The sequence below is a fragment of the Schistocerca gregaria genome, chromosome 7, assembly GCF_023897955.1.
Source record: "Schistocerca gregaria isolate iqSchGreg1 chromosome 7, iqSchGreg1.2, whole genome shotgun sequence".
NCBI classification, from domain to species: domain Eukaryota; kingdom Metazoa; phylum Arthropoda; class Insecta; order Orthoptera; family Acrididae; genus Schistocerca; species Schistocerca gregaria.
In genome coordinates this window covers 224,772,172-225,060,529 of record NC_064926.1, presented here as the reverse complement: position 1 = coordinate 225,060,529, position 288,358 = coordinate 224,772,172, and the positions used below count along the sequence as shown (strand labels likewise).

Sequence of the window (288,358 nt, the reverse complement as noted above, 5' to 3'; positions counted from 1 at the left end):
GTTAACTTAGTTAAATACCCCAAGTAAAGACTTGGGATCAATGTGTTAACAGCAGTTCACTTACATGACGTATACAACAGTGCATTCCTGTACACTCTCCGATCAAAATTATCCGGACAGCTACTAGTGGATGTTAATATGGCGTGTGCCTACCTTCGCATTTGTGAAGGTATTCCATTGGTTTCAGGCTAATCAATTTGGGGAATATTGTTGCCCACAAACCATTGCCTACAATGTGTTGTTATGAGTCACAGTACGCTGCCACACAGAAACAAATAGTCATTGTCTTCGAACTGTTTCTCTATTGTACACACCACACAATGCTGTAAAATATGTACATACCTTCCACATGTATACTTCTCTTGAGCGCTGTGAGGGACGTCATCCTAACCACGAAAAACACGTCCATACCGTCTTTCACTGTACCCACTACACATTACGACAGGTAACTTTCTCAAGGTATTTCCCAAAGCCAAGCACGTCCATCGCTTGCTGCAGAGCGACTCATCACTCCAGATCACTCGTTTTCAGTTATCAACTGTTCAGTGGCGCCGCTGTTTACATCACCTCAAGGTTTGTTTAGTACTGTGGGTTTTGAGGAGATGTCCGAAGATTCATTTTCACTCCCTACGCACAGATATAGTGCTAGCTTCTGGTAGCATTTGTGAACTCACGAGTGATTACTTGCGCTGATTTCATGCTGTTTTTACACCCATGTTTATAAATTAAGGCTAATGCTGATACATGGTGAAACAATGCTCTGGTGGGCGGTTTGCGGGTTTAAATCACCTCGGGGTATGACCTTGCGGTGAATTTTCCTGCGGTCGTCGCACGGTGGCGCTGGCAACAGTCCACATACGCAGAGGTGAGTTGGTGCATGTCAGAGTACGGTGGAGCGAGTAAGTGTGCAGGCGTTTTCAGACGTGCTAATGGTGACTCTGTTGAAAATGACCCAAAGAACACATACTGATGACGTTATGAAGGGTAGAATACTAGGGCGACAGGAGGCTGATCAAACACAGCAGGTCCTATCACGTGCCTTCCGTGTGCAATAAAGTGTGATCTCAAGATTATGGCAACTATTCCAGCAGACAGGAGACGTGTCTACGCGCTACAGTACGGGACGTCCATAGTGTACAACACCACAAGAATACCGATATCTTACCATCAGTGCTCGCAGACGGCCACGGAGTACTGCAGGTAGCCTTGCTCGGGACCTTACCGCAGCCACTAGAACAGTTGTCGCTACACACACAGTCTACATACGACTGAACAGACATGGTTTATTCGCCCGGAGACGTGCAAGGTGCATTCCACTGACCCCTGGCCACAGGAGAGCCGGTAAAGCCTGGTGTCAATAACACAGTACTTGGTCATTGGAACAGTGGTCGTAGATTATGTTCACGGACGAGTCCATGTATAGTCTGAACAGTGATTCTCGCCGGGGTTTCACCTGGCGTGAACCAGGAACCGCATACCAACCCCTTAATGGAGGTCATGGTTCGATGGTGTGGGGTGAGATTATGATTGGTGCACGTACACCCCACCATGTCTTTGACAGAGGAACTGTACCAGATGAGGTGTGTCGAGACGTCATTATGCAACAGTATGTCCACCTTTTCAGGGGTACAGTGGGTCTCACCTTCCTCCTGATGGATGATAACGCACGGCACCACCGAGCTTCCATCGTGGGGGAATACCTTGAAACAGAGGATATCAGTCGGATGGAGCGACTTGCCTGTTCTCCAGACCTAAGCCCCATCTAGAACGTCTGGGGTGCTCTCTGTTGACGTCTTCAGACACCTACGACACTTCAGGAGCTCCAGCAGTCACAGGTGCAGGAATGGGAGGCTATACCCGCAGCAGCTGCTGGACCACCTGATCCAGAGTATGCCAACCCGTTGTGCGGCCTGTGTAAGTGTGCATGGTGATCATATCCTATATCGATGTCAGGGTACATGCGCAGGAGCAGTGGCGTTTTTTAGCACATGTGTTCTCAACTTATCACCAATGCCGTGGACTTACAGATCTGTGTCGTGTGTGTTCCCTATGCGCCTATGCTATGAGCGCCAGATTTGTGTACTGCCACGTTGTGTGCCACCACATTCTGCAGTTATCCTTAATTTATGAGTATGAGTGTATAATCATCCTCCGCTACGCTGTCTGTCAGCACATCCCTCGTGTTGGGTTAGCTGTGGCTGTTCCTTCACGTTTACAGTTCACGGTCACATTAACAACAGTCGATTTGGACACATTTATAAGACTTGTTGTTCCGGTGACATGTAATGACTAGTCCACGTTACAAGTCACTGTTCTGCTGACCGACGGATTGTGTTGTTGCCGCTTCTCTACTGACAATACAATACTCCCTACCTCCTTTTATAGTGGGTGGCTCGCCTCTCGTGACATCTGGTGGTCAATTCCGCAAATCATAGGGATGACCGGTTACTTTTGATGAGCTAGTATAAGCAGTACGTGATGCCAAGAAGATATATGCAGATTTTCGATGTGTGTGAGAAAGAACTCTTCATACGTAACTCTAACAAGGGAAACTACCCACCGCAGCCCCCCTCAGATTTAGAACTCCCAGCCCATCCGATAGCCCGACAAAAACTGAACACAAATGAAACATTAAAACAGGAAGAAGGTGTACTGAACTACGAAAAAAAAGCAAAATAGAAACAAAGAATGGTCCAAGGAAAAGAAGTGTAATACAGAGCAGCTTCAAAGAGCAACGGCGTCGTCGTTAAGTGGACTGCCGCGCGGATGAGCTGTGTTCGAACCTCCCTCGATACAATACTTTTTTTCTTTTTTTTCCCTATATTCAATTTTGTGTGAGTGTCGTAGTATAAGGTCCATTTGCAACGGCGACGTGTAAGGAACAGACCTGACTGTTGATTCTTCACAACTACTCTATTAGCAGGCGAAAGGAAGTGGCTTTCGAATGGGAACCGCTGACAAGACGGCAAGTCAACCGAATCCTACACCGAAAACATGTGTGGAGTGTCACACACGGCATTAGTGACAGTACGTGTGTCACATGACAGGAATATCTTGCCGACGCATCTGATTTCTATGCCTGGCAAACTGAGTGTGACATATGCCTCCTTTTCCGATTTCGTATGAATGAGAATGTGATTACTCCGAAGGAAATGATGAAAACATTACTGTTTGTCACATAAGCTGTAACAAATGAACGCAACAGTCTCACAGTCACACAGTTTCTCTGTGCTCTGTCAAAACATATGTGTTTAACGTTTTCGAAGCTGCGTTGCGGTTTGGAATTTTTGACTCTTGAATTCCTTCGTTGTAGCATAGTTCACACCTATTTATTTGTTGTTTTCATTTCTGTGAGACGTCTGTGTGGTGTCTCGCCTGCTCTCACTTTCACCACGTTTACTTGCGACGGTAGTTTATTCTTGTGACATGCCTCATATTCTATAACCAAAGTATAGTATGATGCCTGCCAAGACTACAGAAAGAGAGCAAACATTTCAATGACGGGACGGACAGTTCATGACGTGAAAAAAGAAAAAATGGCATGAGGGAGTTTTGGACGCGGCTCAGCCACTTTAGAATCTAACAAGGTGAGCCCCACTTTTTTTTGTTGATCTCATTTCGATCGTTATTGGTCGTTGTATTTATTCGAGGCGGACGACCCACGACGCTTGATCAAGTTCATCTTTGATCTATTTACTTAGTTTTTTTATTGCAGAGGATAGCTAACACTCCCACCGAACGCGATGGGGTACCATGCTGGGTTAACCAGGACACCGCGAATGTTCATCGTCCCTCAATATTGCACTTGTTAAACTTGGACCGTTCAGTGTTTCTATTTAGCTTTCTTTTTCACATGACAGATCTCGTACAGCCTGAGATGTTCATTACTTACCAATTGTCTTAATTATGGGCTTTAAGGTGTTCAGCCTAGTTTGTGGTTCCATTTCGCTGCACGATATTTTGACAACAGAGTGAGTCGTCCGCTTCAGACATGCACTCGCATGATAACGCCGTTCGGACCACCTGAAGACAACGAATGCGTCCGTCTTAAACAAAAAAAAAAGGGCAAAAAAAATCGAATCAACAACTGAGCTGAACTCCCGAAACCACACCATTAACCCTAGTCACCTCTGAAGTTGTCACACGAACTGTATACATCGATCACAATGACCCTCAATTGTAGAATGAAATTTTCACTCTACAGCGGAGTGTGCGCTGATATGAAACTTCCTGGCAGATTAAAACTGTGTGCCGGACCGAGACTCGAACTCGGGACCTTTGTCTTTCCCGGGTAAGTGCTCTACCAACTGAGCTACCCAAGCACGAGTCACGCCCCGTCCTCGCAGCCTTACTCCCGCCAGTACCTCGTCTCCTACCTTCCAAACTTTACAGAAGCTCTCCCGCGAACATAGCAGAACTAGCACTCCTGAAAGAAAGGATATTGCGGAGACATGACTTAGCCACAGCCTGGAGGATGTTCCTAGAATGAAATTTTCACTCTACAGCGGAATGTGCGTCTGCCCGCGAAAGGCAAAGGTCCCGAGTTTGAGTCTCGGTCCGGCACACAGTTTTAATCTGCCAGGAAGTTTTTGACCCTCAATTATTTGCTAGATAAGCTGCCTGAATATAGAATATTTTATAACAAAATTGGACTCTGATATGCTAAAGGCGTTTTATTTCATCTGTACCATTTACTTTTCAAACCAATATTAGTTCTGGTGCATCTAAATTCGAGATTAGGTAAAAACTGTCATGGAAGCTTTTTTCAGTCATAAAACTTAAAAATTGATCGGATCTAAAGACTTAACTTGGAGTTTAATTAGATGAAGATGGTGTTCATTTAATGTAATGCACATGTTACGCAAAGGTTTTGAGATGTCCTCAGTTGGTCACAAATCCATTCCTTCATTTTTGCACACTCTTGAAATAAGGACTAACTATTATCCGGAACTGGTCAGCCTCTTTTAATAGGGACAGATGATTTGCAGCAATGTCCATTCTTACTGTGTTCATCGCTGCCTGAAGATTCGGCAGACTGATCAGTTTCGCCGTTGCCCCTAATTGCTGTAGGTGCCATTTTCATCAGAAAAGTCAGTTACGTCACTTTCACGATTGAATTCTTCTAGCTATGCTTCCCGTACAGCATTAGTAAAATGTCAATTCAACGTGCCGTTTTCACATAAATGTATTTCGCACTCTGAACGGTTACACAATGTGTACTCCAGGGTCACAGTGACCCTTCAAAAAATATTTCTGTCAAATTAACTAAACAACCATGTCTCGCAACTTCGATCGTCATACCTCGACTAGGTCTCCTTAAATGGTGAATTTATATTGGTGGCTGCGGTTTATGCATGTGTAGCGGCGCATGCACAGTAACAAACAAAAACTCCAGGATCAGTGTGAGAGATCACATTTGTTCTTTGTCTCAAAATATTCAGGTTAAGATCCTCTACCGTCTGAATAGAGTCCTCGACTAGGTCTCCTTAAATGGTGAATTTATATTGGTGGCTGCGGTTTATGCATGTCTAGCGGCGCATGCACAGTAACAAACAAAAACTCCAGGATCAGTGTGAGAGATCACATTTGTTCTTTGTCTCAAAATATTCAGGTTAAGATCCTCTACCGTCTGAATAGAGTCCTCGACTAGGTCTCCTTAAATGGTGAATTTATATTGGTGGCTGCGGTTTATGCATGCATGTATAGCGGCGCATGCACCGTAACAAACAAAAACTCCAGGATCAGTGTGAGAGATCACATTTGTTCTTTGTCTCAAAATATTCAGGTTAAGATCCTCTACCGTCTGAATAGTTTGATCTTAAGGATTCAGGACGACCAGCATTTTCTTGTTGCGCATTTCTGAGCCACGTCTGAGAGCTTCTCTCATTAAGCGACACAGCTAACGCAAACCTTAAGAGGCAAATTGTTGGCTTACACAATAATATTTACAATCGATATACTCTTTTATGGAGAGCGTTGTACGATCGCACTTGGAAAAAGAAACAAGGTCGGGCTCTGATGATTACATGGTACACTGCCTGAAACGCTGATGCTACAGCTGACCTTTTTAAATTACGTAACAAACATCATGAGGCTTTCAGTCTGATACAATCCTTTGAAAAGCTAATGTACGTACTGGATTTCAACGTGCGGTTACGACCCAATATATATCCTATTTTGGAATGGTTACTCTTGGACACTCTTGTACTGCCGTGTGACAGGCTTACCCTGTGTGTGTAAACTACCGCCAGAGCAACGAAGGAATCTTTCTGGAACACTTCAGCGCATCATTAATTGCATGCCTGTGAGCTGATTCTCTTGGCTGTTGTAAACAGCAGAGCCGTTTTGCACTATCTAGAGGATGGAGGCTATGTCTAGTCTAGAGATGGAGGGTTGGACTTCCTTATGGGTGGGGTCTACGCTGGCATGAAAGCGAGTGACTTTCCCATCATGGCCGGAGCTTCCCGGCACCTGATGGAAATAACTTTTGAAAAACTGTGACAGGAAGCAATACATTCCAGATGTAGCAGCCCTTTTTCTGTTTTCGTTTTTTCGTCTAATAGGTGAAAGTTTGGTTTTATTTTTTGCATATTGACTGTCATTGAAGGGTTTTACTCTTATTTAATATTGTCCCAGCTAAGTATCAGTTTGATTACTTTTAAAACCCAATGTTAAGCGTGGGTCCCTATACGTATAGTCTTCCCAACTCTGAGAGAAAAAAATCTTTAGTAGCTTTTCTACCAATGTTTACAGACGACGATACTTTAACCTTTCGTTCAATTGGTTTAGTTGCGAACCGCTAGTTTGTTCTTGGCAAAGACCACGTAACCTTAACGTTTATTGATCTAAGTTAAATTAATGTTCAAGATTGTATTATGTTTCAAATTAACAACGTCAGTTTATTCACAAGAATTATTAATAAATAGGTTCACTCATACGATCTCATTCAAAGAAGTTCTTTAATTAGATGTCTAAGTAGGATTCCCGCTAGCATCAAAGATGTTAGATAATATCCTGTCACTTTCGGTAAATAAGTTATTTCTATTTAATTCTATTATATTTAATTCTATTCTATTTAATATCCGCAAACTATGACCACTAGTCGCGTGAAGTTAAAGTTTCCCACTATCACCATTCAAAATCCGAATCCGGTTAAAATTCTCTATTCAGTAAAGCGTTTAAATATTCACACGAATTGACATTAAAGCCAAAGAGATTACTATTCACCGTCCCGTTTAGCTAATGTGATAAATGTCCAATTAAAGTCTTGAATTGACAATCCTCAAAAACAATCTCGTCACCATCTATTCTTGATCCCCGTTTAATAAAGTCCCAACTGTTGTTCTCTAAAGCTGTACGTCCTAAATAACTTCCAAACTAGAACAGACTAGAGACTGGAGTATCGTAATTACAACGTACGGCTACATATATTTTAATACTTTAATAAACACTACCCTTGTTGTCCCAGACCTACGTACTATGACTATAATATTGATTTTCTTACGTATTGGAATAACTAATATTTTAATATTTTCTACTGTTTTTCCCCCTTCTCATGTTTCTAAAATTTATAATTATATTTTCCTTTTCTTTTCTTTTGCTTTCTATACTAGATATTTCCCTCTTTTTGTTTTTTATTTATTTTTCGTAATTACTACTTGTGGAGGCACTTGGGTCATTTTGTGAATTGATATTTTAAGGACATGGGAGCTAATTTGGGAGCTATTTTTGTTTTTTCAACGCCGAGAGGCGCTGTAGGTGTTACACAGAGGAGTTCTATTGATGGTTGCGGGAAAAGCCAGTGATATTGCTTGCATTCTTCTCCCGCGTGTGACCAGCTGAAAGCCTGGAAGTAAAGTAGAGTCGTGGAACTACTTTGTACTCACGAAACTGACGAGTCAACCGGCTGTCCTCGGTTATGCACAAAGTAAATCATGAGTCCATTGGGGTTGGCGTGATATTTTAACACTGCTGTCCCTATAAAGTTGGGACTCAGTGCTCCGTCAGTGAACAAACAATTATTCTCCTGATATGAAAAACATAAACAAATTCAAAAGTTATGACCAAACTTCCAGGAAACATTCCTCGCATGTAGAGGAAGAAAATACGTTATATGGAGGTGAGTCCCGAAATTTCCGCGTTAGAGCTCAGTTTCTACTCCTCTTCAATACGTTAATCGTCTCTTTTGAAACGGACTCTCCTCCGCGAACAATACTTTTGCACGAAAATAAGCATTGACACATAGTTGAATGAATCACTCGCAGAAGTGTAATAGGGGAAGATAATGCCAGCACACTCCGTGCATGGCAAGGATACAGAAGGTTCTCGTGTATCACTCTTTTGTCATGTGATCAACATTACTTGCTGCAGGTAACTGTCTTACACTGACACTAGGGTTGTTGTCAACTGCAGGAAGACTGACGTTCTGGAAATCTATCCAGATACAAACGTTGAGCCCCACGGCCATTAGTATCTGCTAATTCGTACAACAAATGAACATCTGCCAACTTCGCATTTGAGTGCCCTATACCGGAACCAAGTGCTTGATGAACACTAAACAGCTAATGCTATGTGCTTGATGCTAGTAGAGCAATGAAGTTAGTCACATGTCTACAAAGGCAACGAAGTGAATCACACGTCAACATTACCCTCGAGCAATGAGAACAACAGACACTGGTGGTCACTCAAGAACTACAACCTGCTTTACATTCCAACCAAACGTAACCAAGAGAGTATTTTGAACATTACGTGTAAGAAAACATTTTATGCAATGCGGGTACCTTTCTGGAACCTTGTTCATAAAACACATTTTATTGCCCTATGTGTCAGAAATGTTCCCTGATAGTTTGCCCATACGTCTTAGTTACACTCTGTACTTCTTTTGGGCGAATGGGCAGTAATAATGGTTGGGAAATGAAATGAGTGTGTGGCATTTGTGGCATGCCCTTCTGGGGAATTCGACCGTCTACTGCAAGTCTTTTCATTTGACGTCACTTCGGTGATTTACGCGTCGATGAAATGATGGCTCTGAGCACTATGGGACTTAACTTCTGAGGTCATTAGTCTTGATGAAATGATGATGAAGACAACACACATACCCAGTCCAGAGAGGAGAAAACCCCAGACCCGGCCGAGAATCGAAACCAGGTCCCCGAGATCGAGAGTCAGCACGCTAACCACAAGATCATGAGTTGTCAACATGGGTGGGCGAGATTATGCATTTCAATCAAGTTTCAGCTGTCGAAATGCTACTTGCGTTGCTGTGTAATTGGCGTTATTGAAACTGCGTCACTATTATTGTCTTCTCTGTGTGAGAAAATTCCTACTGTCAGCACATGTAGGTTTTCTCAAACTGTATCAAAATTAGTAGGGGAATATTTTGTTTAGGTCCATTGCGTGCTAAATAAAATTGTTTGAGGAATGCAAATGAGGTCGCACCACAGCAGAATGCAAAAAAAGTGACTGATCTCTCATCACTACTCTCTCTCTCTCTCTCTCTCTCTCTCTCCATCTCTTCCCCTCCCCCCTCCCTCCCTCCCTCCCTCCCTCCCTCTCTCTCTCTCTCTCTCTCTCTCTCTCTCTCTCTCTCTCTCTCTCTCTCTCTCTCTCTCTCCTCTCTGTCGTGTGGCGGCAGGCCAGTGTGGCCGAACGGTTCTAGGCGTTTCAGTCTGGAACCGCGCGACCGCTAAGGTCGCAGGTTCAAATCCTACCTCGGGCATGGATGTGTGTGATGTCCTTAGGTTAGTTAGGTTTAAGTATTTCTAAGTCTAGGGGACTGATGACCTCAAATGTTAAGTCCCATAGTGCTCAGAGCCATATGAACCATTTGTCGTGTAGCGGTTGGCCCCTGGAGGCAAGTCTTATTATGAGACGCCATTTAGGCACCATACAACACACAGCTCCGAGCGGAGAAAACCTCCAACCCGGCTGGGAATCGAACCCGAGTATCTTCGGTTGGCATTCAACCGAGCTCATCCCGCAGCTGCCAAGTCGGGCATCACTGCTTTCTACCTGATCGCTCATTGGTCATTCCTCTGCTGTCTGATCCTCCTCCCTGTCATGAAATGTGGGAAATTTGGAAAAGACCAGAATCGAAGTGTTCTCTACACAACGCGCGAGGAGAGGAACGTCTAGAAAACATTCACAAGAAGAAGGGACAGGATGATCGGACATAAGGGAATAACTACCATGATTCTAGACGGACTTACAGAGGGAAAAAGCTGTAGGAGAAGACAAAAAATGGAATACATCCAGTAACTTTCGACGACTTGTGGGCAACTCTGCAGGTGCTACTCTAAAATGAAGAGGTTGGCACAGGAGAGAAAGTTGTAGCGGGCCAATGGAAAAAAAAAAGAAAAAATGTTTTAATCCGTAATTTGAAGGTGATGCTTGACCGGAAATAATTGTCTGAGGATACATGTTGTTGCTTGACCTGAAATAGTTGTCTGGGAATACATAATCATTAGAGCAGCTGTTGGTGGTTTCATGATGTGGGAGCCGATATTTACGTTCGGTCACTGGCGTGTGCCGCTGCTCACGTAACGGCCAGCTGGTCTCCCGGCTTGCAGGTCACCGCGGACGGACGGGAGACGCAGCGGCGCAGAACGGCGACGCGACGCCACGATAAGAGCCGCCAGCTGCGCAGACGGGCCGCGCCGGGTCCCGACCTCGGGACGCGACCAAACGTGACCCGCCGTCATCATAGCCGCTGCCGCTGCACCGTGCCGTAGTCCCTGCTGCGCGTGTGGTAGCCTTCAAGAGATACAAACTTCTGTGGCGTCATTCGTAGTACGTCGGCTTTATCGACATTTGGGCATAATAATTTTCCCCTACAAACGTTCCCAGTGCGTCCATTATACTGGTCTCATCCGTGCTGAAAATGCAACCGGAGTGGCGATTGCAATTGGATCTTAACGCCTCTGAAGAGATCTCACAGATCTGGAAACAGTACTGAGCTCATCCCATCACTCCTGGAAGTCGTCCCAGCCACGGTATGTATTGTAAGAATGCCGAGTCTCGCGGCGATAACATTGAATAAAACATTCTCGGGTTTCCAACTACACGAGCTTTCGGCCAAGCAGTCCTTGGCCATTATCAAGTGTTATGACTGCCAGTGGGCTGTTAGTGCGCCCTTATATACGCTAGCTGCCGGCTGTGACATCCATCACTGGTGCCCGTGACTTTGCCGTATATGGGCATGTTATGAGTTGGCGTTCGATGTGCCCTCTTCAGCCGCGCCATCGCTGGATCCCACGCAGCGCTGAGCTGTAAGCCACTGTCTCTATTCTGGGTGTTTGTGGTAAATTTTATTTCAATAGCTTCCTTTATTAAACTGTCCCCGAAGAAGGCACACTCTTACGTCCTCCTACTTCGTGTACAACGGCCAGTATTATGATCAGACAGACGGCGTAGCAATGCGTAGCCCGTTGGCTCCAACAGTTGCAAACCTCTTCATGGAGAATTTTGAGGATATTGCCATAGATACTGCCCCACTGAAGCCGAAGTGTTTCTTTCGATGCGTTGACGACACGTTCGTCATTTGGCCAGACAGACGCGAGAAATTAGACGAGTTTTTGGAACATTTCAATGGCATCAACAGTAATATCCAGTTCACCATGGAGGTGGGAAAAGATAATGCATTGAACTTCCTCGACGTTCTTGCTCACCGTAAACGAAATGGGTGCCTTGGCCACAGCGTCTACAGAAAACCCACCCACACAGACCTGAACCTGCTCGCCACCAGCCATCGTCATCCAGCACAGCACTGAAAACATTGGTGCATCGTGCAAGAGTAATATCAGATGACGACAACCTGCCCCACGAACTGAGCCACCTACGCAAGGTTTTCAGGAATAACGTCTATAGCACCCATCAAGTGAAAGAAGTGATTTCTGGGAAATATCAGAATAAGACCACCGACGAAGAGCAGGAAAATAAACTTGCTTTGCTGCCATTCTGTGGCAGTGTGTCGGGCAAGATAATCCACCTGTTGCAAAGACACAAGATCAAGTCAATCGTCAGGCCTCCAACGAAAATCCGTCAATTACTGAGACCAGTTAAAGACGCTGTAGGTCTCAGAACACCTGGAGTCTACGAAATACCTTGTGAGTGTGGCCAGAAGTACATCGGATAAACAGTGCGCACTGTGGAACAAAGCAGGAAAGAACATGAGAGGTATTATCGCCTACGCTACCCAGAGAAATCTGCGTTAGAAAACGGTCACCACATAAAATTTGGCGATACCTCTGTCGTGGACCGAGCGAGGTGGCGCAGTGGTTAGCACACTGGACTCGCATTCGGGAGGACGACGGTTCAATTCCGTCTCCAGCCATCCTCATTTAGGTTTTCCGTGATTTCCCTAAATCGTTTCAGGCAAATGTCGGGATGGTTCCTTTGAAAGGCCACGACCTATTTCCTTCGCAATCCTTCCCTAAGCAGAGCTTGCGCTCTGTCTCTAATGACCTCGTTGTCGACGGGACGTTAAACACTAACTATCAGCATCATCACCTCTGTCGTGGCTCGCACTAACGGCTTTTGGGACAGTTTAATAAAGGGCGCTATTGAAATAAAAATTACCACAAACACCCTGAATAGAGACGGTGGCTTACAGCTCAGCGCTGCGTGGGATCCAGCGATCGCGAAGTTAAAGAGGGCACATCGAACGCCGACTCAAAACATGCCCATATATGGCAATGTCACGGGCACCGGTGACGTCACAGCCGGCAGCTAGCGTATATGAGGGCGCACCAGCAGCCCACTGGCAGTCATAACACTTGACAATGGCCAAGGACTGCTTGGCCGAAAGCTCGTGTAGTTTTAACCAATTGACGCGGTTGGAAACCCGAGAACATTTTATTCGTGTGTATTGTTGGATAAGGAACCTACCGAACCATTGTACCGTGTGCAGATCGATACGTGCAGCCTTTCTTGGTCACATACTTCGATCAGTACTTTCTAATAATAGTGACTCCGATATTCAGGCTCAGGCAGACTATTAGGTGACGAAGTCGAAATTTCAAAAGGGGTGACAGTTTCATTCACTAAGTTACTAATAAGAAAACCACAGTTGTCACAAAGTCGATTGTTCACATAGATAGGCGATCTACATACCTATGCACAAAATAATCCAAGCTGCAATAAATACACTTTTCATACAAAGTGAACAGCCTATGAACCTTTCCCAAAATACGTTTAATGTGAATTGCTTAGAGTCTGACGACACGAAATACACCTTTACTAGCTACCACTTAGTCCACGAATACACAACTTCACTGGCTGCCGGTAAAACTCACCTCACTGCCAGCTGAATCACCCTCGTGGGGCATCATCCGTGACGACACACGAAGTTATCCAGGCTGCACATAGCTTGTCACATTATTTTCATCAGTACTTCCTAATGGCTGCGTAAATAAGATCATAGAATGAAGGCTTTCATGGCCGGGTGACATAGCTAGCGATTCTGCAGAGCTATTATCCTTATGACGGTAAGTTTCATTGCCTCCTATTTCCTATTGAAATTATCCTGATGCTTATAAATTTCAATAGCTTCTCTACACTGTCGCGGATAATAATTTGACGTTGTACGTAAAATTTCTGTTTCAGAGAACTTCGCTTCATGGTTTCTGACTGAAGAGCATGCTCTGCCACAGCTCATTTCTGTATTTTTCCTCGTCGGCAAAGACGTTTGTGCTCTCTTAGCCGTGTATATACGCTCCTCTTGGTAGTTCCAATATATGCTTTATCACACGTTCACAGAATTTTGTATACACAACATGTCGACAGAGGAGGCAGTTTATCCTGCACAGATCGGAGTACCTGACTTATTTTCTTTTTTGGTCTAAAGACCGGTCTGATGTCATGTTTCTGCTAAACACCCCGCGCAGAACATGGAGTCGTAGGTAGCACACCGCGCCTCGTATACGTCCACCGCGGCGCTCGGGGGTCACAGCACTAAGTTGCGACACCGGAAGATGGGTTTATAAGAGCCTGAAACCGCTGGTGTGATAATAAAAGAATTTTACAACTGTATTTTGAAAATTCTATTTCCGAAAATGATATCAATGATTTTTCCATTTTCTCATATAGCGTTATTGACTCTGTTACGATCAACTAAAAATGGATCCTGGCCCGAAACTAGTGATCGAGTGAGTAAGAAAAAGTGAAATTTTCAACTTTGGCTAGTTTTCCGTTGTACTGATTCACAGAAGTTGCTGATGTGCAGTTGTTCCATCTTGATGGTAGTTCGTAAATAGAATTTACATTACGTAAATTTAGTTTCGATCAATCTGTTGCTAGATATGATCAACTTTTCTTCAGTAATCGATAATCGATTATTTAAATTATATCTCAAGGTGTTAGAACACTGTACACAGTTTAGCTGTACCAGTGAAATCTGTCATTCTGGAACTATAAAAAAACATAATTCAATTAAAAACTGCATAATCGAAGTCTATATCTTGCGTAATGTCCCCACCAAACTTGTTTCTCTACGAAATGTATCACAACTTTATCTTCCACTCTATAAAAGTCAACGTGTTCAAAAAACTATGTATCCACAAACTGTTATGCAACTCGTATGCTAACCTTTGACTAAACAGAACCTAATTTGAACTGAGTTATAACTGATCTGAATGTAATTTGTGTTTATACTAAATGCACAATTCAAGTAAAAAAAATTATCTGGCCATAATCAAAATTTCCACTTACCTCGCGTCTTGACAACATTGTTGCAGATTTTTCTAAAGCACAACAGCAAACAGCAAGAAGATAGCGGTTAAGCTAGATTTCTATTTCTAAATAAAATTTCCAATGCATACCACATGTGAAAATGCGTAATGATAACCGGTAGGGTGGGGAGAGTAGCTGTTCCTATGAAATGATATTCCAAGGCAACAATTTTAGAACGAAGTATATATTCAAAAAGACATAGTAAAACTTCGAGTGATCTTCACACATAACATAGGTCTGAACAATACTATGCTTAACAAATTGAACAATGATTTTAAGAGAGTACAATGTTAACAGACAATTTCCATAAAAATCAACAGCTTGATCAGTCGATATTTAATGCATGACTCAAAGAAGTGGGGCGGTTGACTAGCTCCCAATAACCGTTTCTACAAACTAGATGCTCAGCGCTGCATTCTTACCTCAAACTTCTCCTCTTCAAAAAATAACGTTATACATCATATTCATCCTTGCTGCCCTTTACAGCAAATCCTTCTTCACCTAAAAGATGTAATCTCAAGTCAACACAGCACTGCAGAATATATCCATACCTACCGCACTTCACCTAAGAATATATCAGATTGCGCAGAGGCAAAGACTGTGCCACGACAAGAACAAAGATTGTTTAACATTAACGTAACTTGCTCGCTCTCTGACATGCACATCGATAACATACAAAAACCAAAATGACATGACCACCTTATACTTGTTGCTTTACAACACTACTAAAACATTCATTATTTCCACTTTATTTGTGTGAAAATGCATTACTGCTATCCTGAAAATGTTGACTAGACTATACTGTTTGAAATTTTGAAGCTGTCAGCGATAAAATACATGGATTGACAGGCTATTACAATTAGTGCAGGAACATGCATGCTGTTGTAAGAGTTGAGTAACACGAAAGGGAATCAGTACGTGTAAAGGGCGTGATATCCTCGATGTTATTGAATTTGTTCACTGAGAAAATCCTGAAGGAAACCAAAGAGAAATTTGATAAGGGAATAAAAATTCATAGAAAAGAAAAAAGAAACTTACTCGCTTGGCTATAACGTGAAATTACATCAGGGACTGCAAAAGTCTTGCACGAAGCGTTGAACAGAAGGGACAGCGTGAAACTTCCCAAATACGATTCTGATATTGTAATTGGATATATGTGATGCAACTATTATATTTTAGTTGGAATCTGTATAGCTTTTAAATTCCGATTACATAGTCTGCTCTAGAAAAGACTTCACTATCCCAATTTTAAACATGAAGATGTTTGTGCAAATAACTTTTGATAATCGTGATATCAGTAAATCTAAACTGCATTTTACTATCTGTAAATGAGAGGGAATATAAATGATGGTTATCGATAATGCACTGATTGGCTGTGGTTCAAATGGCTCTAAGCACTATGGGACTTAACATCTGTGGTCATTAGTCCCCCATAACTTAGAACTACTTAAACCTAACCAACCTAAGGACATCACACACATCCATGCCCGAGGCAGGATTCGAACCTGCGACCGTAGCAGTCGCGCGGTTCCGGACTGAGCGCCTAGAACCGCTAGACCACCGCGGCCGGCTGAACGGCTGTCTCATGAAACAATCACACACAATGGCTAACTGTTAGGTATTGAAAATAATGCGCCCTCTTAAAAAAAACGCATCTGCTGAATTTATATGTAAATTTTTCTAATGGAAACTGTTCCTCCTTTCATCTGACAAGATTCACTTAGACACTACAACAAACTTGCAATGGATAACTCGGCTCTACTCTGTCTGCACACTGGCAAAGATGTGAAGAACCTATACAATAAATCGTTGCACAGCAAATTGCCTTATTTTATTTTATTTTCAGGAGGTGGTGCCCCACAGCTCTTACACTCACCTAGTATAGGCACGCAATTCGAATACGGAGATATGTAAACAGGCACTGCAGTCGGAAACGCGTCTATAAGACATCAGCTGTGTGGCGTAGTTCAATAAAGCCGTCCAAATTCTTGAACGCCATACACCCTGGCTCGCTTTCAGTATCTTGTCCCCTACAAGGATCTGCAATGACCTCATCCCCTCCCCACATTCCTCCTTTTCCTTGACCACATCCATATCCTCTACACCAACAGTCACCTCTATGCCCCTCACTTCCTGTAGTCTCCATTCCTCTCCACTCCTTGTCTGCTGCCACGAGTTTACTGATGTGTTCATCCTCTCTCCATTTCCACACCCTCCACCTCCTCTCCCACAGGAACTTCCACTGCCTCCCTGTCCCAGATGATGCGCTTCGTCCTGATATTTATCGTTCCTTCCAACTCTGACACTTCTCTTCCTCTCCATCCTCCCTTGGGCTCCCTCTCCTACCCCTCTCCCCTCTGCTATTTCCTCCCTCCTCCCCTGTGTCCTTCTCACTTCTCCTTTCCCAGTCCTAGCATTCCCTCCCCACTCCTGCCCCTTGGTGTGCTACCAATTCCACCACTCCCTCCCCCCTTCCTGTCCTCCTTCTCTGTCAACCCCATCTCTCTTTCCTCTCTCCCTCCTCAGCGATGTCCCCTCCCTTGCAGACCCTTCAAATGTTACTGCGGTGACTCTGGTGAGTTTTGGTGTTCGCCGAGTATGTAACATCAGTGCAGTGTGTGTTCTGTGTCATCGTCCCATACTGTGATCGGCATTTTTAATTGTGCTGTTCGTGCCGCCACTGTTAAAGTGCTTCATCGAGTGCCATTTTAACTGTATGTGGAATTATGAAATCGTGCCTCGTCAAACTGCCTCTTTTTTGTACATTTTTACTCAAATTGCCTGCCCCTTCTCATGAGTGCTTTTGTCCCCGTATTTTGTATATGTAATGTTCTGCTGTAGTATTTTATGTAATCTCTTGGCTGAAGAGTGGCGAATTCTGCCACTGCCTGCCCACTCCTGTGGGGCAGGGGAATGAAATGACAATAAAGGGGAAAAGTGGCGCAGTTGTTATATCGGCTACTTCCGCTACAATGGCAGGTTATCAAGATTTACGTGAGTTTGGACGTGGTGATACAGTCTGTTCAAGAGCGATAGGAATCAGAATGTGCGAGGCAGCTATGAAATGGGGATCTTCCCATATGATCCTTTCACAAGTGTACTGTGAATATCAGGAATGCCATAAAACATCAAATCTCTGAAATCGCTCCAGCCAGGAGGAGATCCTTCAAGATTGGGATTAACAACAACTGAAGAGACTCATTCAGTGTGACAGAAGTGCAACCGTTCCGGAAATTGCAGCAGATTAATGCTGGGCCATCAACAAGTGTCAGCCTGTGAACCATTCAACGAAACATAATGCAAATGGGCTTTCGGAGACGAAGGTCCACTTGTATACACTTGATGATGCCGCACTTGGGCCTGTCGACATCGACATTGGACTCTTGATCACTGGAAACATGTTGCCTGGTAGGGCCAGTCTCGTTTCAAATAATATCGAGTGGATGGATGTTTACTGGTATAGAGACAATCTCATGAATCCATGAATCCTGCATATTATCAGGGGCGGTTCAAGTTGGTGGAGGCTCTTTAATGGTGTGGGACCTTTGCAGTTGGAGTAATATGAGACACCTGATACGTTTATACGTCTAGATACGACTCTCACTGGTGACACGTACGTAAGCATCCTGTCTGCATCCGTTCATCTCCACTGTGCATTCTGATGGGTAATTCCAGCAGGACAATGGGCCACTCTACACGTCCAGAATTGGTACAGAGTGGCTCTTCAGTCTACAACACAGTGATGTGGCCAGAGAGACAAAATGGATAATATATGTACAGAGTTACATGTCATCATATCGCATCGACAGTCTATTAAAATTGTGTTAGGGAGTGTATATATTCATAAAACTGTAATCGGCGTTTACGCTGTGAATGTATTCATACAATGCAAATGTGACTGAACAGCTGATTACTGTTTACTGGTCGAGTCAAAGATGCTCATAAATGCATGCGATAGTCATAATAGGTGTTACTTGCGCTTGTTACAATCGCAGTTATGGTGACAGAAAACAAACTGCATGGAGGAAAATGGTTCAAATGGCTCTGAGCACTACTGGACTTAACTTCTGAGGTCATCAGTCCCCTGGAACTTAGAACTACTTAAACCTAACTAACCTAAGGACATCACACACATCCATGCCCCAGGCAGGATTCGAACCTGCCACTGTAGCAGCAGCAAGGTTGCGGACTGAAGCGCCTAGAACCGCTCGGCCACAGCGGCCGGCTCTTACACTGACACTAGGGTAGTTGTCAAATGGTTTACATGTACTCATAGGCACTAGTGTGAACAGAGCTATAGTCATATTCAATTGTATCCAATGCTCACGTAGACTAATTACCTAAATATACAGGGTGTTGCAAAAAGGTACAACCAAACTTTCAAGAAACATTCCGCACACACAAATAAAGAAAAGATGTTATGTGGACATGTGTCCGGAAACGCTTAATTTCCATGTTAGAGCTCATTTTAGTTTCGTCAGTATGTACTGTACTTCCTCGATTCACCACCAGTTGGCCCAATTGAAGGAAGGTAATGTTGGCTTCGGTGCTTGTGTTGACATGCGACTCATTGCTCTACAGTACTAGCATCAAGCCTATCAGAAAGGTAGTATCAACAGGTTAGTGTTCATCAAGAACGTGGTTTTGCAGTCAGTGCTAAGTTTACAAATGCGGAGTTGGCAGATGCCCATTTGATGTATGGATTAGCACGGGGCAACAGCCGTGGCGCGGTACGCTTGTATCGAGACAGATTTCCAGAACGAAGCTGTTCCGGCAGGAAAACGTTCGAAGCAATTGATCGCCGTCTTAGGGAGCACGGAACATTCCAGCCTATGACTCGCGACTGGGGAAGACCTAGAACGACGAGTACACCTGCAATGGACCTAGGCAATTCTTCGTGCAGTTGACGATAACCCTAATGTCAGCGTCAGAGAAGTTGCTGCTGTACAAGATAACGTTGACCACGTCACTGTATGGAGAGTGCTACGGGAGAACCAGTTGTTTCCATACCATGTACAGCGTGTGCAGGCACTATCAGCAGCTGATTGGCCTCGAAGGGCACACTTCTGCGAATGGTTCATCCAACAATGTGTCAATCCTCATTTCAGTGCAAATGTTCTCTTAACGGATGAGGCTTCATTCCAACGTGATAAAATTGTAAATTATCACAATCAACAAGTGTGGGCTGACGAGAATCCGCACGCAATTGTGCAATCACGTCATCAACACAGATTTTCTGTGAACGTTTGGGCAGGCATTGTTGGTGATGTCTTGATTGGGCACCATGTTCTTCCCCCTACGCTCAATGGAGCACGTTATAATGATTTCATACGGGATACTCTACCTGTGCTGCTAGAAAATGTGCCTTTACAGGTACGACACATGTGGTTCATGCACGATGGAGTTCCTGCACATTTCAGGTGAAGTGTTCGTACGCTTCTCAACAACAGATTCGGTGACCGATGGATTGGTAGAGCGGACCAATTCCATGTCCTCCACGCTCTCCTAACCTCAACCCTCTTGATTTTCATTTATGAGGGCATTTGAAAGCTCTTGTCTATGCAACCCCGGTACCAAATGTAGAGACTCTTCGTGCTTCTATTGTGGACGGCTGTGATACAAAACGCAATTCTCCAGGACTGCATCAGCGCATCAGGGATTCCATGCGACGGAGGGTGGATGCCTGTATCCTCGCTAACGGAGGACATTTTGAACATTTCCTGTAACAAAGTGTTTGAAGTCACGCTGGTACGTTCTGTTGCTGTGTCTTTCCATTCAATGATTAATGTGATTTGAAGAGACGTAATAAAATGAGCTCTAACAGGGAAAGTAAACGTTTCCGGACACATGTCCACATAACATATTTTCTTTCTTTGTGCGTGAGGAATGTTTCCTGAAAATTTGGCCGTACCTTTTTGTAACATCCTGTATACAATACAACAGATGTAAGATATATAATTATTTGTCCATGAAATTGGGGGTGTTACTTCATGGTGAGCATTAATATCACCAAAAAACAGCAGGGACGGATTCCTGATTGGAAATGGAGGAAAAAATTCCTGACTGGAAATGGAAGAAAAATGTACTATGAACATGGGTCCGGAAGCGCATCATTTCCACAGTAGATGACGTTGACTATTGACAGTTCCTCAGGCCACTTGCCGTGTGTTCCTTGTGGCTGCGTGGCTGTCGCAGCGTACTGTAAGCAGCAGAATGGTCCAGTATTCATGTCGGGAACGAGCCGAGATGCTGTTTGTATATGGCCAAGCAGACGCACATGGTCGAGAGGCAGCACGACTATAAAAAAACAAGTGCCCTAACGTACACCAACCACATCACTCAACATTTCAAGCCATTTTTGGTCTCATGGCTCCTTTCAGACAGGTGAACGTGCAGGGAGGCAGCGGACCGTGCATACACCAGATCTGGACAGCAGGGTTCTACAGGATACTGAGACGAATCCTAGTACAAGCTGCAGACAAGTGGCCCGTCAACATGGTGTACGCCAAAGTACGATTACGTGTATCCTGCATGATAACTGCTACTATCCCAGTCATCTGCATCACTCAAAGAATACATGGGATGTGGTCAGAGGAACCGTCATTCGTCAACGCTATCCATCGTGGCAATGATGCATTTCCAGACACATGTTCATAGGACCTTTTTTCCTCCACTTCCAGTCAGGAATCCGTCCCTGCAGTTTGTCGGTTTGATTAATGTTCACTTTGTGTATATATTTAGACAGTTAGGTTAGGCATAGGCCTACATTGTATTTGTACGACCTGTCCCATAATAGTTAATCTACGATGGTTTTTTTTTCCTTTATTGTATTTCGATCCCCCCCCCTCCTTTGGGGGGGGGGGGGGGGGGGGCTGGCAGCAGCTTATTACCCTGTTCTGCAGCCTACAGACTTTTTAAAATGTAAGGAGAAGTTTAAGAACAATAAAAGCAGGCGATGAAATGGGGACTTAAATTGAAAAACGGCGGAAAATTGGAGAAAGTTAAAACATAAAGCAAAGGGTTGGCAAAACGAATAAAAATACACAGGATGCAGACAAGTAACATAGTAGACAGACAATTAAAAAACATTGCGACAGTCTGGTTTCTGTTTGCAAGAGATATAAAATCACACCCAGCGACAGTATGATGGCTGTTCGCAACACTTCGGAAAAGACACACAACAGTGAACACTCACTGGAAACGCTGCACTAAAATGTCAACACAAAGAGGACACACCATAGCCTAGGGCAGATGGAGGGGGGGGGGTGGACCTGGACAGATGAGGTGGAAAACAAGGAGGGAGGAAAAACGAAAGGGGGGAACCAAAGGAGGGGGAGGACTCATAAGGGGGGAGGGGCAGGGCAGACGTGAGAGGGAATGGGAAAAGGCAGAGGAGGGAAATGCAAAAGGACTTTGGGGAGAGAAAGGGGGCAGAGAGACGGTAGGTGGGGAAAAAAGAGGATGGAAGGGAGGGAGAGGGAGCCCAAGAAAAGGATGGAGGAAAGAAGGGGGGGTGAGGATCAAAGCTGGTAGGAGGGATAAGTGGAGGGAGAGAGGGCATCATCCGGGAGGGGGAGTTGATGGAAGCCACCTTGGGAAAGGAGATGAAGGGTGTAGAGATGGAGGGTAGAAGGGACACAAGAGTGAATACATGGCAGGGGGCGGGGATGGGAGAGAAGTGGAGCAACCAGGGGGTGAGGGGGATCAAGGCGGCGGGAGGTGTAGAGGATGCGGATATGTTCGAGGAATAGGAGCAGATGGGGGAAAGGAATGAGGTGATAGAGGATCCACGTGGGGGACAGGAGGCGTATCTACGATGGAAACAGTATACAAATTAATGTACTCGTTTCACACTAATACCTATTAGTACACATGTAATCCATTACTTCTTGGCGTTTTGTTTTCTGTCACCGCAACTGTGGCTGTAATACACCCAAATTGCTATTGCATGCAACATATAAAACACCTATTATGACTGATACATGTACTTATAGCAGCAGACGACGCACAGATAGTAATCGTAAGATTCTAGTCACTATAGATGCATGTAGACCTCTGTGACCATCTTTGGCTCTACCAGTAAACAGCGATCAACTGTTCAGTCGCCTATACGTGTTATGAATTTGTTCACGGCGTTAACGCCGATTAGAGTGTTAACATGAAGGTTTACACACCCTAGCACAGTTTTAATAGACTGACGACGTAATTCATTACGATATGATGACAGGTAACTCTGTACCTGTGTGGACCATTTACGTTTTCAGGTATGTGGTTTTCGTAAAGAGTCACATCACTGTTTTCTGAGACGCCCTGCCAAACTCGCAGGACAGGACAGGTAGTTTAAATTGTGGAAAGGGGGCAAAATAAGCGGCTGTCAGTTACACTCGAACAAACAACTTTATTTATTTCACCAAACATTACAAGAGCCAAGCAAAATTAAAAAGAAAACACACAGCATTAATTTTTGGAACTTAACAACCGGCTAAATACACCATACAATCTCATGCTTTAACGGCAAGACCAGCTTAATTTAAGATCGGCTGAAAGCCGATAACTTAAGGCTCAAACCAGAAATTTGAAAGGTAAAAGGCTTATCTTAAATCAGTTCTTTCAATTAGGCTGAAGGCCCAAACAGTCTGACACTTTAAGAGCAAAACAACTTTAATTTACAAATCGGTTGAAGGGCCATCACTTAAGACTGAAACCAAAATAAATTTTTAAAAGCCCAAAGGCCTTACTTTTAAAAAAAAATGGTTCTGAGCACTATGGGACTTAACATCTTAGGTCATCAGTCCCCTAGATCTTAGAACAACTTAAGCCTAACTAACCTAAGGACATCACACACATCCATGCCCAAGGCACGATTCGAACCTGCGACGGTAGCGGTCGCGCGGTTCCAGACTGAAGCGCCTAGAACCGCTCGGTCACTCCGGCCGGCGGCCTTACTTAAAACAGTTCTTTAAATTAGGCTGAAGGCCCCAACAATCTTACACCTTAAGGGCAAAACAACCTTAATTTAAAAATCGGCTATAAGCCATACAAGTACAAACGACCAGAACAAATAAGAAAAGGTAGTATACCCAACAGTGCTCAGAAGTTTCCGAGGGTCGGTCTGGAATTCAAACACTAACGTTCGCTTAGGTGAGACAGGCAGTCGGCCCAACCATTCTCGATCCGACGACAACCCAACCGACAGACAGTTAACGGCCCCACCGACAAGATAACTTCCGCTCCAAGCGACCAGCAAAACAACAGGGAGTTCAATGGAAAAACGTACAAGGTACTGGCGCCCACAACCAATTATACATTGAGCTGTCAAACTACAAATGGTGCTGGATAGCGACAACACAATGATGAAAATACACTTCCAGAATTTACGTCAACTGCCAGGGCATGTAACCGGACCGTTAATGGCCACAAGGCAGAAGATTATGTTGGTGCAAAAAATGGTTCAAATGGCTCTGAGCACTATGGGACTTAACATCTATGGTCATCAGTCCCCTAGAACTTAGAACTACTTAAACCTAAGTAACCTAAGGACAACACACAACACCCAGCCATCACGAGGCAGAGAAAATCCCTGACCCCGCCGCGATGCTGGTACACTTCAGTTCAAAATAACCAAGTACAGTTAAACTCACCGGACGGTGGCTAAAATTAGCCAACTTAAAATCACACGTTGTTGCTCGCGGGAATGTCCCAACAGCCGACAACGAAATCCAAACGACTCAGTGTGAACAGTCGTGACTTGCTGGTAGATTAAGTCAAAACTCAACTTTCGTGTGCAGGATCGGTGAGCCACGGACCTCGTAGCAATGGGACCAGCACCACACAGTCCGACGGCGCGTGGACGCCACCAGCGGCCTCGGCCAAACTACGCGCCGCGGAGATTTCCTCGCTGCTCCACGCCACAGCCAGAAACTATAAGCGCCACGCCAAAGAATATAAGGTATATTATAGAAACTTACTTAGTTTAGCAGACAGTCAATATCTTCTTCATAGAAGGATAATGCCGCAGTATGTTCAGAAATTTACAAATTGTAAGTGATTATTTTAGACACTGTTTGACAATTTATGATAACTGAGCTACATTTATGTGTCTGTTGTGCTAGCAGCAAGAATCATATGTTGAAGCGTATACAAAAACATAACCAAGGCATATAAAGAAGTTATATACAACGAATTTGGAAAAAGTATGACACATAATTCTAATATATGATATGCAAAATAGTGTCTGTTTTTTTAATGCAAGTTACTCATTCAACAAATCTTTTGAATTCAGGCGAGAATGTTTATATACCACTACATATCGGTCTTTCAAATTCTTCTAAAAGGTTCATTTTGTATTATAATAATAACAACAATAATGCACATACAATATGTAAATTTCTGAACATACTGCGGCATTATCCTTCTATGAAGAAGATATTGACTGTCTGCTAAACTAAGTAAGTTTCTTTAATATACCTTATATTCTTCACAAAATTATATAGCTAAGGTCTAAATATTTATGGTACCCTAATATTGTAGGCTTCTGAAGATTAGAAATGATTTTGTCAAAAGCAGTAAAGACAATAAATTTATTTGCAGCTGATGATAGAAATTTTTCCTGAAAAAATAATACTACATTTGCTGAAAATTACAGCCATGAATAAAACAATAAAAATAACACACAATATTTAAATTACGTAAAATTACTCTTTGCCCTTTTAAATGAAATACTTTTAAATAACAATGGTGGGAGGAAACTAATAAGTATATTGAACACGTGACTGATGATTCACCCTGGATACCATCACATAGATGTTATTAAACACAATGAAAGCTTTACGCTACAATAATAACTTGACTAGCGTTCCCCTCATTCTGCCATTACACAACACAATTTCTTCCTCTCTGGCCGACAACTGCTTCCCTCGCTCACACGAGATCTGCTCAGTATTACAGGGTGTTTCCAAAATAAGATACTATACAAAGTATTATGTCGTCAAAATAATAGATTACTGCACCACGTCTCAGTGGTCTATATTCATTGTAGCTGTTTGCTTGGCTACAATCACGTCTTGCAAAATGGCTACTCCGCAGCAGAAATCATTTTGTGTTCTCGAGTTTTCGAAGTGCAATTCCGTGGTTACAGTGTAAAGACGTTTCAGTCTGAGGTACCAAACTGATCCTTCGAATGGCTGGAACATTCGCAGACGGTGTCGACAGTTTGTAGACACAGGATGTGTATATAGAGGAGAGTCTTGTCCGCCTGTGTGTTTCAAGAGGAAATGTTGCAGAAATTCAAACTGCTTTCCAGTAGAGTCCTTCAAAATCAGTCAGGAGTTACAACTGCCTACAGCAACAATCTGGCGTCTATTGAGACGTCTGTTGGTTATGAAGTGGTACAAGTTACAGCTCTGACAGGTTGTACCTCATGACGACAAACGCAAATGTATGTCATGTTCTGACGAGCTTCAGAATGATAACACTACCGCACAACGCATCGTGTTCAGCGATGAAGAGACTTTCCAACTTAGTAGGAAAGTAAACAAAGACAGTGTTCAAAATTGGGAACCCACACACACACGCTTAACATGTACAGGATTCACTGAAAGTAAATGTGTTTTGTGTGATGTTCTACACATCTGTTTACGGCCGATTCTCCTTTGATGCAAACGTGGTTAACGGCCAACAGTTTCTTGCTATGCTACAACACTGATCGTCTACGAGGGTTAACAAGGAAAAATTTTTTTCAACAAGACGGTACACCAACACAGTGGACTCGCCAAGTATGTGAATATCTATCCGAAACTCTAACGAACCGTTGGACTTGTCACACAGTCGGTGACTTATTATTTATATCTTATATATTTTTCTAGGTAACTTTTACCATTCTTATGAAGTCGTAGAACTTTCGAAGCCTGGTTAATGTGTTTCTAAAAAAAATTGTGAGCAACAGGTTGGCTGACTGTTACATGTTATTTAATTTATATAACAGTCCAATACACTAAACATACTGTCATTTCTCATGAGGTATACATCTTTCAAACAATTTCTTATAACATGTACCTCTTTCAAGTGTCTTGAAAAGAGGTTGCAAGATGAGCATCAGCAAAAGTAAAACAGTCTTAAAGGAATGCAGTCAAATTAAATCAGGCGATGCTGAAGAAGCTATATTAGGAAATGAGAAACTAAAAATAGTAGTTGAGTTTTGCCATTTAGGTACTAAAATAACTGGCAATGGCCAAAGTAGAGAGGATATAAAATTCAGACTGGTGATTACAATAAAATTGTTTCTAAAAGAGAGAAAGTTGTTAAAATCAAATTTACTCTAAACGTTAGGAAGTTTTTTATGATGCTATTATCATTTAGCCTCGCACGGAAGTGAAACGAGGACGATAAGCAGTATAGACAAGAAGAGAATATAAGTTTTTGAAACTTAGTACGATAGGGGAATGCCGAAGATTGGATCAGTAGATCTAATAACTAATAAAGAGGTTCTGAATCGAAAGAAATATATGGCATAACTTGGCTAACAGAAAATATCATAAAGTACAAAAGGAGCAGTCAGTTTAAAAATATGGGTAAGAGTGCAGGTTGAAATGTTGTAGGCTGCAGTAGCTACATAGAGATGCAGAGGCTTGCGGAGGATAGACTATCGTGGAGCTGCATGAAAACAGTCTTCGCAGAGAAGAACATAACATTTTCAGCGTGTCAGAAATATTTCAGATAAAAAGAACTCTTACGTCTCATTCTCTGCACACAATCGTAAAGCCATTAACCTAATTTTAAATTCTTTAAAAATATTCCTCCATTTTTAAACATTATGCCGTCGAACTGCCCTTCGCATTCTTTGCTGTCCCACTATTAGAATACTGCTGATATTTCTTGGCGCAGATCCAGCCACCATCATTCTTCTCCCAGAGCACGGATGTCATGGCCAAGGTGCCCACGTGACGAAGTCAGATGTATTTTAAATTGGCCATAATTTAAAATACGCCTCGGTGCCAGAGGTCGTTAAATCTCAGCAATGTGGTGGACCTCGGCTTGTAGGTAGCTAATTTGAAAGCTTTTACAATAGTGCTGCGCGCAGTGGGATCCTTACCAGACCGGACTGACGGAGTACATCGCACGTTTTGTATTATCGCGAAATATGGGAGAGAGTGTCACAGAAATCATACAGGATTTGGGCTGGAAATCATTAAAAGAATGGCCGTCTTCGTTGCGACAGAATCTTCTCACGAAATTCCAATCACCAACTTTCTCCTCCGAACGCTAAAATATTTTGTTGACACCGACCTACATAGGGAGGAACGATCACCACGATAAAATAAAGCAAATCACAGCTCGTACGGAAAGATATAGGTGCTAATTCTCTTCGAGTTCTATACGAGATTGGAATAATAGAGAATTGTGAAGATGGTTTGATGAACCCTGTGCCAGGCACTTAAATGTGATTTGCAGAGTACCCATGTAGATGTAGAAAAATTTTATTCTCAGAATTTGGGCAACAAGGAGAGAAGCGATCATATCATTGCACTAAGTGAGAAGCAAATTTTGTGCGAAACTTCTGAATCAAACTCAAACACTCCTAAGTGTTCTATGAAACAATAATTTAATATATCGGTAATAATTTTAATACCTCTTCGATATTGAGTGATACGGAAACGTAAAATAGTAGTAGGAAGGGAAAATTGATCAGTTTATTTGGAGATGTATGCAAAACGTCTACCTAAATGCAGAAACGTTGGAGTACAATACAGTCGGCAACAATAGAATCTTTTAGACGAATAAAAGGTTGGATTAAGAATTTAAATGCTTGGTAGCGTTTCAGCTCGTTATTTCAGTCGTTACGAGAGAGATGCTCAGGTATTTTCCATGAAAATCTTTGGAAGAATTAAGACAGGAATAGAGTTATTTTTCCACTCATCCAGGGAGAAACAGGACAAATAGATAAGACAAGTAATAGCACGAAGTATCCTTCTTCGTTAAATCTATAGTTGCAGGAGTTTGCGCGTAGATTCAGAAATAGAAACTATCCAAAAGAAGGAATTGTAGAAATTAATATGCAGTTGATGCCTAGAGTATCAAAGACAGAGCACAACCTCTCCTGTAGAAGGCTGCAGGAGAAAGCTTGGGGGAGGGGGGGTGCCCATAAGTTACCAATGCTGTTTCAACTACGCAGCTGAAATTTCGTTGCGAAGGCCTTAAACATCCTCCATACACTCCCAATCTCTCGCCTTGTAATTTACGTACTTTTGAAGCCCAAATGAATGACATTCGTGGCGTAGATTTGCTTCGGATGAAAAGATGCTAGCCTGGGTACATTCATGTTTCCGTAGGCAACTGCAAAACAATTTTCCGTGAAGGCATTGACCGTCCTGTCTCACAGTGGGTTAAATTTATTGACAGTTACGGTGATTACTTTTGAAATTGTAAACATTTTACTTATTTTTTCCCACGCGTTTCGTTTTGACTGACCCTTAGAGGCAACAAACATCGAATATTCTAGAATATGCAAAGATAAGAAATTTCGAGAACTTTCTACATATGGCAAACATTAAATAACAAAAATTGGTTGTAGAGTTTAAACTGGCTACCCGCCGCACACCAGCCATCGACACTGCCTCCTATGGCACCTTTACTTAGCACTCATAGCGGCAGTATTGAATATTTTATTGTTGAAGATAAGATCTCATGATTTTCTATGAAATGTACTGCCTGGTTTCAGAATTGTTTCTAATTACTATTTGAGACAGTGTTGTCTTGCGTTTATGGATTAACTTGCATCATACACAGATTGCGACCTCCTACGTGTATTTTCATAAGCGAGGATTTATCTTTTAGTAGGTCCATTAATATCTTAGTGCGTTGTGATCACTGGTTCTCTTGTTATCACATGGATTGTAGGCAATGAAAAGCGTTTTGTTGCGGTTTCTCGCGATACTACACTCACAGGAATGACCTATGTCAATGACTGCATTCCCTGCGAAAGAAGATTCTTTCTATATCAGTGAAACACATGCGAAGAAAATTGCAATTTTCGATAAAATGTGTGTGTTTAGTATGGAAGATTACAAAATTGCCGCCATTCATTCAAAGACAACATCGCACCAACAACATCTATCGGTCAAGCGAGAAGATGATTTAGCCCCTATGCAGTTCACTTAGCAACTATGGAGGGCAAAAAGGAGGTACAGAGTTTAATTCCTTGACGGGATGAAAGTCATTAGAAACTCACTGCAAGCTGTTTTGGAGATTGACGCGAAGGGGAATATGAGACGGTCGCTGCATTGTCGAAGCAATCACCTAGCAATTTTCCTCAAAAGACTTCTATGTCATCAAAAACTTAAAATAAAGCAGAGAAGTATGTGAACCACTCTCCTGCGGATACGAAAAATAAGATTAGGGTTTGCTGTCAGTCGTCCTGTGACGGAGAATCTGAGCAAAAGCGCTGGCAACACCTTCGCATTCGCCTGATTCGATTTTACTAACACTAGTAAATTTCTCTCTCATCACAAAGATCAAAATGACCACGAATAATGTCCAATACGTTCAACGTATTCTGGCACATAATTTGAAAATAATTCTAATAGACCGTTTACGAAAGATTTTCAGAGAATGAGCTGTCAGTGGACCACGTGACAGCACTAGATTTTCTGTTCAAATCTTCTCGGGTTGCTCTGACATGCAGCGGGGATCTTGAACTGCAGCACTGGTTTTCATCCTCTTCCTTCGCCGTCAGAGACATGCATAACACTACCAACCGCCCAAATACAAAACACAACGCTTACAGACACACTGAGAGGAAATGACGCCTGCGAAGAAAGAAATTTTGATCAATTGCGCTCTCGTGATCTCCCACGCAAAATTTGGTAAGTGGTATTTTTAAATCTGTTCCCAATCATTTGGAAAAGCCTTTGATATTTTTAAAATCTTTTTTTCCCTTTGTTTTCTTTTGCTTGTCAGTGTACATCTAAGCATATAATCGTCATATTAATGTAGTCAACCGGTTTCACATCAACCATGTAGCTATTTTCTTTATGTTAACATAATGTTTAATTTTTTTTACTTCCTTTGCATTAAATACACTCCTGGAAATGGAAAAAAGAACACATTGACACCGGTGTGTCAGACCCAGCATACTTGCTCCAGACACTGCGAGAGGGCTGTACAAGCAATGATCACACGCACGGCACAGCGGACACACCAGGAACCGCGGTGTTGGCCGTCGAATGGCGCTAGCTGCGCAGCATTTGTGCACCGCCGCCGTCAGTGTCAGCCAGTTTGCCGTGGCATACGGAGCTCCATCGCAGTCTTTAACACTGGTAGCATGCCGCGACAGCGTGGACGTGAACCGTATGTGCAGTTGACGGACTTTGAGCGAGGGCGTATAGCGGGCATGCGGGAGGCCGGGTGGACGTACCGCCAAATTGCTCAACACGTGGGGCGTGAGGTCTCCACAGTACATCGATGTTGTCGCCAGTGGTCGGCGGAAGGTGCACGTGCCCGTCGACCTGGGACCGGACCTCAGCGACGCACGGATGCACGCCAAGACCGTAGGATCCTACGCAGTGCCGTAGGGGACCGCACCGCCACTTCCCAGCAAATTAGGGACACTGTTGCTCCTGGGGTATCGGCGAGGACCATTCGCAACCGTCTCCATGAAGCTGGGCTACGGTCCCACACACCGTTAGGCCGTCTCCCGCTCACGCCCCAACATCGTGCAGCCCGCCTCCAGTGGTGTCGCGACAGGCGTGAATGGAGGGACGAATGGAGACGTGTCGTCTTCAGCGATGAGAGTCGCTTCTGCCTTGGTGCCAATGATGGTCGTATGCGTGTTTGGCGCCGTGCAGGTGAGCGCCACAATCAGGACTGCATACGACCGAGGCACACAGGGCCAACACCAGGCATCATGGTGTGGGGAACTATCTCCTACACTGGCCGTACACCTCTGGTGATCGTCGAGGGGACACTGAATAGTGCACGGTACATCCAAACCGTCATCGAACCCATCGTTCTACCATTCCTAGACCGGCAAGGGAACTTGCTGTTCCAACAGGTCAATGCACGTCCACATGTATCTCGTGCCACCCAACGTGCTCTAGAAGGTGTAAGTCAACTACCCTGTCCAGCAAGATCTCCGGATCTGTCCCCCATTGAGCATGTTTGGGACTGGATGAAGCGTCGTCTCACGCGGTCTGCACGTCCAGCACGAACGCTGGTCCAACTGAGGCGCCAGGTGGAAATGGCATGGCAAGCCGTTACACAGGACTACATCCAGCATCTCTACGATCGTCTCCATGGGAGAATAGCAGCCTGCATTGCTGCGAAAGGTGGATGTACACTGTACTAGTGCCGACATTGTGCACGCTCTGTTGCCTGTGTCTATGTGCCTGTGGTTCTGTCAGTGTGATCATGTGATGTATCTGACCCCAGGAATGTGTCAATAAAGTTTCCCCTTCCTGGGACAATGAATTCACGGTGTTCTTATTTCAATTTCCAGGAGTGTAGTTACTAGATAAATTAGTTCAAACTTCTTACTCATTGCACTTCATACTCACGGTCCTTTCTTCGGTTCCACTGAACTTCTAGAATATATTTTATAAATAAAAAATTGGCCAAATGCGAGTAGGACCCGCTCTCTGAGGGTTCTGTGTGAACTTAATTATGTATATAATCGAGAATCTCTTAAGAACTTTGCCTTTTATCGACATCGATACTGGCAAGATATCGAGCCTAGGAATTCAAAAGCCTTCTAGAATGTTTTAAGTTTAAATTTTTCGTGTAATCTCGTATTTGCTATTGTCTTTCCTGAGAAGCCGATAGCGCTAGTGCGCTGCTTCCAGGACTCGGGTAGACGCGCTGGCCCCGGTTCGAATCCACCCAGCGGATTAACGACGGCGACCGGAGTGCCGGCCAGACTGGATGTGGTTTTTAGGCGGGTTTCCACATCCCACTAGGTGAATACTGGGCTGGTCCCCACGTCCCGCCTCGGTTACATGTCTCGCAGACATCTGAACACGTTCACACAGTTCCATGGATTACACTAGACGCAGACAGTTGGGGGTACGGGGTGGCGGCAGAAAGGGCATCCGGCCAGCCCTTGAATTAACCTTGCCAAATCTGATTAACCATGCCGACCCTGCGTCACTGCGGGAAAAAGGCACAAGCAAAAGAAAGAAAGAAAGAATTCCTGATAAGAAGGGATCATAGCAGACAGACAGACTGACAGTCTGATAACAAATGACAAAAAATATTTGTTCTGCGATATAATTAATTACAAATTAACAATTTTCGCATTTTCTCCTTTACTTGCACTGCGAAACACTGCTTCTGGACACATTTCATGACTCTAGGTCAACGGGAAGTACAGGATTTAGATAAGTTAACTTGCCAGTATCAAGATATGTGACATAAATGAATGTTTCTTTTGATTGCATTCACTTCGAAGCTTACATTTTTTGCTGCACAAATATGACAAAAATTTCAAATTGATATGTTCACAAGGTCCTGATAAAAATGTTTCTTAACAGACGAACAGGCAGACAGGCTAACAATAACTGAGGAAAATATTTTTTTTTCGTGTGATGTAAGTACAGATTAACAATTTTTGGAACTTTTCCTTTACTATCGCTGTAAACGTTCCTTCTTGCAAAATTTATTAGTTCTACGTCAACCGGGATTACCCTGTAGGTTTTAATGAGTGAACTTGCGAGTATATTTTTTACTCCGCCAAGGGACCGTAAACCTAAGTATGTGACAGTGATACGGCTAGCCTTCCTAAGAGAAAGGAGTCTAACAAACGGATACACAGGCAGTGAGGCACATAGACAGCCGTACAACAAGGCAGTGCTGTATGGGTTCCATCGTCTAGCCGTTCCTGAGACAAAGGGGTCTTAACAGATGGACAGATAGCGGACGCAGAACAAAACGATCCTATAAGGGCTCCATTTTTACCGACTGAGGAATGCGACCCTAAAAAAGAATATACTTTTAAAAAGTATACCATGTATCATCAGTTCGATATTTATTAACGTTTTTTCGGATGTTCGGCACGCAAAAGATATTAACTGATTAAACTTTCATTCTATTCGGAACTGATGTCCATAATCAGTGAGAGTATGATGTGTGACACCCACGAATACATGCTTGTATTCATTCCTGCATGGAGTCGAACAATCTCCGAATGACGTCCTGATGATTTTTTTGCCATACAGGACACACATGTTGTGTCACTCCATGAAGATTTCTGGCTTGAGGCTGGTACGCATATGAACGTTTTCCCATCGCATCCCAGATGTGTTCTGGCGACTGGGCAGGCCGGTCATGTATTCGTGCTTCCCTCATTCCGTTTACGGTGTGTACTGTTGTGTAAGGTCTTGCATTATCCTGTTAGAATACTCCACTTGCTACCCCGGCCATGAACGATGTGACGACAATATTTGTTAGTTTTGCCTCATTTTGGCGAGCGTTCAGCCTCCAATTAACAATTACGAAATCATTTATGTTGTCACATCAAATAGCTGTACAGACCATGCATTTAGGACCCACTATGTTGTGCTCGAAGGCGAGTGTTCATCGGAGACAAGGGTTTCGCCGGGAGCCCAAGCGAAGTGTGATAGGATCGCTAGTATTTTCTACATACCTTAATGACTTGGTGGACAGGGTGGGATGCAATCTGCAGTTGTTTGCTGATGATGCTTTGGTGTACCGGAAAGCGTCCAAGCTGTGTGGCTGCAGGAGGAAACAAGATGATATAGGCAAAATTTCTAGTCGGTATTACGAATGGTAGCTACTTCTAAATGTAGAAAACTGTAAGTTAATGCTGATGAGTACGAAATGCAGTCCCGTGATGTTCGAATACTGTATTAGTAGTGTCCTGTCACATCACGTTGTTAAAATATCTAGGCGTAACGCTGCAAAGCGATATGAAATGGAATGAGCCTCTGGGCACTGCGGTAGGGAAGGCGAATCGTCGACTTCGGTTTCTTGGGCGTATTATAGGAATGTATGGTTCATCTGTAAAGGAGATCGCATATAAGACGCTAGTGCGACCTATTCTTTGCTCGAGTGTTTGGGATCCGCACCAGGTCCGATTAAAGGAAGACGTCGAAGCAATTCAGAGACGGGCTGTTAGATTTGTTACCAGTATGTTCGAACAGTAACCAAGTATGTTCTACAAACACTATTGAGAAAAATGTGTGAACCGGTATTTGAAGTAGACTGCAGAGCGTTTTTATGCCAGCAATTTACATTTTGCATAAGGACCACGAAGATAAGATACGAGAAATTAAGGCTCATGCGGAACTATATATATATATATATATATATATATATATATATATATATATATATATATATATATATATATATATATACTCGTTATTCTCTCGCTTTATTTACTACTGATACAGGAAAGCTAATGACTAGTAGTGGTATAAGGTGCCCACCACCACGCACCGCATTGTGACTTTCGGAGTACGTACGTAGATGCAGAGTGACATAAGTCCAGAGAATCGCAGTTTTCTGAGACCTTTCACTAGGCCGTCTTATGGACACGTTGGCGCAGATCTGACAAACAGAAACGAGACTCATCACTGAACACGGCAATGTCCCAGTTGAATAGTGCTCTAGACCATGTACACTGATGGGCCAAAATCGTACGACCAGCTGCTTAGTTTCTCCGTCTTTGGAACGAAATACATCACTGATTCTGTTTATCAGGGATCCGGCAGTTTGTTTGGTATTTCAGTTTAAGAGACCGGAGCCGCTACTTCTCATTTAAGTAGTTCGTCAGTTTGCCTCACAAGGGCTGAGTGCACTCCGCTTGCCAACAGCGCTCAGCAGAACGGATTGTCACCCGTCAAAGTGCTAGCCCAGCCAAAAAGCACTTAACTTCGGTGATCTGGGTATGTGGCATTAGATGTCTACGCACTGGACATGTAATTGGCATAAATAACGGGCTCTGTAGGATCTACATCAGGCGAATTTTGGTCGCTCGGACATCAACGGGGCCAACGGCCTTGCCGCAGTGGTATCACTGGTTCCCGTCAGATCACCTAGGTTGAGCGCTGTTGGGCTGGGCTAGCACTTGGACGGGTGACCATCGGGTCTGCCGAGCGCTGTTGGCAAGCAGGATGCACTCAGCCCTTGTGAGGCAAACTGACGAACTACTTGAATGAGAAGTAGCGGCTCCGTTCTCGTAAACTGCCGGGAGAGCGGTGTGCTGACCACATGCCCCTCCATATCGGCATCTAGTGACGCCTGTGGGCTGAGGATTACACGGCGAATGGACGGTACTGTTGGGCCTTCATGGCCTGATCGGGCGGAGTTTAGTTTTAGTTTAGACATCAACGTGGCTTTACTATCATGTTCCTCAAACTACTGTTTAGAATGGTTCTGGCTCCGAGATACGGACAGTTACACTGCTGAAAGATGACATTGCCATCGGGGAAGAGATCGAGCATGAAGGGATTCATGTGGTTCGCAGCTGTCAACAAGTCTTCGATTACTGCCACAGATCCAAATCGAACACAGGAGAATGTCTCCCATAGCATAATACTGCTCCCACCAACCAGCGTCCATGGTACGCAGCACGTTTAGAGATGCTGTTCACCTCGATGATGGCGTTTATGGGGACGACCACCGACCACATGTAGCAAAAATGTAATTCACCCGAAGAACCGGCAGTTTTCCATTAAACGACGTTGGAATCCCGATAGTTCCGTGCCCAATGCAATCGTAATTGACGATTTCGTTGAGTCCACAAGTGAACACGTAGAGGGTGATCTGTTGCAAAGCTCTGTGTTCAGCAATGTACGATGAACGGTCTGCTCCAAAACACTTGCGCGTGCGCCAGCATTGTGCTCTTCCGGTAGAGATCCCAAAGATCGCAATCTGTCTTACTTTGCAGAGCAGACAAGCCTCCGAACCCCACCTTCAGTGAAGAGTCGTGGACGTCCAACCATTTAGCGCCTAGTGACAATTTCACTGTCCTTGTACCTCTTTCAGTAGATTCGCACGACAGTAGCACGTGAACATCCAACCACCTTCGCCATTTTAGAGATACTCGTTCACAAGCTCTGCGCAATAATAATTTCCTTTTGTCATAGTCGATTGTCTCATAAGATTTTCCTATTTACACCCCATTTGTTTGCTAAAGTGATCCCCCGTCTGTGTCTCCTCCGCTTACATACTTCTGTTATCGTGTCCGGTGCCGGCAGCGCACCGACCGTATCCAATGTCGTGGTGGGCAGTGCTCATAATCTTTTGACTTATCAGAGTAAGTGTCTGTTGACTGTGCTATGGTGTCAGCGATAAATTACGCATGGCAACTCAAGGTCTCAGCATAGCCTCCAGTAATCTATTTATGGCGTTTCGTGGTGACACTGCCAGTAACCTTTGTCTGAATTTCAATTATTGTCACCCGCCTATTCGTCATGCGTAGTTGAATAATCGTACAATCTTCTCGCGACGTAATACTTTTGGAAGGACCTGTACCTACCCTCCTTACTACTCTGTTGTCCTGAGGCCGTCTTGTCACCACTCTTGACTTCCGGAGCCATTGCTCTTCAGCCAGTTGTCTGTGCAATCTGTCGGTATGGTGCTCCCATGACCCTCACGTCAAAGATTCGACCTCTTTCAAAACTCAAAAGACGCGCGATACAATTTGCATGCATGTCTTCCTTAAATGATGCGTTCCGATTTGTATCTGAAACGCTACAGAAACGTTAGACACATCCAATAGTTATCATGCACTAACACCACTACTCAGACCAATCTTCATCTGTACTGAAAATACTGAATTTCAGCTCGCCTAAGGATAAAATTTTAATCAACAGTATCCCACAGACATGCAAGTGTTGGAGTAAGAGTCTGGTAGGTTCCGTCGTGGTGTTCATGCTGTAATGCTTTCCATTTCAATCTAAAACTAAAAAAAAAAAAAAAAAAAAAAAAAAAAAAAAAAAAAAAACAATGCACCGCGAAGGAATTATCCGAATGGGGCTCAAATCAGTAGTTATGATTACAGTTACAGAAAAATTGGTTGATTTATTCAAAAGAAAGAATTTCACAAACTGAGCCAGTCAATAACGCGTTGGTCCACATCTGGCCATTATGCAAGCAGTTATTCTGATTGGCATTGATTGGTCTTGTTGGTTGTTCTCCTGGAGGATACCGTGCCCAAATCTTTCCAACTGACGAGTTTGATCGTCAAAGTCCCAAGATGGATCGAGGCCCTGCCCATATTGTTCCAAAGGCTCTCAGTTGGGGAGAGTCCCAACGACCTTGTTGGCCAAGACAGGGCTTGGCAAGCACGAAGACAAGCGGTAGAAACTATCGTCATGTGCGGGTGGACATAGTGTTGCTAAAATAGAAGACCAGGATGGCGTGCCATGAAGGGGAACAAAACAGGGCGTAGAATGTCGCTGACTTACCGCTGTGGTGTGTCACGGAGGACAACCAAAAGGCTTCTGCTATGAAAAGAAATGGCACCCCAGACCATCACTCATGTTTGTGGGACCGTAAGGCTGGGGACGGTCTGGTTGGTATCCCACTGCTCTATGGGGCGTCTCTATACACTTCTTCGACCAGGATTCTCATTGACTGGAGAAATCTTCAGTAATAAGTCCCTCTTCGAACTGAGACCCGCTGACCAGCGAAAGCGTGCCTGGGAACGCCACGAACAGTGGTGGGATACCAATTTGACTGTCGCACGTGATACGGCCCAACAAGCAGGAGTGATGGGCTGGGATATCACCTTGTTTCACAGCAGGACCTCTTTGGCTCTCACCCGCGGGACCCTTACAACACAGCTGTACATCGGCGATATTTTACGCCCCGTTTTATTGCCCTTCATGGCAAGCCTTCCTGGTCTTATATTTTGGCAAACACTATGTCCACCCACATACGGGAAGAGTTTATATAGCTTGTCTTCGTGCTTGCCAGACCCTTCCTTGGCCAGCAAGATCGTCGGAACTCTCCCCAAATGGGGTCATTTGGAGCATTATGGGAGGTCCTCCAACCATCTCGGGATTTTACGATCTAAAGACTGGACAGAATTTGGCACGATATCCCTCAGAAAGACAGCCAACAACTCTGTTGGTCAATGTCAAACTGAATAACTGCTTTCATAATTGCCAGAGCTGAAGTTCTTTCTCTCGAATAAATCAATCAATTTTCCTGAAACTGTAACCTTTTGTTTGCCTGTAAATGTACAACACATCTACCGACTTCCGTCCCACTCGGATACCCTTATTGGTGCGTCTTTTTTAATTTTTATTATTATTTTTTGTCTTAGAGTGCAACTAGCTTTTCATAAAACCCCACTTTCAAATTAAATGTTCAGAAACTACTGATGTGCGTTTCTGAAAACACTAACACGTCGCCGGCCGCGATGGTCTCGCGGTTCTAGGCGCGCAGTCCGGAACCGTGCGACTGCTACGGTCGCAGGTTCGAATCCTATCTCGGGCATGGATGTGTGTGATGTCCTTAGGTTAGTTAGGTTTAAGTAGTTCTCCGTTCTACGGGACTCATGACCTAAGGTGTGAAGTCCCATAGTGCTCAGAGCGGTCGTGCATTATCCTGCTGAAATGCAGGGTTTCGCAGGGATCGAATGAAGGGTAGAGCCTCGGGTCGTAACACATCTGAAATGTAACGTCCACTGTTCAAAGTGCCGTCAGTGAGAACAAGAGGTAACCGAGACCTGTAACCAATGGCACCCCATACCATCACGCCGGGCGATACGCCAGCATGGTAATGACGAATACACGCTTCCAAAGTGCGTTCACCGTGATGTCGCCGAACACGGATATGACCATCATGGCGCTGTAAACAAAACCTGGATTCATCCGAAAAAATGACGTTCTGCCATTCGTGCACCCAAGCTCGTCGTTGAGTACACCATCACAAGCGCTCCTGTCTGTGATGCAGCGTCAAGGGTAACCGCAGCCATGGTCTCCGAGTTGATACTTCATGCTGCTGCAAACGTCGTCGAGCTGTTCATGCAGATGGTTGTTGTCTTGCAAACGTTCCAATCTGCTGACTCAGGGATCGGAACGTGGCTGCACGGTCCGTTACAGCCATGCGGATAAGATGCCTGTCATCTCGACTGCTAGTAATACGAGTCCGTTGGGATCCAGCACGGCGTTCCGTATTACCCTCCTGAACCAACCGAATCCATATTCTGCTAACGATAAACCGCATTCGCGATAGGCTACAATCCGACCTTTATCAAAGTCGGAACATGATGGTACGCATTTCTCTTCCTTACACGAGGCATCACAACAACGTTTCACCAGGCAACGCCGGTCACTGCTGTTCGTGTATGAGAAATCGGTTGGAAACGTTCCTCATGTCAGCACGTTGTAGGTGTCGCCAGTGGCGCCAACCTTGTGTGAATGCTCTGAAAAGCTAATCATTTACATATCACAGCATCTTCCTTCTGTCGGTTAAATTTCGCGTCTGTAGCAAGTCATCTTCGTGGTGTAGCAATTTTAATGGACACTAGTGTAGATGTAACAGTATATTTAAATGGGGATCATGGATTAAATGAAAGGGCATACATACACAATGTGCCTCAGCCAACAATTAAGAGGCATGCTGAAAACAAAATGGAAAATACAAACTGGGTTTCCCTAAATCGCTTCAGGGAAATACCGAGATGGTTCCTTTCAAGGGCACGGCCGACTTCCTTCCCTCTTCCTTTCCTAATCCGATGGGACCGATGACCTCGCTGTTTGGTCCCCATCCCCAAAATCAAACAAACAACCAAGAAACTGATGTAAAGGTATTTGGTGACAGCAAATTGTTTTCCAATGAAGCTGGAAATAATTTGGAAGAGCATATTCTTACATCTGAAAAGATGGTATTCAGTTTAAGCGTGTCGGAAATGAGAGAACTTGGGTCCGAAATCGCAGAAGGATACGGATTGCTCTTTAATTTCAATGTAGAAGTTATGGTAGGCAAAATGTGGGCTGAAGATGTCCATCCAAGATATATCGCTCAATCCGAGGGAAACGATGAAAGCTCCAGACACAATATCCAAAGCGTAGTTAAGGAGCTAGTGAGCTGAGAAGCAGTGCACGCTAAAAACAAAAGTTAACCCAAGTGTTTTCGAGACTCCACGGGGAACCGTCACAGAAAATCACTCGTAAAACGGAGAAGTGGTATTGCTATTCGCGTGAGAAAGATCGAATGGAAAAAAATAGCCGTGTGTGAGCAGTAAACGCGCTCTGAGGGTTCCGTACAAACTTAATTATGTGTACAGACAGTCCAGCCCTCCCGAGAAACGAAAATCTCGTCGATTTTTACCTGTTCTCGACACTTATGCTGGCAAAATATCGGTACCGGCATTTCCAAGATTTCCGAGAATATTTTAATTTTAATTTTGAAGTCGCATAGCAAATGACAAAAGAAATATTTTTTCGTGTGATATAATTTACAATTTACAATTTTCTCTATTTTCCATTTATTTGTGCTGTGAAACCTAACTTCATGTCAAATTTCATGGTTGTACTTCAACGGGAAGGACTCTATTGGTTTTAATGAGAGAGTTTGCGAGAATCAAAAAATGTGACACAAACGACTGTGTCTTATGACGGCGTCGACTTAGCAGTTTAACTTTTTCACACGATCATTGGACCATAGACCTAGCAAGAACATGAATTTTAACTTGATACGTCTACCCCTTCTCGAGAAAAAGGCGTCTTAACAGACAGATAATAAATGACAAAAAGTTGCTCGTACGATACAACTACAAACTAAAAATATTCGGACATTTTCCCTTTACTTCTACTGTGAAACATTGCTTCTTGCCTAATTTCATGTTTCTAGGCCAACAGGATGTGTTCTCTAGGCTTTAATGAGTGAGTTTGCGAGTATCAAAATATGTGACATACATGGCTAATCTTTTGATTCCATTGACTTTGATGCTTACATTAACAACACATCCAAGGACTACAGACCTTAGTATGTGACGCAAATTTTAACTTGATTCCCGTGGTCTGGGGATAGTATCTTCGACTGGCCGAGCGGTTCTAGGCGCTTCAGTCCGAAACCGCGCTGCTGCTACGGTCGCAGGTTCGAATCCTGCCTCGGGCAAGGATGTGTGTGATGTCCTTAGGTTAGTTAGGGTTATGTAGTTCTAAGTCTAGTGGACTGATGACCTCAGATGTTAAGTCCCATAGTGCTTACAGCCATTTGAAACATTTGAATTTTGTAAAAGTCCACAGCTTAAATTTTGAATAGAAAGCTCCAGCAGAGGCGGCCGAAGACTTCCGAAGTAACAAATCACTTTAAATCGCTCAAAGGCCTCATCAAAGAGGGCAGAGGAGAGGACAGAAGTTCAGGACACTTTCTTGTCCTTGGATTGGGAAACAGCCCCTGAAGGCGAAAGAATCGCCAGTGATCAACGGCATGAGGATTCAGAAAGCAATGGAAAGAACGGAATTGAAGACACGTAATGTATATCCACAAGACATGTGGCCTGTAAGTGAAAAAGTGTCTCGATGATCTCTTCACTGGCAAAAGATTCCGGACTAGTCCCTCATTGGGATCTCCGAGAGAGGGCTGCCAAGGGGGATGTGAGCATGAGGAAAAGATTGAATAACCAACAAAAGGATAACGTTCTACGTGGCGTGGCGTGGAAGTCAGACGTTTGAAAGTGGCAGGAGAGTTAGGAAGTCTGAAAACGTAAGTGGTAAGACTCAATCTATAGAAAGGGTCAGTGAAGCGAAATGGAAAGAAGACGACGATTTCTGATCAGACGAATATAGGGTAATACCAACAGCAGCAGTAAATTTTGTAATGAGAGTAGTATTCGCTGTGAAGAGCAAGGTAGAGCAAAGAATAAGTTACTGTAACAGTTCAGCGACAGGATTATCCTCATCAGAATTGACAGCAAACCAATATCAACAACACACCTCAGGTATACATGGTGACGTTGCAAGACGAAGAAGTATATGGGGATACTGAACGAGTAATACAATACCGGTACGTAAAGTGAGATGAAAATCTAATACCCATGGGGGATTGAAATGCGGTTGTAGGGTTACTGGAAAATATGGGTTTGGTATTAGAAATGAGAGAGTAGAAAAACTAATTGAATTCTGCAGTAACTTTCAGCTAGTAATAGCGAATACTCAGTTCAAGAGTGACGAGAGAGGGAAGTATACTTGGAAAAGGCCGGAAGACACAGGACAATAGGCTGAATTTTAAGAGACTAGTTACGAAGAATCAGTGCGCGGAATACAGAAGTACTAAGGAATGAGCAGAGACGTGTCGAGTTCTCTGGGGGAGCAGTATTATGCTATGGGAGACATTCTCCATCTTTAAATGGGCGATCACAGAAGCTGAAAGTAAAACATATGTACAAAAAAGGTAACTACGGAGAAGTCAAGAGTAACAGAAGAAATACTGCAGTTGGTTTATGAAAGTACAAGAATGATCAGAAAAATTCGGAATACAGAAGTACAAGTCACTTAGTAATAAAATAAATGGGAAGTGCAGGGAAGCTAAGGAAAAATGGCTGCATGAAGAACATGAAGAATTCGAAAAAGAAATGGTTGTAGGAAGAATTGACCCAGCATACAGAAAGGTCTAAGCCACCTAGGCTGAAATTAAAACCAAGGGCGGTGACATTAAAAGTGCAATGGTAATTCCACTGTGAAATACAGAGGAGGGATCAGAAGGGTGGAAAGAATGCGTTGAAGGCTTGTATGAGGGGGAATAGATTAGGAATCTACTATTAGAATTTTAAAGAGCTTTGGACGACTTAAGATCGAATAAGACAGAAGGCATGGATATCATTTCACCAGAATTTCTAAAACCATTCGGTGAAGTGGCAACAAAATGACTATTCACGTTGGAGTGTAGACTGTATGAGTCTGGCGATATACCATATTACAGAAAATATACCATATTACAGAAAAACATCATCCACACAATTTCGAATTTTGCAAGAGCCGAGAAGTGCGAGAATTACAGTACAATCAGCTTAACAGCTCGTGCTTCCTAGTTGCTGACAAAAATCACATACAGAAGAATGTGAAAGAAAATTGAGGATGTGTTTGATGATCAGTTTGGCTTTAGAAAATGTAGAGACATCAGAGAGGCAGTTATGACATTGCGGTTGATAATGGAAGCAACACTAAAGATAAATAAAGATACATTCAAAGGATTTGTCGACCTGCAAAAAGCGTTCGACAGTGTAAAATGGAGCAGGATGTTAGAAACTCCGTAAAAAAGAGGGTACGCTACTGGGAAAGATGGGTGATATACAATATGCACAAGAGCCAAGAGAGAGAGAGCAATAAGAGTGGAAGATCAAGAACGAAGTGCTTGCATTAAAAAGGGTGGAAGACAGGGATGTAGTCTTTCGCCCCTACTGTTCATCGAAGAAGCAAAGACGGAAATAAAAGAAATGTTCAAGAGTGGTATTAAAATTCAAGGTGAAAGAATATCTATGATGAGATTGGTTGGTTGATTCGGGGAAGAGGACCAAATAGCCGAGGTCACCGGTCCCATTGGATTATGGAAGGAAGCCAGCCGTGCCCTTTCAAAGGAACCATCCCGGTATTTGCCTGAAGCTGATTTAGGGAAATCACGGAAAACTTAAATCAGGATGACCGGACGCGGGTTTGAATCGTCATCCTCCCGAATGCGAGTCCAGTGCGCTAATCACTGTGCTACCTCGCTCCGTAACGATAGTATTCGCTGATGACATTCTATTCTCAGTGAAAATAAAGCAGAATTACTGGATCTCATGAACGAAATGAACAGTTTAATGAGCATAGAATAAGGACTGAGAGTAAATTGAAGAAAGGTGAAAGTAATGAGAAGTAGCAGAAACAGCGAGAAACTTAACATCAGGATTAATGAAGTTAACAAAGCAAAACAACCAATAATGGACAGAGCAAGGAGAACATCAGAGGAAGATTAACACTGGGGAAAAAGGGCGTTCCTGGGCAATAGAAGTCTACCAGAATGAAACATGGCCTTTAAATTCAGGAAGAAAATGCTGAGAATGTACGTTTCGAGCACAGCATTGTATGGTAGTGAAACATGGACTTTGGGAAAACCGGAATGGAAGAAAATCAAAGCATTTGAGATATAATGCTGCAGAAAATTAGGTAAGGTGTGGGGAGGTTCTCCGAAGAATCGGCGAAGAAAGGAATATATGGAAAATACTGACAAGAAGAAGGGACAAGATGGTAGACCATCTATTAAGACATCACGGAATAACTTACAAGGCACCAAGGATTAAATTTTTACCGAATGAGGTACGGAACCGTAAAAATGACCAAAATCATGGAATGCAAAATGTGGATTCATGCAAAGCGTTCGGGGACGGGGGAAAAGAGTGAAAAACTAAATACTGCGTTATCTGGAAATTGTAAAGTAAGAATGAAAACGTTGAACCTTTGCTTAAACTTACACTGTTTACATGTCCTTAAGCTCAAGGGTGATACAACACACGTACCCGTTGTTACATATTAGGGAACCAGGTATATCGTTTTCACCTCTTGCAGACGTTTAGAAAATTAAGCGTAGTGTATTCATTTATGACAGAAATTTCAATATTTGAGTTACATATCACCAACAAAACTCTGCAGTCGGGGATGCATTTGTAAATAATTTTATAACTTAGTGTTTAGGCTATAATAACTAAAATCTGATAAATGGTAAGCTTAGGCAACTCTCCACTAGCTACGGGAATCTAGCAATAACCTGTGGAATTCATGTCACGGAGAGTCGACGCTGTTGTGTTTTCCAAAAGTGAACCAAAAAACAAGAAAAAAGGCGACGATCCTCGAAGGAATTACCCAAATGGAACGGAAATCGGTAGATATCATGTACATGTAAAGACAAACAAATTTTTATTATATTCAAGAAAAACTGGATGATTTATTCAAGAGAAAGAGCATCACAAAGTGGGCAAGTCGCTAACGCGTTGGTCCACCTCTGACCCTTACGCAACCAGTTATACGGTTTGGCATTAATTGATAGAGTTGTCGGATGTGCTCCTGAGGGATATCGTGCCAAATTCCGCGCAACTGGTGTCAGAATCCTGAGATGATTGGAAGGCTCTGCCCATAATGCTCCGAACGTTCTCAGTTGAGGAGAGATCGGACAGCCGAGCTGGCCAAGGTAGGACTGGGCAAGCACGAAGAGGAGCAGCAGAAACTCTTCTGCGTGTGGGCGGGCATTATCTTGCTGAAATGTAAGCCCAGGATGGCTTACCATGAAGGGCAACAAAACGGGGCGTAAAATATCCTCGATTTAAGCTGTGCTGTGCAGGTGCCGCGGTTGGCAACCAAATGGGTCCTGCTAAAAACAGAAATGGCACCCCACAAAACCACTCCCAGTTGTTGGGCCGTATGGCGGGCGAAAGTCAGACTGGTATACCACCGCTGTTTTGAGCGTCACCAGGCACTCTTCGATCTATAATCTCATTGACCTGGGTTGAACTGTCTTCAATGATGAGTAACTGAACCCCAATGACCAACGAAGGCGTGTCTAGAGACGCCCCAGACAGCGGTGGGACACCAACCCGACTGTCTACATCTACATCTATGTGATTACTCTGCTATTCACAATTAAGTGCCTGGCAGACGGTTCAATGAACCACCTTCAAGCTGCCTCTCTACCGACCCACTCTCGGAAGGCACGCGGGCAAAACGAGCACTTAAATTTTTCTCTTATTTTATCGTGATGATAATTTCTCCCTATGTAGGTGGGTGCCAACAGAATGTTTTCGCAATCGGAGGAGAAAACTGGTGATTGAAATTTCCTGAGAATATCCCGTCGCAATGAAAAACGCCTTTGTTTTAATGATTGCCACTCCAACTCACGTATCATGTCTGTGACACTATCTCCCCTATTTCGCGATAATACAAAACGAGTTGCCCTTCTTTGTATTTTTTTGATGTCATTCGTTAGTCCCACCTGATGCGGATCCCACACCGCATAGCAGTACTCCAGAATAGGGCGGAATAGCGTGTTGTAAGCAGTCTCTTTAGTAGACTTGTTGCACCTTCTAAGGGTTCTGCCAATGAATCGCAGTCTTTGGTTTGTCGTCCGCCACATGGCCCATAAACAGGAGTGATGGTCTGGGGTGCCATTTCATTTCATAGAAGCTCCCCTTTGGCTGTGGTCCTCTGCACACTTACAGCACAGCGTTACGTCGAGGACATACTCAAAAAAATGGTTCAAATGGTTCTGCGCATTATGGGACTTAACTTACGAGGTCAACAGTCCCCTAGAACTTAGAACTACTTAAGCCTAACTAACCTAAGGACATCACACACATCCATGCCCGGGGCAGGATTCGAACCTGCGACAGTAGAGGTCGCGCGGTTCCAGACTGTAGCACCTTGAGCAGCTCGGCCACTCCTTTAAAGGTCTATGGTAATATATTCTAAAATTTTGGAAATTAATTGTGGCTCTCAGCCATTTGTATTGCACTTTGTGTATGTTTTTTTATTATTTTATTGCTACCTTAATTGGATTATTATCTTGTTAAGATTTCTTGTTGGAGGCCTTCAGCCGTGATAGAGTTGCTAAATTACAATAAATGACAATTAGGAGCAGAAACTGACTTCAATCCTTGGCCCTTTCCACAATCCTGTTACCTGTTCTGCCCAGAGGGTTTAGCGGGCGTTTCACATGTATATCACATCTACCGATTTCCGTCCCATTCGGCCTATTTCTTCGTTGTGGGTCGTTTCTCTTTCGCTCTCTTTGACATTGTCTGTCTGTCTCTATCTCAGGTTCGGCTCTTCGATGTAGGCGTATGTGCAGAAACTTTTAAGTTTGGAGATCGCAGCTAAAATGTATCCAAATGCACGACCGTCTGTGTTCTTCTTCGACAATCGATGTGTAATGAGGGCGTGGCTGGGCGGTTGCGGTCCCATCAGCAGCGCACTTACCTGGAGGACAGGTGAGCGTGGGAGGGGATGCTGTAGGTGTAGGCGCTAAGGTGCCGTGTTGTGACAGGTGCGCTGGGCTGGCGCCGGCCCCTCGCGTATAAAGGGCCGACGCCGCCGCCCGTCTCCTCAGACGCCGCTGCGCCCCTCCAGGATTCTGCTCTCCAGTCACCGCCCACCGCTGCAGACCGAGGTGAGCAACTCGTCGCTGGCTGCCCAGCTCACCTATACTTGTCCCGTACGTGGGCTGAACCAAAAAATATTAACACACACCTCTGACGCTCTAGGGCAGGTATCTCCAAACTTTTTAGTCCCCGGGCCACATTGACTCCTCCACAAAGTCATAACGGCCAAGATCTACCAAGTTGGATTAAAGCACCCTAGCACTCCATGATCACCATAATGTAAGGCTAAAGGAAAGATGAAATCGCAAAAATCTAAGGTTGTGGGAATAGCTAGCACTGGAACGAACTACGATTTTAATTTAATTACATAATTTTGCTTGGTGGACTTACCTGACCAAATTCTTTCGTATGCATTTTACAACGTAATGAAAAGAAAGTGAAACCTCGCTTAAGAAGCATCTTCCACAAAGACTGATTACTAAGGCTAGTCAACGAAGTGGTGTCCATTTGAAAGACTTGCACCAGACTCGTGAGTAGAATAAAATGCAAAGAATTTTTTTACTTATAATGTTTTCATCAAACTAGTCTGTTAACCGTTCTTTTTATTCACTATCGCACGGAGAATGGTCTGTCTGTTTATTGTGGATAGCCACAAGTTTAACCACGACCTACCGCTTTGTAAAGATAGAGCTCCGACAATGTCGCGGTGTATTGGTAGCGATAGGCCTCGAAACTCAATTGTTGGCAGTATAGGTACCGAATGGCTCTGAGCACTATGGGGCTTAACATCTTTGGTCATAAGTCCCCTAGAACTTAGAACTGCTTAAACCTAACTAACCTAAGGACGTCACACAACACCCAGTCATCACGAGGCAGAGAAAATCAGTATAGGTACCACCTCATATATTTTGCGGGCCGGATACCGGGGATGTTCTGCCAGCTAACGCGGGCCGGTTTGCCGGCCCTCGCGGGCCGTGGAGACCCCTGCTCTTGGGCAAGGCTGTTTCAGTGAACAACGATTGGAAAAACCCAAAGTACACTTGTAACGCTTACCAGCATACTTCAGTAGGTTATAGTGTGCGGCCTTTCCATTAACTACGCACTCTCTGACGCAGAGTTGCAATATTAAAAGTTTTCGCTGGTTTCGTTGTATAGGGGCTGGGATACGTAGTTGCCGCATTACAGTCCAAATACTGCTGAGTCTACAGTATACGATAATAATACAAACATGAATCGAATGGTCGAAGGTTGCTATCACTCGGCAGTTGCGAATTATGAATGTAACATATAAATTTATAAATGAATGTGTAAACTTATTGCCGGCCGCGGTGGTCTCGCGGTTCTAGGCGCGCAGTCCGGAACCGTGCGACTGCTACGGTCGCAGGTTCGAATCCTGCCTCGGGCATGGATGTGTATGATGTCCTTAGGTTAGTTAGGTTTAAGTAGTTCTAAGTTCTAGGGGATTAATGACCACAGCAGTTGAGTCCCATAGTGCTCAGAGCCAATTGAACCATTTTTTTTTTTTTTTTTTTGTGAACTTATTTGTCCGTCGCTGACATAGAAGACTGCAAACCTTGTTTCCTTCCCGTCTGGGAAGCTGTGCAGTGACTAGAGTACATGTAAAGCTTACTGGGACGGGGTAAATGCTAGCTACAATGAAGTCGATAATTTGATTGTAATATTGGCATTTTAATTTGATATACCCGAAAACTGACAAAGTTTACAAAAAAAATATTAATCTCTTTGTCCACCTACAAACTCCTGAGAATGGTACATTAACAATTTGCAATTACGCGCCCCTATTACCGGCAGCTGCGTCGATAAATACTCATACTCGGCACCTCGCAAGAATAACTACCAGATCAAGAATATTAGGTAAGTTGCTGGAAGTGGTTGTGATTGGCTAGAGCACTCCCAACACGTCTCCAAGCTAACGTACAATCACAAACATAAAACACTTTCGAAGTACTTGGTTTACATATATATTCTATTCCTACGGCTGGACCATAAACACGCTCTAACACACATTATTAGATACGTAAACATATATCAAAGCAATAAGACAAAAGGTAGGCCAGTAGCCTAATGTCGCTGTGCTTTCAATAACACAGTAAATATTTAACCAATTGCTTCGTGAATAGTATATATCGGCTTTAAACTAAGACATAGATGAATAAATATACTTATAAGCATGCTGCTACTGTTTTTTCGTGTAAGTGCGGAGTACTTATGGCCTGACGCGATCGATAGTAACTGGCCACTTTGACCTCCAATAACTCGTGTACTATTCAAGTTAAATGCCTGTAATTTATACCAATTTAGGTTTCACTGGACTTGAATTCGGGAGGACAACGGTTCAATCCCGCGTCCGGCAATCCTGGTTTAGGTTTTCCGTGATTTCCCTAAACCGCTCCAGGCAAATGCCGGGATGGTTCCTTTGAAAGGGCTCGGCCGACTTCCTTCCCATTCCTTCCGTAATCCGATGAGACCGATGACCTTGCTGTTTGGTCGCTTCCCCCAAACCACCCAACCCCAACCCAATTTAGGTTTACACTAATAGCTTTCGACGGAATCGGATGAAGGGTTTCAATTTTGTAAACTCGTTTCTGGGTGTTATTTGTATAATTTACTGTCAGATACTAAATTTTAATCTAATAAATATATTGAAAATCTGATTACATCATCAGAATCGTCGTGCAAATAATAGTAATGTGCGTGTTTCTCTCTGAGGCATCATGATTCATCTGGCTACTATTAATTTCTATACGAACTGTGAAACGTCTGCCATTATGGTTTTACAAAGTCCGCCATCTTTGGCCCTCCCGGTGCACAGCGCCACCAAGGAATTCCCAGCCACGTGCTTGATGGACCACGTGCTCCGGCCGTTGTGGGGCACCACGCGGATGCTAACAGGCTCGGCCCTGCCACGTGGTCGGAGCGGTGGCCGCCAACTCTGTACTTAGAATATTTCCAGGACGCCGCAGCTCGCCCGTCACCTCACAAGTGCTATACTTACACATTTTGTAGCTTTTACAAAATTGGGGCATATTGCCCATTGTAACCGTCGTCAAGCAATCAGAGAAAGTGTTTGCTTTTGTCTACAGCTTTTCTTTTTTTTCCGCCTACTGGCTACCGATTTCGTTACCGTGTACCACCATCGGCCCGTCCCCATGCGAACAGGCGCAGCTCGCTTCCAGAGCAGGTATTAAGGAGGGCGGTTTTATTCAGGATTCCAATACACAATATTATTCCTCACTCTTTTGACTAGAAGATCGAATTTTTCAGCCTAATCTTCGTTCAAATGCGACGGCCTTACGCCACCTTACTGGAGGGCCTGCGTGACACCACTCCATTGATAGATGTTGGAGCCAACCTCTTGCTGCATCAATCACCTCTGTACCATCCGCGTACTGCATCCTGCGGGTCGCATCCTTTATTGGGCCAAACAGATGGGAGTCGGCAGGCGCGACATCCGGTTTGTGGGGTCGATCAGGAAGAATAGTGCCTGGACATGCTCAAAACAGCGGTAGTATACCAGTCTTTCACCCGCCATACGCCTCGGCAACTAGGAGTGATGTTCTGGGGTGCCACTACTGTTCGTATTAGGACCCACTTGGTTACCTTCCGCGGCACCTGCGCAGCGCAGCAGTACGTCGACGATAGTCCAAGCCCGTTTTTTTGCACTTCATGGTAAGCCATCCTGGGCAAGACAATGCCCGCCCACACACAGGAGACTTTCTACTGATTCTCTTCGTACTTGCTCAATCCTACGTTGGACAGCTTGGTTGTCCGATCTCTCCTCAACTGAGAACGTTTGGACCATTATGGGCAGGGCCTTCCAATCATCTCAGGATTCTGTGAGTTCCTCTCGGGTGCGCAGGCTTGTGTGACGACTCACGTTGTCATGGAGAAGGAACAGTTCGTTTATAATTTTGTGGCAACGAACACGCCAAAGTCGTTTCTTCAGTATCCCGAAGGTAGCACAACATACTTCAGACTTGGTCGCTCCACCGTGAGGGTGGATATCGTTTCTTCAATATCCCGAGGGTAGCACAACATACTTCAGACTTGGTCGCTCCACCGTGAGGGCAGATATCAAACAGAATAACTCGTTTAGAGTCCCAGAAGTCTGCCGCCATGACTTTACCGGCTAATGGTACTTTGAACTTTTACTACGGAGGTGATGTGGCGCTATTCCATGGATTACCATTTTGCTTCGGATTCGAAGTGACGAATCCTTGATTCATCTTCTGCGACGATGCTCGACAAAAATGGTCACGATAAGCCTAGTACGTGCAAGCATTCCCCCTCTGATGGTCCTTCGTTGCTCTTTACGGTCTTCTGTTAAAGGCCGAGGAACCCAGCGGGCACACGCCTTTGACCACCCCAACTGGTGGACCAGTGTGTCAGCACCACCACAAGTCCGTCCAGTTGAGCAGCGAGGTTTTTCCTTGTTATCTGGAATGAGGGTGTCCACACAGTCCAGCACCACAGGAATCACAGTTGTACGAGTATTCGGCATGTCTGCACGCGGTAGATGGGACAGGTTTGCGCGACCTACTTGCGATGATGACCAACGCCTCGCCCAACGGCTCACCATGCTTTTGCTCACGACAAGGTCTCGTTGTCATTCTAAAAGCCCCTATGAATATCGGCAATGCTGTGGTTTTCCGCCAAAAGAAACTCAGTGACAGCTCACTCCTAGGAGCACACCTCCGTTACCAGAGTCCCTTTGAAGACTACATACAGCGCCTCCAGCTGTCGGAGCTTCACAAAACTGTAGGGGCTGAAGCGGGAACATTGCACGAAGTCCCACAACAGATTCTGCATTTTCTCAGCCGAAATTAGCTGAGGAAAAAAATGTGCTACGTTACTTATTGAACGCACCTCGTACAAGCAAATTATACGCCACTTGGGAAGGGAGCTGACGACTGCACAAGAGGATATCTATCCTGGCAAGCTGTAGGCAAAATAAAAAAAACTCGACTATAGATTAAAGAAAACTTTGTTTGTATGTGACTTCTACTAAAAATGCAGCAACCATGTTAACATCATGCTAAACAGTCTTTAACGAAAATGTCACGAGTTGTTGTCAACAGGAGGTTAGAAAATGTGGTATATTGCAGTGTGGCGATAAACATTGAATTCTGTTTCTCTCTGATAAGGTAACTAATGTTCGCAGTTAACTGGATAATAGGACTAGAGGCGGCACGTACCGTCACTTGTACCGGTCACACTACAAGACACTTAAATTATGTAATATTGTTCCCTCCAAAATATGTAAAAAAGATTTGAACATAAAAAGGTAAATATAAGAAAATCTTTTCTCATAAACACTAAGGATGCAGTTGTGAATAGAAGACTTATGAATAGAGACCTAAGTTATAAAAAAATAGTTAGCAAGAAGTTGATTGTTTTGAGAAATTAAGCAATTAAGTTTCAATGAAGTCTCAAACAAGAAATTCGTGTTTCAAGCATGTGCAATGTGCTTTCTTATTCAGATAAGTCGTTGTTTTCATATATATCTACAATTAAGAAATATTTTTAAAATAGTAAACTCCGCCCAAAATTTTGTTCTTAACAATTCATCAATGGATACTTAACATCGATTACTTGTAATTGGGTGCACCTAATATGGGTTTGCATTGACTTAACCTGTCGGTGAGTAACTTAACGAAGCTTTACTGCGAAACCTCTCACAAAAACATATTTAAGAGCTCCGAATGATTTACGTGTTCCATACTACGATTTGCATTAACGATTTCTGCGATAATACAGTATAACAATGTCAAAAATTAGTCTCTGATTCAGCACAATATGAAATTAATTTTAGCAAGCATTCAAATAAGCAATGTGAAGGATGACCCTTAATATTTTTACACAACACTGGAACTTAAACAAACGTTAAAAATGGTAAGGGACAGAATTTAACATGGTTTACTATTTTAAATAAGTATTCACACTTGTAACAAATTTTGAAGCTCATTTGCGTTCACGAACATGCTCAGAATCTTGTATGAGTTGTAGTTATCTACATCATCATCTTATTCGTAGAGCTCGTCCCTGAAAAGCATGCGTTACTACTTCTGGCTTATACCAGTGTTTAAATGCACGCTTCCTGACAAAGTTGCCATTAGCGATATTCTTAAATTTGTGATACAGCTGCAATATCTCAATTTATTGTGGAACTATCGATTAATATGAATAAAGCATATCATTTTCCACATTTTGCATGTAACGCCTCTGTCTGTCATCGCCTGTCCTTTATCATTTTAGCAGCTGCGGTCTTCAATTAATTTTTTTGATAGTTTTAAGCTCTTTGCCTTTTATATTCATACTATTATGCCAACAACATCTTTGTCGGTTATTTTAGTCAACGGGCTAATAATTCGAAACCTAAGACCCAAAAATAACTAACTGATTAAACAAATGATTAAAAATTGTTTTTTTTCCATACGTTGTTGTATCCTCGCTGTAGAAATTCCATATTTCCGGGAATAAAAACCTACAACCGAAGATAAAACTTGAGAGAAACGTTTTTGGTTCATCAGAAAAAGTATTTCACATCAACGGAAGTGTACAAATCCGGCATTATTATACGAGTAGTTTCTTTAAAACGGAGAAGATATTTTATTACACAGATAAAGCTCAGACACGGCTAGAATGACGCTAGCTGTACCCTGTATTCATTTGACGACCCATCACCACATGTAGTTACTACAATGTGTGCTTTCTCGTCAAGACTGGTCGCCATTACAACACCCTCCTTTCCATTTCCTATTTCTCTTGAGCAGGAGGTCAGCACACATAGAATGCAGAGTTCCCTTTCAGTTTTCCACCTTTTTTTTAATTTGCCCATTGAGTCATCTCAATAGTTGAATGTCAATTATGACGATGCGAACTTAAGAACACAATACCCAGCCACAAGTCAAGAAAATCTCTGACCCGGCGAGAAACGCACCCGGGCCCCTAGCTTGGCAATCGGTTGTGCTGACCATGCTGCTGCTGAGGCAGACACACACCAACAGTTGTTTGCTGTAGAACGTATTGCGTATTTCGCTTCAGCCAGAGTCGTTCCCACTTTGGCAGCAATGGCGTTTAGCACTAGTAGTAGACGTAGTAGTAGCAAAACCCCGTGTGTAAGTGAATTTAACTGAATCAGAATGAATCGTGAATCAGGCACACCCTTGAGTCTCAGTGCCGAATTTGATGTACGCAACGGATTTACTAACGCTATAAATTATTTAGGTCCTAGCAGTGAATATTAAGGTGGGGAACTCACCTCAAGATTTAAATGCACACTGTGGTTTACTACAAAAACGCATTCGGAATCATAAGGCATTCAAAACAGTTATAAAATCATCAACATTACAGGGCATACTTTCTGATGATAATTACAAAATTAAGATTATCAGTTACTCCATGGGGTGGAGTTGCTTAATAATCTCCCATCTGACTCTGTGAAATGTGTCGCAGCCTGACTATAACATCTACACCTACGTGAGTACTCTTCTATTCTGGTAGAGAACTCAATGAACCACCTTCAAGCTGTCTCTCTACCGTTCCACTCTCGAACGGCACGGAGGAAAAACGATACTGAAATTTTTCTGTGGGAGCCCAGATTTCTCTTATTTTATCGTGATGATCATTTATCCCCATGTAGGTGGGTGCCAACAGAATGTTTTCGCAATCGGAGGAGAAAACTGGTGATGGAAATTTCATGAGAATATCACGTCGCAACGAAAAACGCCTTTGTTTTAATGACTGCCACTCCAATTCACGTATCATGTCCGTGGCACTATCTACTCTATTTCGCGATAATGCAAAACGAGCTGCCCCTCTTTGTACTTTTTCGATGTCATCCGTCAGTCCCACCTGATAAGGATCCCACACCGCACAGCAATACTCCAGAATAGGGCGGACAAGCGTGGTGTAAGCAGTCTCTTTAGTAGACAGTCTCTTTAGTAGATCTGTTGCATCTTCTAAGTGTTATGCTAATAAATCGCAGTCTTTGGTTTCCTCTACCCACAATATTATCTACGTGATCGTTCCACTTTCGCTTATTTGTAATTGTGATCCCTAAGTATTTAGTTGAATTTACAGCCTTCAGATTTGTGTGACTTTTGAGTAATCAAATTTTAGCTGATTACAATGACTGCTTATCTCAATGAAGAAGCGAAGAATCCCAAAGATGTGAGGATGCACTGACGAACATGTGGCAGTGAAACCTATCACGAATCTGCACTACAGACTTTTGCTCGTCGTTCACCATAATTTTCAATATGATACGGGCAAAATGGAGGAAGCACCTCTCCTCGCTGTCGCGAAGTTCGGCGCAACGAACGGTCAGCGCTCTTCCAGCTGAGGGATCAGCCTGCAGAGCGTCGATCTGTTCACCTCCAAACCTCGAGACGAATTCCAAACCTTTCAAGTCCGTAAAAAGTTGCTTTCTCCATCTCCCTGCCAACAAAAACGCGACCAACATTTCTCTCGAAAGTTACGACAGCGCGACAATGGCGTAATTGTCTCTTTACTAAAATATCCCGCCAAGAAAGACAAAACGTCGAGAAGCCAATGAACTGAATTTCCTCCCCTCTTCTCCAAAAAAGCCAAAGGCTTTGGTGTAATGCTAATACCAATTCTCGTCAGGTCGCTGAAGTAACGCGCTGTCGGGTTTGGCTAGCACTTGGATGGGCGACCATTAGGGTCTGCTGCGGACTCTTGGAAAGCGGGGTACAGTCAGCCCATCTGAGGCCAATTGAGGAGCTACTTGACTGAGGAGAAGCGGCTCCGGTCATGAAAGCTGACAACGACTGGGAGAGCGGTGTGCTGACCACATGCCCTCTCTATATCCGCATCTGGTGGTGGCTTCCGCTGAGGATAACACTGCGGTCATCAGTACCGTTGCACCTTCGGAGGACTATTCAGACGAAGAGTTTCTATAGAAAACTTCCTGCTAAACGTTCTGTCCTTCTCAAGTCACCTCTATTACACCAATCGGTGCTCTCACAGCCACCGGCTAGCCTCGTATGACAGGTGCTGAGAGATGTTAAAAAACTGTCCACAAGGCTAGTAGCTGGCTCTCTTGCAACTTCTGAACCTTTAGTAGGTCAGAGCTGTTTTGCCATGTCTTTGGAAAGTTGAGAGATGGTTTTTTGCTGAAGCATTTCTCTTAACATGATCCTTGCACCTACCAACCCCCGACAGAATTCATCCTCCAGCACGAATGCTTTCATCTCGACCTTCCGCAATGGATCTTTGCTATAAACTGCACAACAGCCCCTACACCAAATCATCGTTTCGTTAAGTGACTTCTCCCTCGACCAAGCGAGGGTTTCCTCTAGTTCTGTGAAAGACTGTCTGTCCTCAGCTCGCGGGGGATCATTTCGCCAAACTTCGCGAAACGTTACTCGTCTCATACTCACACTTCCAACGTATCTAAGCAGTCTTTCGTGGTATAGAATATATTGCTTAACAAGTTCACCTACACTGGTTCTCGTAAACAATAAAGTCACAAAAATAAGAATAATTCAAAGCATTTGATGGGATTTTTCAAAGCGTACAAAACACTACACAGTAATAATAAAAATAAAATGGACACCAGAAAAAAGATATTATGTCGGAAATAAACACACGTTCGTAATTTAGAAATGCCTTTGTGAGTTTAATGCATAAAATAGTCGTTACCGTAAGGAATTATCCCAAGTAGCAAGCAAGTATATAAAGCCACAGGTAACGCTTGTAATGATAGTGTCTGCGAACCCCTTGGAAAGCGAAAGTCATTTCTTCTTGGCAAGCTGAAAGCTCCATGACGGCGTGGACAGCAATACTGTAACAGCTCCACTCCAGGGAGGATTGTAGGTATGGCCTGTAGAGTTGTGTTGGGAGATCGAATTAACCCTCCACTCTCTGGGATTTTTCATGAGTGGTACAGCGCCGTCCTCTTGCAGGATGAAATCGTAAAATAATCGATCGTAATAAGAACGTGCGTGAACAACGAAGGTGTAACCTTCCGAGACAAGTACAGCCCTAGTTCCACTGGAGAAGTGAAGGTCCAACTAAAGACACGCAACCTCGTACGATGATACATATTTCAAAGGTAGTTGGTTGTGCCTTTTTCCCGTCCATCCAGTTTATGACACACTCTCAAGTCACATTATTATGAACATTCCTAGACGCGCCTTTTAGAATGTATCCGTTATGACATGTGCCGCGTATTTTAGACTCACGAGTAAAGTGTGTGTAGGGGCTGCCGAGCTGAACGATTTAGTTTACCTGGTGCACATCCCAAACACTCGAGCAGTATCCAAGAGTTGGTAGCAATCGTGTACTATATGTAGTCTCCTTTATAGATGAACCACACTTTTCAAAAATTGTCCCAAATACCGAGCCGACCTTCCACCTTCCTTACTATTATCCTTACATGCTAGTTCCTGTTTATATAACTTTTGAACGTCACGCCTAGATATTTAACCGACTTGAATGTGTCAGGCAGCACTCTACTTATCCTGTATTCGAACATTAAGGGTTTATTTTTCCTACTCATCTGCTTAAACTTTGCGAGGTGCCGGGGTGGAAAGAGTTTGTACCTCTTTAATCCAGACGAATTTTGCATGAGGGCGAGACATGCCTCGACCCCCTCCTTATCTACCACTTAATTAATTATGAGCACAAAGGTAACGGAAGAAAATGATGGTGGGCCCTGCTAGTTGGTAAAATAAGGAGTGCACACACAATAATTTAATAAAAATCGTAATCTACTAAAAAAAGGGAACTTTATAACAATAAACAACAGGAAATGGGATTCTGCATATATCTATGAAATGATATGCGAATTAAATGTTACAATGAGATTTATTATACATCAGAACATAAATGCACATGATTATCGACACAAACAGTAGGTTAAAGGATAGTGTATACTGAAATATTATAAGAATAAGAGTTGGCTCGAGAACAAGGGGCTCCTACTCTCTGTGATGCAATAGATTGACGATAATGACTGGAGGTCCTAATGAACCAAATATTAATCTCCCGACTATATAGCAGTATCGCAATTAGTAGTGAGAGCTCAAACGGGATCACATGGAGAAACAAGCAAGGTGGATCTGTAGCAAAACGAGCGCGCCTGCTGCTGAGGGATTCAGCATAAAATTGGTAAGGTCCTACAACGCCGGAGCTGTAAAATACTGTACCAGTACTGAAATCTGCAGCATATCGTCGGTAGGCAGCGTCCTGATGATGTAGGCGCCCACTTCTGCAGTGAAGCAACTCTGTGTCAACCCCTGGCCTCGAAGGCTGCCCAAGAACTCTAAGTTCTTCCGAAAAAGAGCGGCCAAGTCGCAAGACCGTCCGACTCTGACGAAGATCAGATCCTGAATCTCTGTGATGCGATGCAAGAACGAAGCCAGCATTGCCCAACTCCCTATTATCCACAAAAAACGCGAATCAGCATTCAGTTCTGATTCCAAAATTCCCCCACACTGTCCCGGAACATCATTCGCGCCAATAGCGCCCGTTCACTCCCATTTCTACCAGGGCTTTATAACGTCACTTAGCCACAGTTTACCAATCATGTCTCTGCTATTCAGCTGAGGGCACTGAAGCTGCTGTTTGGCCGGCTACAAGAACAACCTGCCTGGACCACCTGCCATCCGGCGCCAGACAGTCGCACCAAGCAGGGCACGGTCCACAAATAATCTCAGAATCAAGAGGACAATACAGTCAGTTGGTGCCAGGAGTCTTCGTTCCGGTCGCGACGGAACGGTAAATACACTCCTGGAAATTGAAATAAGAACACCGTGAATTCATTGTCCCAGGAAGGGGAAACTTTATTGACACATTCCTGGGGTCAGATACATCACATGATCACACTGACAGAACCACAGGCACATAGACACAGGCAACAGAGCATGCACAACGTCGGCACTAGTACAGTGTATATCCACCTTTCGCAGCAATGCAGGCTGCTATTCTCCCATGGAGACGATCGTAGAGATGCTGGATGTAGTCCTGTGGAACGGCTTGCCATGCCATTTCCACCTGGCGCCTCAGTTGGACCAGCGTTCGTGCTGGACGTGCAAACCGCGTGAGACGACGCTTCATAAAGTCCCAAACATGCTCAATGGGGGACAGATCCGGAGATCTTGCTGGCCAGGGTAGTTGACTTACACCTTCTAGAGCACGTTGGGTGGCACGGGCTACATGCGGACGTGCATTGTCCTGTTGGAACAGCAAGTTCCCTTGCCGGTCTAGGAATGGTAGAACGATGGGTTCGATGACGGTTTGGATGTACCGTGCACTATTCAGTGGCCCCTCGACGATCACCAGAGGTGTACGGCCAGTGTAGGAGATCGCTCCCCACACCATGATGCCGGGTGTTGGCCCTGAGTGCCTCGGTCGTATGCAGTCCTGATTGTGGCGCTCACCTGCACGGCGCCAAACACGCATACGACCATCATTGGCACCAAGGCAGAAGCGACTCTCATCGCTGAAGACGACACGTCTCCATTCGTCCCTCCATTCACGCCTGTCGCGACACCACTGGAGGCGGGCTGCACGATGTTGGGGCGTGAGCGGAAGACGGCCTAACGGTGTGCGGGACCGTAGCCCAGCTTCATGGAGACGGTTGCGAATGGTCCTCGCCGATACCCAAGGAGCAACAGTGTCCCTAATTTGCTGGGAAGTGGCGGTGCGGTCCTCTACGGCACTGCGTAGGATCCTACGGTCTTGGCGTGCATCCGTGCGTCGCTGCGGTCCGGTCCCAGGTCGACGGGCACGTGCACCTTCCGCCGACCACTGGCGACAACATCGATGTACTGTGGAGACCTCACGCCCCACGTGTTGAGCAATTCGGCGGTACGTCCACCCCACTATACGCCCTCGCTCAAAGTCCGTCAACTGCACATACGGTTCACGTCCACGCTGTCGCGGCATGCTACCAGTGTTAAAGACTGCGATGGAGCTCCGTATGCCATGCCAAACTGGCTGACACTGACGGCGGCGGTGCACAAATGCTGCACAGCTAGCGCCATTCGACGGCCAACACCGCGGTTCCTGGTGTGTCCGCTGTGCCGTGCGTGTGATCATTGCTTGTACAGCCTTCTCGCAGTGTCCGGAGCAAGTATGGTGGGTCTGACACACCGGTGTCAATGTGTTCTTTTTTCCATTTCCAGGAGTGTATATAAACTGCAGCGACATTCAGACGTCTTGCAGGCCATTTCCCCCTGCACACAATAGGCGAAACTCGACCGATGTCAGTCGTTCCGCCAGGCGCTTAAACCCATTGTACGAAACCTGCAGAATTCAGAGAAGTGCAGCCCCCAACCGGTCCTCCAATGCTTGCCTTGCACAGGCCACCCAGGGAAGTAACCCAACATGCATAGGAATAAAGTGAAAACTATATTCGAGCTCTCAGTACAAATACTCTCATTACAATAACCTTATTCGGTCTGTTACTACCGTGCAATGACATAGAACATAAATAAAATTGATGAAAATGAGAGGCGACATGCAAAAGAGGGCATGGAACCTCTCAACTTATTCCAGAATGAGATTTTCACTCTGATATGAAACTTCTTGGCAGATTAAAACTGTGTGGCCGACCTAGACTCGAACTCGGGACCTTTGCCTTTCGCGGGCAAGTGCTCTACCATCTGAGCTACTGAAGAACGACTCACGCCCGGTGCTCACTGGCAGAAGTCGTGCTGAGGTAGCTCAGTTGGTAGAGCACTTGCCCGCGAAAGGCAAAGGTCCCGAGTTCGAGTGTCGGTCCAGAACACAGTTTTAATCTGCCAGGAAGTTTCATCTCAACTTATTCTTTCCTACATTCAGATCTAGCTGCCATTCATCACACGAACCAGAAATTTTAGATACGTCATCTTGTATTCTCTAACAGCCACTCAACGACGATGCCTTGTCGTATGTCAGAGCATCAGCCGCAGACAGCCGCATACTGCTGATTGTCATGTCCACCAGATCATGTATTTATGTATGTAGAAAATCACAGCGCTTCTATCACACTTCCCTGGGGCACTCCTGATGATACCCTTGTCTCTCATGAATACTTGCCTTCGAGGACAAGATACTGAGTTCTGTTGTCTAAGAAGTCTTCGAGCCACTCAGTATCTGGGAACCTATTCTGTATTCTCTTTCCTTCGGTAACAGTCTGCAGTGGGGCACCGTGGCAAATGCTTTTCGGAAATTTAGGAATCTACTTGTTGCCCTTCACCCATAGTTCGCAGGAAGCATGTGAGAATAGGACAATTTGAGTTTCGCACGAGCGATGCTTTCTAAAACAGTGTTTTTTCGTGAGCAGAAGCTTTTCTGTCTCAAGGAAATTTATTATATTCGAACTGAGAATATGTTCAAGAACTCTTTGCAGCTTATCGACGGGTACATTGGTGACAGCTTGAGGAATGTTGTTTTCGAGGTGAGCCAGGGTCCTAGCACGATCGTTGTAAACAAGTGACTTTAGACAGACCCGCAAAAAATATTCACAGGGGGTTAGTTAAATCAGGCGGCCGCGCTGGTCAGTGCAGGTCGCCTCTCAGAAGAGGCGTTCTGGGAGCCGTTGCCGCAAAACAGTCCCTTACACACGCGCTGTGTGTGCTGTGGCATCGTCCTGCTGGCACCACACGTACCCCAGATCCGTCTCATTGAGTACTGACAGGGAACACTACAGAATCATGTGCACATAACGGTCAGAAGTCAACGAAACTACCCTTTTGTTTTCTTCAAAAACCATGGATCAGTATTCCAACTCATGACAGCGGCACCAAACAGATAGTACGCGTTGTGACGTTGTGAATATAGGGGACGCTGACGAAATTGTTTGGGACTATTACGGTTCCAACATCGCATGTTGCGCTTATTTACAGAACCAGAATGAGGAAAATGAACCTCTTCACTGAAGGAAACAAGTGTGTCGAGAAATAAGCCAAGAAGTGCCTTCTCGGGGAACAAAATCGCGTGGATCTGGTTTCTGCGTCAACTACAGAAATTCTTGCGGTAAAATTTTAGTTCTTCATGAACTGTTCGCCTCACAGAACGAGCAGACAACCGAACAGCAGATACGTGTTTACGGGAAGAGCGTTGAGGAGATCGCAAAACAGGAAGCGTTCGTTGTCAATGTTTTAGGGTGACCTTGCTGTTCCTGCCCGCACTTTTTTTTTTCTTCAAAAAATGGTTCAAATGGCCCTGAGCACTATGGGACTTAACTGCTGAGGTCATCAGTCCCCTAGAACTTAGAACTACTTAAACCTAACTAACCTAAGGACATCACACACACCCATGCCCGAGGCAGGATTCGAACCTGCGACCGCAGCGGTCGCGCGGCTCCAGACTGTAGCGCCTAGAACCGCTCGTCCACTCCGGCCCACCTTTTTTCTTCTCACCACATGTTTCCCTGAAGTTGTTTACCGATGAAAAAATCGTCTGCCGCCCACCAACTCGACCATTTGACGCAGTACTGAAGTAGGTGCGAAATGCACCTTGTGTGTTGATGATTGATAGACCGTTAGATAAGTATGCTTTGAAAGCGAAACCGTGCTCCACGTTCGTGCACTCGATGATGCTAGTTAAAGCAAGCGGTCCTATAACTTAAAGCCCCACGCTCTCGAATGTACATACCCCCTTCTTCATCGAAGCAAAAGCGCCAAATTCAAATATGCACGTTGCTTTGCCACATCATGTTTATAAAGATCAGAACAAGAGTGGTACCATCATACTTCAACGAGACAATGTTGAAGACAGAAGTCCCCGCGGAATACCGTGGCCGGCAGATGCACAGACGGCAGGGTAACGTGGGAAATGTGGCAGTGGTGGGGGTTATGGGTAGACGCTGTATGCCGAGCGGTGGAAGGGAAGAGCTGTTCTAAACTGAAGCCTACGCTCAAGTTTTTGTAAATATTAAGTGGAGCCCCTCCACACCCTCACTTGCGTAGTGACAATTCAAGAAGATCTATCACCCCCGTTTCGGTTAGTACCTAAAAAGAATTCCTCTGAAAACGCAGCGACTTATTTTGGCTTGGCTTGTTAACTATTAGTAACTTTCAGACAAGCGTCACAAATGGCGTATTTTGAGTGAAACCTACACATTTCTCTCGGTGCCATATTGCAGTTCGCGTCTTTGGCCAAAACACAGCGGAGTTTACAAAAAAATGTATGTTAACTCGTAAGGGACCAAACTGCTGAGCTCATCGGTCCCTAGGCTTACACGCTACTTAAACTTACTTAAGCTTAAGAACAACACACACACCCATGCCCGAGGGAGGACTAGAACCTCCAACGGAAGGGGCCGTGCAATCCGTAACATGGCGCCTCAAACCGCACGGCAGAGTTTATACAGTGTAACCTTAGTAACATGTTGTGCAGACACAACTGTGAGAGAATTCTGAAACAGTGGTTTGTTCAGTTTATTAAGCGAGGAACTAAGAGAAAGTAAGATCACTAACTTTTGAAAAGGCGTATAGTCGGTACAAAATGAACATGAAATGACTTCACTCATGTTGTTCCAAAACCCATGGCATTTCTCGTGTCACCAGCTATCACTCGCTCCTAAAAATTACATTCTTTCATTGAAAAAGTCTGTAAATGTACATGTCGTGTGACTAGGGTCTATCATCGGGTAGACCGTTCGCCGGATGCAAGTCTTTCGATTTGAAGCCACGTCGGCGATTCGTGCGTCGATAGGGATGAAATGACGATGATTAGGACAACACAACACCCAGTCCCTTTTTTTTCCATTTTGTTCGATATTGATCGTTGTGTTTGTTCGTTGCGGACGTCACATGACATCCGGTTAAGTTCATTTGTTGATAGTTTCACTCTTTTTTTTTTTATTACGGAGGCCTACTAGCTCTCTGACCGAACAAGCCATTTTTGAAACATAGAGAATGTTGTGGATATTTCACTCTGGCTTTATCACTGACGCAGCATGATCCCAAATGAGTGTGCTCCATCGGATTAGTTTTCTCGAGATTGGTGACAATTAGGACCCCCACCCAAATCTAAAGAAAAATTCTATATGTTAACTAAATGTCATACGCAGTAACATATTATGTAATATACGCAAAACGCAAAATTATAGCGACCCTTATTTCTCATTGTAAACTTTTTCGAATTTCGTGCAGTGTGTTACTTCCAGTTAAATATCACAATAACAGTGACCACTAACGAAATGATGGGCATATAAAGCTACAAATAAAGCAAAAATTAAATTTTTTCCGTATAGTTTCTGTAAAATCGAATGAGGAAGATTGCAGAAAGTGCACCTCGACTGTGTCATCGTCGACCGGCCCAAAGGTGACAAACGCTGTTGGTCTCCCCTTCCGAACAAACGTGTGAACGCACCCAGCGCTTTGGACGAAAATTTGTCAATGCGCACCGGCCGTTGTATCATGCGCAGGCACCTCGCTGTCACCGGTGGCGCAGTGGCTAGCACACTGGACTCGCCTACGGGAGGACGACGGTTCAATCCCGCGTCCGACCGTAATGATTTAGGTTTTCCGAGATTTCCCTAAATAGCTCCAGGCAAATGCCGGGATGGTTCCTTTGAAAGGGCACGGCTGCCTTCCTTCCCAGTTCTTTATTAATCCGATGAGACCGATGACCTCGCAGTTTGGCCTCTTCCCCCAAACAACCTAACCCCACCCTCGCTGTCAAGGACGAAGTACCGTGTTCCATTACTTAAAAAGTCTTCGAACCACTCACATATCTGAGAATCTCTTCCGAAACTCTCACTTTTGTTGACAGTCTGCAGCTTTCCGGAAATCTAATAATATTCACTTTGCCCGTTGTCCTTCATCCGTGGTTTGCAGGATATCAGGTGAGAAAAGACTAGCTGAGTTTCGCACGTGCGATGGTTTCTAAATGCTTGCTTCCCGCCGGAAAAGTATAGACAGCTACACGACGTGGTAGAAAAATGAGAGGATTTAGATATAGAAAAAGGAGGCCGATGATTATATTGTAATGAATTTTTAATAACAACAATGAAATCCTTGCGTAGTGCCATTTCCCGTACTGTCCATTTTGTCTTATAGATGGCCACCATTGTTACGGTGGCAAACACACTGCGATGTAAACAGCTGATGTTACGTTCACGCATTCGTGTAATAATATTTCTGCACGAACGGTGTATTTCATTTCCGAAATTATGTGTAGACATCTAGCACGTTTCAGGAACCCCAAAAAGAAGAAATAACCGACCGGTAAGTTGGTAAATTTGGGAGGTAACAAAATGTCCCCATTCCTTGAAATGACGTTGTTATCAAACAATGTGTGCACTGCTGCCATTGAAATTTCAGCACAATGAGACATTGCGCCATCTTGCTGAAACCAACGCTCATTAGCAAGAAACTGTTCGAGGAACGTGTCAGCCATGGCAACCTACCCCTGAGATGTGACTGTGGTGGCTCGTCCACGTTCATCCTAAAAAGTAAAGGGTCGGTTATTCCCACTGACGAGACACCACGCTGTGACATCCCGGCTGTGTGATGTGCGTTGCTGGAGTTCGTGAGGATTTTCTTTGTTTCTTGACGTAACCAGTGAGATGAAAATCTCCCTCGTCACTGACCTACAGTAAATTTAAGAAGTCTTCATTGTTCATAACTGCAATAAACAGTTCAACAGACAGTCATTCGCTTCTCACGACCACTATTAATTTAACTGTTGCACGAACCGTATCTTGTATGATTGCAATTTCAACCGGCCGCTGTGACCGAGCGGTTGTAGGCGCTTCAGTCCGGAACCGAGCTGCTGCTACGGTCGCATGTTCGAATCCTGCCACGGGCATGAATGTCTGTGATGACCTTAGGTTAGTTACGTTTAAGTAATTCTACGTCTAGGGGACTGATGACTTCATAGTGCTAAGTGCCATGTCAACCATTTCATTGCAATTTTAAATCATTTCGTACAATTCTGTACAAACTACAACAGTGCTTTCCCAGAATAGCCTCAATATGTCTCACAGAACGCTTTGGACTGTTGGTTACATTTTACAACTCATCTGTTCGTTCCTGTGAGCGGTAGCTTTTGCGCCTTTTTGGTGATTTCAGCTGAACTGAAGTTCCTGTTGTTTCGAAATTTATCATTCATAACCTGACTGCGTGGGCCGATTGTACAGGAACGTTCCGCCTCTGGTTGAAATGACGACGGTATTTCCTTCTAGCAGCCAGAAACACAACCACCTTCCCCGCTCTAGCGCCGTATCTCAGCAATGGCCAACCTACCTGAAATATAGCGAGTGGTTATAATAAAACTGCGGCTACCCACAGAGGTCCAGTGGAGCTGTAATTATCGTACGAGCAGCGAAACTTGGTACACTACTGGCCATTAGAATTGCAACACCAAGAAGAAATGCAGATGATAAACGGGTATTCATTGGGCAAATATATTATACTAGAACTGACATGTGATTACATTTTCACGCACTTTGGGTGCATAGATACTGAGAAATCTGAACCCAGAACAACCACTTGTAACCAGTGGCATCCCATACCATCACCCCAGGAGATATGCCAGTATGGGGATGACGAATACACGCTTCCAATGTGCGTTCACCGCGATGTCGCCAAACACGGATGCTGTAAACATTACCTGGATTCGTCCGAAAAAATGACGTTTTGCCATTCGTGCACCCAGGTTCGCCGTTGAGTACACCATCGCAGGCGCTCCTGTTTGTGATGCAACGGCAAGGGTAAACGCAGCCATGGTTTCCGAGATGATAGTCCATGTTGCTGCATACGTCGTCGAACTGTTCGTGCAGATGGTTGTTGTCTTGCAAACGTCCCCATCTGTTGACTCAGGGATCGAGACGTGGCTGCATGATCCGTTACAGCCATGCGGATAAGATGCCTGTCATGTCGACTGGTAGTGTTACGAGGCCATTGGGATGCAGCACGGCGTTCCGTATTACCCTCTTGAACCCACCGATTTCATATTCTGCTAACAATCATTGTCCTCGACCAACGCGAGCAGCTATGTCGCGATACGATAAACCGCAATCGGGATAGACTACAATCCGACCTTTATCAAAGTCGGAAACGTGATGGTACACATTTCTCTTCCTTACACGAGGCATCACAACAACGTTTTACCAGGCATCGCCGGTCAACTGCTGTTTGTGTATGAGAAATCGGATGGAAACTTTCCTCATGTCAGCACGTTTTAGGTGTCGCCACCGGCGCCAACCTTGTATGAATACTCTGAAAAGCTAATCATTTGCATATCACAGCATCTTCTTCCTGTCGGTTAAATTTCGCGTCTGTAGCACGTCATCTTCGTGGTTTAGCAATTTTAATGGCTAGTAGTGTAGATTTGCTAATGCGTCAATGCGGAACCGATGTACGCTGGAAACCAATTTATTCCAATTTTGGCCACCATTTGCGAATCTGGAGCTGTATACTGTTTGTATGACGTTATCATTTGACAAGCCGTAACTGCTAAATCTGGGTTACTGTTAAGCCGCTTACGTGACTGTGTGTGGCGTGGATTCACAACCACCTCCCGTTCTTGTGAGAAGAGAATAGGCCCGGAGGTCCTGTCTGGTGTACCCTGACGTCCTCGCGTCATCGAGACATCCTTGTACACCATGTGATTCCTATTTTGGAAGAGCGCAAGTGTGTGGAAACCACCATTTTCGTGCAAGACGGCCAACACTTCATTCCGCTCGCCCAGTGAAAGGTCTGCTTAATGTCACCTTTCACGAACGTTTTCCAGGCGCATAGCTTTCAAGATCACCTGATCTGAATCTTTACGACTTTCGACTCTGGTGTTATCTAAAAGAAAGCGTTTTCCAGGGACACTTACGCACAAACTGGTCTGAAGGGTAGTAAACAAATATCACCTTGCTTATATTCCACCGCTACTGCTGGGACCAACTGTTGATCATGTCATTCTACGGATGCAGCGTTTCGTCGTCTCCGGTGCTTACTTTAAATGAACTGTGTAATCGGTGGTTTATAATAAAACTCATAAGTAATGAGGAGGTATTGAATAGAATTGGAGAGAAGAGAAATTTGTGGCACAACTTGACTACAAGAAGGAATCGGTTGTTAGGGCATGTTCTGAGGCATCAAGGGATCACCAATTTAGTATTAGAGGGTAGCGTGGAGGGTAAAAATCGTAGAGGGAGACTAAGAGATGAATGCACTAAACAGATTCAGAAAGATGTAGGTTGCAGTAGGTACTGAGAGATGAAGAACCTTGCATAAAGTAGCATGCAGAGCTGCATGAAACCAGTCTCTGAACTGAAGACCACACAACAACATAATGAAATCGACATTGTGGCTTTCAAAATGGTTGAAATGGCTCAAACCACTGTGGATTTAACATCTGAGGTCATCAATTCCCTAGACTTTGAACTACTTCAACCTAACTAATCTAAGGACACCACACACATCCATGCCCGAAGCAGGATTCGAACCTGCGACCGCAGCAGCAGCGCGGCTCCGTACTGAAGCTCCTATAACAGCTCTTCCACAGCGGCCGACCATTATGCCTTTCTCACTTGATTTACCTTTTCTGCCCACGTCTCGTCTCTAATCCTTTACATGTGGAAACAATCCTCTATATCTTTCTTTCACGGCGCCGGATTTGTACCTAGTGTCCAAAATTGAAACTAATCCTTTTTTTATTTTTTTTTTATTTTTTTGCTGCTTAAATCGGTTCCGCATTAATGCATTACGATATCTACGATAATTACAACTGACACTAGACCTCTGTCGTACTAACGCGTTAGAGTATCTACGACCACCTGTGGGTACTGTACCTTAAGTATAGCCACCCCGTAGTACACATATTCAGTGTTGTCAAATCCACTTTTAGAGACTGATTAAAACAGCCCGTTTTTCTTTCACCTGTATTTCCTGCCTTTTTCTAAATTTGACGCGCAGCTGTTGGCTTTGAACGCAGTATTCCGGGGTATTGCAGGCCATCATATAACACACAATCTTATAACAACAGTGCCTCCGCAGAACTAAACAGAAAGCAGGGACAGAAACATTTAACGGCGTCTCGGACCGTTTACGGGAGACGGCGTCGTTTGAGAGCGAGGCCGTTTGACCCGTGGCACAAATAAGAGCGGTCGCGGCGGCGGAGTCTGTGAAGGCGGTAGGTTTGGGCGCGGCGTTCACGTTGACGTCGGCGCCGAGTGACGGGCCGGCACGGCGGGCGGTGCTCACAGGCCTCGCAGCCACACACAGAGGCCGCCGACATGTTTTGTTACGGCGAGCTGCGCCGTTCTAAATTTAAGTCCGGCGCGGCGGCGGCGACGCTGAACACAGCGTCATCGCGCTGCACCCAGCTCACGCAATGCGTCACGCGCGTCGTCGTGGCTGGCGGCCAGCCACGTGGCTTTACTGCAGCTGCACGCCTGTCCGCTGCACCGCCCTGTGCGTTTCCCAACAGCCGTCTGCTGGGAATAAACACACTGGCCACCGTAACTCAAGGCGACATTGCAAAGATAACGACAGCTCAGGAAGTTACGAGGCAAACGTGATGAAACTGAGCCGCTGCGTAGGACTTACGAAGAGTGAAAATGTCAAACATTATAAGTGCAATTCTTTCACAAAACGCGTTTTCAGTGCTGTTTTGCAAAGCACGGGGCTATAGACAGACGATGGATGAAACGCGGTTGGCAGTCAAGAGAGCAACGCCTGAAGCCTTCTACGTCGAAAGATCTTTCACAAAACTCAAAGAAATTCTGGTCGCATACAAAGACTGGTAGTGGCACCAAAGCTGCGGGCACGATAGCTCAGCGTGTTCGGTCAGAGGGCAGGTTGCCCTCTGTAATAAAAAAAAAAAAAAAAATAAGTAAAGGAATCAACGATCAACTTTAACAGGATGTCATGTGTCTTCTACCCAGACCAAACGCAACAAACAGTACCAAACAAAATGAAGAGGGGGAAAAGAGTCCATCGACAATGCAAGAGCCGGCCTAGGTGGCTGAGCGGTTCTAGACGCTACAGTCTGGAACCGCGCGACCGCTACGGTCGCAGCTTCGAATCCTGCCTCGCGCATGGATGTTTGTGATGTCCTTAGTTTAGTTAGGTTTAAGTAGTTCTACGTTCTAGGGGACTGATGATCTCAGATGTTAAGTCCCATAGTGCTCAGAGCCATTTGAACCGTTTTGAACAAGGCAAGAACTGAAACTGAGAGTAGCAAAGTAAAATCAGAAATACTTAACTCTGATTTCAAATGTTCCTTTACAAAGGAGTCTTGCACCAGTTTAATCCTCGTACCACTGAAAAGATGAGTGAAATAGATATTAGTGTCAGTGGCTTTAAAACTGAACAAAGCCCCAGGGTCTGCTGGAATTATTAGTCAATACCAAATTTGCGGCTGAGTTAGGCCCTCTATTAACTATAATTTGTCATAGATACATCGCACAAGAAACCGTGCCCAGCAGCAGGTAGAAAGCTCAGGTCATACTTGTCTACGAGAAGGCTAACAGAGGTGATCAACAAAACTACCGTCCAGTACCCTTAACATTCATTTCTCTTAAAATCATAGAACATATTCTGAAGTCAATAAGGTACCTCGAACAGAACCACCTCTTCCATGCCAATCAGTATGGGGTTCGGAAACGTAGATGAGCCGTGTGGAGCGGCCGCGTGGCTTAGGGCGCCATGTCACGGGCTACGCGGCCCGTCCCGCCGCGCCGAAGGTTCGAGTCCTCCCTCTGACAAGGGTGTGTTCTTACTATAAGTTAGTTTAAGTAGTATAAAAGTCCAGGGACCGATGACCTCAGCAGTTTTGTCCCTTAGGAATTCACACACGTTTGAAAATTTGAACATAGTTTATGTGAAACCCAATGTCAATTTTCGTCATTTCGTTTACTTCAAGAAATCAGCCTCTAGCCTGATCCGAGCCCAGTCTATACAGTTCTCCGTGATCTTCCGGTCTCTCTCTCTCTTTTTTTTTTTTTTTGGTCGTTTAGTACATCAATATCGTGCATGTTTTGTTAGTCTTTCTTCCGTCTTCCTGTCGATATGCGCTAAATACTTCACTGTATATGACACTATGAAAAGAAAACGAATCCCGTTAACACTACTATCGCTTGGTCGAGTAACGGAAGAGTGAAGAGATGTGGCCACAAGCGTACCTTAGAAGACTCGAAGAATCAGTGAAATATGATACGATCTGATCCACCATCATGCTGTCTGGAGGCAGGAAAATACAGCTGTCCTGGATACTGGCAATGGGATGGAGTTGACATCCGAGCTAGTTCCACACACTTTCTATAGGCAGGCTCTGACTTAGGGATCGACAGGAAGTGCAAAATGGCTAAGCAGGGATGGCTAGAGGACAAATGTAAGGATGTAGAGGCTTATCTCACGAGGGGTAAGATAGATACTGCCTACAGGAAAATTAAAGAGACCTTTGGAGTAAAGAGAACCACTTGCATGTTTATCAAGAGCTCAGATGGAAACCCAGTTCTAAGCAAAGAAGGGAAAGCAGAAAGGTGGAAGGAGTATATAGAGGGTCTATACAAGGGTGATGTACTTGAGGACAATATTATGGAAATGGAAGAGGATGTAGATGAAGATGAAATGGGATATAAGATACTGCGTGAAGAGTTTGACAGAGCACTGAAAGGTCTAAATCGAAACAAGGCCCCGGGAGTATACAACATTCCATTAGAACTACTGACAGCCTTGGCAGAGTCAGGCCTAACAAAACTCTACCATCTGGTGAGCAAGATGTATGAGACATGGAAACTCCCTCAGACTTCAAGAAGAATATAGTAATTCAAATCCCAAAGAAAGCAGGTGTTGACAGATGTGAAAAATACCGAACTATCAGTTTAATAAGTCACAGCTGCAAAATACTAACGTGAATTCTTTACAGACGAATGGAAAAACTGGTAGAAGCTGACCTCGGGGAAGATCAGTTTGGATTCCGTAGGAATGTTGGAACACGTGAGGCAACACTGACTCTATGACTTATCTTAGAACATAGGTTAAGGAAAGGCAAACCAACATTTCTAGCATTTGTAGACATAGAAAAAGCTTTTGACAATGTTGACTGGAATACTCTCTTTCAAATTTTGAAGGTGGCAGGGGTAAAATACAGGGAGCAAAAGTCTATTTACAATTTGAATAGAAGCTAGATGGCAGTCATAAGTCAAGGTGCAGGAAAGGGGAGAAGTGGTTGAGAAGGGATTGAGACATGGTTGTAACCTATTCCTGATGTTATTCAATCTGTATACTGAGCAAGCAGCAAAGGAAGGAAACGAAAAAATTGGAATTAAAATCGATGGAGAGGAAATAAAAACTTTAATGTTTGCCAATGACATTGTAATTCCGTCAGAGGCAGCAAAGGACTTGGAAGAGCACCAGACTGGAATGGACAGTGTCTTGAAAGCAGCATATAAGATGAAAATCAACAAAATCGAAATGAGGATAATGAAATGTAGTCAAATTAAATGACGTGATATTAAGGGAATTAGATTAGGAAATGAGACATTTAAAGCAATAAATGATTTTTTTCTATTTGGAGTGTAAAATAATTGTTGATGGTCAAAGTAGAGAGGATATAAAACGTAGACTGCCGATGGCAAGCATAGCATTTCTGGCGAAGAGAAGTTTGTTAACATTGAGTATAGATTTAGGTGTCAGGAAGTCTTCTCTGAAGGTATTTGTATGGAGTGTAGCCACGTATGGAAGTGAAACACATACGATAAACAGTGTAGACAAGAAGAGACTAGAAGCTTTCGAAATGTGATGCTACAGAAGAATGCTGAAGATTAGATGGGTAGATCACATAGCTAACGAGGAGGTATTAAATAGAATTGGGGAGGAGTTTGTGGCACAACTTGACTAGAAGAAGCGATCGGTTGGTAGGACATGTTCTGAGGCATCAAGGGATCACCAAATTGGTACTTGAGGGCAACATGGAGGGTAAAAATCATAGAGGGAGACCAAGAGATGAATACACCAAGCAGATTCAGAAGGATGTAGGCTGCAGTAGGTACTGGGAGATGAAGAAGCTTGCACAGGATAGAGTAGTATGGAGAGCTGCATCAAACCAGTCTCAGGACTGAAGAACACAACAAACAACTGACTTTGGGTGGGGAGGGAGGGCAAACCGGGGTATCTGCCCCGGGCGACAATTTCAAGGGGCGCCAAAATCATATGGAGAAGAAAAACCTTGTTTCGCAAAGCGCCTAACATCCAGCGCACGTTGGTCTATCGATTATTCATATGATTTTGAAAGGCATCCCTTTCGGTTTTTGGATATTTTTGAACACGCTCTAAGCTGATTTCTGTACGAATCATATGTTGTTTTTTGAATGTTTGGATGGTGTACGTGATGTCTCTGTCAGAGGGCTTACCATTGCATCTAGAAATAAAAAAAAACTTTCCCGCAGACGAAAGGGGATTGAGTTATAAGAGCTGAGCCGAATAAACCCGAACTGGTGAATGCCAAACGCTGTATGTTTAAGTGGTTGATTCGGTGTGCGAATGATAAGCGTTGTTATAATTATTAGTGAAATCCATAGATTCAGACTACCAGAGTGAAAATAAACGATTAATGGAGAATAACAGGTAAGAAGGATTACATAGGAGTATTATCTTCTCGGGATACCCAAGAAAATGAAATTTTAACAGTAAATTTTTGCTAGGTCGCAACATTACTAAGGGCCACTTATACAGTCACCAGTTAGCAGCCGCTTAAGGTCTGTTCCCGGAATAGCGCGGAACACGCGTTACAAGAACACATAACGACGCCTAATCGGCACATAAACGAGGGATAACTGAGCGGTGATTCTAACACGGTTAGCGAAGTTAACCAAAGAATAAGTTTTGACAATGACAGGGACAGTTACAGAATTAGTGATGACAAGATCGTTTGTTAGAACGAGGAAGGAGAAGAAACGGGGACATCACACAAACTATACGGAAGAAGATGACGATTCCAAATTTGTGTAAAAAATTCGTACTACTACTACTACTACTACTACTACTACTACTTTTGGATCTCATGCTTGAGATACTGGAGCTTATGGATGAAACGTGAAACTTTTTCATAACATAAATCTTTTCACTTGTAGTAGGCATTTGATAATGGTACTTCATGAATTATATTCTTTCGTTTTATTTATGTAAATGAGGTAGATAGAAATGACAGTTTGTGCCAAAACAGTCTCGGTTATTTGGCCTGTGTCACAACTACTACAATATTGGAAAGGCCTATTTCGTTTTATCTAGCAGACAGCGAGAATCGAATCGAGAAACCACACCAGTCTTGGATACTACTAGTATTAAACAGCTTTTTCAGTATCGGGCAACGACATTTTCATGTAGCAAAACGTTTAATGCACTTCGATGAGGTAACAGATTCTTTCGCAAAGAGGAAAGTACGCCGTATAAAGGTGTAGCAAGATAGAGAGAGAAAAAAATGTTAGGACCTAAGAATTGAAGAAATATGTACTGCCTCGCTTGTCTCTGGTCTTCGCTGGTTTTATGTTTCCTGTGCTTAATGTTATGTCACACAAAAGAGAAAGTTATTAGTTAATAGGCACAAAGAGTACAAGTTTTCTGAAGAGTTCTCATTCTCCCAGCCACAAATAACCCCACCCAGTATTATTATTATTATTTTTAATAGAGGGATGGAATGAAAATCAGCCGGCTGTGAGCAGGAGAGGCATCAGAGAACATTTTATTTTCCACCGCCCTGATTTTAGGTTTGGTGCCTTCCTTTACAAAATACACACGTTTGGATTCCAAGGAGCGAAACACAATGACGTGCCATAAAAAGAATGCTGTGCGAAGAGGCGTGTCACTCCACTTTGCCACACTTAAACCAAGTAAAATGTCTTACATTTCCTCGAACATACACGTTTTATACATCAAAGTATTCAGAAAGCTGTGCGCTACAAAATGAGCATATTTTTGAAAAATCGATTTTTGATATCCTACCTCAAACGCGCTCCAAAGGGAGGGGGGAGGGGCACTATCAAGTTTTCACACCGGTTCGGAAATATCGAAGATCCGGGACTGTCTACAGGGGAGAGTGGCCTGGATGTCTTGCTGGCCACGGGAATACCCCAACGTCAGCAGACACTTCATAGAGACAAGTGCCATTTGTTGACGGGCATTGTTCTGTTGAAAAAGGCCCCAGGATACCGTCACGTGAGAGGTAACACATGAGCAAGTAGTGTGTCCGTGACATACCGTTGTGCCGTCAGTCTTCCATCGGAGACTACCTAATCATTCACGAGTCCGCTGATGCTATTTACGAAGTTATACTAACAACCGACCTTCCCTTCTCGGAGTTAAACTTTTGTTGTTAGGTAATTAATTTTGTTTCCACTACCTAATTCTGTGCATTGCACATGCACCGTCAGATGGATTTACGCCAACTAATAAGCCAAGGGTGCATGTTAGGTATCTCTTTCGGTTGCACTGGGGCCGTTCACGGGCTCTTTTCCCTGCCGTTTTCCCTTCATATACTATGCATTAAACTAGTGTCGATTGGCAGCTTCTCGTTGTCCCTTGAGCCTGGTTGCAAAGTGAAGAGTTACGTTCACTCTATTGCGTATTTCCTCTCTGACGACGTATTTCTAGATCCATAGCTGATTTTCTGTGTCAGCTGCCCAGATGTGAAGGGAAGATTTTAACCGTGTGTATGTCTGGGGCTACGTCCCCGTTTCCTTATCTTCGACCTGCATCGAGTGTGCTAGAGCCCTAACCCTCCTGGCCTCATAGCACCGCAGACCTTCATAGTACAGACGTGACGTCATCAACTGTTGAACCCATGATCTATTTTCTTCCCCGCTATGGCGCTAAAATCCGTCCCCGTTTCTGCTTATCGCGACTCACTTTCTCTTCTTCTACGACCCGTTGTTGAGTCTAGTAAATTTCTCCAGCCGTGTAGGAAATGTTTATTAGCCTGGAAGAGTGTTGTTAAGCTTATTCCAGTTAGTTACAAGCCACTATATAGCTGTAAAAACGTGGTTTATTGCTAGCAGCCGTTTGAATTCATTGGTGTCTCACGACCCGCAACAACAGATGAATATGTGTACTGTGCAGTGACAAAATAGATTTATTTAAAAGAGTCGACTAAAGCTCCTACACAAATTGAGTTGTTGGGTGCTCAAGAGGACAGTCGGCTTCTGCTCAGCCCGCATCTCGTGGTCGTGCGGTAGCGTTCTCGCTTCCCACGCCCGGGTTCCCGGGTTCGATTCCCGGCGGGGTCAGGGATTTTCTATGCCTCGTGATGGCTGGGTATTGTGTGTTGTCCTTAGGTTAGTTAGGTTTATGTAGTTCTAAGTTCTAGGCGACTCATGACCATAGATGTTAAGTCCCATAGTGCTCAGAGCCATTTTTGGCTTCTGCTCAACCCGTGTGTTCCGAAACAGATGAATTTGTAGGTGGTTCTACGAGAACTGCAGATATGCCGCATTCCATGTTACCGATTGCTGACAAAATTCATAATACCCGGATAGAAGACCATCACGTTGTAACCCTAGAAGTGTCAAGCACCTCATATGAAAGCCCGCATCTCGTGGTCGTGCGGTAGCGTTCTCGCTTCCCACGCCCGGGTTCCCGGGTTCGATTCCCGGCGGGGTCAGGGATTTTCTCTGTCTCGTGATGGCTGCGTGTTGTGTGATGTCCTTAGGTTAGTTAGGTTTAAGTAGTTCTAAGTTCTAGAGGACTGATGACCTCAGATGTTAAGTCCCATAATGCTCAGAGCCATTTGAACCATTTGAACCTCATATGAAATGGTGCATAACATCTTGAATCAACTCCTGCATAGGATAAGAAAGCCTCCCGATCGGATCCGCAATTGGCCCATGCGAGAAATGCCGGTAGTTGAAAATTTCAAAATGGTGGTTAGAAAAATTAAAGCGTAGCTCGGAAGAACTATGGAGACATTCTGGGAGTGTAGATGAAGCGTCAATCCACCGATACACACCAGAGACGAAGTTGTAAGGAATGTGGTAATGAATCATACAACGCGAAAACTATTTTGTAGACAGGAAATTTGATGGCGGAATTGTGTGTATATACATGGTGGTCCATTGACAACGACCGGGCCAAAAATCTGACGAAATAAGCATCAAACGGAAAAACTACAAAGAACGAAACCGTCTAGCTTGAAGGGGGAAACCAGATGGCGCTATGGTTGGCCCGCTAGTTGGCGCTGTCATAGGTCAAACGGATATCAACTGCGTCTTTTTTTAAATAGGAACCCCCATTTTGTATTACATATTCGTGTAGTATGTAAATAAATATGAATGTTTTAGTTGGACTACTGTTTTCGCTTTGTGATAGATGGTACTGTAATAGTCAGAAACGTATAAGTACGTAGTATCGCGTAACATTCCGCCAGTGCGGACGGTGTTTGCTTCGTGATACATTACCCGGGTTAAAATGCACCGTCTACTAATTGCAGAAAAGGTCGATATCGTGTTAATGTGTGGCAGTTGTGATCAAAATGCCCAACGGGCGTGTTCTGTGTATGCTGCTCGATATCCTGGACGACATGATCCAAGTGTCCGAACCATTCGCCTGTTCAAACGTACCTAAGTTCTGTATTTTAATTTAAAAAACCTATCTGTTACCAAATGTTCGTCTAAAATTGTGAGCCATATGTTTGTGAATATTACAGCGCCATCTACCACAAAGCTAAAAAAGTGGTACAACTAAAAAATTCATATTTCTCTACTTACTACACGAAGATGTAATAAAAATGGGGGTTTCTATTCTAAAAACGCAGTGGATATCCGTTTGACCTATGGCAGTGCCATCTAGCGGAACAATCATAGCGCCATCTGGTTTCGCCCTTCAAGCTAGACAAGTTTCGTTCTTTGTAGTTTTTTTCTTTTAACGCTTATTTCGTGAGATATTTGGCCCGGTCACGATATGTTGTGTGTGTGTGTGTGTGTGTGTGTGTGTGTGTGTGTGTGTGTGAAAGAGAGAGAGAGAGAGAGAGAGAGAGAGAGAGAGTATGTGTGTGTTTCTTGTTTAGAGTAAGATGGATGGGCGGGGGAATAGGAGGAACAGAGACAATGGGCCAGTTCATATCTCCATTGATGCGATGTGAAGTTCATGAACTGGGCTTCGAAATAGTTCCTCACATATGAGATTTTCTTGTTTCTTGACCTACAAGTACAGGGTTTAAATTTTTTTAAATTTATGTCATAAGAAGTCGTGATTATATGAAATTTTATAAGCTATTTCAGTCAACTTCAACCACCACGCTTATAATGCTGTAAGCGTTCCTTGAAATCGTTCCCCCATTATCAGATAAACCTCATTCCAGAATCCGAGGACTTTTTATTGATTCTTTATGATCTTCTACGATTCTTGTACGTGATTTGCCTGCTTGTGGTCGCACGATCTCCACAAAACACGGGCAGGCCAGTTCATACCCACTCCTTCGAAGTGGTACACCTGCGCTTTTCGATGGGGCCACGCATTAGCATCCATAAAAATGAAGTCACGGTACACGGGAAATGAGTGCTGTGCGACAATAACGTTGACGTGTGAGTGTGTCGTGTTCAAAGATTTGGAGGGTAGTACGCCAACACTGTAATACCTGGACCATCCAAACAATCACGTTCAGCACTTTTCCTGTGTGCGTGTGTTTCCACCTCTTACCATATAAGAGTGCGTCCAGAATCGATACTCAGACTGAATCTGCTGTCGAACGAGAAGAGCAAGTGACCCAACTCCACGTAGTTCCAATCTCCACGCCCCTGGCACCATCTCTAACGATACCGCCGATGTGCAGATGTCAACAGAACGCAATTTACTGGTCGTCGGACAAAGAGACCGCCTCCATGCAGTCGCCTTGCCTGTATGAATCGCGAGATTTCTTGCCTTGCAGTCCTGTTAAAACGTGCTTGAAATTGCACTCTCTGAGTGGATCCCTTCCTGCATGTTACACAATGTCGCGTTGATTTACTGCAGTAGTTGAACGTGGTCGATCACATCCCATCCTTCGGGCCGTAGTGTTTCTGCTTCGGAACGCTCTCCATGTATATGAAACAATGCTGTGAATAGTACCAAACTTGAAACTTCCTGGCAGATTAAAACTGTGTACCGAACGGAGACTCGAACTCGGGACCTTTGCCTTTCGCGAGCAAGTGCTCTACCCAACTCAGCTACCCAAGCACGACTCACGCCCCGTCCTCACAGCCTTACTTCTGCCAGTACCTCGTGTCCTACCTTCCAAACTTAACAGAAGCCCTCCTACGAACCTTGCAGAAGTGCTAGTTCTCCGTAACAAACGGTGCAACTGGAACACATTAATGAATATTGCGACTAATGAATGTCTAAGTTTCAGAGACAAACGAATTGTATGTGATATGTATAAAAACCAAAGAGGCGTCATCTACAATAGGTGAAGTACAAGAGGCTTACAGACAAAATGGGATGTAAATTGTAAACAGTATTGTTACGTTGATGAAAGCATTGGGAATACAAAGAGGTTACGGAAGAGAATGGAGTGAAAATCAAAATGGCAAGATTTATATGATATCTGAAAGAAAATACACCATTTCTGTGTTTGATCGCACGGCCGGACGCAGAATATGTTCAGAAATCAGAAATTCCTATCTCTGCCGTATTCGGGCAGTGAAAGAATTGATTGGCGCCTGAGCTGTGAATGGAAATTTGTACTGAGGAGAGGGGTGTGCTAAGGTAGTCCATAAAAATGAGCAAAGCCACTGTATCGTGATAGCGTAGTGGTCAGCGCATGTGCCTACTGAATCCCGGTTCGAATCCCGTCCTGGGTACAGATTTCCTTTTCTCACCAATGCATTCTTTCAATCCACAAATACAGCATAGATCGGAATTTCTCCTTCCTGAACATATTCGGAGCTTTGCGTGATGTGACGAGAAAACAGAGTGCGCAGCAAATGGAAATTTGGATTAATAGGGTAGGCGTGCTTGGGTATTCCGTGCAGTAGCGTCTAATCACTGTGCCAAGATGGTGTACATGGTTAACACATTTATCTAGTAAGCAGGAGCCTGAGTCCGGTAAAAATTTTCACTTGTCTCCATTAATTCTTTCATCGCCCTCGGCATGGGTGTGTGTGTTTGTCCTTCGGATACTTTAGGTTAAGTAGTGTGTAAGCTTAGGGACTGATGACCTTAGCAGTTAAGTCCCATAACATTTCAAACACATATGAACATTTTTGAACAAGATTTATAAACAGAAGTTTAACATGAAAATCAGTGCAAAGGAGACTTAAATTACGGCACGCAACCACATCTGTATCACAATATACATTAGAGTTAATGATATGCCACTTAGGCAAGCAAATACCTTTAAATGCTCTAGAAGAACGAGTAAAATTATCTAAGTTGGTAAAGGCACGGACGACAAAATGAGCAGATACGAGCAGGCAAGAGCAGCCTCTTACAGATTAAAAAAGGGTGCTGTTTACGTAAAGAAACCTAAGTGCTGGAAACCAAGGCGCGTTTACTAAGAGCTGCGTGGAGTGTGGCCTTTTGTGTTTCGGAAATATGAACAACCGGTTCGTGCGACAATAGACGTCTGCAGATATTTGAAATGTGGTGCTGGAGGAGGTTGGAAAAGATCTAGAAGACAACAGTCATCAGAAATGAAGAGATTATTAGAAGAACGGGTGAAAAAAAGATTTCTACGACCCATAGCATGGAAGAGAAGATACACCTACATCTACATCATACTCCGCAAGCCACCTAATAGTGTGTGGCGGAAGGTACTATCGGTACCACTATCTCATCCCTCCAACCCTGTTCCACTCGCGAATAGTGCGTGGGAAGAATGATTGTCGGTAAGCCTCTGCATTAGTTCTAATTTCTCGAATTTTCTCCTCGTGATCAATACGCGAGATGTATGTGGCGGGAAGTAATATGTTGTCTGACTCCTCCTGAAAAATGCTGTCCCGAAATTTCAATAGTAAATCTCTCCGCGATACACAACGCCTCTCTTGTAACGCCTGCCAGTGGCGTTTGTTTAGCATCTCCGTAACGCTCTGTCGCCAGATAAATGATCCCGTGGCGAAACGCGCCGCTCTTCTTTGGATCTTCTCTGTCTCCTCTATCAGTCCTACCTGATAGGGATCCCAGATAGAAGAATAATACTCAAGAATCGGGCAAACAAGCGCCTTATAAGCCACTTCTTTCGTGGATGAGTTACATTTCCTTAAGATTCTTCCGATAAATCTGAGTCTGGTGTCTGCTTTTCCCACTGTCTGTTTTATATGGTCACTCCACTTAAGGTCGCTCTGTACAGTTACGCCTAGATATTTTACGGCATACGCTGTCTCCAGCTGTTTGTCATCAATAGTGTAGCTGTACAGTAGTGGATTTCTTTTCCTATGCATGCGCAATATGTTACGTTTATTTACGTTCAGGGTCAACTGCCAGGGTTTGCGCTATTCACTAATTCTTTGCAGGTCGTTCTGCAAATTCATACTATCTTGTGCCGTTGCTGCTTTGGTATAGACAATTGCGTCACCTTCGAATAGCCTTAAAGAGAATCCGACGCTTTCTACTAGAGCATTGGTATATATTGTGGAAATGGAAATGAGCGTTTGGCGTAATTGGCAGGGAGGCCCCTTACGGGGCAGATCCGGCCGCCTTGGTGCAGGTCTCATTACATTCGACACCACACTGGGCGACCTGCGCGCCGGATGGGGATGAAACGATGAAGGCAAAACAACACCCAGTCCTTGAGCGGAGAAAATCTCCGACCCAGCCGGGAATCGAACCCGGGTCCATAGGACAGCAATCCATCACGCTGACAATTCAGCTACTGGGGCGAACTACATGTGTTGTAAACAGCAACGGCCCTCTCATAGTCCTCTGTGGTACTCGGGATATTACCTTTACCTCTGTGGATTTAATTCCGTTAAGAGCGACGTGTTGAGCTCTATCCGCAACAAAGTCTTGAATTCAGTCACAGCTCTGCTCCGATACTCCGCAAGCTCGTATTTTTTTCACTAAACAAAGTCTTGAATTCAATCACAGCTCCGCCCCGATATTCCGTAAGCTCGTATTTTTTTCACTAAACGGCAATGCGGGACGGTGTCAAATGCCTTACTGAAATCAAGGAACACGCCATCAACCTGAACACCATTGTCCACTGCGCTGTGGATCTCATGGAGGAACAGAGCGAGCTGAGTTTGCAGGATCTCTGTTTGCGGAATCCATGTTGATTTTTGTAGAGGAGATCTTCATTTGCCAAGAACGTCATCAATCTTAAGCATAAAACATGTTCCAGAATTCTACAACAGTTTGACGTCAACGATATAGGTCTACGATTGTGTGGATCTGTCTTACGGCCTTTCTTAAAAACGGAAATGAATTGCGCTTTTTTCCAGTCGTTAGGTAGTTTTCGTTGCTCAAGCTGTCTACGATAAATTACTGCTGCAAGGGAAGCAAGTTCTTTCGCATAATCTTTATAGAATCTTATAGGTATCTCATCTGGTTCTGAAGCCTTTCCAAAATGGCTCAGAGCTCTATGGGACTTAACGTCTGAGGTCATCAGTCCCCTAGACTTAGAACTACTTAAACCTAACTAACCTAAGGACATCACACACATCCATGCCCGAGGCAGGATTCGAACCTGCGACCGTAGCTGTTGCGCGGTTCCGGACTGAAGCGCCTAGAACCGTTCTGCCACTCCGGCCGGCGAAGCCTTTCCACTACTAAACGATTGTAGCTCTTTTCAGTTCCGCAATCGGTTATCTCAACATCTGCCGTTTCGATATTCGAACGGCGATTGAAAGGAGGGACAGTGTTACGATCTTCCGCCGTGATGAAACGACTTCGGAAGACCGAATTCAATTACACACGACCAAAATCTCTTAGGGTTTTTACTCAGGACGGTTAACAACGTCTTACTTTCAAAATCATTGAACGCTTCTCTCACTGCTCTCCTTACGCTCATTAATCGACCCTTTCTTTTGACGCAATGTGAAGTATAGTTATAAAATTGAAACAATCGCCTCGAAAATTAAAGTTACTTAATTAATATTTTGATTGCTTGCAGGCACATGTTTGCAGTCCTAGTACACAGTGAAATCCCAGCACCGCAGTACCGCAACACACCGCTGAATCAGCCAAAACAAAATGGTTCTCACTTCTCATGAAATATTCAGAGTGATTCTGTAAAGATGTTACGGCCTTCCAGGTATGATGGGGAAAGGTAAATGTATCCGTTTGGAATTAAGGGTCTCTCTACCAGAAACGACCGAGTCGCAAATTATAACCGAAAATCGTTCTGATACCTCTGACACTGGGATACATATACCGGTACTGTCGTTGTTAAGATTATAAGGTACGCAACTTATAGACGCACATGTTTGGCACGGCCATCACCCGTATAATAGAATGACGACAATGAAAAGTCTTTGCCGGACTGGGACTCAAACTCGTGTTTCCTGGTCATCGCGAGCGGTCGCCCGCACATAGGCTACCCGAGCGCAGTTGGTCAGACCCAAACTTCCGTATGTCGTCAACAATACGTCTACAACCTGCTCTCGTACATCCATTATGTATATTCCCGTGAAAGGGAGGATACAGTTCACGTAATTTAGAACGGCTGTAGTCGCCGTAGTGCCTCTACCTTTGGAGATGCATGCATATCTCAAGGAACACTGCATCGTAATTCTGAACAACAAAGGTACTGCAATATCGTACTTATAGAGCTGATAGTATCGACCAAAACAAGAAAAATATACTTGTTTCACTCCATTTTGGCTAGCTGCTGCAGCAGCAGGTTACGAATATTTCAGAATTGAAGTATTCTCGGCTGCGAAATGGTTTTTATTGTTATTGGTTTGGTGCATAAGCCCGTAACGTTCTTGTTTTCCATGTTGGTATCCTGGTTGCTATGGCTTTGTTTATCGATTGTCATTTTTTATTTGTAGTTCGCTGTTACTATTTAAGTTCACATATTGTCATTTTGTCATTTGGAGATACTGAGTGGAGCTGTGGCTCTAGAAAACGGAGTGCCAATTGGAGAAATACAAACATTTCAGGCGTATTCTTGAGTTTGAGTTCAATAGCGATGCGACAGAAGCAGTGGAAGCCAGAAGCGTTTGCGCCGTGTATGGAGGTAATACCATTGGACACAGAACAGGAAGAAAATGGATGTCTCGTTTTAAGGAGGATCGTTCTGACGTTACAGTCCACGTTCTAGAAGACCGGGGTTTGATGAAGAACGTCTAAACTCATTAATCCACAACGATCCACGTCAGAGTACTCGAGAACTGGCAGTTGTGATGAACTGTGATCATTCCGCCATCGTGAGACATTTGCACGCAACAGGGAAGGTTCAAAAATCGGGTGGGTGGATACTGCATGCTCTGAGTGAAAATCACAAAAATAAGATGGTGGCTGTATGTACATCTCTGCTCGCTCGTGGTCAAAATCTCGTAAACAACACTGACCATTCCTGTGCTTTACTGTCACTGGTAACAAGAAATGAAGACTGAGCAGACGATTTGGATGGGATTCGGTTAATGAAAAGGGGACATACAATTCAAGGTTTATTTCCCCAAAACAATTAATTAATTGTAATAAATTACTCTGTGGCTTACAAATTACAGTGACATAAACAAATCAAGCTGCTTACAATATGAGGTTAAAAAAATGTTATATGCCACAGGTGAACAGAGAAACTTATTTGTGTCGTTTGAATCACTGCCAAACAAAACTGTTTACAATTTGATACATTAACAAATAATCATTTGGCATTAAACTACATACTTTCACCTAATGAGTTAAATTTTATAATGTGAAGCACAAATGTATAATTTACAATTAAATTATCAGTCGAAGTTACTCCTTCCTATGCCTTCTTTAAAAGAATGATAAAATTTCCAAAAGGTATTTCAATTAAAAATGCCCTAGAACCCATAACACAACAACACGTACATGACTAGCTCAAATAATAAATATATGTACGGCAAAGCCCAACATTTGCTTCCTTACAGAAAGTTTGCTGATTTCAACAGCGCAGACCACATTCAAACTCTAGCCAACTTGGGCCGCTTGCCGGTCAAAACATGTTACGACTGCGGCAGCGGGGAAATTTACATAGGTAATAAAAGAACACAGGCCACCTAGCAATCTTACCAAAATCAGTTTACACGAAGGAGGAAGAGGGGGACGGGAACATAATATATACCATACGCAAGTGCACTTGCCAAACCTACTATTAAAAATACAGTATAAAAGGATCTCAATTAATGACTAAATCCGGGATAGGCCCGGCAATATTGCACCTGAGCGCTAGTAGCCAAAATAAGGTTGACGGATACCAAGGCCTGACATCATCTTAGGGCTAACTGGCACAGCAAATAAATAAGAGTGAAAGAACAAGCAAATGACAATGCCCAAGAATTTAAATATGATTTAGTACACACGAAACTAAAATCATTTGCTAGCACCTTGGACATCGTCTTAGGCTTAATTGACACAACAAAGAAATAAAGGTAGAACAGGCAAATGACAATGCCCAGCAATTTAAATAAAAATAAGTAAGCACAAGGCTAAAAGCAGTTGCTATCAACTTAACAAGCACACATAAAAATATCAGACTGCTGCCACATCACAAACGGAACAGGCGCGCACGCAGTCCCCAGCAAGCCAGAAAACCAACAACACACACTCCAGCAAATGAGCCAGCCTGACCACCGTAATTTCAACTCAGAATCAGGCCGCAAACACACACTGCCAAATAATTCACACCAACAGATACGTCTGCCCCCCGGGCGGGAAAACGGGGGCGACGACCGGGTACACACCATCAGAAAACTCGACCACCTAGACTCCAGCCAAAACGGATTCACGCAGAAAATATAAACAACAGCTGGAGTAAGGTGAAACGAACCACGCCACGCAGACCGGACAGAGCAAACACACAGAAAGCCTGCCCTGCAGTCCTTACAACTCCTGAGTGCGGGAACCCAAGCGATATCGTGGCACCCTTTCCAGAGGCGGAGAATCTCGTGCGATCGCGTGCAGGGATCCATCAGTTGTCCATTACAGCACACCAACACGCCACACGGCCCAACGGCCAAATCAACGAGGCCAGCCGACAACGAGACCACACCTCCGTGCCGGGGTGGAAGGCAAGATACCACCAGCTCGGTGCGAATCCAACTGGCGAGCAGAGCGCCCCCCCCCCCCCCGGTGGAAAACGCTCCAGAGGGCAGCAGCCGCCTCAGCGCCTACGCAGGCCGAACCAGACGGAAACAGAAATACAAGTCGTTATCGATAGTGCCGGATACGCAACGCGGCAGAGAAATGGTAAAATTACTTTATGTTAACGTAAGAAAAATGGCCTCGTTCTGCCATCGGCCTTGTCAAAAAGAGCGGAGGAGCGGGCGAAGGAGCGGACAGAGTTTAAGCGGACTCTCTTCTCCTTGGGTTGGGAAACTGCCCCTAAAGGTGGAAGAATCAGCACTGATCAAGGCAGAAGGCAATGGAAACAACTGCATTAAAGACACGTAACGTTTATTCAAAGAACACGTGGCCTGTAATTGAAAAAGTGCCATGGTTGTCTGTCCACTGACAAAAGATTACGGAATAGTCCCCCATTCGGATCTCTGAGAGATGACTGCCAAGATGGAAGTGACCACGAGAAGAAACATGAATAACCCATGAAAGTATAACGTTCTACGATCCGGGGCGTGGAATGTCAGAAGCTTAAACGTGGTAGGGAAGCCAGAAAATTTGGAAAGGGAAATACAAAGGTTCATTATAACTATAGTAGGGGTCAGTGAAATGAAATGGAAAAAAGACAAAAATTTCTGGTCAGATAAGTATAGAGCAATATGGCATAACGGGCGTAGCACTCAATACGAATGGGAAGTCACGGCCGTCGGCGGTGACCGAGCGCTTCTAGGTGCTTCAGTCCGGAGCCGCGCGACTGCTACGGTCGCAGATTCGAATCCTGCCACGGGCATGGATGTGTGTGATGTCCTTAGGTTAGTTAGGTTTAAGTAGTTCTAAGTTCTAGGGGACTGATAACCTCAGACGTTAAGTCCCATAGTGCTCAGAGCCATTTGAACCATTAGTCGTGGATCAGTTTGCAACACCTTGTTCGATATTTTGAATACGACGAAAGGCGCTGCAAACTGGATACGACTGCTACACCAATTCAAAAACCGTGCCGAAGCGAGGCAGCAGCGGAAATGAGGCGGGCCATTCCAGATGACTCCTTTTCTCGCCCAGTCACTATAGTCGAGTCCTGGATGTCATCATTTTGCTCTACAGACAAGAGAAGAACAAGCAGTGTAATAATGTGGAACTTCCACCACCAAAACAGGTATCGGATAAGGTTATTCTGAGTGTTTGTCAGGACTGTCGTTGTATGAGCATAACATATTTTGCTGGCAACGGGCAAATCTCCTACGAGATAGGGCTGCCACAACGCCCCAACCCATTCAGCACAGGACTTGCAGCTTCTCTGGGCTATCAAATTTTGCGTTACCTCCTATTCTTCTAACGTGGCGCCCATTAACTTATTCCTCATGCCTCAGATAAAGTTCCCATTGTGTAGCAGCCATTTTCAGAACAATGGTGAGATGATTACCGAGATTGGACTTTCCCTGAATAGCAAAGTCATTCATCATTATGGAAAATGTGTAGCATTAAGGGGTGAATAAGGAGAGCAGGTTTGATGTTTTACTAGGTGATTTAGTTACGACTACCGCCGTAGCTTTCTACACAGTCACATTAAAGTGACCACCATCTATTATTATTATTGTGCACTGTTCTGTCTAGTGGCGTGTCCGTGTCTTCGTACGAAGAATTTCTGACGCCAATTTTCACTGTCGTCTGCTTCTTCCTTCAATGTTCTGTATCTCCTTCCATCTTTCACATCATCCAGATGCTGACTTCTTCTTCTTCCTCGACCTGTAGTTCCTTTGATCTTTCCTTCGATGACATCGTATATGAGTGCTTCGTGCCTATGTGTCAGATCCAGTTGTTCTTTCTCTGAAGAATTGTATTCGAATGGTTCAAATGACTCTACGCACTATGGGACTTAACATCTGAGGTCACCAGTCCCCTGGACTTAGAACTACTTAAACCTAACTAACACATAGCCACGCCCGAGGCAGGATTCGAACCTGCGACCGTAGCAGTCGCGTGGCTCCGGACTGAAGCGCCTAGAACCGCTCTGTCATAGTGGCCGGCAAGAATTGTATTCATAACAGTTTTCTTACTCTCCTACACTTCTCAGTACATCGTCGTTTGTCACTCCATCTGTGCACTCGATCTTCTCTACTCTTATCCAGCACCACATTTCGAAATTGTCCATGTATTTTTTCTCCATTTTCCTCACAGTCCACGTCATACTCCAGACGTAGCACTTCACCACTTTCTTCCTTCATTCCAGGCTCAACTTCCTACTCAGCAGAGTCCTCTTCTTATTGAATGCGCCTTTGGTCATGGCGATTCTTGCTCGAATTCGTTTGTACAGTGGGCATCTTTTGTCAGCAAGCTTCCCAAGTACTTGAACTGCATCATATTCTATACTTCTCGATTGTCGACAGTTATCCTCAAAGTTATCTCCCGTTCCAATATCCGCAGCACTTTTGATTTCTCAATGTTGATTCCCATGCCGTATTTCCTTCCAGTTTCCACCAAGCAGTTTATCGTGTGTTCCAGTTGTCTTTGATTTTTGGCGACCACTACCAGATCAGCTGCTTGATGGTGTTGATAAATCGTCCTCGTATGCTGAAGTTTCCGCATCCTTTCAAAGCTTCTCTCACCAGCCATTCCCCATAGAGGTTGAAGAAATTCAGCGACAGACAGAATCCTCGCCGGACTCCTCTTCCCGTTTCCAAGCTGTCTTGTTTCTCCATAGTTCAGTCACACCTTTGCTCCTTGTGGCAGGTCTCTTCAATAGATAGCTGTCTCCTTCAGGATATATGTTCGACGTCAGTATGCAATAACCACTCACACAAGGCAGGAGGCAGCACTAGCAATGGATGGTCATAGGATGTTGTCATTTACAAACTATAAACTGATTTAGACAAGGTACCTGTATGGCGCGAAAAGTGGCAATTTATCCTGAATAATGAAAAGTGTGTGCATGGTCATTCACTTAAGTACGAAAAGGAATCCGTTAAATTTTGGTTAATGATAATAATAGAAATCCAGTTCAACTAATGCCGAGAGATTACAATTACGAGTAACTTAAATTCGAGCGATCACATAGCCTATGTGGGGAGTAAAGCGAACGAAAGACTGCATTTTATTGGGAGAACACTTTGAAACTGTAATAAATTCACTAAAGACACTGTGACCACTATGCTTATCTATCCTCTGCTACAGTGCTGGTGTGCGGCACACATTACTTACTGCGCAGGACTGACGAAGAGCATCGAAAAAGTTCGGAGAAGGTAGCTCGACTTGTGCACACATCAAAAAAAGTTTTTGCATCACCTCGGTTCCCAGAACTACTGAAGATAGATGTTGACTGTGCATATTGTGTCTCAGACACAGTCCCTTTGACTGTTCAGAAATGTCACTAAACCCTCCCAAAGATGTAAACAACCATGCATGAGCAACGCCTATTAGATGGAGGGGGTCCAACAGCCGATCAGTTCGTCATTTGACCAGGGAGGAGGTACATGGCTCGTGTTGTTTGCCTAGACGGTCAATACCGCGGTTCGATCGCGTCCGCATGGTTAATTTGTGCCAGGAAGGGCTCTCAACAAGGGAAATGTAAGGGCGTCTCGGAGTGAAACAAAGAGATGTTGTCTGGACATGGAGGAGATGCAGAGAAACAATAACTGTCGATGTCATGCCTCGCTCAGGCCGCCCAAGGGCTACTACTGCAGTGGATGGCCGCTACCTACGGTTATGGCTCGGTGGAAACCTACCAGCAACGCCACCATGTTGAATAATGCTTTTCGTGCAGCCACAGGACGTCGTGTTACGACTCAAACTGTGCGTAATAGGCTGCATGATGCGCAACTTCACTCCCGACGTCCATGGCGATGTCCATCTTTGCAACCACGACACCATGCAGCGCGGTACAGATGGACCCAACAACATGCCGAATGGACCGCTCAGGATTGGCATCGTGTTCTCTTCACCGATGTGTGTCGCATATGCCTTCAACCAGACAATCGCCGGAGTCGTGTTTGGAGGCAACCGGTCAGGCCGAACGCCTTAGACTCACTGTCCAGCCAGTGCAGCCAGGTGGAGGTTGCCTGCTGTTCTGAGGTGGCATTATGTGGTTCCCTACTGTTTTGGGGCGGCATTATGCGAGGCCAACGTATGCCGCTGGTGGTCATGGAAGGTGCTGTAACAGCTGTACGATACGTGAATGCCATCCTCCGACCGATAGTGAAACCATATCGACAGCATACTGTCCACGCATATGTCTTCATGGACGACGATTGGCGCCCCCATCGTGCACATCTTGTGAATGACTTCCATCAGGATAACGACATCGCTCGACTAGGGTAGCCTGCATGTTCTCCAGACATGAACCCTATCGAAATTGCCTGGGATACATTGAAAAGGGCTGTTTATGGACGACCTGACCCACCAACCACTCTGAGGGATCTACGCCGAATCACCATTGGGGCAATCTGGAGCAACAGTGCCTTGATGAACTTGTGGATAGTACGCAAAGACGAATACAGGTATGCATCAATGCATGAGGACGTGCTACTGGGTATAAGAGCTCTTGGTGTGTACAGCAACCTGGACCACCACCTCTGAAGGTCTCGCCGTATGGTGGTACAACATGTAATTTGTGGTTTTCATGAGCAATAAAAACGGCGGAAACGATGTTTATGTTGATGTCTAGTCCAGTTTTCTGTATAGGTTCCGGAACTCTCGGAACCGAGGTGATGCAAAACATTTTTTGATGTATGTACTATCGCGAGATATGGGAAGATTGTCAGGGGTATGATACGCGAAGTGGGGTGGCAATATTAAAACAAATGCGTTTTTCGTTGCGGCGGGATCTGGTCACAAAATTTCACTCACCACCTTTCTCATATGAATGCGAAAGTATTTTGCTAGCGCACATCTACATGAAGAAAAAGGATCATCGTAATGTATAAGAGAAAGCAGAACTTCCACGGAAAAATTTACGTGTTTGTTCTTCTCGCGCGCTTTTCATGAGTGGAACTATAGAGAAACAGTCCGAAAGTAGTTGGACGAACCCTGTGGCAGGCAGTTAAGAGTGAACTGCGCAGTAGTCATGTAGATGTAGATAGCCGTGTAACTCTTGGTAACTTGTGTAATCAGTATTACAGTGTTACGAAATAGCGATCTTTTACAAACAATTTAGTTTCGAAACACAATCAAACCCTTTTGTTTTTATCTCTCATAAGTTTCCTTTTATCCCTCAGTGGTTAATTATCACCAGGTTGGGAAACACCGTTCTAGGTAGATCAGAGATGATCTGGAAACACACTCCTACGGGGAAACGAATAGACTAACAGGGGAGAGGGGCTGCTACTGACCACTCTTCTCTGTTTGAATAGGCTTTGCAAAACCCCAGGTACCGAGCGGCCGCCACTAGTCGCCACTGGATGCGGACGTAAAGGGGCTTGTAGTCAGCACACAGGTCTCCCGGCCACTGACAGTTTTCGTGACCAGAGCCGCTACTTCTCAAGCAAGTAGCTCCTCAATTCGCCTTACAAGAGTTGAGTACAAGCTGCTTACCAACAACGTTCGGCATACCCGGATGGTGACTAGGGATCGGAAAAACTGATCGGTTAAAACCGATACCGGTATTTTAGTTCTGAAGAACCTTTATTTGTCGATATTTTTTTGTTCTCAGTTATAACAGGTGTTTTTTATTTTTTATTAATAACAGAGTAAAAGAACTGAAATATCAAGTAGCCATAATAAGAATGCTAAAATTTTTCGTTTTTAAATAAATATTTTAAAAAAGGAGTAACATTTATTCGTAAATCTGTATTGGTTTGAAATATTGTGCTATTACATAAAATAGGAAAAGCGATCAGTGCTATTTTAATAACATTGCGGACAGGAACAAGCAACAAACACATGCCATAAGAATTGGTACTGCATTGCCGAGACAATGCTAATCCTGTTGCCACGTCTAGTGGATTAAGTTAGGCGTGTACGTGCAATGTGCAAGAGTTGCCCCCACCTGATCTATACGGGAGTTTCTTGCTGTAGTTGCCGGCCATCCGTTGTGTTGCAGAATGACACCAACTCTAGTCGGGAAATATTTGTACGAAGTGACGTAGCAACGAAATGCTAGGCTTAATTTGCTTTAAACATTAAAGATTCATCCGCCATTTGCATGAAACAATGAAAGAGAAAGGAAATCATGGTAACAGTAATAAGCTATAAACTTAACAATTCATTCGTAATATACAATAAAAACAGTAAGTACGTGATGTGCTCCCTAATTGTGTATAATATGCCTTGAAAAAGGGCAAATTAACCCGAAAAACAGAATTCTTCAACCGTTTTCACCCTTTAGCACTGTTCGTAATGATATTATCCCCGATTACAAGAGGATTTTTGAGCAGAATTTCAAAAACTTGGAATCAATAGGAGAATAGTGGTGATTTTTTGTAGCATTCAGCCACTTTTCGTTTTTCGAGAAAAGCAGCGAATGGTTGTTCAAATGGCTCTGAGCACTACGGGACTGAATATCTGAGCTCATTAGTACCCTAGAACCTAGAACTGCTTAAACCTAACTAACCTAAGGACATCACACACATCCATTCCCGAGGCAGAATTCGAACTTGCGACCGTACCGGTCACGCGGGTCCAGACTGATGCGCCTAGAACCGCTCCGTCACAGCTGCCGCCCGAATGGTGGACGGACAAGGTTTTCTTTTATATGCCTGTTTAATATTTTGAGTCTATCTGTCTCCAAGCTGAGAGACAATTTTTTTCAGTTTTTGTTCCATTTCTACGCCTATTAGAGGAAAGAACAGGCATAAAAAACCGAAAAGCCGTTACTTCAGAGACAGTCACTTTAAGCTTGTGTGGCCAAAACCTATAACCAGTTCCTAGAATGAAATTTTCACTCTACAGCGGAGTGTGCGCTCATATGAAACTTCCTGGCAGATTAAAACTGTGTGCCGGACCGAGACTCTAATTCGGGACCTTTGCCTTCCGCGAGTAAGTGCTCTACCAACTGAGCTACCCAAGCACTAATCACGCCCCGTCCACACGGGTTTAATTCCGCCAGTACCTCGTCTCCTACCTTCCAAACTTTACAGAAGCCCTCCTGCGAACCTTGCAGAACTAGCACTCCTTCTCCTACCTTCCAAACTTTACAGAAGCTCTCCTGCGAACGTGGAGAAGAGGTACTGGCGTAATTAAAGCTGTGAGGACGGGGTGTGAGTCGTGCTTGGGTAGCTCATCTACGTCTGCACCACAGTCCGCAAGCCATGTGACGGTGTGTGGCGGAGAGTACCTTGAGTACCTCTATCGGTTCTCCCTTCTATTCCAGTCTCGTATTGTTCCTGGAAAGAAGGATTGTCGGTATGCTTTTGTGTGGGCTCTAATCTCTCTGATTTTATCCTCATGGTCCCTTCGCGAGATATACGTAGGAGGGAGCAATATACTGCTTGACTCTTCGGTGAAGGTATGTTCTCGAAACTTTAACAAAAGTCCGTACCGAGCTACTGAGCGCCTCTCCTGCAGAGTCTTCCACTGGAGTTTATCTATCATCTCCGTAAAGCTTTCGCGATTACTAAATGATCCTGTAACGAAGCGCGCTGCTCTCCGTTGGATCTCCTCTATCTCCTCCATTAACCCTATCTGGTACGGATCCCACACTGCTGAGCAGTATTCAAGCAGTGGGCGAACAAGCGTACTGTAACCTACTTCCTTTGTTTTCGGATTGCATTTCCTTAGAATTCTTCCAATGAATCTCAGTCTGGCATCTACTTTACCGATGATCAACTTTATAAGATCATTCCATTTTAAATCACTCCTCATGCGTACTCCCAGATAATTTGTGGAATTAACTGCTTCCATTTGCTGAGCTGCTCTTTTGTAGCTAAATGATAACGGATCTATCTTTCTAGTTGGTAGAGCACTTGCGCGCCAAAGTCAAAGCTCACGAGTTCGAGTCTCGATCCGGCACACAGTTTTAATCTGCCAGGAAGTTACATAGAACCAGTTGTTTCAGCAATAAATGGCGTCCCTAATGGTGATCCATTCAATTGGTAACCAAGCCCAACAACGCATATTTTCGGTGATCAGAGGGGAACAGGTTTTACACTGCGGCAAGGCCGTGAGTGAACACTCTTCAGATTGAAAACTGAGGAGAGGTGCATGCGGCAGTGTCATGGAAAACCACGGCTGCCGCCCGCGCGCGGCTCGGCGTATGTGGGTTAGCGCTCCCGCCCCCGCCACTGCGCTCGCCCCAGGCTGTTGCGCCAGCCACGAGCCGCCGGCCGCGCCGCGCGCCTTCTGCGGCGCCGCCGTATCTGTGGCCGGCGACCCCTGCTGCCCCCGTGCTATTTCTGGCCTCCCGCCGCGCCGCGCCGCGTCCTCCGCCTCCGCCGCCCCCAGCAGGGGCCGGACCACGGTCAGCCCCCGTGACCCCGCGGCCGGCGCGCACCGCACTTCTCCGCCGGCGTCTGCCCGCGCCACTCCAGAGCCGCTCCAGCTGACTCATTAAGGGAACTTCCATTAACTGCGCGAGCTCAAAGTGAACGGGTCAGGGGGTGGGGGGGGGGGGGGGAAGGGAGGGGTCCGGCAAAATTTCACCAAATCTCATTTAAATGGGCAATGAAAATCTCAAATCAAGTTTTTAATGCAGATAACAAACTTTATTAAGTACGTCATAGCGTGTAGGCTTTCACGGCAGGCGTCTTCAGTAATTAAAACTTCCGGGCTAAGAGGCCGTCGTCCAATAGTAGAAATACTTCTCCCTGACGTTTCGTTGCCAGCTGCGGGCAACATCATCTGATGTGAGTCTACAACTGCCTCCTGGCCGTGGAGGTCCTGTTTATATAGAGCGCGTAGAGGGCGCCATCACTCGTCACGTGTTGTCAACAGTAAAACTATCTCTGGCTGGCGTCATTACTCTCGATCGAAGGTAATCGATTGTCACATCTTTGGTACAAAGTCGATCGCCATATCTTATCTTACTTCAAGCCTTCTTCTTTCCTGTTAAAATTATTGTGGTGTTTAAAAACCTCTACAGCCTCTCTATACATATGTGCATAATAATGCGATGTCTTAGCTAGCACGCTCATCTCACTAAATTTTATTTCATGGTCACCCGTTTCAAAAACATGTTCCGCTTCAGCCGATTTGTCCGTGTGTCCCAGTCGACAGTTCCTTTTGTTTTCAGTTAGGCGAGTATTGATACTTCTTTTTGTGGTTCCAATGTAAACCTTGCCACAACTACACGGAATTTTATACACACCAGGAGTAGCTAAAGGGTGTCGTGCATCTCTCGCATTCACTAATCTTCTTGGTGGGTCTGAAGATTGTTTCAAATCTGAACTTGGCCAGCACTTTCCCGATACGGTCCGTAATATTGTGGATGAATGGAAGAAAAACTTTCCCCACCGATGGTTGTTGTTGTTGCACGTTTTCGGACATTTTTCTTCTGGGATGGAGTGCTCCATCTATCTCCTTGTCAGCGTACCCATTTTTGTGGAAAGCGGTTCGCAAGTGGTTTAGTTCCTCTTGCAAATAAGCTGTCTCACAGATTTTATTAGCCCTGTGCACCAATGTCTTGATAATACCTCTCTTCTGCCTGGGATGATGGTTCGAATCCTTATGAAGATAACGATCGGTATGCGTATCTTTTCTGTAGACTTTGTAACCCAGAGTCCATCTGCTCGTTTGATTACTGAGACGTCCAAAATATTAATCTGTCCATTACTCTCTGTCTCCATAGTAAATTGTATTTTTGAATTGATGCTATTCAAATGCTTCAAAAAACGGTTCAGTTCTTCTTCACCGTGATTCCATATGACAAAAGTGTTTATTAACTAAGCTTTCTATATAATTTATCTACAGTGCTGGCAACCCAAAATACCCACCCTGAAAGAAGCATCCAAATGAGATAAAATTTCCAGTATACATGTGGTGTGTGTACTGTAAGACCTTCGGTACACACACGACCAGATTATTTGACTTGTCCCTCTAACGAAGTAGGCGATGTGGTAGCGCTCTCGCTTCCCACGCCCGGGTTCCCGGGTTCGATTCCCGGCGGGGTCAGGGATTTTCTCTGCCTCGTGATGGCTGGGTGTTGTGTGTAGTCCTTAGGTTAGTTAGGTTTAAGTAGTTCTAAGTTCTAGGGGACTGATGACCTAAGATGTTAAGTCCCATAGTGCTCAGAGCCACTTGAAGCTTTTTTTTTTTTTTTTTTTTTTTTTTTAAGTAGGCGAGTGTCGGTAATATGTCTGGTGGTCTTATCATGGCTTGTTTATCTTCTGCCGTTAGGTCAGACGATAGAAATGCCACTGGCACGCTTAGAGTAGCAGATTGACAGTGACCATTTTTAAACAGAACCTGATTAATTTTCACACACATTTATTAAAATAATAACAAGCATAAACATTACTTAAACTGATTCTGGATGCTATTTACAAATGACAATCTGAAGTTCCTTTGGTCTTGTTACATTAATCTTATTCTCACATATCTCTGATACTTGACAAAGTGTCTATACATTTATCTTCATGGCTATGTACAGGAATATGATAATCTTACTGGCACAGACTGAAACTTGAGTATAGACTGGTACAGGCTCATGCAGAGTAATGCAGACTGACTCATCGGAGGTCTGAACACTCGTTATAATACCTCGCGCGTTCAGGTATCACTGCGCGAGTGTGATCCTTGAGGAGAAAAGGTTCTACGTTAGCAGCAATCTCATTGGCTGCGTTACATATTAATACAGGGATCGGCGGAAGCATAATTTGTCCGTCTCTACGGCAGCGCCATCTCGTAGTGCGGAGACGGACGAGCGCTGCGCCTGCGCTGACGCGCTTAGCGGGGCGCGCTCTAGTGGGAAAGTTGTGTACGCGCTGACTACGCGGAACTATGTACACAACAATACGTTTACAGCGACTTGAGAGGCATGTGATAAGCATTTCAGCACAGACGCTAATAATACCACCTGCAAGCGCTACGTATATAAAGGAGGAAAAGACGGTCGTCTGGACGTACTGGAGGTTGTTTCGCGTAAGCACCTTCAGTATGCCTCGCAGAGGACAATGAGCATCTTTCGAGCTCGTTTAGGAGTTCGCCCAAGGAAGAATAGTTGGCTACAGGGACTGCGAGTTATCCTTGAGAGCAACCAGTGATCTCAGAATATGAAGAACTGAACTATTGAGCCACACTCTTCTATCAGCCCAGAGAATCGTATAAAAATTTCACTATGTCTACTGACGTTTCCTATCTGATTGCATCAACGTGGTCCTCATCGTTCAAAATATTCACTGATGGCTCCAAAACTAGAAAGGGCACTAGCTTCGTTTACTTCAAAGGAGGTACACTACCTTGGGCTGTTTGAGCTAGCGACGAAAGCGAGCGTCTTCACTGCCAAGTTCTCCCAATTAAGGAATTCCTTCAATATGCAGTAAACTGTTTCGACCACATTGTTATTGTCACTGATTCGAGGAATACACAGGAAAACTCGGAAAAGCAGCAGTGGGGCTCCAACACTAACCGTCATGTACTCAATGTAATTAAGTTAATCTGTCGGAGTGAAGCTCAACATAAACTTATCCAGTTACTATGGATCAAGAGACACTCTGGTAACTCATGTAATGAGATGGCGGACCGCCTGTTTAAACAAAGTGTGATTGATGCGCAACCTTATTACTCTTGCCTTCCACATACAGATTTTGCTGCTGGCGTAAAGAGAAAGGTCCATCAAGAACGGTCACAGACGAGGGAGATCTCCCAACAGTCCAAAGGAAGACATTATGTCACAATACGGCCGCGTATGTCCGAGAAACCTCTTTCCCTTAAATCAAGCTACTTAGACCTCACAGCTGGCCGTGGTGGTCGAGCGGTTCTAGGCGCTCAGTCCGGAACCGCGCGTCTGCTACGCTCGCAGGTTCGAATCCTGCCTCAGGCATGGATGTGTGTGATGTTCTTGGGTTAGTTAGGTTTAAGCAGTTCTAAGTTCTAGGAGACTGATGACCACAGCTGTTAAGTACCATAGTTGAAATGTTCAAATGTGTGTGAAATCTTGTGGGACTTAACTGCTAAGGTCATTAGTCCCTAAGCTTACACACTACTTAACCTAAATTATCCTAAGGACAAACACACACACCCAAGCCCGAGGGAGGACTCTAACCTCCGGCGGGACCAGCCGCACAGTCCATGACTGCAGCGCCTCAGGCCGCTCGGCTAATCCCTCGCGGCTAAGTCCCACAGTGCTTAGAGCCATTTGAACCGAGACCTCATACCACTCCGGCTGGGTCACAGCTGTTATCCCTTCCAGCTTTGCAGGATGGAAGCTCAGCCATCTCCATACTGCGAAGTTCACCCAGATGAGACTGCAGACCTCAGCCACGTTATATTAGAATGTTCACGGTACGAGAGACATCGGTGCAAGTTTCACAAGGCCTTAATCAACCTACATCTGTGACGGACCTGTTTCGACAGCTGACTGCAACCGTCTATGTCAGTATATGCCGATCCCTGCAAGAAGCAATATCCAGTTATTAGTCAAACACAAAGAGTCCAGCGTAAGAAGTCGTGATATATGCACAGTTTGGTATGTGAAGGTATCAAGTGTTCCATTAAGTTTACCTGAAATTTCTATGGTGTATATATTGTATTGTGTACCAAATCTGTAGTTACATACTTCTCTGGCTAAATGGTTAGTGCCTAATGCCAAAAAAATTTTGAAAAATGTCGGTGTCGAACGGAACCAAGCAACTGTGATCCCTGTCAGAGCTGGATGCAGAAGGGAACGATGAACCGACGGGACCGATTGTACCCAGCTCGTTGCACCATTACGCATGATGACAGGCGTGCTGTGCGCGTGGCAGTGATGGATCGCCCTGCCACATCACGGACCATATCACAACAAATTCGGTCTGTTGCGCAACAGACTGTGTCAGCACGTGCCATTCGATGTCGTGCGTAGCAGAGTGGACTGTTCGCAAGGCATCTGTTTCTGCGTTTGTCATTGAGTCAAAGCCGCAGGCATTAGCGTCGGCTATGATGGCGCACAACGGACATGGACAACCGAATGAAACGACATTGTTTTTACCAAGGAATCCCGATTCTGCACGTTCTGTCACGATGATCGAAGTCGAGTCTGGAGACACCGTGGTGAGAGACTGTTGAACAGTTGGCTGCACGTGGTATTATGGTTTTGGGAGGTACTGGATTCCACTCCCGCACCCCCTTACACTGCCGGTACACTCACCAGCCAGCGTTACCTCTCTGAAGTGTTGGAGCCTGTTGTCTCCCCATATCCTCGGAGCTTGCCGACGACCGCGTTGCAGCAGGACACTGAGCGACCACACGTGGCACGCAGTGTTCAAGACTTCTTCGTCGCCCATCGAATTACATTGCTGACTTCGCCTCCCTGTTCTCCCTATCTCTCGCCTATTGAAAACGTTTGGTCGATGTTTGCAGAACGACTGGCCCATGCTGCATAAGAGCGCTTTTGGCAAAATGTGGAACCATCATGGACTGCTATACCCCAACAAAACATCCAGAGCCTCCTTCATTCAATGTCGAGGCGTGGAGCAGCTGTTAAAGTCAGCAGTGAATGGTGGCTATACTGAATACTGACTTCATCATCTTTCTCACTTCACATGCGGCTGTATTTTCAGTCACATGATCTTTGTACAACGTCTTACCTGCCAACTCATTTTGGCTGTGATATTTCCGGTCCTTCTTGATGTTGCATTTTGGATGGCCAGCAATGTATATATGAAACGCTGAGTCCTCTCTTTCAAAAGATCCCCCCTCGTGTAACGTGTTATTAAGATATCACATTAAACTGCTGAGCACCACTTAGTGCTGGTTGGCCCTGCATTGCGCTGGTGAACAGTGTCGCGGCCGGCCGGCGTGGCCGAGCGGTTCTAGGCGCTACAGTCTGGAACCGCATGACCGCTGCGGTCGCAGGTTCGAATCCTGCCTCGGTCATGGATGTGTGTGATGTCCTTACGTTAGTTAGGTTTAAGTAGTTCTAAGTTCTAGGGGACTGATGCCATAGTGCTCAGAGCCATATGAACAGTGTCGCGAAACATAACTTTGATTTTAGTGAAATTCCGAATTAGAAATAATGAAAACGAATCTATCTAAATCCCAAAAGAAACTAATTGTGTACTCAGAGAAAATTACTTAACTGAAACTCTTACTCTACTCTAAATATTCACAATATAAAATACTGTGCAACTCAGAAGATAATGACGTTTAAAGTAACTTTCATAATTCACTGTAAATTAATGTGCTTACTTAGCACAACACCTGATAATTCTTAGTACTTACTGGTTGACCACAAGAAAACAAAGTGAGATCTGTCCGGAAAGAAAAGGAACTCACCTCTTACTTAGCAATCTGTTTTGTGTCTGGTATACTGACATTCGCGAAAGCAAGTTGAAATCAGCAGATGCAACAGCAAATAAATAAATAAATAAATAAAGTAAAATAAAATGATCTATTCACTACTAATTTTTTCTGCTTGTCAGAATCAATCTGTGGTAATCTATTCACCACTAATTTTTTTCTGCTTGTCGGAAACAATCTGTGGCTAAGTGTGGCCTAATGTGCTATGCACACACTAGAAAGTATTTACAATTTTACTAAAAATCATGGAGGAGGCTTTCACCTTAAAATAAAAGAGCGTTCTTGAAAAATTAAAAAACTCTTCGTCAAACAAGACTAAGATATAAGAAGGCTAAAAATTACAAAATTTCCTCATTATAAAAATTACAGACGATTAAATCAATTGCGTTATTTGCCACATAATGAAGGCAAAGAGATCAAATTAACACTAATCATGAATATTATTAGTTATCTAAGGGCTAAGATTTCCTTCAGTTAATAGTTCTGACAAGCAAATATTTCATTCTAGCGCGAGCATTGGTTACCTTGAAATATTCCTCCAAAATGGTTCAAATGGCTCTGAGCACTATGGGACTCAACTGCTGTGGTCATTAGTCCCCTAGAACTTAGAACTACTTAAATCTAACTAACCTAAGGACATCAAACACATCCATGCCCGAGGCAGGATTCGAACCTGCGACCGTAACAGTCGCACGGTTCCGGACTGCGCGCCTAGGACCGCGAGACCACCGCGGCCGGAATATTCCTCCAAAAATCTTTCCCATCCATACAGTCAAGAAAATATCTTTGCAAATAAGATTTCATCTCTATAAGGAAGTATTCCAGATACTCTCTCCCAGATTCACAAACATAAAATCTCGTTCTGTAAGGTTCAACTGACCTCTAATACGCCTCTAATAAGAAAGTCTTAACACTGCACGGCTGACTTGCGACCAAGCGCTCCTCATATTACATTAAACCTATCGTTAACAATCTTATCCACTACACGTGCAGCGCGCTTATGTATCATTTTCCCAGTACAGTAAAGATAACATATTTACAATGACAGAAAACAAATGAGAACCTTAGAGTTATAACGGATAACAAATTGTTTTACGTAATTAACCACGTACTTAGATGATATTAAAGTGCCCACCAGTCTTTATTGCCTCTCTGAACTCAACTGCAAACTTTACGCGTGTGCATGACCGAGACTTCCGATTTGAAACACGTATCGCGCAATTGTTAGATTTCATTCAGGGAGTTCCCTGTTGCGCCGTTCGAAATCACTGTGTATCAGTGAGTCAGTCGTGATAGCCTGCAATGCACATACAGCCGATATTATTGCGTTCAACATGAATTTGATTCAAAACTATTACACTGCGTATGTTACGCAGCATGCCGAAAAGTCGATCATACGGGCGAGCAGGAGGTTAATCGTTTGTGGAAGGATGCTAAGCTGAACTTCACCGACAAGAGTTCTCTTACTGATCACATAAATCGAGAGACTGAAATGCTACATAATCATAGGCTTCAAAGGAAGGTACAAGCAATGTTGTCATGTTGTTGTTGTTGTTTTTGTCTCCAGTCCTGAGACTGGTATGACGCAGCTCTCCGTGCAACTCTATCCTGTGCAAGTTTCTTCACCTCCCAGTACCTACTGCAACCTACATCCTTCTGAATCTGCTTAGTGTATTCATCTCTTGGTCTCCCTCTACGATTTTTACCCTCCACGCTGCCCTCCAATGCTAAATTGGTGATCCTTTGATGCCTCAGAACATGTCCTACCAACCGATCCCTTCTTCTGGTCAAGTTGTGCCACAAACTTCTCTTGTCCCCAGTCCTATTCAATACTTCCTCATTAGTTATGTGATCTACCCGTCTAATCTTCAGCATTCTTCTGTAGCACGACATTTCGAAAGCTTCTGTTCTCTTCCAGTCCAAACTATTTATCGTCCATGTTTCACTTCCTTACATGGCTACACTCCATACAAATACTTTCAGAAAAGACTTCCTGACACTTAAATCTATACTCGATGTTAACAAATTTCTCTTCTTCAGAAACGCTTTCCTTGCCATTGCCAGTCTACATTTTATATCCTCTCTACATCGACCATCATCAGTTATTTTGCTCCCCAAATAGCAAAACTCCTTTACTACTTTAAGTGTATCATTTCCTAATCTAATTCCCTCAGCATCACCCGACTTAACTCGACTACATTCCATTATCCTCGTTTTGCTTTTGTTGATGTTCTTCTCATATACTCCTCTCAAGACACTGTCCATTCCATTCAACTGCTCTTCCAAGTCCTTTGCTGTCTCTGACAGAATTACAATGTCATCAGCGAACCTCAAAGTTTTTATTTCTTCTCCATGGATTTTAATACCTACTCCGAATTTTTCTTTTGTTTCCTTTGCTGCTTGCTCAATATACAGATTGAATAACATCGGTGATAGGCTACAACCCTGTCTTACTCCCTTCCCAACCACTGCTTCCCTTTCATGTCCCTCGACTCTTATAACTGCCATCTGGTTTCTGTACAAATTGTAAATAGCCTTTCGCTCCCTGTATTTTACCCCTGCCACCTTTAGAATTTGAAAGAGAGTATTCCTGTCAACATTGTCAAAAGCTTTCTCTAAGTCTACAAATGCTAGAAACGTAGGTTTGCCTTTCCTTAATCTTTCTTCTAAGATAAGTCGTAAGGTCAGTATTGCCTCACGTGTTCCAGTATTTCTGCGGAATCGAAACTGATCTTCCCCGAGGTCGGCTTCTACTAGTCTCTCCATTCGTCTGTAAGGAATTCGTGTTAGTATTTACTTTATGATTAAATGTTGTCATAGATCTACAAAATAAGTGAAATTACACTGGCATTTAATATATACATGGTGAACATTAAGAGAACTGACAAACCGCAGGGACGGAGTCCTCATTGGAAATGGAGAAAAAGAGGTCCTACGAACAGTGTGTCGAGAAACGGCCGGTGTGCGTGCAACGACAACAAATCGTTCTGGAACACAGTTCAGAGCTGCATCGCATCCACGCCACGACAGATGTTCAAAGTGCCTCGCACGGGATGCACTGCACGCGATCACACATCACATCATCGACTGCCACACTCTTTTGCACGTTCCGACATCTCTCCGTATAGCGTCACAGGCGTCGTGAACATGCTGTTGAAGGGTCTGCACGCCAGTAACTTGTTCATCATACATAGCGCTTTTCAGAGGCCTCCAGACGTAAAAATCCAGGGGGTTAAGTTGGGTGATCTAGCAGCCAGCTACAGGGCCTCCGCGTTCTATTTGACGTCCGGGGAAGATGTTCAGGTGTCGGCGAAGTGGGGTCGTGCTCCGTCATGCAGAAACTACATAACGTATCGTGTTGCGAAAGGCACTCTCTCAAGCAGCACAGGCAGAATATTCCACAGGAAGCCCTGGTACGTTCCTCTGTCGAGGCGTTGTGGAATAATAACCTGTCCAAGCAAGTGGTCGCCAAGAGTCCCTGCCCACAGACTGATGTTGAACCATTCCCCGAGGACTGTCTGTAGCCAACAGATGACGATTATTCAGACTGCTGATGCCAGTTCTGAGAAAGGCTGCTTCGCAGTCTAACAATACCACCACTTGCAAAGTAGGTTAGAAATCAGATTAATCTACATCTACATCTACATGACTACTCTGCAATTCACATTTAATTGCTTGGCAGAGGGTTCATCGAACCACAATCATACTATCTCTGTACTATTCCACTCCCGAACAGCGAGCGGGAAAAACGAACACCTAAACCTTTCTGTTCGAGCTCTGATTTCTCTTATTTTATTTTGATGATCATTCCTACCTATGTAGGTTGGGCTCAACAAAATATTTTCGCATTCGGAAGAGAAAGTTGGTGACTGAAATTTCGTAAAAAGGTCTCGCCGCGACGAAAAACGTGTATGCTGTAATGACTTCCATCCCAACTCGTGTATCATATCTGCCACACTCTCTCCCCTATAACGTGATAATACAAAACGAGCTGCCCTTTTTTGCACCCTTTCGATGTCCTCCGTCAATCCCACCTGGTAAGGATCCCACACCGCGCAGCAATATTCTAACAGAGGACGAACGAGTGTAGTGTAAGCTGTCTCTTTAGTGGACTTGTTGCAACTTCTAAGTGTCCTGCCAATGAAACGCAACCTTTGGCTCGCCTTCCCGACAATATTATCTATGTGGTCCTTCCAACTGAAGTTGTTCGTAATGTTGTTCACGCAGCATATGTTCGCTTTATCGGGCAACAACAAAGTTATTGACTGTGGATGGTATCGTCAGAATAGAAATAATGAAGTCACTGTAAAAAAAGTCATTAATTTCGGCACTTATCTTGAATGGATTCCCACGTAGATTTCGTCGAAATTGTAATGGCTCATCTTGTTGATTCTAGGGTGATTCCACTTTGACTGCTATAAGGTCCAGATCTGTATTTTAGCAATATTTGAAGACCTAACAAATGCGTTTTTCAGGAAATTCTTAATGATCAAACAATCCCAGATCAGAACAAAGGTATGGTACAAATAATTTTTTGACTTGGTGTTCACGATCGATATTTTTATTAAACTTCCTGTAAATTCACATATACTTCTTCTGAATTGTCACATCATCAAGAAAACAGTTTTGTATCAATCTTCATATGTTTAGTTTCCACTTTAACCAAACACAAGACTTGACTGCTCTTTTACAAAGCGAAATAACAACTTTCATCAGCAAAGTGAAAGAAAGATTGCTCTGTGGGCATTCGCGCCAAAACGGTTACAAGTGAGTCAAAGATTATGACAATCTCACAGAAATGAATTCACACAAGAACCATATCACTGTAATATATCGATACGTTGGAGTCCCTATACATTAATAAAACGAAAAGTGAATATAGTCACAAAAATATGTCTGTTACTTCGCAGAAAAGTAGTACGATATTACTGATATCGAGAACTGGGATTGGAGTGCCGTAATGGTCACATAAATAAAGAACCATTACAGTAGGTAAGCAGGACTCATGACAGAAATGCCCTAATTGTGATGGTCTGGTGCAAAAACCATCGACAGAATAATTCCTGTAGAGGGGAATCCGGTGCTGATAATCTTTACACTCGTTGCAGGTGATATAGTATCTTTATTAAAGTTTTATAATCAGTGTTTAAAATTAATAAAAAATTTCATTTTTGCGCATTTTTGCCTGACTACGCAGTAAACGTGAAAACTTCAGATGAGGGGAGTGATTCACTACATCTCAAAAAATCTCACCAAGGGGGGAGAGGGATCCAAATTTTAAAGAAAACTCCTCACGAAGCTTATGAACGCCCCCTAACGAGTTACATGTCCCTTAAAGACATTGTGATAAGTGATGAGGGTGCCAACGTTGATGTAGACTTGAACAGGAAATCCAACGTCATGAGAGGTAGCTCTGTCGTCACATAGAACGAACTGGTTAGCCTCATATTGCGCTGTCAGCGTTCTCCAAGGGCAGTCGTCGGCTTTGTTTGGCTCGAATACGACACAGTTTGTTTACGAAAATGGTTGCGCATTAAATTCCTGTTACAGGTAGTTCTATTAAAACGCAAATTTCCTCCTGTACCCCTGTGCTAGTAACGTCAGTATCCATGAACATGATGGAAGACAAAAAGAAAGCAAGTATGGCCAGTGCGGACGTCACAAAATCAAACAAACTCACTCCTGACTGATAGTGGACTTTTGTTTACGCAACATCAAATGTCACAGAAAGTAAAGAACACCAGCCTTCGGGAACAGTTGTGATTTTATTTCAATTTCGAATCCCGGTGGCTCATCTTCGAGTGCTTTGGCAGTCTACACCCATTTCTCTCCAAATTTAGGTTAATTCTGGTCCTGGTAAGGGCACACCGACAATATAAGTTTATAAAAGCCAAGATAAATCGAAAAACAACTTCCCGTTTCTAGTAGTGGGCACTTGGTTGTGAATTACAGTATGAAAAGATATATATACACTTTCCACTGTACAGCAGATTTAGAAACGCAACTCAAAGAATTACAAATGTGAAGATGCTGCATTTCTATAAATACACAGACGATAGAATTTCAAACAATATACGAAGCTATTATGTTGTTAATTATACATAGCTAGCATTTATAAAACAAATATTTGTGAATATATCAAATATGGCTCTATGTTATCAAATAGTTGCACTATTAAATATTTGTTTACTCCGGAAAAACTAAACTTTTAAAATTATTGAAGAAACTGTGGGTGCTAAAACTTCTTTTGTTTATTCAAAATGTTTTCAGATTTTTTCTTCGTTTAATATTATTTTTAATTTTCAAGTAGATCAAGTTATTTTACGCGTTCAATGAGCAAATGGAATTTAGAATATTTTCCGTGAACCCGATAGCAATGACCGTCCTTCAGAAGACACGACCTCCCTTTCGTTGTAATTATTTCCATTACTCACGGTGTACAGATTTCATGTACTTGATACTTGACACTTGGAGAGACAATATCACTGTTACAGGTAGTCTGCGAAAACTAGTTATAGATGTTGGCCACTAATAAATAGCGTATAAGAATAATATTTATCCCCTCAGAATCAGTTAACGCCTAAAGATAGTGCACTGCAACACCGAAACTGGTAGCCATATAATAAATAACAGCGTAAGGACAGCTGTAGGTGCTCCATTTTATTACATTCCATGATATTTCGTCTGGGCAGCTGCCAGTTATCAACGACTGACTAAGACGTCCCCCTCTACGCAGTTTATCGGCATGCTTCGAGTATTCCGCGAATTCGTTAAGAGCACACCTTCCAGCATGCAGCGGTCTCAGTGGCAGAAATACCAGACTCAACTGTTCCCAGGGTTGCCACTCGGTATGGCCATCATCGATGGCTCGTAAAACTATGAACCAAGGTTTCTCGATAACAACTGAGAATCGCATAGCACTAGAACAGTATTTGTTCAATATAAGTATGTGCTACAACCGTGTGAAAGATGAGGTAAAATTGGTGACCCATTCGGAGCATGTTCCCCTTGTTAGTCCAATATTCTTTTACATGCTGCATCTATGTACGAAATGGTATAGGGACGATTTTTTGTCGAGAGAAGAAAAAAATCGATCCCAACTTTTTAAACTCATGAACCTGGGTGCCAGAGGGTAGTTCAATAATTAAAGAGACAAACTGGTCTGGGGGAAAAACTATTAGTAGGGCAAGTTAAATTACTGACAGTCGTATTTTATGTCAAACATAGAGGTATCACAGGAGATGTGTCTGACATAAAATATGACTGTCAGTCACCTTGGACCAATGCAATATAGTGAGATATTACTTGTCAATTCAAAAACAGAAAGCACATCCAACGAAATAGGGACGACAGGTTTCTGCAATGTAGCCTGTAGCCACATTTCCTAAAATTTGTCCGTCATTTTAAGGTATTGTTAGCACAGACTGGAAAACCAAACGTGGTTTCATGAATGCGTGAATAAGTGTTCTTTCCGAAATAGTTTGAAATAAGTTGTTGAAAACAGATTTTATAAAAGCAAATTGAATGTCACCTATTTTTGTAATTTTTACGAAAAAATAAAGTTTGAATTAATTTTGAAGAAATTTCGAAAGCAGAACATGAATTATATTTTATGGTGGCGCCCTTATGTCGTTAAGTTGCTGAGTCCAAAGTTCCATGTTTATCATGCCTTTAGACATCGAGTAGAAGAAGCCAAAGTTAAAATTTTACTCGCTGTGGGATTTTCCGGCTACTTTGCCTCAATTTATGTAGCACTGAAAGCCCATAATTGAAATTACACCCACTGTTAAGGTGGGTGTGGGGTGAGGGGAGTTAAAACACGTTGTTTCGAATGAGACTGCCACGCTACGTAACCGAGCGGTCTGGGACGTCTTGTCACGGTCTGCGCGGCTTCCCCCGTCGGAGGTTCGAGTCCTCCCTCGGGCATGGGCGTGTGTGTTGTCATTAGCGTAAGTTAGTTTAAGTTAGATTAAGTAGTGCGTAAGCTTAGGGACCGATGACCTCAGCAGTTTTGTCCCATAAGACCTTACCACAAATTTCCAATTTCAAATGAGACATGTTTGAAACTTAAATAGACAACGAGAGTTGTAAAAGAAGTGTCCAGTATACCCTATTGCCAATTTCCTCAAACAAATAGTCATTTTTTCACAGATTTGTAGTGTACTGGAAAACCGAAGTTCACATTTTTTCGTGCAGCTATTTTCGAGCTGAAGTTTGATTCAAATTATCTAGCACTGTTAGTGCGCATTGGATAATGTAGTACACTTTTTAGTGGTTAAAATCATGGTATTGCTAATGACCCCTGTTTGGATTGTTTTAAAGAACACAGTTTTTTTTGCAAAATCAGGCGGAAAACATCGTATTTCTTACGTTTTACAAAATCTTCAAATTTGAACGTCATTTATTCGGTATTGGAAGGGGTACGGAAATGAAATTTTGTGTGTGAGAACTGTGTGCTGTTAGGTTACTACACGCCAACTTTCACGTTCGTCAAGCATTTAGACTCCGAAAAATAAGAAGCCAAATTCTGAAATTTTTTAGGGGGCCGATTTTTTCGAGCGTCGTTATCTGACATTTTCTGGCTGGATATGGCTCGTAAAATCCTTATGACAATTATTCTTAAGAGAACCAAAGAGTTGTACAAGATAGCCAAATTTAATTTCCTTCAACCAAATATTCCTCGATGTCTACCAGCTAAAAGTCGCCACAAATTCAAGCTCGCTGTGCGCAAAGTCGAGCATGGAGCTAAACAAGTGACCATGTCTCGGTCAGTATTGCTTCAACGAACGCTAAACTTGACCAATGTTCATTGGCGACATGGGCGAATATTTACACAAAAATTTGATCGTAATCCGTGATATTCCTTCTTTGGGATGGTGTACAACTCACGCGTCTCATTTGTTTAAATGTCGGTTACGTCGTCAAAACGATGCCCTTCACATCATTTTTTGCACGTTGTCGTTTCGTGGTAGGTTCGTATTGATAACAATTCTCGTCACCCTTGATAATTTTTTTTTTTCAGAAAAAAATCTGACCGCGTTTTGTATTTCAGTCAGGTCGCGGCAGGCGTCCAAGAGTCGTTGGTTTTGGTCGGGCGTCAAGTTGTGCGGCGTGAACTCAGCACATAACTCTCTCTTCTTCAAAACACTCAGCAGAATGTCTTGAACACTTGATTTAAAGACGTTGCTCCATTGCGATTTGCGTCACTACAACGCAGACATACTGCAGTCCCACGGCCACTTCGGGCGTCCACACAACTGGCTGGAGGAATGCACATCTGTTGTTTACCGCTGTTAGTTCAAACTGTCGCCGTAGTTAACTACGCTGACATCGCTTATGCACCGGGGACAAAATCAGTCCCAGAGCTCTTCAGGACAACGTAAATTCCTGTGAACCTCGTATCGTAGAAAAGCGTCCTTGTCTGAGCTATTGAAAGGAAAAGCAGGCTATTGACTCTTAGACAAGATAAAAATATCACAAACTTTTTCTACAGTTACGTAACCCTCGCTGAAATAAGTGAAGATATCGATATCACAACTGTACGTATAACTACAGCAAATGAATGAAGAAGGAAAATCTGCGTAATATAATTAAAACATGGCTAAATATAATATATCGTTATCGACTACGATTCATGAACATAAATCCGATTATGGCTTCCTTTGGTTTCCTCCGTGAGCAAGCTGAAATAGTAGGGGGCGTATCTATATTACCAAAACGCTGTCCCAGTACAGTACCTGCAATTCGGCACCAGTTGCAGCGTAGGGCAACAAAAATTCAACTCAATATCATTGACCGAATCCAAAAGTTTTAAATCTTTCCATAATCTATTCATTGATGGTTCAAATAGGTCTGACCACTATGGGACATAACATCTGAGGTCATCAGTCCCCTAGAACTTAGAACTATTTAAACCTAACTAAGGACATCACACACATCCATGCCCGAGGCAGGATTCGAGCCTGCGACCGTAGCGGTCGCGCGGTTCCAGACTGTAGCACGTAGATCCGCTCGGCCTCTCCGGCCGACCTATTCATTGACGGATATAATCTAATGTTAAACTGTTAATACTGAAAGGCTGTACAGTTAGCAACTGTAGGCATCAAAACTGACGGGACGCCAACTTCCAACAAACATTACACACAATTTCAAACCTCTACGAAGCATTTTCGCTATAGCACCCGTCACAAAATGATGACAGAAAAAAGTTCATCGCTTATTACATTTTCTCTTTAAATCAGTCAGACTTCAGTATGAGGTATGACGTTTTAATTTTATTACATCTTTACTACTAACTACTCGCAAAGAAATTTTCAGACTGTATCCAATATAGACTGTATCTAATATACCACATAGGTCAGGAGAAATGACGTCATAATCCTTTAGATGCGTCAAAAAATGGATTCGCCGGCCTCTTTGGCCGAGCGGATTTAGGCGCTTCAGTCGGGAACCGCGCTGCTGCTACGGTCGCAGGTTCGAGTCCTGCCTCGGGCATGTATGTATGTGATGTCCTTAGGTTAGTTGGGCTTAAGTAGTTCCAAGTTCTAGGGGACTGATGACCTCAGATGCTAAATTCCATAGTGCTTAGAGCCATTTGAGCCGTTTTTGAAAAAATGGTTTAGCTTAAGATAATGCGTAAAAAAATTCTACATCAGAGATGGTGTTTTAAATTACTATTTCTTTACTACCGATTGTACTCGCAACGCACTTTGCAAACAGTATCTACATCTATCACTGAATGCAACTGCAAAGTTACATCAGTCTACGAGACATAGTTCATGAAAAATGAGTCGTAAACACGGAGATGCGAGAGACACTACCTTTTGCTTTAAATGAAGCACAAGTTCCCAGACCGCATTCATCCAGTATCTCATAATGAGAGCACTTAGCGACTTCCAACAAACTTTTAGCATAATTACAGATCTTACCCAAACTTTTTCTCACTTACTTGCTTAAAGGCAAACGTTTAGAATGTTACCTCATTTGTAAAATAGAGGTCTGACGCTGTTTTATCAAGGGAATCCGATTCATTAAAGAATCGGCAATACTGATTGTACCTACACTGAAGCATAAAGAAACTGGCATAGGCATGGGTATTCAAATACAGAGACATGTAAACAGGCAGGAATCCAGCAAAACCTCACATCTCCGACATCACTGCGGCCGGAAAAAAGATCCTGCAAGAACGGCACCAACGACGACGGAAGAGAATCGTTTAACGTGACAGAAGTGCAACTCTTCCGCAAATTGCTTCATATTTCAATGCTGGGCTATCAGCAAGTGTCAGCGTGTGAACCATTCAACGAAACATCATAGATAGAGGTTTTCGGAGCAAAGGCCCACTCGTGTCCCCTTGATGACTGCACGATACAAAGCTTTAAGCCCCGCCTGGGCCCGTCAACACCGACATTGGACTGTTGATGACTGGAAAGATGTTGCCTGTTCGGACGAGTCTCGTTTCAGATTGTACTGAGCGGATGGCCGTATACGGGTATGGAAACAACCTCATGAATTCATGGAAATTTATGGTAAGGTCTTATTGGACCGAAGTGCTGAAGTCATCCGTCCCTAAGCTTACACACTACTCAATGTAACTTAAAGTAACTTACGCTAAGGACGACACACACACCCATGCCCGAGGGAGGACTCCAACCTCAGATGGGGTGAGCTGCGCGGACCGTGACAAATACGCCCAAGACCACGCGGTTACCCCACGCGGCTGACGAACTCATGGACCCTGCATGTCAGCAGGGGACTATACAAGCTGGTGAAGGATCTACAATGGTGTGGGGCATATGCAGGTGGAGTGATATGGGACCCCTGATACGGCTACATACGACTCTGACAGGTGACACATGTAAGCATCCTGTCTGATCACCTGCATCCATTCATGACCATTGTGCACTCCGACGGACTTGGGCAATTCCAGAAGCGCAGTGCGTCACCCCACACGCTCAGGATTGCTACAGAGTGCCTCCAAGAATACCGTTTTGAGCTTAAACACTTCCGCTGGCCACCAAACTCCCCAGACTTGAACATTATTGAGCACGTCTGGGACGCCTTGCGACACGCTGCTCAGAAGATAGCTCCACTTCCTGGTACTCTTACTGATATATGGACAGCCCTGCAGAACTCACGGCGTCAGTTCCCTCCAGCACTACTTCAGACATTAGTGGAGTCTATGTCACGTCACGTTGCGGCACTTTTGTGTGCTCGGAGAGGCCCTATCGGTATTGGGAAGGTGTACCAGTTTTTTTCACACTTCATTGTAAGTTCACAGGAAAGATTTGGTGTGAGGTGGACCACTGTCGGGTGAGAGATGAGCAGAAGTAAGAACTTCTCACTACTTGATCTTACGTAGCTGGAAAACTATTTACCGTATGGGTTACCCAACTTGATAGGAAAGATGTTCAAACTGTGTGCTGCAGGATTGCGTTGTTTGTGGTGTTAGTGTAATGACTTGCCGTTAGGCGACGGTACTGGTACGGCGACGTAGGTTTGAGACACAAGCATCAGGCCGGCCGCGGTGGTCTCGCGGTTCTAGGCGCGCAGTTCGGAACCGTGCGACTGCTACGGTCGCAGGTTCGAATCCTGCCTCGGTCATGGATGTGTGTGATGTCCTTAGGTTAGTTAGGTTTAAGTAGTTCTAAGTTCTAGGGGACTGATGACCACAGCAGTTGAGTCCCGTAGTGCTCAGAGCCATTTGAACACAAGCATCAGTGTGCATTACAGTTGCATACAGTCAACATGAGTCATGAGTCTGGAAAAGGTGAGAAGGGCTTTATTTGCAAAGCTGGTTCAAAAATGGTTCAAATGCCTCTGAGCACTGAGGTCATCAGTCCCCTAGACTTTATAACTACTTCAACCTAACAAACCTATGGACATCACACACATCCATGCCCGAGGTAGCAAAAAAAATGGTTCAAATGGCTCTGAGCACTATGGGACTCAACTGCTGTGGTTATCAGTCCCCTAGAACTTAGAACTACTTAAACCTAACTAACCTAAGGACATCACACACATCCATGCCCGAAGCAGGATTCGAACCTGCGACCGTAGCAGTCCCACGGTTCCGGACTGCGCGCCTAGAACCGCGAGACCACCGCGGCCGGCCCCGAGGTAGCAGCAGCTCGATTCCGAACTGAAGAGCGTGGAATCGCTCGGCCACAACGGCTGGCGAGTGGAAGTATCAAGACTCATTTAGGGACCACTAAAGGAGATAAAGGATGATTAAGGATAACTTTGGGTCGTCGGCAGCACATTACAGACCGAGCAGTCCATACTTTACGATCACCCCTACCAACGCAATCGTTTTCATTGTACTGCTAATAGCGGCCTACGCATGGGATTGGAAATAGTCTGGTCGGTTGGTTGGTTTTGGGGAGGGGCCAAAGAAGGTGATCATCGGTCCCACCTGAATAGGGGAGGACAGAGAAGAAAGTCGGCCGTGCCCTTTCTAAGCGACCCTCCCGGGATTTGCCTGATGGGATTTAGGGAAACCACGGAAAATCCAACTCAGGATGGCCGGACGCGGATTTGAACCGCCGTCCTCCCGAGTGCCAGTTCGGTGTGCTAACCACTGCGCCATCTAGCTCGATCGCTAGTCTGGTTGCTGTTAGTCTCTAAGTACGGTGCAGGAGACACAGAACGTTGCGAGGAGTTCATTACTTGGTCTCAGGTGGCAGGCGCGGAAGTGAAGGGCGTACGAGGCGCTTTGTGCACGATACGTCCAGCCTCCCTTGTGCTAATCAGACGTGGTCGTTTGGAATATTGACGACGAGTATACTCGCACCTGCCCCTGCGTTCCCAGGCAACATCTTTTGGCCAGTGTCACCTAAGAATGTTCCACAAATCTGCAAACTGAACGACTCGTCCAGTCCGCCAAATGGAGATCTAAAATGACACCCCTTTCAAATTCTGTCATACGATAACGTTGTCTCGCATGAAAATGCGACTCCCCGTGTGCATCATCGATGATCACTTAACATCTGACGTTCACGCTCCATGCATACCCTGTCATTAACCTACTCGCCGATGTTATGTACGTGGTCGATGTTACAATGACACTCGATTATGTATTGTGGGTGTTTCACGTCTTTGTCAGGTAGTGTAATTATCTTGTTTCCAGGAGCTTATAGGTTTTCGTTTCGGGTTATTAAAGAGGAAAATAATGCAGTAGAGATATTTTGTAGTATACGTTGTTAAAAAAAATGGTTCAAATGGCTCTGAGCACTATGAGACTTAACATCTGAGGTCATCAGTCCCCTAGAACTTAGAACTACCTAAACCTAACTAACCTAAGGACATCACAGACATGTATGCCCGAGGCAGGATTCGAACCTGCGACCGTAGTGGTCGCGCGGTTCCTGACTGAAGCACCTAGAAACGCTCGGTCACATCGGCCGGCCGTTGTTCAAAACCGCGACATTATAGTAATAAAGGAAATAAAGTCAATTACAAAACAATTTCCGGAGAGGAATTATATACCTGATGATAACTTCGTAGTGACAGAGATTAGCAGCGAAGAACTTATTATTTACTTGTTCACCAAAGAAACTCACTTTGACATAAGGGTGGTTAGAAACAGTCTGAAAATATTGTAACGGTGTTGCAAAGTAGGTTGCGCAGAGAAATAATTGTTAAGAAAAAATTCGATTTGCGCTGTTTTCGAGTTGGTTTCCAATCAGGCAGTTGAGAGCGCAAGTTAAAGTGGCGCACCAGATACATTTATTGTTAATTGTTCTCTTAGCATATTTGATAGCACACGAGACTGCTCAGCCTTTGGCCCGGTTTCGATCCTTACTACCTCCCACGCGCAATTTTTCTGTCGCTGTCTTGTTCGGTTTCAGGAAACCAAACGAAGACCACGTTTGGTGGCCCCGTCTCTAGTGGTCCACTTAAATTTTCTCGCACAACTGCCTGACTGACTAATTTCAGTGCTAATTTATTCGGAAGCGGTGCATCGGACCGAACATTGTTATTAATAATTATTTGTCAGCACAATCTGGCCAGCAACATCCTTACAAGCTTTTAAGATTGTATGTGACCACCTGTATAAGCACCGGGATGAAAGCAATGGGTCAGTATGGTTTTCGAATGGAAACTTTTCTATCGACCCTTGTATAACAACAAAATACAATCTAGCGCAGCAGTATTCTGAGCTCCAAAAGATGGTGCTTTCCAAAGCTTCGACATGTCGTTTCCTTATAACCGCATAATTTCTTTTTGGTCTTGGTTAAGTGATTATGTATACTACTCGGACACAACTATCGCGCTATAGTATGGAATAAAATTGTCATATTTACGGAGCAGGATAACATGTCATAGTTGATGACAGATCTTACTAAAAATGTTAGATATTAAATTTACCTCACACACTAAGAATATCTGAGTTTCTTTATCCAACCGAAAGACGTGCACTTGAATATTCGATGTCAGGTTTTTCTAGCTGTGCATCAAGGACTCGTAGAATCCATGTCACCATTGATGTCAACAATTTCGACATTCATCATTGCGGTAACAAACTAATATTCGCAGGCGGTTGTTAATAATGCTCTTTTCAAGGATTAAAGACATTCGAGGAGGTGTCGGGGAAATGTAATGAAATTGCCGCTTTACATATAAATCAATTATCATTTATATTGGTAGATCCCCGCAGCCAATAGCAGCTGGTGTCGTGGGCTTACTGTCCGTGCGTTGACCCTCGAACTGAAAATGGTGTTTCCGACCAAAAATATTTTAGCCCTGGGTTTTCTGACCGTCAAGGAAAGTTACAACAGTTGAGCAGAGCATACAGACCGTTGTACAGTACCAAAATTACACCTGCCTGAAATTATTGTGGAAAACCACGGAAAAAGGTAAATCAGATTGCTGATTAAGAAGTCAGTTTCTTAAAACTGCGTTGTCTCATTCGGTTGATTCCTATAGTATAGCACAATGTTCTTTACATCACACACAATTTTCAACAGATAACTTAAATATCAGGCATAGTTAGTTTCGCACTGGACAGTTGAAGACCTTGAAAACACCCGCTCGCGACTACAGGACCACGAACAAGTACGTCTCCATGTGCTCCCTTCAAGTCATCTGGAAAACTGAGTCAGCAACCCCCTAACGAGTGAGATATTGAGCTCAGAAGAATGACGTTACTATCATGCACTATAGATCTTGGTGCATTCGTTAGTATAAGCATCATAGTGTGGTGATGTATTGTAATGATGTATATGACAGGGTACTGTACTTAGCCCCTTTCGTTCCGAGTCCAATAAGTAATCTGTAATTGCGTGTTAAGCATTACTTACGCAGCATGTCTGAGTTGTCTTTTGAAAGAGATTATTTCTTTGCAATTTCCTTGAGAACATAATTATTTAGTTTTATTTCCTGATAGAAAATGTTAAGGTATTTGTTTGTCTTTCCATGGTGAATAAAATGGCCGTAGGTCGCTGATTGTGTATAGAATTACTAGCGAAACAGGTACTAATGACTTCCCTGATATGCAGACCCGATTTGTAGATGAAATCACTTGGTGCAGTACATGTTTTGCGCCTTTGATCCTCAAAAATTATCCCACTGCTAAGAATAGAGTATGTAGTAACTAGTAAACGAGGTAGTGCTTCGCAACTGCTAAAGATTTATGGAAGCTGGATATACGTCCTAATCTTTTCGTCTCCCCTCTCTCTTTCCACCTCCTCTCTCCCCCTCTCTTTAGCCATTTTCTCCTTCTCCTCCTCCTCTCTTGGTCCGTCATCTCCTTCCCGCTCTCCTTATCCACCCCCCCCCCCCCCCATTTTCTTTGTCAATTCTCTGTTCCCCCTCTATTTCACTTGGAACCTTGATTACCGCCGTTACCAACGAATCCTTGTTTGGGAACTGAAGTTGCTTAACATGAAAGGGTTAACATGAAAGGGTAAATCGGTTGGAATCATTAGTATTCAGGGCACGAGTGACCGTTCCTGCTTTGGAACCGTGAGGATAGCAGCTTCCTGTACTCCGGAAAGTTTTAATCTGCAGACATTTAGGATTATACAGTTCAGGATGATTCAGACTCCGTAGTAGTACTCTAATCACAAACCAATAAGCTATAAATGAAATTTTCCTGTTTTCTGTTAAAACCGACTGCGAGGAAGAAAAGGAAACAGCACATTGTGGTGTATACAATCTTTGCTTATAACAATATAGAAGGGGAACGAATACACAGGGTGATTCACGAATCTATGCAAATATTTTAATATGTTGTTCTACATGTAAAACTGAAGAAAGTTCATTTAAACATAGGTCCGCAGATGTTTAGTTACGGAGTTAGGCTAATAAAAGATTTTGCCTGAAATTTAGCAACTTCGCTAATATGAATCTATCGCAAAACGGTACAAGGTTAAAGTAAAGCACGATTTCCATCAATTTTGTTGTTACTGATCTGGTGAATCTAAAAAAAACATGTCCCAGACGTATATCTGCACTAGTTTTCTAGAACGTCCAGAGAATCAAACAAGCAATTTCGTAAAATTTTACATTTATTCGCTACTTTGTCCACTTTGTTTTTTAAATTCCAGACAATTGCACAAAGTTTTCAACAGAAGTTGTAGGGAATTTAATTTTGGAAAATTGATGGTGATAACGTTAACTGAAACTGTATAATGTGTCAGATAATCTGCTTTTATTAATACCATAGCACATGTGCATTCATGTTAAATCGGGAAAAACAAAGCTCTTTCACTGAACAATACAGAAAATTAACTCGTTTGAAGGTTAGGAAACGACTGAAACAAATCACTAACGTTTGCCAACAATGACATGAACGTCTCTACATTCTTAATGGAAAGTAAACAAATTTATTTGTATAATAACCTTTGCTTCTCTGGATGTTCTGGAAAACTGCTGCAGATACACGTTTGGGACATGTTCTGTTAGATTCACCAGACCAATAACAACAAAATAAATGGAAATCGTGCTTTACTTTAACCTCGTACAGTTTTGCGATGGCTTCGTGTTAGCCGTAACTCCGTAACTAAACATTTGTGGATCTATGTTTATATAAACTTTTTTCTTTAGTTTTACTTGTAGAATAACACATTAAAATATTTACATATCTTCGTGTATCTTCCTGTACATGGGAGAAACAATTTGTCTGACGGTTAAATGTCCGGCTACCGTCGTTAAAACTGAATGCGAGAAAGAAAACGAAATTGCATATATTCACAGTACAGCACTCTCTTTCTCGCAGTTCGTTTTAACAGAAAACCTGTACATTGTTGCTTAAAAAATGTAGTGTAATCTATGTTCGTCTGAATGTCTATTAGAGTATCGTATAAATATTTTAAGTGAGTAAGTCAAGAACTTTTCGATATTTTTGCTAACATTTCCCTTCACGTACAAATTTTTATATTACGTACATATTTATGTACTATACACACACACAATTACTTGTCATACCGGACACGAGAGTCCATTACCGCAGCAACGTATTTTCGCGATCTGTCCCTGTCTTGGGCTATTTCCTTCCATTCACCTTCAATACCTAGGCTCCTCAAATCAGCCTTCACATTGTCCTCCCATCTACGCCTCGGTCTCCCCACAGGACGTTTTCCCTCTAGGTGCCTTACCAGTACTCTGCGCGCTGCCCTGCCCTCATCCATTCGAGCTACGTGACCCGCCCATAGCAGCCTACGTGATTTAATAATACTGATTATAGATTTTGTGAACCTCTTCGTTATGCAGTTTTCGCCACTCTCCGCTAATCTCATCCCTTTTTGCTCCGAAAATTTTCCTCGAACTTTGTTTTCAAATACTCGAAACGGCTTTTCATTTTACACAGTGAGAGACCAATTCTCACACCTATACAGCATAACTGGTAGAATAATAGTTTTGTATATTCTAATCTTTAAATTCCTAGACAATATCCGTGATGAAAATAATCTGTTCAGTGAGAAGTAGCACGCATTTCCCGCCCGTAATCCCTTCTTCAGTTCGGATTCAATATCATTTCTCGAAGTGATGTCCACGCCAAGATACTTAAATGTGTTCACATTTTCAAAATGCATGTCTCCAACTCTTAACATTTCATGATCTACTGCTGTTGGCATTCTAGTAGTAACCAGGTATTTTGTTTTGTCTTCACTTACTCTTAGACCTACATCTTCACTAGCCTTGATTAACGCATTCACATTTGCTGTTACAGATTCTTTCCTATCACTAATGATGTTTAGATCATCTGCATACCCTAATATCTTAATATTTCCATTTAACTCCACACTGTATGTATTAAAAATGTATAGCTTATGTGCGTTCAAACATCTACTACAGCATCGTCCCTCCGAACGTTCATCAGAGTACTGTGTAATAATTTTAAACAAATCGGTCAAGAGCTTACCTATATTTTTAGTAACAGCTTAACGACTCTTCTTTATACATCTGTGTTTATATAGATTATGCTATATATTCGACACAATTGTTACATTGCTGGTAGTATTACATATAGTAGAAATAAATGACGCGAATTTATCTGAAGAGTTCTGGGTATGTCCGGGCAGCTGCAATGGATATCTTGTAAGTCTCTTCTGCAATTTACTCTTGAATACAACTCGTGTGTTAGGTGCTATGAGTATTGTAGGATAAAGAATCCAGGTTTCGGGATAGAGTGTAAAGCGATTCTTCTACTTGTACGTTATATCTCAAGGACTGAAGTCAAGAACACGAAATTGTCAGGTTAGGGATGAATTCATTTATTACTGAAATACCTAAGAGAGCAATAAACAGGAATTATATTGCGCTACGCATTGCACAATGCCCTATGTAGCGTTATGTAAATGCAGGGTTGATGGCAGCATGCTTAGGTGGGTATACGAGAAGCTGAAGGACAGTTAGCCCGAAGAGTTTTGAACGATATAGTACGAATACATGTGAGGAAGAATTATTTGGAACTAAATACATCAGATGCGCAGAGCGCACGGGCACCAACAACAGAAATTCAGAAAAGGGGAAAAATGAGGCATGGGACGCTCCAGAACTTCACAACAAAACGATAAGTCTTTCGCAGTTGGCAAGCGTGCAACGTGTGACAAACAAACACGGACGACGGCGCTATAAGGGCGCACAGATTCAGCTTTTACAGGTGCATGCGGGGACGAAAACAAGTTTACGCCGTGAGGCTGCAGCAGACGAAGCCGCTAATGGGGCCAGTTGAAAGGCTCTAGACAATGCCACTTGTCTGCAACCGAGCCCCTATAGAGATTGTGACAACAGAAAGAAAGGCTGCTGAAAGCTGTCTAGCACCAATAGTTTTCGTAAACAAGAAGCGCGCGCTTCTTGAAAAATAAATAACGCAGGTACAGGGGCTCTCCAAGTGGGACTGTCATTTGTGTACGTTTGCGAAACGAAACCAAAGAAAACGTGAATTGTTGTGTTCCTGCAATCAAAAGCCAAAATCCACAACAAATAATGTATTTGGTATGTCGAAATATTTTCTCCGAAGGATGCGTCCAATGTGCTTGATGTATGAAATTATAAACCGGTTAATAAACCAAAAAGGCTATCTAAGGTAAACGAGCAGAAATAACGAATATCGACAAGGCGTGGAAGCATACTCAACAAAGCAATGACTCAAAGCGTTAAGCACGTTGTCTTGAAGCGAATGGTGGGAAATATTGTCTGAGAATGGTGAGAAAATTCAAAGAACGCACTGTTCATTTTCCCGTATCACCTCCGATTTCAGCAAGTGGCAGGAAGTCGCCAGATAACTTAAGAGCGTTAATAGTGAAGTCTAGACACAGTGGCGTTCATCTGTCGTTACGTCCCATAAACAAACGTTGGACGCACGCCAAATGCTTCTGCGCAGAAACGACTTATGTTCAGCTGCACATGGGGTTATCATTCACTCCATCCCAGTGAGTAACATCGGTAACTTCAAACGGTGTCGGCTAGAAACTTGTATTCATGGTTCGTTACCATCAGTCAAGGACCACAAAATCATTAAGTAACTGCGACTGCAGACAGATGCTAGTTCACAGCTTCCGCGTGCTTACATTCAAAACCGTGTGTGTGTGTTTTGTACACTACGGGCATTTCGGAGATAGTTTCCTGAAGTGCTGTTCGCTGTGTTGCGATGTAGCCTTTCGATTAGCCTAAATGAAGAATCAGCAATGTCGTCAGACACTTATTGCTCATAGGGAACAGGAAGCAGACAGCTTGGCATTTGTCAACGGGTAGTCAGTCGAAATAGGTCCCCAGCTCGAACAAAAAGTTGTCCAATAGTAATAAAATTGTTTATATCTGCGTCGAAACAACCGTCGTTATTCAGATTTTCTGAGCAGCAACGGAAACCGATTACAAGAGCTTGGGATTATTGGCGTGCGATAACAGTTTTATAACGCTAGTAAATTTATCCAAAACGCCGACAAATTTTACTAAGAACCAAATGATATCCTTGTAACGGTCTATTTCAAGCTTGATGCAACACATTGTTCTTCGTTGACAGGTGCCTTAAGCGACGGGTGTCATTCACTCCCTTGGGCGCTACGGTCGCAGGTTCGAATCCTGCCTTGGGCGTGGATGTGTGTGATGTCTTTAGGTTAGTTAGGGTTAAGTAGTTCTAAGTTCTACGGGACTGATGACCGCAGATGTTAAGTCCTATAGCGCTCAGAGCCATTTGAACTCCCTTAGGGAAGTTAGAAAGAGTGCCAAGCTTCTGTTTAAGAAATATGTTAAATGGCTTCATCACGCTCAGAGTGCCTAAATGTTTTCGTTTATGTATCTGTACGAAGCTCTTCAGTTGATTAAAAGTATCTGAAGCGGCCGAAACCTGTAATATGAATATTTTTATATATCTAAGCGACCGTGACATAATAAATTATTATTATACGAGTAAACCTTTAACACAGTGGTAGAAGTAAAGTCCGCCATAGCTGCAACGAAAAATGGCGAAGCGGTAGGTACAGATACGATACCGGGAGAAATATTAAAACGCTTGAACCAAGATGGAATAAGAGAAATATTGAGGTTATGTAATAAAATATATAACACTGGTGAATGGCCTGAGGACTTTCTGACAACAGTAATGGTTCCATTACCGAAGAAACAAGGAACCAAGAATTGCACCGAGCACAGGACAATCAGCATCATTTCACATGCATCCAAAGTGATGTTAAGAGTAATTAATAAAAGTCTTGAAAAAGTAATGGAGGAGAATCTTGGCGAGGAGAAGTTTTGCTTTAGACGGAATACCAGAGATACAATACGTTTCCAACGAATCTTGGGAGAAGGGTTTATTGAAAAAAGAAGAGACCTATATACGTGCTTCATTGATCTAGAAAAAGCATTTGACAATGTGGTTGGGACAAGCTGCCGACTATAATGAGGGAAATGAGAGTGGACTGGAAAACCTACTCTTTTCAACCTCTACTTGGAAAATATGATGGACCAATGCTCATTAGATGACAAAGGAGTAGAAATTGGAGGTAGAAGAGTAGGCTGAGCCGGCCGCGGTGGTCTCGCGGTTAAGGCGCTCAGTCTGGAATCGCGTGACTGCTACGGTCGCAGGTTCGAATCCTGCCTCGGGCGTGGATGTATGTGATGTCCTTAGGTTAGTTAGGTTTAAGTAGTTGACCACAGATGTTAAGTCCCATAGTGCTCAGAGCCATTTGAACCATTTTTTAGAGTAGGGTGTTTGAGGTTTGCTGACGACATGGTCCTTCTAGCCACAGGGGAAAAATAATTACAGGATTTGGGGGACACCATTGAAACTAACGGAGAAAAATATGGAATGAAAATTAACACAAATAAAACAAAAGTATTGGCACTAGGAGGAAATAAGGAAATAAAAATTATGCTGAATGGAGAAATACTAGAACAGGTGCAAAATTTTAAGTATCTTGGAAGCAGGCTAGACACCGACTGGAAGTGCACCACAGAGATTAAACCCAGGAGAGCAATTGCAAAAGAGGAGTTTTATAAGAAAAGGGAGAATTTTCTGCAGTGGTCTGGACACAGAACTCAGGGAGAGACTCATGAAATGTTTTGTATGGAGTGTTCTTCTATATGGCGCTGAAAAATGGACTATGAGGAAGAAAGACAGATTAATGGAGGCTTTTGAGATCTGAACATAGCGAAGGATGGAAAGAATAAGATGGATGGACTGAGTAAAAAATGAAGAGGTAGTGAGAATAGTGGGAGAGAAAAGACAGTTACTAGATGTAATAAAGAGAAGAAAAAGAAATTGGTTGAGCATATATTAAGAAAGAATGACGGACTGATAAAAACAGTTTTAGAAGGTCATGTAGAAGGGAAAGGAAGCGAGGAAGGAAGAGATTCCAGTTAGTGGATGACATGATGGACGGTACAACATACAGCAGCCTTAAGAAGGAAGCAAATCCAGGCAACCACTTGTGTGCTATACATGATGGACATAGATCGCCTATAAATGCCACATACCAGCTGCAAATTGAGCGCTGAAGTTTTTTGTGAAGCTTCAGTTGCGGCTCGGTACGTTGTCTAACAGCGTTTCCAGATTCGCTTTCTCTAACAGTGGAGAACATCATGCGAGCTTGGTGGAACTTAAATTTATCAGTGATGAACCTTATCATTACGTCATGCACCGCCTAGCCGTAGAAAGGGAGTCGTGGAGGGGGTAACTTCACCAAATGTTTTGAAACATCCCGTCTAACCAACGTCACCTGCCTCCTACGAGAGCTAACCGAAGTTGTGTAGCCCTTTAGACACTTTACTGGTACTTGTGACGCGGCGGTCCAAATTACCATCCAGCCATCTGGCTTTCCGTAATTTCCCTTCCTTTGAAGGGACACGGTAGGTTTCATTTCCCATCCTTCCTCACAGCGAGCCTATGTTCCGCCTTAAACCCAAATCTCCTTTCTTCCTCTCATGGGAGAATTTTCTGAGAAGTATCGGCTTGTTACGTTTGGGATCGTGGATGAAAATCTTATAAGTTGTGACGTCGCGTATATTTGGCATACTCGTAGTAGCGGCTGTAATATACATTAACAATCATCAATTTTGCTTCTTAAGAAAATAATTCCTGGGAAACGTTCTAGGTTGGGTTGTAACAATTTACTTATCTTGTCAACACACACGGCTAGCTCAAAAATACGCGTGGTTTGTTTAAAACTGTAGTATTTAATGACCGATAAATAAATATTGTTGCACAGAGAGAAACGGTATAGTCACCTACGCAGCTGCGGTAATATTCTCAATGCTGCGTAAATTCTTTGTTAAACACTGGCTTTTTATAATGTTAATTATGATCTGAATAATATCTACGAGAGCGAAAGCAATTTTTTTACCGGTCAGAGATTTACTCATTAGCAAGCCTGAGTCCCGTATAATTAAATATTTCCTCCCAATTATATTCAAATGGAGGGAGAGGTATGAACTGAGATTACAACGACAAATACTTTTTACTCACATGTTCTGAAAAAAACTTACTACTGTTAACAAAATCGTGCTTTCAAACGCAATCTCGTACATGGGGGCTAGTAGGTTCTAGAGCTGACAGCAGAGTGAAACTTCCTGGCAGATTAAAACTGTGTGCGGGACGGAGACTCGAACTTGGGACCGTGGACTTCGGCAGGTAAGTGCGCTACCATTTTTTTAAAATGCTCTGGTCACTTTTATTTATGGAAAATGGATCAGGTCGTGGGGTGGTGGAGGCAAGGTGGGCAGGGCCACTGTGTCTTCTCCCTCCCATTCCTAATGGTGTGGTACAAGCGATGCAACTGTTTTATCGTTTTGAATGTTAATTTCAATTTATTTTTATTTGGCTACTTGTTTTTTTGTTATTTTATTTATTTAATTTTCTTTAAGCAGTAAGTAACTGAAACTAATAAGTACATTCGTTGCGTCGAATTGGGACGCACATAACTGAAAACAAACTTACAAGGCCAAAAGAAAGCGCCAAGTGTGAGGCTAAGGAAGCCATTAAATAAAACCTAAGGGCGGAATCCGTAACACCATTAACCGGTACTACATCTTGTATCGGACGGGAAGCAAAAAAACTGCGAACAACCTTTCGCACTAGGGACAAAAAGAGGAAAGGGGCAAAAGGCTGCTACACCGTCTGAGGAGTCACAACGAAACTCTCCATCTGCTTTATCATCCAAGTACGACTTCTCGCAATGAGCAAGGTATATCCCACGTTGTACCATCTGAGATATCCAAACATGACTCAGGCCCCTTTTTCGCAGCTGTACTTCTGCCAATATCTCGTCTCTTATCTTCCAAACTCCACAAAAGCGCTCCTGCGAACCTATCAGAACTAGCACTCCTGGAAGAAAGGATATTGCGGAGACATGGCTTACCCACAGCCTGTGGGATGTTTCCAAAATGAGAGACGAGGTACTGGCAGAATTACAGCTGTGAGGCCGGGTCGTGCGTTGCGTTTGGGTAACTCAGTTGACAGAGCACTTGTCCGAGAAAGGCAAAGGAGTTTGCAACTCGGTCCGACACACAGTTTTAATCCCCCAGGAAGTTTCATATCAGCGCATACTTCATACTTCGGTGCAGAGTGAAAATATCGTTCTGACACCAGAGTGATCATTTTATTCATCCAAGCCTTTATCACACAATTAAATAGAAATTTCATGGCATGATACACTCAGTCTTTTTATATTGGTATCTGTTACACAGAAATATATTTATTATTAATATTTTTATCTTCAAAACACGTAAAATTGGAGAACTTTTTTTCATTCAAAAATAAAATTGGATGATTGATAGCAGATAAACACGCATAGTTTTGCTCGTTATTGACACAGTTTACTTGTGGTTATCGTAATGTTTTAACACGGTTTTTAGAAGGCTTTCCAGAAAAACCAGCTTTCTTTCCACAAATAGTGCAGTCTTCAAAAATGGTAAGGGAGTCACATGGAATACAAGTCCTTGAGCTTCCATTTCTAGAAACATCTATCCGTTTAATGGGCATAGGTATAAAAATATGTACCAGGTCCAAGTGATCGTTCTATGTAACAATCGACAACATTTGCAACAAAATTCTCAGAAACTATTCCTGAACAATCTCCGAAACTTCGTCAGTCGAGTTCAGCTCATCGCCTTCACACAGGATCCTGCAACATGTGAACGATGGCGACATACACTGCCTGACGTAGCATCCAGAAGGGGAGGAGGGAACTAAATGAAACTTCACGGGTTGAGATGGTTATTTCGGTGATCGCAATATCGAGTCAAATTTAGAAAGAACATGGCAGTATGAGACCTCTTATAACTATAACATTGTACCACAACCTCCCCTCCCTCTTGCCTGGGTGCATGCATTGATTGATTTGGGAAGCGTGTCATAAAGCTCTCGTATCCTGCCCTGATGGAAGTTGGCTATAACGTTTGTAACCGATTGATGACATCCTGCATCCTGGAACTAAGACGGAGTTGACGTCAGGGCTGGTTCCACACACGGCCTATAGGGGGCAGATCTGGGGCCCTAGCTGGCCGCAAGAGTACCTCAACATCACGCACACATTTTCACAGAGACAAGTGGCATCTGTGAGTAACGGTGCTAACGCATGAGAGGTGACAAATGATGATGTCCATGACATATTGTTGAGCTGTCGGAGTTCCCTCAATCAGCAGTGACCTGATGTCATACCCAACGGTTCCCTACACCAAGATACCAGGAATAATGCATGTGTGCCTCTCTAAAACATTGGAAGAATGGCACCTCTTTCCAGAACGCCGCTATATTCGACGGTGATGGTCATCCGCGGTAGTACAGAACCGCGAATTAACGTTGAACACTATGCGACAGCAACCATCAGCTGTCCACGCCTTCTTGTCACAGCAAAACTGTAAATTCAGTCGTTTGTGTTGTGGTGTTAACGGCAGCCTACGCAGCCTAGTTTCCTAGTCCAGCTACTGCTGGTCTTCAACCAATGGTGTAGGATGACATACTATCTTGCAAGGAGTCCATTACTTGTTCTCAAATGATAGGCACATATACGCAGGGGCTACTATGTGCGTGCTGCATAATACCGTGACTCTCCCCTGTGGTGGTCGACGTGGTCAGCTGAAATCTTGAGGATGAATATGTCTGTCATCACGTTTCCGAGCAGTCCAACATCGAGCCATTGTGACATCCGATTGCCCCACAAATCTGGATATTACACCACTCGACCAGCCGGCCATATGGAGACCCACAATGAAGCCCCTCTGCAACTCTGTCATTAAAGATATTGCTGTCTCTCATATGGAGACCCACAATGAAGCCCCTCTCCAACTCTGTCATTAATGATAATGCTGTCTCTCACGAATACGCAACATCACAATGATTATTCACCACTTGTTGCTCTTTATACGGGGCAAACCACCTAAAACTTGCTCCACAGATGTTGCGGAAATGGAAAGTGCTATTGATTAGGGTTTTCACAGAATGAATGGTAGTCAGGGGCCCGTACTGTTAGCCAGTCAAAAGATTGTAATAATACTTAGAAAGTGTATTTTAGCCCTCCCGGTTTGCCGTGCGGTCTAACGCACGGCTTTCCGGATTGGGAAGCAGCGCCTGGTCCCCGGCACGAATCCTCCCGGCAGACTTGTGTCGAGGTTCGGTGAGCCGGCCAGTCTGTGGATGGTTTTTAGGTGGTTTTCCATCTGCCATGGTAAATGCGGGCTGGTTCCCCTTATTCCGCCTCAGCTACATTATGTCGGCGATTGCTGCGTAAACAAGTTCTCCACGTACATGTACACCACCATTACTCTTCCACGCAAACATAGGGGTTACACTCGTCTGGTGTGAGACGTTCCTTGGGGGTTACATCGGGGACCGAACCGCATACAATAACCCTCAAAGAGTAGTTCGGTGTGGGGCGGCGGAGGGGTGAGGTAGACTGCGGTAGTCGTCGTGGACCACTGCGGCTGCGGCGGGGACGGAGCCTCTCCGTCGTTTCTAAACTCCCGGTTCACATACAGTACAATACAATACAATACAAGTGTATTTATGTGCAAACATACATTTGTCAAATAGAACAATGCCTGTTGACATGAACAAACTAGAAGTAGGGCAAATTACAATGTCAGTGGTGTTTATTGCAGGATTTTAGTGCGAGTCGTTTACGAGATATCGTGTTTTGAAAAGTTCCCGTGCCGTCACCTCTTTGTATCACTTAACCTGCGTAGTTGCTAGGATACGACGTTGTTATGTTGGCATACGATGTGCTTGTGTTTATCTGGAATGCATTGCGACTTGCTAGTCTGTTGGTGTGTGACAGACCAAGTAGTACGTCGTGAGTAGACGATGGGATTTATCAACGCAGAACAAGCCGACATGGTTATGGTTTTTGGAATGTATTGGAAGAATGCACTTCGTTCTTGCATAGTGTGTGCGGCAAGATATCCCAATAGACGTCACTCATCTCGGCAATTATTTGTTAATCTCTTCAACCAGTTATGTGAAAGTGGTAGTGTAACACCCAGACAACATACAGGAAAAAATGGAAATGAGCGTTTGGCGTCATTGGCCGACCGACTTGGTGCAGGTTTTTTTACATTCGACACCACATTGGGTGACCTGCGCCCCGGATGGGGATGAAATGATGATGAACGCAACACAACACCCCGTCGCTGAGCGGAGAAAATCCCCGATCCAGCCGGGAATCGAACCCGGGCCCGTAGGACGGCAATCGGTCACGCTGACCACTCAGCTATCGGGGCGGACAACATACAGAAGGAAGCAAGTGATCGCAGAAGAGAAGGAAATTAAAGTTCTTGACTCTGTTGAGTTGAAGCGCACGTTAGCACCCGCGTAACTAAGCGAGAAACTGCCATGAGTCAGGCAAGTGTCCTAGGCATTCTCCATCGTGATACGTTCCTCCATCGAGAGCTGCATAGAAACGATTATGAGAATCATCTTAAGTACGGCACGTAGGCATCAAGGTAAGATACTCGAGATGTGTTATGTATCTTGTTTAGTGATGAAGCAGATAAACCGCCGAAGCATGAACCTTTGATCTGCAGATAAGCCCCGTTGGCTTCGTCAGGTGGAAACGTCAGCGACCATGGAGTGTAAACGTGTCGTGTGGGATAGTGAAACACCAGTTCACAGGCCTCTCTTTTATTGACGGAACACTAAACGCGCACGAGTATCTAAACAGACCATCTCCCACGGATGCTAAGAAGACGTTCCTCAATAGCCTAGAAAGGAACCTGCGGTGCCAACGTGACGGCTGTCCAGCCTATAGTACATGCAGCCTGTCTTCACGAATTGTTTCCAAATCGTTCAATTGGACGACCTGTGCCTTGGCCGGCTCGTTCCCCGGTTTTGACCCCTTTTTTTCTGGGGAGAAAACTGAAAGAGCCTGTCTGCAAGGACATACCAACTACACCCGATGACATGCAAACGAAGTATTACTGCAGCCTGTTCGGATATCTCCGCTGAAATGCTAGTACATGTGCAGCAGTCGTTCCATTCCCGACTGGAAGCGTGTATTGCCGCTACCGGCGGTCATTTTGAACACATTTGATGGTCAATTGTCTTGTTACTGTCAGAATCCCCATAACTAGTGTATGCATTTGTGTTGATCTTCAGTATGTGCTGCTACGGGTATTGTACTAGTGTCTCTGGGGGTCTTCAAAATACGATTCTTCGTAAACGGTTTGCAGTAGCATTCTGAAACAAACACCACTGACATTCTAATTTACCCTACTTTTACTTTTTTAATGTCAATAGGCATTTTTCCATTTAAAAAGTGTATATTTGCACAAAACATACCCTTTCTAAGTATTATTACAATCTGTTGGTTGTCTAACAGTACGAGCCCCTGACTACCAACTCATTCTGTGAAAACCGCATATCAATAGCACCTTCCACTTCCGCGAGTTTTAGATGGTACACCCTGTGTACCCTACCAGAGCTGCTAATGACACTAAACACTAACGACACATGTGCACTCTGATGGTCGTCACAGCGAATTCCCTCTAATCATTTACATGCTCACCGATGTTGTGATGTTGAGTGCGTGTACGAAGCTACACTGATATTCAACCATGTCTCCTGGGTGCTTCTTTTTTATTATTTGGCAGGCGTAATATATGTGAAAATATGAACATATCCCACATGATCATTTTGTGTAACGACTGAAGTCATTTGCAAAAAAATGCTCAAAAAATATCCCTGAACAATCTTTCAGACTTAGTCGATCGATTTCGGGTTCATCGTATATACACAAGGTGACTGCAAGATGTTACAAACTTTCAGATTGATGGGGTACGATAATTGTATCAGTTTGAAGTAAGGCACCCTGGTCCGAACCGAAGGTTATAACCGAAAATCTTTATGACACCTCTGCAAGCTCTTTGCTTTCCGTAGTTTGGAATGCAGTAGTATGGACCAAAACCAGAAAAATATCCAATAAACACAGGTTGTGAAGTGCATGCATTAAGAGCTATGAGCACTTTTTTATCTTTGCTACGGTGAAACCATCTCTTCCACTGCGCAAATACTCGTAGGTCTTAAGGTACGCATTTTAGAGCTCATGTTTTTAAAATTTTGTCCCTACTGCCTCTTCCCAAAATATGGAAAGCAAAGAGCTAGCAGGTCCACTGTCGAAGGTATCCGAAATATTTTCACTATAATTTTCGATTCGGTTGTTTTCCGACCAGGATCCCTCACCTCAAGTTGATATATTTACCATTCGCCACCATCCCTGAATGTTTGTACTATCATCACAGAGTCACTCTGTATATACGATCCTGAAACACTAACCATAGCAATATAGATACATCCGTAAACAGAAGTGATATGCCCTGTTTTCTGTTTATACTTTCGCCGCTCGACATACTCAATTTAAATTTGAGCGAAACGTGGCACATTCGACGTAGAATTTATTATAATTAACTGCCAGTTAATAACATAACGATGCGTTCAGGAATGCATAAGAGAAAAAACTTAGACTCGGACTGGCAACTGTCGATAGAGGCGCAACTGCAGTCGGTAACTTTGCCGGTTCGCAAACTGCTTAGTCTACGTCAAGTTTTCTAAAAAAAAAGAAGTAAGTCGCCCAATGTGGCATCGCGTGAAACAATAGGTGCAACTCGGGGGCCGAATTTTCCCGCATGGGACCTCTCGGCCATCAGTGCCACGTACATATAATAGAACTCTTCGTCTAGGAGTGAGTTTGTTCGATATTGCAAAAATGTCAGAGAATGGACCGAAAAACTGCAACATTGTTGTCTAGCCATCCCCTGATTCTCTCGCAATTCAATATTTATTTATCCATTTATTCAAATGGCTCTGAGCACTATGGGACTTAACATATGAGGTCATCAGTCCCCTAGAATTTAGAACTACCTAAACCTAATTAACCTAAGGACATCACACACATCCATGCCCGGGGCAGCATTCGAACCTGCGACCGTAGCGGTCGCGTGGTTCCGGACTGAAGCGCCTAGAACCGCTCGGCCACTACGGCCGGCCGTTAATGTGTGTGTTGGTGTTGTTGGGGACTGTTTAATTGGGCCGTATCTGCTATCTAGGCAATTAAATGGCAGGGACTATTACTATTTTCATTTATCCAAAAAAAATTTCATTCGGTAATAAATTTGCATATGAATATGTGTGTACACATACACGCGCACACACACACACTTACGAAAAGAATATTTTAAATTTGTGTCCCACTGTCTGTAACGGAAGTTCTGCAAACTGATATCTCACTGACTGTACATGAAACTTTTATTTTGGTCTTGTATCATTTTTATTGATATTAAAGTTCTTATTGATGTATACTAAAGACAGAACAGCAAGGGACAAGAGAGATAATGTGTGCTTCAATAGAGCTAACGTAACCATTTAACGCTCGACCGTTTTCGTAAACAAACCATATAGCAGAGAACTGGCACTGCTGCCGCCACTGTCGCGAATCACGATGACGATCACTTTCCGTGTGATGCTGTAGCTCGTTTCTGAGCGCGCACTGACGACGACGGAAACCACGTTTGATATGCTTCGCGATGAGAAACACGTCCCTGCGAGGACAGATTTGAGGTAACGAGCGGCTGTAGATCCGCGGAAGTGGAGCCCTCAGCTTCCGCCTCGGCTCGAAGGTACCGACACGCGAGCGGGCAGGGCAGGGCGCACGTGCGCTGTTCCGCCCCCCGCTCACCCCGCGGAGGGTCAAACATCCATTTGCCCCCCGGCGCTGCCCGCAGCGGGCTCCGGGTTCCCACACCGCCATCAGCGCCTCCCGCTGGCTGCAAGCTCCGCGTTTCCGGGTCCCCCGCCCGCCCGCAGGAGCGTGTTGCTGCCAACGGGAGGGCAACGTCGACCAATCAAAGCCACGTTTCTGCAAGCAGCGGAAGCTTGCACGTGTATCCTCACCATTGTCGCCGTGGGAATACAGTGCTTCCACATGCACAATCTGTGTTTTTTTTACTAGCGCTTTATTGAAGACGCCGCCAGCTGAAGTAAGTCGTGCAGGCGTAAATTTAGTTGTGCAGATTTTCTACATCTACAACTACGTTTATACTCCGCAAGCCACCCAACGGTGTGTGGCGGAGGGCACTTTACGTGCCGCTGTCATTACCTCCCTTTCCGGTTCCAGTCGCGTATGGTTCGCGGGAAGAACGACTGCCGGAAAGCCTCCGTGCGCGCTCGAATCTCTCTAATTTTACATTCATGATCTTCTCGGGGGGTACAAGTAGGGGGAAGCAATATATTCGATACCTTATCCAGAAACGCACCCTCTCGAAAACTGGACAGCAAGCTACACCGCGATGCAGAGCGCCTCTCTTGCAGAGTCTGCCACTTGAGTTTGCTAAACATCTCCGTAACGCTATCACGGTTACCAAATCACCCTGTGACGAAACGCGCCACTCTTCTTTGGATCTTCTCTATCTCCTACATCAACCCGACCTGATACGGACCCCACACTGATGAGCAATACTCAAGTATAGGTCGAACGAGTGTTTTGTAAGCCACCTCCTTTGTTGATGGACTACATTTTCTAAGGACTCTCTCAATGAATCTCAACGTGGTACCCGCCTTACCAACAATTAATTTTATATGATCATTCCACTTAAAATCGTTCCGCACGCATACTCCCAGATATTTTACAGAAGTAACTACTACCAGTGTTTGTTCCGTTATCAAATAATCATACAATAAAGGATCCTTTTTTATATGTATTCGCAATACGTTACAGTTGTCTATGTTTAGGGTCAGTTGCCACTCCCTGCGCCAAGTGCCTATCCGCTGCAGATCTTCCTGCATTTCGCTACAATTTTCTAATGCTGCAATTTCTCTGTATACTACAGCATCATCCGCGAAAAGCCGCATGGAACTTCCGACACTATCTACTAGGTCATTTATACATATTGTGAAACCCAATGGTCCCATAACACTCCCCTGTGGCACGCCTGAGGTTACTTTAACACCTGTAGACGTCTCTCCATTGAGAATAACATGCTGTGTTCTGTGTGCTAAAAACTCTTCAATCCAGACACACAGCTGGTCTGACATTCCGTAGGCTCTTACTTTGTTTATCAGGCGACAGAGCGCAACTGTATCGAAAGCCTTCCGGAAGTCAAGGAATATACCATCTACCTGAAAGCCTGTATCTAATATTTTGTGGGCCTAATGAACAAATAAAGCGAGTTGGGTCTCACACGATCGCTGTTTCCGGAATCCATGTTGATTCCTACAGATTAGATTCTGGGTTTCCAGAAACGACATGATATGTGAGCAAAAAACATGTTCTAAAATTCTACAACACATCGACGTCAGAGATATAGGTCCATAGTTTTGCGCATCTGTTCGACGACCCTTCTTGAAGACTGGGACTACCTGTGCTCTTTTCCAATCAAATGGAACCTTCAGTTCCTCTAGACACTTGCGGTACACGGCTGTTAGAAGGGGGGCAAGTTCTTTCGCGTACTCTGTGTAGAATCGAATTGGTATCCCGTCAAGTCCAGTGGACTTTCCTCTGTTGAGTGATTCCAGTTGCTTTTCTATTCCTTGGACACTTATTTCGATGTCAGCCATTTTTTCGTTTGTGCGAGGATTTAGAGAAGGAACTGCTTTGCGGTCTTCCTCTGTGAAACATCTTTGGAAAAAGCTGTTTAGTATATAAGCTTGACGCGTGTCATCCTCTGTTTCAATGCCATCATCATCCCGGAGTGTCTGGATATGCTGTTTCGAGCCACTTACTGATTTAACGTAAGACCAGAACATCCTAGGATTTTCTGTCAAGTCGGTACATAGAATTTTACTTTCGAATTCACTGAACGCTTCACGCATAGCCCTCCTTACCCTAACTTTGACATCGTTTAGCTTCTGTTTGTCTGATAGGTTTTGGCTGCGTTTAAACTTGCACTGAAGCTCTCTTTGCTTTCGCAGTAGTTTCCTAATTTTTTTGTTGAACCTTGGTGGGTTTTTCCCGTCCCTCACAGTTTTACTCGGCACGTACCTGTCTAAAACGCATTTTACGATTGCCTTGAACTTTTTCCATAATCACTCAACATTGTCAGTGTCGGAACAGAAATTTTCGTTTTTATCTGTTAGGTAGTCTGAAATCTGCCTTCTATTACTCTTGCTAAACAGATAAACCTTCCTCCCTTTTTTTATATTCCTATTTACTTCCATATTTTAATTAAAAAGCTGACGGACATGTGAATAAAACTGTTGCAGAAAGGAGATGGAGTGTCGTTTGGAAATTAAATGAGTGAGTAAAACTGCTTTTGAATTCCTTTGGAGCTTCCTTGTACACTGGTGAAGTGGTTTCTATAAGAAGACAGTAGCGCCAGAAGACAGTAGCTGCTCGTGTTTGCAGAAGGCCCTACGGAGGACTGATGGGTGGTGGAGCGAGTGGCAGTTGACACTGAACGTAAAAGTTTAGTGCAAAATTCCCCCTCTTCAAAGATATTTTGATTTCTGCCAATGCATGGCTCTTCGGTGTCCGTAAACCTTAGAAAGCGGTCTGCCATCTCCCATTCCAGTGGAGTTCCTTCTCGAGTTTTTTACGACAGTGAAACATCCCCTTAGAAAAATTAAGAATGACAGTGCTGGTAAACCACTTACGTTATTTGATTTTCAAACAGCTGAGCAGAACTGAACGTACTCAGACATTTCTCTCTTACTTATTCTGATCAACAGTAAACTTACACACAACATTTTTTTTTTTTTAGCGCAATGAAATCTGACTTTCAGTGATCCCTACAAAAGAATGGCCCTGACAAACAATAACCGGTACTTTTCATGAATCACTTACCTTACAAAAATCTTCGTTATTCGAACTACAGCAATACAGCGAGCGCCAATACTGCCAGCTAACTAAAAAATTCAAACTACTGAAGGCACTAACTACTGATAGGCATAGTTAGCAAATGAAAGATTTTAGCCGGCCGGATTGGCCGTGCGGTTCTGGGCGCTATAGTCTGGAACCGAGCGACCGCTACGGTCGCAGGTTCGAATCCTGCCTCGGGCATGGATGTGTGTGATGTCCTTAGGTTAGTTAGGTTTAATTAGTTCTAAGTTCTAGGTGACTGATTTCCTCATATGTTAAGTCCCATAGAACTCAGAGCCATAAACCTTCACCTTGTGCTTTATACATTCCAGAAAGTCGTTCTTCACGATGTCAACTGCAAAACAGTGTTAATGGACGACTTTGCGTTCAGTCCCAGCAGTCGCTAAGTAGTTAACATTTAACAATGGTGTTCTGCGCCCTATGCCAGACGAGGCGCAAACGTGGGAGAATTGGAGCGATGCTGCTGAACCAAGCGGCTTAATCAGCCGGGCAGCGCTCCAGCAGGGAATCTTAAGCGGCGGCAAGGCCAGGGTCGCGCCACGATGGCTGCTTTGTGACTTTTTGACCCTCGTTTATTTCCTATGATGTAGCTAGGCTGGATGTGTCACGCGTCTACTCTTCGCAGAAATGTCTTGAACAGGTCTCTGGAGCTGTGAAAAGGAGACACGTCCGAAGGTCTTCGAAACTCACTTGTTTCGCTCGCTCATTCTATTTGCAGCACCTTCGGTTTTGAATGATACAGCCATCCCTTTTCTAGGTCAAGGAGCAGATTCGCAATATTTTCTGAATAATGAAATTTTCTGCACTTACGTCGACACATGTTGTAAATGGAGGCCCCCTGCCGCCTTTTCCTGTCTAGCAAGGCTAATCTCAGGAAGTACTATTGAGATTTTTATATGGCTTTCGCTAAAAGACTGATTCACATGGAATGTTTTTGTGTGTAGTTTATCAATATAGTAGTTGCTATCTGTTTCACATTTAATTGGCGTTAGGAGTGACATCTCGTGAGAATTTACAAGCTGGTCAGCTACTGAGGAGGTGGTATCTGATGAGAAAACCAATAAATTAACAGTTAACGCAACCAGAGAGATCAGCGAAGTTTGACCATAATCTATATATATCTACTTTATACGCCTGCCACGTCCGTCTGCCTATTTATGAAGTCTAATCTCAGGAAATACTGCAGGAATTTTGAAACGGTTTCCATTAATAGATATAATGATACACGAGGATGGTTTGCGTATATATTTTAGTACCACTACGCAAGACTATAGGTACTGAGTGCTACTCGTGAGAAGGAAGGTCGGTCGCTAGTGTTTCTATGTACATTCAAGTACCTTAGAGGGCAGCTATATTACTCCTTAAAATACTAGAATCATTATGAAATTTTTAAGGAGAACAATTTCACATTTTTTACTGCTACACTTTTCGGCTGTACCGCTATTTTCAAGTGTAGAGTACCAGCGGAAAACGCTCCTAGCATAGTATAAAAAAGGCAGATACACTCCTGGAAATTGAAATAAGAACACCGTGAATTCATTGTCCCAGGAAGGGGAAACTTTATTGACACATTCCTGGGGTCAGATACATCACATGATCACACTGACAGAACCACAGGCACATAGACACAGGCAACAGAGCATGCACAATGTCGGCACTAGTACAGTGTATATCCACCTTTCGCAGATATGCAGGCTGCTATTCTCCCATGGAAACGATCGTAGAGATGCTGGATGTAGTCCTGTGGAACGGCTTGCAATGCCATTTCCACCTGGCGCCTCAGTTGGACCAGCGTTGGTGCTGGACGTGCAGACAGCGTGAGACGACGCTTCATCCAGTCCCAAACATGCTCAATGGGGGACAGATCAGGAGATCTTGCTGGCCAGGGTAGTTGACTTACACCTTCTAGAGCACGTTGGGTGGCACAGGATACATGCGGACGTGCATTGTCCTGTTGGAACAGCAAGTTCCCTTGCCGGTCTAGGAATGGTAGAACGATGGGTTCGATGACGGTTTGGATGTACCGTGCACTATTCAGTGTCCCATCGAAGATCACCAGAGGTGTACGGCCAGTGTAGGAGATCGCTCCCCACACCATGATGCCGGGTGTTGGCCCTGTGTGCCTCGGTCGTATGCAGTCCTGATTGTGGCGCTCACCTGCACGGCGCCAAACACGCATACGACCATCATTGGCACCAAGGCAGAAGCGACTCTCATCGCTGAAGACGACACGTCTCCATTCGTCCCTCCATTCACGCCTGTCGCGACACCACTGGAGGCGGGCTGCACGATGTTGGGGCGTGAGCGGAAGACGGCCTAACGGTGTGCGGGACCGTAGCCCAGCTTCATGGAGACGGTTGCGAATGGTCCTCGCCGATACCCCAGGAGCAACAGTGTCCCTAATTTGCTGGGAAGTGGCGGTGCGGTCCCCTACGGCACTGCGTAGGAACCTACGGTCTTGGCGTGCATCCGTGCGTCGCTGCGGTCCGGTCCCAGGTCGACGGGCACGTGCACCTTCCGCCGACCACTGGCGATAACATCGATGTACTGTGGAGACCTCACGCCCCACGTTTTGAGCAATTCGGCGGTACGTCCACCCGGCCTCCCGCATGCCCACAATACGCCCTCGCTCAAAGTCCGTCAACTGCACATACGGTTCACGTCCACGCTGTCGCGGCATGCTACCAGTGTTAAAGACTGCGATGGAGCTCCGTATGCCACGGCAAACTGGCTGACACTGACGGCGGCGGTGCACAAATGCTGCGCAGCTAGCGCCATTCGAGGGCCAACACCGCGGTTCCTGGTGTGTCCGCTGTGCCGTGCGTGTGATCATTGCTTGTACAGCCCTCTAACAGTGTCCGGAGCAAGTATGGTGGGTCTGACACACCGGTGTCAATGTGTTCTTTTTTCCATTTCCAGGAGTGTATGTTCTAGCTTATTAAAAGACTATGACTGAAAAGTGGGGTATCAGCTGCCTCAATCTACTTTCATCAGCACCTTTAAAAATGTTCCCATTAATTTTGGCGTGACAACATATCCGCGCTCTTTTTACCACACAACTCACATATCACTCCATAAGCGCCCCTTACTGTGACTCGCTCACACCAACCAGTCCATCGCTGAACATCTCTCATACTCACCCATCCCGCTTGTCCATTCCCATTCACACATTCAACCCAAACCATTGTAATTATATCTTGGTGTTTCTAACTATCATTATTTGCTGCCTCACAGACACAGTCTCCTGCGGTCTATCCTGCTACTGTGTCATCTCTCTGTCATTGTCTCCCTCTTGCTCTCTCTTACTGCTTCTACGTCATTCATTCGTTCTCAATGCTTCTCTCTCTTTACACTGTCATTTTGTCTCTCTTCCTCATCGTCACTGTCATATAATTTGTCACTGTCTCTCACCCCCTTCCACCTTCTCGTTCTCTTTATTCTCCCCCTGGCACTCTCTCCTTCAACTTTTCGCTGGTACTGTTCTGTCACCGTCAACTATGTTCCACTGCCACACTGTCCCTTTCTTTTCCCCTACTGCCATCGTCTCCGTCTCTCTATGCCACAACCACTGTTTACTATCTTGTAGCCCTTATTACTTTTCAGTCTCTTTCCCATTGCCATTGTTCCTCTTTCAGCATAAAAAGCGCGAATACGTTCGTATGCCAAAATTACTGTTTACATTTGCTGATTAAGGCAGAATGCGACAGCTGGCACGACAGTTTTCACTCAAAGCTTTTCCGCTGTTTCCCTAATTTTCCTTCCTGCAGCAAGCCATATCACTAATACGAAAAGAACTTTGCATGTCAATAAAATTCCGATGGTTTACTTACGAGGATTGCCCGGAAAGTAATGCACCGCATTTTTTTTTTCTCAGCCGAAAACAATGCTACCAATGCGAAACGTTACGTATGTATTATTTGATTTCTCCTGAGTGAGCAAGCGAAGTTCGCGTTACTTCTGACGGGCAGCGTAGCTGCAGGACAGTCCGTAGCTGATGTTTGTTACAAGCAATGTGCCGTCATTGAATTCCTACAGAGAAAGAAACCGTGGGGAATATTCACAAACGCTTATGCAAAGTTTATGGAGCATCTGCTGTCGACAGGAGTACAGTTAGTCGCTGTGCGTGGGGGGTGAGGTCATCACAAGGCGGTTCGGCGGAGCGGTCGGGCAGACCATCTACGGCTCCCACACCTGACAGCCCTAAACTAGCCCCCTCGGACTTCCAGTTGTTGGGGCCATTAAAGGATGTTACTTGTGGAAGACATTTTGAGGACGATGAGCAGGTAATGCACACAGTGAAGGACTGGCTCCGCCACCAGGACAAAGATTGGTTCAAATGGCTCTGAGCACTATGGGACTTAACATCTGTGGTCAGCAGTCCCCAGGAACTTAGAACTACTTAAACCTAACTAACCTAAGGACATCACACACATCCATGCCCGAGGCAGAATTCGAACCTGCGACCGTAGCGGTCAAGCGGTTCCAGACTGAAGCGACTAGAACCGCACGGTCACACGGCAGGCTCAAAGATTGATACCGACAGGACACACACACCCTCGATTCGTGCTGGAGGAAGGCCGTAGATCGGGATGGAGATAACGTGGAAAAATAGGATGTTTAGATAAAACACCATTCTTTCGTGTGTGTAGTTATCATTACGTTCAATAAGGAACTGTTAAAAAAACTGGTGCATTTCTTTCTGGGCAACCCTCGTATGTGACACTGAAATGATTCAAAACTAATTTTACGCCTCAGACCGGATTTTACGTGTTCAATAATTTTGCATGTACTTCAGTGAAAGTGTTTCCAGAAGCATTAGGATGATAACGGAGTCAATTTACAGCATATTTCTCCGTGCTGCGACACTTTATAATGTACATTTTTGCTTCACAATGGATGTTACGTGCCTATTTTTCGCAAATAAGTATAGTTACTTTGAACCTCTGTGTCTCTTAAACGGATAAACATATCAAGAATTTTTTCAATGTTGTTCGAGATATTGATCTTACGAATATGTCGCTGAAGTTACAGCCATTTTTTGCTTATAACCCTCTTGGAATCATCAGCTCGCTTTTGGTACCCAATAAACTAGTTTTTCGGGTTTTCTCAGGAGCCATTGTGGACTAAATGATGCCTCCATACGCCCCTTAAGGTGCACCTTACATCAAATATAACGTAGAAAGAACCAACCGATTTGCCTAAGCTGGAGGAAGTGTGTAATATTCAGGCTTTGATCCTGTGCTCTAAGATAGTTCCAGTAAGGCGATCCTTCTGTTGAGTATATGGTTCAAATGGCTCTGAGCACTATGGGACTCAACTGCTGTGGTCATTAGTCCTCTAGAACTTAGAACTACTTAAACCTAACTAACCTAAGGACATCACACACATCCATGCCCGAGGCAGGATTCGAACCTGCGACCGTAGTAGTCGCACGGTTCCGGACTGCGCGCCTAGAACCGCGAGACCATCGCGGCCGGCATTGTTGAGTATACAAATTGCAGATAAAACCCAAGAACCATCCAAAACACTTGACCCCACCTTCCTATCACCAATAGAATCCGAAGTGCAAACCTCGAAAAGTCCCATTTTATGCGCGGCGTACCGAAAACTTGTAGGACAGGCATATTTCGGTCAGAATCAGAGACAAAAAATAAGAAACGTTCGTCATACGTTGTGAAAATGTAGCTGGTTGAGCGACATTTAAAATAAACAACATAGCATCAAGAGTTTCTTTGACAGCTGTGATGTAGCGAACCACTGATTTTACACGTTCCACAAACAAGATTCTCGGGTTCTCGTCTACAGGAAACCGCTATTGCTTCCAATTAATCCTGAAGGCCCCCTTGTACAACTGTTCTTCAACAGGGGTTTCTCACGACGCTCGTCTGTCTGGACTTATACTGAAACATCCACATATCTGTCAAATTTTATTATTACCATGAAGATTTTTAAATTTTCTTTAACTTAAAAAAACAGCGAAGGTCGTTTTCTTTTGCGGACACATAATGCAATCTGTCTCCACCGTCATAGTTGTGGATGTCTTCTATACCAGTTCAGTGTAAGTGCTGTCCGAAAAAGCTGTTATTACACTTTAATCCGAGTAATAATTGTAAGTGATATATTTCAAACACAACTCCTCCTGACCCAGCGTTCCACAGGTACTTCCATCGTACTCTGTTAAAGAGACTGTTACGTTTCTCTTACAAAGAGTAGCTTGAGGAGTTTTTGAGCGCATATAATGATGTACAGCTTACGCAACAAGACTGTTAGCTGAGAAACCATAATCGACAGACGGTCATGTTGCCGACAGAAAGACAAGGCCTGGTTTACAGGGCGTTCACTGAAGCGTCTCAGAGACGGAACCGATAAAGAAAGATATATACCACTTCTTTTAAAATCATTTTTTGCGTAATAAGTGGGTGAAGCAAGCTAAGAACAGTGGAATATTTCATATAACAGGACTCTTACAAATGGCTTCATTTCCGTTACATCGACGCCTAGAAAAAAAAAACATCACGGAAAACTTTAACTTCTAATTGAAAAGTGAGATTTTCGAGTAGTTGTTGCTGTCTCAACCAACAATATTGAAAGAAAACCTTGAGTTCCTCTTAAGAATAAATGAAAACTTAGCTACCAAATGTGTTAAGAGCAGGTATTACTATAGTGACCTCTTGAAAGTGTGGAAGAATTAGGTGATTCGTGTTAACAGCGTAATGTTAGTTTTAAAGACGCGTCGTGTGTGCAACTGAGTCAAAAAATTTTGTCATTCTATGTAATAAATTCAATTTTTGTTACTTTGAATTGTAGCCGGTTGGATCCCTCAGATGTTGGTTGGTTGATTTTGGGGAGTGGACCAAACAGTGAGGTCATCGGTCCGATTCGGATTTGAGAAGGAAATCGGCCGTGCCCTTTCAAAGGAACCATCCCTGCATTTACCTGAAGCGATTTAGGGAAATTATGGAAAACCTGAATAAGGCCGGACGCGGATTTGAACCGGCGTCCTCCCGAATGCGAGTCTAGCGTTCTAACTACTGCGCCACCTAGTGCAAGTCAAGAAATGTCTCTATGGCGGATTGTTGTATACAGGGTGTCCCATCTATCTTGACCACACTAAATAACTGTTTGTCCAGACGCAAATTACAAATTTTTCAAGCAGATGTTCTTTAGCTGTCAGGAAGACATCAATCAGCATGACTGCCTTCGTTGTAGCTTTGTTTCTTCAGAACGATATGAACTGCGGTATGACTTTTTTACAGTAGTTTGGTCCTTTTAAATACTATTGTGTAGTGTAGGCATACAGAAAAGGCTGTCCTTCCTACAAACTACATCTATATAACGTTTCTTTTATTGTTGTTGTTGTTGTTGTTGTTGTTATTGTTGAAGATAGGCGAAATGCTACGCAGGCAGCGGAATTGTACAGAGAGTGATATCATGACAAGAATCCACCTTCCCGACGGATGTTTTCTCGTCTTGTTGCGACGCTTCAGGAAACGGGAAGTTTCAACTCACGACAACGCAATCGTCGTAGTACTCACACAGGCGGTGCTGCCGAAGTTACTGCTCTCGCTTCCGTTGCTATGAATCCACAGGTGAGCACACGACAGCTTGAAGACGAGACTGACATTCCTAAAACCAGTGTACCTCGTATTCTTACACATCACCGGTTCCATCCTTACCATGTACACCTAAATCAAGAATTGCATGGGAATGATTTCAAGAATCGTGTACAGTTCTGTCAGTGGGCACAGCAGCAAATCCTCGCCAACCCGAGCTTCTTCTCCAATGTTCTGTTTACCAATGAATGTTCCTTCTCAAACAAGGAACATGCATTATTGGTCCAGCGAGAAACCACGTGACGTAGAAAGGTGCAACATCAGCGTCAATGAAGAGTTAACGTCTGGTGTGGGCTGCTTGGTACTACAATTATTGGCCCGTATTTCATCAATGATAGTCAAAACGGTACATCGTACGCCAACTTCCTCAGACGAATTCTTCCCCCTCTTCTGGATGAAGTACCGCTAAGAACCAGAACGCGTATGTGGTATCACCACGATGGATGTCCAGCACATAATGTCTTGCGTGCACATCGTGTTCTGAACTTAAGGTATCCTGCCAGATGGATTGGTCGAGAAGGAACAGTTACTTGGCCTGATAGGTCTCCTGATTTAAGTCCACTGGACTTTTTTCTTTGGGGTTACATTAAAGACGTTGTCTATTGCGATATTCCAACAACTCCAGAGGACACGCAGGAACATATCGAGCTTACTTTTAATTATCTTAAGCAGGCAACACTGGAACCAGTAAATAATTCTTTCATTCAACGAGTGCACCAGTGTATCGGTGTCCAGGGTCACCACTTTGAGCACCTTTGAATGTTATACTCCTGGGCAATGGTACAGGAGAGTCAAAGTCAGTTTTGTGTTCTGTTTTTACTTGGTTTTCATTTGTTTTCTAACTCCAGCAAGTGGACGAGTTTGCGATCCCCGGCTCAAAGTCAATGTTGTGTTATATAATTACTAACGTTGTGTTTCAGCGAATGGTACACTGTGATACATTTTTGAATAGGTCTTTAGGAGAGGAAATGAATTACCGAAAAAAAATACAGGGTGCCATTTAAAAAAGTCATACCGCTGTTCATATCTTTGTAAAAAACAAAGCTACAACGGAGGCAATCTTGCTGATTGATGTCCCCCTGACGGCTAAAGAACATCTGCTTGAAACATTTTGTAATTTGCTTCTGGTCAAAAAGTTATTTACGGTGTAATTCTTCAGACTTTCCCGGCGATCTAATGACATCTCGGGTTGTCGGGTGTTCTGCCGGATATCAGCGTCGTACTTGCACGATATTTCGGCAGCGTAACTCGTTACCTTCATCAAGTGCGGCCAGTCTCAGGTCGCACCTGATGAATAAACGAGTTACGCTGCCGAAATATCGTGCAAGTACGACGCTGATATCCGGCAGAACACCCGACAACCCGAGATGTCAGTTATTTAGGGTAGTCAAGATAATGGGACACCCTGTATGTAACACGCTGCAGTGAAGTGAAATTAGGGTGATTGCTCATAGGTGAAAGCTTCGAGTTGAAGCACGATAAACAACTCCTATGTGGACTAAGACAAAAAAACAAATTACCATGAAGGAAATATGCAAACCAGTCACCAACTGATATTCACACAGTTATCGACACAAAATGCAAAATTATAAACTCTGGCAGCCGACGGATGAATAGGAGACGCTGCACCGGGCAACTGGCAATGATAGTAAACAGGGCACATGGTCGATACCAGGAAGTAAAGTCTACGCGAATTTCATTCCGTGCACTCCCGGATACGCACGTGAACAGTATAAGTAGATACCAGCATTTGAAAGAGCAGTTGCGTCCAAAGAAACCGGTTGGAGTAATCGGCAAATCGCCCGACATTAGAATAGGTCCGATGCTACTATTAATCGATATTGACAAGACCGGGTGAAGCATGGCCGAACACAGCTTCAAGGAGGAGGCGGACGACCTAGGGAGGCGACAGAAAACGAAGACCGATCAGTCGCCAGCGAGGCACTCAGAGGCCCTGACTCATCATTGTCACCGATCAGCTGTGGAACTGGTGCTTCATTTACCACAAGGACCATTAATAAGCGGCTCACAGAAAGTGGGCTGCGATAATGGAGCCCCTGCACTGACCACCATTGGCTCTGTACACCAAGAAGCCCGGTGGCAGTCGTTTCTGGCACATTCGTCCTGGAATCTTGTTGAATGGAGAAGAATTGTCTTCAGAGCTATGTCCAGCTTCGAGCTCAGCCCCAATAGCCAGTGAAGGCGGGTCTGGAAACGCCCTGGACAGAGGTGGGATACCAGTCTGACAGTCGCCGGCCATAAGACCCGAGAGCAGAGACTGATGGTCTGGGGTGCCTTTTCATTTCATGGCAGGACCCCCTTGGTTGTTCTCCGCGGCGCCCTTAAAGCATAGAGATATGTCGACAATATTTTACGCTGAGTTTTGTTACCCTACAGGGCAAGACAGGCTGGACTTCCATCTCAGAAGGATAATGGCCGCCTGCACACGACGAGAGTTTCAATTGCTTTTCTTTGTGCTTTCTAAAACTTACCTTGGCCAGCGAGGTCGCCGGATCTCTCACCCACTGAGAAGGTTTGGAGCATTACAGGTAGGGCCCTCCAAACTGCTCGGAAATTTGACGACCTAAAGCCCCAATTGGACAGAATTTCGCACATATTCCTCAGGAGGATATCCAACAACTCTGTCAGTCAATGGCAAGCCGAATAACTGCCTGCATAAGGGCCAGAGGTGGACCAACGCATTATTGACTTTCTCAATTTGTGCAGCTGTTTCTCTATAATGAATCCATTTTTCTGAAATTGCAGTCATTTGTTTATCTGCACACGTACATCAAATATACCGATTTTCGTCCCATTGGGATAGGTGAGTAACCTCTTTTTTTTTTAAAGTGTTTATCATGTAAGAATTTCTATGAGTCGCAGCCCAGGCATGTTGTATCTAAACGCAGGAAGACATGTTGAAAATGTGAGTTTGGTACTCGGGTCGTTTGTGAAGCAAAAATATTTTCCTACCTTTCTTAACATTGCCTGTAATAACTATAGTCATAGATGCTATTACAGCCTTATGATAACTCCTCTAATTTAAGTGATTCGAGAAGTTCAGATCTACTTGTTGCTAGGATGTCTAAGATGTTGCCTTCACAACTTTGTTCTCCAACTGCCTGCTCGAAGTAATTTTCGGAGAAGAAATTCAGAATAATGTCACACAAATCTCTGCCTATGGTTCCTATTTTGATAGCACGACTCTCCCAGTCTATATCTGGCAACCTGATACTACTCCCCGTTCCTGAGTTAAAAGGATCACCACCGACGGACAACAAACGGCGAAACAAATATTTTTTATGCTACATAAGTTGCAAATTAACAATTTTCGGACTCAGTTTCCTTTACTTGTATTATGGAATCTTGTTCCCTGCCCAATTTCATGGTTCTATGTCAACGGGAAGCTTCGTATAGATTTTGCTGAGTGAGTTTGCGAGTATCGAAATGCAGGGTGATTTAAAAATACCCAAAGGTTTGTACATGACGCTGAGACTAATGATTTATTATGTCACGAGGAGCGCAAATGTCCTGAAATACTACAAAGGTGGATGACAAATGTTGAGCATGTTACGTCACCAGATAACGTACCCCGCCGCAGGTACAGCCGTTGAGCCTACCGATCTATCGCACCTGGTCATCCCAACCCAAATCAAGCATTCACGTCGACGTGGATCTGGGCCTAAGTGCGTGAATTTAGCGGTTGATGGCCAGGGATCGGGTCTTTCTCTAGCAGGCCGTGCGTTTCTGCATACCTCCAGACATTTATTTGTTTAAATTGAGGTAAGGTTTATTATTTTATTTATCGGTATCGCGACGTCCGGTGGTTGATTGCAAATTACAGTACAACAAAGACTTTCCACATTACGTGACAAGTAATTAAGTATGACCTACCGAACTTCGTCGCTACTAGTAGATGACCTACTTTTTCTTTACTAAATAAAATCTGTAAACAAAAAAATATGGGACAATAGGAAAGAAACACAAAATAAGAAAAGCTTTTGCTTGGTTGCAGCGAGAAGAATAATTTTGTCATTTTTACGTTAGCAACAAGTCACCTTTATAGAATGGGTCCGAAAACACAGTAGTTTAGAGGGTCGATGTGTAACAGTGCGCCCTACCGGCAGCTCAATCACAGCACGTGCACCGACGTACGACATCTAATGACGTCACATTTGCAACATTTGTCGTCCACTTTTTGGGTACTTCACGACATTTGCGGCCCCATGTGTCTTACATAAAATTACTTGTCTCACCGTCATCTACCTCGCTTCGGAGTTTTGGAACATTTGTAAGTACCACCCCGTATGTGACATAAATGACCGTATCTTCTGACTTCTAACTTAGAAGCTTTAATTTTTACTCCGCCAAATGACAATAGATCTTAGTATTAGACATAAATTTCAACTTCATACCTGCGCCCATTTCCCAGAAAGAGGGGTCTTAAGCGGGGGAACAGACGGATGGACAACGAAGTGATCCTGTAAGGGCACCGTTTTTAACGTTCAAATGGCTCTGAGCACTATGGGAACTACACTTAGGATTACTTAAACCTAACTAACCTAAGGACATCACACACATCCATGCCCGAGGCAGGATTCGAACCTGCGACCTTAGCAGTCCCGAGGTTCCGGACTGCAGCGCCTAGAACCTCACGACCACCGCGGCAGGCAGAAAAAAGAAATTTGTAAAGATGGATGTCATGAATTGATAGATATATATATGATGACTTTTGAACAGTATTAAGGTAAATACATGTTTGTTCTCTATCAAAATCTTTTTTGCTATGCCTATCAGTAGTTAGTGCCTTCAGTTGTAGAATATTTTTTTTAGCTGGCAGTATTGGTGCTCGCTGTTTGAGTAACGAAGATTTTTGAGTGATTCATGAAAGGTATAGATTATTGTTAGTCAGAGCCATTCTTTTGTAGGGATTATTGAAAGGCAGATTGTGTTGCGCTAAAATATTGTGCGTCAGTTTAGTGATGATCAGAATAAGTAAAGAGAGAAGTGTATGAGTACGTGAGTTTTGCCCAGATGCTTGGAAATCAAATAACATGGAAGTTTACCAGCACAGTTATTCTTAAATTTTTCCAAGAGGATCTTTCAAACTCTACGCAAATCCCGCTATTGTCGGTCTGTAAGTGAAGGCCGTTGGCCTCTGTGTTGTCCGCGGTGAGAGGGAATGTCTGAAATTTGGTATTCTCGGCACACTCTTGACACTGTGGATCTCGGAATATTCAATTTCCTAACGATATCCGAAATCTAATGTGCTATTCGTCAAGCTACAACTACCTGAGCGCAAATGGGTGCTCTGTCACCGCAGCGTGCGTAGTCGATATTGCCGCCATCTATATATTTGCGTATCGCCGTCCCACGGCCTCTGTCACATTAGTGCGGTACAGTAGTTCCTGAAGCGGGCAGAAGGTGGTGAGCCCAGGGGCGACGGCGGTGGGAACTGGCGGAGGCGGCGCCTCCGAGCGCGGCACTGACCTCGATGAACCGCGGGCACGTGACTCGCGGCGCCGCGCCGCCCGCGGGCGCCCGCGCCGCCGGCAGACCGCCGCGCACTGCCACCTAATAATGCGGCCAGCCTTGACATTACGCGGGCGGGGGCACGCCGCTCGCCGGCCACTGCCCCAAAAGGCGCCGGCCTGGCCTCGCCCCCTGCGTTCGCTCCCCCTCAAGTGGCCGCCACTTGCTGCTCAATGAGGCGGGCAGCACCAGGAAGTGGCCGCCACTGCCGCCTCCACCGAGGCAACTGCCTCCACCTTCCGTCGCTTCTGGAGACTGACCAGGCGCCTGAACCCGTCCTCTCACACGACGTGAACATCCACGTGGGCGAGGTGCTGGTGACGACACAGCTACGTTACAAAGCCTAAAATGTAGATTCTGGCATGTCAGAGTTTTGTCTCCTGGAGAGAAACGTCGCCAATGAGGTGCTCTACCGGTTGCACGTCACAAGCTGAATTTAGGAGAAGCCATACTGTATGGAGTTTAACTTCTATTTGTTTTTTGGGTTAGATAAGAGCAGCAATGAGTCGTGGAATTAAGTTGCTTCAATATGACATTTATAGTCACGACGCAGATCAGATGCATTCACTTGAGCACGAACAACTGCTACAATTCCGCTCTGCATTGATAATAACCTGACACAGGTCGAAATCTGATCTGCGTTGTGACTATAAATGTCATATTAAAGCAACTTAATTCCACGACCGAATGCTGCTCTATCTAACCCAATATAACCACAGTCGTTGCGTGCCCCACTCCAACCTGATGTCTATTTTTTTATTTTATTTTAAGTACATTCCATGAATATAAACCGTTTCAAAGCAGCAGAACATGTCGCTGAGGTTGGAAGATTGTGTTAAAGTTTTTCCGTCTTTGTAGTTTAAAATTTGGTTTTTTTTTAGGACTCCACCTTATGAAAAACATTTATTTTTCTATATTCACGCAGACATGTTTCGACAACTATCTGTAAGATGACACATTAAGTACTCCGTTCAAATGGCTCGGAGCACTATGGGACTTAACATCTATGGTCATCAGTCCCCTAGAACTTAGAACTACTTAAACCTAACTAACCTAAGGACAGCATACAACACCCAGCCATCACGAGGCAGAGAAAATCCCTGACCCCGCCGGGAATCGAACCCGGGAAGTACTCCGTCTTCAGGCCACAAGTGGCCTACCGGGACTATCCCACCGCCGTGTCATCCTCGGTGGACGAAGCGGATAGGAGGGGCGTGGGGTGAACACACCGCTCTCCCGGTCGCAAGATGGTTCAAATGGTTCTGAGCACTATGGGACTTAACAGCTGTGGTCATCAGTCCCCTGGAAGTTAGAACTACTTAAACCTAACTAACCTAAGGACATCACACACATCCATGCCCGAGGCGGGATTGGAACCTGCGACCGTAGCTGTCACGCGGTTCCAGACTGAAGCGCCTAGAACCGCACGGCCACACCGGCCGGATCGCAAGATGGTATTCTTGACCGAAACCGCTACTATTCGGTCGAGTAGCTCCTCAATTTGCAACACGAGGCTGAGTGCACCCCGAAAAATGGCAACAGCGCATGGCGGCCTGGATGGTCACCCATCCAAGCGCCGACCACGCCCGACAGCTCTTAACTTCGGCGATCTCACGGAAACCGGTGTATCCACAGTGGCAAGGCCGTTGCCTGTAAGATGACACATAGGTTCCGAAAAATGTCTGAGTGAATGAAGAAAAATAAACTATCATGGCACAAGTAATTAAACATTAGCTGCCAGTGGGTATTGAGTTATATCAACAGTGCAAAGCCGTTACTTCACATTTAATTTCGGGTCTCGTCGTGCAGTTCACCGAAATGCTTTCTTTATCATCTAAGTCATTTCATAATTTTTCATTTATCAAAATGTTTATTCGCTGTATTTCATGTTATATTGTTTTCTACATCTGCGTCATTCAGCACTTTCTGTATTTTTTATGATGACGTTTTTATGCTTCAAACTGTACTTCCAAGACCTGATGTAGACAAAATGTTAATTTATCTGTCGCTGTTTAACAAAATATTGCCTTTCACATTCTGTACTGAACAACATTCATTATAATTTTCGCCTGTCTCACTTGAAAGTTAAGTAGCCAAGTTGTGCCTGCAGCTACTAGGTGGCGCCCTCGCTGCAATGCCATGTTCACCTGCCGCGCCTGTTAACGCGGGCGCCTCAGTCCGTTGCAACCTGTGGCTGTACAGGTTCGAGCAGTCCTTAGGGGCTCGCCTTCACACATTCCTTTTAAACAGTTTGGGACTGAAGCCCTTCTGGCCTGTTATTTATTTTATAGGTGACATGAAAATACTGTCGCTGTCTTGTATTGTTAGTCAGTACTTACACTTTTTTATATAAAATTTTTCCCCCATAAATTTGCGATTATGTTATAGACCACTTTAAATGTCTAAATTCTGATGAAGGCTCTCTTAGAAGTGTTGAAAACTGGTTAATAAGACTAAAAAATTGTGAACGGGCTCATTTGTTTCAATTTTGATTTATAAACGGTCACTGCTCCAAGCACCCATGTTTAAAACTTAAAAAATCAACGGGGCAAGTTGAAAATTTATGCTTCACTGGGATTCGAACCTGGGTCTGCTTTTACGTGGCAGATGCGCTGGCCACTACCTCATCCGGGCACAGTGGCCACCACAAGCACACGGACTACTTTTTTTTTTTTTTTTTTTTTTAATAACCCTCTGACCGAACATGCTGAGCTACCGTGCCGGCTTACTACCCAAGCACAACTCCCATGGTAGCCAAATGCTCAACTAACATCCCACGTTACTGTTGTAATGCCTGTGCTCTGTAGTCTCATCAGTCGCGACATTTCGCCGATTGCCGTAAGAGTTCGGACTCGGCGTGCATCTGCACTGAAGAGATCGTTGATTGACACGTAGGGCGGTTGCTGTGACCGCTGTGTCAGCGCATCCGCTTACTAAGCGGGAGACATGGGTTCGAATCCCAGTTGATACAAATTCTGAATTTACTCCATTAATATAAATCAATGCCCACTGGCGACTAATGTCTTTCATTCCTTCGTGTCTTGATTCATAGTGGTTGGTTGCTTGATTGATTGATTTCGGGGAGGGGACGAAACAGCGAGGTCATTAGTCAATCGGATTAGGGAAGGATGGCGAAGGAAGTCGGCCGTGCCCTTTCAAAGGAACTGTCATTCATTCACTGTGGATGCAGGATCAGATACCACATATATTTGAAATCAATTGTGTTCTGCTTTAAGCGGAATTTGAAACAAATCCCCATTTTAAAACTCATAGCATATTGAGGATCTCCCGAAAACTAGTCGTTTTAGGTACATTTTTCTATATAATAAGGTACTTCATTTTAGCAACTAAAGGCTTCTGTATTTAATCCTTTTAGTGTTAAAACTCAAGTGCTATGAAAGTATAGCATTTCAGTACTATGGCACACCGATGATCTATCAGAAGCACATCGTTTTTGGTACAATTTTTCACGTATCATACATATATATCACATACTGGGTGTTTCACAATTCGTGTTACATGTTTCTAGAGGTTGTAGAGGGAACTTAGTAGATAACGTTTTACATATTAACTCATGTCCGGGAACGCCATCCAACGCCGCTACAGTGTGTCAAAGTTCAGGCACCGGCACTTATAAATGTATGCATACACAGGGTCATTTCGTAATAATTTTACCAACTTTCTAGGATGATAAATAACGAGAAATGTATCAATTTGAGGTAAAGATCCCTGTACCGGAAACGAATGAGTCGACAGTTATCAGCGAAAATCGTTGTCATATCTCTAACTGTGGTTCAAATGGCTCTAAACACTATGAGACTTAACATCTGAGGTCATCAGTCCCCTAGACTTAGACCTACTTAAACGTAACTAACCTAAGGACATCACACATATCCATGCCCAAGGCAGGATTCGAACCTGCGACTGTAGCAGCAGCGCGGTTCCGAACTGAAGCGGTATTAGTATAGACCAAAACAAAGAAGCGGTAGTAGTATAGACCAAAACAAAGAAAACATGTCCAGTAAACATGGGCTCTAAAATTCATACCTGAGAAGCTATGAGCACTTGTTCATCTTCGCTTTAACGAAACACATCTCCTGTATTGAAGAGGTGCTCAAAGCTCATAAGGAATGTATTTTACAGGTCATCTTTACCAGACATTTTTTCTTGTTTTTTTTTTTCGTATTACCACTTCTGAAAGTGGCCTACCCTACAGTCTTAGCAACAATAACACCAGTACATGTATTTCGAGGTGAGAGGCATCAGAACGGCTTTCGGGTATAACTGTCGACTCCTTCATTTCCTGTACAGGGGACCTTTACCTCGAACGGATACATTTATTTTTCTCCATAATCTTAGAAAGTCTGTAACATCATCGCGGAATCACCCTGTATGTACATATATTTAAAGGCGCCTGTGCCTGTAACTTTGACGCTCTGCTGCATCATTGGATGACGTTTCAGGACACTGGTTAATTTGTTAGACTTTCTAAGTCTGCTCTACAACCTCTAGAAGCTTGTAATATGAATTCTGAAACCCCCTGTATATCAAATAGAGAAATTTGCCCATACAACCGTAACAGAGTGTTTATTATATTGCTGAGACACTGCTGGCATGTCGAAGTCGTAGTGTAGTTGATAGCATCTCGAACCGTATACCAAAGTGACAGAAGTTATAGGATAGCGATACACACAAACAGGTGGCTGTAGTTTCGCTAACCAAGGCATAAAAGGGCAATGCTAATTCGCCACCCTGCCTGTGCACAGTTGGTAATTATACCAAATGGTGTAAATTGCCCTGAAGATGACCCCATCGCAGGTTGAAACCGGTTGTCGGTAACATAAGTAATGAGATTGTGACTGTCATTTTGAATAATTGATTATAAGTAAATTAGTCGCTGTTATCTCCACACAACTATGTTGTCTAAAAACCAATGTAGAGAATTGGCGGAAACTACAGGCCTCTGGCTTCTACTGTAAAGCGCCAAAGAAACAGCATTGACATGAGTATTCAAATACAGAGATAGTAAACAGGCAACGCCCATATAAGACAACAAGTGTCTGGCGCAGTTGTTACCTCGATTACTGCTGCTACAACGGCAGGTTGTCAAGATTTAAGTGAGTTTCAACGTGGTATTATAGTCGTCGCACAAGCGACGGACACAGTGTCTCCGAGGTAGCGATGAAGTAGGGATTTTCCACTACGACAATTTAACTAATGTACCATGAATATCAGGAATCCGGTAAAACATCAAAACACCGACATCGCTGGGGCCGGAAAAAGATCCTGTAAGAACTGGATCAACTGTGACTGAAGAGAATCGTTAAACGTGACAGAAATGCAATGCTTCTGCAAATTGCTGGGCTGTCAACAAGTGTCAGCGTACCCTTGATGACTGCACGATACAAATCGCTACACCTCTCCTGGGCCCACCAGCGCCGACATCGGACTGTTGATGACTGGAAACATTTTGCCTGGTCGTACTAGTGTCGTTTCAAATTGTATCCAGCCGCTGGACGTGTACGGGTATGGAGACTACCTCATGAATCCATGACCTAGCATGTCAGCAGGGGACTGTTCTAGCTATTGGAAGCTCTGAAATGGTGTGGGGCGTGTGCTGTTGGAGTGATATGGGGCACCCGATACTTCTAGATACAACTCTGACAGGCGCCACATACGTAAGCACTTTGTCTGATCACCTGCATCCATTAATGTCCATTGTGCATTCTGACAGACTTGGGCTATTCCAGCAGGACAATGCGACACACCACACGTCCATAATAGCTACAGAGTGGCTCCAGGAATAATCCTCTGAGTTTAAACACTTCCGCTGGCCACCAGACTCCCCAGACATGAACATTATTGAGCATATCTGGGATGCCTTGCTACATGCTGTTCAAAAGAGATCTTCACCCCCTCGCACTCTTAGGGATTTATAGACAGGCCTGCAGGATTCGTGGTGTCAGTTTCTTGCAACACTACTTGAGACATTAGTCGAGTCCATCGCAATTCGTGTTGTCGCACTCCTGCGTGTCCGCGGAGCCCTACACTATATTAGGCAGGTGTACCAGTTTCTCTGGCCTTTCAGTGTATGACGAGGGTATTGGAAATTTGGTGCAATGCTATGACGAATGTTTGACTCGGAGCGGAGACTATGTAGAGGTGTAGCTGGAAGGTGTAGCTAACTATTGCGAATGAAACATTTTTGATTTTCACCGTGGTTTTGTTTGACGACCTATCGGAAGTTAATAAACGAGTAACCCCTGTACACATACAGTCCGCGAACCAACATATGACGCATAATAGAGGATACCACGTATCACAAACATTTTCCTTTTCTGTCCCACTCGCAAACAACGACTGTCCGTATGCCTCCGTACAAGCCCTAATTTCTGTTACTTTCGTGGTCTTGAAACGTCCCCTTAGAACAATTTATACAAGACTGTGCTTGAACTGACACACAATATTTTTAGCGCAACGCAATCTGACTTTCAAAAATCCCTACGAAAGAATGGCCCTGACTAACATTAACCTAGACGTTTCACAAATCACTTACCTCACAAAAATCTTCGTTACTCGAACTACTGCAATACAGTGAGCGCCACTACTGCCAGCTAAATAAAAGATTCGAACTACTGAAGGCACTGACTACTGATAGGTATAGTTAGCAAATGAAAGATTTTAATAGAGAACAAACAATGTATTTACGTTAATAGTCATAATATATATACCAGTTCATGACATCCAGTTTTACAAATTTCAAAACTCCGCCATCTCTCTCCCCTCGTCCACCACTGCTGGCGGCTCACCTCCAACTGCGCAACGCTACGCGCCGCTAACAGCCAACTGCCCAACTGCCCAACGCTACAATGGCGAGTATTACAACAATGCCAACCAGCCACTGACTGCACGCAGCACAGCCAGTGATTTTCATACAAAACGCTACGTGGCGTTACCAATATAAAAAACCTAAACAGCCTACTTACAGTCTTCACGCGAAATGTATGTTAGCGGTAGCAGAATCGTTCTGCAGTCGGCTTCAAAAGTCATTCTTTAAATTTTCGCATTGGTGTTTCACGAAAAGAACGTCGTCTCTCATCTTCGCTCCACCGATTACTATTCGAGTAATAAGTTTTGATCGAACCTACCGGTAATAAATCTATCGGCTCGTCTCTTAATTTGTTCATTTAATACGACTGACTGGGGATCCCAAACACTCGAGCGGTACACAAATAAGGGTCGCACATTCTACACTCCTGGAAATTGAAATAAGAACACTGTGAATTCATTGTCCCAGGAAGGGGAAACTTTATTGACACATTCCTGGGGTCAGATACATCACATGATCACACTGACAGAACTACAGGCACATAGACACAGGCAACAGAGCATGCACAATGTCGGCACTAGTACAGTGTATATCCACCTTTCGCAGCAATGCAGGCTGCTATTCTCCCATGGAGACGATCGTAGATATGCTGGATGTAGTCCTGTGGAACGGCGTGCAATGCCATTTCCACCTGGCGCCTCAGTTGGACCAGCGTTCGTGCTGGACGTGCAGACCGCGTGAGACGACGCTTCATGCAGTCCCAAACATGCTCAATGGGGGACAGATCCGGAGATCTTGCTGGCCAGGGTAGTTGACTTACACCTTCTAGAGCACGTCGGGTGGCACGGGATACATGCGGACGTGCATTGTCCTGTTGGAACAGCAAGTTCCCTTGCCGGTCTAGGAATGGAAGAAAGATGGGTTCGATGACGGTTTGGATGTACCGTGCACTATTCAGTGTCCCCTCGACGATCACCAGAGGTGTACGGCCAGTGTAGGAGATCGCTCCCCACACCATGATGCCGGGTGTTGGCCCTGTGTGCCTCGGTCGTATGCAGTCCTGATTGTGGCGCTCACCTGCACGGCGCCAAACACGCATACGACCATCATTGGCACCAAGGCAGAAGCGACTCTCATCGCTGAAGACGACACGTCTCCATTCGTCCCTCCATTCACGCCTGTCGCGACACCACTGGAGGCGGGCTGCACGATGTTGGGGCGTGAGCGGAAGACGGCCTAACGGTGTGCGGTACCGTAGCCCAGCTTCATTGAGACGGTTGCGAATGGTCCTCGCCGATACCCCAGGAGCAACAGTGTCCCTAATTTGCTGGGAAGTGGCGGTGCGGTCCCCTACGGCACTGCGTAGGATCCTACAGTCTTGGCGTGCATCCGTGCGTCGCTGCGGTCCGGTCCCAGGTCGACGGGCACGTGCACCTTCCGCCGACCAGTGGCGACAACATCGATGTACTGTAGAGACCTCACGCCCCACGTGTTGAGCAACTCGGCGGTACGTCCACCCGGCCTCCCGCATGCCCACTATACGCCCTCGCTCAAAGTCCGTCAACTGCACATACGGTTCACGTCCACGCTGTCGCGGCATGCTACCAGTGTTAAAGACTGCGATGGAGCTCCGTATGCCACGGCAAACTGGCTGACACTGACGGCGGCGGTGCACAAATGCTGCGCAGCTAGCGCCATTCGACGGCCAACACCGCGGTTCCTGGTGTGTCCGCTGTGCCGTGCGTGTGATCATTGCTTGTACAGCCCTCTCGCAGTGTCCGGAGCAAGTATGGTGGTTCTGACACACCGGTGTCAATGTATTCTTTTTTCCATTTCCAGGAGTGTATATGCGGTTTCCTTGATAAGGTAAGTTTTCGTAAAATACTCCAAACATATTGAAACCGACCATTCGCCTCCCTACTACCGCCCTTACGTGCTCGTTCCATTGCAGAGCTCTTTGCCATGTTATGTCTAGGTATTTAATCGATGTGACTGTGTCAAGCAGCACACAACCAATACTGTACCCGAACATTACGATATTGTTTTTCCTATTGATCTGCATTAACTTACATTTTTCTACGTTTAGAGCAAGCTGCCATTCAACACACCACTTAGAAATTTTTTTCTAAGTCATATTTCAACCCCCTAAGTCACCTAAGAACGACAGTGCAACACATCGGCATCAGCAAACACACGCAAGATTGCTGCTCATACTCTTCGTCCAACCATTTTTGTGTGTAGACAATGTAGCGCCCTGTCACACTTGCCTGGGCACTCCTGGTGATACTCTTATCCCTGATGAACACCCGCCGCCGAGGACAACGTCCTGGGTTCTACCACTTAAGAAGTCTTCGATCCACTCACATATCTGGGTACCCAGTCCGCATGGTTTCCAGTGGGTAACCGTACCGAACACTTTCCGGAAATCTACGCATATGGAATCTGACTGTTTCCGTTCATCCACAATCCGCAGGATATCATGCGAGTTTCGCGCGAGGGACGTTTTCTAAATCAGTCCCGATTTGGGGATAGAAACTTTTCAGTCTTAAGGAAATTTATTAGTCCTAACTGAAATGTGTCCGAAAATTCTGCAGCAAATCAATATTGAGGATATTGGTCTATAATTTCGCTGGTCTGTTCTTTTACCCTTCCTATATAGAGGAATCATCTGCACTTTTTTCCAGTCGATTGAGACTTTGGGCTGGGCGAGAAATTCGCGTTAAATACAACCTGAGTAAGGGGACAGTGTCGTTGAGTACCCTCTGTAACACCGAACTGACTGTCCGTCCGGACCTGGCGATTTATCTATTTCCAGCTCTTTCAGTTGTTTCTCTACGACAGTGATGTCTATTATAATGTCCTCCATACTGGCATCTGTGCGACGGTCAAACGATCGAATGTTTTTACGATCCTCTTGCGTGAATGATTTCTTAAACGCGAAATTTAAATTTTAGCTTTCCTTTCGCTGTCTATTGTTACCACAGCAGACGGTCAACACGTGACTGGATAGAGGCCTTCGAACCGCTTAACGATTTTACGTATGAGCAGAATTTTCTCAAGTTCTCAGTAAGATTTACGGCTAGGGTATCATGGTGAAAGATGTTGTATGCTTCTCACAGCGATGTTTTCTACAGACGCTCGAATGTCTATTAAGTCTTGCTTGTCGTCATCTGCGCGTTCTTCGTGAGGACTATGCCGTGACATTCCTGTCTTCCGAGATAAGTGCCACGTTTCACAAAGCTGCACGCATACCGTCTTGTTTGACAAACACTCATTCTAGCGCCCCTTTACTGGCCCACTATGTCGTCTGACCTTAATCTCACAGAAAATGTCCATGAATACTTGGAACAGCGGGAGGAACGCAGCAATTAACATCCTCTCATTTTGGGAACTCTGCGAGATCCAATCATCCCTGGATGATTTTAGCTGAATAGGTGTACCTGAAAAAGAAACTTGTGGACACTCTTCCTCAGAGAACTGAGCCCATTATCAAGGTAATGGATGGCGTTACCTTTACGTCTCCAGGAAGGGACTAATTTTTTGTCCAGTGCGATTACATACAAGGGGTGCTCAATAAGTAATGCAATACAGCTTTTTCCTCTGCCAATGTCGGTTTAAAAAATGTGTAATTCGTTATGGAACATCGTGGAATATTCTAGCTACAGCCCGAATAGTTTCATGAGGTTCCGATAGGTAGCGGCGCAATATGCAGCCTTCAATACGGCGTCTGTAACGGAGAAGCGTTTCAAGCAGAGATCTGCCATTGAGTTTCCTTGGAGGAAAACTAGATATTCATAGGTGCTTGTAGAATGTCCATGGAGACCTGGAAGTGAACAAAAGCACGGAGAATCGTTGGGCTAGGTGTCTGTTATCATAGCAACAAGGACACACAAACCAACAGATTTCCTACGTGCCGGCTGGCCGCACACAGCTGTGACTCCTGCAGTGTTGGAACGTGTGGACACACCCATTCCATGTGATCGACGGATCACAATCAAACACCTCGTTGCATAACTGAGAATCTGTATCGGTAAAAAATGAAAATGAGCGTTTGACGTCATTGGCCGGAAGGCCCCTTACGGGACAGGTCCTGCCGCCTTGGTGCAGGTCTTATTACATTCGACGCCACATTGGACGACCTGCGCGCCGGATGGGGATGAAATGATGAAGACAACACCCAGTCCCTGAGCGGAGAAAATCCCCGACCCAGCCGGGGTCCGTAAGACAGCAATCCGTCACGCTGACCACTTTTTTTTCGTTATGGTTCGTTGTATTTCGTCGTAGCGGACGTCACATGACATCCGTTTAAGTTCGTTGTTGATCTTTTCACTCAGTTATTTTTATTATTATTAGAGAGTCCAGCCAGCTTTCTCACCGACCACGCTGAACTACCATGCCGGCACCACTCAGCTATCGAGGCGGACAGCTGTGTTGGTAGTAGTGACACACTCATCCACCAGTTGGGGGACTCAGACGTATGTACCTGCTGGGTTCCTCACGGCCTAGCAGAAGACCATAAACAGCAAGAAGGACCATACGTGCGGAACTGCTCGCGCTTTACGAAGCTGATCGTGACAATTTTTTGTCGAACGTCGTCACAGGCGATGCAACAAGGGTTCATCACTTCGGAACCGGTAACAAAACGGCAATCCATCGAGTGACACCAGGCCACCTCTCCTTCGAAGAAAAGGTACAAAACGGCACTCTCAGCAGATAAAGTCATTACGGTGGTCTCCTGGTACTCTGAAGAGGCTGTGCTATTTGATGCCTTCCTCATGATGCAACGATAAACTCTGCAGTGAATTATGCTAACTTCAAGGAATCGAAGAAACGTCTCCTTCACCATCACAGCGGAAAGCCTCTCACAGGCCTGTGCACCAGGGATGAGGTCACAAAACTTCATTTTGTTGTTCTTCCTCATCCACCCTACAGCTCTGCTCTCCCACTATCCGACTCCCAACTGCTTGGCCCACTGAAGGATGCATTCCGCGGGAGATGCTACGCGGATCATTGATGCAACAAGACAATGGCTTCGACGTCAACCAGTAGAGTGGTATCAGGCGGGCATGCGGGTCCTCTCAGTAAGGTGATATTGAACGGAGATTACGTTGAAAAAATAGTGTTCTGCAGGCAAAAGAATGGGGAACAATATGTTGTATTGGAATTCTGTATAAAACCAACCAGCTTTCAGAAAAAAAAAGTGTTTCTTACTGGACGCCTCTCGTAGAAATACTTTTTTGATAATATTTGCGCCCCCACTGTGCCGCGTCATTAGCGCAGGCATATCTCATCGTGGGGCTCAGTACGGTCTTGCGCCTGCATTTTAACGATAATGATTGTAGTCGAGGCAGCGGCACCTCACAGCAGAAGATCTCGCAGCGCCTGAAGAAGTTGGATATGTCTGTGTATAAATGCAACCAGCAACTCGGAAGAGCACTCGAAAACGTATCAGCTCTATTCCGCTTCCTTGGAGTACATCCGATATTACTCTCATTCCTTACTACTGGCGTTTACGCGTCACCAATTCCTCTAGCTAATCATACATTTGAGAAGAAAGTACGTATAATCGTATCTACGTGAATAGCGTCATACACTATGATGCTTCCAATAGTGTAGGAACCGGAATCTAGTTGTTCACTTACGTTTAGTATAAGTGGTATAACGCGTGAGACAATCGCAAGGTGAGTTTCATATAAAGTTAATTCCTTCACCCACACTGATTGTTTCTGAGGAACTTCTCTTCCTTGTGTAGGTCCATAATTTTCGAGGTTATAATATGAAGTATGGACCTTCAACAGACAAACGCTAGGGCTTTTTTTTTCTGTAAATCTGTGCCTCCGTTCTTTTAGTTTCTTATGAACCGCAGTGACTTACGCTCTTTTCCTGTCACGCTGCATTGAGGGCTTTGCGATTGTTATGGGTCAGAGAAGAGGTTAATTCCGCACAGTATTCAGTGTGATATCTAAAAAGAATTTCCTCAAGAGCTGCTCTCTTGACGACTTCTTAACACCAGGGATGCTGACTTCAATGTCGCCCATTTATTAACGTGTACAGCTTTCGAACGGTAGGTAATAAAGCGCTCGTATGTGAATGCATTTATGAAATGATATTCCTGCTTAGGTTTGAAATTCCTTCTGCAATAGTTCTGATAGCAACGGGGCCCTTGTTTACAACAATACTAGCTGGTGAACCCGGCACCGCCGTGGTATTCATTTTGCCAGTTTTCTCTTAGAAACGAAGACCGAAAAGTGAGCAGTGTTTATAGTGTAATATCGAAAAAAATCACTTCCATTTATTTGTCAAAAGTCTTTGAAATTATGAAACATTCGTACAAAGAAATATGGTTAACGTATAAATGTGCGAGTACAGTATCCAAATTAAGAAACATAGTAAGCAAATACGAGTACAAATTCTCTGTGAAGTTTATTTAACTCAGGACTTGATAATAAACAATGTTTCAAGGTACATGTCCAGAAGCAAAAAAAGTTATAAATTTAAACATCATGCATGATGCGGCAATTTTTCACGCAGCTCAGTGTTTATTAGCTCATATCTCCAGAACTATGGTAGATAGGTGGTTCTTACCCCATGTCAACTGTTGCCTGGCTCTAAGGGATATGAGTACCAAGTTTGGTTGAAATCGGTCCAGTGGTTTAGGAGGAGTTGTGGAACATACATACATGTATCCATTTTTATAATAATTACTTATATCATTGCAGTAATGTACCAAGAAGAAACTAAAAAAATACTAATGTAACTGAAGATGGCAAGGATAATCGCATCTGGCACTCATTGCAAAAAGCTGCAACTCGCTCAATCTACATTTAACATTTCCAGATTAAAACTGGGTCAGGAGTTCACATAGTGCGCACAATAATTCCAGATGATAACTGTAGCGTTATTGTACAGTTAGTTAGAGTCATTTGTCCACTATACGTCTTTATTCTTATTTTTTATGCCAGCCCTGACTCACCACGATTTCCTATCCTTCCCCAACCTTTTCATCTTGGAGGCTGGAATATATCCAACAAGTTACTAAGGATGTGCTACTCTGTCTTCCTCTGCAGATTTTACCTTCTACAGTTATTATCTGCACTCTTGACGCATTCCCTACAACCCTGTCCCTTCTTCTTGCCAGAGTTTCCCACAAATTCTTTTAGACGACGATTCTGCGGAAAACCTCCTCATTTTTTAAGTCCCTCTAATTTCAACATCTGTCTATGGCATCACATCTCACAAGCTCTAATTCCCTTCTTTCCTGATTTACCCGCAGTTCACGATTCCGCATCTATAAACATTGTAATCTAGACGCACATCCTCAGGAACTTTCTCCTCGAAATAAGACAGTAGTAGACTTCTTTTCACCAGGAATCCCCTATTCAGCTGTGCAACGCCAATTTCTGTCTCCCTCGCATCGCACATCATGTGTTAATTTGCTATCCAGCTTCATCGACTTTGTGCTCCACAGTTTTGATACTAAGTTTCTCACCAGTCTCATTCGTGCTACTCCTAGCTTACTTCGCCTTTCTCCGGCGTACTTTTAATCCATATTCTGTGCTCAGTAAGTTGTTCATTTCATTCTTTCTCACTTTCACTGAAGCTACCGATGTCATCAGCGAATTATCAAAATGGTTCAAATGGCTCTGAGCACTATGGGACTCAACTGCTGTGGTTATTAGTCCCCTAGAACTTAGAACTACTTAAACCTAACTAACCTAAGGACATCACACACATCCATGCCCGCGGCAGGATTCGAACCTGCGACCGTAGCAGTCGCACGGTCCCGGACTGCGCGCCTAGAACCGCGAGACCACCGCGGCCGGCAGCGAATTATCCTGGATACTCTTCCACCTTGACTTTTAAACACCCCCCTGAACCTGTCACTCATTTTCGCTTCTTTGTTCTTGCACACATTGTATACTGATCGTCTTTCCCTATAGCTTACATGCACTTTTCTGAGAATTTCGAACATATTTGCACCAATTTACATTGTCAAACGCTTTCTATAAGTCGACAAATTCTATATAGGTCTCTCGATTTTCTTAAATCATGCTTTCTTTATCAAGCCAAGCTGGTCTTCACGTAAGAGGGCCTCAATTTTCTTTTCCACTACAGAATTTTGTTGTTGTTTTGGTCTTCAGTCCAAAGACTGGATTGATGTAGCTCTCAATGCTACTCTATCCTGTGCAAACCCTACATCGCCGAGTAACTACCGCAACCTATATCCTTCTGAATCTCACTGTACATTTACGTGGTTACACCGAGGTCGACCGTGGGTTTGTCACTCACTACTTAGTCTATTCTAGAACTCCTCCATGACATTGTGTGAAATACCCAGGAGTAGCGGTTGTGAATAAGTCGTTCTCTGAAAGGTATGCTACATCCGTCTGTATATTACCAGAGAGACTTGTGGATGTGAACTCAGATTCACTAAAATGTACTGTAGAGCAATTTCTCCTTTAATACTATGGTTGTAACATCTTTATTGCACTTTAACTCAAAAAATGGCTCTGAGCACTATAAGACTTAACTTCAGAGGTCATCAGTCCCCTAGACTTAGGACTACTTAAACCTAACTAACCTAAGGACATCACACACATCCATGTCCGACGCAGGATTCGAACCTGCGACCGTAGCGGTCGCGCGGCTCCAGACTGTAGCTCCTAGAACCGCTCGGCCACGCCTCCCGGCTCACTTTAACTCATTGACATTCGTGAGAAAGAATTTCATTGGTGATTAAAAACAGACATAACTCGAATCTTTTTCTGTTGAGTAATTCTTGCAAAACTGAGGAAAAAGCGCGAAACTGTACGATCGTAAGATGGCAGTGAATGAGAAAAAGCAAAATATTTTAATACAGATCTTTACGTCCGCAAAGGTGGCAATTACTACTACGGCAAAAGTAGCATAAACTAAACAGTAGGTTAAATTATCTATACTCTTTCTCTCGTTTAAGCGTAGTGACAACGTGATACACTAAAATGTACTGTAGACCAATTTTTCTTTTAGTACTATAGTTGGAAAATCCTATTGAAAGTGGTTTGCCATTATTATCTTCGATCCAGTGGTGTGCCAGAAGTTTGTGACATCTACATTTACATCTACACTCTGCAAACAGTTTTACGCTGTGCAGTGGTGAATAACCCTGTGTACCACCTTCACTTTTCCAGCCTCCCCTCCCCCCCCCCCCCCTCCGCCCTCTCCTGCACAACATTGATGCCTATTACTGGTGTAGTAAACGGCAAATTTACCGATCAATAAGATTAGAACAGGCTACTTTAGAGGACCTCAGTCCGATCACCACATGCTGGCGGTCCCCCCTCCCACGCTTCCTGCACCAGTCGTAAACATTGATGCCTACTGGTTCAATAAACGACAAATTTGTCGATCTATAGGATTAGAAGTGTCTACTTTCGAGGCCACCAGTCCGTATCTCCACACGTTGGCGGCTGCGACTACAGACTTGGGTATACTAGATAGAAGCCACTCCATTCGGTTTGTGGCGGAGTATTATGAGGTCGCTCCTCTATTATGGGGCAGTCAAGCATTACATCACCGCTGAGACGGGCCACCACTGATGAAAACACAGTTCCATGCACCAGTTCCAGCGGCATTAGAAGAATGAGCTTAAGAGCCAGTGCTGTGTTCGGATACGATACGCGCATAGGAAGTTTTGTTTATATTTTGAAGCACGGCAGTGAGGTCATTAGCACCCACGATCGTCCACATATCAGCTGCAGATAAATATTGCTAACTGGTTCTTAATTAAGAGGAATGTACAGATGCGTAATTCACAAAACGTGAGTGTCGTTTCAGTGTACGATTGATCAGTCACAGTTGAGCAAATACCTGCGAGTAATCATAAGTGCAGATATGAAAGAAATCATCGTGTACATTGTGAATGCAACGAATGGCAGGCTACGATCCATTGCCACAGCAGTGGGAAACCAGTTTTCTGTCTGTTGTGTTCACCAAACAAGTTTGGTGACCAACATAAAGGTAGCAGGAAGCGAATCCCTACCACAGCATGTGAATGCTGTATAAAGATGGCACGCTTGCACACAGCAACTGCCACATCATAAGGCGACTTAGCACTAAATTAAAACCAATGTCGGCAACACAATGAGTAACAATTATCAATAATTTATAAAAGCTGTGTCACTGAAGTTCTAACTCACTGAACGATGACTAACTTATCTAACAGTTTCCTAAAAGGAACACACAGCCATTTGACTGTTTTATTGTTTATTTAAGTCCAACCCAGGTTTCGGCCATTTATACCAATAAAATCAAATACTTGAAAATGGCATAAAAGGCCTAAGCCTGGGTTGTACTTAAATAACCAATAAAACAGTCGAATGGCGGTGTGCTCCTTTAAAAAATATCGTTTGACTGTTGCTCAACAACCTCAGAACCTGTTTATCTAATAGTAGTTGCAGCCTGACTCTACAGTCGGTGACAGTAAGTCTTTCTGTGTTAGTAACATACATTTTGACACTCGACGCCTATTGCAAAATGTGCTGTGAATGCGGCATCTGAGAGAACTGGAAACTGCGAGAATTTGCCGGTTGCTGCTGCTGCAGATGATGGCGATAGCTTCATCTTCGTCTGACGGAGGAGTTCAAACACGACGGTCATGCCTCCAGTCTCAAGTGTTTGAAGTACTCAGACAATCTGAAGTACGGGATTCCTCGCTTGTATAATTAGGCCATATCCCTGGCTAGCTGGCAATTCGTGCGACACGCAGTAGGTGTGGTCATCGTGTAACGTTCAGCCGCTGCTCCCTGTGTCCTAGAGCGCGGATGTGTCTGTTGGGTAACGGCGCAGTTTGTGCGTAACACACGTGCACAGCCTGGCCAAACCTTTCACAAAGAAGAGGCGCGTCTGAGAGGTCTATGAAAAGTCTTTGCGCGAGATGCAACGCGAGATGAAGAGCGCTGTTTTGGAGTTGCTAGGGACATTTGATATGCACCTCCACTGCTTTGCCAAAGAGCAGACTGAGGTATTGAGCTACACCAAGATGCGGCGACAAGTTCAATGTTTGAACTGAGAAGTGGATAGAGTAGTGTCAGGCAAATTCTGGTTTCCCTGGCGACAGGGTCCTCGAGCTGTTTTCAGGTATCTCCTATCTAGGGCAACTTCCACGTATCGGGCAGCGCTGCCCCACTGAACAGCAGCTCCATTGCAGGTGTCTGTGGTAGATCTGTTGTAACAGGTCATCTGGCTATCATGATTGTTTTTATCTTGAAGCTACATCGCCGCTTCGTTGCCTTCTGTGTGAGGACATCTGATGCTCCCTGCAGTCCATGATCGAGAAGGACGGCGTTCATGCTCCTGAACAAGAGCACTGTGTCTTCGGCATAGAGGGTTAAGTGCACCGGTTCCAAGTGCGGCGTGTCCACTGTGTAAGGGGTTAACTACAGTGAGTCGAAGACAGAGCCAGGACATAGCCTTGGGACATTCCCATTGCATACAACGAATGGAAAACAGTCCCTCCGTGTGGACAAGGAAGCTCCGACCTTCCAAGGAAGACATCTGTAGGCATACATGATGCAGATGTACCCACATATCCAAGAGTTTATAGAAAAGTCCCTCGTGGCGTATGGAGTCGAATCCCCTCGAGATGAAGTATTCCCTATGTTAAAGGGCACCTAGTGCTTCTTCAACAAGACGGAGAATGTGGTGCATCGTGGCATGTCCCTTGCGGATTCAGCATTGTTCATATTGGAGCAAGTGTTCAGCTTGGACATGTTGCAGAAGCCAACACATCACTCAAGTCGAAGACCTTGCTTACTATTGGAAGAACACTGATAGGAAGATGTGCACCACACATGAACTGGTTACCAAAGTTTTCGTATACAAGGTGGCCTGAATGAAAAGAGCTTGTCCACGACCGTAGCGGTCGCGCAGTTCCAGACTGAACCGCTCGGACACACCGGTCGGCTGAATGGACACAGGGGGTAGGTGGCAGAAATCGCAACAAAATCAAAAGATATAGAAATTAACATAAAGAAATATATTTTAAAATGAGCATAGAACGGCGAACGACCGAGGGCAGCTCCAGTGACGTAGACCATTCGGACGACGAGATATAGAAACAGCATTCACCTATAACTACACGAGTTTATCAGAGAACATTTCAGAGAGAGAACCCTAAACCAAGAGAACTAGGGGGGTGGGTATGGGGGGGGGGGGGGGGAGTGGTCTGGCATAATGTGGCGAATGTTGCAGGTCTCCCGTAGTGTCCGAAATACTCGCGATCGCTAAACGAACGAAACGGTGATCGAATCCGAGCATCACTACGTGACGACAGTTGAACTTTACAGTAGCATGGTGGGGCGTACCTATGAACAATAGGTGGTCGTGGTCGTGGCGGTAGATGGTAGATCTTCCAGGAAGGCGTTGCAGAATGGACCAGAGCAGCAGTGCTCACGGGTTTCCTTAGGTGGTAGGCACCGGTAGCTGAGTGGTACTATGCGAGTATGCGACCTACGAGACACTCACGGTTCAACAGTTAGCAAATGGATGTACCTCACATTTTGTTTTCATATTCATTTTCGTTAGGGTGCCGGAGGTGGCCCCACTTTGATTTTGTTGTTACTTCATGCTGCATGGTAGGACGGCAGCGAGGTTCCTTCTAGGACAGTTATCATGTGTCAGGACGTACTATGTTTATTTTGTGAATAATAAAGGTTTCTGTTTCTCCTACCTTCCTTATCTATATTAATTTTAAAAAAATTGATAGAAAAAAACAAAAAAGATGGTATGGAAAATAAAATTTAAAAAAAGTGGTCAGCGTGACGGAATGTCAATCCTAAGGTCCCGGGTTCGATACCCGACTGAGTCGGAGATTTTCTCCGGCCAGGGACTGGATGTTGTGTTGTCCTAATCATCATCATTTCATCTCCATCGACGCGCAAGCCGCCGAAGTGGCGTCAACTTGAAAGACCTGCACCAGGCGAACGGTCTCCCCGACGGGAGGCCCTAGCCACACAACATTTCATTTACCTCACACTAGTATGTCTACCGCTGAAAACATTAGTTTTGGTGCCAGCTTGCTGATTGGCCAAGCGGCTAAGTGTCGCCTGCTTGGCCATAGGACTTGCCGCACCAGAGATTTCCTAATCTGACGCAGCCTCTTCGTGCGCCTCAAGACGAAGAATACGCTCTGTTTCAACTTGAATCTTTTTAACGGCCGTCGCCATACTGAACAATTTATTAACTCCTCTCAAAATGACAGCAGTCGAAATCTGCTCACAGATTTAGATTCATCTGTATTACAAAATTTCTTTCGTTTTTGTAATTATTTAGGTGCTTTAGTTTGCGGATGAATCATTAGATACTTCGAAATAAAATCGATATGGAAATTCTGGTCAGAGCAGCTGTTTGTTCCTCATAAGGTGCCGAATGTATCACCTGATATCATATTCATTAACGATTTCTCGACTCGTTCTGTGTGTCCGGCCTTGCGTGGCCGCCCAAGCGATCTTCACTGCACGTGGCGTTTTCGGGAGCGTTCGAAACAGGATGTGCAGCAAAGATAAAGCAGAAAATAAGACAATCGGCAGTGAAATCCGTCATTGTATGAGGGAGAGAAGAGTAACGAAACCGAGCAAGATTTATCAACACGTAGGTCACTGGGGGCGAAATACTTAAGCAGCTTATGCCTGATCTGGGGATGGAACAGGCCTTAGGATTCTCATAGTAGACTACTGGCCATTAAAATTGCTACACCAAGAAGAAATGCATATGATAAACGGGTATCCATTGGACAAATATATTGTACTAGACATGCGATTGCATTTTCACGCAATTTGGGTGCATAGATCTTGAGAAATCAGTATCCAGAACAACCACCTCTGGCCGTAATAACGGCCTTGATACGCCTGGGCAGTGAGTGAAACAGAGCTTGGATGGCGTGTACAGGTACAGTTGCCCACGCAGCTTCAACACGATACCACGGTTCTTCAAGAATAGTGACTGGCGTATTGTGGCGTGCCAGTTGTTCGGCCACCATTGAACAGACGTTTTCAATCGGTGAGAGATCTGGAGAATGTGCTGGCCAGGGCAGCAGTCGAACATTTTCTCTATCCAGAAAGGCCCGTACAGGACCTGCAACATGCGGTCGTGCAATATCCTGCTGAAATGTAGGGTTTCGCAGGGATTCAATGAAGGGTAGAGCCACGGGTCGTAACACATCTGAAATGTAAAGTCCACTGATCAAAGTGCCGTCAGTGTGAATTAGGGGTGACCGTGACGTGTAACCAATGGCACTCCATACCATAACGCAGGGTGATACGCCAGTATGGCGATGGCGAATATACGCTTCCAATGTGCGTTCACCGCGATGTCGCCAAAAACGGATGCGACCATCATGATGCTTTAAAAAGAACCTGGATTCATACGAAAAAATGACGTTTTACCATTCGTGCACCCAGGTTCGTCGTTGAGTACACAATCGCAGGTGCTCCCGTGTGATGCAGCGTCAAGGGTAACCGCAGCCATGGTCTCCGAGCTGATAGTCCATGCTGCTGCAAACGTCGTCGAACTGTTCGTGCAGATGGTTGTTATCTTGGAAACATCCCCCTCTGTTGAGTCAGGGATCGAGACGTGGCTGCACGATCCGTTACAGACAAGCAGATAAGATGCCTGTCATCTCGACTGTTAGTGATATGAGGCCGTTGTGATCCAGCACGGCGTTCCGTATTACCCTCCTGAATCCACCGATTCCATATTCTGCTAACAGTCATTGGATCTCCACCAACGCGTGCAGCAATGTTGCGATACGATAAACCGCAATCGCGATAGGCTACGATCCGACCTGTATCAAAGTCGGAAACGTGATGGTACGCATTTCTCCTCCTTACACGAGACATCACAAAAATTCGTTACACCAGGCAACACCGGTCAACTGCTGTTTGTGTATGAGGAATCGGTTGGCAACTTTCGTCATGTCAGCAGGTTGTAGGTGTCACCACTGGCGCCAACCTTGTGTGAATGCTCTGAAAAGCTAATCATTTGCATATCACAGCATCTTCTCCCTGTCGGTTAAGTTTCGCTTGTGTAGCAAGTCATCTTCGTCGTGTAGCAATTTTAATGGCCAGTAGTGTAGTTATCGTGGAACTAGCAGAAAGAGTTAACATCAACATTGTTGTGTGTGTAGAGCCACGTACCGGATAGACTGAAACGACGTTTCAGCTACTGCTCCAGTGGGCTTCCGCTGGGTCTACTAATAGAGAAATGCTTACATTAGCGTGAAGGATTCTGGGAAAGTGCAGTGCACCAAGACCAGTACTGTGAGATTCGAAGCGCCATCTGCTGAGCGTGGGTTAAATGGCTTGAGCACTGCACCCTCACGTTAGTTGGCTTCTCTTCTCCACCAGTGTGTAGGTGTGTGAGCAGCATAATCTGCACTAACCAGCGTGCAGGAATGGATAGCGCGGCTAAGGCGGTGAAAGGCATACTACCCGGGTGGCAGCCGAAGCCGTCCTAACTTGTTTTGTCTGTCTCTCGGAATACGGCGTACACAATTGGCGAGACCGGAAGAGGATGATTTAAGACGATTACAGAAATTGCATAAGTACCGGTCGGCGCGCGCGCGCGGATTCGCTTTCCATCTTCATCTGCTTGCGAGGCGCGTCCAGGCACGCTGGCGAGTAACACTCGCCTTCCAGCCGATAGGTCCTGCACGCACGCTACCACTCTGCCACTGAACTGGCCTCGGCCGAGTACACACATCTACATGACTACTTTGCCATTCATACTTACGTGGCTGGAAGGGGCTTGGCTTGGTTCAAATGGCTCTGAGCACTATGGGACTTAACTTCTGAGGTCATCAGTCCCCTAGAACTCAGAACTACTTAAACCTAAGTAACCTAAGGACATCACACACATCCATGCCCGAGGCAGGATTCGAACCTGCGCCCGTAGCGGTCTCGCGGTTCCAGACTGTAGCGCCTAGAACCGTTCGGCCACCCAAGCCGGCGGAAGGGGCTTACACACCAGGATACACAACAGGGAAACGAACACCTAAATCTTTCCGTGTGAGGTAAGATTTCTCGTCTTTCATTACTATTGTCATTTCTCCGTATGTAGGAATGAGTTAAAAATATAATCATATTCGGAAAAGAAAGTTGATAACTGAAATTTCGTTAAAAGATCTCGCCGCGAGGAAACCACCTTTGTCGTTATTACTGCCACACCACTTCACGTATCACATTCGTGACATTCTTCTCCTACTCGTATTTTCTGACAATACAAAACGACATGTTCCCTTTTTTTTTTCGCCGTCTTCTGTCACCGCGCAGCAGTATTCCCAAAGAGGACGAACAGGCATAATGTAGGTAACCTCTTTAGCATATTTGTTGCATCTTCTAACTGTTTAGCCCTCCCCACAACATTTTCCATGTGGTTGTTGCAGTTAAAGTTGTTCATAATTCTAATCCTTAGGCATTTAGTTGAATGGAAAGCCTCTAAATTTGTATAGCTTATCGTTTTACAGAAGTATAACAGATTTTTTTTGGTACTCTTGTGGAGGACCTCACAACTTTATTGTTTATTTCAAACGCCACTTTTCGCGCTGTACAGATATCTTGTCTGAATCATTTTAAAATTCATGTTGACATTTTTATGACTTTATTGGTCGGTAAACGACGTCAACATTCGCAAAAAATCTGCGAGAGCCCCTCATATTCCCTCCTAAATCGGTTATATAGAGGACCTACAGTGCTTTCTTCGTGAACCCCAGAGATCACCTCTGTTTCATTCGATGACTTCCCGCGAGTTACTCCGAACTGTAGTCTCTCTGTCAGGAATACCGAATCTAGCAGCACAACTGTGAATTCGAGCGACGGGCCTGTTCACACGACCTGTCTGTTCCGTACCGCTACTGTGTGTGAAACACGGACGCCGTAGGTCTTACGTAAGCGCTTACTGTAGTCGAAGAATTCAGACAAATGGTGAGGAACCTGAACAAAAATGCAAAGCAAAATGGATGATGGAAAAGAACGAAGGGCGTATGCAGCATTTATGGAATAAACGCTGTTTAGACAGATTTAAACCAGTTAGCAGGAAGTCTATGAGTAAAACTTCCATATCGGTTTTCTGTTGCTTTTTTTTCCTGAGAGACGGCGATTTTTCTTTAAACGACAACTTAATGATACCATATGCCAATCGTTTATAAGTTTTTCAGCTACGGATTACATACTCGTAACGACAGAAGCTCGCGACATACATATCTGGCATATGGGTTACACATTTCCGCGTTTATAAGAGAGATATACATTTGTACCCCGAAAAACTTAACTTTGAGTCTTAACTTCGACTTGCTGTCTATAGCTGTCTAAAAAGCACTCAACTGAACCATTATACGCTATTAATTTGCGGTGACGGAGAGGGTAATACAGAAAATTGTTGCTCACGAAGGAAGGAAGGCTAGACTTAATGGAACGCAATCTGATACCATCGCTACATAAAAGTTCACCAGACCATTAGAGTTACAGGAGACCAACAACAAACACTACTCCATGTGATTGTGGAGAAATCCCATAAGAGTAGAATTAATGTCTATACACTGCAACACTTCAAAGGTATAGACTATAAGCTGTTATCGACTGAAAATAATTGTAACTCCTTTAAAATAAAGAAGAAATGTTTGTTCATAAAACATATGACTAACACAAGTCACTTGCTAATATTCCTATTGATAAGGAAAGGAGTCAGCCAAATAAGCACAGATGTTTCAAAAACCTGTCACAGCACCTTAATAATCATATAGAATTATAGAATTTTCTGCTGTACATCTTCTTTTACTGAATGAGAAGTATCCTCATACAGATACTTAAATTTAATATTTGAGCTCATTTTACAATCAGAATTAGCACTGCAATACACTAGTCTTTCGAAGTATTAAGTCTTTAATACGAGTAAAGCTTTCACTTTTGCTATATCCTAACAGTACATACTTTCAAAAAATTTCAGTTTTCCGTTCTTGTTCGTCAAAGTACGGAATTCCCTGTTTTACCCTCATGTAATGCATCCCCATGTCCTGCGATTTCCTGTTTTGGACTCCGTGTAGCTACTGTTCTATAATCACCGCATGTCTTCGTAATGTTCATTGTGTATCACCAAGTTGATTGTGTCACTTTTACTCCATATCATAATTACTGCCATTCTGAAAGTAATTCCAATGCAGCTTGACAATAAATTTTAGTACGCGACGAAACTACTCGCAAGATTTACGGAAAGATATAACCGCCATTTGACTCTATGATATGCATATCATACAGTGAAATGGTGGTTATATCTTTCCGTAAGTTTTATATGACTGTTGCCCCACATGAAGCAAAAATCATCACTCGCAAGACACTTTTGACTCATAGGACAATGGTGGGTTTAAACATGCTAAGCAGCGTAGGGTGCGTCTTAAGAATCCACCCTGCCAGCTTTGTAGAAGAATATAATCCGTGTTTAAGATCACAAAGGCTACGCCTACGAATGATAATTTTCTAAAGCTAGCAAGTGTGGAGGCTCACAGGTGGACTGAGGGCTGCAGACATAAGGAGGAACTTTTATCCGTTTGGTTCTGAGGAAAGAATGCGAATTGCCGACTTGTCGAATACAGTCGACACACAAAAAAAAAAAAAAAAAAAAAAAAAAAAAAAACAGAACTATCGGTTTGGGGAGCTAAGTTGCAGAGAAATTATCGACTTTCATTAATATGAATTGCTGAAGCACCTAGGTAAACAGATGAGTTTCGCGGAGCCTAAATATTCCGTAAACAATATATTATTTTCACGTCAGATATCGACGGAACAAAACATACTGATTTTTTTAATTAATTATTTTCTGTTACGAAACGATACTTGACCTTTCTGTTCTCCTTTTATTTAAAGCAACTGTGAAACAAGCGGAATGAAATTGGCAGTCAGGTGCACAATTTAAAACCACGTTTGATGTTCAAAACAGGGTCCCTTTGAAGAGTGGCGCTTGTGAATCTTGAAATTTGGGCAGTTGTGTACATTACTGCCCCAGGAACACAGGAATATTTCAACTGAATTACATCATTGTCAGGTAGAGATTCTGAAATCAGATATACATCTCCATCACACTCTTAGTAATTATGAACAATAGATCGAAGTTGAAGAGAATTGTCCGCAAGAACCAATGTGGAAAGACAGGGGTTACTGCAGTACCTATCAATGATAAGATACGTTTTCGATAATTAATACCATAGCAGGGAGTTCACTTGAAGAGGAATGGACACCTGTCTATGGGGCAATCACAGAAGTTGGACGGACAACCATAAGTTCAAGGAGAGTAATTTCGAAGAAACGCTGGGTAACAGAAGACTACTTCAACTGACAGACGAGAGAAGGAAGAACAAAAATTTTAAGGGATGCAGAGAAATATAGCGACATCGCTAACTTATGAATGAAATACACTCCTGGAAATTGAAATAAGAACACCGTGAATTCATTGTCCCAGGAAGGGGAAACTTTATTGACACATTCCTGGGGTCAGATACATCCCAGGATCACACTGACAGAACCACAGGCACATAGACACAGGCAACAGAGCATGCACAATGTCGGCACTAGTACAGTGTATATCCACCTTTCGCAGCAATGCAGGCTGCTATTCTCCCATGGAGACGATCGTACAGATGCTGGATGTAGTCCTGTGGAACGGCTTGCCATGCCATTTCCACCTGGCGCCTCAGTTGGACCAGCGTTCGTGCTGGACGTGCAGACCGCATGAGACGACGCTTCATCCAGTCCCAAACATGCTCAATGGGGGACAGATCCGGAGATCTTGCTGGCGAGGGTAGTTGACTTACACCTTCTAGAGCACGTTGGGTGGCACGGGATACATGCGGACGTGCATTGTCCTGTTGGAACAGCAAGTTCCCTTGCCGGTCTAGGAATGGTAGAACGATGGGTTCGATGACGGTTTGGATGTACCGTGCACTATTCAGTGTCCCCTCGACGATCACCAGAGGTGTACGGCCAGTGTAGGAGATCGCTCCCCACACCATGATGCCAGGTGTTGGCCCTGTGTGCCTCGGTCGTATGCAGTCCTGATTGTGGCGCTCACCTACACGGCTCCAAACACGCATACGGCCATCATTGGCACCAAGGCAGAAGCGACTCTCATCGCTGAAGGCGACACGTCTCCATTCGTCCCTCCATTCACGCCTGTCGCGACACCACTGGAGGCGGGCTGCACGATGTTGGGGCGTGAGCGGAAGACGGCCTAGCGGTGTGCGGGACCGTAGCCCAGCTTCATGGAGACGGTTGCGAATGGTCCTCGCCGATACCCCAGGAGCAACAGTGTCCCTAATTTGCTGGGAAGTGGCGGTGCGGTCCCCTACGGCACTGCGTAGGATCCTACAGTCTTGGCGTGCATCCGTGCGTCGCTGTGGTTCGGTCCCAGGTCGACGGGCACGTGCACCTTCCGCCGACCACTGGCGACAACATCGATGTACTGTGGAGACCGCACGCCCCACTTGTTGAGCAACTCGGCGGTACGTCCACCCGGCCTCCCGCATGCCCACTATACGCCCCCGCTCAAAGTCCGTCAACTGCACATACGGTTCACGTCCACGCTGTCGCGGCATGCTACCAGTGTTAAAGACTGCGATGGAGCTCCGTATGCCACGGCAAACTGGCTGACACTGACGGCGGCGGTGCACAAATGCTGCGCAGCTAGCGCCATTCGACGGCCAACACCGCGGTTCCTGGTGTGTCCGCTGTGCCGTGCGTGTGATCATTGCTTGTACAGCCCTCTCGCAGTGTCCCGAGCAAGTATGGTGGGTCTGACACACCGGTGTCAATGTGTTCTTTTTTCCATTTCCAGGAGTGTAAATAGAAAATGTAGAGAACCCAAGGCTGCGGGATAAATGTGAAGAAATCGAAAACGGAATGACTGATTAAGCACACAGAAAAGTCAAAACAACTGAAAGCGAGGACGTCAACATTAAGAGTGTGATGGGAATTACGCTGTTATACGCAGAGCAGATACGATGAAAGAGTACACTGAAGAGAGGAATTGTCTGACGACATGGTCGAAGAAGAAACGGGAGTCGATATGGTAGACATAGGTAAGATCAAATAAGGCAGAGGGGACAGATAAAACCATTACAGGAAGTGGCAATCAAAAGACTATTCAAGTTGGTATGTGGAATCTAGGAAGAACACCACCAGGCTTTCGGAAAGCGTCGTCCACACAATTATTAAGATAGCAACACAGATAAGTGCGAGAACTATCGCAGAATCAGTTCAAAACCTCGTGTAGCCAAACTGCCAACAAATATAATATACAGAAGAACGAAAAAAACCTAAGGATCCTTTAAATGGGGCTCAGCAGGCTTTAGAAAAGTTAAAGAGACCAGAGAGGAAGGTCTGACGTTGCGCTTGATAATCAAAGCCCGACTTAAGAAACATCAATTCGTAGGATTTGTCGACACAGAAAAAAGGTCCGACAATGTAAAGTGGGGGAAGATGTTCGTAACTCAGAAAAATAGGATTAAGCTGCAGGCAAATGTAGCAGGACGTAATAGGTTCAAATGGCTCTGAGCGCTATGGGAATTAACTTCTGAGGTCATCAGTCCCCTAGAACTTAAACATAACTAACCTAAGGACATAATACACACCCATGTCCGAGGCAGGATTCGAACCTGCGGCGGTAATTAAATTACCAAAAATGAGTAATGAATAGATGTTATTTGGTTATATAAATGAGGGTATAAGTTTACATTTAAATGAGTTGAATTGGAAATTGTGATATCTGTGGACACAGTCCTAAAATACCATCATTTAGTTCCCAATCGCAGCTAGCTAAACCGGCTTCCTACAGAGTATTTTTTTAACATAGGGAACTGTTCTCTAATGTTATAAGATTTGCTAATCAGTTACGACAATAACTTCTCTTATTTTGTCTAAGAAGCGATAAATAAATGTAAATGTCGTGTTACGAGGGCCTCCCGTCTGGTAGACCGTTCGCTGAGAGCAAGTCTTTCGATTTGACGCCGCTTCGGCGACTTGCGCGTCGATGCGGATGAAATGATGATGATTAGGACAACACAACACCCAGTCCCTGAGCGGAGAAAATCTCGACCCAGCCGGGAATCCGACCCGGGCCCTTAGGATTGACATTCAGTCGCGCTGTCCATTCAGCTACCGGGGGAGGAGTAAGAGCCGATGCCGTATGAACTGTTCGTTGCATGCTGTGTAGAAGCTGGGTCACCGTGCAGTTATATGGACTTCATTCCCTTGTTGCAGAATTCTTTTTCTGTAAGGCTCTTTTGGGACACAACTTGAAATAATTTCTGGTACTTATTTTTCTCTTTTGTAACTCATTATTTCACTTCATGGAAGTACACACTTTTACATTAACTTCAGAACAGAGCGCACAATTGCAATTACACATAATACGCGGCGATATTCTCTCCAATCTCCATACTCCATACTGCACAGCTGACATGACTGACAGTCTGTGACGTCTGCCTGGGCTCAAGAAGAAGAAGAAGAAGAAGAAGAAGAAGAAGAGCTCAGCTCAGGGCTATTTTATTCGAAGATTATTCGTAACTTGTTCTTAATCCGTGACAGCACCGTTTTCTCTAGCGTACTCACGCTCAGGTTGAATATATCTATACACTACTTCGGATTATTTGATTTAACTACATTTAATTCAGCAAATAAAAGTAATTAAAGAAAGAACTGCGTTGATAATTTGTCCTCCAGATCGAGATAAATATTTCTTATCACTGCGGCCTAAAATATTACTTCAGAAGGACGAGTAATACACAACGTGTACAAGAGCCAAGACGGAACAATAAGAAAAGAAGAACATTAAAAAACTGCTTGGGTTACAAAGGGTACAAGACATCGATCTACTCTTTCGTCCCTACTGTTTAATCTGCACATCGATGATACACTGACGAAAATAAAAGAAACATTCAAGAGTGGGATTAAATTGGAGGGAGAAAATATGTAAATAAGATTCTCGTACGACATTGGTATTATTCGGTAATAGTGAAGAAGAATTACAGCACTAGATGAATAAAATAAACAGGTTAAGGAGTACAGAATATAGATTGAGAATAAATCGAGGAAAAACGAAAGTAATCAGGAGCAGCAAAAATGAGATTTGCAATAAACTTTACGTTAGAGTTGGTGACGTCTACATCATACTCCGCAAGCCACTTAATGTGTGTGGTGGTGTGTATTTTCGGTAGCACTATCTGAGCCCTCCAGCCCTGTTGCACTCACGACGCTACGGTCGCAGGTTCGAATCCTGCCTCGGGCATGGAAGTGTGTGATGTCCTTAGGTTAGTTAGGTTTAAGTAGTTCTAAGTTCTAGGAGACTAATGACCTCAGAAGTTAAGTCCCATAGTGCATTTGAACATTTTTTACATTCACGACGTCCGCCCACGGTAGCTGAGTGGCAGAAAAAAAAGAAGAAGAAGAAGAAGAAGTGGTCAGCGCGACAGACTGTCAATCCTAAGTTCTCGGTTTCGATTCCCGGCTGGGTCGAAGCTTTTCTCCGCTCAGGGACTGGGTGTTGCGTTGTCCTAATCAACGTCATTTCATCCTCATCGACGCATAAGTCGCCGAAGTGGCTTCAAATCGAAAGACTTGCACCAGGCGAGCCGTCTACCCGACGGGAGGCCCTCGTCACATGACATTATTACTCTCACAAATAGAGCGTGGGAAGAATGATTGTCGGTAAGCCTCTGTATTGGCTCTAATTTCACGAATTTTTTCCTTGTGGTCAATAAGCGAGATGTATGTGAGGGGAAGCCATATGTTGTCCGGCTCCTCCTGAAAAGTGCTGTACCGAAATTGCAATAGTAAATCTGTCAATGGTGCATAGAAGTTTCCACTAACTTTTTATTTCATCTTGCTTACAGAATACACCGCAATTTATTTTCTAAACCTTTACAGAATCTTCTCTATGTTTCACCGCTGGAAGAAGACCATTCCCGCTGGTGCTTTCCAAACGCAATCACTCAATGCGCAGGGAACTATCTAAAAGCAGACTCTTTAGACAAAGTCAGTCGATTCCATTGTCTAGTGGTATCCACTTGTTTAGTGCAGTTTATACCACTCTGGCTCTTCCTTGCATTCGCCAGGATTACAAGACATTTTGAAGTAACAGCTTTACCGAGACTGTTTCCTTTGCTGATCCTGCCGCAAAGGTTTTATGGACATTGTATTACATGGACAAAATTCAGCAGTTAATTTTGGGGCTGCGGTCATCTAATTATATGCATAAGTGCTTTCAGTACCCTCCTTTCTCTGACTATAATTACTTCTTCCACTAATGCACTTAGCAGACCAAGTTTTTCCACAACCTCTTAATGATGAAATAACGCTGGATAAAATAGCTGTATAGAACACTAGTAGGTTTTCAGTTGATTACACGGAAATATCTGTTAAGCGGGCAATCGATAGTTTTCTGTTGTTACAAATCGTTAAGACGCTGCACGGCGGTAGATGAACACGATATTACAACCAAGAAAATGGTAGTGGGGTTTCATAATTCTTCTGTGGCAGTGCGAGGCAATAGCGAAATTGTAGCTAAGACAGTTAAGAAAGAAAACAAGCTGCAAAAGAAAGTGTTTTCTCGAGGGTGCAGTTCTTTTGTCGAACCTCTATACGTTTTATGTACATACTTACTACGCAAGCTGAAGATGATGGTGATGAGTTTGGATCGCTCGACATAGCGATCTTTAGTGCCCCAGCACAAAAGAGTTGATGATTAATATCCTATGAAGAATGAGTTACGTACTACAGAACGGGTGTTACTCTGTCAAGCATTGCGCATTAAAAACAGCTTTAGTAAAAGTGGGGAACGTCTCGTCCACAGCGGTTAAAGGAGGGCGCTTTTATACTGGACTGCATAAAATTACCTCTGGTCTGTTGGAAAGCAGGTATAGTGCGGGTATACAAACAGCAGGCAGCTCAGGTGAAGTTGAATAGCTCGTAGGGTGCCCCTGACGCGAATAATCTGCTTTGCTCTCAACCAGGAACCCCTTCCGGTATCCATCTCTCCCCTTCTTAACCGGTGAAAGAGAAAGAATAAATCGTCACGAGACCCGGCAGTATTTAACGTCTGTCTGTGATACCTTCCAGTTACCCTCATGGGAATATCTAAGACTCTGCAAGGAACAAAAAATCGTTGTGGAAAGACGAGGGTTGACGTGATCAGCGGACGGCGTGTGATGGATCACAGAGCTCGGCGGTACGGGTTACACTCGCCAGAGCCACCCCAGGGTAGCTGTTATGCTCCAGTTCGCTTATAACAGATGCCACATTTCACTGGAGTGAGAGTACGTGAGGGGTGGGCAGCAAAATCTGTATCTTGTATGTGTAAGTTCACGCTTGAGAAATAGTATGACTTGAAACCTTGTGCACCGACGCTGACTCAAAATTTAGCTCTCGTAAAGGCATGGATGCTCTTAGACCGGCTGGTGCCGCATAACACGCAGTGGGCTATCTTGATAGACAGGGAGCTGATGCAGATGCGCAGCGAATGCGAGCGGTGGATTAACGACCGTGGGCTGGTACACCAGACAGTCTGAGTGTGGTTTTTAGGCGGTTTCCCAAGCTCATTTACGTCATTGCTTTTTTAGTTCTCAAACTCCGCCTCAGAGAATACGACACACAATCTACAGTGATACCCGGATTTATGCTATAGGTGGGACCAAGTGATAACCACATAAGTATAATTTTGTATATAAATACATACAAATTACGTTCGATTGGCACCAGAGACTAAAAAAACAATGTAATTTAGAAGAAAATTGTTTCATAAAATGTTGAACACTACAATTAATTATATTACAGTATAGTATTTTGCATTGCAACACTGTAAACCGAAGATATTGTCACGCAAAAGGTTTCATTTGATCTTGTGATTGAAGTGGATCTAAATAATCGGGTTGTGCAATGTTTAGCTCTTGCTCACGCATTTCTATACTGAAGAGCCAAAGAAGCTGGTAATCGTGCCTAATATTGCGTAGGGCCCCCGCTAGCACAAAAAGTGCTGCAACACGACGTGGGATGGGCTCGACTAATATCTGAAGTAGTGTTGGATGGAAATGACTCCATGAATCCTGCAGCGCTGTCCATAAACCCGTAAGAGTATGAAGGGTTGGAGATCTCTTTTGAACAGCACGTTGCAAGGCATCCTAGATATGCTCAATAATGTGTTTGGTGGCCAGCGGAATTGTTTAAACTCAGAAGAGTATTCTTGGATCCACTCTGTGGCAATTCTGCACGTGTGGAGTGTCGCACTGTCCTGCTGGAATTGACCAAGTCCGTCGGAATGCACAATGGACGTGAATGGATGCAGGTGATCAGACAGGATACTTACGAACGTGCCACCTGTCTTATGTATCTAAACGTATCAGGGGTCGCATATCATTCCAACTGCACACGCTCCACACCATTACAGAGCCTCCAACAGCTTCACAGTCCCCTGCAGACATGCAGGGTCCATGGATTCATGAGATTGTCTCCATACCCGCACACGTCCATCCGCTCGATACAATCTGAAATCAGACTCGTCTGACCAGGCGCAACATGTTTCCAGTCATCAACAGTCCAATGTCAGTGTTGACGGGTCCAGGCAAGGAGAAAACTACGGTCGCAGGTTCGAATCCTGCTCGAGCATGGATGTGTGTGATGTCCTTAGGTTAGTTAGGTTTAAGTAGTTCTAAGTTCTAGGGGACTAATGACCACAGCAGTTGAGTCCCATAGTGCTCAGAGCCATTTGAACCATTTGAACCAAGGAGGAAAGATTTTTGTCGTGCAGTCATCAAGGGTACAGGAGTGGGCCTTCGGCTACGAAAGCCCCTATCGGTGATGTGTCGTTGACTGTTTCATACGCTGATATTTGTTGATGGCCCAACACTGGAATCTGCAGCAATCTACGGAAGGATTGCACTTCTGTGACGTTGAACGATTCTCTTGAGTCGTCGTTGGTCCCGTCCTTGCAGGATCTTTTTCCGGCCTCAGCGATGTCGGAGATTTGATGTTTTACCCGATTCCTGATATTCACAGCACACTCGTAAAATGTCGTACGGAAAAGTCCGCACTTCATCGCTACCTCGGAGATGAAGTGTCTCATCGCTCGTGCGCATTCTATAACACCACGTTCAAACTCACTTCAATCTTGATAACCTGCCATTGTAGCAGCGGTAACCGATGTAATAACTGCGACAGACACTTGTTGTCTTATGTAGGCGTTGCTGACCACATCCCCGCACTCTGCCTGTTTACATATCTCTGTATTTGAATACTCACGCCTATACCAGTTTCTTTGGCGCTTCAGTGTATAGGCTCATCAATTGTCAGCTTCTGACTGTGTAAATCCAGCAGTTCTTGAACGTAATCACCATCCACATCGAAATTTGTCTGGCAAGATCGATAAATTCCTTAATAAGTTTATCAGTTTCATCAGGAATTGGTGGTTATTTCCCCCCCCCTGGGTTTCGGTGGTGAAAAAAAAATGGACACAGTTTTCTGCAGACGCGATTTAAAGATTTTTTGTAAAATTTCATTCCAAGATCGTTGAATAATTTTCTCGACTTCTAAAGCATTGAATTGCTTCCAAAATTCTTTAACGGAGAGCTCATTATTTTGTACCATAGTTTCGTGTAGATGCGCAAACAGTCGTCTCAAGTAATATGCGCTAAATGTTTTCATGACTTCCTGGTCTATCGGTTGAAGCAACCTGCTTGTATTCGGTGGCAAAAGTACAGCCTTCAGACATAGATCGAAATTAATCATTAGAGGAAGAATAGGATGGCCTGGTGTGTTCTCGATTAATAGTAGTATCACTTTAACTGGCATTCGTTTTAACTGGCAACAACGTTCGACTTCAGTTATGAAGTGATGCCCAAAAAACTGTCACCCAAGCTTTAGCATTCGACTTACATATCACGGATACCGAGCCTCCTAGCGGCATTCGCGCTAACCATCAATGTCAATCGATTTTTGGCGGATTTACAACCTAGAAACATTTCCTCTTCTTCAGGCACAATAAAAGTTATTTTAGGCATCTTCTTCCAGAACAGGCCAGTTTCATCTACGTTGAATATGGTTTGGCTGTTATAGCTACCTCCTTCTACTCGTATCATTGCCTTTCTCTGGGTAGCGCGGCGTAGTTTTTATCAGAGCTTGCGGCCTCTCCAGATCTTGCGATCCTTTGCCAATTACAACGATTTTTGAATCGGCTAAACCGACCGCTACTACCTTTAAACATTTCACCTTTCGCCGCCTCCACTGCTTCTTCTTTCAGTCTCTCTAAAATCAGCTTAGCTTGAGGTCACACACTGTTCTGATCGACAGGACAATTTACTGGATTATGACACCCTAATTGTAACATTGTTACCGTCAGATCGATGATACCAAGACGTTTATAACGATTCTTGCCTTCAAAGATAATCATTTATTACAGCTTCGAGAATTTTTATAATCTTTTATAATTGTTCTGTCCGTTGATTCCGGTAGACCACAGTTCTTTACCAACTCACAAAATTTAATTTTTGCATTGAAGTCTTTGATAATGTTGATTTTACCGCGCAAAGATAACAGTTATCTTCTCTTGTTTGGATGATGTAGTTATTATGTGTCAATCAAGCCAGCTCCGTGGATGAAACGATTCCGCAGGAAACAGGTCAGATCGTGTCCTAATCCGAACACTGTGTGGGCGGAATTGGGGAATAGCGGTGCACAGCGTCCAGACACACGAGTCGTATAATTCCGGACTTGGTAAAACGGGGTAGCGGTAAGTCGGGATATCACTGTATTAAAACACCATAACGCAGAAAACAGTTTCCATGATTTGCATACAGATTGCGCATACGAGATTCTCAGCTTACTTTGGCGAATGTGGCCTCATGACGAACATCGGGCCACAAAATTAAACAATTAAAATTTGCCAAGTCTTGAGAAAGCGGACTCCGTACTAGACGCTATAAAGGCTGCTAAAAAGATGCAGAATATGTATAATGTCAAAAATAGTGCTCTGGAAAGACGAATCAGCAAAATTTATCTTGTTAGTATTTTCTGAGACCCTGAAAGGTCACTGATTTTAGAGATGAAAAAATTCACATCAGAAATGAAAATATTTTCATAACAGACGTGTATAGCACACCAGCGGTAAGACAAAATCAATACATTCACTGCGCAAGAGCACTGGTAAACAATATACCTGTATGGTGCGACAAGTGACATTGACTCTTAAATAATGAAAAGTGTCAGGTCATCTTCATGACTACTGAAAGGAGTCCGTTAAATTTCCTGTTGACGATAACACACACAAATTAGAAGGCTGTCTGTTCAACTAAATACGTAGGATCACAATTACGAACAACTCTAACTGGGACGATCACATAGGTTCAAAAAATGGTTCAAATGGCTCTGAGCACTATGGGACTTAACATCTATGGTCATGTCCCCTAGAACTTAGAACTACTTAAACTTAACTAACCTAAGGGCAGCACACAACACTCAGCCATCACGAAACAGAGAAAATCCCTTACCCCGGATCACATAGGTAATGTTGTGGCGAAGGCGAATTGAAATCCGCGTTTTATTCGCAGAACAGTTACAGAATGCAACAGTTTTACCAAAGAGATTGCCTACAGTATTCTTGTAAATCCTCTTCTGGAGTACTGTTGTGCGGTGTGGGATTCGTATCAGATACGACTGACAGATGACATCGGAAAAGTTCAAAGAAGGACAGCTCGTTTTGTATAATCGCGAAAATGGAGACGAGAGAGTATCACGGATGTAATATGCAAGTTGGGGTTGCAGTCATTAAAACAGAAAGGTGTTTCTTCTTGCAGCGAATAGGAATATATGATCATCGTAAGAGAAATTAAAGAAATCAGAGCTCACATGGAAAGATTTGTGTTCATTTTTCCCGCGCGCTGTTCAGGAGTGGACTAGTGCTGAAATAGTCTGAAGTTGGTGCGATGGATCCTCTGCAAGGCTCATAAGAGTGAACTGCAAAGTCGTCACGTAGATGTAGACGAACAAATTTTCAAAATGCACTTTAGCGGTAAAAGCAAATTTGTAATATGGAAACATAAAATGTAATGGTTCTACACATTTCCTGAGTCTACACAAATTACCTTTCAGTGACTTTAAAACATTATCGAAAAGTTATAATTTTTTGTAATGACATATATTAATGAAGGGGCAGACTGAGCAAGATCAGATTATATCCAGACAGGCTATGATTTGTTCATATCAAACAGTTCGAGTGTTAATGTCTCGAAGATGCACAATTTGGATTTTTAAAACAATGAAAATAATTTAACGGCATTAGTGATTACACAGTAAATGAAACTCTGTATTTAAAATTCCATTCGGTGCGGGTGGATAACGAGCTAAGCTGGAGTGAACATTTACAGCAGTTACGCAATTCATGTTTTAGGTTCTGTAACTCCGGCTGTATATGACACTTTATCCTAGTGTGATGTAGGTAAAATAAATTAAGCATTCATTCAGAAAAAGCAGCCAGCTAGGGTACTTCATGTATATTGCGGTGCCCTTTCAAAGATTTTGGTATTTTAGACTAATTTCCCATTACTTCTGTAGCTTAATAGCACTTGCGACTAATAAACATTAGTGTTAGTTGAACTTCGATTTACGCAAATACAGTAAAAGACATCAAATAATTTCATGGAGCCACAGTTTCATGATTAGACTTGATAAGGTGCTATCATTCTTTGCTTCAGTAATCTGCCAGCTGAAATGCCAAAACAAGAAATGTTACCCATTAAAAGATAAAAGAAAGAAACTTATCTTGATAGCCAATTTGCTAGAAATTATCTGATTATCTATATTCAAAATTGCTATCTTTTTCTCGAACCAGTATGTCAAGTCACATTGTCCATTGGCAGAGGACAATGTTCTTTTAGAGTACGTAAAGAGTGTTCCGGTCTAAGGTCCTGCAGTCATGGACTGTGCGGCTGGTCCCGGCGGAAGTTCGAGTCCTCCCTCGGGCATGGGTGTGTGCGTTTGTCCTTAGGATAGTTTAGGTTAAGTAGTGTGTAAGCTTAGGGACTGATGACCTTAGCAGCTAAGTCCCATAAGATTTCACACAAATTTGAACATTTTGAAAGAGTGTTCAAAAGGAAAAGTACGAAACGTCGCAACAACCAAACTAGTTGAAATCTTCATCTGTCACTACGTGATAACTTAGTGATATCTCCAGGAACACGAATGTAATGTCGTCACCGCCCACTTAGAAATTCGACATCCATGTGTTTGGTTGACTAAAAAAACATCACGAAGGGAAGTGCTTCAATTCGGACATCGAACTGAAGGACACAGTGGAGGACTGGTTTCTGTTCAACGGAACCATGCCAACAACTGACTTAAGTGAGTTTCGGTAATCGCGAAAAATCTCAGTCTCGATATACGGACGGAGATTTCAACTGGGCGTATCGGAAAATAAGAGATAAAAAATGACAAAATGAAGCTCTGCGTAAATCGCTGACGCACTGTTGGCTAATTCAGATTGTAGAATAATGCCGCCTACGTAAATATCGGGGATTCATTAAGAGCACAGACTTTTTAATGCAGCACTTATAAAATTAATATGTACGCAAATGGACCACTAACCCTCCAAGAGAAAAGTGTTGCTAGATCAAAACTGTCCGGCTATCACAAATTCATTTGCCGAAAGATATTGTTTACTTTCGAAGAGACTGAAATTTTCACAGTGATGACACGAACGTTCTCGATTTCAAGCTTCTAAGGACGTAGATGAGATGTAAGAGGATTTACAACACACTCCTTAACAACTTAGCTAACGCTCGGCAACTGTTACCACTTGAATGTACAGTCTAAGACAAAAAAAGGCGCACCACGATGGAATTATCTGAACGGGACGTAAATCGGTAGTCTTCCGGACTTTTGTTACTCACAGTAAATTACATGTCTCAGCGTCATCTAAGTAGTCTGGCAAACTCAATCAGCAAAATCTATACGGCACTTCCCGTTGACCTGGATTAATGAAACTGGATAAGAAGCAAGGTTTCATAGTACGAAAAAAATGCCAAAAATTGTTAATTTGTAATTGTATTACGTAAAAAATATTCCTTTCGTCATTCGTTATCCGCCGGTTGTTGTTGTTGTTGTGGTCTTTAGTCCTGAGACTGGTTTGGTGCACCTCTCCATGCTACTCTATCCTGTGCAAGCTTCTTCATCTCCCAGTACCTACTGTAACCTACATCCTTCTGAACGTGCTTAGTGTATTCATCTCTTGGTCTCCCTCTACAATTTTTACCCTCCACGCTGCCGTCCGATACTAAGTTGGTGATCCCTTTGTTGCCTCAGAATATACCCTACCAACCGATCCCTTCTTCTAGTCAAGTTGTGCCACAAACTCCTCCTCAATTCTATTCAATACTTCCTCATTAGTTATGTGATCTACTCATCTCATCTTCAGCATTCTTCTGTAGCACCACATTTCGAAAGCTTCTATTCTCTTCTTGTCCAAACTATTTATCGTCCATGTTTCGTTTCCATACATGGCTACACTCCATACAAATACTTTCAGAAACGAATTCCTGACACTTAAACCTATACTCGATGTTAACAAATTTCTCTTCTTCAGAAACGCTTTCCTTGCCATTGCCAGTCTACATTTTATATCCTCACTACTTCGACCATCATCAGTTATTTTGCTCCCCAAATAGCAAAACTCCTTTGCTACTTTAAGTGTCTCATTTCCTAATCTAATTCCCTCAGAAACGCCCGACTTAATTCGACTACATTCCATTATCCTCCTTTTGCTTTTGTTGATGTTCATCTTATATCCTCCTTTCAAGACACTGTCCATTCCATTCAACTGCTCTTCCAAGTCCTTTGCTGTCTCTGACAGTGAACCATTTTTCTCAGCGACGGGGAGTGGTATCAGGTTGCCAGGTATAGATTCGGAGAGTATGCTATCAGAACTGGTATCATAGTCACAGATTTGTGTGACATTATCCTGAATTTCTTCTTCTTCGACAATTACTTCGAGCAGATAGTTGGAGAACCAACTCCTGAAGGTAACGTCTTAGGCCTCCTAGCAACACATATATCTGAACTCCTCTACAGTAGAGGAGTAGAGAGTGTAATAACATCCTATGACTGCCGGTATTAAAAGGAATGTTGATAATGGTAGGAAAGGTTTTTACTTAACAAATGAGCCGAGGACCAAACTCAGATTGTCAGCAGATCTTCCTGCGTTTAGATACAATATCCCTGGGTTGCGAGTCATGATAATTCTTGCATGATAACACCAAACAAATAAAATAAAATAAAAGCGAGTATGAACGCAGATCTTTGCTCTGTTTCTCGATGGGCACAGAACCTAGGTCTGAAACTAAACCCCAAGAAATCCCAGGTCATACTTATGTCTCATCCAAAGTTAATCAGCCGGTACTTTCGCGAAACAGTCCCTCAAATACTCCTCAATGGTACCCAACTACCATACCAAAAAACAGTAAAAGACCTTGGAATAATCTTGGATCAACACCTAAACTGGGAAGAACAAACAGTCACAGCTTGCCGGAAATCGTTCTCCTCCCTACATGCAATTCAAAAATTTAGAAAAATATTTCCAACCCATGTTAAACAAAAATTAGTCCAAACACTAGTCTTGCCTAATCTTTACTACTGTGATGTAGTTCAACACTGCACAAATAGTGAAAATTCCTCGAGCTAGTGATGAATGCTTGCGTTAGATACGTGTGCATTATTCGGTTGTATGATCATATCAGTCCTTCATACTCCCAGCTAGGTTGGATACGCCCACATAAGGCACGCGATCTCCACTCGATGTGCTTACTTCATCGATTTCTTAGCCACTGGTGCCCCCAATACTTATCTTCTCACATTAAACACCTATCATCTTTCCACAATCGCAATACCAGATCGGATACGTGTAGTATCTTGGCTGTACCTTTACATAACACAAAATCTTTCTCCGTGTCATTCTTCATCTCAGCCATATGACTATGGAACGCGCTCCCCTGTGATCTGCGTGTTATCCAGAACCACTCAACATTCAAGAGGGAACTCAAAACTTACTTATTAGGGACGGTATAGCCACCATTGTTGTGCTCCTCTCATCTCTTTCTTTCTCCTCTCCATCACAGCTTCGAATTTTACCATTCTATTTCTCTTCCTCTAACCTTTCTACCTCTTCTATATCTCTTTCACCCCATTCTATCGTCTTATGTCTCTGCTCGATGAGAATAACTCACAAGCTGCAAGAACATAACGAGAAAATTCCAACTAACAATAGGACTGACATTCACAAAAGAAAAGTATGTTTACTTTCATATACATAGTCATTATTATTATTATTATTATTATTATTATTCTTGATTGTTATAATTATTTTTTGATTGTTATAATTATCATTGTACGACTGTTATAATCTCTATTTTTTTTCTTTAACATCAATACTGTATAATATGTTATATGTCCTTAATGTTCTGTAGAAACTGTAACTCGTTCAATCTGAGTATGCCTAGTTGGGTGTAAGAGAGGGCCTGAAGGCCCTAATCTTGCCCGGTAAAATAAATGCATAAATAAAAAAAGCTACTCATCTATCCGAAAATCAGTAGATTTGACGTACCAGTACAGGCAAACAAAAGATCGCAATTTCAGAAAAAAGTATTTATTCAAGAGAAAAAGCTTCACAAATTGAGCAAGTCAATAACACCTTGTCCTCCTCTGATCTTTATGCAAGCAGTTATTCGGCTTGGCGTCGCTGATAAGTTGTTGGATGCCTCCTGAGGGATAAAGTGCCGAATGCTGTCCAGTTGGCGCTTTACATTGTCAATGCCCACAATTCTCCAAGCGTTCTCAATTGAGGAGAGATAGGGTCACCTTGCTGGCCAAGGCATTGTGTGGCAAGAACGATGACAAACAGCAGAAACACTCGCCGAGTGGGATCGGGCATTGTTGTTGTGGTCTTCAGTCCTGAGACTGGTTTGATGCAGCATTCCATGCTACTCTATCCTGTGCAAGCTTCTTCATCTCCCAGTACCTACTGCAACCTACGTCCTTCTGAAGCTGCTTAGTGTATTCGTCTTTTGGTCTCCCTCTAGGATTTTTACCCTCCACGCTGCCCTCCAATGCTAAATTTGTGATCGCTTAATGCCTCAGAACATGTCATACCAACCGGTCCCTTCTTCTTGTCAAGTTGTGCCACAAACTCCTCTTCTCCCCAATTCTATTCAATGCCTCCTCATTAGTTATGTGATCTACCCATCTAATCTTCAGCATTCTTCTGTAGCACCACATTTCGAAAGCATCTGTTCTCTTCTTGTCCAAAATATCTTGTTGAAATTTGAACCTAGAATGACTTGATATGAAGGACAACTAAACAAGACGTAGAAAATTGTCGACTTACCGCCGTGCAACAAGGGAGCCGAGGGTGTCAAATGGATGCTGCTATGAAAGGAAATGACACCAAAGACCTTCAAACCTTGATGTCGAGCAGTATTGTGGGCGACATCCAGGTTGCTATCCCACCGCTGTCTGGGTCGTTTCGGCCTGGTATCTCATTGACTGGAGTAGAATTGTCTTCAGAGATGAGTCCCGCTTCGGACTGAGCTCCGATTACTAGCGAAGGTGTGCTCAGGGCGCCCCGAACAGAGGTGGGATACAGGTGCGACAGCTATACGGCCCAACAACCGTGAGCGATGGTCTGGGGAGCCATTTCAGCTACATTATGGTCCTTAGTTTTGAAGCTGACTTGATCAGATTGCGTTCAAATTGTCTGAATCGCTTAAATTAAATACACTACTGGCCATTAAAATTGCTACACCAAGAAGAAATGCAGGTGATCAACGGGTATTCATTGGACAAATATATTACACTAGAACTGACATGTTATTACATCTTCACGCAGTTTCGGTGAATACATCCTGGGAAATCAGTACCCAGAACAGCCACCTCTGGCGGTAATAACGGCCTTGATACGCCTGGGCATTGAGTCAAACAGACCGTAGATGGCGTGTACAGGTACAGCTGCCCGTGCAGCTTCAACACAATACCACAGTTCATCAAGAGTAGTGACTGGCGTATTGTGACGAGCCAGTTGCTTGGCCACCGTTGACCAGCCGTTTTCAATTCGTGAGAGATCTGGAGAATGTGCTGGCCAGGGAAGCAGTCGAACATTTTCTCTATCCAGAAAGGCCCGTACAGGACCGGCACATGCGATCGTGCATTATCTTGCTGAAATGCACAGTTTCGCAGGGATCGAATGAAGGGTAGAGCCACGGGTCGTAACACGTCTGAAATGTAACGTCCACTGTACAAAGTGCCATCAATGAGAACTACAGGGACCGAGACGTGTAACCAATGGCACCCCATTCCATCACGCTGGGGGATACGCCAGTATGGCGATGATGAATACACGCTTCCAATGTGCGTTCACCGCGATGTCGCCAAAAACGGATGCGACCATCATGATGCTTTAAACAGAACCTGGATTCATCCGAAAAAATGACGTATTGCCATTCGTGCACCCAGGTTCGTCGTTGAGTACACCATCGCAGACGCTCCTGTCTGTGATGCAGCGTCAACTGTAACCGAAGCCATGGTCTCCGAGCTGATAGTCCATGCTGCTGCAAATGTCGTCGAACTGTTCGTGCAGATGGTTGTTGTCTTGCAAACGTCCCCATCTCTTGACTCAGAGATCGGCACGTGGCTGCACGATCCCTTACAGTCATGCGGATAAGATGCCTGTCATATCGACTGCTAGTGATACGAGGCCTTTGGGATCCAGCACGGCGTTCCGTATTACCCTCCTGAACCCACCGATTCCAGATTCTGCTAACGCTCCTTGGATCTCGACCAACGCGTGCAGAAAAGTGCCATACGATAAACCGCAATATCGACAGACTACAATCCGAGCTTTATCAAAGTCGGAAACGTGATAGTACGCATTTCTCCTCCTTACACGAGGCATCACAACAACGTTTCACCAGGCAACGCCGGTCTACTGCTGTTGTGTATGAGAAATCGGTTGGAAACTTTCGTCATGTCAGCACGTTGTAGGTGTCGCCATCGGTGCCAACCTTGTGTGAATGCTCTGAAAAGCTAATCATTTGCATATCACAGCATCTTCTTCCTGTCGGTTAAATTTCGCGCCTGTAGCACGTCATCTTCGTGGTGTAGCAGTTTTAATGCCCAGTAGTGTAGTTACAAAATGAAACATCCAAAATTCCAATTGACAGGAGGCGCTGGCAGTGTACATGGGTACCGGGAACAAGTATGAACCTAAAAGAGAGATTAAGTGAGAACGCAATACAAACTTTGGGTGACAGTGTATCTTTAATAACCCAGATTTAAATTACTTATGTGAGTATGGTTGACCTACATTTCTGGTTTAATTGTCTTATTTTTAACCATTATTATACTTTCTAATTCTCGTTATATTTTTCATAGATGCATACATCTGAGGCCGTGATTAAATCATCGCGAAACCGCTCGTGTATAATCCTGTATCAAAAGAACTGTTAACAGCTAATGTGGTTACTAGAAGTTTTTTTAATGATTTTAATAATTTTTTTATTTTTTTAATATTTATATTATGTAACAGCCGAAACTCGTGAATAGGTTGACGAGAATGGATGTAAATTGCGTGGCGTAAGTCACGTCCCCTCAAGAGATGCTCTAGAAAGAGGTAGACCGTTACACCGGAGCAGGACAGATAACGTAACCCTCAAGGGTGCGATGACGATGATGATTGACGCCGACGTTGGAGTGTTGTTCAGAAATGGTTCAAATGGCTCTGAGAACTATAGGACTTAACATCTGAGGTCGTTAGTCCCATAGAACTCAGACCTATGTAAACCTAACTAACCTAAGGACATCACACATCCTGAGGCAGGATTCGAAAAATGGCTCTAAGCACTATGGGACTTAACATGTAAGGTCATCAGTCCACTAGAACTTAGAACTTTTTAAACTTAACTAACCCTAGAACATCGCACACATCCATGACCGAGGCAGGATTCGAACCTGCGACCGCAGCAGCAGCGCGGTTCCCGGCTGAAGCCCCTAGAACCGCTCGGCCACAGCGGCAAGCTTGGAGTATTGTGCCTATTCTGACATGCCGTCAGGCACATACCAGACCCCGCAGAGACAGCATCTGGTTGCACAGTCATTTATCCAGACTAGTGAGGTAGGGGCAGAATTGGAACTTCGGTGTTTCTAAACAGAAGTTCGGTTTCCTAGCTACCTCGCCGACTCACCCTGCAGTTTTAGCTCAGCAGACGTAAGAAGGACATGCGCTTTGCCCCGTAACGTCTGATACACTCGTCCCACAAACCCGCGTTTACATTGAGCGATGTGGCGCAGGCGTCTGTCTCGACCCCAACAAAAACACGACCGCGGAACACACCAGTCTGGTGAGTCTTCCATATTAACCGTGACGACATCCTGTGTCTACACAGCCGCCATATCGCCGCCTTTGGCTCCTTATCCTTCACAGCCGCCGCTGCATCGCGCTATGATTGCATCGACCACATTGCAGGCTATTGCCCTACAAGAGCGACTGTAACCCAGAGTAGAATGGAGCGCTCCTTACCGTGATGATGCACGTGTTTCGTATTGCAAAACTTCAAAATCGTACATAAGCATACCAGTCATTTGGTTTGAAAATTTCCTGGTTCAGTCTCATTTGAGCGTCAGAGATGGATGGGAGTTTTCCCTGAAATGTTACTTACTGCGTAGTTTGTGAAGTTATGATTGTTTACCGTTCTGGCAAAAACCATTAAAAGTGGAATACACTTTTGCATCGGCGGTGGTATCTACCGGGTGGTTATAATTAACGTGTAGTTACTTAGAGATAGCGGTTCTAGGCACTACACTCTGGAACCGCGCGACCGCTAAGGTCGCAGGTTCGAATCCTGCCTCGGGCATGGATGCGTGTCACGTCCTTAGGTTAGTTAGGTTTAAGTAGTTCTAAGTTCTAGGGGACTGATGACCTCAGCAGTTAAGTCCCCTTAGTGCTCAGAGCCATTTGAACCATTTTTACTTAGAGATATCCAGAGCGATTTGTAATTATTGTGTGACAGCGAAACTTGGTAGATATTCTAATACGTCGATGTGGAACCGAACGCTGCGAATGTAAGAAATCCGTAAATGTTTCCGTATGTAATGGATTAGAAAAGGGATGTGGGAAGAAAATGTCAAACAAATGAGAAAGGCATAAATCTGATTTTATTATTAACCGTCGCTTACACAGTTTGTTTAATATGAGTATCGGAGAAGTCGACGAGATGCTGTACAGCTAATATGAAAAGTTTTATTCAGATTGAAAACAAGCACAATCTTTCTGTTTCACAAGGCAATGTCAAAACGGTAACGCCAAGCTGCAAAGGGACTTTGTTTTGAATTTTCGCGCCGGCTGTTCCAATAATGAATACCGATTACTAACGTTTCTGCAGTGTTAACTTCGCGCAACTCTTATGCATTATCTAATTCTTTATATAGCATTTACTACGAGGGATCGAATATAAACGGGATTTTTGTTCCTGAACATAAACAGTTGGTAGAACTGGACCCGCGCTTCAGCTACGCTTAGGCGTGACTGTTAGAAGTGAGGAGAGGGTGCTGTTAGATATTTCCTGGCATTTCGTCAGTAACGCTCACGATGTCTGAGCAACAGGTGCACCCCTCTATTGCGCAACGCATAATTATCTAATTTCTTGCTCGTGAAGGAGTTACAGCGGCGGGAATTTGCCAAAGATTGACGGCACAGTTCGGTGATACGACATTATCAAGGACGCGTGTGTTTACCTGACATAAAAAGTTCAAGGAAGGACAAGAACGTGTGGAAAATCAGCAACACGATCGCCGTCTTAGGACCAGACAAAAACATTCATGCGGTTAAAGACATTATTTACGACGATGGACGGGCGATGGTATCAGAAATTGCACAAAAGTCGGAATCAGTTATGGGAGCTGTCAAGCAATCATCACAAACGATCTACAGTTCCGTAAAGTGTGTTCCAGATGGGTCCCTAAACTTTTGACCGAAAGTCTGAAGTTGAGACGTTTGGAGGTCTGTCAGAGGCTTACAGCGAGCTTTGCAGAAGAAGGTGGTGCATTTTTGAGCCGGATCGCCACCTGCGACGAAACATGGGTTCACCACTTCACTCCAGAATCCAAACAAGCCAGTAAGGAGTGGCGGAGGGATGGGGAGGCGGCACCAGTGAAAGCTAAGACCCGACTGTCAGCTGGCAAGGTTCTTTCAACCGTTTCTTATCGATCAACGAGGCATTTTGCTGATTGATTTTTTGCATGAGCGACGCTCAGTCAGTGATGATTACTACTGCGAACTGTTGAACAAGGCGAGAGTTGCATATCGCCGCAAAAGACGAGACAAATCGATTCGACAGGGCATTCTCCTCCACGACAATGCTCGACCCCATACTGCAGCTCTAACTGTCTGCCAGCTACAGGAAATGCACTGGGCCACACTTGATCATCCTCCTTACAGCCCTGACTTATCGCCCTGCTATTTCCATTTATTACGACCGCTTAAAGAAGCTCTAGGAGGGCGACGGTTTGAAGATGACGAGAGTGTGGAAGACTTCGTGCGCAACTGACTGGTGACACGATCCAGTTCTTTTGATGATGAATTTAAATTAAAAATAAAATATCGTTTATATTTGATCCGCCCTCGTGCTTGTTATTTTTTCAACATTTGATACTGTTCTCCAATCCCAACTTCTGTATATTTAGCCAGCAATAATCCCGCCGTCGACGAGACGTTAAATCCTAATCCTCCTCTCTAACTTCCTTCGGAAACAAACAGTTTACACGCAACCAAACTAACTTCGCTGTGTATTGTTTCAACCTACGTCTGCTCCAGCAGATCCATTCCTAAACAAAGCTCCACTACAAAGGAAAGCTGCCATCGAACAATAGCTGGAACTAAATCATTGTGCACACAGATTCGAAAGTCGAAATCGCAGGTATTAGCAACAGCCGCCGCTGAATCGCGAGCATTTGCGCTAAAAAGACAACGTCTGTATATTAAACACGAAATTTGCGACACACCACCTCTAGGCGCCGCTGGACCAGAGTTCTTCCTACCACGAGACTCCGCATCCATAGCCGGTCATGCTAGCCCATGGTTATTCTCATCGGCCGTGCCCCTTCTATAGTTCGTAACAAGCTGCCACCTAGCGGACCCACATTCGTAACAACATTTGTTGACGATTATACATTATTCTCGGATTTTAGGTATGCACCTCCCTCTCTGGCCCCCTCAGTCAGTCGACATAGGGAATATCAGCTCCGTGCAGGTCATCCGAAACTCCTGCTGAAAGGAAGGATAATTTGGGTTTAACATTCTGTTCACAACGAGATCATCAAGAAACGGAGCATATTATCGGGTTGGGGAAGAAGTCAGCGTGCCTGTCAAAGGAACCATCCCGGTATTTGCCTTTAGGGAGTGAAGGAAATCACGGAAGACCACAATCAGGACAGTGAGATAGCGATTTGAACTGGTCTCATCCCGAAACGAAATCAGCGTCTTCTTAAAACCGTGCTACATTCATACATATTATAAAATTGGATGCATGTATGTTCCACATCTCCTCCTAAACCACTGGACCGATTTCAACCAAAATAGGTATATATCCATTACTGTTAGACAACAATCCCTGTGGGGATAAAAACCACCTATCATAGTTCAAGAGATATGACGACATAAACAATGAAATGCGTGAAGAACTGTTGCATCATGCATGACGTTTAATTTTATTACTTCTGTGCTACTAGCTGTATTCGCAATAAATTTCGCAGACGGTATCCACATATGTCGCCAGATACACCTACAAATTTGTGTAACGGTACACACACATTTCAGGAGATATGACGTCATAAACACTGAGATGTGTGAAAAAATGCGCATGACGTATGAAGTCTTAATGCCTTTACTTTTTACTACTAAGACACTCCCACAGTCGAGACAACTTAATGAAATCCGTGGCACATGGCAGCCCTTTTCACAGCTTTCAACTCCGAAGCACAAAAGGCTGTAGGCGAAAACTGTAGCCGTGTATAGAGCTATGAGGGGGTGTTGCCACGGAAACGTTTACAAAACCGCATTGTAGAGATATGAAGCAGCTGCGCCCAGCGTACAGAAACTGTTTTATAATTTTTAAGATGTTTTCACGAATACATGGAAATGAAAGTTTTTCGATATTACGCTACAAAAGTGTTTCAATTTTTGTTTTGGTTTCTAAAGGAAAACTGGCAAAATGAATACCCGACCAATTCCAGGCTTCTCAGCTAGTAACTTTCATATAAAAGTTTGTTGCAGCAAACCACAAAAATTGTCTTTATTAACCTGCAGCTACTTTCAACCTTGAGGTCTTCATTTGGCAGAACTTCTAAGACTTTTCATGTTCAAAATATCTTGTCTACAATTTTCAGATGTCTGTATTTACCCCTGTAAATAAATAAAAGTGTCCGTTTGTTTGTTTATAATTCATACAAATCTACAGTTTTATTCCGATCTTGATGAAATTTTGCACACTTTACCTTCAAGACCAGAGGAAGATCACTGTCTACAGCGTAATTTCATCCACAGTGTAAAATCTCTGGGGACTAATACGGAACAAAAAAGGTGTAATGAACTTATGTCCGGAAATGCAATGTTTCCATACAAGGGACCCTTTATTCAATCATACTTTGTAACAGAGACTGCAGTCTAATAAGCGCTGTATCATGCAGCCACAGTCACACTATGCATAGTTTCCTCCTAGAGGGTGGTATTGTTCCTCATACGCCAGTCCCTAGCTTCTCATGCAATAGCAGTTGGTAATGTTGTGTCCGATTAACTTCTTTTGCTGACTCATCTTGTACACAATGGTTCCGTATTCGAATGAAGAGCTTGCTGACATGGTGTTTACATACAGAAAGGGGAATGGCAACGGGCGGCGGGCACCATAGTTGTATCAGGAGACATATCTCAGACGACAGCAACCGCAGCATTCAGTGTTTGCAACAGTGTTCCGCCGTTGTCTGAGACAGGGTTGTTTCAGGGAGCAGGAAATCATGAAGGACGTGCACGAAATATTCGGACACCACACCTGGAGGAAAATGTGATTAACACTCTGGAAGGTGATCGCCGTGTCCGTACCTGGTAGTTGGCCCGCCAGTGTAAGGTAAGCCAAACGAACGTGTGGGACATTCTCCATGGCAGCTGTTACTACCCTTATCACTTACAGCGTGTGCAGGGCTTACTAGTGGATACTTCCCACGTCGGGAGAAGTTTTATTACTCGTTTCTTCACCAGGCGACCACGATTCCGGGATTTGTGTCATCCGTCTACTAACTCACAGATGAGGCCACCCATACGCGGAGTGGTATCTTCAACTTTCATAACAGTCATCTGTGGGATAGTATGCAGAAACCCCATGGTATGGTGACAGACAATCATCAGCATCGGTGCAGCTGGAATGTATGAGCCGGGATAACTCGCGACCGTACTTTGGAACCAGCCTTCCTTCCACGCCGCCTGACTGGCCGGAAACATCGGCGTTTCTTGCGGATGACTTTGCCTCCCCTGCTGGAATAAGTGCCGTTGATGATTCGAAACGTTATGTGGCTGCTGCGTGATGGTGCTAAAGCCCACTTCGCCGTCAACGTCCAGACACATTTCAACCGTGTCTTCCTTGGTCAATGGACTGGACGAAGGAGTCCATTTGCATGGCCTGCTCGTGCATCGGATGTCAGCCCATGCGATTACTGATTATGGGGCCATATCAAAAGTTTCGTGTACACAGAGCCCATTCCAGAAGCGGAGACACTGGAGCATACTAACTGTGACAGTGTTCGGATGCAGCCTGGCCGAAGTGAATGTGAAAGACAGAACATGCTATGGCACGTATACGCATGCGTTGAAGCACATGGAATCCATTTTCAACACATACTGCAACTGTGGCTGCATGGTACAGCGCGTATTAGAGCGCAGTCTCTGTAACAATATATGATTGCATAGCATAAAAACCATGCATTTCCGGGTATAAGTTCATTACAACTATTTGGTTCCGTATCCTCTCATCGATCAATCCCTAGAGTTTGTACACGGTGGAAAAATATCGCCCTGTATGTAAGATTTCGTAATTTGGCTTGCAACATGTGTGTAATATATAAAGAGGAAAGGTTGTTACCAAAAGTCTCTTAACGGTTCCTTGATGAACTTTTGGTCAGACGTAGGCTATATATTCTTTTTTTTTTTTTTAATACACACTATACGCATATGCATATACAGGGTGGTCCATTGATAGTGGCTGGGCCACATATCTCACGAAATAAGCATCAAACGAAAAAACTACAAAGAACGAAACTTGTCTAGCTAGAAGGGGGAAACCAGATGGCGCTATGGTTGGCCAGCTACATGGCGCTGCCATAGGTCAAACGGATATCAACTGCGTTTTTCAAAACAGGAACTCCCATTTTTATTACATATTCGTGTAGTACGTAAAGAAATATGAATATTTTAGTTGGACCACTTTATTCGCTTTGTCATAGTAATAGCCACAAACGTATAAGTACGTGGTATCAAGTAACGTGATACATTACCCGTGTTAAAATGGACCGTTCACCAATTGCGGAAAAGGTCGATATCGTGTTGCTGTATGGCTATGGTGATCAAAATGCCCAACGATCGTGTGCTATGTATGCTGCTCGGTATCCTGGACGACATCATCCAAGTGTCCGGATCGTTCGCCGGATAGCCACGTTATTTAAGGAAACAGGAAGTGTTCAGCCACATGTGAAACGTCAACCACGACCTGCAACAAATGATGATACCCAAGTAGGTGTTTTAGCTGCTGTCGCGGCTAATCCACACATCAGTAGCAGGCAAATTGCGCGAGAATCGGGAATCTCAAAAACGTCGGTGTTGAGAATGCTACATCAATATCGATTGCACGTGTACCATATGTCTATGCACCAGGAACTGCGTGGTGACGACTTTGAACGTCGTGTACAGCTCTGCCACTGGGCACAAGAGAAATTACGGGACGATGATAGATTTTTTGCACGCTTTCTGTTTAGTGACGAAGCTTCATTCACCATCAGCGGTAACGTAAATCGGCATAACATGCACTATTGGGCGACGGAAAATCCACGATGGCTGCGACAAGTGGAACATCAGCGACCTAGTCGGGTTAATGTGTGGTGCGCCATTATAGGAGGAAGGATAATTGGCCCCCATTTTATCGATGGCAATCTAAATAGTGCAATCTGTGCTGATTTCCTATGTAATATTCTACCGATGTTACTACAAGATGTTTCACTGCGTGACAGAATGGCGATGTACTTCCAACATGATGGATGTCTGGAACACAGCTCGGGTACGGTTGAAGCGGTATTGAATAGCATATTTCATGACAGGTGGATTGGTCGTCGAAGCACCATACCGTGGCCCGCACGTTCACCGGATCTGACGTCTCCGGATTTCTCTCTGTGGGGAAAATTAAAGGATATTTGCTATCGTGATCCACAACAACATGCGTCAGCGCATTGTCAATGCATGTGCGAACATTACGGAAGGCGCACTACTGGCTGTTGAGAGGAATATCGCTATACGTATTGCCAAATGTATTGAGGTTGACGGACTGCATTTTGAGCATTTATTGCATTAATGTGGTATTTACAGATAATCACGCTGTAATAGCATGCGTTCTCAGAAATGATAAGTTCACAAAGGTACATGTATCACATTGGAACAACCGAAATAAAATGTTCAAACGGACCTACGTTCTGTGTTTTAATTTTAAAAAACCTACCTGTTACCAACTGTTCGTCTAAAATTTTGAGCCATGTGTTTGTGACAATTACAGCGCCATCTATCACAAAGCGAAAAAAGTGGTCCAGCTAAAACGTTCCTATTTCTTTACTTACTACACGAATATGCAATTTAAAAAATGGGGGTTATTATTTTAAAAAAACGCAGTTGATATCCGTTTGACCTATGGCAGCGCCATCTAGCAGGCCAACCATATCGCCATCTGGTTTCGCCCTTCAAGCTAGACAAGTTTCGTTCTTTGTAGTTTTTTCGTTTCACGCTTGTTTCGTGAGATATTTGGCCCGGTCACGATCGATGGACCACCCTGTATATTCGCACATCTCGAAAAGTGCTTGACCGATTTACTTCAAAGTTCTTGGTCGACTTGCTTCAAATTTCTACATTCAGATGAAAGAATGAAAAAACTGAATGAAGAATTAAATGCATAACAAACTAAATATATCGTGGTAAACGGGCCGTAATTACTCCTGTCGCGAGAATAAACTACATCAGCACTACCCGTCTTGGAAATAGTACCACTACATCGCGGGATGAGCGAAAGCTCATAATTTGACAGAAACATAATCTCTAACTCTTATTATGATTAGTTGCCGCTGTTACATACGACATATACTGTAGAAGAATTTCAGTTTATGTTTCACAGTTATTTTTATTATTCAAATCCACTGTGCCACACAAACACTTCGGCAAGTCGTGGATACAGTACCAAAGGGCCGGTCAAAAGACCGAACAGAACCCGTGGTTTCCCAAACTGTGACGTAAACTGTTCTAACAGTTCGAGTCGCAAAAACAAACATAATGTCTGATGGAATACCGCAATCACTGGTTTTTACAATGTTACTTATAAACTATCTTGACTGCAAAAATGTTTATTCACATGACCGGTTTCAGTTCCTCTCGAACCACCTTCAGTAGTAACCCGTCCACATACAGCAACCTTCACCTCCTGCGTCACATGTGAGTTCGAGTCGCGCCGAAACACAGCCCTACTTGAAACAGCAAAAACTGAGCTTAAACGATGTATGGCGATGTCTCCAAAAACACAATGGGATATTTGTCGCAAAATGTAACAACAGTTGGCGCAGACAATCATTGTTTCATTCAAGTGAAGGTATATTAATTCGTCGTATTCCGTTGACACCCAGTTATTCAAATATGCCATTCAGTTTAAAGCGACTGCAGTTTAAATGGGGACTGCATTCGCTATGAGTGTCAACAAGGCACTGGGCTAATCTAAACATCTCCGGCAAAGTCGGATACCGCAACGTTTAATCTACCGGGTGATCAAAGAGTCAGTATAAATTTGAAAACTGAATAAATCACTGAATAATGTACATAGAGAGGTACAAATTGACACACATGCCTGGAATGACATGGGATTTTATTAGAAGAAAAAAAAAAGTTCACAAAATGTCCGACAGATGGCGCTTCAATTATCTGATCAGAATAGCAATAATTAGCATAACAAAGTAAAACAAAGCAAAGGTGAAGTTCTTTACAGGAATTGCTCGATATGTCCACCATCATTCCTCAACAACAGCTGTAGTCGAGGAATAATGTTGTGAACAGCACTGTAAAGCATTTCCGGTGTTATGCTGAGGCATTGCCGTCGGATGTTGTCTTTCAGCATCCATAGAGATGTCGATACACTTGCGACTTCAGGTAACCCCAAAGCCAATAATCGCACGGACTGAGGTCTGGGGACCTGGGAGGCCAAGCATGACGAAGGTGGCAGCTGAGCACAAGATCATCAACAAACGACGAGCAAGAGATCTTTCACGCGCCATTTGGCGGACATTTTGTGAACTACGTTTTTTTTTCTTTTTGGTTCTAATAAAACCCCATGTCATTCCAAGCATGTGTGTCAATTTTTACCTCTCTATCTACAATGTGTATATTGAGCAAGTAGTAAAGAAAACAAAAGAAAAATTCGGAGTAGGTATTAAAATCCATGGAGAAGAAATAAAAACTTTAAGGTTCGCCGATGACATTGTAATTCTGTCAGAGACAGCAAAGGACTTGGAAGAGCAGTGTCTTGAAAGGAGGATATAAGATGAACATCAACAAAAACAAAACGAGGATAATGGAATGTATTCGAATTAAGTCGGGTGATGCTGAGGGAATTAGATTAGGAAATGAGACACTTAAAGCAGTAAAGGAGTTTTGCTATTTAGGAAGTAAAATAACTGATGATGTTCGAAGTAGAGAGGATATAAAATGTAGACTGGCAATGGCAAGGAAAGCGTTTCTGAAGAAGAGAAATTTGTTAACATCGAGTATAGGTTTAAGTGTCAGGAAGTCGTTACTGAAAGTATTTGTATGGAGTGTAGCCATGTATGGAACTGAAACATGGACGATAAATAGTTTAGACAAGAAGAGAATAGAAGCTTTCGAAATCTGGAGCTACAGAAGAATGCTGAGATTAGATGGGTAGATCACATTACTAATGAGGAGGTACTGAATAAGATTGAGGAGAAGAGGAGTTTGTGGCACAACTTTACTAGAAGAAGGGATCGGTTGGTAGGAGATGTTCTAAGGCATCAAGGGATCACCAATTTAGTACTGGAGGGCAGCGTGGAGGGTAAAAGTCGTAGTGGGAGATCAAGAGATGAATATACTAAGCACATTCAGAAGGATGTAGGCTGCAGTACGTACTGGGAGATGAAGAAGTTTCCCGGCGGGGTCAGGGATTTTCTCTGTCTCGTGATGACTGGGTGTTGTGTGATGTCCTTAGGTTAGTTAGGTTTAAGTAGTTCTAAGTTCTAGGGGACTGATGACCATAGATGTTAAGTCCCATAATGCTCAGAGCCATTTTTTAGATGAAGAAGCTTGCACAGGATAGAGTAGCATGGAGAGCTGCATCAAACCAGTCTCAGGACTGAAGACCACAACAACAACATCTACAGGGTGAAAAGTATTTAAACCGACAAACTCTGGTAGGTTCTAGGGGACATCAAAACAAATATTTTTCCCTAATGTCATTTTTTCCTATGAGGAACCGGTGGAGGCCGTATTACGATCTTCTGTTGTTAGAGGGCGTATTACGATCTTCAGTTGTTAGATGGCGTATTACGCTCTTCAATTGTAGGCAACTGCTGTCCATCAGTGTAGTAGTGCATTGTCTCTGTTTACTAATGGAGCCATACACCTGGAGTGAGTACACTGATATGGTTCGTGCGTACTATGTAGCGCACCACAGTGGACGAGCTGCACAGCGGGTTTATCAACAACAGTATCCTAATCGCCGTATCCCGCATCATACGACCTTTGCTGCTGTGTACCAACGTCTGCCGTGAGACCGGGTCATTTAGCAGATTACTTGGACAGGGACACCGTTGCACGGTAAGAACGCTACAATTTGAGGAAGCTGTCTTGCAGCATGTGGAACAGGATCCTTCAGTCAGTGCAGTTCTTCGTTAATGTGTGTTAAAAAAAAATGTTTCAAATGGCTCTGAGCACTATGGGACTTAACATCTGCGGTCATCAGTCCCGTAGAACTTAGAACTACCCAAACCTAACTAAGCTAAGGACATCACACACATCCATGTCCGAGGCAGGATTCGAACCTGCGACCGTAGCAGTCCCGCGGTTCCGGACTGAGCGCCTAGAACCGCTAGACCACCGCGGCCGGCCGTTAATGTGTGTGTCAGTGTTGTTGGGGACTGTTTAATTGGGCCGTATCTGCTATCTAGGCAATTAAATGGCAGGGACTATTACTATTTTCTCGCCAGAGCATTGCCAGAATTGCTGGAAGATGTCCCGCTCCCTACAAAACAACGCATGTGGTTCCAATATGACGGGGCGCTCTGGACATTTTTGTGCGGTGGTAGATGCGCAATCTTGATACACATCTCTTGTTGCATCAGAAGAGGATCTGGTCGCCAGGATAGCAGCAGAAGCAGGAACAATTCAGGATACTACTGGGGTTTTTGCCCGTGTCAGACAGAACATGATCCGACGGTGTAACCTTTGTTTACGTGTCAATGGAGGCATGTTTGAAAATCTGATGTCATTGAAATTGGGTTGTGATAATGTGTTGTCTGTTGGTCATAAAAATGTTGGTTTAACTAATTTGCGGCCAGAGAAATCTTCCTCTATCGGTTTAAATACTCCTCATAGGAAAAAATGACATTAGGGAAAAATATTTGTTTTGATGTCCACTAGAACCTCCCAGAGTTTGCCGGTTTAAATACTTTTCACCCTGTGGTTTATTAAGTTGTCAAATTTATACTAGCTTTTTGATCACCCAGTATATTTAACACTGTGAATGTAAGTGGTCCTGGCGTATGGCCCTTCAACAAGTTTGGAATAGAACAGTCGCCAGCACGCAATGGACAGGATCGGAGGAAGCAATCCGGCTGTGACCAATTCAAGGAAAACATCCCAGTATTCGCTTCAGCTATGCAGAGAAACAAATCAGGACGGCGGGACGGAGAACTCGGCCCTTGAAGAGTACGGGTCCAGTCCGGCATCCCCCGGCCGCCTCGTCCTGGCGACACACAGTGAGTGAGTGGAGGGGCCCCGAGGCAGCGCAGTGCATGCGCCCGCGGCGTGCTGTGGTCCCCACGCGAGCTGCTGCCTGCCCGTGCCCAGAAGAGATGGTGGGGTGCGTGCGCCGGAGGGGGGAGGATTTGGCGACGTAGGAGGGGCTGGGGACCATGTCTAGCGGCCGTCTGGCGGAGCGGCCAGTCCGCGGGTTGGTCGGCCAGGCGGCACTCGGCACTCCTGCAAGCTGTGGCAGCTCCTCACCTCACCACACCTCTCACACGCAGCCTCTGCAGACGCCAGACATGGTGAGCGACCGGCCTCGCTCTCGGGACAACCCGGCTGCAAGGCGCAGCTTGGCGGTGCGCAGCGCCTTGCAGCTGGGTGCCCGGAGCCTCATAAGCATGCTCGACCAGTCGTGGGGATGGAGAGCGTCCAAAGCTTTTAATGGCTCTAAACTAGCATAAGGTAGTACTTCTCATTTCCACATTTGAATTTACATTTGTAGTTCGAAGAGGCGCTTCAGTCTGGAACCGCGCGACCGCTACGGTCTCAGGTTCGAATCCTGCCTCGGGCATGGATGTGTGTGTCGTCCTTAGGTTAGTTAGGTTTAGGTTGTTCTATGTTCTGGGAGACTGATGACCTCAGATGTTAAGTCCCATAGTGCTCAGAGCCATTTGAACCATTTGTAGTTCGACGTTCTCTGTGTATCTTGGAGGAAAAGAACCCAATAGCGCGCGATGTTTACCAGCTCGGTTTCACAATCCCCAGGTCTCGGGATCGATTTTTTTCGGTCCCCCATAATTTTAATATCGTATTTAGTATGAGCGATGAGTGTGTCTGTAAGTTACTATTATTATTTGATTCATTCATTATTTTCACAATCTTCCTCCTGAAGAAAGGAGAAAAAACTTTTTTCGTAGGAAGATTTGAAATAAAAGATGGATAAACAAGAACTTTCGGACAAATCTGGAGCACATCACATAGACAATCATGGGTAAATAGTGAAAAGGTATATGAAATGGCAAGGTCGTGTAAAATCAGTGGATGGGACACTTAGATTCGTTAGAAAGGTTCTGGGAAAATGTAATGCATCTCTAAAGGAAGCCGCGTACAAGTCACTAGCGAGGCCTATTCTAGAATGCTGTCCCCGTGTTTGGTCAGTTTTTAAATATAAATGACAACAGATATCGAACAAATTTCGAACGGCGCTGCTAGGATCGTAACAGGATGGTGTTGTCAATACGAAAATGTAACAATAATGTTTGGGGAACTTAAATGGGATTCATCAGGTTACCTTCCATTCAGAAGGCTGCTCCACTCAGCGACTGTTATTGATTGACGTGTAAATAATAGATTTCAGCTAGCAGTCGTCCTTTTTAAATTTTATTGGCAAAAAATGGCTCTGCGCACTATGAGACTTAACATCTATGGTCATTAGTCCTCTAGAACTTAGAGCTACTTAAACCTAACTAACCTAAGGGCATCACACAACACCCAATCATCACGAGGCAAAGAAAATACCTGATCCTGCCGGGAGTCGAGCCCGGGCGTGGGAAGCGAGAACGCTACCGCACGACCACGAGCTGATGACTTTTATTGGCAGATCTGCAAATAAAATTGAAAAAGGACGACTGATAGCTGAAATCTGTTATTTACAAGTTAAATGGGATTTTTGGAAGAAAACCGACATAGTTCTCGCCAAATTCTGTTCGCTAAATATTGGGAACCCGTATTATAAGAAGGTCCGCCTCCATAGCTGACATGTGGATCATACGAACTTCTCCTCATCGATCTGATTCGTGTTGACAGCGTATGTAGGGCCCGACTGGGACTGCGAAATACGTGAACAGGAAGACGCAAGTCTCAACCGTTTTCGACAAAATCTTTCTATATGGTCTCTCCTAGCCAAGGGGTCCGTAGGCCAGAGTGTAGGAGCTAAGTTTCACAAGCGCTAGATTTCTGGATCGAAACTTGCTTCTTTCATTCCCGCGTGTTTCTAACAACATATATGCATGGTACGCCAGGAGACTGTGTGATGACGATGAACCGTTTATGGATATAAATCTTTTTTTTTCGCGATAGATAGATTTAAAAAACAATGCACATCCAAAAATTCGGCGTCCATTACACGTGTTGTTCATCGCAATAATTATTGTTTTCAATATTTTGATGATTAGCATACACATGATATTTACAGTGCTCCGTAGATTACACATTACACTTGTCACAAATGTACATTTAATAATATAAGTAAAATGGCTATATTGATCTGTCCGAAAGTTCTTGTGTATCCATCTTTTATTTCAAATCTTCTTACGAAAAAATATTTATCTCCTTTCTTCAGTACGAAGATTATGAAAATAACGAATGAATCATTAAATACTGATAATTTACACATTCACTCATCATATCATAATAAATATGATGTTAGAATTATATGGGAACGGAAAATATTCGATCCCGAGACCTGCCGCTTGTGAAACCGAGCCCTTACACGCTCACCTACGGACTCCTTGGTTAGAAGAGGCCATACGAAGTATATGAGCACGCCTGAAATTTTCAAAATAGACTTTCTCGAAAACGATTTAGCGTTGACTCTTCTTGTTTAGGTACGTTGAAGTCTTAGTCGTTACGTACACCTTATCAGACCGAATCAAATAGGTGCGGAGAAGTTCGTGCGGTCTCCTTATGAGAGGTCAGCGAGTCTGCTCCCCACGCGGAGACCCAGGTTCAATTCCTGGCACTTCTACTAATTTTACCGTGGTTGGAGACTGGAACCGGATGCTTTCGACCTAATTATGCCTACTGAACAGTAGCGGAGGGTATTTTTCTTAAAAAATTCCCTGGAAGTTTAGTACCCTGTTGCGGACGAACTTAATGTTTCATGGACAATGTTCTTTCCATCTGCGCTTAGTTGTACGACCATTGACCACAGAAAGCAATGTTACGGGTTTGAGTCCCGGTCGAGAACAATTTTTTAATCTGTCTGGGGATTTCTGGAGTTGAACCGTAAGTTGAAGAGTGAAGCGTGATTCGGTAGCTAATCTGGTGCGCGCAGCTCCTGCGAAAGCGTTTGGATTCGGCCCCGAGTTAGTTACACAGATTTAATGTCATGAAGACTGAAAAAAAGCTTTCCGACCTGTAGTGTACCCAGTAAGTTACCTTACAGAGGGGTAAATATAGAACCGCCACTATTTTCCCCCTTTGCCACCCCACTCGCAGATATTACGCGGGGAGAGCAATAGCCGCGATTCTTCCATATACGCCAGAAATGTTTCTAATCGTCGTGCAGAGCACATTATGCGAGGCGCATGCGGTATGAGACGCTTAGGCAGGTACGCGACCACACCGGGGAGTTGTTGACACGCAGAGCGCGATTCATTATCCTGTTACACTGCACGCTGAGTCATTCGAACACACGAAAGGAATTTCGGGAGTGCCTCAGGGAAAAGCGAGATCACAACACTTGACGCATTATGGTAATGGCGCATTGGAAAGTATTATTAGCAGTGGCAGACTTTCGCAGCTGGCGCTGTTGTACAAATAGATGCCAAACGCCAAACATTATAGTAGTACTTGTTCAGGAGAGTGTCCCAGTCTTACTTCGTGATGCAGCTCAGAGTAAATTATTGCTTTTGACTAAACCTAAAAAGTTGATTCCGGCCACCGTTCAATAAATCACTCGCAAAACGAGGAAGGAGGGAGGCTACATTTAATGAGTGCTAGACCATTTGGAGTAGGCAAGCGAACGATATTGGCCTGTTTTAGGGAATTCGCTGTAATTGATTCAGGTATGCCTCGAGTACCGAAATCAGTATGGCAGAGCAGAGGTTTGAACTTACGTTACACTAGGATACTAATCTTATGTCTTATCGCCTGCGGCACTACGATCTGTAAATGTTTGGGAGAACTGTTTTATCCAAACTAGGTGGGACCGTGGATCACCCGTATAAATGTAAATCTGCATAATCTTGAAATCTAGAAATAAAAAAATGATATGTCTTAAATACCACATACGTTGTTTTTATTTTCAAATAAAGACAAAAGTTACACTTTTTTTTCATATAAATGTAGACCAGACATGGAAAAAAGTGAGTATTATATATATTAAAATAATCAGAAAGTTTCTTTTGAGTTAGATTCATGTGTCATTTAGACAGCTTTTTCACAAGCAGTACAGAGTACTTCGTCGTAGTTTTCCCACCTTGCATTTCAAATTAACCAGCTGCGTTGGCTCTGAGCACTATGCGACTTAACTTCTGAGGTCATCAGTCGCCTAGAACTTAGAACTAATTAAACCTAACTAACCTAAGGACATCACACACATCCATGCCTGAGGCAGGATTCGAACCTGCGACCGGAGCGGTCGCTCGGCTCCAGACTGTAGGGCCTAGAACCGCATGGCCACACCGGCCGGCCCAGCTGCGTTGTTACCTTTTTAATTTGTCGTAACCTCTTCAGACCGAGTGCCAATTTTGTCAGCTAATCCATACTCACTAGTATCATTATCTACAGTCGAACGAACAGCAATAATTTCGTCATCAGAAATCATACCGTGCCAATATCATTATCATTTTGCAGCCAGTCATTTACGTCTATAAAACCAATGCCTGGACTTCCTGAAATCTTAGCAGTGCTTCAACGCCAAATTCAGTAGCAAAGTATTTCAACAATTCTCTTTTGTCCATCGTATGCAGTACATCTAATTTTTGGTCAATGGAATCTACCACCTTTATTTTTTCCGGTGTCATTTTACACCTCCAACAAACAGTACAATCCAGTGTGAACTTGTTAACTGACACCATGCTAGACTCTGTGTATGCCAGTTAGGTCGATTTAAATTTAACGATTTTCGCCGTAAGTTCTTGATTCTATTGTCATTGGAGTATCAACTATTGTGCCGTCACTGTACTAAAATATAAAATAAGATGAACATGAACCGCAGATCCAGATAGAACCGGATGAACGAGGTTCCATTACACTCAAGACTCAGACGCCGAAAACGCAAATGATACAGTTACTCCATCACCCTAAAACAAGGATGCTCCGGTTTCCTTCCCAGATACTTCTGACAAAATTTTGTACAGCCTGCAGATGCTCAGGTCTGCAGGACTCGTAATGTTGGACCGAGAGCATCAAGCATTTATTAAAAAAGGTAGAGCAAATGGTCACAGGCTTGCTTGGTGGAAGAATTTAAGTTTATCTGTAAAACCTGAAATGGCAAATTTAATGAAAAACATGCAGTGTTTCGTAACTACTTCCAAGGAAGGTTGCCAGACTTGTCTACAACTAGCCTTCAGCTAGCTAAATGTCCCTTTGATGTAGATTGTGTAGCAAAAATTTATTAAAAAAAAAGATGCTCACGCAGTGACGCACAAGCAATTCCCAAATTTTCATCCTTGTGTTAAAGAAATCTTAACCTACTGTACCACGAAAAGTATCCTCTTCCGTGGAGATTACAGTGCTCTGTACAGATATATAGGAAGTAATACGCTTCTATACTCGAATTTCCTTCGGGATATTAAGAGAAGCCCATGCCGTGATGCTTAGTGTGCTTCTCGCAACTTTTTACACTGGTGGCCTTTCAGCATTTGCCTGACGCTGATTAAACAATCGTGTGATGTATCGAGCAGCTACTCTTTCGATCTCGTCTTGATAAGTCAAGTATGTTTTGGGTTTTACGCGGAAGAAAAGATTTCAAGAATTGGTCCGAATGATGATTTTGTGAGCGACAGCCTTCGTCGGTTAGTTCCTATTTCTTTACGGCATAGATCGCTTTCTTATAAGCCTCTGCGCTTTACTCCCCATAGCTCACACCTGTGGTTGATCAACAATGGAGCGCAGAAGCAGTTTTGGACCTATTCGGCTATTTACACGCTTTACGTTAAATTTACTTACGCTGAAATTGCAGATAATAGATCGCCTGGACGTCGTCTCGTTTTTGTAGCCCTGTGACCACTCTACATACTTTCGCGTCCTTAGTGAATAGCAGCAAAGACTGTCCAAAGCCATATTATAAATCATTAATTTGTCTTATATTAAGCCGGCCGGTGTGGCCGAGCGGTTCTAGGCGCTACAGTCTGGAACCGCGCGGCCGCTACACTCGCAAGTTAGAATCCTGCCTCGGGCATGGATGTGTGTAATGTTCTTAGGTTAGTTAGGTTTAAGTTGTTCTAAGTTCTAGGGGACTGATGACCTGAGCAGTTAAGTCCCATAGTGCTCAGAGCCATTTGAACCATTTCTCATTTTAAACATCCTCCGTCCTATTAACGGTAGGAGCGCCGGTGGTCTAACTGGCCTTAGGCGTTTGTGCGAGATGCCATTAGTAACCATAATGTAAGTGGCTCCTGCGTGTCTGCAGGGATTCCCGATATTCACGACAAACAGGTTATTTTTAGTACTGTGTCCATCCTCAGCAACTGTAAGAGTATTTATTGGAAAAATCAGCGAGCGTCAAAAATAAACAGGAGTACACAACGTACTACTGAACAAATATGGTATTTGTACATGCACTTTTATCCGTATGGCTACAGCAAAGTGCTGCATACACTTGTTTATTTTTGACGCTCGCTAATAAAACGACAATGCTATTCTTCTGAAGAAGTCAATAGGTGCCTGAAAGAGGTCGAGTAATAAAATGTCTTTTATGCAACTGGCTGCTGATCTATTCAACAAAAATAGGTTATTGTTTATGTCTAGGCTTAACACATTCAATATTTCTGCTGATTTTCTTCTGGTGCCAAACAACTGAGACTGGCGAGCATTTTTGTCGCATATCACGTACGTCGCGTAGGTCTATGAATAATTCGTGCTCTCCTTTCTTTGTAAAATTTCGATATCTCATGTTAATCCTGTTGGTAGCGTCACACATTCGTGGAGAATTCTAGCGAACATTATATTGCAAATAATTTTAGGTAGCAATGGCCTATAAAAATTTTTATAACGTATTTAATAATTACTGTTAGTCTGTAGTGTCCATTTGCAATATTTTTCGAGATAAAACATACTATTTCTTTGTGGTAATTACAGTAAATTCACTTCTGACTTACGTTTCAGACATGTGTCAAATGCTCTTAACAATAGGCTTCGTGCGATACATAAGATCCTGAAATCAAATCTTACACCAACAGACTTCACCGACAAAGAAAAAAAAGAGTGCATTACATGATATCTCCTACGTACAGTAAGACGAAAGTGATTATTAGTTGTAAATTTCACTTTAGCTGTAGCATATTCCTTGATTTACACTCTTCATTTCTGCAATCTTACAGTTAATACATTGCTTCGTGTAGAAATTTTGTTGTTATGGTTAATGACGAACGGTTTAAAATAACAGTCTTACGAATTTTCCAGCGACTTCTGATTTTATTATTTTTCAGTGCTACACCTGCATGTTGCCGTCCTTAACGATGATGACATGTTGACTGATGATGGCCTTGTAAGCCGAGAAACGGTTAACAAGATAAATAAATTCAGTTAAAAATCCTCACTTTATTTTGTACTTAAATATGAATTTGATCTTACTAACAACAGAAGAATTCATTAATGCATTAATTTCGTGTGTGGAATACTACTTGAAACGATTACGACGAAACATGTTTGGCTAACGATGTTATCCAACATTGTAATACGTTATTTTTAATATGTAGTATTCCACTCATACTTCTTCTTTCTTCGTTTCGACCAGCTAGGGGCCACATCATTTCGAATGTGTGTGTTTTCTGAGCTTTGACTACTGCCTGTTGATCCACCATTCGTTCCGGCGTTGTTCTTTTTCCTCTCAGGTCCACGCCTTCCCTGTCTTCAACTTTTTCTGGAAGCCTGGATATATTTAGAAGAAACTTCCAATTCTCGCAGATCTGTTTTAACTTCAGTCAACCATGCATATTTGGTTTTCTTATTTTCAAAGTAGGTTTAGGTTCTTTTAGATATCCTTCATGGACACATTCGTGTCACATAGCCAAAAAAGGCAGTCCTTTTCGGAATTGGGTCACTCATCTTCTCCACGTGCTTAGCAGGGTGAATGTTAATAAAACCGACAAATTGCAGGGACGGGTTCCTGACCGGAAATGGAGGAAACAAGGTCATACGAACATGTGTCCGGAAATGCATCGTTGCCACGGTAGATGGCGCTGACGAATGACAGTCCCTCTGGCCACGTGCCGTGTGTTCCTTTTGTGCTAAAGGCCGTGTGATTGACGCAGCACACTGGAAGCCGCAGAATGGTCCAGTATTCATGTCAGGAACAAGCCGAGATGGTGTAAGTGTATGGCCAGATAGATGGAAACGATCGAGAGGCAGCACTGCTATACCAAAACACTGACACCAACCATATCACAATATTTTAAGACCTTTTTGTGCGTTTTTGTGAGCGTGGGTCCTTTCAGACAGACGAATATCCAGGGAGGCGGAGGACTGTTCTTACACCAGAGTTGGAGGGCCGGGTTCTACAGGATGTTGAGACGAACCCTAGTAGAAGTTCCAGGCAAGTGGCCCACCAAAATGGCGTAAGCTAAAGTACGGTTACGTGTATCCTGAATGACAACCGCTACTATCCCTGTCACCTACAATCCCATGAATGCCACTTGGATCAGATGGTCTGTTGGAAAGTGGATGCGATGCAGCTCTGAACTGTGTTCCGGGACAATCTGATGTCGTTGCAGGCACACCGTCCATTTCCGAACACGTATTCATAGAGCCTTTTTTCGTCCATTTCCAGTCAGGAATCTGGCCCTGCAGTTTGTTGGTTTTATCTTGTTCACCCTGTATAATTCGTGGATATACGAGCTATTTTCTTTGATGGGACCCAATATCATGATCGCGGTGACTTTAGTACAATTATCGGCACTGAAGAAAAGTGAAATTTTTGTTCCCTGATCGTATACTTCTTTCAATTAATTTCTGTTCTATACTTTGGTAGTTCTTTCTACGTATGGTGCAAGTTTCATCGAGCTATATTACTTGTCAGTGACCTACATGCGGAAGTTACTTTTGTTATTTAGTTTTACTTGCTAGTGTTCCTGGAAGCACTTTGTATATCAAAAGTAAAACTTATAAAAGGACGACCAAAATTAGAATACCAAAACAGTCTAAGCCAAGTCATATCAATAGTGTGACAATACATACGTGAAATAAATAAACTGTTTGTATAGTCAGAAACCCAAAATTTTGTTTCTTTTTAGTATTAAATTTCTAGCGTGCAACGAGCCGAGCGACAGCAAATTAAAAAATATGTCTCCCTGATACAAGCACAGCTCTGGAATTTTGTAGGTGTGTAACGATCTAGCATTGCTCCCCATCAGTCCGGAACCACGCGGCTGCTACGGTAGCAGGTTCAAATCCTGCCTCAGGCTTAAATGTGTGTGATGTCCTTAAGTTAGTTAGGTTTCAGTAGTTCTAAGTCTAGGGCACCGATGACATCAGATATTAAGTCCCATATTGCTTAGTGCCATTTGAAACATTTGAACCACTGCTTCCCAGTGGGAAACATACACGTACATAAATCCCTCGATGGAAGAAAATGTAGGAAAACATCGCAAAACACGAAACATATGTGTCCACTGCAGAGTAAGCACAGTCTGCCAAAGACAAGGGCCCACGCAGGAGCTGCTTGCAGATGAACGTATTATGTAAATTGAAGGTGGTGGGGGAGGGACGGAGGGAGGAAAGAAAGGAAAGAAACTGTTGATGTCGACTGTTGTGTTGGCAGAAGAGCCATCACCGAGTTACTAGTGGAGGCCGAAATGCACGCGTTTTAGCTCACGCACACTGGCGTGAGGAGGGATCGACTATACTGACGTGAGGTCTGGAACATGCCAAGGAATTAGAATTCCGAAAGCGGACGTAATTAGTTTGATACTTAACTTTAATCCATTAATGATGAACGTCGCTCTTGACGGTACATGATTCATAGTTACTGAATATGGCGCCTTGCTAAGTCGTAGCAAATGACGTAGCTGAAGGCTATGCTAAACTGTCGTCCCTGCAAATGAGAGCTTATGTAGACAGTGAACCATCGCTAGCAAAGTCGGCTGTACAACTGGGGCGACTGCTAGGGAGTCTCTCTAGACGTGCCGCGTGGCGGCGCTCGGTCTGTAATCACTGATAGTGGCGACACGCGGGTCCGACGTACACTAACGAACCGCGGCGATTTAATGGCTACCACCTAGCAAGTGCGGTGTCGGGGTGACACCACATCAACTGCATCGAGGCTTCATGTGGAGTCAGCGGCGATGAGTGACAATGTGTGGCGGCCGGTGTGGCCGAGCGGTTCTAGGCGCTTCAGTTTGGAACCGCGCGACCGCTACGCTCGCAGGTTCGAATCCTGCCTCGGGCATGGGTGCGTGTGATGTCCTTAGGTTAGTTAGGTTTAAGTAGTTCTAAGTTCTAGTGGACTGATCACCTCAGATGTTAAGTCCCATAGTGCTCAGAGCCGTTTGAACCATTTGTTTGAAAATGTGTGCCGGACTAGAATTTGAACCCGAGATCTCCTGCTTTCCAAGCAGTTGTGTCGGCCACTGCGCCACCTGGACACAGCGTTTATTGCATTTGCGCGGACTATACCGACACGCCACTTAAATGGTTCAAATGGCTCTGAGCACTAGGCGACCTAACTTCTGAGGTCATCAGTCCCCTAGAACTTAGAACTACTTAAACCTAACTAACCTAAGGACACCACATACATCCATGTCCGAGGCAGGATTCGAACCTGCGACCGTAGCGGTCGCTCGGCTCCAGAATGTAGCTCCTATAACCGCACGGCCACTCCGGTCGGTGACACGCCTCTCAGACGACCAACATTCTCACCTAGCGCCACCTATCCGTGTCCTCCGTGCTCGTTACTTTGATTCCCGCAGAAGGTCGAACATCATTGTGCATCTGCACTAATGGTTGTGGATTCATGCTCCATCAAGGTTTATCAGTTATACTTAGGCGTGGTGTTGGTTCTTTCTGACATGTCCGAAGCGTTCATATAATTGAGGATGGCGCTTCGAATACGCCGATACTTGGAGCAAGCAGTGCGAGAGCAGTGTTTGTTGGTCGAGTTGGATAATGCCCGCACTCCGCGCAGCGCTGGTCCCCGCTATTTGGAGCAGCATATGAGCTGGCCGGGGCGCCTACGGACGGCCAGATGCCTCCGTTAATAGCCATCAAGGCACCACTTTCATTGTGCACTCAGCCGGGACCACTGACCTCGTCCACCCGCAGTTTGGCCAGTTCAGTCGCCTCCAGCGCCACTGTGCTGTCCGATTCTCTGCTCTGAAACATACTCTGACTTGACCAAAGTCATGAGTTTGCCACACGCACATATACAGTTGGTGGCAGCAGCGCGGACACAAGGTATTAGAGGACAGTGTACTGGCGGAGCTGTATTTGTGCTCAGGTGATTCATGTGAAAAGGTTTCCGAAGCCATTATGGCCGCATGACGGGAATTAATAGACTCTGAAGGCCGTATGGTAGTTGGTGCTAAAAGCGTGGAACATTTAGTTTCGAAAATCGTTTAGGAATTCGATATTCCGAGACCCACAGAGTCCAGAGTGTGCTGAGAATACCAAATATCAGGCATGACCTCCCACAACGTGGTTGTTTGTGGGGTTAAAGGGACCAGACTGCTACGGTCATCGGTCCCTTCCACAACGGACAATGCAGAGACCGACGGCTTTCACTTAACGTCCGAGAACACTGGCTACTGCGTAGAGCTGTCAGTGCTAACAAACTAGCAAATCTGCGTGAAATAACCGTTAGGACGATGCTGCGAAATGAAATGATCGTACGGCATTGTTGGCTGGGAGACCCCATGTGGGGGTGTTCGGCCGCCGAAAGTGCAAATCCTTTTTAGCTGACGCCACTTCGGCGACTTGCGAGTCAATGACGATGAAATGATGCTGAAAGACAAACAACACCCAGTTATCTCGAGGCAGAGAAAATCCCTGACCCCGCCGGGAATCGAACCCGGGACCCCGTGCGCGGGAAGCGAGAACGCTACCGCAAGACCACGAGCTGCGGACAGTGCTGCGAAATTTGGATTTAACGGGCTATGGCAGCAGACGACCGACGCGAGTGCTTTTGCTAACAGTACGACGTCGTGAGCACCGTCTCTCCTGGACTCGTGGACACATCAACTGGAAAACCGTGGCCTGGGCAGATGAGTCCCGATTTCAGTTGGTAAGAGCTGATACCAGGATTCCAGTGTGGTTCGAGTGTGGCGCAGATCCCACGAAGCCATGGGCACCAGTTGTCAACAAAGCACTGTTAAAACTGGTGGTGGCGCCATAATGGTGTGGACTGTGTTTACGTGGAATGGACTGCGTTCTCTGATTCAACTGAACCGATCATTGACTGGAAATGGCTATGATCGGCTACTTTGAGACCATTTGCAGCCATTCAAGGACTTCATTTTCATGGATGCCAATGCGCCATGTCATCGGGCTACAATTGTTGGCGATTGGTTCGAAGAACATTCTGGACAATTCGAGTGAATGATGTAGCCACCCACATCGCCCGACATGAACCCCACCGAAGATTTATGGAAGATAATCGAGAGGTCAGTTTGTGCAAGAAATCTTGCACCGAAAACATAATTCAGGCAGCATGGGTTAGTATTTCTGCAGATGACTTCTAACGAAATGAGTCCATGCCACGTCGGGTTGCCGCTCTACATCGGGAAAAAGTAGGTCCGACGCGATATTACGAGGTATCGCATGACTTTTGTCACTCCAGTGCACACCTACTGCCCAAATGTCGAATGGTATCAAATTTCAGACGTAACACGACAACAAAATTTGCGTGTTTCTTCTCAGAATTAGTCAACCGAGAAAAGTGAATAAGTTCAGGCACCAATTCGCTCACTTTTTCAGAAAGATTTCGCAGGAGCTATATGGGTACCGGGTAGAATACAAAGTAACTATACAGGTACAATGAAGTTTTTGACTACCGGTTGTTTTAGTTGCCGGTGAATCTTCTGGGTTGTATAGTCGTGGTCCATAAAACTTTTTTGTTCGTAACGTTTCCTCCAGAGCCGCTTTGGACACCCTCAGAGGTACTCCTGGCTCCCTTGATTATGGTCGACGAGTCGGACGTCGGCGAGCGACATAAATGCCATGAGAAGAGGGTGTGACTGACAGATGTAATCCTCGTGAAAGATAAAACTTAGATCTTGAAATCAGTTTGCCAAAAGTCATCCATCGACTCTGTAGAGCTACTGTCCATACATCATCAAGTTTCATAGCCTTTGTATGTCCCCGTTTGTCGATGACTTCCTCGTAAGGCTATGGATAATAGTTCGTCATTGTGGATAAAATTCTGTTTCATTTCGTGGTTTTCGGATTGAAGAGCATGCTCTACTACACCTCTTCTACTTCCACTAGCCGTGTTCCTTTACATGTGTATTCACTTTTGTCTTTGTAATTTACCACACGTACATGGAATCTTACATACACTATATGCCGATAGAGGAGGGCGTGTAGCTATTAAACATCTGAGGGCTTGTCAAATTTTCTTTTTTGGTCTACAAACTGGTCTCACGCTTCAGTAAAATAGATTAAGTTTTAACTTTTAACGAGGGGAAGCTGACGTTAGAAGTAGAAATAACACAGAGGATCATATGCAAGTCGTCAGCAAACTGTGCTGAATCGATCAGTTTCTCTGGGAAGCAGAAATTTTGAATATGCTTTGGCTTCAGTCTTTGCAAGATATTCTCAGACAGCCCTTGAGAAACAAGACATCGATTCAACATATGTGAGCATACTGAACATTAGGTACATTAACTGAGTGTCCAGTGTTGACCAGGTGTTTATTAATCCTCTATACCTGTCTGTCTATCCACCTCTTCCTCCTCTGTGCCTCTGTGCTTCTCCTCCTCTTTCCTTTTTCTTTCCATTTGCTCCTCTACTATCTGTCTACCTCCATCCTCTCTCAACCGCCTGCTCCCCTTTGTCGCCCCTTCAACCACTCTAAGACAATCCCCTCCCCCCCCCCCCCCCACGCCTCATCCATCTCCTCCTTTCCCCTATCTCTGTCCTTTCCTCTTCCTCCCTTTCCCTGGCCATTTCATCCTTCCTCCCTCCCTCTCGGTCCCCCTCTTCCGCTCCCCTCTTTCTACTCCTCATCTACTGTTTTTGTCAGTTTCCAGCTCCGCCTCTGTTCATCTCCCCTCCCTCCTATCTGTGTCCATCTCCTCCTTCCCTCTCCTTGTTGTCGATTTCGCCCCCCCCCCCTCTCTCACCACTTTATCATACCAAAGAATTTCTTTCCAGATAGTGTGTAGTATTAGTACCAAGTTTGGTTGAAATCGATCCTCTGGTTTAGGCGGAGCTTTTTATCTGCGTCTCTGCCCACGTACTTACATGTCAAGTATAATTCACATATGTTTAACACATCTGTACACATGTTTCACCTCTGTCTCTAGCGGATATTTCCCTGCAATTTCGTTTCCATGCACCTCACAATTTATGACTTCATATCTCTTGAACTATGTGTCATACAGCGATGTATTTTTGCAAGTTTGGGAATACTGTCTACGAAATGTGTTGCAAATAGAGTCAGTGATAAGGAAGTAATAAATTAAAAGAGCATGCCCGATGCGGCTGTTACACTGCATGAATAGCGAAAGTGTGGTAAGTGATAACCTGTTCTTCTTTCATCGTTTGGAAAGAGGGGGAGGGGGGTAGGGGGGGGGAGGTGTAAAGTGGGTTGGGAGTCACTAAGTGCTCTCTTTGTCAAACACTGGATGAATATAGTCTGGGTAGTGCGCGTCGAGAGACACATTTCTTTTTCACCCCTACCCCTTTGAGAGGTAGGTGAGTCTCTACCCACAGTAGTTTTTTCCAGACAGTAACTGGTATGTGTACCAAGTTTTGTTGACATCGATCAGTGGTTTAGGGGGAAATGTAGAACATACATACACTTTCATAGTTCTCGTATCTATGGAAGCATATATTTTATGTTAAGAGTTTTTCCGTTTCATTTATTTATTTACGTATCTTAAAACGAGTATTGCAATCACAACTGCAGTTCTGAAACTAACAGAGCAACAATTAGAGTTCTGAAACTAGCTTTACGAGATATGGGGTGTAAAATACATTCTCAAATTATTTTCCTTCTCATACTTGAGTGCAAACTTCGGCTTTCAACGATTTCCACTGCTGGCGTCATCAGTAACAAAGGTCGTGGAAGCTGTCGAAAACTTGGATTTTTCTCAGACACGAGACGAGCGATGACATTTTATACAATTCATGGTTTCGGTTTTTGAACGGGAAAAGGCAATCTGAAATTTTTTACCCCGTTTGTAACAGAGGAGGAGACAGTCGTGTTGCTCGGTGCAACCCAAGTGCAGTGTGGGGAACAAAAGACGGCAGGAAACGGTAACAGCTGACGGTCATGCATCATTGAGTTGCCAGACGTTCTGTAATGATGATACATACCCCGCGGCGGTTCCCGACGTTGATTGACCTTGGCTGGAGATAACTAAGCCTGAGAAGCCAACGGCCTGGGTTATCACCGATACTGCTATCAAGTGTTATGTGATCCTCAGAGCTAAGTGTCTGAGGGCTCCTTTGCATTTATTTAAGCATTTCATATGGACCATTTTCTGTATAGGATAGGATTTAGATGTTGAAACTTCTTGTGAGAAATGTGTTTCGGAAGTATGTGAACTGATGATGGTACTGACTCCTTTTTATCATCATCATCATCATTATTATCGTCATCATCGTTATCATCATCTACGGGACAAGCTCCAGCTCTGGGACAGCATAAGCTATACGATCCATTCCAAAACTATCCAAGGTGGATTTTCAGTACTTCATTCGGTAACCTCACTTCTATCGAAAAAGTGTGATGCCACTTGGACCGACACGTTTGGCCGTGGTTTGTCATTTCTTCTACGTACAAGGAAGTTTTGCTTTTCCTAGTGTGCTGGTTGGAAAGAGGCTAGCCTCCTCACTGACAACTTTACATGCTTTTTTGAAGAATATCAGCGGCAATTATGGTGGGGGGAGGGAATATTGAGGCTCATCGAGCTGTCCCAAGAGGAAAGCTTGTGGAACCGTCCATGTCACCCGTTTTACCTCGGTATGGAACGGCAATGCATATTGGGCTCAGGTGAACAAAAGTACAACTGGTTGCGCTCAGAACGATTTATTTTGTAGTACGAACGTTAACTAAGGGATAATGGATTCGTTATTATCTATAAGTATTTATTGATAGATCGTAGATATGCTTGAAATTCAAGTAATCACACCTGCAGTTTTATGGGATCACAAACGGTAAAAATAGACAGGTCTAAAGAGGATGTGAGTGGAGAGGCAGGAGAAAGCAGGAAATGAATGCAGTTTTCAGACATGCGAACAACTGTTATAGGTCGTGAGTAGAATATTGGGACCAACATTGTTGTAGTTCGAGTTTGGTCCTGTAAACAGTTAGTGTAATCCCTTGTGTGCATTCAGTCTTCAAACATTATCCCCTTTTTCGTATCGGCGGAACAGGTCAGTTTGTATGGCGTCTGCAGCTGTAGTATACGATCGAGGTACGGAAACAGTAGAAAACAACGCTACAAAGAGTATATTCGTCCAAGCTATTGCGAATATGTACGGGCATAGAATGTGTTGGGACATGAATTCAAAGATAGAAGACGGACATATTTCTTCTTAAACCTTTTGCAAAAGGCAGCCCAAACCTTTAGGGTAAAAACTATAAAAGTGGCAGACGACCTAATGTAAGTAAAACTTACTTTATTGTAAGGAAGTAGTGACTGGAAACGAATATTTGGTTATTTATTGACATAAACTAATTACTTGAAATAGCAATAGTTTTGCCACTATTCGAAGGTTCACACGCTAGCCTTCCTGCATGTATTACAGTGCAATCCTTTGGCAGAGTGAAAGTCTGTGTTCGAAGTCATTCCCCACTCCCAGTGCTGGCACACGTTCTTGCTCCACCAGCATCCATCGCATAGTATTCTTCCAAATGCGTCTTCCAGGGTGCCCACACGAACGAACACGACCCCCTCAAAATTTAGTGAGCGAACAATTCTTCAGAGACTATTTTGTCAGCTCACTATGGCTTGAACGACCCAGATTATACAAAGTTTCAACCGACGGAGATCAATTTTTTTCAAATTAGGACGATTCCTCTTGCTAAACTTCCCTTTCTTTATCCGTTCGGCTTTCCGGACACTGAATCTTGCTGAATCATACATTAAACGCATTTCTCTAATATCGTGAGAAGAGTCGCTAGCTGTAAACAGTGGCAGCTTCCACCGTGGACACATTACAGACGATTATACATTGTTTTTCGGGATAGCGCCACCAACGTCTATGCGGTACGCAATTATTTCTTATGAAACATAAGTTTACATACAGTTGTCACTCATGCACTGCTCATTCGAAACATCTACCGTGTGAAATATAAACATTAATTTCCAGCCATTGGTTCGCTACTTCAAAATAATACATTTAGGGTTCTCTACAGTCGCATCATTTTGATTTGCATGTCAGTTGCTCTCATAGAGTAGATTGTAAAGCACAAGTGTGCTCAACCGCTCGGATTTGATCCTTACTAGCATCGCATGTCCAATTTTTGTATTGCTCTCTTGTTCAGTTTTAGGGAACCAACGAACAACACGTTTGACGACCCCGTTTTTGGCGTGGCTCTTGAATGTGTGCGCGCTACGGCCTGATTGGCTAACTCCAATGCCAGTTAACTCGGAAACTGCGCAACGTACCGAACTTTTCTCTTAACATTAACCTACCCTGCAACACCCTCATAGTCTTCTATATATACGCACATATACATTACAGGGAAAAATTTTCGATCACCCATGATAAAACTAAATACTTTTTTGAGTGTACAAACACATCATACAGACTAAACACAGCAGCGAAATACCTATTCTCTCTCTATCCTTAGCCTCTTCAAAGGAAGCACCCTTTGTCCTCAGAACAGCGGCACAAACTCTTGGCGATATAGAGATAAGATTTTGCAGTGTTTTTGCAAATACCTCAGTCCAATACGTCTGTAAATTATTCCATAGATCTTCAACATTAGGTGACCTCAGCCTCCTGACCTCCCTATCATCCAGTAAGAGTTCATTTACAATAACTTCAAATATGTTAGTGCATCCCTGCTACATGACATGCAAGAGAACATCCTCTTCAATCGTAGGTCTTCCACAAAAGCCTCTCCCAGTCCCGTTGTCCTCTGCGAGTGTTTTTCTGGCAGACCTAGGATTGAAGAGGATATTCTCTTGCATGTCATGTGCCAGGAATGCACTATTTTAACCTGTTGTAACATGTAACAAAATGGAACACCTATTTTATATGGCTATCAGTTGCGGTGTGAAGCACACCATCTTTAGATCTTAACTGACGCTGAGGGTGTTAACTCCAGTTGTATAAACGATTCATCAGTGGCCAACTTCCACGAACTGGTTTTCACAGACTACCTGTAACAACGATTTTGTATCTCCAACCACCAGCTACCAACTGTAAGCTGATGGTTGTAGACATAGCATCGTTGTTAGAGGTAGTCTGCGAAAACCAGTTCGTGGCAGTTGGCCACTGATGAATCGTGTATGCGATTGGAGCTAAACCCCTCAGCGTCACTTAACGCCTGAAGATGGTGTAGTGAAGGACCGAAACTGGTAGCCATATAATAAATAACATCGTAAGTACGGCTGTTTGTGTTCCATTTTGTTACATAAGTGAACGGCCGACGTCCATAAAACCTCCAATCAGAAGGATGGATATACAAATACTATTGTAATCATAGTTATGCATCCTCTGTGGACTCATATTTTAATATGTAGTTGAAGATGGGACATACGTCCTGAAACAGGGTAGTCCTTTTTTTATAACTGTAGCGTATATTATCATTCACAATGACTGTTGCAGGAGTCGCATGGCCTTTTTTTGTGATGCGATGCTTCTCGTGGGACATCGTCACCTTCTACAAAACAAAGGAATGAAAGACTTTAACATTTTGTCGATATCGACGGCGTTAGAAATTTGCTGAGGAGGTCAACGAGACGAGACGAGATCCTAAGATCTCGTTGAAAAGCAAGGTTAACGGAGACTAAATAGTTACTAAACAGGTTTTTGCAGACGCGGATTGGAACCTCTGTGCTGCCGGAAACGACAGCGGCACCTCTGTCCGTATGCCTATATCGCGGCGTTGCAGAACGCTCTGGAAGTCTCGGGGCAGTGTGCCGGAGTGCGATAAGAACTGAGCTGTGTGTGTGTGTGTGTGTGGGTGTGTGTGTGTAGCTCATTCGCCCTGGCCACGTGCCGCGGTTTTTGCATCGGTGCTGCCTTGTCGGCAGCAGACATCGCGTAATGACCATGTTCTTGTGACTGCACGGACCGTCGCGGTGTGCCACAGACGGAGTCGGGAGTTTTACAGCAGCTAGCGATCTGTCGACTGGCGCGACGTCGACATCGCCTGTCGTTGCTGTTATCACACTTTATTGATATCAGTCGAGTTAACTGACGGCGCTGATGTAAAGGAAAAGTCGTGGTCACTCGGCTAGGCACCGCCAGGTTCCAATTTAAAGCGGTGCGCTTTGTCCTCCCACAGTGCAAATGTGAGTGCGGATTTTGGAAAATTTACTTTAGGGTCAAAATTACACAGGATCCTAAACTGGGTATTTCGAGAAAAGGAACCGATAGCTATGTTTCTGATGGTATGGCATCTTGAATGAGTAATTCGTACGAGACACCTGTTTTTAATCTGCTGCTTAAGAAGCAACTACCTGCAACAATATCTTTGGTGGCGCTACCCCTGTAAACGATACGCAGTTAACACTGGTGTGTCCAAGTTCAAGTTTACAGTTCATACCGCGTTCAGGATCTTCAAATGTCAGTCCTTGCACGAGTGTCCGAGGAGATAATTTCAGACAAATGTGATGATTATCGTACACTAACTTTGCTAACCCATACCTCCGCAATATTAATAAATATAATACGCAACAAAATAAATAATCAAAGCCTTGCTGAAGACCGGTTTGGTTTTAGGAAAAATAGGGAAACTCGAGAAACAAAGAAAGATATTATGGAGATGATGTACAGTTTTAATGAATGTCAAGAACTGCATTATGCAATACACGGCTGTAACGGTATATTTTATTAGAGGTGATCGATTTCTGTCTACGATCAGACTATCAGCGCGTTTGCGTAATTGGAATAAGAGTTACCGATGCACATTGTCCAATAATAGATATTGGCTGCAAATACGTAACATTATGTCCGTTTACCCTCATGGAGGTATTTGTGTGATATACCAAGGTACGATGTAATCAGATGTACATTGTTCCATAACTGATATTGGCTGTAAATACGTTGAATTATGTGCATCTCACCTTTTGTCCGTTTAATCGTATAAATGGACAAAAAGTTACGTATTTACAGCCAGTATCAATGATGGAACAATGTACATCTCATAACTGTTATTCCAATTACGCAAATGCATAGGTGAGATGGTTTTTTGACCCGATAGTGGTCTAATCCTAGACAGTAATTGGGCTCACATAATTAAATATACCGTTACAGATGTGTATTGGATAATGCAGTTCATAACAATGCAAGGGAAGCTTAAGAATACTGTGTGAAAAAATCTCAGAATTAATAAGCCAATGTTGTGGTCTCTCTGGATGTAGAAAAGGCTTTCGACGATATAGACTTGTCTAAACTGATACAAATTTTAATGTTCATAAAGTTGGATCGCGCAGATAGGAAAACAACACAGCAGCTTTACAGGAACCAGGCAGCAGTTGCCAAAATATACGATACTAACACAAATTTTTTACGAGCAAATAGTGTTTGGTAGGAATCCAACCTTCATCATTACTCTTCGACGTATACAATGTGGATGCAATAAACGAACAGCTATCATGGAGAAAACATAAAAACGCCTACATTTGCAGATCATATATCATTATCGTCCAGCATGTTCTTCAGACCACCGTGAATAACTGTAGCCTGGTGACATGGCGCATAGTTATCCGCAAAAATTTCTTCATTGTTTGGGAACAAATGGTTCCGAAGTAACCGACCATAAACATTTCCGGTCAGTGATCGGTTCAGTTGGACCAGAGGACCCAGTCCATTCCATGTAAACAGAGACCACATCATTATGGAGCCACCATCACCTTGCACACAGCCTCGTTGACAGCTTGAATCCATCGCTTTCTGTGGTCTGCGCCGCACTAGAACTCTACAATCAGGTCTTACACACTGAAATCGTGATTCATCTAACCAGGCCTCGGTTTCCCAGTCTTCTGGGGGCCAACCAATATGGTCACGAGCCCAGCAGAGGCGCTGCAGGCGATGTCAGACGGTTAACAAGGGCAGTCGCGTTGGTCATCTGCTGGCACAGCCCATTCACGCCAGATTTCGCCGCACTAACCTGACGGATACGTTCGTCACACGCCCCACAGTGATTTCTGCTGTTATTTCACGCATTGTTGCTTGTCTACAACAACTCTACATAAACTCTGCTGCTCTCGGTAGTCCTGCGTTGTCCTTGGTGAGAGGTAATGCCTCAAATCTGGTTTTCTTGGCACACCTCTTGACACTGTGTATCTCGGGATATTGGACCCCCTAACGTTTTCTGAAATGAAATGTCAAATGCGTCTAGCTTCAACCACCATTCTGTCTGTTAATTCCCGTCGGGCGGACATAATCACATCGGACATCTTTTCACAAATGGCTCTGAGCACTACGGGACAACATCTGAGGTCATCAGTCCCCTAGGCCTTAGAACTACTTAAACCTAACTAACCTAAGGACATCACACACATCCATGCCCAAGGCAGGATTCGAACCTGCGACCGTAGCGGTCGCGCGGTTCCAGACTGAAGAGCCTAGAACCGCTCGGCCACACAGGCCGGCCATCTTTTCACATGGGCCGGCCTGTGTTACCGAACAGTTGTAGGCGCTTCAGACTCGAACCACGCTGCCACTACGGTCCCAGGTTCGAATCCTAACTCGGGCACAGATGTGTGTGATATCCCTAGATTAGTTAAGTTTAAGTTCTAGGGAACTGATGACCTCAGATGTTAAGTCCCACAGTGCTCATAGCCATTTGAACCATTTTTTTTTCTTTTCACATGAATCAGTTGAGTATAAATGACAGCTCCGCAGCAGCACTGCCGTTTTAAGCCTTGTGGACGCTGGGCTACCACTATCCGTTTATGAGAATACAGCTATCCCTCGACTTTTGTCATCTCAGTGAGTATTAAGAATAGAATGTGTCCTAATATGGTCCCTAAGGAACAAATACTTTAATATGTCGTGGATCTGATAATTTTTTCACAAAAAGTTTTACAAAAATCTGATTTGTGAGCTTCCTTTACCTGCCTGTTCTCAGGCAGGACTGGAACCACTCATTAGCTATTCTTTTTATCCCTAGTGCTTCTACCGAGCGAGGTGGCGCAGTGGTTAGCACACTGGACTCGCATTCGGGACGACGACGGTTCAATCCCGTCTCCGGTCATCCTGATTTAGGTTTTCCGTGATTTCCCTAAATCGCTTCAGGCAAATGCCGGGATGGTTTCTTTGAAAGGTCACGGCCGATTTCCTTCCCCTTCCTTCCCTCACCCGATCTTGTGCTCCGTCTCTAATGACCTCGTTGTCGACGGGACGTTAAACACTAATCTCCTCCTCCTCCTAGTGCTTCTAGTAGATATAAGTTCACGAAAATCAGTGCCAAAACGGCAGTGTACGAGCAGTGTTGCAGGATGGCAGTGGAGATCGACGTTCAGCACGCAACAGTTGTCTGCCGTGTATGCATTCACTGTCTCGATTTCGGGCATAAACACTCCATTGTTTCAACTATTACGGGAATTCAGCTGACTTTGCTGGGTTAACAGCCGGTAGGCAAATGCCCGAGCCTTACTGACAGTGAGTGAGCAGAACTTTCCACTCTGGCCGCACACGCTGCCAAGTGCCTAATGGCGCCGCTTAAAACGATCCCAAGGTCAAGTATACGCTGCAGCTTGCAATTACACGGCTGTCCGTCTCATCTCTCTTCCGTCTGCGAGCTAGCGAAGCCAGTTCAGCTTTGTTACTGCGATGTAAGCAAGAAGCAGTTCGCCGCTCAGCCCCTGGGCACTTACTGTAGACTTTCTCTACTAGTTTCCCGCAGCGACCAGTCTTCACGCGGTGAAAAGGTGCAGTAATTATTAAAAGCTAGAGTACTAAAGCCTCGTAAAATTTACGACTGCCGTGGGCACCCATTCCTGTTCCCGCCAATCTGGTATTGTCAGTATACGGTGTAGAACAGAACAATTTGTACCAGTTTTGTTTGTGACATTCCATAGGATACCTTATAATTGTAATTCCCTACTACATAAAAAAAATGATGTCTTCTTTTGAATAAAATATGCAGTAGTAAGATTTACGGCGGTTTAGTAACGGTGTAACATTTTCCCCCTTTAGAGTGCTAAGATTAATCTGATTAATGTGGTACCAGGTCCAAATTAGCTTCTACGTGAATATACCCGAAGGTACAAGCGCTTGATAGAAATTGGTACTATTTTTTACCTACTTATCATTTTAGGTCGGCGATGTAGAGCGGCAGGAACACGGATAGTCAGTAGCAGGGAATGTGGATGGAAGTTTATTGGAAGGATTTTGGATAAATCGGTTGCATCTGTTAGGGAAATTTCAATAGCTTGTCGTCCTTATTAAATCGACGAAGTTCAGGTACTCTCTACTCTTATCGTAACACAGAGATGCACAGCAAAATGGGTGGCCCGTCCGCAGAGCACAGACCAAGTCGAGCGCTGCTGAGAGTTTATTCTTCGTGAGAAGGCTACAACAGAGTCCACTCTATCTAGTGAGATCAACTGAGGACATACCTGAAGGAGACATCGCTGCTCCGGTTTCGAAAGTCGAGTCACTTCCGTGTTGTGCTGTCCAGGCGGACGCAGTTGTTGCTGGTCCTACGCTGCCATACGTTTGTTTAACGTGGGCGTGATCTGCATGACCGAAAGGCCCTTCCGCCACATATTTATGTTTGTACAATTATTTGGTGGCGCCTCAAGACGAAGCTTTGGGCTACGAAACCGATCCTGGAATAGATTACGAAATTACTGGCAACTGAAGCAGACTGTTTATCCTAGAAGTTTGTTCCTCAACTACACATGTTCGCTGGATCAAACATTTTGTCCGATATTAAACACCAGTAAAACAGAACTATTCACTTTAGCGATCGCTCGTTAGCTTCGCATGGAATTCGGATTCAAATCACTTAGTGTATTCTTTCTGGTTGTGTTAGCCCATAGAGCGAGTTCACTATAAACATCGCACATTTCTGTTATAAATTTTAATTGTTCAATTCATATGCCTCATAGTTCCATTTGCGGCCATTACACTCCAGCTCGGATCCTGAAACTAGTACTGAACACACACGCAGTAACTACTAGTACAAAATAAAAGAAACAAGACCGAGTCGGTACTGGAGCCAGCTGCTTCTGCTAAACGAGAGAATGATACCGCCGTAAGACAATGGACGGCAGCAGATCGCGCAGTTACGGTATTTCATTTGTTACATCGCCGACGGCGACGTAATCGATCGTGGCTGCATTTGACGGTATAGTGGGAGGCATTTCTGTAAACCACAAGCATTCAAATAGCAAAAAGAAAATCTCCTCTCATCTGCGAATGACACATACAACTAAGGATCAACCACGTGCGGTAAAAATTGCGGAACGGAAAGAAATATAATTGAAAAAAGGAAGTGACTGAACACTTTACTCCCCTCACGATCGTATGTCATTGGTGGTAAAGATCACAATGATAAACTGAGAGGCCGAGTGTGTATTGGATTGTATCAATGGGCGAGTCTCACGCTAAAACTCGTGCATGGGGAGCTCGATACACTGTCCGACATAGGATTTAATAACTTTTTTCCATAATTTGTTTTCCATCTCTGGTAATGTGGAGAAGTTCACCTACCCGTTAAAGTGCAGTTCACATACAAATTGCTGAGTCAGTCTGTTATCAAGTCTAATGAAGAGCCGGCCGGTGTGGCCGTGCGGTTCTAGGCGCTTCAGTCTGGAACCGCGTGACCGCTACGGTCGCAGGTTCGAATCCTGCCTCGGGCATGGATGTGTGTGATGTCCTTAGGTTAGTTAGGTTTACCTAGTTCTACGTTCTAGGGGACTGATGACCACAGATGTTAATTCCCATAGTGCTCAGAGCCATTTGAACAATTTTTTTCTAATGAAGACAACGTACCCTGTAAACTGAAATCAACCAAGAACCTTTACCTTCGTTCTGAAAGCCCGACATCCCTGAATGGAGTGGGAAAAAGAGGCAAAAAATTCTGATGCCAGCACGTGCCCCACAAGTTACACTGTCTCCTCCATCTTTGATACAGATGTTTATCTATGTTGCTTTTACCATCTGTATTATTTACAGGGTCCTACTCAATTTAACGGGTACATGTGAAATACATTTTGAAGACAAATGAGTAATGGACAAGAGCTGTGCGAGGTGGAAGCCAAATCTTGTAATTATTACCTTTGCTTTTGCATTTTCCTCGGCCACACACGGCTGCAAGTTGTGTTTATGCAAATACTGTAAATATTTAGAACCTCGCTCTTTTCCTAGCCCTCGCCATTTGACCCGGAAGTGTTTGCTGAAAGGACATTGACTTCCGTAACAAGGACGTTACCGCCGCCAGATAGGAAGTATATTTATAGTGCAGCGAGCTGCTGGGAAAGGCCGCTTCCGATCCTGCCCTTTGCCCCTTGGCCCTTGAAGGAAGAGGGCTCCACTCTCCACTCGATAAGGCGTCTCCCTCTGATACGGCCTAACTATTGAATCACACATCATTCCACCGCTAGAATCGCTACTGTATGTTCATGTTTCAGACGCTCTGATCTCCCGCACTGAGTCAATGGCTAGGAAGTAGGTGCGACAAGTGAAAACATACACTTGACGGAAGAAGTAGCTTCTACAGGAGGCGAGTTACATAGGGGAACAAGCCTAATAGGGGTAATAGAAACTACATTTCGCGTATGGCAGATGTAGAAAGTGGTCCTAAGAGGAACGGCCAATATTCAGGGAAATGACAGGAACGTTCATTCGTAACAAAAAAATGTGTAGTAAACCTGGGCTCTAAATGCATACCTCAAGTGTTATGAGCACTTCTCCATCTTCGATACTGTGAAACACATCTCCCCTACTGAACAAGTGCTCTTACCTCTTAAGGTTATGCTTTTCAGAGCCCGTGTTTACTAAACAACGTTTTGTTGTTTTGCTTGTTTCGGTCCACTCTACCTCCTTCCAACATATGGAAAGCAAAGTCATTGCAGTAGAAGAGATGTTTCACAGTATCGAAAATGAAAAACTGCTCACAGCTCCTAAAGTCTGCATTTTAGAGGTCATGTTTACTAGGCTTTTTTGCTTCGATTGATCGTTCTTGTCATATTCCTGAATACTGACCATTCCTCCTGGTCACCCTGTATATGGGTAAGGTTGATATGCAGACTCGTGCTGAATATGAACATAATAATGAAGGATCTGTGTGTGTGTGTGTGTGTGTGTGTGTGTGTGTGTGTGGGTGGGTGGGTGGGTGGGCGGGTGGGTGGGTGGGATGCCTTTTACGTTTAAGAATATGCTAGACACAAATTATTTCGCGCCTCTTCTTTTCCTTTCAAGCACACATTGCGTCGCTCACAAATTGGATGGTGAAGGAATAAGTACGTGTGCGCCCTGCTTCTACCCACAGGTGAAAGCTGTTTCGCACAATCACTGTGGAATGATGTAGCATAAATCTGAAAATAAGTAAGAGAGGTAGTTACAAATTACTAAACGTTGCTTCGTCACTTGAATAATAGACAGTTGAACAGTCTTATAATAAATCTAAATAAGAGAAAGAGTCACGAGAGCTTCATACAGAGGAAAGAAAACCGTAACATAAATGTCACAGAAAGCTCAGTCAAGTTAATCTTTATGTTTGAAAGCGCCAACAGAAGAGAATTATTAGGAACTGCCCAGAACACTGGCCTCCAGTAGCATTCTGAATGACTTGTAAGTATAAAAACGGATTTGAATGGCTCACAGCCTGTCTACTGAGCACTAAAGCAGGACGTCAAAGGATGACTGCTGTGGATTTAATAAGCATACATTTTGTCTTCAATCGATGACGATGCTCACGTACAAAGAACATTATCACCTGTCCTTACATTACCTCGCCCTGCGAGCAAGGGTTTCATTTGCAATACAGGTTTCACTCCGGTCAGCTCTTGAACGCTCACTGGAATAATTAACCTACAATTTAGCAGATACTTTAAAACTACAATAGTGAAACAGCTTTTCAGAAGAAATACTTTAATTACTTAATACTTAATGAAGTACATGATCTGTGCATTACATTATTTACTTAGAACAACTAAACAATAGTACACTTACAATAATGGTACAGCACCGTCAAAAATTTGCATTGTTTAATACTTACACGACGGCCAATGATATTAGTTCCCTTCAACCACCACCAGTCATTGTGGTATAGCTTCGACACAAATGAATGCCAGTATCCAGCTAACTAGACAATCGATTCCCTACAAAAAGAAAAGAAAGACGGAAGCAAGATTGCGTACCCTCGACACTGAGGTCATTAGGGGCGGAGCACAAGCTCGGATTGTGTCAGGTATGGGGTAGAAAATCGGCCGTTCCCTTTCAAAGGAATCATCCCGGCATTTGCCTGGAGCGAATTAGGGAAATCACGAAAAATCTATATCTGGAGGGTGGGACACAGGTTTGAACCGTCGTCGTCCCGAATTCGAGTTCAGTGTGCTAATCACTGCGCCACCTCGCTCGGTCCTCCGGAAACAATAAGATATCATTCTGCCATAATAAACGTCAACAAATAAGTCACAAGTGCAATAAGATAATCTGGAATAACCTTTCTCTTATAAAAGGACGTTAGCAAAAAAATGGTTCAAATGGCTCTGAGCACTATGGGACTCAACTGCTGTGGTTATTAGTCCCCTAGAACTTAGAACTACTTAAACCTAACTAACCTAAGGACATCACACACGTCCATGCCCGAGGCAGGAGTCGAACCTGCGACCGTAGCAGTCACACGGTTCCGGACTGCGCGCCTAGAACCGCGAGGACGTTAGCAAAGCTCTGCAATAGGCCACCCCATTCCCTCAAACGTCAGGAGAGAAACGTACATTAAAAAAAAGAAAAAAGTTTTTGCTGCGTATTGTATTGTATTGTATGTTAACCGGGGACCTAGAAACGACGGAGAGGCTCCGCCCCGCCGCAGCCGCAGTGGTCCACAACCGCACGACGACTACCGCAGTCCACTTCACCCCTCTGCCGCCCCACACCAGACCCAGGGTTATTGTGCAGTTCGGCCCCCGGTGGACCCCCAGGGAACGTCTCACACCAGACGAATGTAACCCCTATGTTTGCGTGGTAGAGTAATGGTGGTGTACGCCTACCTGGAGAACTTGTTTGCGCAGCAATCGCCGACATAGTGTAACTGAGGCGGGATAAGGGGAACCAGCCCGCATTCGCCGAGGCAGATGGAAAACCGCCTAAAAATCATCCACAGACTGGCCGGCTCACCGGACCTCGACATAAGTCCGCCGGGCGGATTCGTGCCGGGGACAAGGCGCTCCTTCCCGCCCGGAAATTGCTGCGTATAGATGTCAGCAGTACCAAAGGTTGTCAAGAACGTCTTCATCATATCGGACTGCAAGCTTTCGTTTCCGACCGCGAAACGTGTGAGGATGAACTTCCAAGGAAAGGATTGTTTAATTGACACCCTTTATGCCACCTCCTCAAGCCTTTTAGCATCGATTCTGAGCGGCGGTGTACCTGAAATGTTTTCCTCGTATAAGAAAACCCAGTAATTTCAACGTTAGGTGTCGCAGTTCTGACCTGCATCGCAGAGGCGCACTTCAGGGAGCGAAATGTTAGTAAGAAGGCGTGTGATACGTCCACAATGGCGGTGGGCAGAATTGTGGTGAAATTTGATGCCAGTGTGACATCATTAATCCGCCTAACACCTGACACAGATTTCTTAGCTCTGGTCTGTTTTTAGAATGTGTTGACACTTCGCTGGTTCAAGCGTGCATTTCGATACAAGTACAAATATTGTTACTCAAAGTAATTCACAAATGTATTAAAGCGAACAGTACTTCACCACACAACTATAGTGCCATACCTGTCAGATCGGAGGTTGGCAGCAATCTGAAACGGAGGACAGTCGACACGACGTGTCCCGAATGGCAGACAACTTATCGCGCCCTTAATGTAGCTAATCTTTTGGGGGTTCTTAAGATTCTGATTTATGTAGGCCACCAGCTAATAATAAGATCGGTAGGCATGGGGCCCCCACTGTGTCAATATTGGGTCTTGAGCTAAAAAGTTTGACAGAAACTGCTCTACACCGACTTGCTCGTCGGGATTGCGTACCGTACACTCATAGCAACAAGAGTACCGTACATGTATTCCACTGTCAAAACTATCAGAACGATTGTCGCCCGTAACTTTCGACTCGGACGTTTCCAGACGAGATTCTCTTACTTCTAACCGATGCAAATGGTTCAAATGGTTCTGAGCACTATGGGAGTTAACATCTGAGGTCATCAGTCCCCTAGAACTTAGAACTACTTAAACCTGACTAACCTAAGGACATCACACACATCCATGCCCGAGGCAGGATTCGAACCTGCGACTGTAGCAGCAGCGCGGTTCCAGACTGAAGCGCCTACAACCGCTCGGACACAGCGGCCGGTTCAAACCTATACATTTACCCTTCTCTGAAAGTTTGTTTCATCATCAGGAAACACCCTTTATAAATTCTGAACAGTAACGGTCTGAAGATAACTTCCCCTTGGGGCAATTCCGAAATTACCTTTACATCTGTCTGTTTTGTTCTGATAAGAACAATAAGTTCTGTCTTCAAGAAAGTGCTGAATCCAATCACAAATTTGGTCCGACATTTGGTAAACTCAGATTTTATTCACTAAGTGACAAGAACTGTATCGAACACCATATGGACGTCAAAGATCGCGGTATCAACCTGAACGCCTTTGTCTACCGCGCTGTGCGTGACGGACGAGAAGGAGGAGCTACATTTCGTAAGATCTCTATTTGCGGGATCCACGTTCAGTTTTGAAGTGGAGATTTTCGTTCTCAAAACACGTTCTAACAGGTGGTACCCAAAAAAAGGGAACTATTTTTTAAAAGCTGCGCATTTTCAAATCTTTTACAATACAACATAATACCTTCCAAAATACATTTGTTGCACCGGTGCTTCGACGGTTCGAAACATTTTTTGCAATCATCTTTGGAAATGGCTGACAGCTCCTCCCTCGTTTTTTTTCTTAACTTCTTCAATGTCAAATTGAAGTCCTTTCATACCCCTTTTCATCCATAGAAACAAGAAAACGTCACACGGACGAGGTCAGGCGAGTAAGGGGCGTGTGGTAGCCAACCATGCCAGTTTTAGCCACAAAGTAACAGAGATGGCTGTGTGTGCAGGCGTGTTGTCATGTTGGAAGAACAAGTTCCCTGTCTGCCACAAATCGGGTCTCTTTTGACAACACAGCTGCACAGTCTTCTTAAAACTTCTTAAAATGGTCTGTGAGCAGAAGCTCTCGAATTTCTTCAATATTTTCTTCGATTCGGAAAGTTGATTAGCGTCCAGAACGAGGTTTATCATCAATCGACATGTCGCCATTTTTAAATTGAGCAAACCACTCGTTCACTTGAGTTTTATCCATAGCGTGATCTTGGTAAACTGTACATTGTTCACTTAAACTTGCCATCATAAAAAACGAAACAAGAACAAACCAGCGCTAGCAAAAACAATCACTGCAGATGAACATACACTCCTGGAAATGGAAAAAAGAACACATTGACACCGGTGTGTCAGACCCACCATACTTGCTCCGGACACTGCGAGAGGGCTGTACAAGCAATGATCACACGCACGGCACAGCGGACACACCAGGAACCGCGGTGTTGGCCGTCGAATGGCGCTAGCTGCGCAGCATTTGTGCACCGCCGCCGTCAGTGTCAGCCAGTTTTCCGTGGCATACGGAGCTCCATCGCAGTCTTTAACACTGGTATCATGCCGCGACAGCGTGGACGTGAACCGTATGTGCAGTTGACGGACTTTGAGCGAGGGCGTATAGTGGGCATGCGGGAGGCCGGGTGGACGTACCGCCGAATTGCTCAACACGTGGGGCGTGAGATCTCCACAGTACATCGATGTTGTCGCCAGTGGTCGGCGGAAGGTGCACGTGCCCGTCGACCTGGGACCGGACCGCAGCGATGCACGGATGCACGCCAAGACCGTAGGATCCGACGCAGTGCCGTAGGGGAGCGCACCGCCACTTCCCAGCAAATTAGGGACACTGTTGCTCCTGGGGTATCGGCGAGGACCATTCGCAACCGTCTCCATGAAGCTGGGCTACGGTCCCGCACACCGTTAGGCCGTCTTCCGCTCACGCCCCAACATCGTGCAGCCCGCCTCCAGTGGTGTCGCGACAGGGGTGAATGGAGGGACGAATGGAGACGTGTCGTCTTCAGCGATGAGAGTCGCTTCTGCCTTGGTGCCAATGATGGTCTATGCGTGTTTGGCGCCGTGCAGGTGAGCGCCACAATCAGTACTGCATACGACCGAGGCACACAGGACCAACACCCGGCATCATGGTGTGGAGAGCGATCTCCTACGCTGGCCGTACACCTCTGGTGATCGTCGACGGGACACTGAATAGTGCACGGTACATCCAAACCGTCATCGAACCCATCGTTCTACCATTCCTAGACCGGCAAGGGAACTTGCTGTTTCAACAGGACAATGCACGTCCGCATGTATCCCGTGCCACCCAACGTGCTCTAGAAGGTTAAGTCAACTACCCTGGCCAGCAAGATCTCCGGATCTGTCCCCCATTGAGCATGTTTGGGACTGGATGAAGCGTCGTCTCATGCGGTCTGCACGTCCAGCACGAACGCTGGTCCAACTGAGGCGCCAGGTGGAAATGGCATGGCAAGCCGTTCCACAGGACTACATCCAGCATCTCTACGATCGTCTCCATGGGAGAAAGACAGCCTGCATTGCTGCGAAAGGTGGATATACACTGTACTAGTGGCGACATTGTGCATGCTCTGTTGCCTGTGTCTATGTGCCTGTGGTTCTGTCAGTGTGATCATGTGATGTATCTGACCCCAGGAATGTGTCATTAAAGTTTCCCCTTCCTGGGACAATGAATTCACGGTGTTCTTATTTAAATTTCCAGGAGTGTAATAAGCCAGGTCGGCAACGCAGGCGGCATTGAACTGGCAATAAGTGACGCTATGCACACCTAGCGATAGAAACGTGTACTACACAAGCTCCCCCCACGGCAATGTCAACTTTCCCTTTTTTTTGGGTACCCCTTCGTAATGTGGATAACAAAGGAAGACGTTGGTGCACTACAGTGAGTCAGGAAACAAGCTCCAGGAATGAAGCGCTTGCAACAGAGTGATTGTCTTCTTTGCCTTGACTCCTGCGTGAACCGTTGTCTTATAATCGCGGAGGCTGCTGCCCTGGGCTGCTCGTGAGCGGGGGCAGTCAGTCGTACGGCTGTCGGCGGGACGCCGCTCCGAAGCAATGGGCGCAGAGGAGCCGCGCGAACTCTTGAACCCGCGACCTATTTCTGCGTCGGCCGACCACACGGAGGCGGCTGCCGCGGGACCAGCGTCTGCCGAAAACCGCAGGGATGACAGCTGCCGCTCCCGCATGTGCTGCCGCCAAACGCTGTCGCACATCACACTATTTTGGAAACAGCGTCCCTCACCACAAATATTCTACATCCGTATACACAGGATGTTCTAAATCTCGAGGGCCGAAACTGTACAGTCTGTAGAGTTATATAAACACAATATTTTGAGATAAGGAAGCAGTCATCAGAAATGAATATTTCCGGCAGATCGATGTCTGGAGTGTGCATTGTGTGCGATTTTCTATCTTGTAAACTGCCTATATTTCGTAGCAAGCAATTGCCTGCCGCCTTAGTTTGGGAAAAAAAAGTACTGAACAGCCTGTGAAGTTTCCACGGTGGGGCCCACCACAGTTTTACTGTTGATGACAGATGTCGAAAGTGGAGCGTTACTTGTTAGAATTACCAGACATGCAGTTACACTGAGGTGACACTCAGGTAAATAAATGTCGTGTGACTAGGGCCTCCCGTCAGGTAGACCGTTCGCCGGGTGCAAGTCTTTCGATTTGATGCCACTTTGGTGACTTGCGCGTCGATGGGGATGAAATGATGATGATAAGGACCACACAACACCCAGTCCCTGAACGGAGAAAATCTCCGACTCAGCCGGGAATCGAATCCGGGCCCTTAGGATTGATATTCTGCAGCGCTGACCACTTATTTTTTATAATGGTGTAACAATAACAAACATAAACTGCTTCTAGCATAAGACGATGACCTTTATAAAATAAAATATTTCTGGAAAACGTAAATAAATGGACTTCTTTTTTTGCATAATGTTGTAACAATAACAAACATAAACTGGTTTTAGCATTGTTTTTTATATATAAGACGTTGATCGCTATAAAATAAAATATTTCTGGGAAACGTAAATAAGGAGACTTTTCTTACATAATGGTGTAACACTAACAAACATAAACGGCTTCTAGAATTTTTTTTAATACATAAGACGGTGAGTTTTATAAAATAAAATAATTCTGGGAAACGTAAATAAGTGGGCTTCCTTTGTACATAATAGTGAAAAAATATCCTGCTTCTGTTAGTACAAAACAATAACGGACCACGTTCCTCTTTTGGGCGCGTACCTCGCAAAATCCCGTTGTACCTAGCGTTGGTGTTGGGTACGTCTTCACGTTTGGTGGTGGATCCTCTCCACTGTCCTGATCCTTTCTTGTTCTGATACTTACAGGCAATAATTACATTCCCCAACTGGGTGGGGGATCAAGAAAGGCACTCCCTAAAAAATTAGCGTAATATGTTCGATATCTCGGATGTCTCATAAGCTGTGATTGATGTTCTTGTAGTAAGGCCCAAAAGTCGAGCACACTCTTACTGCCGTTTCGGAAAAGATAACGCACAGTCAAACCTCGAATCCCAGTCACTGCGTTTGTCTTTGTTCGGGGATAATATGTCCTATCTGGGAGAAGTAGTATCCGTGGTTCTATTGCTTGCGGCCCCGCCCGAATGAGGAAGGCGATCACTTTTTTGACGATGCACCATACGTCCGCCGAACGCCCGCATATCGGGCGATGCTCCTCTGTGTCTAGAACATTGCACTGCGGACACAGTGGCTCGTCAGCCATACGAATGGTATGCAACCTGGAACGAGTCACGTATTTCCCATTTACCACCTGATACCACAGTGCGCGCGTTCCCGTATCAAGGTGTGGATGGTGCACTGTACGCCATACCACTGACCACGTAACTGTTGGTTGGCGGCGCTCCACGGCATTGTTCGGCCGTCGTCGAGTTAAGATGTGATATATATCACGTGCCGTTGCCTGGTAGTCGGTAGTTCCATATGTACATAACTGTGTTCCACAAAAAAGGTTCGCATATGGGCAAGCGATGGTGAGATGTGAGACACCGCTACCGGAGCCGAACGAGAAGGTGAAGCGAGTTCGTCTATCAAGGCGCCCGTCAGACTTGTCTGGTGGCGTGTCCACATCTTTATCATTGTGGTTACATAAATAGCCACTGCTCGGTCACGTACGTGGACTAGTCCAAGACCTCCACGACTACGAGGAAGGGTGAGGGTTTCGTATCCGACCTTAAAAAGCAGACCTGTGATCACAAAATATCCTAGTGCCGCCAGGATTCGGCGGGCCAACACCACCGGCATAGGAAGTACTTGTGCCAGGTGGGCGATGCGAGAAGCTAGATAAGTGTTGACAAAGGTGACCCGTTGTATCATATCCAGTGCCCTTAACCTATGACTTCGGACACTCGCACGAATTGTTTGCAGAAGATCTCTGTAGTTCAGTGCCGCCGTGCGTCGAACGTCTGTAGTGAAGAGAATTCCTAGGTATTCCATCGTGTTGATCGGCTGTAATGGTGCTACACTTCCTGTCGGGAGTCCTCTCCCGATGTTCATCGCTCCCGACTTTGCCATGTTCAGACGACTTCCCGTAGCCATACAATACAAATTAATCCTATGCAAGGCCGCTGTTGCCTCGTCGCCTGACCGTGCTAAAAACACTAGGTCATCCGCGTATGTTACTGCATATAAACTTGTTGTGCCTTATGGTCATTCCTTGGAGTCGATTCCGGAGCCCGCAGAGCAGCGGCTTCACATCGAAGGCATACAATATCGTCGACAGCGAGCACCCTTGTCTGACCGATCGTGAGATAGTGACGGGCCCCACCAAGCGGCCATTGACGAGCACTTTGGATGCGGATCCGTGGAGTAGTCTCATGACGACGGTGACAAAACTGTCCGGAAACTTCATTTACGTCATCACTTCCGTGAGATAAGCATGGCTCAGCCTGTCAAATGCGTGATCGAAGTCTACCACTCAGCTACCGGGGGCGGACTGTACTCAGGTGATTCATGTGAAAACCTTTCCGATAGTACTATGGCTGTACGACGAGAGTTAACAGACTTTGAATGCGGAATGGTAGTTGGAGCTTGACGTATAGGAAATTACATTTCTGAAATCGTTTGAGACTTCAATATTCCGAGATGCTCAGTGTCAAGGGTGTGCCGAGAATTTCAGTCATCACCTCTCACCACGGACAACTCAGTGGCCGACGCCCTTCACTTAAAGACCGACACAGGCTTAACGATCAAGAGCAGCGGCGTTTACGTAGAGTTGGCTGTCGTAACACACAAACGACGGTGCTTGAAATAACTACAGAAATCAATACTGGATACACGACGAACGTACAGAGCGGCGAAATTTGGCGTCAATGGGCTATAGCAGCAGACGATCGGAGCTAACAGCACGACATTGCCTGCAGCGCCTCTCTTGGCTCATGACCATATCGGTTAGGTCCTAGACGACTAGAAAAACGTGGTATGGTCAGATGAATCCCGATTTCAGTTGGTAAGAGCTGCTGGTAGCGTTCGAGTGTTCCGCAGACCTCATGAACTCATGACTCCAAGTTATCAACAAGGCACTGCGCAAACTGGTGGTGGCTCCATAACGGTGTGGGTCGTGTTGAAATGGACTGGATGGATCCTCTGGTTCAACTGAACCGATCACTGACTGGAAATTATGCTCGCCTACATTGTGACCCTTTCCAGCCGTAAAAGTACTTCATGATCCTGAACGACGATGGAAGTTTTATGGATGACAATTCGCAATGTCACCGAAGCACAGTTGTTCGCGTTTGGTTTTAAGAACATTCTGGACAATTCGAGCGAACGATTCGGACACCCGGGTCGCCCATTGCGAATCAAAATAGCTCTGAGCACTATGGGACTTAACATCTGAGGTCATCAGTCCCCTAGAAGTTAGGACTACTTATACCTAACTAACCTAATGACAGCACACATCCATGCCCAAGGCAGAATTCGAACCTGCGACCGTAGCAGACGGGCGATTCAGAACTGAAGCTGATAGAACCTCTCGGCCACCGCGGCCGGCCGTTGTGAATCCCATCAAACATTTATGGGACATATTAGAGAGATCAATTCGTGCAAAAAATCCTGGACCGGCAACACTTTCGCAATTACAGATGCCGCATGGCTCAGTATTTCTACAGGGGACTTCCAGCGACTTGTTGAGTTCATGCCATGTGGAGCTGCTGTCGGGCAAAAGGAGGTCCGACACGAAATTTGGAGGTACCCCATTACTTTTGTACCACAGTATAATGTATGGTGCAGCAGGATATTGTGCCCGGAAAACCAAATGAATTTACTGATATATGTTTAGTAATAATAATAATAATTTTCATCCTAATAGGCAGAAATTTGCCGCCGTCGATAGATGGCAATAGGATCATTCAAATCATAGCGTGATAGCCAACGTTTTCAAGAAACAACTGCTTACCCAATTGAATTTTAGGGGATAAGAAGATTGACTATCAAATGTACACCTTGATGAATACAGAGTGCAGTTTGTTAATGGATATTCAGTTATATTCATATAATAATAATCTGCGCAAGTAACTGGACAAGAAAAAACAACAAAGATTAGTTGGTTGGTTGTTTTGGGGAAGGAGACCAGACAGTGTGATCGTCGGTCTCATCGGATTAGGGAAGGAAGTCAGCCGTGCCCTTTCAGAGGAACCATCCCGGCATTTGCCTGGAGTGATTTAGGGAAATCACGAAAAACCTAAATCAGGATGGCCGGACGCGGGATTGAACCGTCGTCCTCCCGAATGCGAGTTCAGTGTCTAACCACTGCGCCACCTCACTCGGTCAAAGATTAGTTCTCTCAACAGATTACGTTATAATGGATGCACAGAAAGTGGTTGTCGTCACTGTGCATCGACTCTATAAATATGATTTGTTGCTACAAGGTGTAACTTGCATGTGTCACTTTAAACCTAAGTGTTTATGATCTTTTATTTGCTCCCGGCGTATTAGTTTATCGAACAGTCAATGGCTGTGCCGACTGTCTTGTGCCCATTGAAAAGTACGAACCGTCAGTATATCCGTTGTAAATGTAAATTCGACCGAAAATGCTTTTAATACACTGTATTTTGACACGATTTCTTCGAAGACATTTGGAGCGAATAACAGGCGGGTGTCTCAAGAGAGCCTTTGGCAGAATGGGTAGAGGAATCAAATTGAAATTTATGTAAAATACTAAGTTCCGATAGCGGTGTAAATATTTTAAGTTTATAAGTCAATACGATCAAATGATATGACCATATATGACACATTTTTATACTCGGGTGCGCAGAAATCGAGATGTGGCGGGATCGACTCCCGGGGGGATTACTTACTTTATCGTTATTAGCAGCTCTTGGTGATGGAATTATGACGTTTCTTCAACGATGCATGAACTGATAACGGAGAGCTTTCTGTGTCAAGAGTGGACATCGAAAAGAGTCACGTGAGGACGCCGTTGCTGCCACAGCCATTGTGCAGAGTAGGAGTCCCCGGTAATCGGGTCAGCGGTGGCCATCCGTGCAGAACATCCTCACGGACACTTTCACACGAGCGTGCTCTGCGTGACTTCCATTCGAATCTCGGCGCTCCGCCACAACCTGGATCGGCTGGCACGTGTTCTTTGCAGTTTTCACTGCGCCTGTCTTCCCTTTCACTTCTAGCGAGTATGTAGGGCGCTGCGTAATCATGGACACTGGCTGGTCCATGCGTCGATGTCATCAGAGGTCTTCCTGCAGCACTGCCGATATTTCGCGTAGTACTGAATGAGGCCAGACTGTATATACTACACCACAAAAAAGAAGGTAAGGGAATAGTTTACGATCCCGAGGATTACGAGGTCGTCGGGGCAAAGCTCAGATTACAAAGGACGGGGAAAGAAATCGGTCATGTTCTTTTCAAAGGAACGATTCTGTCATTTGTCTTAGATTACTTAAGCGTGCAAGCCCAGATGTGGTGGATTGTGGCACTTCTTCTGCATAATAAAGGCAAATCTTTCGGTCCAGACTGTACGCCAATTAGGTACCTTTCAGAGTATGCTGATGCAATAGCTCCATACTTAATAATCATACACAACTGCGCACTCGACGAAACATCCTTACCCAAAGCTTGGAGATTGCATAGATCACACCAATATTCAAGCAGTAGGAATAATCCTCAAAATTATGGGCCCATAACATTAACGTCGATATGCAGCAGGATTTGGGAACATGTATTGTGTTCGAATATTATGAATTACCTCGAAGAGAACGGTCTATTGACAAACACTCAACACAGATTTAGAAAACATTGTTCTTGTGAAACACAAGTAGCTCTTTTTTCACACGAAGTGTTGAGTTCTATCAGTAAGGGATTCAAACTGATTCCGTATTTCTAGATTTCCATTAGGCTTTTGACACTGTACCACACAAGCGTGATTATGGAACATCGTCTCACTTAAGTGACTAGATACGTGATTTCCTGTCAGAAAGGTCACAGTTCGTAGTAACTGATGAAAAGTCACTGAGTAAAACAAGAGTTATTTCTGGCGTTCTCCAAGACAGTGTTCCTTACCTATATAAACAGTTTAGCAGACAATCTGAGCAGCCGTCTCAGGTTGTTTGCAGATGACGCTGTCGTTTATCGTCTAGTAGAGTCATCAACAAAATAAAATCGCAAAACGATTTAGAAAAGATATCTGCATGGTGCGAAAATTGACAATAATCAAAAGTATGAGGTCATCCACATTACTACTAAAATGAATCCGTTACACTTCGGTTACACGATAAATCAGTCAATTCTAACGGCCGTAAATTCAACTAAATACACAAGAATTACAATTACGAACAATTTAATAGGAAATAACACATAGAAAGTGTTTTGGGGACGGTGGATCAAAGACTGCTATTTATTGGCAGTATACTTAGAAGATGCAACAAATCTGTTAGAGAGACTGGCTACACTACGCTTCTCCATCCTTTGGAGATCCTTAGCAGGCAGTATTAACGGAGTACATGAAGAAAGTTTAAAAAGAGCAGCATGTTTCGCATTATCGAGAAATAGGGGAGAGAGTGTCACTGACACCATACAAAGTCGTCTTTCGTTGCGGCGGAATCTTCTTGTGAAATTTCAATATCCAACTTTCTCCTCCAAATGCGAAAAAATTTTGCTGACAGTGACCTGCATAGGTAGAAACGATCATCATCAAAAAATAATCGAAATAGGAGCTCGCACGGAAAGATGTTCAAAATTCAAATGGCTCTGAGCACTATGGGACTTAACTTCGGAGGTCGCCAGTGTTCTAGAACTTAGAACTACTTAACTTATCTAACCTAAGGACATCACACACATCCATGCCCGAGGCAGAGTTCGAGCCTGCGATCGTAGCGGTCGCCTGGTTCCAGACTGTAGCGCCTAGAACCGCTCGGTCACCTTGGCCGGCCGGAAAGATGTCGGTTTGCGTTTTTTCCACGTGCTGTTCGAGGCTGGAGTAATAGAGGATTATTGTGAAGGTGGTTCGATGAGCCCACTGCCAGGCACTTAAGCGTGATTTGTAGAGTATCCATGTAGATGAGGATGCAGAACATAAACTGAATTTCCATCAGTGCGTAACAGAACGGGACAACAATATTAAGTGGAGGAACACTTTTGGTGTTCTGCAAAATATTTATTTGATTACGAAGCGGCTTGGGCTTGTTAGGGGATCGTCAAGTGACAATCGTATGTCGCAGCCAAAGGTACAGTGACGTGCGACTAGACATGTATTACTTATCAACACCTACATACGTAGTGTGCAAGCCACCGTTTCGGTGGATGGAGGAGGCTACCCTATAACAATATAAGTCATTTACTTTCCTAGCTGCGCGGTCAGCGAGGCGGATTGCTAAATGAAATAAAGGGGACCGGGTTCGATTCCTGGCCGGCTTGCAGATTTCGTCTGCTCTACGACTGGGTGGTGTATTGTTCTTACGTTCATACCGTCATAATTCATATTCCAATATTGAGATGGTTGAGTGGGCACGATCCGAAAGCCAATAAAAACTGAAAAGAAATCCTTTCGTTTTCCATTCGCAAATAGAATGAATGAATGAAAAACGACTATGTGGCCCCTTACTAGTTCTAAAGTCTATTACCTTCGTTCTCATTCGTCGAAATGTGCGTTGGCGGTTGTAGAATCCATTCTACAGTCAGCTTCAATTGCTGTTTCTTTAAATTTTCACAATAATGTTCTTCGAAAAGAACGTCGCCCTCCAGGAATTCTCATTTGAATTCCCGAAGCATCTCCGCAATATTTGCGTTTGTTCGACGCTACAGTTAACAAGTCTAGCGGCCAGATTCTGAATTTCTTTGATGTCTTCCTTTAATACTATCTGGTGCTGACTCCCAAACACTCGGGCAGTACTCAACAATGGTTCGCACTAGCTCCCTATATGCGGTTTTCTTTACAGATCAACCACACTTTCCTCAAATTCTCCCAATAAACCGAAGTCGACAATTCAACTTCCATATTAAAATCCTTACATGCTCGTTCAGTTTCATATCACTTTGCAACGTTACAGCTAGATATTTAATCGTAGTGACTGTGTCAACCAGAACACTATTAATGCTTAATTCGAAGATTACCGGTTGGTTTTTCCTACTCATGTGCATTAACTTACATTTTTCTACATTTAGAGCTAGTTGCCATTCATCGTACCAACTAGAACTTTTTTCTAAACCACCTTTGGATCCTCCTATAGTTACTCAACGAGAACACCTTCCAGAACAGCACAGCATCATCAACACACAGTCGTTGATTGCTGCTCACCCAGTCAGCCAGATGGTTTATGTAGCCTATACCGAAAATAATAGCGGTCATTTCACATTTCCCTGGGGCACTCCTGATGATACACTTGTCTGTGATATTACTGATACACTCATGTGCAGAAGATTATTGAAAGAGAAGGTAAAGGCACACAACACATATGACTGAACAAGGAGCGTAGCTCCAACCCAGAAGTTTTTTTTTTTTATGTAGTACTTCCTCCTTCTTCAAGTGTTCGTATTTACTTGTTATATCCTCCTGCTCGATGCCCCAGTTGTCTGTGGTTAGTTTCTACTTGATATCCCCACCTCTCTATTAACCTTTCGATCTTACCTATGTCGACAATTCCTTATTATTTTGAGCTTTCCATTTTAATTCATTCTTGTGACATCGTCTCTCCATTTATTTCTAAACTCCTTTGTGCTTTTATGTCCTAGTTCTTGTGTGATTGTTGTATTCGTTATTAAATGGTTCAAATGGCTCTGAGCACTATGGGACTTAACATCTGAGGTCATCAGTCGCCTAGAACGTAGAACTACTTAAACCTAACTAACTTAAGGACATCACACACATCCATGCCCGAGGCAGGATTCGAACCTGCGAACGTAGCGGTCGCGCGGTTCCATAATGAAGCGCCTAGAACCGCTCGGCCCCAATCGCCGGTATTCGTTATTATATCAGATATTCTGCACACAGCTACTTTTTTCCAAAAGCCTCATTCAACAGATTGTAATGTTTGTTGGTATCAGGTTGTTATTGTCCAAATGTCACTGCCATTATCTACAGTTGGTACTGCCACTCCTTTGTAGAACTTAATTACTTTCTTTCCTCACTTTTTTATCCATTGTTCTCTAAATGGCCCCAGTAATGTAACTGAAACTATCAGTTTTTTTTTTCGAGACGTCTTTTTCATCTGTGAAGCAGACGATACTTCCCAATAAGCTGAATTCATTCTCTTCCTATTTTCTGGTCGGTTATTAAAATTTCTCCTAAGTCTAGGTCTTGACATTTAATATCTATGTTCATGATATTTTGAGAAAATAGCTAAAGGACATTGATTTTCACCATGATTTTAACCTATGAAATCACTTAACAACAACATTCATTGCTAAAGGCCAACTTCCCGTAGCTAACAGAGATACCAAAGTCCAATTATAAATCATTTATAAAATGTGCTGTTTGTGTTGTGGTCTTCAGTCCAGAGAATGGTTTGATGCAACTCTCCATGCTACTCTAGCCTGTGCAAGCTTCTTCATCTCCAACCTACATCCTTCTGAATCTGCTCAGTGTATTCATCTTGGTCTCCCTCTACGATTTTTACCCTCCACGCTGCCCTCCAGTACTAAATTGGTGATCCCTTGATGCCTCAGAACATGTCCTAGCAACCGATCCCTTCTTCTAGTCAAGTTGTAGCATAAATTTCTCTTCTGCCCAATTCTATTCAGTATCTCCTCATTAGTTACGTGATCCACCCACCGAATCTTCAGCATTCTTCTGTAGCACCACATTTCTAAAGCTTCAATTCTCTTCTTGTCTAAACTATTTATCGTCCACGTTTCACTTCCATACATGGCTACACTCCATACAAATACTTTCAGAAACGACTTCCTACCACTTAAATCTATACTCGATGTTAACAAATTTCTCTTCTTCAGAAACGCTTTCCTTGCCATTGCCTGTCTTTATTTTATATCCTTTCTACTTCGACCATCATCAGTTATTTTGCTCCCCAAATAGCAAAACCCCTTTACTACTTTGTGTCTCATTTCCTAATCTTATTCCCTCAGCATCACCCGACTTAATTAGACTACATTCCATTATCCTCGTTTAGCTTTTGTTGATGTTCATCTTATATCCTCCTTTCAAGATACTATCCATTCCGTTCAACTGCTCTTCCAAGTCCTTTGCTGTCTCTGACAGAATTACAATGTCATCGGCAAGCCTCAAAGTTTTTATTTCTTCTCCACGGATTTTAATTCCTACTCCGAATTTTTCTTTTGTTTCCTTTACTGCTTGCTCAATATACAGATTGAATTACATCGGGGAGAGGGTACAACCCTGTCTCACTCCCTTCCCAACCACTGCTTCCCTTTCACGCCCCTCGACTCTTATAACTGCCATCTGGTTTCTGTACAAACTGTAAATAGCCTTTCGCTCTCTGTATTTTACCCCTGCCACCTTCAGAATTTGAAATAGAGTATTCCAGTCAATATTGTCAAAAGCTTTCTCTAAGTCTACAAATGCTAGGCATGTAGGTTTGCCTTTCCTTAATCTTTCTTCTAAAATAAGTGGTAAGGTCAGTATTGCGTCACGAGTTCCAATATTTCTACGGAATCCAAACTGATCTTCCCCAAGGTCGGCTTCTACTAGTTTTTCCATTCGTCTGTAAAGAATTCGCGTTAGTATTTTGCAGCTGTGGCTTATTAAACTGATTGTTCGGTAATTTTCACATTTGTCAACACCTGCTTTCTTTGGGATTGGAATTATTATATTCTTCTTGAAGCCTGAGGGTATTTCACCTGTTTCATACATCTTGCTCACCAGATGGTAGAGTTTTGTCAGGACTGGCTCTCCCAAGGCCGTCAGTAGTTCCAATGGAATGTTGTCTACTCCGGGGGCCTTGTTTCGACTCAGGTCTTTCAGTGCTCTGTCAAACTCTACACGCAGTATCGTATCTCCCATTTCATCTTCATCTACATCCTCTTCCATTTCCATAATATTGTCCTCAAGTACATCGCCCTTGTATAGACCCTTTATATACTCCTTCCACCTTTCTGCTTTCTCTTCTTTGCTTAGAACTGGGTTTCCATTTGAGCTCTTGATGTTCATGCAAGTGGTTCTCTTATCTCCAGAGGTCTCTTTAATTTTCCTGTAGGCAGTATCTATCTTACCCCTAGTGAGATAAGCCTCTGCATCCTTACATTTGTCCTCTGGCTGTCCTTGCTTAGCCATTTTGCACTTCCTGCCGATCTCCTTTTTCAGACGTTGGTATTCCATTTTGCCTTCTTTATTTACTGCATTTTTATATTTTCTCCTTTCATCAATTAACTTCAATATTTCTTCTGTTACCCAAGGATTTCTACTAGCCCTCGTCTTTTTACCTACTTGATCCTCTGCTGGCTTCACTATTTCACCCCTCAGAGCTACCCATTCTTCTACTGTATTTCTTTCCCCCATTAGTGACAATTGTTCCCTTATGCTCTCCCTGAAACTCTGCACAACCTCTGTTTTAATCAGTTTGTCCAGGTCCCATCTCCTTAAATTCCCACCTTTTTGCAGTTTCTTCAGTATTATTCTACACATTGTCAAAAGCTTTCTGTAAGTCTGCAAATGCTAGAAACGTAGGTTTGCCTTTCTTTTTCTAAGATAAGTCGTAGGGTCAGTATTGCCTCACGTGTTCCAGCATTTATACGGAATCCAAACTGCTCTTCTCCGAGGTCGTCTTCTACCAGTTTTTCCATTCGTCTGTAAATAATTTGTGTTAGTTTTTGATATTACCCTTCTTAATTCTTTGAGTATTCTTTTATATTAACATGATATCGACACTCTTTGATGGCGTGGTATCACAGTAGCCCGAATTTCTGAAGACAGAGGCCGGCGTGGTCACACAAAGGAACGGCGAAAGTTTGACGTCAGAGGGGGGCCGGCGGCTGAAGCATTCCGCGAACGGGCAATTGGCGCAGTTGTCGGAAGCGAGCAGTGCAAGGTGAGGCGTGTGGCGGCGCGCGGCGCTGCTCCGGCCCCCGACACGTGGTCCCCCTGCAGGCAATTACGGCGACCTTCGGAGGCACTTCGGGAGACGCCGCGGCGCGGGGGCCTGCCAGAGCCCCTCGAAGCGCCCGCCGTCGCCCCTGCAGTCTGCAAACGGGTCCTCTACGTCTGCGCTCTGCCAACTACGGTAGTGACCATTATCGTAGCAACACCGTGCAGGCGTCATGCCAAAAGCATCCGATGGCTACAAATTGCCATTTTAGTGCAACCGCAAAAACAAGGGAGTAGCTCCATCTGCTTTCTGTACATAAAGAAAAACTGCGCAGCGGACTTGTCATTCAGAAATCGTATTTGAATTTTGTTGTTTGGAAGAAGACCGTCTTTTATGTATGTATGTTAACCGGGGACCTAGAAACGACGGAGAGGCTCCGTCCCCGCCGCAGCCGCAGTGGTCCACAACCCCACTATGACTGCCGCAGTCCACTTCACCCCTCCGCCGCCCCACAGCGAACCCAGGGTTATTGTGCGGTTCGGCCCCCGGTGGACCCCGCAGGGAACGTTTCACACCAGACGGGTGTAACCCCTACGTTTACGTGGTAGAGTAATGGTGGTGTACGCCTACATGGAGAACTTGTTTGCGCAGCAATCGCCGACATAGTGTAACTGAGGCGGAATAAGGGGAACCAGCCCGCATTCGCCGAGGCAGATGGAAAACCGCCTAAAAACCATCCACAGACTGGCCGGCTCACCGGACCTCGACACAAGTCCGCCGGGCGGATTCGTGCCGGGCACCAGGTGCTCCTTCCCGCTCCGGAAAGCCGTCCGTTAGACAGCTCGGCTAACCGGGCGGACAATGTGGTCTTAAGCCGCTATACACGGCACACACAAGTATGCACCAGCGCTCCGAGCGTACAAGTCTCGAACTGTCTCGTTAGTCGTATTACACGATATACCTAACATGTAAGTCTGCACCAGCTCCCCAAGGGTACACATTCGGAATTGCAGACTTGGTTAAGGTCGTAGAGCGTGAAAGTCGATATTTTTCTAAAGTTACTATTTGCACGTATTGAAACGTCTGGGTCTAGATCCGTATTCGTCAAGCAGTTGCTGTTATCTTGTGTAGCTAGTATGAAATTACGTTATGGTTATACAGAATTACGGGCTGAAGTGCTCGTTTTATGTCATCCTGGTACAAGCAGGAGATTATCTACGTTTACGTTTCAAATGGTTCAAATGGCTCTGAGCACTCTGCGACTCGACATCTGAGGTCATCAGTCCCCTAAAACTTAGAACTACTTAAACCTAACTAACCTAACGACATCAGACACATCCATGTACGAGTCAGGATTCGAACCAGCGACAGTAGCAGTCCCGCGGTTCTGGACTGAAGCGCCTAGAACCTCTCGGCCACCGCGGCCGGCTCCACCAGTGGATTCCTGCATCAGATTTTAAGCGACATTTTGCACCGACCCAACGCGATGCTCGACGTTTCCTGTCCGTCAGTACACGACGTCTGCCTGGTGATTTAGTTGTGGATGTTCCTTCACGATTTCACTTCACAATCATATCACCAACAATCGATCTGGGCAGCATTAGAAGAGCTGAAATATCCTTGATGAATTTGTTACTCAGGCGGCATCCAATGAGAAGTCTATGTTCGAAATCAGTAAGCTCCCCTGATCCACCGGCTCAGCTGTTACTGCTCATCTGCTGACAATACAATACTCCCTGCTTTCTCTCATACTGACCGATCCTCCTCTCGAGACGCCTAGTGGGAAATTCTGCATCGTTTGCGCTGTCCGGAGTTTTTGATCAGACAGTCTACAAGCTGAATAAAAGTGAGCAGAGGACTGATCCTTGTGGAAGGCCATAATTTAGTTTTCTTGTCGAGCATATGTCGACAGCTATGTATACTTGGAACACTTGGTCGTTTAATACACTCTAGATTAGGTGAGTGATTGGTTTGTGAGGAACTACACGAAGAAACTTGTGTACCATGCCCATTCCATACTGTACTGCAGACCACTGATAAGACAATAAAATGAGATGCCACTTCAAGTTTTCTCTGAGATTTTTGGAAGTTTTAGATAATTTGCCCTGAAGTCCTCACTGCCAGAGATGAAGTGGACCCCTTGTGGAAGCTCAACACTTCTGCTATGGCCAACACAAGACCTTGCTACACTGGTTGCCACTCTTTGTCCACCAATGTCCGTACAGGATTTCCCTGCACATATCTACTGATACTGGTTCTGAGTAAGAGTTTGAGGAGACCAGACAGCTAAGGCCATCAGTCTCCTATTCACCCTCCAGAACGGAAGCACTGTACTCTTTCTGTCCACGTATAGAGTAAATAATGCGCGCAAGTGTGAGAAATTGTTCTAAATGTTTGCGTAGCATGTATCTGAGGCGGAATGTGGGAACCAGCCCGGTATTCGCCTAGTGGGATGTGGGAAACCGCCTAAAAACCCTCGCCTTCAACAGCCGGGCTGTTTCGCTCTGGGGGTAGCGTACCTCCCCGCCCTGGAAGCCGTCGCGTTAACGTGCGCGGCTACCCGGGCGGGTGCTTATCTAGTTGTAGCTGCCTCTCAGTGCTCTGTGACCGCGGGCGGCGAGTAACGCTGGGGCGCGCCTGTGTGTTGCAGATGTGGAAGCTGTGCCTCCGACTGCTCGCCGTGCTGGCGGTGTGCCTGTGCACGGCCACGCAGGCGCAGTCCGACCTGTTCCTCCTGTCGCCCAAGCGCAGCGGCGCGCCGCAGCCGGTGGCCCGCTACTGCGGCGAGAAGCTCTCCAACGCGCTCAAGATCGTCTGCCGTGGCAACTACAACACCATGTTCAAGAAGGCTTCCCAAGGTGAGCACCTGCCAGCACTCCTACACAGCCCGGGGTGAATACCCTCTTTCCTCGAGGTGTGTCGCTGTTGCGTCTAAAGAGCGAACGCTGCCGGAAAAGTAAACATTTCGATAAAACATGTTTATAGCTACACTTAATAATGCTGAAATTTCTCTCAGATATTCAAAGCAAGGGGGTTGTATTTCAATGCAAAAAATATAGTAAAAGAGCCTGGAGGAGTAGTTAGCTACAAATACTAATTTCTAAATTGTTCAGTACCTTTTTACACTACTGGCCATTAAAATTGCTACACCACGAAGATGACGTGCTACAGACACGAAATTTAACCGACACGCAGAAGATACTGTGATATGCAAATGATTAGCTTTTCAGAGCATTGACACAAGGTTGGCGCCGGTGGCGACACCTACAACCTGCTGACATGAGGAAAGTTTCAAACCGATTTCTCATACACAAACAGCAGTTGAGCGGCGTTGCCTGGTGAAACGTTGTTGTGATGCCTCGTGTAAGGAGGAGAAGTACGTACCATCACGTTTCCGACTTTGGTAAAGGTGGGATTGTAGTCAATCGCGATTACGGTTTATCGTATCGCGACATTGCTGCTCGCGTCGGTCGAGATCCAATGACTGTTAGCAGAATATGGAATCGGTGGATTCAGGAGGGTAATACGGAACGCCGTGCTGGATCCCAACGGCCTCGTATCGTTAGCAATCGAGACAACAGGCATCTTATGCGCATGGCTGTAACGGATCTTGCAGCCACGGATCGATCTCTGAGTCAACAGATGGGGACGTTTGCAAGACAACAACGATCTGCACGAACAGTTCGTCGACGTTTGCAGTAGCGTGGACTATCAGCTCGGAGACCACGGCTGCGGTTACCCTTAACGCTGCATCACAGACAGGAGTGCCTGCGATGGTGTACTCAACGACGTACCTGGATGCAAGAGTAGCAAAACATCATTTTTTCGGATGAATCCAGGTTCTGTTTACAGCATCAAGATGGTCGCGACCGTGTTTGACGACATCGCGGTGAACGCACGTTGGAAGCGTGTATTCGTCATCGCCATACTGGCGTATCACCCAGCGTGGTGGTATGAGGTGCCATTGGTTACACTTTTCGGTCATCTCTTGTTCGCAGTGACGGCACTTTGAACAGTGGACGTTACATTTCAGATGTGTTACGACCCCTGGTTCTACCCTTCATTCGATCCCTGCGAAACCCTACATTTCAGCAGGATAATGGACGACCGCATGTCGCAGATCCTGTACGGGCCTTTGTGGATACAGAAAATGTTCGACTGCTGCCCTGGCTAGCACATTCTCCAGATCACTCGCCAACTGAAAACGTCTGGTCAATGGTGGCCGAGCAACTTGCTCGTCACAATACGCCAGTCACTACTCTTGATGAACTGTGGCATCGTGTTGAAGCTGCATGGGCAGCTGTAGTTGTACACGTGATCCAAGCTCTGTTAATGCCCAGGCGCATCAAGGCCGTTATTAAGGCCAGACGTGGTTGTTCTGGGTGCTGATTTCTCAGGATCTATGCACCCAAATTGCATGAAAATGTAATCACATGTCAGTTCTAGTATAATACACTCCAGGAAATAGAAAAAAGAACACATTGACACCGGTGTGTCAGACCCACCATACTTGCTCCGGACACTGTGAGAGGGCTGTACAAGCAATGATCACACGCACGCCACAGCGGACACACCGGGAACCGCGATGTTGGCCGTCGAATGGCGCTAGCTGCGCAGCATTTGTACACCGCCGGCGTCAGTGTCAGCCAGTTTGCCGTGGCTCCATCGCAGTCTTTAACACTGGTAGCATGCCGCGACAGCGTGGACGTGAACCGTATGTGCAGTTGACGGACTTTGAGCGAGGTTGTATAGTGGGCATGCGGGAGGACGGGTGGACGTACAGCCGAATTGCTCAACACGTGGGGCGTGAGGTCTCCACAGTACACCGATGTTGTCGCCAGTGGTCGGCGGAAGGTGCACGTGCCCGTCGACCTGGAACCGGACCGCAGCGACGCACGGATGCACGCCAAGACCGTAGGATCCTACGCACTGCCGTAGGGGACCGCACCGCCACTTCCCAGCAAATTAGGGACACTGTTGCTCCTGGGGTATCGGCGAGGACCATTCGCAACCGTCTCCATGAAGCTGGGCTACGGTCCCGCACACCGTTAGGCCGTCTTCCGCTCACGCCCCAACATCGTGCAGCCCACCTCCAGTGGTGTCGCGACAGGCGTGAATGGAGGGACGAGTGGGGACGTGTCGTCTTCAGCGATGAGAATCGCTTCTGCCTTGGGGCCAATGATGGTCGTATGCGTGTTTGGCGCCGTGCAGGTGAGCGCCACAATCAGGACTGCATACGACCGAGGCACACAGGGCCAACACCCGGCATCATGGTGTGGGGAGCGATCTCCTACGCTGGCCGTACACCTCTGGTGATCGTCGAGGGGACACTGAATAGTGCACGGTACATCCAAACCGTCATCGAACCCATCGTTCTACCATTCCTAGACCGGCAAGGGAACTTGCTGTTCCAACAGGACAATGCACGTCCGTATGTATCCCGTGCCACCCAGCGTGCTCTAGAAGGTGTAAGTCAACTACCCTGGCCAGCAAGATCTCCGGATCTGTCCCCCATTGAGCATGTTTGGGACTGGATAAAGCGTCGTCTCACGCGGTCTGCACGTCCAGCACGAACGCTGGTCCAACTGAGGCGCCAGGTGGAAATGGCATGGCAAGCCGTTCCACAGGACTACATCCAGCATCTGTACGATCGTCTCCATGGGAGAATAGCAGCCTGCATTGCTGCGAAAGGTGGATATACACTGTACTAGTGCCGACATTGTGCATGCTCTGTTGCCTGTGTCTATGTGCCTGTGGTTCTGTCAGTGTGATCATGTGATGTATCTGACCCCAGGAATGTGTCAATAAAGTTTCCCCTTCCTGGGACAATGAATTCACGGTGTTCTTATTTCAATTTCCAGGAGTCTATATATGTCCAATGAATACCCGTTTATCATTTGCATTTGTTCTTGGTGCAGCAATTTTAATGGCCAGTAGTGTAGATTTGACGGTACCTCGTAAAGATTCGCCTTACTTCGCTAAAAATCGCTAATCTCGCGTAATCATCGCGTAGTTTCCTTGTTGCTCGCCGTAAGCGAAGGCGCTAGGTGGCCACGGGCTGTGACGGTGACGCGGTGGTGTTGCAGATGTGTCGGACGCGGAGTCTGAAGACAACTACTGGAGCCAGTCGGCCGACGAGGAGGTGGAGGCGCCGGCGCTGCCGCCGTACCCCGTGCTGGCGCGGCCGAGCGCGGGCGGCCTGCTCACCGCCGCGGTCTTCCGGCGGCGCACGCGCGGCGTCTTCGACGAGTGCTGCCGCAAGAGCTGCAGCATCAGCGAGCTGCAGACGTACTGCGGCCGCCGGTAGTCGCCGCAGCCGCTCCACCGCCGCGCCGCGCGCCACTTATTTATTGTCCCTGTCGGCCGGGGCGGGCCAGACCGCGAGGCCAGCCCCCGGCGGCAGATGGGCCGGCCGAGGCCGCGCTCGCCTCTCGCAAGCAACGCACGAGGGGGCGCCCGCGCTTCCGATCAGTATTATTCTTCTTATTTCGCATTTGTTTTTACTGCAAATTGTATACGTTTCATGTGATTCGTAAGACGAAAGTTGGTACAAAAAAAGCGTTCAAAACTCGTGAAAATAAACTTACATGTGCACAATTAAAACAAATGTTCTGTATCTTTCTTACCTCTCCTGTACCCTGAACTTTCCTACAGCCTGATTTACACTTCTGTTTTGATATTGATTTCTCTGACTTTTCCGTGACTAAATAAATAAATCTTCGCTGCCTCACCGCTCTTAATTCATGCACTTGATGATCAAGTCCCATACTTCTTTACAGAGCGTAGGGCAGGGCCGGCCAAACGCTGCACAGTGTGCACAAGTGCGGAAGTGCTGCACATGTGCGACAGCGACATCTGTTATTAGACATGTGTCCTAAATGAACGGCGGCGGCTCCACTTCCTTGTGATACAAGCAAGAGCGCAACATATCCAGTCTCGTTTACCCCTGGTGACTGTAACCTCAACAGAGAAGTACTGAAAATGGCAAGTACTGTGAAAAAGCAAAGGACGGGATATCTATGTTCTCAGTCGTTTGAAAATCACTGGGAACTGCAATTCTTTTTTGTAGCCGTTGGTGAAAACTCACAGTGTTTGCTGTGTCGCCGAATAATAGGCGGCCAGCGTAAGTTTTCAATTCAAAGACACTACAATACATATCACAAAGACGAGTGTAGTGTACCCAACAGTGAAGAACGGCAAGCAAAATTAAATGTCCTTAAGAAAATGGATCAGACACATCAACTCGATTTTACTGTACTTCAAAGTAACTGATACTTCTTGTACTCTTCGTTTCTTGTGTTACATTTCTGTCTGTTTTACTGTACGCTGTGCAATGTACTGTTTTCAATTTTCCAGAATGACAACCATACCAAATCTTCACAGCGAGCAAGTTTTAGAATCGCACTAAGAATTGCACAGTCTCGGAAACCTTTTTCCGAAAGGGAGTTTGTGAAAGGGTGTCTGATGCTACAGAACTTGTGTGTCCCACGAACGTTAACAGGTTTCAACAAATCAGTCTATATAAACAGTGAAAAGACGTATCAGTGCTATGGCCGACGATCTGCACAGGCAACTAATAAATAAAGCTAAATACTTTGTTGCTTTCTCTGTTGCGCTCGATGAAGCAACAGATCTTACAGATACAGCCTAGGTTGTGATATACACACGAGGTGTCGATAACGCACTTTCTGTAACAGAGGAGCGATATCTGTGCGTAGAAATATGCACTACATGAACGCTGACGGCTGCGGCTTGCACGCTGTGACTCGGAAGTTGCACGTGTGCAAGAGCACCGCACGCGTGCAAAATTTCTGGCCGCCGCCTTACTAGGCAAGGTCCTAGTGGAGGTGGTTTGCCATTGCTTTCCTCGGACCGTAACGGGGATTAATGATGATGATGAAGACGAAACACCCAGTCATCTCGAGACAGGAAAAATCCCTGACCCCGCCGGGAATCGAACCCGTGACCTGGTGCTCGGGAAGCGAGAACGCTACCGCGAGACCACGAGCTGCAGATAAAACATGCACTTACAGAGTGCTAATTATTGAACTATATGAAAAAACGACGACTTTTCTTAGAAGCTAGACTAAGAAAAGGCAAACCTACGTTTCTAGCATTTGTAGACTTGGAGAAAGCTTTTGACAGTGTTGACTGGAATGCTCTCTTTCAAATTCTGAAGGTGGCAGGGGTAAAATACAGGGAGCGAATGGCTATTTACAATTTGTGCAGAAACCAGATGGCAGTTGTAACAGTCGAGGGATATGAAAGGGAAGCAGTCGTTGGGAAGGGAGTGAGACAGGGTTGTAGCCTCTCCCCGATGTTATTCAATCTGTATATTGTGCAAGCAATAAAGGAAACAAAAGAAAAATTCGGAGTAGGAATTAAAATCCATGGAGAAGAAATAAAAACTTGGAGGTTCGCCGATGACATTGTAATTCTGTCAGAGACAGCAAAGGACTTGGAAGAGCAGTTCAACGGAATGGACAGTGTCTTGAAGGGAGAATATAAGACGAACATCAACAAAAGCAAAACGAGGATAATGGAATGTAGTCAAATTAAATAGGGTGATGCTGAGGGAATTAGATTAGGAAATGAGAAACTTAAAGTAGTAAAGGAGTTTTGCTATTTGGGGAGCAAAGTAACTGATGATGGTCGAAGTATAGAGGATATAAAATGTAGACCGGCAATGGCAAGGCAAGCGTTTCTGAAGAAGAGAAATTTGTTAACATCGAGTATAGATTTAAGTGTCAGGAAGTCATTTCTGAAAGTATTTGTATGGAGTGTATCCATGTATGGAAGTGAAACATGGACGATAAACAGTTTGGATAAGAAGACAATAGAAGCTTTTGAAATGTGGTGCTACAGAAGAATGCTGAAGATTAGATGGGTAGATCGCATAACTAATGATGAGGTACTGAATAGGATTGGGGACAAGAGGAGTTTGTGGTACAACTTAACTAGAAGAAGGGATCGGTTGGTAGGACACGTTCTGAGGCATCAAGGGATCACCAATTTAGTACTGGAGGGCAGCGTGGAGGGTAAAAATCGTAGAGGGAGACCAAGAGATGAATATACTAAGCAGATTCAGAAGGATGTAGGCTGCAGTACGTACTGGGAGATGAAGTTTCCCGGCGGGGTCAGGGATTTTCTCTGTCTCGTGATGACTGGGTGTTGTGTGATGTCCTTAGGTTAGTTAGGTTTAGTATTGGAGGACAGCGTGGAGGGTAAAAATCACATGAAAAAAACGTAAATTAGTTGCAAACTCTGGGGTGGACACACTTTATTCAACATGTAAACGTCACTACAGATATTAGGATTCTGGTTGTGACACGTTCGATATGCCTGCCAGCACAGGCGATGATGTGGCGCAGACGAATAGCGAAATTCTGCATGGCCCGCTGAAGTGTCCGAACATCGGTGCTGTAGATGACGACCTGACCTCCTGTATGGCTGTTCTCTCCTCAGCAATGGTTTTGGGGTTATGCCTGCACACTTTGTTTTTAATATAGCCCCATAAAAAGGAGCCGGCCGGCGTGGCCGAGCGGTTCTAGGCGCGCAGTCCGGAACCGTACGGTCGCACGTTCGATTCCTGCCTCGGGCATGGATATGTGTGGTGTCCTTAGCTAGGTTTAAGTAGTTCTAAGTTCTAGGGGACTGGTGACCTCAGATGTTAAGTCCCATAGTGCTTAGGGCCATAAAAAGGAGTCGCATGTGTTGTGATCCGGAGAATATGGCAGCCAATGGAGGCCCACGCCACTGGCCTATGGATACCACACAGCCAGAATGCGGCCCGCAGAGTGCTCCCCCAGGACACCAAATGCTCTCTTACTTCGATGGGGTCGAGCTCCGTCTTGCATGAACCACATCTTTTCGAAAGCAGTGTCACTTTGCATAATGGGGATGAACTCATCTTCCGAAACCTTCACGTGCTGTTCAATGGTCACCGTACCATCAAGGAATAATGCACCGATTATTCCGTGACAGGACGTTCCACACGCATTCCACACCACACCGTCACCCATTGAGTGAGAAGAGACTTCTGGGTCGCCAAGTGCGGATTCTCAGTCCCCCAGATGCGCCAGTTTTGCTTACTGACGAACCCACCCAAATGAAAGTGGGCTTTTCACCGCTGAACCAAAGTGCATGCGCATACTAATTCCATCATGCCCCAGGCCAACCGTGCAGTTTGAACGTCCTAACACAAACCATTCACAAGTTATGACGATTTTATTTCATATCTATCAATAATTGTTACTCAGTATTAAGCACTTTCTAAGAACAACAGTTGTTTTGATCTAACGGTTGGTTGCTGCAACACAACTATAAAAGTAAATCTTGTGCAGTAGCTCTGCCTAAAACCACACTGTTCAAGTACTCTGAGCGAGCGGTGTTCCCATTGACATGAGTAAACTCCACAATAACTCATCAAAACATAGCACAAAATCATCACACTGATGGAGCTTATTTTTTAGTTCATTACAAGAATTGGGAGCGTGGTCATAGTTTATAAAGAACCAGCGACCCTCTCCAGCTACATATGGGTAGCATAAACTATCCACAACTAGACACTTGGTTATACGAATAATATGTAGTGATTCACAAAACCTCTTCATTAATCTGTCTACATATTAGTGAAAGCCTTTCCAAAATCACAATAGTAGTTCCTGGGATTAGCATTCACACAGCCACAAAAAAGTGGCAGGGACCTTTAATTTGTGGTATGCACAGAGTTTGGTCAAGCTTAGCTGCTCTCTGGAGTTGCGGCAGCTGTTTAGTTTACTGCTTTTCCGCCAGATACCGCCTCATCTCGAGCTGAGCAGCTCGTATCTCCCATCATTAACACGAGAAGTCACTCCAGACGTCAACCAAATATGGAACAAAGAATGTTTAAAAATAACCAATGTAAAAATAAAAGATGATTAGCGAAAACTAACTCGTAATTGCTACAGGCCATAAATTACGTACACAAACCTTCCTTGTAAATCACTATATCTATTAGAAAAAACAGTACCAGAATCCCTACAGCAGTTCCTGAGATTAGCTTGAACATACAGAGAGACCATCGATTCAGGGACTTTAATTTATAAAGCGAATATATTTACACTTTGTTGCACTCATTTTGAAGCTAGAAGCAATTGAACTGTTCGGGAACATCAGTTTCAATGTCTCTCCATAATCTGAACATGAATCCAATGAACAATTACTGTTTACATCATTCAAAGCCCAAATTACTGAGGCTTTTATAACATTGACTCTTGCACGAAATGAGTGAACTATCCGTCGAGCAGGTTTTGGCATATAAGCACCACCCGTCTCAGTTCTTGCTTGAAATTTCAAGTCTTGCTTTGATCTGACTGCTTGGTTGAGTTTCCATTTTACTTGTACTATCAACTTTCATTTCTCTCTTTTGGGACACCTGTAAAGGCACGAAAAGTTTTTTTTAGCGAAAACTAGTCCTCTTTCATTTTAAGAAAACTTGTATGAGCTTTTCTTTTAGAATGGTATGCTACAGCTTGATGATAAATGTTGGATGAAACAAAAGACTTTTTTGTATATGTTGCAGTAAGCTTGCAGATTGGTATGTAGGCCTACTTTTCTAAACCAGTCAACAAATTCGAGTTTGATTTCAGAACCTAACCATCGTTCACTGAAAACGATTTTCTTTGGTGGTAGTTTCGTAACATATTTGCAGAATTTTGCTTTATTAAATGCGAAAGACAAATCGAACCATATGGTAATTGGTTCCAAGTTTCTCTCAGGATAGCTAGTGCTCTAACAATCTCATCCGGTAAAGCGAATGATTTGTGGCCTTGGAGCCGAAACGATTTCAACATGTTTTAAAAACTTTCTTGATTTTCTGAGGCTGAGAGCAAACGAGTCGGATCGGAGGGCAGCAGAAAGTTAAGGAGAGCTGGCACTGTGGGACATTAAGTTTAGAAAAATGTGCTTGATCATGAGAGAGAGGACTAATATATTGCCTAATACGGTATCGGTAGATCTATTAACAGTTCCTATCATATCTCAGTTTAAAGCGCACGAAGAAATTTAAAGCATTTCATGACTTTTCTAAAAAAAACTATTTTCCTTTAGTTTCTGCGTTTTTTTAGTGTTCCCTGATTTTCGCCGACCACTCCAACGTTTCCTGGTTTTCACTGGTCTTCTCTGAGTTTCCAGAAAGTGTCAAACGAGATATCACCCACATAAAATTTCGAGAACTCCACATACTGCGAGCAGACAGCATCTGTCTCAGATACATGTCATTCATTGACTCTACTCTGTATACACATGAGAAGATACGTTTTCACGTACACTAGGCTTTCATATTTTTTCCCTGGAGCATATAGTTCCAGAATTAAATAGAAAAGTGGATCCCGTCCAGTTTTTACCAAGGTTTTCAGGAGGTTTCCCTTGATTGTAAGATAAATGCTGGAACTGGTAATACTGTCTAAAATATTCCATTGGCCCCACTACCAGCTCGCCTGGAATTTGGGTGAAAAGTCCATGACTCTATAATGTGTCATTACTTTCACAACTCCCTCAACCTATAGAACGAAATGTACGTAAAGCATTGTAAGCTATAAAATCTCGAGAAATTTCAGCGTTGTCATCCATTACATTTTATTCACATAAATTTTATTCAGTCGGCCATCTCTACCAGTAATACAATGGGAAAGAAAGCATTAGAGCACATACACACATCTGTTGAAATTTTACTTTCCTATTCGCTGAGGTTTTATGTTTTCAACCATACAAAATAAGAACTTCATACATTGCAAAAACTTGTCATAACGATGAAAACGATAACAATTATGTTAATAATTGATAGACAGCGTAAAAATATACTTCGTTTCACAGATCATAATAAATATAATGAAGATAAATGTAGGAAAAATGAAAAATGCAAGAATCTGCAAGCATGAGTTTCCGCCACAGTGTCACTGGAAGGAAAAGGTAAAATCTTTTAGACACTTCGGGAGATTAGCACTGGAAAACGGAAGCTGTGTCGAAGAAACAGGTAAGATGTCTATGGGAAAAAAGATGACAAGTTTAATGACAGTAAAAAGTATTTAGTGTTTTTTGTGGAGTTTATTGATAATGTTAGTGCATCGCAGACTGTTTGTAAGAAAGACGAACAATTCTTGTATAGTTTTAAAATGTGCTGGGAATGATAAGAATGAGGAAAACATCTTGAAGAAATTCTTGCTGCGTGGCATCAAAAAACGGAATATTGCAAGGAAGAGAAATGAAGCAGAAGGCATAAGTGTTTGATGAGATTAAAAACTGAAGTTACAAGTTAATTAAATGAAGCGGGAAACTTCCAAGCGATCTCTGAAGTAAGATCTGCTACATAAGAAGCAGAAGAAAATAGATGGCAAAGGAAGGACGGAAGGAAGGTTTCTACCTTTTAGTAGCAGTCATCTCAGCATTCATCTGGAGTAATTTGGAGAAGCTATGAAAAAGAATACCCAGGATTTCTCGTTTAAGTAAATAAACTGCAATTTGATTTCATTTGATACGTTAAAACTGGAGGACTCCGTCACAATTTGAAGCTTTTAAAAGTATCTGCACAAACATTGAGAAAATGCGACGTTCCTGCGCGAATCAGAACCGGGCCGTTGCTTACCTCCGTGGGTTTCCTTCATTTTGTTTCTGTACATATCTGCAAGAACAGCTCTTCATTTATGATGGTCATGTTAGTAATTATATTGTCAAATACTCTACCATTGAGCAATATCCCATCATACATACTCTACTGGCCATCCAAAACGCAACCCCAAGAAGGACCAGAGAAATTACGGGCAAATTGAATTGGGAGATAACACTTTGTACAAAGGTATACGGCCCCATGTGAAGTGAAGAAGAAGATGAAACCACTGTTGAGTGTTGTCGCCATTACTGGCTATAACTGCTGCTAACGTCTCGGCATTGAACCAAAGCGTCTCTGGAATGTTGTTGGAGTATAGCAGTCCATGCTGTTTCCACGTATTGCAAAAGCTGACGTGGTATAGCAGCATGTAGTGTAACCCGGGCCAATCGTCGCAGGTCATCGACCAGACGTTTTCGATAGGCCAGAGATCGGGAGAACGACGAGGCCAAGGCAGCAATGCAATCCAATGAGCGACGAAGTCTTAAACATTGCCTGCCACGTGTGGCCGCTCACTATTAAGTTGCAGTATGGCCGTCGGCAAGCTCTAAGGGTATGGGAGAACAATAAGCTTCAACACTTTAGAGATACAACGCTGGCTGCCTAGTGTACTGGCGACGCGTACTACGGACTGCGAGAGTGGGATGCAGTACCTCCCCAAACCGTCATACCGCGTGCAGGACCAGTAAGGGCCAATACGGCGAAGCGTAAGGCAACAGTTCAACAGTCTCTCTCACCACGATGTCTCCAGACTCTAATCCGATCATCGTGGTGGTGCAGGCAGAATCGGGATTCGTCGATAAAAACAGTATCAACTGGGTCCCCAGTTTCAGGAATCTTAGCAAATATTTTTGTAAACCACAATGAAAAGATCATTTCCACAAAAATAGTTGCAAAAGAACACAACATATTATATTGGTTCAGGTATATGATGACATCCTTTGCTTAATAGATGACCCACAAACAAAATTTGAAAAACTACATGCTGACATCAACAAGATACATAAAAATATAAAATTCACAATTGAAAGGGAACAGAACAACCAAATTAACTTTCTGGATATTACAATCAAAAAACAAAACAATAAGTATATGTTTGAAATTTAGCATAAACCCACAGCAACGGACATTATCATTCCCCAATCCTAGAACCATCCACACGCACAAAAGCAAGCAGCACTTCGACACATGCTCCATAGCCACAACACAGCACCACTCACCAAAGAAAGCTACCGAAAAGAACTGGACATAATAATACAGGTAGAATAAAATAATAGTTACAATAATAACACAGTCACAGAGCTAAACACTAAAATTAAAAGTAAAATAAAAGCAGAAAGCACCTAACCACAGACAACAACACAACAGAACCAAACACAAACACGCAGCCCCATAACGACTACACAGGATAATCAGAAACGATGAAAGAAAACACAAGATGGTACACAGTGACAGACAAACACAAACTCACCCATAAAATTGCCAACGTTTTCAAAAGAGAGGGAATAAACATAGCATATGCAACAGGCAATTCTATACAAAAATACACCCCAAAACTTCAAAAAACAGAGACATATACCAGAAATCAGGTATATATCAACTACAGTGTAACACTTGTGAAGGCAGGTACATAGGACAAACAGGTAGAACAGAAGAATGGCTCCAAGCACTATGGGACTTAACATCTGAGGCCATCAGTCCCCTAGACTTAAAACTACTTAAACCTAACTAAACTAAGGACATCACACACACCCATGCTCGAGGCAGGATTCGAACATGCGACCGTAGCAGCAGCGCGGTTCCGGGCTGAAGCGCCTAGAACCTCTCTGTCACAACGGCCGGCTCAGGTAGAACATTTGATTCAGATACAAAGAACACATGAGAGCCTGTAAATATGGGACAAACCACTCCACATTTGCAGAACACCTAAGAGAAAATGACTACAAACACTAGAGAAGATGACATTAAAACAATTAGAATCAACAAAAATAAACACCCCCTAACCATGCAAGAAAATTAACACATACAGAAAACCAAAGCAGAATGACAAAGTACACCTGCCAAGGAATTCATTATTTACGCTAACAGATAAAATAATAGAATAACGCTCCCAAAAATGATTAATATAATAATACTGTCCAATATAATAACAACAGCACCCAGCATCTTTACATTCACTCATCCATGAATCCCTTCACAGAATATTGAAACGAAAAGTCAAATCAGCTGTCACCAAAGTTTTCAGCCTCTCTCTAACAGCTAATACCCCCCCCCCCCCCCACCGCCCCAAAACACACACACACATTAAAAAAAAAAATCGTCGTCTTCTCTCTCTCTCTCATACACACACACACGGTATAAACATCACCAACAGAAGTTAGTCTCGAACATAGACTACGTTAGGTTGGCAACAAATAACATAAACGTGCCAAGAAGAGGAAACATGTAATGGCGTCGCAATATTTACGTTGTGAAAAGCAATGTTCGGCGAAATAGTTGTTTCGAATGACAAAAGAACAATAGTACACTACAAAAAAGAGTGAGAAACATGGTGAACAGTGTGAGGAAGGCCAGAACACAAAGTTGTGATTATATGGCAGTAATATAAGTGGTAGTGCCACCTCCAGACGAGATGTGAGGAAACGCAGATCAACAAAAAAAATCGCGACGTGAACTGTTTAATAATCTAAAACTAACAAAACTGTTCGTAGTAGGTCCCACTGATAATGCCTTAGAATAGGAAAAGGTGAAACGTGTATGGGCTAAATAAATTAACTAGCAGCAGGAAAAGGCAGTTTTATTTACAAAACAACTAAAAACAATGTTGTTCCATTCGATTGTCCATGTCCGTCTCTCGTAGCACCATTGCCGGCACTAATGCCTGTCTGATTGACCCAGTAGTAATCGCTGAAACGGATGCCTTGCGGACAGTCCACTCTGCTGCAAAAGAGTCGAATGGTACTTGCTGACACTCCTCGTTGCGCAGAAGACTGACTTTGTTGTGATATGGTTCGTGATGTGGCAGAGCGATCCATCACAACCATGCGTACAATATGTCTGTGATCACGTGCAGTAGAGCAATGCGGGGCAAGCCGACATTCCGTCCTTCATTCAGGCATTACAGATGCGCGTCACAGTTGCTTGGTTCCGTCCGACACGATCATCGATTTCTCTGAGGGACAATCCGCAACCCCTATAGCCAACTGTATGTACCTCCTCGGTTGAGCCCCGAAACGTGCCAGAAAGATGCTCGTTGTCCTCTTGGCGCTTCTGAACCTGCTTACGCAAAACAACCGCACATAAGAACATTTCCAGTACGTCCACATGGCCGTCTGTTCCCCCTTTACATACCTAGCGCTTGCAGGTGGCGTTATTACCGTCTGTGATGTGCACCTGCGCTGAAATGATAAACATATGAACCTCTCGTAGCCACAAACGAATGCTGCAAATTTCACCTGTTGCATTCTGGGTGGCCAGCCCTGTATGTAGGTGTAGATGTACACTTTTACTAAGTAACAATATTAAAATTATATTCAGTAACACAAGTGCATCGCTAGATGACAGGTTACAAGAGAAGAGCAGCAAATAAAACGTCTCTTCTTCTCCATTTTTATAAAACCTGTGGGTTAGCCCATTTTTCCGTTCATGTCTCCAAGACGAACAATGTACCCAGTAAGCTGCATCTTATCCAAAACCACGTTACATTCAAGAGGAATTAACTCTTTGCCTGCTATCAGTGCCGTAGCTTCTCTCTCTCCATGATCCAGCTATTTTCCTTCTGTACGACAGTCAGTAATCCTGCCTCGTCTGTGAAAACTTTGGCAATGATTTCGGTCCATGCAACACTCGCAAAGGCGTCTACCACAGGACCTACTACTCCGTAATAAGCATTTATAAACGTTTTCATAAAGTGACAGTTCAGGGAATGAAGATTGTGGTATGTATGTGGCAGACTATGCAACGCATTTAGCAAAAGACATATCATATGTGGCAACAAAGGAGAAAAGAATAATTGAACTGGATGATTGTAACTGCGTGGACAACGATTGTGTGAACTTTATGTAGTAAAGAGAAAGCATTGTGTGTCATGTTTTGTTCTTGTATAGAATTATGTACTGATTTTTTAAAAGATAATATCTGTGTCGGCGAGTACTGAAACCGCCACAGACGACACTTTTTAAATATCAAACAAAGATGAGAATATGTGACAAGTATAAATAGTACTCACCGAACATTAATTTCTCTGTCGTCTTCTTGGAGTTACGTGAGTAGGAAGAGCCTGTGACGTTGTATTGTACGCTTGCGTAGCATTCTTTTGTCAAGATTGAGAGACGTACGCCATTACGTACTCATTGTAAAGGTGCGTGATAATTTAATCTGTTTAAATGTTTTGAATAAAGTTACTTAGTAAAGACTTGCATTATGATTTGTAATAAGCTTGCCTGGTACTTTATCCCACCCTTTTAAGACACTTTCAGCTATTTAAATATTATTCGTGGTGCAGAGCTGCGCTACGAACGAACGAGCCGCTGCCGCGGCGCATTCAAACGCACTCATGTCGTTCTGCTTCCACTAACATCAACAGTGATAGTTGGTTTCCTGCCAGCAAGGATGTAACAATCCAGCCACGTCATGCAAGGAATGTAAACATCTTAAAAGAATCCAACGGCCTTGCCACAGTAGTAACATCGGTTCCCGTCAAATAACCGAAACTAACCACTGTCAGGCTTGCCTAGCACTTGGATGGGTGAGCATCCATGTCTGCCGAGTGCTGTTGGCAAGTGGGGTGCACTCAGCCCTTCTGAGGCCAACAGAGGAGCAACTTGACGAAGAAGTATAAACTCCTGACAGTAGCCAGAAGAGCGGTGTGCTGACCACGTGCCCCTCCATATCCTCATCCAGTGACACCTATCGGCTGAGGGTGATATGGCAGACGGCCGGTAGCGTTGGGCCTTCCGCGGCCTGATCACACGTTGTTGTTGTTGTAAGGAATCCATATCTGCACCAAAACAATATTTTGGTAACAAGCACTCTCTTAGTATCATCACCTACCCACTGATTATGCCCTGCCCGTATCGACCTGAGGAAATTTACCCAATAAATCCATTCGGAGAAGTTATTGATAGTGTTTAGCCACTCAAGAACATCGGGCAACTCCTGAGGAAGATCCCAGCAGAGCAGTCAAACATCGAGTTGGGAGAAAAAGTTGAAGAGGAATTACTCAGATTTTAGTTCCAGTTCACTTCAGAGAAACCTCTCTTCCATATGGCAGAAGCGAAACACGAGTAATGATGACGTAAGCTGCCGAGTGTTGTCATACTTCTTCCTATTTTGGCTCTAGTCAATTAGGCAGTTTGCCTCTGCTGTTTGAACAACGTTACTTTGTCACCTTTTTAGTCATGGCACTTGTTTCGTCTGAGGTTTTATATTAGCATCTGAGAATTCAAAGTTGTCTGTTAATGCTTTCAAAGAACAGGTCTAATTGTAGCTTGTTATATTGAAGTGCTGAATCAGGACTAGAAGAAAGAATTTTTGGCAACTTTTCATGAAAATACAATAGAAATATTTATAAGCCGCTATTTTCTCCTGATAGAGCTTTTCCAGTATTTTCAGTATCTCAATGAGTTGGAAAGCTGTTTTCAGAAACTGTTTCTTTGTTCCAATGACAACACAACAGACAGACCTTTATACGTGATCCACAAACAAACAAACATTCGATTTAGCCAAAAAGGCCAAGTTCAGAGGCAAATTTAATTTCTTCATCTCGTATTGCAAACAGAAACTTGAGCGTTTAAGGTGCTGTACTGTACTTCGTCGATATTTGCAGCATTGGACATGGCCGTACCCAGCGAGGGGCGGTGGGGGGGGGGGGGGGGGGGGGGGCAGCTGCCGACCCCCATAGAAGATATTCGCAGTTTTTCACTATTTTATTGTTTCATTTAATAAGAAATGCTGCATGTTTTCTCGGATTGTACAAGTGCATTCTTGCATTTAAAATGTTTATTAAAAGCAGTTTTTCGCTGGTTTACTGTTTTATTCAGTAAGAAGTGCTGTATGTTGTCTCGAGCCATTGTTTCCTGAGACTAGTATGACCTGCCCCCCGCCCTTCCCCCCCCCCCCCCCCCCCCTAGTTCACATCCTGGGTACGCCCTTGGCATTGGACATAAAAATATTGTCTATTAACACCTTCTTACTAGCCTTGTTCCGTACGTTGCTACCAAGACTGCTACCTTGTTTGATACACAAGACGTTGCTTTATATCCTACTGAAACATAGCTGATACGTAAAACAAGAAATGAAATGACTTCAAACATGAAACAATGTGGAATATGGCTAACTTCATAATCAAGAGTTTCCATTGAAGCAGTACAACTGTTACTAAAATTACCTGAAAATATAGGTAATGACATAAAAACGACATGAAACATATGTATAGGGAGCTATCAAATGACACAGAGAAATTAAGAAATTTATGGGAGGTTAGAACTGAAATTACAGAAAGGATAATTAATTTAAAATCGCTATGTTTCTCCGTAAGGTACCTCGTTCTTTGAAGATGTACATAAATTGTTTCATACAGACTAAGACAAAAAAAATGACGCACCATGAAGGAATCATCCAGATACGACGGAAATCGGTAGATGTAATGTACATCTAAAAAAAAAAATTTAATATTACAGTTTCAAAAAATTTGGATTATTTATTGAAGAGAAAGAGCTTCACAAATCGCACAAGTCAGTAACGTGATGATCCATCTCTGGCCATTTCAAGCAGTTATTCCGCTTGACATTGATGAACAGAGTTGCTGCATGTTTTCCTGAGGGAAATCGAGTCAAATTCTGTCGAATTGATGCGTTACATCGTTATAATCCCCTTCTGGTTGGATGGCCCTGCACATAATTGGGGGGCAAGATCCGACGACATTGCTGGCCAAAGCAGGTTTTTGGCAAGCACGAAGACAAGCAATAGAAACGCTCACCGTGTGTGGACGAGCACTATCTTGCTGGAATGTAAGCCTAGGAAGGCTTGCCACGAAGGGCAACAAAACGGGGCGAAGAAAGCCGTCGGCATACTGCTGCGCCAATAGGGTGCAGCAGATGCCAACCATAGGGGTCTTGCTATGGAAATAAATGGCATCCCAGGCCACTACTCCCAGTTGTCGAGCTGTATAGCGGGCGACAGCCAGGGTGGTATCCCGCCACTGTCCGGGGAGTTTCTAGACATGTATTCAGCCTGTAATCTCATTGATGGAGTAGAATTGTCTACAGTGATGATACCACTAGAAATGACCAGCTACATAGACGTGGCTTCTAGCGAGAATGTGTCCCAGTACAGAATTAAACTACATTAAATTTACTTTAGAAAAGGTGCTGTTGAGTTCTTCTGTAGCATCACCAGTTTGTGTGAAGAGAGCGACAGAATACTGCAGATCTCGCCAGACCCTCATTTGCCGCGACTTAAGTACGGTATTTCTTTTAGGACCAGTTTTTGGTATTCCCCACTTGATAGACCACAAGTGTCCTACGAGGTGCACTCAAGTTCTAACGCCTCCGATTTTTTTTTTCTCCAGACTGGAAAGAGATAGAAACATGCGCATTGTTTTAAAATGAGGCTGCGTTCATTGTCAATACGTCCCAGAGATGGCAGCACCGTATGGCAGATGGAATTTTACCGCCAGCGGCGAGAATAAGAACTGTTTTAAATACTTAAAATGGCGACGTTTCCCTTACTTGAACAGCGTGCAATCATTCGTTTTCTGAATTTGCGTGGTGTGAAACCAATTGAAATTAATTGACAGTTGAAGGAGACATGTGGTGATGGAGCTATAGATGTGTCGAAAGTGCGTTCGTGGGTGCGACAGTTTAATGAAGGCAGAACATCGGGTGACAACACACCGAAACATCCTCAGGCTTGCACAAGCTGGTCTGACAACATGATCGAAAAAGTGGAGAGAATTGTTTTGGGTGATCGCCGAATGACTGTTGAACAAATAGCCTCCAGAGCTGGCATTTCTGTGGGTTCTGTGCACACAATCCTGCATAACGGCCTGAAAATGCCAAAAGTGTCATCCAGGTGGGTGCCACGAATGCTGACGGACGACCACATGGCTGCCCGTGTGGCATTTTGCCAAGCAATTTTGACGCGCAATGACAGCATGAATGGGACTTTCTTTTCGTCGGATGTGACAATGGATGAGACGTGGATGCCATTTTTCAATCCAGAAACAAAGCGTCAGTCAGCTAAATGGAAGCACACAGATTCACCGACTCCAAAAAAATTTCGGGTAACCACCAGTGCTGAAAAAATGATGGTGTCCATGTTCTGGGACAGCGAGGGCGTAATCCTTACCCATTGCGTACCAAAGGGCACTACGGTAACAGGTGCATCCTACGAAAATGTTTTGAAGAACAAATTCCTTCCTGCACTGCAACAAAAACATCCGGGAAGGGCTGTGCGTGTGCTGTTTCACCAAGACAACGCACCCGCACATCCAGCTAACGTTATGCAACTTTGAGATGATTCCTTATACTCCCTACTCACCTGACCTGCCTCCTAGTCACTTTTGGCTTTTTCCAACAATGAAAGACACTCTCCGTGGCCGCACATTCACCAGCCGTGCTGCTATTGCCTCAGCGATTTTCCAGTGGTCAAAACAGACTCCTTAAGAAGCTTTCGCTGCTGCCATGGAATCATGGCGTCAGCGTTGTGAAAAATGTGTACGTCTGCAGGGCGATTACGTCGAGAAGTAACGCCAGTTTCATCGGTTTAGGGTGAGTAGTTAATTAGAAAAAAAATCGGAGGCCTTAGAACTTCAATGCATCTCGTATATCAAATTGTTTGTCTCGACTTCCTTTACACCAGCTTGATAAGTTGTAAACAAACATCATATACGCTATGTACAGGGTGTTATGTAACAGTACTGACAAACTTCGAGGGATTTTAGAGGGTATCTTGAGGAAGAAATTGAGAATACGAACCCTTATCTGGAAACATCATCCAATGACGCTACAGAACGTCGAAGTTACAGATGTTGGAGCCTGCCGCCAGGCCACCCTTTCGGCAGCATATGTGACTGTACAAAAAAAAAGGTTCAAATGGCTCTGACCACTATGGGACTCAACATCTTAAGTCATAAGTCCCCTAGAACTTAGAACTACTTAAACCTAACTAACCTAAGGACATTACACACAACCATGCCCGAGGTAGGATTCTAACCTGCGACCGTAGCAGTCCCGCGGTTCCGGACTGCAGCGCCAGAACCGCACGGCCACCGCGGCCGGCGTGACTGTACGCTAACAGATCCTAGGTAGAATGTATGTTGTTTGTTATTCAATTATCGCAACTGATGGTCACGGTCGCTGGTGGAAAAAATGGAGCTAGCTGCTGCGTAAACAGCTCTTGTCGCCTATGAAAGCAATGCTGTGTTGCCTTGGTGTGTGATTTTCGGACCTGGGTTTCCGTCCACAATTTATTTTTCTCCTACATGCTGAAATACATTGGAGATGGTAGAGGGTTCCAGGAGAAATATAAACTGTGGATGAAGACCTGCATCCAAAACCTTCATCCACCGCCTATAGCTTTGATGCTCTGCAGCATCATTGGATGACGTTTCTTGTTGAGGGTTTCTGTGGTCAATTTATTCCTCAAGACACCCTCCATAAGCCGCTGAAGTTTGTCGGTGTCATTTTGTAACATCCTGCGTAAACTGAGCAGGTATCAATGTCCTCAAAATTCCTAAATTTCATGTATGGGGAAAATGTTTTTGCCCTACTTGCTGGCGCTCCTAGTCAGATGTCAGACATGCACAATGCCATTGGAGATTCTGCTGCCTTAAGGCGACCACAATAGCTTCACTCCCTTCAGGAATACCAGATCCCAATCTTGTCTGTCAAAGACGTGGCTCACTTCGAAGGTGCATCACCATGTACAATTTGAAGAATTCTTCTTGACCTCTAGGCTCCATAACTCTGAAGTGGTAGATTGTCAGACCCGAGGACATTATCTTTATGTGCTTGGCCACTACCAGATATTGACATTTGACAACCTTACATTCTACCCACTATGTAGTGAATTTTAGCTGTTGATTTGGTTCTTTATTTGTTTCGAAATGAGTTTTGCAGCAGTTCATGGTGCATTACATGCGCTCTTTTGAGACGAATGTAACGTAAATGGCCTGATCCACTAGTTAATTTCATACAGTTAACCAGTTACTGGTATATTTTGTTCTCATGTTTGATTTTGATCGAGAAAGTGCATATGTCGAAATATATGCAGTGTAGAGGATACGGTTTGTGCAATGAAGATCTGTGATGAAAATAATTGTACAGTATAAGCTTACATTTTCTCTACAGAATCATACACTGAATAAAACTACCACCATACCCATGTGTTACAATTACCATGCCTTACACAGTCATGGGAAGGAACCACTGTGTGCGAAGCAAGTATGTCTTTCCTATTGCGTGGTGTAAAAACCCATAGGGCTTTCCCGGCCAGCAAACACCTTACCACTCTTCCTTTACTTACATCCAAAAACAGCAGATTTCAGACGATTTTGCTAACATGTATTGAAATAATAGGTCTGAAAAGTCTATGATTTACTTATAGGTTCTGCGAGAGACATATCCATTATGGTATCAAATTACTTACATATTATAACTGGGAGCTATAATGGAAGCCGAGATTTCAGTTATAATATGGGTTTTTATTTGGCCACATGAATATTTATTTCTGGATGCAAGCTGTTTTCAAGTGCATTTGTGAACAAACCTATTGAACATCAAGTTGCCCATATCTGTATTTTATTGTAAAACTTATTAAGTCACCTTGGTACAGTGTATAAAGGCAAGAACCACAGTGTTACAAAATTATATAATTACAGTAAATTTTTAGCCACTAAAGCCTGTTACTGATCACTGTACAAGTACAAAACCATTTGATTTCCTATTGTAAAACGAAATTATAGTAACTGAAAGAAAATGAAAGTTGTACATTATGACAATGGATAATTCAGGTGACGCATTCACTTAATCAGTAACAACTGTGTGAAATGTCGTGGATATCACAGCAGTTACACGTGAACAACGGACTTGCATTAATTTATAATGAATTATCTTGCTACGAATTTTTTGTTGTTAACAATGTGGATATTGAAAATACGTGTTATGATCAATAATGACTAAAAATAGCGTATACCTAAGTACATTTTACGTTTTTTTTAAGATGAATCCTTGTTTAAGTTCAGTACTTGAGCAATTAAAAAACCCACCACTAAATCTGAAGCACTCCCTGAATTAAATGATGCGAACATTCTCAGTCAAAATCAAGTTAAGTAATGTTGTTTTTAGAGGATAATTTTATATAAATTGAATAAAATAATACTATTTGCGTTTTTTAAAATATGTTTTCACAATACTACTCTCTTCTTGAAGAATATGGTATGTGCACTAACTCACATTCAGAGCAGCAGTGTGCAGTCAGTAAATGAAGATTTCATTAACTTTCTGGAGGTCTTCTTGATGGTGTTCAATGAATACTTTCCTTTTATAACTATAAAAACCTAAGTGGGGTTATAGATAACAAAGAGTATTCAGATTTCAAGCATGAGGAAAAGAGAACTTCATATGGAGATAAAAGTCAATCTAGACCAAGAATTCTTAAATTATGTAAGGCAACATAAAAAAATCTTTGATAAAGTAGTCAGACAAGCCATAAAATGGCGAATAATAATTAAATTTCAAATGCGAAAATAAGTCTACCGCAATATGTTCCATTGTAAAGAATAAAATAGATATCAAAAAAGGCAGAAACCCATAACCTGAACTAGTAGTTGCAGGTGAAACTGTTTTGGACACTACACAGATCTATGAAACTTTTAACAATCACTTCACAAATCCACGTAAAACTGATGAACTTTCACCACCAAACATTTATCCTGTATCCACTTTATGTAACTCCACTGAATTCAAATTCACCCATAATCCTATTCTGAAGTAGGTGATATTATAAAGCCATTAAAGAATTTAAATCCTGTAGGCTGGGATGAAATTCCTACAAAAATAATAATGGTAGTCACCCACATTATTGCATATCTTCTGTCCCTTATGATCAATAAATCTTTTGAGGAATGATGTTTTCCTAATAGACTGAAGTATGCTGAAATACCACCCATTTATAAAAAAGGCAGACACAATGATGTTGGTAATCATCAATCAATCTCATTGTTATCGATATTTTCCAAAATATTTGAAAGAGCAGCATGTAACCAGACAGTTAACTATCATAGTCTGCATAATATTATTCAGAACAATTAACATAGTTTCTTAAGAGAACATTGCACTATGCAAGCCATCGATGAACTTGTTACAAAAATTTGTAGTACTTTAGATAATAAAATATTGGGCATCTTTTGTGACCTAACTAAAACCTTTGACACATTGGACCACAAACTACTACTTCTTAATCTGTAAGCATATAGCTTTAGTGAAAATTTGCTGAGCTGGATGTCATCTTACTTATTAAATAGGAAACAAAAGAGTAGTAATAGAACAAAATAGTAAGAGATTCTTCTAAAGCTGGAACTAGACAGAGCAAGTTGTGCCACAAGCATCTATTCTTGGGCCAATACTGTTCTTATATTATATAAATGACATGCAAACTAACATAAATTCAGACACAATTATGTATGCATATGACTTGACAGCAATAGTCTGTTGCAAGAAAAGCGAAAATTTAATTAGGCATTCTCAGCACTCTCTTGGTGAAATCCAGATCTGGGTGAGAACCAATTGTCTGAAACTAAATATCTAACAAAAACACAAATCATTCACTCGATCACAACACAAGCTGTACAAGATATACTTGAAATACCATATTAGGACAATCAAAATTGCTACCATAAACTATACCAAATTTCTAGGTGTAAAACTGAACAAGAATTTATCATGGTCAGACTATGATGTCATGTGTCACTGCAATGCTGTAAGTAGAATAATAGAATTACCAGTCAAAAAAGTCATATGTCATGCATATTTTGTGTCATTCATTAGATATGGTATAATTTTTTGGGGATCAGAGAAAACAAAATTAGAGAGAGTTTTTAGGCTTCAGAAAAAAATCATTAGGGCCGTGGCAGGTGCAGATAAAAGACAATCACGCAGACCTCTGTTCAGGGCCCTGATCTTGTGACTGCACCTGGTCTTTATGTCTATGATACAATTAAGTTTTCTAAACAAAAACCACAACTTTTTGAGAATATCATATTTAAGTATGATTATGAAACAAGAAACAAATCACACTATAAGCTACCACCTCATAGGCTAAAACAGCTGAAGGTGTTGCCTTATTATAGGGGTAGAAGACTGAGAAATAAAGTCTGTGAAAAATTAAAAAATTATGAATCAGAAGAATTTTGTCTTCATTTAAAAAAGTACCTAGCAAGAAAATATTATTACAGTGTAGAAGAATTTATGACTAATTGTCACAAATAATTATGTTTGATGATTAATTTTATTCTATTTCATGATAAAAGGGTACTTTAAGTAGATATTTATTCTTAGTTTTACTTTACTTTAAACATGATTATACTAAAACATTTTGTGGAATTTTAAATTACAAAACAGCTGTAAATTATTCTGTATACATCAATTAGAAAGTAGCTTTAAACTGAGAAGTCAACTATGTCCCAATCATTTGATTGTGTATGACATGGCCATGTGGCAATGAAATTTCTATTGTATTCACTTCTATTCTTAATGTACAAGTCACAAAAGTCACTGAAATTCTTTGAGCTGATAAAGAGAATTACACAATACATAGTAAAACATGTGTAACTTATACTTTTGTAGGTTGTCAGGACAAAGCACACTCATAGCATCAGTGCTTTCTCAGGAAGATAGCTTGTACTCTGGCACTCTTCCTTTTCCCATCACTGTGTGTTGTGTTGAACTTATGTTGAAAAAGCAGCTAGCATCAAATGATATCATAAAATGAAGAAAATTATATCCCCCTAAAAATAAAAGCTCTTATGGGCTTCAGATGTTTCCAGCACAGTGATATAGCTTTGTTTCCATATAAAAAGCCCTCTCTTATCTCGAATATATCATGCATCACTTATTCAAGGTCTTTTTGCAGAGAGATTGAAATATGCCCTTGTCAAACACTTTTGTAAGAAAGGTGATAAGAGAGATGTCAATAACTGCCAATCTGTACCATTACTGACATCATTTTCCAGAATTTTTGACAAGGTGATATATTCTTGAATAGCAGCTGACCCGTGCAACAATAATATCTCCTATAAACAGCAGTTTGGATTTCAGAAGAGTTGCTCTACCAGAATACCATTTACATGTCCAGTCATCTAATTTTATGAGCTTTAAATAAAAAATAATGAAATAGTTGGTATTTTCTGTGGCTTTCCATGGTATTTGACTGTGTGAATTACAATGTTTTATACAAACAGAGACTTTATGGTATGGTATGGAAATGCCATATCTAATCAAAACAATGTAAAATGTTGTTCTTAGTAATTGAAATAATGTAGTCAAGGGACATTATTCTGACTGGGGAGAAAGCACAAATTAGGTTCCCAAAAGCTCAATCTCAGGTCCACTATTCATCCTCATATATGTGAACGATCTTCCATCTAATATACAACAAGCAGAATTAGTTCTTTTAGCAGATGACAGTAGTTTTGCAATCAATTAAAACATACATTCAGCAACTGAAAAATGCCAAACAATGTCCTTAAAAGTATCAGTGACTGGTTTTCTGTGAATCATCTCACCTCACAATTTAAAAAAGAAACAACATACTCTGGTTTGCATATCTAGGGGTACCACACCAACAACACATGGTAAGAAATCAATGAATATGATCAAAATGTCAAAGTTCTTAGGTGTACATATTGTTGATAATTTAAATTGGAGAAACACATTTTGGATCTCCTAAAACAACTTAGTTCAGCTACATTTGAACATGGAATTGTTACAGATGTTGGGAAGAGACAATTCGGTAAGTGCACATATTTTGCATATTTTCATTCACTTAAGTCATATGGAATAATTTTCTCTGGTACACAAAGCTGCAACCGAAATTTTGATCCCTTACACAGTGATGTAAAATATCTTACAGACAGCAAAGTAAAATTTGAAAATAAACTGAAAATGGTTGTCCTCAATGACTCCTATTACACAGAAAAATTTCTTATTGTGATGTGTAAAAGGTGGTGGGTAGTAATTTTTATGCCAGTAAACATATCCTTATAGGCTCTACCAGTATTTTGGTATCTTCATTATTTGATTCATACTATCAAATAAAGTGCTCTTACAAGTCGTGTGAATTTGGTGCCTCATAAGGTTTTGTGTGTGTGTGTGTGTGTGTGTGTGTGTGTGTGTGTGTGTGAGAGTGTGTGTGTGTGAGAGAGAGAGAGAGAGAGAGAGAGAGAGAGAGAGAGAGAGAGAGAGAGAGAGAGAGAGAGAGAGGCAGCATTATACAGCTTGTATAATGCAGTACAGGTGTGTATTTCATGATACAGTTACTATCCAATAAATTTAATCTTTAAATCAAGTTACAATTCATCAGTCATTTTCATCTTTGAATCTATCCATAATCCGCTATGAGGTCATGGAGTACCTAATCTGAAAGATAAAACATGTCCTCATCTACACCAAGTGCTATTTAAGCAGTAATTTTCATGTTCTCCCATGCCTAAATTCCATTACTGAAAGTATTTATGCTTAAAAGTGAAATTTAAACAACCTGTGTAGTGTACATAAAAAAATACCATACACATTTACATGGACTAGGCTTACATTTTCATCTGGGACATATTGCCTGAGAATTAAAAATAGATTCTTCAGTTCTGATATAATTTTTGGGAGGTTTCCATTGGTCTTAAAAGAAAATGATGGAACTTAAAATCTTCCCCCAAATATTCTCAATTAGGACTCTGCACCATTACCAACTCGCCTTGCCAACATCTAGTATGTGGCTGAAACAAGTCTCCAACTCTACTGTGGATCATTACTTGGGCAGTCTGCTCTCTGTAAAGAATGAAAAGGACATTAAATTGTGTATTGCAACTGTTATGCAGTAACTTTCATGTAAAACTATTTTAACAAAAGATAAAATATCTTAGCTGTTAGCTCTCATTGAGTAATCCTTAAGTAAAGATTGACTTTAGGAATGGATAAGCATGCAAAGTTCCTCAGAACTGTCATGAAATGCAGTCAGTGAGAGGAATGTCAACATTATCTTCATACGAGATGTTTCAATACATCCTATATAAGAAATGATTTCGGTAATTTCTGAAATGCCGTAAATATCACTACCATTACATTATACTGGACAAAAGAGGTACTATTCTTGAAACTTGAAGCTAATTGGGCAGTACTACAAGAAGACTTAGCAATTTTCAAGCCATAGGTTACCAGTTTTATGTTGTTCATGAAGTTTGCAATACTGAATACTGGTACAATATTGCAGTTTAAAGTATGATACAAAAATGGATAATACAGCTTATTAAAGTTAAGAACTGGATTACAAAAAACTTAACAATTATAACACAACAATAAAATCAGTATTAGAATACAGTGTAGTTAAAAAGCAGAGTTGCTGCTATTTTCATGGCACTGAGTTGCAGTTCAGAGAGACACTGTTCAATCACCAGAGAAAGTTGCTCTTTTAATTTACACAAAATTTTAGCTTTCAATTGCTTCACTAGTAATGAATGAATAGCCATAAGTAAAGCTTAAATAGTTTTAAGGCTACTCTTGGAAAGCTCATACATCATGGCCTATCTGTATGAGGCTCTGTTGATGAACCTCAGTTCTCCTTCCAGCCACTTTCATCTCAGACGACACAGGTTAAGAACACATATGTCACTTCAGTATTTCAAAATTCACTGAAAAAGACATATGTTGAAGTACCACATACCATTTAACAAAAAACAAAATATTTTAACTTTCTCTTAAATTGTTAAGTCATTACAGACATGTCTAAATGATGATATTTGTGCAACTTTCTTAACAAAATGGGAAAATATGCAAATAAAAATACAAAACTGAAATTATTTTTTATGAAAACCTTGTTCACCATACTATCAGGCATGATTAAGACATAATACATTTCTGAACCCCCCCATGAACTGTGGACTTTGCCATTGGTGGGGAGGCTTGTGTGCCTCAGCGATACAGATAGCCATACCTTAGGTGCAACCACAATGGAGGGTTAGCTGTTGAGAGGCCAGTCAAATGTGTGGTTCCTGAAGAGGGGCTGCAGCCTTTTCAGTAGTTGCAGGGGCAACAGTGTTGATGGTTGACTGATCTGGCCTTGTAACATACACCAAAACGGCCTTGCTGCACTGGTACTGCTGCAATTTTTCCAAGGGTATGCAAATTTACTGTATGGTTAAACGATGATGTGTCCTCTTGGATAAAACATTCCAGAGGTAAAATGGTCCCCCATTTGGATCTCTGGGTGGGAACTACTCAGGAGAATGTCATTATCAGGAGCTACAAAATTGGAGTTCTACAGATTAGAGCATGGAATATTAGATCCGTTAATAAGGTAGGTAAGTTAGAAAATTTAAAAAGGGAAATGGATAGGTTAAAGTTATATATGGTGGGAATTAGTGAAGTTTGGTGGTAGAAAGAACAAGACTTCTGTTCAGGTGAATACAGGGTTATAAATACAAAATCAAATAAGGGTAATTCTGGAGTAGGTTTAATAACTAATATAAACATAAGAATGTGGATAAGCTACTTCAAACAGCGTAGTGAATGCATTATTGTAGCCAAGACAGACACAAAGCCCACACCTACCATAGAAGTACAAGTTTATATGTCAACTAGCTCTGCAGATGATGAAGAAATTGCAGAAACATGTGATGTGATAAACGAAATTATTCAAATAGTCAAGGGACACAAAAATTTAAGTCGTGGGGGACAGGAACTTGACAGTAGGAAAAGGAAGAGAAGGAAAAGTATTAGGTGAATATGGACTGGGGGTGAGGAATGAAAGAGGAAGCTCCCTGATAGAACTTTGCACAGTGCATAACTTAATCATAGCTAACTCTTAGTTTAAGAAATACAAAAGAAGGTTGTATCTGTGGAAGAGGCCTGGAAATGCTGGAAGGTTTCAGGTAGATTATATAATGGTAAGACAGAGATTTAGGAACCAGGTTTAAATTGTAAGTCATTTCCAGGAGCAGATGTGGACTCTGATGACAATTTATTGGTTAGAAACTGTAGAGTAAAACTGAAAAAACTTCAAAAAGTTAAGAAGTTAGATGGGATCTACATAAACTGAAAGAACCAGAGGCTGTAGAGAGTTTCAGAGAGAGCATTAGGGAAGAGTTGACAATAACCGGGGAAATAAATACAGCAGAAGAAGAATGGATAGCTTTGAGAGATGAAATTGTGAAGGCAGCAGAGGATGAAGTAGGTAAAAAGACGAGGGCTAGTAGAAATCCTTGAGTAACAAAAGAGAGAATGAATTTAATTGATGAAAGGAGAAAACATACAAATGCAGTAAATGAAGCAGACAAAAAGGAATACAAACATCTCAAAAATGAGATTGACAGGAAGTGCAAAATGGCTAAGTAGGGATGGCTAGAGGACAAACATAAGGATGTAGAAGCATATATCGCTAGGGGTAATATAGATAATGCCTACAGAAAAATTAAAGAGACCCTTGGAGAAAGGAGAACACCCTGTATGAATATCAACTGCTCGGATGGAAAACCAGTCCTAATCGAAAGCAGAAAGGTGGAAGGAGTATATAGGAGTATATGGAGGGTCTAGAGAAGTTTGATGTACTTGAGAGCAATATTATAGAAACGGAAGGGGATGTAGATGAAGATGAAATGGGATGTGTAATACTGCATGAAAAATTTGACAGAGCACTGAAACTAAGTCAAAACAAAGCCCCAGGAGTAATCAACATTCCATTAGAGCTACTGGTAGCCTTGGAAGAGCCAGAAATGACAAAACTCTGCCATCTGGTGAGCAAGATGTACAAGACAGGAAAAATACCTTCAGACTTCAGGAAGAATATAATAATTCTAAACCCAATGAAAGCAGGGGTTGACAGATGGGAAAATTACTGAACTATCAGTTTAATAAGTCATGGTTGGAAAATACTAACACAAATTCTTTAGTTCATTAGTTAGTTAGTTGTTTGCATGTTCCATTGATCAATTGCATGGTATGGTAGCCATTATGATGTGGAGCGTGTCCAGTGCACAATAAATACACACATTCCACATGGGAAAAATATATTTAAAAAAAAGATGCTGTGACTTACCAAACAAGAAAGTGCTGGTAGATAGACACAATAAAAAACACACAAACACACACACAAATTTCAAGATTTTGCAACCCACAGTTGCTTCATGAGGAAAGAGGGAAGGAGAGGGAAAGATGAAAGGATGTGGTTTTTAAGGGAGAGGGTAAGGAGTCATTCCAATCCTGGGAACGGAAAGACTTACCTTAGGGGGAAAAAAGGGACAGGTATACACTCGCACACACACACATATCCATCCGCACATATACAGACACAAGCAGACATATGTAAAGGCAAATCCTTATAACTTTTGAATTCATCAATTTATGATACCCGTCCTCATCAAGTTTCTCATCACTACTGTATATTTAAATTGCATGCCCCCTGCCCTCATTTCAAACTATGGCTTCACCCCTGCTATTTCACACTGACAGTATTGTTTTCCAGTACATCACTCTTTGGCTCTGATAAAATGCGTTCCTCAGTTCTCCAACCAAAACATACATTTTGGTTTAATAATTCAATCAGCTCAATTAAGCTCAGAAATGACAAGACAGCCTTGTACAGTACACCACAAATTTTACTGTTTTACTGTGCCTCCCAGTAGCTCTGTAATCTTGACACAAGCAACAGTTAATTCAACAAAATTTTTACTACATTTAATTCTGTTCCTCAGAAATTCCACAGACTGGACTGCAAGTGACCATCAGTCAGTTGCCTTTCCAGTTACCAGTTTTAACAAAGATGTAAGGATTCTCATGCAGCTCCCCACCATCTCTGCCTTCTTTTTCAAATAACAACTCATCTGCTTTCATCACTGAAGTCCACGGTGTGCCATTCAAGTACAAAATTTATGTTGAAGTCATTGCATATTAGTAATTTCTGGTACTTCCTACAAAGTGAATCAAGAATCCTCTCTGTCTTGAGCAGAAGTGTTCTGAAGTCAAAGTTAGGGGACCTATAAACAACAACAATTAGAAGTTTAGTTTCACTAAATTCAACTACCCCTGCACAACATTCATATATCTGTTCAGTGTAGTGTCGTGATATATCTATGGACTCAAATGGAATACTATTTTTTACACACATAGCCATCATAAGTATCAGTACTGAATAATTGCCAACAGAGATACTTAGTAAATTTGCCCCCACCTATGAGAATAATTTATCCATCTACTAGTCCATTTTACGCAGTTTCTCTGCTAACATTTCACTCTCAGTTAAAAACACAGATCAGTTCCACATTGTCATCAGTGATCTATCTGAAAGTGCTTTCAACAATATGTTTACAAAACATTTGTTAGAGTTTTCTGTGTGCATTAAGAAGAATGGCCTATTTACAGTGAACATTATTACTTGTGATGCAGTTAATAGCACTCTTCACTCATTGACTTCAGATAATTTTTAGATTGTGTGACTAATATAGTGAATACTTAAAAAAAAATCGTTGCAGATCTTGAAACCAGAAAATTGAAACTTACTTGGAGCCCTACACATGGATGTAATATCTGCATGGAAATTATGAAAATTATTTTTCTGCCTTTATTTTGGTTGGCTCAATTACAATTCAACTTAAACTGATCTTTATTATTAGCAGCCAATGTCATTAAGGAGTAAATGTGTTAAGAGCAAAAATAACAATTTCAATATATTTAAAAGTCCTCTGTGAGACAAATGGGTCCCAATTTTGCTGGTTGAATATTTTCTTTGCTTCAGATGCATGATCTCAGAAGATAACCCTACTTATAGTAGCGGCTGACAGCGAATGTTCTAATGCATTTCCCTAGGACATCTCTGAAGTTACTTCTACAGTTTGTTACAAAAAGGTACGGCCAAACTTTCAGGAAACATTCCTCACGCACAAAAAAAGAAAATATGTTATGTGGACATGTGTTCGGAAACGCTTACTTTCCGTGTTAGAGCTCATTTTATTACTTCTCTTCTAATCACATTAATCATGGAATGGAAACACACATCAACAGAACATACCAGCGTGACTTCAAACACTTTGTTACAGGAAATGTTCAAAATGTCCTCCATTAGTGAGGATACATGCATCCACCCTCTGTTGCATGGAATCCCTAATGCACTGATGCAGCCATGGAGAATGGCGTATTGTATCACAGACATCCGCAATACGAGCATGAAGAGTCTCTACATTTGGTAGAGGGGTTGTGTAGACAAGAGCTTTCAAATGCCCCCATAAATGAAAGCCAAGCGGGTTGAGGTCAAAAGAGCGTGGAGGCCATGGAATTGGTCCACCTTTACCAATTCATCGGTCACCGAATCTGTTGTTGAGAAGCGTACGAACACTTCGACTGAAATCAAATGTGCAGGAGCTCCATCATGCATGAACCACATGTTGTGTTGTACTTGTAAATGCACATGTTCTAGCAGCACAGGTAGAGTATCCCATATGAAATCATGATAACGTGCTCCATTGAGTGTAGGTGGAAGAACATGGGGCCCAATTAAGACATTCACCAACAATGCCTGTCCAAATGTTCACAGAAAATCTGTGTTGATGACGCGATTGCACAATTGTGTGCGGATTCTCGTCAGCCCTCACATGTTGATTGTGAAAATTTACAATTTGATCACGTTGGAATGAAGCCTCATCTGTAAAGAGAACATTTGCACTGAAATGAGGATTGACACATTGTTGGATGAACCATTCACAGAAGTGTACATGTGGAGGCCAATGAGCTGCTGATAGTGCCTGATGGTATGGAAACAACTGGTTCTCCCATAGCACTCTCCATACAGTAACATGGTCAACGTTACCTTGTACAGCAGCAACTTCTCTGACACTCACATTAAGGTTATCGTCAACTGCACGAAGAATTGCCTCATCCATTGCAGGTGTCCTTGTTGTTCTAGGTCTTCCACAGTCGCGAGTCATAGGCTGGAATGTTCCATGCTCCCTAAGATGCCGATCAATTGCTTCAAATGTCTTCCTGTCGGGACACCTTCATTCTGGAAATCTGTCTCGATACCAACATACCGTGCCACGGCTATTGCCCCGTGCTAATCCATACATCAAATGGGCATCTGCCAGCTCCGCATTTGTAAACATTCCACTGACTGCAAAACCACGTTCGTGATGAACAATAACCGGTTGATGCTACTTACTGATATGCTTGATGCTAGTACTGTAGAGCAATGAGTCGCATGTCATCACAAGCACCAAAGTCAACATTACCCTCCTTCAATAGAGCCAACAGGCGGTGAATTGAGGAAGTACAGTACATACTGATGAAACTAAAATGAGCCCTAACATGGAAATTAAGCTTTTCTTGACACATGTCCACATAACGTCTTTTCTTTATTTGTATGTGAGGAATGTTTCTTGAAAGTTTGGCCATACCTTTTTGTAACACCCTGTATATCCATTGATAACTCTCCATCCAAGATAAGATAAGATAAGATATTGCATCCACCCTAACAAAAAATCCTCAACCCAGATACAAAGTTCCTTTGATGCTTATGAGATCATACTTTTGTTAATTAGTGTTTGTGTGATACTGAGTCAAATGCTT

At 43.8% G+C, this 288,358-nt stretch overlaps 1 protein-coding gene across 2 annotated transcripts; it reads left to right on the top strand.

The window, feature by feature from the left end:
- The first annotated feature begins 47,776 nt into the window (after nt 1-47,776).
- On the top strand, nt 47,777-258,497 carry LOC126282268 (LIRP). Of its 2 annotated transcripts, none has more exons than XM_049981879.1 (3): nt 47,777-47,832; nt 254,541-254,748; nt 257,977-258,497. In XM_049981879.1, the coding sequence occupies exons 2-3, from the start codon at nt 254,541-254,543 to the stop codon at nt 258,195-258,197; spliced, it is 429 nt and encodes a 142-aa protein (XP_049837836.1). In that variant the 5' UTR covers nt 47,777-47,832; the 3' UTR covers nt 258,198-258,497. The 2 variants fall into 2 exon arrangements, with proteins under 2 accessions (XP_049837836.1, XP_049837835.1); XM_049981878.1 differs by lacking the exon at nt 47,777-47,832 and adding an exon at nt 207,021-207,139.
- Nucleotides 258,498-288,358: the final 29,861 nt, after the last annotated feature.

Coding starts and splice junctions, on each gene's coding strand:
- LOC126282268 (XM_049981878.1), top strand. Junction 254,749..257,976: donor GTTCAAGAAGGCTTCCCAAG/GTGAGCACCTGC, acceptor GTGGTGTTGCAG/ATGTGTCGGACGCGGAGTCT.